Here is a 288,358-nt window from a genome sequence, read left to right as displayed (position 1 = left end):
TAGCTTTCCCATTCTCTATCCCTCTGAGAGCATGGACCCAGGGTCATTGAGGGTTGCAGAAGGTAGAAGGTCTGGCTTCTGTAATTGCTTCCCCGCTGAACATGGGCGTTGACTGGTCAGTCCATACTCCCAGTCTGCCTCTCTCTTTCCCTAGTAGGGTGGGTCTCTGGGGAAGCTGAGCTCCAGGACACATTGGTGGGATCTTCAATCCAGGGAAGCCTGGCCAGCATCCTGGTGGCATCTGGAACCTGGTGATTGAAAAGAGAGTTAACATACGAGGCCAAACAAATTGTTGAGCAATCATGGGCCCAAAGCTTGGAATAGTGGAGAGGAAGTGTTAGGGAGGTACTCACTGCAAACTCTAGTGTACTTCTGCTTTCAGGTATGTATTTTGCAGTAGTTTATGGATACGTGTGCACATAAGCTCTCTCTCACAGAAACTGGTGTATATCTAGATTATGGGACTTTGTTAGAAAGTGAACCACCTGAGATGAAATTAGAGTGTACTATAAAAGGAAAGGTCTCACTCGAGTAATGAAGCTGAAGGGTTGTCATTCCACACGTGAAGTCTCTGGACACAGTCTGAGGTGAAGCATGTTGAGGTGGCAATCGTTGCGTTGGTTAGGTTGTGATCGGCGGATGCAATATTATTTGGTATGGATTGGGAGAGGCATATGGGAAAGTGGGCCCTACCCAAGGGTTCCAGGACTGGGGGAAAGAGGGGCTCTATAGTGGAGATGTGAGGTTCCTGCTGTCTTAGGGTTCAAAAAGACAATCGATAGTTAATGTTATCATCACATTATTTGGTAATTGGGTTAACTTTGAAAAGTCCTTTTGTTATGGTTTGCTGCACAGTATCCAGTATCTTGTATATAGCTGTGCTATTGGATGCTTCTAATCTACTTGGTCTAGGCTTTTGAGAGAGTCCGCATATCAAATACACAGCCTATATATTAAAAAGATTCAGTTTGTGTTTTGAAAAACTTTGAGACATACAATTGATTTTCCCCCTCTCATATTGATTAACTACTGATTTATATGTCTACATTTTGCTAGGAGTGTACTTAAACACCATTCCCACCACCAAAAGACTGTGACCCATCCCTCCCACCCATTCCCACCCCCCACTGTCCCAGGAAGCTGCATGTCTACCCCTCACCACAGGGTTTTTACTTTGGTGCCCTACTTACAATTTGATCAGGTCCTGATTTTAGTTTCCCTTTCAGATCTTCTTAGTCAACTTCTGTTGATGAGTGGGATCATCCCATACTTATCTTTATTTTTAAATTTTTATTTATAAAAAGGAAACACTGACAAAAACCATAGGATAAGAGGGGTACAACTCCACATAGTTCCCACCACCAGAACTTCATATCCCATCCCCTCCCTTGATAGCTTTCCTATTCTTTATCCCTCTGGGAGTATGGACCTAGGGTCATTATGGGGTGCAAAGGGTGGAAGGGCAGGCTTCTTTAATTGCTTCCCTGCTGAACATGGGCATTGGCAAGTCGATCCATACTCCCAGCCTGTCTCTCTCTTTCCCTAGTGGGGTGGGCCTCTGGGGAAGTGGGACTCCAGGACACATGGGAGGGGGGTCATTTGCCCAGGGAAGTCCGGTTGGCATCATGTTAGCATCTGGAACCTAGTGGTTAGCTTATAAAGCCAAATTGTTGACTAATCATGGACATAAAGGCTGGAATAGTGCAGATGAAGAGTTGGGGATCTTTGTTTTATAGATAGTTAGTAGCTTATTTTAGTTATATTCCAAAGGGCCCATGATGGTACTAGAGTTTTTTTTTTTTTAATTTATTTTCACTAAGTCTGAAATCTGATATGCAAGTGGACCCAACTTATTATCTAGGGAGATGATGTCATGGCTGGAAAAAGGACCAGAAAGCTGGATCAGGGAAGAGAGTAGTTCCCAAATATGGGAAAGGTATATAAATATTGTTGACTGTAACAACAGATTTTTTTTCCCTAATAATTTAAAGAGTTCTTAATTGAAACATTGTGGGAATGAATTTGACCAGCGATGATAGCCAAATCAATTACATTTTTTCTCAAATTCTATCTTTAACCATTCAGATCTGTGTGTTATAACAAGAATCAATGTGCATGGATATGTAGGGCTTTTATCTGTTTGTTCCATATCATTTTAGACAAGGCTTCATAAATTAGGACAATGTGTATCTGTCCTTTTGCTTATTCACATCATCACCATTGAGACAGGCTTTATTCACCAAGTATTGTTTTATTATTTTAATTAAACACAGTGCCATGCTTATTCCTAACAGTACTATGTTCCTTATTCCTAACAGTTTATTCCTAACAGTACTATATAAGCCATGTACTTTTATTAACTTTAAAACTGGCAGATTAATATTGAGTAGTTGTCAGAGAACATCACAGCTATTACCATTTATTACTTGATTAAACTGTTTCATTTTTTAAGCAAATAATGAAAAACTAGTTGCTTCTATTAAAAAAAAAAAAAAGCAGAAAGTTTCTGACAAGCTGATTTGATGTCTTAACAAAAGAGCTTTGAAAACTGCTCTGTCAGCCTTACAAAATTCTTTCTTGTATTTTGAAGGATTTGGTGTTTCTCCAACTTCTAACTGAAGTAAATAGCTCTTTTACTTTATCTACTCAAGATTATCCACCTTGCTTGGAATTGTTTATTATTTGCTTGTTTTGTAAGTAAACATGAGGTTTTAGTCATTGTTCTTATAATCCATGTTCGTATTATTGCTCCAAATTTATAAACCATTGTTTTCTCTTTCCTTGCTTATTTCCATACCTGGTAACCTTTTGTTATGCAAAATCACTGTATAATTTTAAAGACATTCTAAATTGGCAGCTAAACATAGTACCTGCACACCCAACAATACTCATTACTCAATAGAGGTGTTGAACAACTATGACCAAATTCATGCATGATTCTGAGTCACAGCTGCTGCCTGGCTGCCTGGCTATGTGAAGCCATCTGATGTAATGTGCAGTATGATGTCTCAGATGCTAAGTGTGAAAAAATTTAACCCTACGAATTGATGAAATAGGGGCCAGGCAGTGGTGCACCTGGTTAAGCACACACATTACAGTGTGCTAGGATCCAGGTTCAAGGTCCTGGTCCCCACCTTCAGGGGGAAAACTTAAAAAGAAAAAGTGGTGAAGCGGGTCTGCAGGTGTCTCTCTGTCTCTCTCCTACTCTATTTCCCCCTTCACTCACAATTTTTCTCTGTCTCTATTCAAAATAAATAAAGATTTTAAAAAATTGATGAAATTGAGTGTTTATATAGTAACTAGCTTAACCAAATAAGCTTGTCATCACATTTATAACCAGCTAGGAATCTTCCCCAATCAGCTTTGCCCAAGGCTAAGAATTAATTTTTCTACATATTTTTTAAAAAAATATTTATTTTATTTATTCCCTTTTGTTGCCCTTGTTGTTTTATTGTCGTAGTTATTATTGTTGTTGTCATTGTTGGATAGGACAGAGAGAAATGGAGAGAGGAGGGGAAGACAGAGAGGAGGAGAGAAAGATAGACACCTGCAGACCTGCTTCACCTCCTGTGAAGCGACTCCCCTGCAGGTGGGGAGCCGGGGTTCGAACCGGGATCCTTATGCCGGTCCTTGTGCTTTGTGCCACCTGCGTTTAACCCGCTGCGCTACAGCCCGACTCCCTCTACATACTTCTAACTCCTTCATTGCACATCACTATGATACTACTTAACAACAATATATCCAGTTGTCTTTAAGCTGCTTATGTATATACTCTCCTATTTCTCTTGAACCTGTTTCACTGTCAAACCACCATTTTTGCAATCCTTATAAGAACATATTCAATTCTTTTTTTGTCTCCATGTTTATCGCTGGGGCTCAGTGCCTACACTAGGAATACACTGCTCCTGGCAGTCATCTTTTTCCCATTGTTGTTATTGTTGGAAATTGAGAAATTGAGAGAGGAGGGTAAGACAGAGAGGGAGAGAGAAAAAGGGACATGTGCAGACCTGCTTCACCACTTGTGAAGTGATACCCCCTGCAGGTGGGGGAGGGGCTAGAACCAGCATTCTTAAGTAGGTTCTTGAGCTTTGCACAATGTGCATTTAACCTGGTGAGCTAAGGCCTGGCCCCCTAGAACATAATCCAGTTCTTAGGTAATTTGACCTCTTTTATCTGCTGCATGAATTAATAACTCTCTTGCTCAGATATTGCAACTACTATCATTTATCTGTGTTTCTATAGGGCAAATCCCTAAACTACTTATGTTTTCATATTTTAAATAAGATACTTTAAGTTCTCCTTAGGATTGAAGACTGTCTCTTTCAGGTTGCAAGTAATTGTTTGAACTGCCCAGGTGAAATGAAAGAAGAATGTTAGGATAGTGATATATTGGAACATGTAAAACCTATCTAAATATGTTTTCATTCCATTTCTGACAGGACAGAGAGTGTTTTATTCTCTCTGTTATTTGGATTTAGATATGTGGGTAGACTGAAATGGATCCAAAGGGGAAGTATTTGTGGGTAGACTGAAACTGACTCAAAATCAAAGAATTTATGTGTTCTGCTTTGAGCTCTAAAACCTCTCTGATTCTAGGATCAATGATTATGCTTACTCTCAGCTGTGCTTCTTTGCTTATGCTGCTCATTGATTATGACCACTGTCAACCACACATGCCAAGCTACAGGAGTAGCAGCAGCAGCAACAGCAACGCATACACATACACACAGGCACACTTTTTTTTTTTGAATACCCAAGAGTACAAATAGAATATTCCATTAGCACAAGGCAACTGAAAAGAATTTCAGTAGGCACTCTGGGAGTTCTGAATCCCTCTGGAGTTTTCTGAAATTAGAGTGCAGGCTAAATTAAAACTAGAATTCGAACTTTTACACAATCTAGGTGACATTGTTTAATGTTCCTAAATTTCAGTTTTCACATCTTTCAAATGGAGAGAATATATGAACTAGGTAACTTCTGGGCTTGTCTTAATAATTGAATCTCTTCAAAACACCTATCTCTGAATGAATATGATGGTGATAACTTGAGCCAATATTTGTTGAGTTCTTAAGTCTGTCAAGGAACTTTGTCACATACTGATTTCATTTAACCTTTCATAGAAACTTTATAAAGCAAGTACAGTAACCTTATTTTAAAAAATCAGAGGGGGTCGGGTGGTGGCGCAGTGGGTTAAGCGCATGTGGCGCAAAGCGCAGGGACCGGCGTAAGGATCCCGGTTCAAGCCCCAGGCTCCCCACCTGCAGGGGAGTCACTTCACAGGAGGTGAAGCAGGTCTGCAGGTGTCTATCTTTCTCTCCCCTTCTCTGTCTTCCCCTCCTCTCTCCATTTCTCTCTGTCCTATCTAACAACGAATTGCGTCAACAAGGGCAATAATAATAACCACAACGAAGCTACACAAGGGCAACAAAAGGGGGAAAAAAATGGCCTCCAGGAGCGGTGGATTCATGGTGCAGGCACCGAGCCCAGCAATAACCCTGGAGGAGTAAAAAAAAAAAAAAATTAGAAAGCTCAAGTTCTGAAATACTTAATGAATCTCACAGCTAAGTGGTTAGGAGAGGAGTTAAATTCATATGCCCCACCCTTTATTTTGATGGAAGCCTGCTCCAGCCTTCCCCAACCCCATCCTCTTCCAGTAACCACTAATTGGTCTTATAGTCCAAGATTTTAGCATTATTTTGTTTGTTTTCCTTATATTCCACATATAAGTGAAATTGATGTTTATCTAATTTCATTTAGTAACACCTTATAATCCATGTTGTTGCAAATGGTAGGATCTCATCTCTATAGCTGAATATTCCATTGTGTGTTTGTACAGTGTCATCATTACTATGTATGCAGTTAAATTTAAAGCATGTGTATAATATGCTAAGTTGGGGTATCTAACTGACAGATATGCAAACGTTCGTTAAATAGCGCAGCTTTTCTGAGAAGAAAACGTTTAGTTTTAAAAATAAAATAAAAGTTGATGGAGTGGGAGAGGACTTGCTTTGGATGCTCTGCGCAATTGATTTGAGATGAACAGGAAGGACGATCCGTTATGAAAGCATCACAGTAGTCAAGTTGACAGTAGAACTGAGGCAGGGGTGAGCAAAGAAAAGCACTTTCTGACCCTGAACTCACCAGAGTGAAGTTAGCATAATGGTTATGTGAAAACACTTCGATGCCTGAGGCATCAAAAGTCCCAGGTTCATTCCCCAGCACCACCATTAACTAGAATTGAGCAGTACTCTGGCTTATAAAATAGTCAGAGTGAAGGAAGTTAATCTATTGTTGCATGGCTTGCCTCTAACTATGGGCCAAGTTTACATAGGGAGAAGCTTGTGTGGTCCCGTAGCTGTGCTCAAATTACTCCCGCAGTTTACCTTCCGGCAGAGGGCGCTGTGCGCCGCCCAGATTGGGAGAGTCCACGACTGCAGAGGGGGAGGCGGCATCGAGAGTGTTAATCAGCTCCTCCCCTCACAAGCCATCTCTCAACTTACTCCCACCCCGGCAATTTCGTCATTGTTGAACTCTTCTTAAAACTGATACTTAACTGAAGCTAAGATGAATTACAGGAAAATGCATGTTTCAAGTCCCTTCTCTCCTTCCCTCCCCGCAGACAGCAGGGACCGGAAGCGGAAGTGTTGGTGGCAGAGGAAGAGGCCCCAGAGTCTATGGTGCGGTCCGTGGACACAGGCAATGGAGGATTCTAGCGGGCCTCGGCTGGATGCTAAATCCAAGGTAAATGATGGCTTGGAAAGGAGCCTGAGTAGTGGAGGTGTGGAGCAAGAATGCCTGTGCCCTAATTTGTGTCGTGTCTTTCTCTTTTAGGTCACCAACCAGGTGAGTGACTGGCGGCCCCGCCCTTTCGTCCGAGCTCCCCTTATGGAGGGGCGGGTGGCTGCACCTGCCCCGCCTCCAGCATCCCGCATCCCGAATCCCACATCCCGCAGCTGCAAGTCCTGCCTTCTAGAGTCTCCAGCTCCCTCTTCTGTCCCTCAGCCTGAGCCAGCCTGCATTGCTCCTTCACTCTGCATTTGAGATGGTAGTCACTGTCATTGCCTTTTAACTTCCGCCATCCACCCCAACCCCAAGTGTACAGACCCAAGTTTTGATTTTTCCTTCGTTAGCCTCCATTTAGTCTAATGTAGGTACACTTTAGAATAGGATGCAAAGAAGAAGTCATAAAACTTTAGAAAGAAAGCACTGCGAAGCATTTTCTTGACCTTTATATAGGCTATTTTGAGCATGGTGAGTAAGTACATACAGTTTATTTAACCTTTCAGTGTATTTGTTCTTTATGCCAGTAATAATAATTTACTTTTTTAAAGATTTTATTTTATTTTTATTTTTACCAGAGCTCAAGTCTGGCTGAAGGTGATGTGAGGAATTGAACCTGTGATCTCAGAGACTTAGGCCTGAAAGTTTTTTGGATAATCATTTTGCTATCTACCTAGCCCAATAATTTGAATTTTTAAATTCTCTCTTTTTTTTTTTTGCCTCCAAAGTAAGTTTTAGAAGTCTCCATTTGAATTTTTAGTAACACACTGAGCTAAATATTTAAAATCTTAAATCATAAATTCTATTCTTGAATTTGTAGCCACTTATTGAGTATTTCTGTTTAAATGCCACTATCACCTTTTGATACAATTTTTTTGTAGTAGTTTGGACTTAAAAATTTTTAAATCCTGGTTGATACATCTCCCAGTCATATGTGCTCGTTTTTAAAAATATAATGATATTATTTTTTATGTTTTTATATTACAGAATTACATATCGATAGGGGTTTAAATCTACAACATTCCCACTACCAGAGTTCTGAATCTTCACTGTCCCCACTGCAATCCACCACAGCTTGTGCTCAAGTTTTTACATTTGACTCTGGTATATTCTGTAACTATATAGACTGTCAGGAGCTAATGAATCATTCTTTATGAAATCAGCTTAATTGTACTTGTCACCATCTGAATAATTCAGGCATTTAAACCCTCCTACCTGGATTATTGTTGTGTTTTGCTCAGCCCAGAAAAATATCTTTTAATTAATATTTTCTTATCATCTCATTTACTCAACTCAGGGAGTCCCCTATTATCTACAGGAAATGCTTAAGTGACAACTGTTTACCATAGTTAAAGTGTAGAGAATGACCAGGGAGGCAGTGCAGTGGGAAAGGATAGTACTTACATGCACATGGTTCTGAGTTCAATCTCTAGTACAGCATCTACCAAATATTTTGGTTTTCTCTCTCCATCACTGGTCAATAAATAAAGTCTTTTAAAAAATAAGGCTGGGGGGCTGGGTGGTGGCGCACCTGGTTGAGTGCACATGTCACAATGCGCAAGGACCAGGGTTCAAGCCCCCAGCCCCCACCTGCAGGGGGAAAGCTTTGTAAGTGGTGAAGTGGGGCTGCAGGTGTCTCTCTGTCTCTCTCCCTCTCTATCTCCCCCTTCTGTCTCGAATTCTGGCTGTCTCTATCCAATAAATAAATAAAGATAATTTTTAAAAAATTAAAAAAAAAATAAGGCTGTAAGAGTGCTTTGAAATTTTCATACAGTCTGCAAAGAATTATTGGCCTCTTACCACTTCTGTGAGTTTTATTTTCATCTTTCAAGAGTCTTCTACTTGAAGATAGATAAATATTCTGCCCCTTAATTGATGTTATTCTTGTCTCCAGTTGGTTCAGCCTAACGTAGTAAATTATTATTCTCTAGGTGTATATTTATGAGTATTTAAATAGAAGTAAGGTACATTTTCCCTCTAGTTCAGTTCTGTTCTTCAAAATTGAATTTAAACTTATTTTTGTATAAAACTGTCTTTTTATTGTGTGTGTATGTGAGAGAGAGGGAAAGACAGAGAGAGAGAATGTGCAGAACACTGCTCTACCACTCTATTTGCTTTTGTCTTGTTTTTAATGCAGTGTCAGAGATTAAACTCTGGGCCTCACAAACACAAAAGATGCACTGTGTACTGTACTGATGAGCTACCTCCATGGTCTCTGTAAAGCTTCCCTTTATCTATTTATACCTATTTACTGGTTTTTGTACCCAGAGTACTGCTCAGCTCTGGCATATGGTGGCACTGGGGTTAAACCTGAGATGTGGGAGCCATAGGCATAAATGCCATCCTTCACTTAACTCGAGCTTATAATAAAAATTTCCTGTGGCCAGTGTGGTGGTGCAGTGGGTAAAGCTTTGGGCTTGTGGACAGAGAGGTCTTGAGTTCAATCCCACCATGACATGTGCCAAAGTGATGTAGTGGTTCTCTTTCTCTGTCTCCTCACTAATTTAAATTATATATATATATATATATATATATATATATATATATATATATATATATATATATATATATATCCGTTCCCTCCAAAAATAACGTATATACAAAAAAGTGAAAATATATGGACAATTTAATAAGTAATCTCATTTTTTTCAATTGAGATGTAATTGATGTATAACACTGCATGAATTTATAGAGCACCTCACAGTGGCTTGCCATGCATATCTGATTAAATGATTACCACAGTAAGTTTAGTCTCAAGCTCATATAATTGTCAAAATTAAGTGATTAGAAAAGTTAACATCAGTATAACCACAGTGAGAACTCTGGAAATGCAAAGATAAGGATTACCAAGACCCTAGAAACCCACTACATTCCCCTCTTCTGTGATAGTCATATATTTAAAAAATATATTTTATTTGTTTACTTATTTTGGATAAAGACAATGAACTTGAGAGGGAAGGAGGGGGGTGGGGCGAGAGACATCTGTAGCTCTATTTCACAACTGCTGAAGCTTCCCTCCTGCCCATGGGAGCTAGGGGTTCAAACTGTGTACTGTAATGTGTGAACTCAACCAGGTGCACCACTTCCCAGCCCACATAGTCATATCCTTGCTTGTGTTTATACTTTTGTAATCAGTGTATGATCCATAAATAAAATTGTTTCCTGTTGGGGGCACGGGCAGTAGCGCAGCTCGTTAAGTGCACCTGGCAAAGTTTAAGGACCTGCTTAAGGATCCCGGTAGGAGCCCCTGGCTCCCCACCAGCAGGGGAAGTTGCTTCACAAGCGGTGAAGCAGGTCTTTCTCTCCTCCTCTCTGCCCTCCCCTCCTTCTCTCTGTTCTATCCAACAACAAAGGCAACAAAAATGGGGAAAATGGCCTCCAGGAGCAGTGAATTCGCAGTGCAGGCACCGAGCCCCAGCTATAACCTTGGAGGCAAAAAAAAAAAAAAAGCGTGTCCTCTTTCTTGAAGTGAATACAGTAACAACTTTTGTACTTGTTTGAACATTCTTTTATTTATGTAGCTAAATTCATTATTGTGCAGCAGCATTTTATGTATTTATCACTGATGAACAACTGAGTTGTTTACGGTCTAGGTCTAGTGTGAACATAGTTATTAGAAACAGTCTCACATGAATTCTATATACAAGCTTTTCTAGGTTTTATCACTGGATAACTTCAGTTTTACTAGGTAAAACCTGTTTTCCCAAAGATCGATCCAATTTAGATTTCTACCAACAACATGTGATATCTTCTTGCTTGCCAATACTAAGAACTGTCAGCCTTAACGTTTTGCCTAAGCATCGATATATCTCATTTGTTCTAAATTTGCATACCCCTGCTTTCTTTTTTTAAAAAAGTTTTTTTTATATTTATTTATTTATTTTCCCTTTTGTTGCCCTTGTTGATACCCCTACTTTCTAATAAATAACCTTTTCATTTCTGTACTAGAGCTTTGTAGTTTGGGGGGTTTTGTTTTTGTCTACTATTCTTTCTCTGTTTTTGTATAAGTAGCTTCTGTTTAAAATAGATTTATACAATTTTTTTTAGTTATTAAAGAAGTCAACTTTTTATCAGTACTGTCTGGTAGTAATACTACTAATAATATTTAATAATAGTAATAATACTAAACTATTACTAAAGCCAATCTAAGACAGGAAATTTTGCTTAGCATACCCAATCTACCTTTTATAAAAATAAATATTTTGTCCAATCTTTTGCCCAGTCACCACTCATTTGATGGCAGTAAGTATCAGTTAATCAACAAGTTGTTCTTGTGAATTGTCTGTTGTTTACTATATATCTGCCTAAGCTTTGGAATCAAAACAGAATTCCTTCACTTTATGTTTGAGAGACAGTAGTAAGAGCTGCATGCATCCAGTTCTGTTTTATGTGATAGCAACACTGAATAATCTTTGCCATAAGTTAGATTAAAAAGTACTGAAGCAGCCAGTGGTCAATAATCATGCAATCTCTAGAGTCAAACAGATTTTGACTTTTGTTCTAATTCCAGATATGAGTAATCTTGTACATATTGTCTAGCCTCTCTGAAATTCAGTTTTGTCATAAAAAAATCACAACTTGCAATGTTATGATGACTCCATGAGGCATTACTACATCTAAACTGCATGGCACATGACTTGGCAGATGTCAATCACCAGTAGTGATAAAATCGAACACCGGCGTCTCACTTAGGTAACTAAGGTTTGAAACGATGACTGTGGTGAAGAAAGAATTTGGAAGTGTTTCCACATGTGCCTCAATCAAATATGAAGATGGTGTATAACTCCCATTTCAGGATTTCATTTCAGGATTTTCTGGTTGCAGAATGAGAGGAGGCAGATATTAAACAGAAAGTGAGGTGCTCTAAAGTATTTGGAGTCCTAATAGCTGAAGGATTCAAACAGAAGGAAAACCAGTACTGCTACATCTTCCTTCTACTGCTATTACCTTTCTGATGGTTATATAATGAGGGGAATCAATGGTTTACAGTAAGCAGTAAATGCAGTTTTTGGTACACATATAAAATTTCTCAGTCTTCTGCCAAGATATTTTAACCTCCCTCCCACCTAGGTCCTCCTCCATCATCATGCACCAGGACTGAAAAGCACCTCCCCCCCAAGAGCTCTTTACTTTGGTGCAGCACATCAGATGCATTATTTTCCTTTTGTAATTATGGCAATACTGTTTAATATATATGACTATTTTTCTTTTTACTAGAGCACTACTAAGCTCTGGCTTATGGGGGTGCAAGGGACTGAACTTGGGAATTTGGAGCATCAGCCGTGAAAGTCTCTTTGCATAACCATTATGCTATCCACCCCTGCCCTAGCAATACTGTTTTCTAAGTCTTTTAAATATCCCTTATTGTCTCTCCATTTTTATTTGATTATTGCATATTAAAATGAAGATATGATGTCCAGGATTGAAACTAAAAATTGAATGCAATCTAGTAAAACTGCATAAATATTTGCATTCAGTTCATCTGCTGTTTTGTATTATTTCATTACAGCTTGTAGATTTTCAGTGGAAACTAGGTATGGCTGTAAGCTCGGACAGTTGCAGATCACTTAAGTATCCTTATGTTGCCCTGATGTTAAAAGTGGCAGATCACTCCGGCCAAGTAAAGAATAAGTCTTTTGAAATGACAATTCCACAATTTCAGGTTTGTGCTTTAACTCATTCGGTTAATTGTTGTGTAACTGATGCTTTAAAAAAATACGTAAGGTCTCTCTAACAGGACAGTTTTAACTTGCAGTTGTTTTTCTGTTCCTTTTATCTATTAATACATACAAAATATCTGTTCTAGTCCCTCAGGAATTTGATACATTATTTTAATATCATTTGTTTAATTGTTCATTGTACCACCTCCTAGGTTGCAGATTTGTTTATTAAAGAGAAAAAGATCAGAGCATCACGCCAGCAAAGGCAGTGCTGGGTATCAAACTCAGTATCCCACACTTGCCAAAGCAATACTTTACTGCTAGGCCATATTCTGGTTCTCAGGATCAGGTCTAAATGGAAAAGAAACTTAGTGTACATGCCATTTATTATCGAGCAAAGACCTGCCCCAGCTTCCCACTCGCTTTCTCTCCTTTTATTATTTTTATAGACTTTTTAAACATTTTATTTATTTATTTGATAGAGACAGAAATTGAGGAGTGGGACAGATAGAGAGAGAGAGAGACTACCTACAGTCCTGCTCTACTGCTTGTGAAGCTTCCTCCCTACAGGTGGGGACTGGGGGCTTGAACCTGAGTCCTTGCACATGGTAACGTGTGCACTTAACCAGCTGAGCCACTGCCTAGCCCCTCTGTCTTCCTCTCTGTCTCCCTTCCCCTCTCAATTTCTCTCTGTCCTATGAAATATAATAGAAAAGGGAAAAAAAAAAAAAAAAAGGCCACCAGGAGCATTGGCTTCATAGTGCCAACACTGAGCCCCAGCAGTAATCCTGATGGTGATTTAAAAAAAAATGGGGGGCCGGGCGGTAGCACACCAGGTAAAGCGCACCAAGTACAAAGCACAAGGACTTGCTCAAGGATCCAGGTTCAAGTCTTCAGCTCCCCACCTGCAGGGGAGTCACTTCAGAAGTGGTGAAGCAGGTCTGCAGGTGTTTTTCTCTTTACCTCTCTTTTCCCCTCCCCTCTCAAATTCCCTAGCCTATCAAAAAAAAAAAAAAAATGGCCACAGGAGCAAGAAATTCATAGTGCAGGCATCGAGCCCCAGTTATAACTTTGGAGGCAGAAAAGAAAAAAAAAGTAAACTTGCGTTTGTTTTTTTTTTCTCCTCCAAGGTTATCTCAGGCTTCTCTGCTGGCACCATAAGCCACTGCTCTCAGCAGCCATTTTTTTTTCTGTTTTGTTTTCTCTCCATTTTACCTGATAGGACAGAAATTGAGAGGGGAGATGGAAATAGGGAGAGAGAAAGATAGACATCTGCACACCTGCTTCACCACCTGTGAGGGTGTTCTAACCAGGGTGCTTTGTATAGTACTATGTGCACTTAGTAATCTGGTAGGGGCCGGACTTGAACTTCAGTTGCATGCATGGCAAAGCAGACACTATCCAGCTAAGCTATTTTGCTGGTCCTAAACTGGGATCTTAAATAAAACTGTTCCAACCCTGAAATGCATCTTTTACTAGACTAAAGTGATTTTTTTTTTTTTTTGCCTCCAGGGTTATTGCTGGAGCTCAGTGCCTGCACCATGAATCCACTACTCTTGGAGGCCATTTTTTCCCCTTTTTGTTGCCCTTGTTGTTGTAGCCTTGTTGTGGTTATTATTGTTATTGTTGATGTTGTTTGTTGTTGGGTAGGACAGAGAGGGGGAGAGAAAAACAGACACCTGCAAATAAATAAAATTAAGAGTACTACTTAAATATCATTTAAAAGCAAAATTAATATGATTTTCCTCTTTTCTTCCAGAATTTCTACAGACAATTTAAGGAAATTGCTGCAACTATTGAAACTGTATGAATACTGATTGACTTGGCTGATAGATTGATTCATTCTAAAGTCATGGAAACAGAGTTATGCAACAAAACTTCAGAAGGATCAAATAATGTATATTGAATAGAAAGTGCACTTTTGCTTTTACAGTTCTTAAATTAATAAAAGTAGAGAATAATAGTAACTGATTAGAATGTTGTGAATGTAGTAACAACCACTAAATGAAATGCTTTAAAGAGTGATCCCTGGGTCGGATGGTATGCATCTGGTGAGCACACATGCTGTAATGCTCTAGGATGCTGGTTCAAGACCCCAGAGCCCCCCTGCTGGTAAATTACATCACCATAAAAAAATAAAGCAGAGGTTGAGCAAAACAGCTTATTTGGATAGTGGCTGCTTTTTCTGCCAGGCCTCCAGCATAGTGAAGGAAGCTTGGATTCTGTGTCTCTGTCCACCTATTATCCATTTATCTCACTGCCTGTAAAATCAGAATAACTGATTGATGTTTAAAGTAACACAGGTTTATGTATTAGATAAACAGTTTTGAAATTCACTAAAGAAGATACCCACTTTTGTGGTCTGGGAGGTGGTGCAATGAATAAAGCATTGGACTCTGAAGCACGAGGTCTTGAGTTCCATCCCTGGCGGCACATGTACCAGAGTGATGTCTGGTTCTCTCTCTCTCTCCTCCTACCTTTCTTATTAATAAATAAATAAAATCTAAAAGAAGATACCACTTTATAAACAAAATCTATGGACTCACATATATGGCATATATAAAAAAAGTAAATACTTTATAAATTCAGTGTTGTAGCATTTAATGATTATAAAAGCAGTAAGACTGCTTCTCTCAAACACTGGGAATCAGATTAGGATTCATCATTGCTCCCTTGTATTAGCATTAATTATTCCTGTTAGTATTTAGAGAAAGTTCAAATATATACACAGAAATAAAATTAAGAGGTCCAGGCGATGACACACCTGGCTAAGTGCACATAGTGCGAAGCACAGGGACCGGCACAAGGATCCTGGTTTGAGTCCTTGGCTCCCCACTTACAGGGGGATCACTTTGCAAGTGGTAGATCTTTCTCTCCTCTCTTGTCTTCCCAATCTCTCTCAATTTTTCTCTGTCCTGTCCAAAAGCAAAAAAAAAAAAAGGAAAAAGTGGCCACCGGAGGGAGCCCAGCGGCAGTGCAGCGGGTTAAGCGCACGTGGTGCAAAGTTGCAAGGACCAACATAAGGATCCCAGTTCGAGGCCCCACTCCCCACCTGAAGGCGGTGAAGCAGGTCTCTAGGTGTCTCTCTCCCCCCTGTCTTCCCCTCCTTCATTTCTCGGTTCTGTACAATAATAATAACTACAATAAAACAAGGGCAACAAAAGGGAATGAATAAATAAATAAATGTTAAAAAGAGAAAAGTGGCCACCAGGAGTAGTGGATTTGTAGTGCAGGCACCCAGCCACAGCAATAACCCTGGAGGCAAAAAAAATCTGAGTGGTATGGGAGGTGCCACAGTGGCTAAGGGACTAGACTCTTAAGCATGAGGTCCTGAGTTCCAATCCCCAGCATCATGTGTACCACAGTGATGTCTGGTTCTTTCTCTCTCCTATCATTTCTCATGAATAAATAAATAAAATCTTTAAAAAAAATCTGGGCCGGGTGGTGGCGCACCTGGTTGAGCGCACATTACAATTCACAAGGACTCAGATTCGAGCCCCAGTCCCCACCTGCAGGGGGAAAGCTTTGCAAGCGGTGAAGCAGGTTTGCAAGTGTCTCTCTGTCTCCCTCTCTATCACCCCCTTTCCTCTCAATTTCTGTCTGTCTCTAACCAATAAATAAAGATAATAATAATTTTTTAAAAATTTGAGTTCTATAGCTAACCTGGTAGCTTTTCCTTTTTACTTTCTCTTCATCTTCCTCCTGTTCCTTATTCTTGATAGAGACAGAAATAGATAATTGCTTGGTTCAGTGCCAGCACTAAGAATCCACTGCTCCATGTAGCCATTTTATCCTTTTTTTTTTCTTCTTTACATTGGATAGGACAGAATTTGAGAGAGGAGGAGGAGAGAGAAAGAGACACATGCATACCTACTTCACTACTGGTAAAGTGTCCCCCTTGCAGCTGGGAGCAGAGGCTTGAACCTGGGTCCTTAAGCATTGTAACATGTGCTTAGCCAGGTGTGTCACCGCCTGGCCTGAGATTTCTTTGATTTGTACCTAATATCCTTATGAAAATAAATAAATACGAAGTGCTTCTCACCTCAGGCTTAAGGAGGTATGAGAGATTCAATGTGGCACTTAAGAACCTTGGGCATAAAAGTCTTTTTGCATAACCATTACACTACTGATATCTTCCCCTGCACTGACCTTACCCCTTTAAACATGATACCAGTATGAATCCAGGGCCTACTGTGTTTGTAATACCTTTGAGCAGCCTTTTCTGCACAATCTTTTGTTCTTTTTTTAGAGAGAAGGACACGGAAGCACTGCCTCAGCATCCAAAGGCACACATGATATAGTAGGATAGTGGTAGATATGCTGTAATAATAATCCCTAGGTGATAGGTTTAGAGAAGATCCACTTATCTCCTTGTTCATGTTAGTTATATTTGAGAACATCAAGGGCCTCACCTTCTCCATTGTAACTTCTATTTTCGCTTTTTGCATCCTTAATGGATTCAAAGTGATTGCACCAACCCCTGGCCTCCCATCCTAATTCTACTTAAGAGAGTTAACCTGAAAGTTGATCTCATCACTTCGGCTCACTACCAATTAGTCATCCTCAGCAATGTGACCACTCTTTAGTTGGATTTTATGCCCTTTAGTTAGAAAACTTATGTTTAAATAAAAGCCTCATGATTATAAGAAGAAAGGAATAGACATTAGACAACAAATAGTATGTGCTCAAAGTATAGAAGAGAATGACGGTTGGGCTGGAGAGCTTAAAAGACTTTCATTCCTAAGGCTTCAAAGGAAGGGGTGGGGGAGGGAATGGTGGGTTATAGGGCCTGGGTAGATAGCATAATGGTTATGCAAAGATACTCTCATGCCTGAGGCTCCAAAGTCCCTAGTTCAGTCCCTCCCACCACCATGAACAAGAGCTGAGCAGTGCTCTGGTTGAAAAAAGAGAAAGGTTGCTAAAGGCTATCTAGTTGACCTTAAGAAAAAGAAACTAGGGAGTCCGGTGGAAGCACAGTGGGATATGCATTCGTGGTGCAAAGTGCAAGGACCAGCCTAAGGATCCCGGTTCAAGACCCCCAGCTCCTCACCTGCAGGGGAGTCGCTTCACAAGTGATGAAGCAGGTCTTCAAGTGTCTATCTTTCTCTCCCCCTCTCTGTCTTCCCCTCCTCTCTCCATTTCTCTGTCCTATCCAACAACAACAACAATAACTACAACAATTAAAAAAACAATAAGGGCAACAAAAGGGAATAAATAAATAAATAAATAAATAAATAAAAATTTTTTTTTAAAGAAGAAGAAAAAGAAACTATATCCTGGCTCAAGCCCCCGGCTCCTCACCTGTAGGTGGGTCACTTCACAAGCGGTGAAGGTGAAGCAGGTCTGCAGGTGTCTATCTTTCCCCTTCTGTGTCTTCCAGTTCTCTCTCGATTTCTCTTTGTCCTATCCAACAACAATGACAGCAATAACAACAACATAGATAAACAACAAGGGCAACAAAAGGGAAAAAATAGCCTCCAGAAGCAGTGGATCTGTAGTGCAGGCACCGAGCCCCAGCAATAACCCTGGAAGCAATAAAAAAAAAAAGAAAAAAAAGAAAAGAAAAAGAAACTATGAAAGTAAGATATTATGCAGTAATAAGTAATATTTAATATATTAACTAGCTGAGACAATCACCTTTAAATTATATTACCCATTTTCAATCTGAGTGTAAAATTTATTATTACAAGCCTCAAATAAATTTGTTAATGTAGGGTTATTCCAAAATGATATGATAAAGATATTCAGACACAGATACTGTGGCATTTCCATAAAGAACCAGCATTTCCTAGTAAACAAAAAGATAATTTTAAGGAAAGCAAGGAGTTGGTTGATACTAATTTATCTGGTTACTTATATAGTGATGAAGGGAGTATGTATAGGTTTAATTACTTTTAAAAATAATTTGCATGGGGGGGGCCCTGGTTAAATGTGCCCAAGGATCCAGGTTCAAGCCCCTGGTCCCGACCTGCAGGGGGAAAGCTCCACAAGTGGTGAAGCAGTGCTGCAGGTGTCTCTCAGTCTCTTTCCCTCTCTACCTCCCCCTCCTCTCTCAATTTCTCTCAGTCTCTATTCAATAATGTAAAAATAAAAAATATATAAGTGAAAAAGAATTTGCATGCAGCCTGGAAGACAGTGGATAAAGTGGACTTTTCAGCTATGAGACCTTGAGTTTGATTCCTGGTGTCTCGTGTGCCAGACTGCACTCTGGTTCTCTCTCCCACTTTCTCTCTCACAAAAATGGAGTTGGATTTTCTTTTTGAGATGAATTATGTATGGCCTATTATGCAGCCATTCCATTGCTGTAACTCTTGCTCATTTATCTTCATAAATGGTCATAGTAGCAAACAATTAACGATGACCCCCATGACATGGATAGAAAAACTGATAAGTAGTGGAGTGTCTTCACAATATGATACTGTACTGAGGGGAAAGTGAGTCACTAACAGTACACAGAACACCATAAATAAATGTTTGTAACACAATGTGTGTCACAAACCAAGGACTACTATTAAATAATTCATCTAATATTCAGGTTTATGCTTCTGAAGTAAAAACAAGAAAACAAAAACAAAACCATGCATGCATCAAAAGCTATGATGTATATAGAATTTTACTATGGATAATGGGGGCTAGGATAATAACACCAGCTCAATATCTAAAGCTTAGTTTTGAAATTCAAAAAAACTCAATCAGAATAGAAAATCAAGGGAGTCGGGCTGTAGCGCAGCGGGTTAAGCGCAGGTGGCACAAAGCACAAGGACTGGCATAAGGATCCCGGTTTGAACCCCGGCTCCCCACCTGCAGGGGAGTCGCTTCACAGGCGGTGAAGCAGGTCTGCAGGTGTCTATCTTTCTCTCCTCCTCTCTGTCTTCCCCTCCTCTCCCCATTTCTCTCTGTCCTATCCAACAACGACGACAACAACAATAATAACTACAACAATAAAACAACAAGGGCAACAAAAGGGAATAAATGAATAAAATAAAATATTAAAAAAAAATTTTAAAAAAAAGAATAGAAAATCAAAAAGCTCAACACAGAACTTTGGTGGTAGATGAAGACTAGAAGAGAACTCAGATTTTCTTTTTATTCATTTACACTGAAAAATATAAAGGCAAAGTAGACTATAATGCTTCTTCTTCAACAAGTATATATTGAATGCTTTTGATATGTGAAGCACTAATCACTTGGGATATAGTAGTGGAAAGAGAGTTTCCAGTTATTATTATCTGTTAAGAGTTTAATAACACATAATAATAATAACAATAACAATAATAATAATAAAATCTACTGGTGGGGCCAGTGGTAGAACATGTAACATGGTAACCATGTGTTAGAGTTCCCCCATCCCCCACCCCTCACTTGCAGGCAGGAAACTTCACAAGCTCTGAAGCAGCTCTGCAGGTGTCTTTCTCTCTCATCTCCCTCTCCCCTCTCAATTTCTCTCTGTCCTATCAAATAAAACCATTGTGTGTGTGTGTGTGTGTGTGTGTGTGTGTGTGTGTGTGTGTGTGTGGTGAATGGCCACTGAGAGTGGTGGATTCTCTGTGCAGTCATCAAGCCCAAGCAATAATCCTGGTGGCAATGAAAATAAAATTGAAAAGTTCAGCTGGTCAGTTTGCTATACAATAAGACAGAGTTCCCAGATTTGATCCGTGATACTAACAATATAGCCAGAACTGCACAGTGCTCTGTTCAAAAACAAAACAAGATAATAGCACATACAATCAAAGAGCTAAAATAAGATACTTAGGGTTTATTGAAAATATGAATAAGGAAATATTACTAATAAATTTGCATTCATTGTTAAACAAATGTCTACTTCTTAGGGTACTGTTCTTTATTTTTTATTTTTATTGTCATCAGGGTTATCACTGGGCCTAAATTTTCATTATTTATACACTTACCTGTTATGTATGTTGAGGACCAAAGTACTAATCCTCACAGTAACATTTCTTTTAAAACCAGGTTAGGTTCTCTTATGATTCTATTCTTACTTAGAGAAATATGAAAGCCATAATGTAAAATGTGGGCTTATATAGGCCTACTAGCTATCTTCAAAACGGAGACCCCAAATCTTCATCTGCAATATTCCAGCCTTAAAGTTCATGATTAGTCAACAATTTGTTCTGCTTTATATCTTACCTCTTTTTTTTTTTTCAGCCATCAGGTTCTAAATTCTACCATGATGCCAACCTGACTTCCCTGGGCAGACAACCCCACCATTGTGTCCTGGAGCACTACTTCCCCAGAACTCTGCCCCATTAGGGAAAGAGAGAGACAGGTTGGAAGTATGGATTGACCTGCCAACGCCCATGTTCAGCTGGGAAGCAGTTACAGAAGCCAGACCTTCCACCTTCTGTACCCCAGAATGGTTCTGGGTCCATACTCCCAGAGGGGTAAAGAATAGGAAAGCCGGGAGTCGGGCAGTGGCACAGTGGGTTAAGCGCAGGTTAGGCACAAAGCTCAAGGACCAGTGTAAGGATCCGGGTTTGAGTCCCCGGCTCCCAACCTGTAGGGGAGTTGCTTCACAAGTGGTGAAGCAGGTCTGCGGGTGTCTGTCTTTCTCTCCCCCTCTCTGTCTTCCCCTCCTCTTTCCATTTCTCTCTGTTCTAGCCAATAACAATGGCATCAATAACCACAACAAGGGCAACAAAAGGGAAAATAAAAAATAAATATAAAAAGAACAACAACAACAACAACAAAAGAATAAGAAAGCTATCAGGGGAGGCGATGGGATACGGAGTTCTGGTGGAGGGAATTGTGTGGAGCTGTGCTGGCACTCCCATGGAGGGGATTTAGCCAGGGGGCAAGCCTCTGATCCTCCCTCATCGGCTCTCAGGGACCGCGTGATACAGAAAGGAGGACTCGGAGTATTCTGGTACAAACACTCGTTTTATTTAGGGATGGGTATAGGCTTATAGAGAGAGTTAAACAAAGAACATTTTTCAAATATGTTAGAAATTACAGGTTTATTAAAGGTCAGCTTGCCCCTATGGTAGGGGGCTGGTATGACAAGAATTGATGCGATATATAAAGGTCAAGACAATTAGTCTCCATGATGCAGGCACTTTAATTATGTAAAGGCATTTGAGAGAAGCATAGGGTTAAACTAGTAAGGTGAGGTAGAGAAAAGAAAAACAAAGCTTGATGTAAATCACAGATATCAAAGATTACAAGGAAATAAGATTTTGGAGTTTCATTGTCTGGTGTTAGGGGTGTATGATAGAGTGTGTTCTCCTTTGTGATCAAAAGGTGAAGTGGATGTGTGAACTTTGAGTGAACCCTAAAGCAGGCAACCATTTGGCCTGCTGCTAGCAGGGAGAAACTAAGTGTGAGAGGCCTGTAGGCTTTCTGTGATCTTGGGAGAAAAACAAGGAGAAATTGAGTCTGGGAGACTTTTCCCTACTAAACAAGGAGAAACTGCATATGGGAGACTTTTCCCTCTTGTCTTATCTCTAAGGAGAGAGGCTAACAAGGGGGGTGTCTTTCCAGACCTCAATCCAAGGATGGGATAGATTACCTAAACTCTACCAAGCTTTCACATATTCCCACAGAGTTGTACCCCTCTCTGTTGTTAAGTTTTTAGAATTTATTTTCCCTTTTGTTGTCCTTGTTTTTTATTGTTGTTGTAGTTATTATTGTTGTTGTTATTAATGTCATCATTGTTGGATAGGACAGAGAGAAATGGAAAGAGGAGGGGAAGACAGAGAAGGGGAGAGAAAGACAGACACCTGCAGACCTGCTTCACTGCCTGTGAAGCGACTCCCCTGCAGGTGGGGAGCCGGGGACTCCAAGTGGAATCCTTTGGCTGGTCCTTGCACTTTGTGCCACGTATGCTTAACTCACTGCGCTACCGCCCAACTTCCTGACTTGTACCCCTCTTATCCTATGGTTTTTGTCAGTGTTTCCTTTTTATAAATAAAATTAGAAAAAAGAAATATCAAGATAATGAAGAGAAAGCAAATCAGAAATAAGATCATTATAAAATATACCATACTATAAAAAGACTCAAATTGATTACCAAGAAAATAATGTAATGCTAGAACTAAAATATTCCCATCACATCATGATGGTTATGTTTATGTGGTGGGATAATGGTAACACAAAACTTTGATGGTGGGTGGTATAGAACTATACCCTGTAATTTTACAATCTTGTAAGCCACTATTAACCACAAATTTAAAAAATGGGGAGTCAGGCAGTAGCGCAGTGGGTTAAGCACAGGTGGCCCACGCAAAGCGCAAGGACCGGCGTAAGGATGTCAGTGTGAGCTCCCGGCTCCCCACCTGCAGGGGAGTGGCGTCACAAGCAGTGAAGCAGGTCTGCAGGTATCTATCTTTCTTTCCCCCCTCTGTCTTCCCCTTCTCTCTCCATTTCTCTCTGTCCTATCCAACAACAATGGCATCAATAACAACAATAAAACAACAAGGGCAATAAAAGGGAATAAATAAATGAATATTTTAAAAAATCACAAAAGTTCTTTAAATAAAAAAAGTAATACACACACACATATCTGTGTTGGGAGCCATACAGACTACCCTTAATTTTGAGGACTCATTGAGCATATAGTCATACTAAGTGCTACCATTTGTTACAGAAAACAGACACAAATCATAATTAGCAAAAAATAAAAGGCATGGGGAAGGGGGAATAGAACAGATCTAAGCTTCCAAGATTCCTCTTCTGGTAGAGTCACACATAATTTCTCAAGCAACAAATTGTGATAAACTGTGGGAAAAAAATGCCAACCACAGAAGCTCATTAGCAACTCAACACCCAAGGTTATTATGGGGGCTGAATATATAGGCACTCACTTCCTGGCATATCCCCAAATTTCAGAATCACAGAAGGAATGCATGTGTTTGCATGATATATTATTTGTGCAAAGTGTTTAGACACACTGACACATTCATATCAGTTAATGGTGGGAATGTTCCTTAAAACCAAGTTCCCAGATGTTGGCCTTGTATGCAGGCCTTTTTAGTGTAAACAGAAAAAAAAAAGCTATCTTAATTATTTTCTACATAAGAATAATTAAATATATCAAAAATTCTAGTGGTAACTTTCTATGTAGTTTCTTATATATTTCTTAAAGTAATATATATATTATACTAGTTCATTAATATTAACATTCACATTTCATTCATTCTTATGAAATGAAGAATCAGAGTGTAAATTCTGCTACACTGATCAAGAATTCACTAATTAGAACTAGGAAGCTATAGGGTACAGGGCTTGCATGAAAGAATTCCCAGACTTGGGGAGATCAGGCAGTGGAACACTGAGTTAAGCACACAAGGTCTTGTGCAAGGATCCAGGTTCAAGCCTCCATCTCCCCACCTGCGGGGGGGGGGGGGGAGTTGCTTCACAAGTGGTGAAACAGGTCTGCAGGTATCTTTCTCTCCCCCTTTCTGTCTTCCCCTCTTCTCTCCATTTCTCTCTACCCTATCCAACAGCAATAACAATAACAACAATAATAACAACAAAGATAAACAGCAAGGGCAACAAAAGGGGAAAAAAATAGCCTCCAAGAGAAGTGGATGTGTGGTGCAGGCACAGAGTCCCAGCAATCACCCTGGAGGCAAAAATAAAAACAAACAAACAAACAAATAATTTAAAAAAGATTTACTTAATAATTTATTGTAAGAAAGAATGAAACAGGAAGGAAAAAGAGCCAAAACACCATTCAGCTCTGGCATAAGGTGGTACTGGTGATTGAACCTGTGTTCTCTGGAGTCTCAGGTATGCACTAAAACGATGAACTGGGAGTCGGGCTGTAGTGCAGCGGGCTAAGCGCAGGTGGCACAAAGCACAAAGACCGGCATAAGGATCCCGGTTCGAACCCCGGCTCCCCACCTGCAGGGGAGTTGCTTCACAGGTGGTGAAGCAGGTCTGCAAGTGTCTATCTTTCTCTCCTCCTCTCTGTCTTCCCCTCCCTCTCTCCATTTCTCTCTGTTCTATCCAACAACAACAACAACAATAATAACTACAACAATAAAACAACAAGGGCAACAAAAGGGAATAAATAAATTAAATAAATATAAAAAAAATAAAAATAAAACGATGAGCTATCTCCATAGTAGGGCCTATATTTGGAAAGAGAAACATTTGGAGAGGGGTGAGTGGTGCTACACTAAGTAAAGTGCACAGGTTATCATGAGTAAGGACCCAGCCTCAAGCTCCCATCCCCAGTCATGGGGGAGTAACTTTATGAGTGGTGAAGCATTGCTTCAAGTATTTCTCCTCTCTGTCTGTTTCTTCTTCTATTTCTGTCATCTTCTATGAAAAGAAAAAAGAAAAAATGGCCACTTAGAGTTGTAGGATTCTACAGTTACAAAGCCCCAATTATACATTGGTGACAACAACAACAATAATAATAATAACAAAATTAAAAACAAATAGCAGACAAGGAAAGGGAAATATTTTAACTTGCTTTAACCATTTTTTACCATTTTCCACCACACAGAAACACTAAGTGTAATGGATTGCATAGCATGATGAATTTTATCTTGATTTATGTTCTTTTGAATTTCAAGTGACCTCTAAGAAAATAGCCATTAATTAATCTTTGGTTAGGCAGTCTTTTAGCATATGAAGAACATTTATTAATGTAAAGCACCTACAATTACTGTGTTTCACATTTCTCTGCCAAGGGAAAGGAAAAAGGAATATTCAAGTGGTGCCATGAAAAAAAAAAAACTGCTATTATTAAGACAATAACTGCAACATGGAGAAAGAGTTTAGAGTCTAAGTTGTGATAATTTAGGTGGCAGGTCTGAGGAATTCAGACAGAAATTAGTATTCTGGCTATAGGAGTTTTCAAGGGAATAACAACAAATGGGAAATCCTAGAGAAACAAATTCTGCTGTTTCCTATCCACACAGGCTAATGCCTTCACACTATGCAAGTAGCTTACCTTAGGGGGCCTCATGGGGTGGGGAACAAGATACTTTTTATTTCTAGATAAAAATGCTACCTATTGGGGCCAAATGGTATGCACCTGGTTGAGTGCACATGCTACATTGCACAAGGACCCATGTTCAAGCCCCCCGATTCCCTCTTACAGGAGGAAAGCTTGCAAGCGGTGAAGCAGGGCTGCAGGTGTCTTACATCTTTCCCTCTCTATCACCCCTTCCCTCTCAATTACTGGCTGTCTCTATCCAATAAATAAACAAATGTTTTTTAAAGCCTGCATGGCAAGAAAAACAAACAGAAAATGCTACCCATTGACTGAAAAAACCCTTGTTTTCTAATACAGATATATCATCATTCACCAATTATATGCATGCTAATGTCTAATATACCAAAAGCCAAGGATTTTGAAGAAAATGAGACTGAGGTGCATTTGAGAAGCAAAGACGATGTAGCAGCGTGTTGCTTTGCTTGCACTTCTTCCTTTATCTTAGAGATGAAGAGACCAAAGAGATGGGGCGATACCAGAATATTATGCTTGGAGACCTATGGAGTTCCATTGGTGCTGTTCCTGGTACTCCCATGCCATGCTGGGGACTGAACCTAGGTCCTCACATATAATGAGATGTGCCATATCCACTGAGAACTTTCTCCATCTCATATGTTTTTCAAACTATAGGATGAATACGAATTAGCTGGGGAGCTTTTTCCAACCCCCAAACACACAATTTTATTCTCTGTGTGCCAGCATGCTTTACAAATATTCATTTATTTCACCCTCTTAATATCCCTTTGAAGTAGCTACTATTATCTTTTTTGGTCAAGGTTACTGCTGGGACTCTGCATCTGCATAGCTCCATCATTTCTGGTGGCCATCCCCCTCTCTTCTTCCTTCCTTTCTTTCTTTCTTTCTTTCTTTCTTTCTTTCTTTCTTTCTTTCTCTCTTCCTTCCTTTCTTTTTCCCTTTCTTTATTTTTTCTTTTTCTTTTTCTTTCCTTTTTTTTTTTTATCTCAAGGGTTATTGCTGGGGCTCAGTGCCTGCACTACAAATCCATTACTCCTGAAGGCTATGTTTTCCCTTTTGTTGCCCTTGTTGTTTATTGTTGTTATTGCTGTCATTGTTGTTGGATAGGACAGAGAGAAATCAAGAGGGGATGGGAAGACAGAGAGGGGGAGAGAAAGATACACCTAGAGCAGTGAAGCTCTGGGCAAAAGGGGGGGAGGTTTTATTAAAAGATGTATCCATCTATTATAGTGTATGGGCTTATTTAAATTTTAATTCAAATATATTGTAAAAGAAATTAAAAGATGATCAGTGAAATGTGAACACTAGTTAAGTAGTTGTGATATTAAACATGTTATTTTAGGGAGTCGAGTGGTAGCGCAGTGGGTTAAGCGCATGTGGCACAAAGCGCAAGGACCACCTTAAGGATCCTGGTTCAAGCCCCCAGCTCCCCACCTGTAGGGGACACGCTTCACAGGCGGTGAAGCAGGTCTGCAGATGTCTATCTTTCTCTCCCCCTGTCTGTCTTCCCCTCCTCTCTCCATTTCTCTCTGTCCTATCCAACAATGACGACAACTAGAATAACTACAATTAAAAAAAAAAAACAAAAAAAAAACAAGGGCAACAAAAGGGAATAAATAAATAAATATTTTTTAAAAATGTTATTTTAGGGTCTGGGTGGTGGCGCACAGTTGGATGAATATATTACCATGCACAGGGACCTGGGTTAGAGCCCCATTCTCCACTTGCAGGGGAAGATGCCTTGAGAACAGCAAATTATGGCTGCAGGTATCTATTTTTCTCTCTCGCTCTTCTCTTAATTTCTCTCTGTCCTACCAAATAAAATAGAAAGGAGAAACAACAAAAAGCTACCAGTAGCAGTGGATTCATAGTACCAGTGAGAACTTTAGTCATAACCCTGGTGAAAAAAAAAAAAGTTATTTGTGGGGGCTGGGAGATAGCACGTCAGGCAGAGCACATATTCAACTGTGCATGTGGACTGAGGTTCCAGCTCCCAGGGCACAAACAGTAGCAGCAGGCAAAGGGGAAGCTTCTGTGGAATGTCTCCTCACTCTGTTTTTCATCTGGAAAAAAAAAAAAAAAACTTTAGTTGTGGCAGTATAATATCTTTCAAATGCTGAAATATTTATAGATGAAATGACATGATAAATGAAATTTGTTTAAAAATATTTGAGAAGAGACGAAAGTAGTTAGGGGTGGTGTAGATAAAAGGTAAGTTATTTTATTTGGTCCTCTATATATTTTAACTTATTATTATATTGTATTTCATATTTGAATGAAAATTTCCATAATAAACTATTGTCTTTAATCATGGGATTTGCCATGCTGTAGAAAATAGAAAAAGACATTATCATTTTTAGCTTACAAATATATTCACCCAGACTCCAAGATGAAAGACCAAGATACATTACAAAGCAATTTTTATCATGCAGCTGGGCTAAATCACACTGTCATAATTAAAGTACACTGTGAGCCAGATGGTGAGTTTTTTATATTTTGACTAGTGATACATGAATGTGAAAGGAGTTTGTTCCATAATTATACTGGAAATAAAAGATGATCATTTTATTTTAGCAAATTTCCAAATACAATTATACACTCAAGTCATTTGAAAATACCAATTTGCTTTCTTTTGTTTTTGCTGGTTCTGAGGTCTTGAACATGAACATGGGTGTTCCACCAGTTCTAAACTAAACTGACTTTCATACATACCACACACACACTCACACACACACACACACACACACACACACACACACACACACACACCATATATACATATGAAAGAGAGAGAAGAAGAGGGATTGCAGAACTTCTTCACCATCTAGAACTTTCCTCCCTTAATGTAGTGATATTCCAATATGGTGCTCTGAACTAATATCAGAACTTGAATGAGGGTTTCACATATGCTAAGGCATGTGCTCTACTGGGTGAGGTTTCTCCTGACCCTTGACTGAAATAGCTTAAACGAAATTACAGGGGGCCAGGTGATGGTGCACTTGGTTGAGCACACATATTACAATGTGCGAGGGGGTCAGGGGCTTTAATGTGCGAGGGGATAAAGGTCTTTAACCAAGTTCCTTGTGTATAGTCTTGTGTGCTCAACCTAATGTGCCATTGCCTGCCCCCCCCCCACTATCTGTATCTATCCATCACTTACCATATCTCTCTTTCGATATGTGTGTGTATTCTTTTTGTTTCAAAATAAGATTCACTTAAGAGGAAGTTTTAAATCCAAATATGGAACTATGATGGTGGCAGGTGATATAATAAATACTTGCTATAATAATAATGCTATATATAATAATATATATAATATAATAATGCTATAATAAATACTTGCCACATGAATATAAAATCAAAAGAGGGGAATTAGGGAGTGGCACACCCAGCTAGGCACACATAGTACTAAGCACAAGGGCCTGCACAAGGATCCGGGTTCAAGCTTCTGGCTCCCCACCTGCACGGTGGATGCTTCATGAATGGTAAACAGGTCTGCAGGTGTCTTTCTCTCTCCCTCTCTACCTGCCCCTCCTCTCTCAATTTCTCTCTGTCCTATCCAAAAAAAAAAAAAAAAAAAGACCGCCAGGAGTAGTGGATTCTCAGTGCAGGCACTGAGCCCCATCGATAATCCTGAAGGCAAAAAAAATAAGTAAATAAAATTAAAAAAAGCATTCACAAGTGGTGAAGCAGGTCTGCAGGTATCTATGTTTCTCTCCCCCTCTCTGTCTTCCCTTCCTCTCTCAGTTTCTCACTGTCCTATCCAACAACAAGTGCAACAAAATGGGGGGGAAATGGCCAGGAACAGTGGCTTTATACTGCAAGCACCAAGCCCCAACGATAACCCTAGAGACTAAATAAATAAGTAAATATCCCTAAGTTGTTATCTGGAAATAAAGGAAGAACAAAAGATTGGGTGAAAATTATATAACCATTGTTTGATCCCCTCTAACTCATGCTCAAAGTCACCGTAATTTTTTTTTCTTATTTTTAGATATATTAATGAAAGAGAGAGGGGTGGGAGAGAGAGAGAAAGAGAGAGAGAGAAAACCATAATAGCGTTCTGGCACATTCGATGCTGGGGATCAAACTTAGTACCTCATATTTGAGAGTCCAACACCCCATTCACAGTTCCACCTCCTGGGCTGCTGTAAATTGTCTTCTATAAATTAAAGGTGTATTTCTGATTGTGTAGGTGAGCTTTCTCCCTACCCTGATGATTAAAAAAAAGACAGTCATTAAAGAATAGTTGTTCCATTGCTTATATAGAACATATATAGAAATCATGTTATCTCACATGTTAGTATGATAAATAGGTCCTCCTTTTTTTCCATTTATTTTCCCTTTTGTTGCCCTTGTTTTTTTTTTATTGTTGTTGTAGTTATTATTGTTGTTGTCACTGATGTCATTGTTGTTAGATAGGACAGAGAGAAATGGAGAGAGGAGGGAAAGACAGAGAGGGGGAGAGAAAGACAGACATCTGCATATCTGCTTCACCACATGTGAAGTGACTTCCCTGCAGGTGGGGAGCCAGGGGCTCGAACTGGGATACTTAAGCCGGTCCCCACGCTTTGCACCACATGCGCTTAACCCGCTGAACTATCGCCCCAGCTCCCTAGGTCCACCTTCTAAAGGCTTAACCCAATAACTTTCTATAAGCTCACTATCTTTTTAAATATTTATTTATTTATTCCCCTTTGTTTCCCTTGTTGTTTTATTGTTGTTGTTATTATTGTTGTCATCGTTGTTGGATAGGACAGAGAGAAACGGAGAAAGGAGGGGAACACGGGAGAGAAAGATAAGACACCTGCAGACCTGCTTCACCGCATGTGAAGCCACCACCCCCCCCCCCCCGCAGGTGGGGAGGTGGGGCGGGGTGCTCCAACCTGGCTCCTTCCACGGGTCCTTGAGCTTTGTGCCACGTGTGCTTGACCCTCTGCGCTACAGCTTAACTCAAAAGAAAGTGAAATAAAGGAAATGTAAAACCTTGAGAAAGCTCACCATCTTATAGCATCATTTCTGAACTAGGAGAGCCATAGACTGTTCAATATCAGAAATCTTGTTTTGTGCTTTGTACCACACATTTCTACATTGTCAGATATGCATTTAGACTAGTAGGCCTTGGGTTCACCTTACAAACCAGTATTTTTTATGGTGATGTTGTATATATTGGTCAATTTTGCACTTTCAGTCTTTGCCATGAGGACTTCATTCCTCCAATAAACAGACACCGAATACCAATCCTGAAGGACCAGTATTTCTAGTAGCTCTCAATGTTTGACTGTATTTATTACCTTCTTCTCGAGTGTCTGTTCTTTTCATTTAGGTCTATAATAAGATCATTTCAGGCTCAGAAGACTCTTGAACTTGTTTGATTCACCCAGTTGGACATTTGAATTTTTTCCGGCTCTACAATATGTTTTTCTCTTCACCCTATGATATCAGTCATTTTTTTTTTTTACATAAGCAAGCCTTTCTCAAGGTTTTACATTTCCTTTGTTTCACTTTCTTTTGTCTTCTCACTGGCATATTGTTGAAGGAAAATCATCAAGTACTTAAAAATTTTACTGCATCTAGCTCTGCTGAAGGCCAATGTGAAGGAGAGGCCAGCCTAGGGAATAATGGGCTCAAGTCGATGTTTCTGAAGGGACATTGTTTCTGATGAAAAACACAGAGAAATCAGCAGTAGCCTTGGTTGGCTTCCTTGTTTTATAACTTGATAATCTGGCCTTGCTATTTGTTTTAATTCCTTAATGCTAGTTTATTACTCTTTCATAGTTTCAATTAATTTATTATTGGATAGATATAGTAAGAAATTGAGAGGGGAGGGGAGGTAGAGAGGGAGAGAAACAGAGAGACACCTGCTTCACCACTTGTGAAGCTTTCCCTCTGCAGGTGGGGTCCAGGGGTTTGAACCTGAGTCCCTGCACACTGTATTGTGAGCACTTAAAACATGTGTGCCACCAGCTGGCCCCTCTCTTTCATAGTTTTAATATTTTCCTTAATTTTAGATTATTTTGAAGTGTTAGATTTTAAAGCTTCACGATTTGTTGTCATGTCTTTCCTGATGTGTTTTCATCATGGTTTGTGGAGATTTCATTCTGCCCCCTTGCTCTCATTATCCTTATAATAGAATTGCATGGGGTTGGCTTATTTTGAAAATGAAATACTTTCCTCTGTATTTATATAGTGGGGAGGGCCCAACAAGATAGATTGTTTAGCTTCCTTGTCCTAGGATTCTTCTGTTATTTCTGCAAAATAACACGAAGAAAAAAAGAATAGCCCTTCTTATTCCCACCGTCTTTTTTTTTTCTTTAAGCAACATATCAAGAGTGAGAATTAACCGCCCCCCATACCTACGGACACCTAATTTTTGATAAGGGGGCCCAAACTATTAAATGGACCAAGGAAGGTCTGTTCAATAAATGGTGCTAGGAAAACTGGGTTGAAACATGAAGAAGTGGGGGTGGGGCGGTAGCGCAGCGGGTTAAGCGCACGTGGCACAAAGCGCAAGGACCGGCATAAGGATCCCAGTTGGAGCCCCTTGCTCCCCACCTGTAGGGGAGTCGCTTCACAGGAGGTGAAGCAGTTCTGCAGGTGTCCATCTTCCTCCCCTCCTTCCCTTCCTCTTTCCATTTCTCTCTGTCCTAGCCTACAATGACGACATCAATAACAACAGCAATAATAATAACTACAACAACAATAAAAAAAAACAAGGGCAACAAAAGGGGGCGGAAAGGAAATAATAATAATAATAATAAAGAAACATGCAGAAGTATGAAACTGAACCACTTTATCTCACCAGAAACAAAAGTCAGCTCCAAATGGATCAAGGACCTGGATGTTAGACCACAAACTATGAAATACTTAGAGGAAAATATTGACAGAACACTTTCTCATCTAAACCTCAAGGGCATCTTTGATGATACAGACCCAATTATAAGAAAGACTAAATCAGAAACAAATCAATGGAACTACATCAAATTAGGAAACTTCTGCACAGCAAAAGAAACCATCACCCAAACAAAGAGACCCCTAATAGAATGGGAAAAGATCTCTACATTCCATACATCAGACAAGAGGCAAATAACCAAAATATATAAAGAGCTCACCAAACTCAGCAACAAAAAAGCAAATGATCTAATCCAAAAGTGGGGAGAGGATATAAACAGAATATTCACTACAGAAGAGATACAAAAGGCCAACAGACATGTGAAAAATTGTTTAGGTCACTGGTTGTCAGAGAAATGCAAATAAACAACAATGAGATACCACCTCACTCCTGTGAGAATGCCATACATAAAAATGACAGCAGCAACAAATGTGGGGACAAAGGAACCCTCCTACACTGTAATATAAACTGTAATGTAAATTGTAATGTAATGTAATGTAAATTGGACCAACCCCTGTGGAGAACAGCCTGGAGAACCCTCACAAAACTAGAAATGGACCTTCTATATGACTAGTATTACCTTTCCTAGGGTTATATCCTAAGAACTCGATCACACCCAAACAAAAAGATAGATGTACACCAATGTTCATAGCAGCACAATTTGTAATACCCAAAACCTGGAAACAAACCACGTGCCCAACAACAGATGGCTGAGAAAGTTGTGGTATATATACTAAATGGAATACTACTCAGCTATTAAGAATAATGAACCTACCTTCTCTGACCCTTCTCAGATAGAGCTAGAAGGAATTATGTCACGTGAGGTAAGCCAGAAAGAGAAAGTCAAGTATGGGATGATCCCACTTATAAACAGAAGTTGAGAAAGAAGCACAGACAGGCCAACACAAAGTAGAATTTGACTGAGTTTGGAGTATTTCACCAAAGTACAAGACTCTGGGTAGAGGGTGAGGGCAGATTTTCAGCTTCACTATAGGGGGATCAGGGTAGGGACACAACTTTTGGTGGTGGGAATGGTGTTAATATACACTCCAATTAACTTGTAGTCCTATAAATATGAGAGGGGGAAAAACAGAGTATCTTGAACTTTTTGATGCATAGACTCCAGTTCTGAGTAAATATTCCTTCAACCTAAGCACTTAAGGTTTTAAGTTGGTAACCTGAATGAATCTTAACAGGGGGCTCGAATTATTAATACATTCCTAATTATAACTATTTCTTTAAAATATTAAATAACCTATAATCTTAGACTAGGGAGACCAGAAACAACTGGTTTTGTCACTGTATAAGATATAGCTATGTATGTAAATACCATTAAATGACATAAATCATGATGAGGTCTTGTATGACACAGCAAATCCTAACCACGGGATTTTTCAAAGTAAACTAAATCCCCAAATAACTTGGTTACAATAATAACTATCTATTGCCTTCTTAAACTCTAAGACAGCAGGAACCTTCCCCATTCTTTATAAAAGCCATATTTCTCCAGTGCTAAGACCTCTGAGGTGTGACTCATTTTCCTACATGCTTCTCTTGATCCATGCCATGTGATTCCGCATCTGCTGAGCTCAGCCAAAACAATGCAACCAGTACCGCCTTGATACGTTTCACTTCAGATTGTGTCCAGAGACGCTAGGCATGGAATGCCAACCTTTCAGCTCTAGTACTCTATCACCAAGTTGCAGATGCTACCATGATGCCAACTTGACTTCCCTGGACAGAGGACCTCACCAATGTGTCTTGGAATCCCACCTCTCCAGAGTCCTGACACACTAAGGAAAGATAGAAACAGGCTGGTAGTATGGATCAACCTGCCAATGCCCATGTCAGCAGAGAAGTAATTATAGAAGCCAGACTTTCCACTCTCTGCACCCCATAATGATCCTGGATCCATGCTCCCAGAGGGATAAAGTATAGGAAAGCTTTTAATGCAGGGGGTGGGATACTGGACTCTGGTGGTGGGAATTGTATGGAATTGTGCCTGTCTTATCCAGTGGACTTGTCATTCATAATTAAATCAATAAAACAAAAAAGAGTGAGAATTAATTTAAAGCAGAGAATATGGGGGCTGGGCATTGGTGCACTTTGTTATTACGTGCACATAGTATGAAGCGCAAAGACCTGTGAAAGAATGCCTGTTCGAGTCTCTGGCTCTCCCCAACTGCAGGGCGGGCCACTTTACAAGCCTTGAAGCCAGTCTGCAGGTGTCTCTCTGTCTCTTTCCTTCTCTATCTCACTCTCACCTCTCAATTTCTCTCTGTCCTATCCAATAAAATTAAAAAAAAAAAAAGGGCTCCAGGAGCAGTGGAATCATAGTGCCAGCACTGAACCCCAGAGATAACCCTGAGGGCAAAGCACAACGACCGGTGTAAGGATCCCAGTTCAAGCCCCTGGCTCCCTATCTGCAGGGGGAATTGCTTCACATGCAGTGAAACAGGTCTGCAGGTGTCTATCTTTCTCTCTCCCCTCTGTCTTCCCCTCCTCTCTCCATTTCTCTCTGTCCTATCCAACAACGATGACATCAATAACAACAACAATAAAACAAAGGCAACAAAAAAAGGGAATACATAAATAAATATTTAAAAAAGAGATATACTGGCAAATATATATCAACTAAAGGAAAATTAGTCCCTATGATGACCTTTATTAGAATCATCAAACAAGTAAATGCAGTAAAACTTAAGGTTAATTTAGACTCCAATAAAATCCTAGGTGTATTTCCTACCTAACTTGAGGCCAGACCCCACAAACCTAATACCTGTTTATATAGAACAAATGGCAATCAACATTTTAATAAATAGGAGAAAGTCTAAGCTTTTCAGATAAAGAAAACACTACAAATGCTAGATAAGGGCAAGAGACTGGCTCACTTAATGATGGCTCTTTTGGTCAATATCAAGCTACTTTATTATCTGGGGCCCTAGTCAGGGAATCCTTAGATTTCCATACTGATATTATAGGACTAGACCTCTAATAGATCCCTCTCTCCACCATAACTAGGTACTTCCATCAAGAATGTTATCATAAGCCCTCTTGTGGGCATACCCCTTGCCCTACTATAAATGGAAGCTGGGTCATCTTACTATGCCACTTGAGGAAGACTGATCCTACCTTTTAGTTCCTAAACAGGAATGTTTATTAAATGTTTTATTTTGCTTTATATCTTACCTCCTTTCAGCCACCAAGTTGCAGATGCCACTATGAATCCATCCTGACTTCCCTAGGCAGAAGACCTCAGCAATGTGCTCTGCAGCTTTACCTTTCCAGGGCCCTATTCCACTAAGGAAAGATAGAAATAGGCTGGGAGTATGGATCAACCTGCTAAGACCATGTACAGCAGAGAAGCAATTACAGAAGCCAGAACTTCCACCTTCTGCTCCCAAAAAAGAATTTTGGTCCATACTCTCAGAGGGGAAGAAGTGTTAAGGTGACCAGAGGGCTCTGAACTCTAATTCCATCAACACCTGGAGAGAGAAGAGGGAAAAAATGGAAGGACATTTGAGAAGTCACAGTAGGTATAGATGTGACTTAGAAGGGAAGAGAAGGCAGGACCATAGAGGGCAAATATATATATATGTAATAATAGAAATACTAGTTAACCTGTATCTGTGACTTTGGAAGAACTGCTGCAGTTTCCAGTGAGGAGAATAGGGACACCAGACTCTAGTGGTGGGATGGGTATGGTGCAGAATTATACCTCTGTATCTCATAAGCTTGTAAATCAATATTAAATTGGGGGCTGGGTGGTAGAGCAGCAGATTAAGCACACATGGTGAGAAGTGCAAGGACCAGTGTAAGAATTACTGTTTGAGCCCTGGGCTCCCTGGAGGGGGTGAGGGGGGTGGGGGTGGTGGGGGGGAGTGGTTCCCTGGGGGGAGGTGTCCCTTCACAGGCTGTGAAGCAGGTCTACAGGTGTCTATCCTTCTCTCCCCGTCTTCCCCTCCTCTCTTGATTTCTCTCTGTCGTATCCAACAACAATAACAACACTGACAACAACAACAACAACAACAAGGACAACAAAATGGGAAAATGGCCTCCAGGAGCAATGAATAAGTAGTGCAGGCATAGAGCCTAGCAGTAACTCTGTAGGTAAAATAATAATAATAATACTATAACATTAAAAATCAATATTAAATAACTAATGAAGTTTTTTAAAAAACAAAAAAATCAAACCAAGTTAAAAAAAACTTTCCTCACACCACCCTTCCATTTTTTCATGTACTAGCTTTTTCAAAGCAAGTACCTCTAAACCTTTGCTTATACTTAGTTTTTTATTTTTATTTTTATTATCTTTATTTGATAGAGACAGCCAGGAATCGAAAGTAAGGGAGATATAGAGAGGGAGAGAGGGAGAGAAATACCTGCAGCACTGCTTCACCACCTGTGATGTTTTTCTCTTACAGGTGGGGATTGGGGGGTTGAGCACAGGTCCTTGAGCTTTGTGACATAGGCACTCAACCAGGTGTGCCATCACCTGGCCCCCTACATTTAATAGTGTTTTTTTTTAAGAGTTTATTTTTATTTATGAGAAAGGTAGGAGGAGAGAGAAAGAACCAGACATGACTCTGGCACATGTGCTGCCGGGGATCGAACTTGGGACCTCATGCTTAAGAGTCCAAAGCTTTATCACTACGCCACTTCCCAGACCACCACTTAATAGTTTTTATGTCTCTAAGCTGCATTCATTTGACAACCAACTGTGTTCAAGATTCTGTTCTTGTAGCTCCTAGTAAAAATGTTTTCACTGTGGTTACCAGTAAACTGACTGTAGCAAAATTCATCGGAACCACTTCAGTACTCACCTTATTTGATCTGTATGCAGTGTCATATCTATGTGCGTGTGTCTTTAAATTTTTTTTATTATCTTTATTTATTTATTGGATGGAAACAATCAGAAATCAAGAGGGAAGGGGGAGAAAAAGGGGGTAGAGACAAAGAGATACCTGCAGACCTGCTTAACCACTTGCAAAGCTTTTCCTCTGCAGGTGGGGAACAGGAGCTTGAACCCAGGTCCTTGCTCATGGTAACATATGTACTCAACTAAGTGTGCCACCACCCAGCCTGCAGTGTTTAAAAATGAGAACTGCTCCTTTTTTTTCATGGTAGGCTTCTTTGTTTCTTCTTCCCATTCCCCTCCTCCTCCTCCTCCTCCTCCTCCTCCTCTTCCTTCTTCTTCCTCCTCCTCCTCCTCCTCCTTCCCCTTCTCCTCCTCCTTTTCTCCTTCTCCTCCTTTTGTATCTCTTTGTTGACTTTGTTTCTTTTCTCTGTTAACCAGTGACTTTGAACATTTTTTTCATGTGTCTGTTGGATCTTTGTTTCTCTTTGGTGAAGATTTTGTTCATATCCTTTCCTCATCATTATTATTATTATTATTTTACTAATTTAATAATGATTGACAAGACCATAGGATAAGACAGGTCCAATTGCTGGGTTTCTATGACAACACATTCTTCCCATGTAGAGAGAGACCAGAGTACTTCTCGGTTCTGGCTTATGGTGGCACTGGGGATCGCACCTGTGATTTCCGGAGCCTCAGGCATTTAAATTCTGGGCTCTAATATATAAAGCTATCTCCCTGAGCTCCGTATTTCTTAGCCTTTAAGATAAATTTAATTAATTGATTGGAAAGAGACAGAAAGAAACTGAAGTGGAAGGAGGAGATAAAGAGGAATGGAGAGAGACACTTGCAGGGCTGCTTCACCACTTGTGAAGCTTCTGCCCCATGCATTTAGGGACCAGGGGCTTGAACCTGGGTCCTTGTGAACTATAACATGTGCACTCAATACTCAGTGGAGTGCACCACCACCTAGCCCCCCTTTATCTCTTCTTTCTCTTTAAAGTTAGACTTTCTGTCCACACTTATCTTAAATGTTGATGTTCCCTAGGGTTTACTAGGCAATTTTGTCTTCTCATTATCAACACTCTATAGTTGATGCCATCAGCTCCTGACACTTTATCGTCCATATCATGTAAGAAAACTTACATTGTGTTTAGATAGGAAGTTGTTGAACTCACAAAGATTACCTTATTTGAATATATATTTTTTTGGCCTCCAGGGTTATTGCTGGGGCTCAGTGCCTGCACCATGAATCCACTACTCCTGGAGGCTATTTTTCCCCTTTTTGTTGCCCTTGTTGTGCTTGTTGTAGTTATTGTTGTCATAGCTGTTGTTGTTGGATAGGACAGAGGGAAATGGAGAGAATAGGGGAAGACAGAGAGGAGGACAGAAAGAGAGACACCTGCAGACCTGCTGCACCGCTTGCGAAGCGACCTCCTGCAGGTAAGGAGATGGGAGCTCGAACCCAGGTCCTTACCCCAGCCCTTAAGCTTTGCGCCATGTGCGTTTAACCTGCTGCACTACCGTCTGACTCCCATTTGAATACTTTTATAAGGAGGAAATCAAAGTAAATGTACTAACATGTCCTGATTAGTTGTCTATTTCATGCCAATTAAATTCCAGTGGAGTAACATAATACATCTATTAGGTTTATAGTGAGTGTCTTAGTCATCCATCATAATGCAAGGTATATACTACAATGTAGGTGTGTGAAATCATTAATCATAACAAATATTATGACACATTTTCATGAAATACTGATGTAGAATATATATACATTATCACAACAACCATGAAAAATAAAAACTCAATAGTTTCTATTCCCTTGAGTTAAGGTTACATTGTAAAGGAGATGGTGGTAATCGTTTTTGTAACTCAAAAATGATCGCAGAAAGATTTTTTAGTCCTTATTTTCAATCTCTCTCTCTGTTTCTCTCTCTCTCTCTCTCTGTCTCTCTCTCTCTCTCTCTTTCTCCCTCCCTCCCTCTCTCTGCCTCCAGGGTTACAGCCGAGGTTCAGTGCTGGAGCTATGAATCCATCAATCCCAGCAGCCATTTCTTTTTTATTTTTATTCAATAGAACAGAGAGAAATTGAGAGGGGAAGGGGAAATAAGAGACCTGTAAACCTGTTTCATAGCTTGTGAAGTATCCCTGCTGCAGATGGAGAGTGAGGCTTGAACACGGGTCCTCATGCCTAGTACTACGTCCACTTAACTGGGTACACCACTGCTTGACTCTTGAAACTCTTTTAAAATTTTTATTTATAAGATACAGAACCTACGGTTGGGTGGTGATGTACCTGGTTGAGTGCATATGTTATCATGTGCAAGGACCCAGTTTTAAGCCTTGGTCCCTCCCTAACCCTGGAGGGAGATGCTTCATGTGCAGTCTGCATAGCTGCATGTGTCTCTCAGTCTCTCTCTCACTCTCCATTCCCCTTCTCTCTCTCTCCTCTCTCTCTCTCTCTCTCCATATATATATATATATATATATATATATATATATATATATACCCATATCCACTGGGCACTGGGCACTGGGAATGGTGGATTTGCTGTGTAGGCACTGAGTCAGAGTGATCACCCTGGTGGGGAATGGAAAACAAAACAAACAAACAAAAAGTACAGAACCTATATAAATAAATAGAGCACAGTTAACTCCCCACCAGGAAATATATTTGTGCATTTAAAATACCTATCTGCAATATTACTAAATCTTCCTCACCTTAATACTTGTGCTAGTTACTCTGCATTCGTTAGCCAAGATATGTTGTCTTTACCTTGCCTTAGCTCTGGAATGTTGTCCTCTTAGTACTTTACCATCTCTGTTCCTTTGGCTAATATAGTGGGAAGGACACTGCTGGAGGATGTCAGTGGAGGACAGCAGGGCAGCTTCTCTGCTACCTCCCTGCCCAGTGCCATATCTCAAGCAATAAGTGTGCCTCTCAACAACTCCAGGTTCTGCAAGGTAGTGGCTCCCACAGGCTTTACTTTAGACTTTTCAGTAATATGCATCTTAATATCATACACTGCTGAAATCCCACACTTCCTTGATTGTCCCCTTTTGTTCCATTATTTCTGCCCACAACTTTTTTCCCCCCTTCTTGCAAAGCTTCACACCTGCATTATTCCATTATTCCCTGGAAGACTTTTCTCTTTTTTAGCTTCATACAGAAGGAGAGAAGGAAATAGTGAGAAAGAAACACATTGTGGCACTGTTCTATCTCTCTTGGTAGTATGCTTGGTGCTCCTAAGTGCTTTTAGAGGTCCAGAGCTGGGTCTTTGTGTGTGGTAAATTGTGTATTCCACCCCATGTTCTAACTCCTGGTTCTTGCCTACATGTTTGTCAATACTCTTTATTTAAATTTTTTTTAAAAAGATAGATATAGGAAGGTAGAAAGACAGTGAAAGAGATCACAGTAGCATGGTGAATTTCAGTGGAGTGGGGGCTGGGCTTGAACCTGGGTCACGGATATGTCAAAGCATTGCCCTATTCCAAGTGAGCTATTTTGCTGGTCCTAATTAATTATTTTTTGAAAGAGAATGAGAGCAGAACACCGTTTCCACACTTAATTTGTTAATGGGAGAAAGAGAACTTAAGCATCACTCTGGCACATGGGGTGCTGCAGTTAAATCCAGTACTGCATGCTTTAAAAGTCAAGGCTTCATCTTCTGTGTCATCTCTCGTGTCTTTCTTCTTCTTCTTCTTCTTCTTCTTCTTCTTCTTCTTCTTCTTCTTCTTCTCCTTCTCCTTCTCCTTCTCCTTCTCCTTCTCCTTCTCCTCTTCCTCTTACATTTTTAATTTTTTTTGTTTATTTGATAGTGACAGCCAGAAACCAAGAGGAAAGGAGATACAGAGAGGAGAGACAGAGAGACATCTGCAGCACTGCTTTACCACTTCTAAAGTTTTCCTCCTATAAGGGGGGACTGGGGACTTGAACCTGGGTCCCTACACATTGTAATATGTGCGCTAAACCAGGTATCCTACCATCCAGTGCCCTCCTCCCAAGTTTTTTATTGACTGTTTACCACCAGGGTTACTGCCTACAGAACTCCCCTGTTCTCAGTTGTCATTTCTCTCTCTCTCTCTCTTTTAAAATAGAGGGAGAGAGAGAGAGAGAGAGAGAGAAGAGAGAAAGAGAGAGAGAGGAGGAGTCGTGAGGTGGTGGCACACTTGGTTAAGTGCACAGATTACAGTGTGCAAGGACCCAGGTTCAAGCCCCTGGTCCCCACTGCAGGGGAAAAGCTTCACAAGTGGAAATGTCTCTCTGTCTCCCTCTCAGTATCTCACCCTCCCCTCTCAATTTCTCTCTATCTCTATCCAATAACAAATAAATAAATAAATAAATATTAAATAAAAAGTTTTAAGAGAGAGAGAGTGAGAGACAGAGAGAGTTTCTCCTCTGCAGGTGTTCCATGTGGTACCTGGAGACTCAGACGTAGGTCCTAGTGCACTCTAGCAGGTGAGCTGCTGCCTTCTACCTTTTCCTTTTTCATGACCCTTCTAGCCTTATGTTTTAAAAGTAATGTTTGATTTTAAATGTTTCTAAATCTTTACATCTTGATCTTTTGTTTTTATCAATTAATTTATATTTACTATAGTTATTATTTGGATTTATTTTATTAATAGTATTTTAACTTTTACATTTACTGGACTTTTATTTTTGTTTGCTCTCTCCTTTTCTTTTCCATTTGTTTTATGTATTTATTTATGTTTTACCACCAGGGTTATTGCTGGGACTCAGTACCAGCATTATGAGTCCACTGCTCCTAGTGGTCATTTTTTTTAATAAGACAGAAACTGACAGAGTACAAGCAGATAGAGGGAGAGAGAAAGGCAGTAGAGGAACTACTTAATTGCATGAAGCTTCCCCTATGCAGGTGGGATGGGGGCTTGATCACGGGTCTTTATGCTTACTACCCAGCCCCCATCTTTTTCTTTTATAGTAACACATTTTTTAAATTTATTTTATTTATTTATTCCCTTTTGTTGCCCTTGTTGTTTTATTGTTGTAGTTATTATTGTTGTTGTCGTTGTTGGATAGGACAGAGAGAAATGGAGAGAGGAAGGGAAGACAGAGAGGAGGAGAGAAAGATAGACACCTGCAGATCTGCTTCACCGCCTGTGAAGCGACTCCCCTGCGGGTGGGGAGCCGGTGTTCGAACCGGGATCCTTATGCTGGTCCTCGTGCTTTGCGCCACCTGCGCTTAACCCGCCGCGCTACAGCCCGACTCCCATAGTAACACATTTTATACCTGTTTCTTTGTACCAGTCCCTTATTTATTTCCTCTTTTCATCTCCAACGCTTCAGAAAACTTTGTTTAGTGCTGAAAGCCAGAAAAGCTGACTCTCAGCATGAATTGTAAATCATTTTCCAGGTTCCTACCTAGCTTTTGAAACTTGAAAGCAAAGAATGAACTCTTTTGTTTTCTGTGTTCTGCTGTGTCATCTTTCCCTGAAGTGGTGAGGTTGCAATGCCTGGCTGCCTGAGCTGGGGAAGGTCAAAGGAAGAAGGAACTACTGGAGGAGGAGAAGCTTGTTTTTATCTCAGAATTGTATTCAGTCACAAATGCTTATACACTGTCGGGTTGAAGAGGGGCCCCAAATATTGAGAGCAGCTGTTGACCCGAAGCCAACTGTTCTTGTTCCGTGTGGATATTTCTACCTGTGCCCACCCTGTGATGACTATAAAAAGAAGTGATCGAGGTCGCATACTCTCCCTTTGCTTGGAAGGGTGTCGGTGGCCTAAGCTTAAGCTTCCTAATAAAGGCTGTTGCTATTGCATGTGATTGTGGTCTTCTTTGCGTGAGATCGGGACTCGAACCTCTGGGCATAACAACACTAATCTCAGTCGGAACTCCATGACAATCTGAGGTAGAAGGTATTGGTTATTAGCATATTATAATCACCTGGTAGATATATTTAATATGTTTAAGTGAGATTAGTTTTTTAATCATTTGGAATATTACTTCTGTCCTATTAAATTTTTTAAGATTTAGTTTCATAAATTATAACTTGCTATGCATTTATTTCTGTCCATTCGTTTGGTATTTTAATTTACTGTCAGGTGTTATATTTTTTCTTTTAGAAATATGTGAAAACAACCCCTTCTCCAAAGCTGTGCTCTTTATAGTAAGGGACACAGATAAACCACCCAACAACTATAAGGACTGTGACAAGAAGTATAATAGAGGGGAGTCGGGCGGTGGCGCAGTGGGTTAAGCGCACGTGGCGCAAAGCGCAGGGACCGGCATAAGGATCCCGGTTCGAGCCCCTGGCTCCCCACCTGCAGAGGAGTCGCTTTCGCGGGCGGTGAAGCAGGTCTGCAGGTGTCTATCTTTCTCTCCCCTCTCTCTCTGTCTTCCCCTCCTCTCTCCATTTGAAAAAGGGGGAAAAATGGCCTCCAGGAGCGGTGGATTCATGGTGTGGGCACCAGCCCAGCAATAACCCTGGAGGAAAAAAAAAAAGTATAATAGAGGAGTGAGTTAAAAAAGAGCAAAAGAAGGTCCAGAGTACAGAACAGGGTGAAGCACATGCCTCATCATGCTCTAGGATCCTGGTTTGTGACCCAGCGCAGCACGGGAGCATCATATAGCACATAAGGGAAAGCTTCACAGAGCACAGTGACATGTCTTTCTTTCTTGTTCTGTTTCTCTTAGTTCTTTGAAGTTTTAATAAGAATGAAAAAATCATCTCAGGAGCAGAGAATAATGACTATGAAAGACTTCAGCATAGCCAAAACAAAACCCAAACCAACCAAACAGAAAACAACAAACAAACAAACAACCCCAGAACAAGTAAGAGAGGGCCAACTCTGACTGGGGAAGTAAGTATTTTCATAGAAGAGATGCTCTTTGATTTGGCTCTTAAACAATGGTGGGTATTCAAGGTGAGCACTGTGGAAGAAGCTGAAGTTGTGGAGTGGTAGCAGTCAAGAACAGTTAGGGAGACGTCCATGAAGCCACATAAAGACAGGAGCATATAATCCACTTGGGACTGGAGAGAATGCATGTAGAGGGGAGGAGAAGGGAGAGGCAAATACAAGACTGGAAGTACTTCTCTGAGCTGTATGAAATGTATTTTAGTTTAAGCTTTATTATTTTTATTAATTTTACTTAGAGAGAGGGAAAGACGCCAAGCACCAGTGCTACCTCCAATATAGTGGAGGGCAGGCTCATGCTTTGGTCACATGCATGACAAAGCAATTACACAATCCAATGGAACTATTTTGTTGAAAAATAAATGTGGCAGAACAGAACTGGGGGAGAGAGAGAGAGAATAAACACATATACAATCATGAGCATGAGCTCAGGTTTGGAAGCAAGGTAACAAGTTAAGAGTTTGTGGTGGAGGTAGCATAATAATTATGCAAAAATACTCTTAATGCCTGAGGCTCCATAGTCTCCAGGTTCAATCTCCTGCAATACAACAAGCCAGAGGTGAGTAGTGCTCTGGTAAAATAATAATAATAATAATAATAAGATCATAACAATCTTATAGTTTTAGGCCATTGCACAATATCAAGTCCTTATATTGTTCATGTGATATATGTATCTCACCAGGGAAATGAAGTCAGTGTCTCACATATGCATGCTACTGCTGCGCAGCTTTTCCAGTCCAGTTTTCTATTCATGATTTTAGAAAGAAAGATAGCACAAAAAGAGGAGAGACTATGGCATTGCTCCACCATCTATGGAGTCATAATGGAAATCAAATCCAAGGCCTCATTAAGGCATGTGGTTTGTATATACAGGGTGTATACACTTTAAATACGGCCATGGTATACATTTTAAAATTATGATTGATTAAATGTTGTAAATTCGAATACTTAGACCACTGATTTAGATGGAAACATTAGAGGGGCATTTATTTAAAAGATGCTTGGGGGGGGGGCAGTCGGGCGGGTAGCACAGCAGGTTAAGCGCATATGCTGCCAAGCTCAAGGACCAGAGTAAGGATCGCGGTTCTAGCCGCCGGCTCCCTGCCTGGAAGGAGGGTCACTTCACAAGTGGTGAAGCAGGTCTGCAGGTGCCTACCTTTCTCTCCCCTACTCTGTCTTCCCTTCCTCTCTCGATTTCTCTCTGTCCTAACCAATGACAAAAAACAGCAATAATAATAACAACAACGATAAACAAGGGCAACAAAAGGGAAAATATAGTTTCCAGGAACAATGGATTTGTAGTGCAAGCACCGAGCTCCAGCAATAACCCTGGAGGCAAATATATATATATATATGCTTAGTGTTCCCTTTTGGGAATCCTATGTAGAAATATCTAGGACAGTCTTCAGAAGATATTTCTGGCAGATTGTTGGAAACGCTTTTCTAATTTTTATTAGTGATTTAATATTGATTTACAACATTTCTAGATAATAGGGATGTAATTCCATACGGTTCCCACTACCAGAGTTCTGTGACCCCATCCACTTCATTAGAAACTGCAGTAGTTCTCCCAAGGTCACCGATATGGGCTGATTCTATATATATTTTTTCCTATTTTTTTCAACGATCCTGCCTTCCCTTCCTTTCTTTTTCTTTTTTAAAATTTTTTATTTATAAAAAGGAAACACTGACAAAAACCATAGGATAAGAGGGGTACAACTCCACACAATTCCCACCACCAGACTTCCCTTCCTTTCTAAGTCACTCCTATACCTATTACTACTTTTGGGTGTCTTTCCTTTTTTTCCTCTTCTCTCTGATAGGAGAAATAGTGCCTGGCTTTCTCTGGTGTTTTCCAGATTTTCTTTCCTTTCACTGATGTTATAAAAACAAGATTCCTGGTGTCAAATGTGGAATGGGGTGCAGTGTCCTCTGGTTTACTTTTCCTAACATTTACTCCTCTGAGATAATGGACCACAATTCTTTAGGGGCGCAGAAGGTGGGAGCTCTGGATTCTATAATTTCTTCTCTGCTGGACATGGGCATTGGCAGGTTGATCTATACCCCTAGCTTGTTTGTATTTTTCTGTAGTAAGGTAGGGCTCTGGAGATGTGGGGTTCTAGGAAGCGTTGGTGAGGTCTTCCCAGAGAAATAGGATGGAATCATAGTAGCACCTGGAACTTAGAGGCTGAAAGGCAAGATGGAAAGCAGGACAAAATATTTAATCAGGGAGTTAGGCGGTAGCACAGTAGGTTAAGCACAGGTGGTGCAAAGCGCAAGGACTGGCCTAAGGATCCCAGTTTGAGCCCCCGGCTCCCCACCTGCAGGGGAGTCACTTCACAAGTGTTGAAGCTGGTCTGCAGGTGTCCATCTTTCACTCCCCCTCTCTGTCTTCCCCTCCTCTCTTCATTTCTCTCTGTCCTATCTAACAGTGACAACAACAATAGTAACTACAACAATAAAACAACGAAGGCAAGTGCAGTGGATAAAACATTGGACTCTGAAGCATGAGGTCCTGAGTTCAGACCCTGGCAGCACATGCCAGAGTGATATTTGATTCTTTCTCTCTCTCTCCTCCTATCTTTCTCATAAATAAATAAAATCTTAAAAATAATTAATCAACAGAAGCCAATAAATTAGGAATAGAGCAGATGAGAATAGGGACTTTAGGGTGGAAGGAAGTTAGGGAGTATATTATAGGTATGTTCTGAGGAGCCTATGTCTTGGTAATATTTGCTTGAACTTGATAGCTAATATGGGGGGTGGACTAGAAATATTGTCTGTGAAGGTGGTTTAAGTGTTGAGAATAAAATTAGGTATCAGGATTAGGGCAAATAATTGCTTTATAACTTGAAGAAAATATATAAATGTAACTGTTTACCATGTTAATCAGAACTCATGTTTACTTATATTTAGCACCAGAGTCTGTACAACCTCTGAGTCCCTGTCAGAATTCACAATCCATGGTCACAGCTGGGAATAGTCTAGGCTTCACTCACTTCAGAACAATCTTCCTCGAGTGGCAGAGTAGTATGACCCAGGCTCTCTCTGGAGAGTGGGAGCAACCCATACCATTGTTTGTTCATAGTGAGGTCTTGAAGAAACTTACAAAAGGGCTTATGATGATACAGAAAAGCACTTTTTAAATACATATATATATTATTTATTTTATTATTATTATTATTATTTTTGCCTTCAGGGTTATTGCTGGGGCTCAGTGCCTGCACTACGAATCCACTACTCCTGGAGAATATTTTTTCCCTTTTATCATTGTTATTATTATTGTTGTTATTGTTGTCATTGTTGTTGGATAGGACAGAGAGAAATGGAGGAAGGAAAGATAGAGAGGGGGAGAGAAAGATAGACACCTGCAGACCTGCTTCACTGCCTGTGAAGCGACCCTCCTGTGGGTGGGGAGCCAGGGGCTCGAACTGGGATGCTTACGCTGGTCCTTGTGCTTTGCTTCATGTGTGCTTAATCCACTGCGCTACTGCTCACCCCCATATTTTATTTATTTTTCATGAGAGACATACAGAGAGAAAGAGACAGAGAGAGTTAACAGTGCTTTGCTTAGCTTTGGCTTAAAGTGGTGCTGGGATTGAACCTGGGGCTACAGGAGCATCAGGCATGAAGGTCATTTACATAACTGTTATGCTGTCTCCTTATCTCTGGAAAAACTTTTTATGAGCTTGTTTTTGTCCCTTTTTTGGGGTGTAATTGAAAGTGGAAGAATTGAGGGTCAGAGGTTGATCTGCTGACCCACCATTTCATAAATGTCATAGACTTGCTGATTCTCTGTAATCCCAACCAAACATTTAAAAAGTGCAGAAAGTTCATTCTCACTCATAAGAAGTCTTCTGTGAAAAGGGGAGCTCTCCAGGACAGGTGTCCTTGGTGCACTGGCTCAGCATTCTGGGATGCTCTGAGCATGAGGAGCTTCCACAGGGATGTGCTTCCCTGATGATCACTGTAGGGGAAAAACTGGAGTCTTAACTCTTGGCAATTGAGCTTTCAAGTTAAAAGTGACCCAAATTACTTCTGTTCACATTTTACTGCCCAAGCAGTTCTTAAGGCTGTGCTTAATTTCAAGAGGGCAGGGAAAAACTATCGTATTATGAGTCTGGATGCAGACAGGATCAGATAATGGTAAATAGTAATAGTGCTCCTTAATGAACAGTAAGTTAAATGTTACAAAAACATGAAAGAAAAGATTAAAGGTGGTGGTCCAGGAAGTGGCACAGTGGATAAAGCACTGGACTCTCAAGCACGAGGCCCTGAGTTTAATCCCTGGCAGCAAATGTATGAGAGTAATGTCTGGCTTTTCCTCTCTTCTCCTATCTTGTTCATGAATAAATAAATAAAAATCTTGAAAAAAAAAAGAAAAGGTTAAAGGTGTTCAAGAATAGGAAGTTGACACATTTAGGCTATTTTGTCACAAAAAAACAACTTTTTTTGGCATTAAGAAACAATTGTTTTTTTTTACTGTCTAACTTTTTTTTTTCCACCAGGGTTAACACTCTTGGACTCTTGGTAGCTATTTCTTTTTATTTATTTATTTATATATTGTATTATCTTTATCTTCTTATTGGTTAGAGACAGAAATTGAGAGAGGAGGTGGAGACATAGAGGGAAAAAGAGAGATAGACACCTGCAGTACTGCTTCACCACTTGCAAAACTTCCCCCCTGCAGGTGTGTGTATGGGGGGGCTTGTGCATTATAACTTGAGTACTCAACCAGGTGAGCCACCATCTGGCCCCTCTTTAATCTAAGTCTCAATTTGGTAGGATCATAAGATTTCTACATTTTCTCCAGATCTTTTTAAAAATTTTTTTAATTATCTTAATTGGATAGAGACAACCAGAAATCAAGAGGGAAGGGGGTGATAGAGACGGAGAGAGACAGAGAGACACCTGCAGCCCTGCTTTACCACCCGTAAAGCTTTCTCCCCTGCAGGCGGGGATAGAGGCTCCAACCCAGATTCTTGTGCATTATAATACATGCGCTTAACCAGGTGTGCCACCACCCAGCATATCCAGATCTTTTTGTTCTGTTCTTTTGTATAAATTTTAGATATATAGCCTATGAAGATAGATCTGTGTAAGAGTTACTACCATGTTAAGGTTTCAGCACAGGTTCCAAGGTTTTTTGGCTTTTTTTTCCTTTCAGCTTCTTGAAGACAGCTCTGTTTCACTCAAAGTAGTGGTGTGGTTAAGACAGATGACTGAATTCAAGCAATAGATAATGTCTCCATCTTAGAGACTAGGTGCTTAGTTGCAAGACAGTCATCAATGTGCAGCCTGAAATTCAGCAGAAGAATAATGGTAGTGATTGCAATGACTTTACTTCAGTAGGATGAAGAAAAAAACCCTTAAAGAAAAACAACGAGAAAAAGGTCTATTCATTATTTCTCCAAGCACTTTGAAGAAAGTCAAGTACTTCACTCTCTTAGTTATCAAATTCTTAACCCTAATTCAGCAAAAAGAGTGAATTACAGTGCAGTTTGTGAAGGTGCAGGAAATTTTGTTTTAAAATTAGAATAAGCAAATTTTCTCTGAAATATTCCCCCAATATCTTGGAAATATACAATCTACGGCCATACCACCTTGAACATGCCGGGTCTCATCTGCTCTCGGAAATATACATACATACGTGTATGTATGTGATAAATCTCTACACTAGCTCTCAACTGGTTGCATACGATGAATAAAGTATAATTTCTTTGTATTTGAAGAAGTTGATAGTATCAGGAGTTAGAAAAATTCATGTCTGACATGCAGTGCTTTAATTTTTAGGAAAACAAATTTAAATTAACATAACGCTGCAGTTTAAAACACAAGTATTTTTAAAGACTAAAAAAGATTCAGAAACGATTGTGCAGGCTTAAGAAGAAATGAAAACCAAGCAAACTTTACTATAAAATAATTTCCAGCACCCCACTGAGAGTGGCCCCACTCCAGGGGGCGGTAGAGAAGTCCAGGAGAGACCCAAGATGTTGGTGACAGGGGACAGATCCAGTTGGTCCAGGGCCATGCCTGCCTCAGGGTTGGAGTCACTGCCCCAGGGACAGACTCCGAGGACGGGCTGGAGGGGCGGGCTGGGGCAGGGGCCGGAGGAAGAGGCAGAGAGGTGACGTCTCAGATAAGCCTTTATAGCCAAGTCTCCCGGGCCGCCAGACGGGAGGCGGAGTAGCAACGGGATCTAAAGCAGCAGGCTGGAAGGAAGGAGTGAGGGAGGGACCGGAGCCTTTGAAGGAGGAGCTGCGAGCTGGGCTGTGGCGACGGGAGGAGGCGGAGCGGCCCAGGCGAGGCCACGTTTTGTTTTGTTATTTTCCATCCGAGTAGTTCTCGCAGGCCCTTCTCAAGGACTGAGCGCACCGAAGGCCAGCAGCCCGACCTTCCAGGTGACAGCCGGTCACCCTGGTAGGCGTCAGCTCCGCCCCAGCCAGCCCCCTCCCGCCCACTAGCCCCATTCCCCGCCCAGCTCCCGTGCCTGCCCGGGGCGAGCGCGTTGGCCGCAGCGGTTCTGCAGCAGCCCGAGCAGGCGGCGGAGACGGCGGTGCGGGGCCCTCGGTGTTAGCCTCCGACCGAACCGAACCGCGGCGGAGGCAGGGGTGGGGTGGGGTGGGGTGGGGTGCGTGGAAGTTCGCTCCGCAGGCGCGAGCCCGGGAAAGAAAGATGTCGATTTAACCCGCCCTCTCCTGCCAGTCCCGCAGCCGGGCGCTCCCACGGTGCCCAGCGCCGGAGCCTCCCAGCCTCGCCCGGGGAAGTGCCGCATGGGGCAGGGCCTGTGAAGCGCGGAGTTCGGGGTCGCACCGAGCGGAGGTGGGGGCAGCACTTGGCACAGTCTCGGCGGCACCCGCCCGCCCTCAGCGCGGGAGTTGAGGAAGCGACGCGCTTGCCCCGCCGCCTCGGTGCCCTCGGAGGCGCGAGTTATGGAGCCCCCCAGCTGTATTCAGGACGAGCCGTTCCCGCACCCCCTGGAGCCCGATCCGGACACCCCAGTGCAGCCGGGCCCTGGGAAGCGATTCCGGCTGTGGTACGTTGGGGGGTCGTGCCTGGACCGCAGGACCACGCTGCCCATGCTCCCCTGGCTCATGGCCGAGATTCGCCGGCGCAGCCAGAAGCCTGAGGCGGGCGGCTGCGGGGCCCCGGCGGCTCGCGAGGTTGTTCTGGTGCTCAGCGCGCCCTTCCTGCGCTGCATCCCCGCGGCGGGCGCCGGGGCGGCGGGGGGCGTGGGCCCCGCGGCCGCGCAGCCCAACCCCGGCGTGTTCATCTTCGAGCACAAGGCGCAGCACATCTCTCGCTTCATCCACAACAGCCACGACCTCACCTACTTCGCCTACCTGATCAAGGCGCAGCCTGATGACCCCGAGTCGCAGATGGCCTGCCACGTTTTTCGCGCCACGGACCACAACCAGGCAAGACCGCGGCGCTCGGGGTGCTAGGGGATTGGGTGGTGGTGGTTGGCTTTGGAGCCCAGGAGTCGCGGGAGGTGGCACGGCCTGGGCGCCAGGGACCGTCTGTGGTGCCCCTGCAGAGGCGCACCCTCCACGTGGCGCGCTTGAAGACCGCTGGTTGCGCTCCTTCTACCCGGAGGAGGGGAGCTCGCCTTCTGGGACAGGGGGTGCGGGCTGCGCGCGGAGTAGCTCCAGGACTGAGGAGCCGGGACGCGCCCCCGGAGGATTCAGGAGGTCCCACACTCACTGTTGGTCTTGTTCTGGTCCTGCACTTTAGCACTTATTACTGTTGGACTGTGATCTTGTCACAGTAGCACCTGCAGGTATCAGGTCTAGGAGGCTATTTTCCCAGTGGAGGTTAGGGGGAAAGTTACTAGATGTTGTCAGGTAGCCAAGTAGGAAATTAAATAGATAGGGAGGGAGAGGGAAAGAGGAGAGAGAGGAGAGATAGAGATGGTTAGGGAGAGGGAAAGGGAGACGGAGAGGGAGAGGGAGAGGGAGAGGGAGAGGGAGAGGGAGAGGGAGAGGGAGAGGGAGACTTTTCCTTGCAATTGGGGTCAGGATCAATACCTACTTGGGTGATTTCAAAGACAGAACTGTGAAAGAGGTCAGTCTGTTATCTAATAGCATTTCTCCAGAATGTATTAAATGGAGGTGTTTGTTGTCAAACAGTACATTTTCACTTCCTTGAAAACATTTGCGGGCCTTTATCCAATGCCAAGAGGATTCTAAACCAAACTTTACAGGAGTGATTGTGTTTTAGAAAACGGATTTTTTTTTTAAATGTAGAGTTTTTATTATATAAAAGTCCCCAAAGTGTATTCTCACGTTATTTAATGTTTACAAAGTATTTTAGAGTCTGGAAACATAGTGTTGACTAAATATAAATAAATAAAGTCTCAGTTGCAGCATGTGGTAGCTGGGAAATTAATAGGAGTCAGATGAGAAAAACATCCTATAAATAAGGTTTTACTTTTTTGCTTTATTTGTTATTCTAGTATCTATAATAAGCTGTTTGTCTAGTAATTTGCCATCTAGAGCCTGTAGCTACCCTTAAGGAAAATGCAAGTTCATTATGCTAGATCTCATTAGTTATTTTGTAAATTAGTTCAGTATCGTTAAACTCAAGAGTTTGCAATGTGAAAAGAGAAGTTTTATTTGAGGAGCACTGCTATATTTATGGAAAATTGACAAAGTGCATCAAGGCAGTAACCAAGAGTCAAATGAGTTTTATTTTATTCTTATTTGTTTTGAAACATCTTTTTCACTGTCACATATGATGAAGTTGACCTGATCTCTATTATTTATTTCTGATCGTTTTCACAACCACTGTTTTATTAGAATTAAAAGAAATTTGTTTTTTGTCAGAAAGGAAGAAATTGCATTTTTCCAGGTTCTGAAGGAATCTTTTATGATTCCAGGTAGCTTTTTAATTTTTTAATCAGTTACTATTATTATTAGATTTTTAATATTTATTTATTTATTTTCCCTTTTGTTGCCATTGTTGGTTTTCATTGTTGTTGTAGTTATTATTATTATTGTTGTTATTGATGTCGTTGTTAGATAGGACAGAAAGAAATGGAGAGAGGAGGGGAAGACAGAGAGGGGGAGAGAAAGAGAGATGCCTGCAGACTTGCTTCACCGCTTGTGAAGCAACTCCCCTGTAGGTGGGGAGCCGGGGACTTGAACCGGGATCCTTATGGTGGTCCTTGCGCTTTGGGCCACCTGCGCTTAACCCACTGCGCTACCTCCGGACTTCATATTATTATTATTATTATTATTTTATCAGAGTACTGCTCAGTTCTGGTTTATGGTGATGTGTGGATTGAACTTGGGACTTTAGCGCTTCAGGCATGAGAATCTCTTAGCATAATTATTTTGGTGTCAACCCCTGACAAATAGTTTATTTTATATCTATTATTTTTAGGTATGACATATGGTACGTTATACCTAATTTCTTTAATTGTGTATGAAGTTATGACGTCCTCAGTTCTCAATCGTGGCTGTTGAGTTCCTTGCAGACTCACTGGTACGTCAGTAAACAACATTCCTTGTGTTGTATACCTTCATTGTATGTTTAGTTATTAGAGATTGAATAGACTACTTAGAAAAAATAACATGCTTTGGTTCATTTTTTCCTGTTTATTACTATTGGAGCAGTGGAAACCATATGGTTTTTTGATAAAAGAAAATAATGCCTCACTTTCCCTGTTTATTACCATCTCCCAGTTGAGTCTTCAATCTAAAGATAAGGATTTCTATCTGTTCTCAACCTAGAGAAGCCCTGGCAGAGCAGAGAGTTCCTGGCAGAGAAAAGAATCTCTGGCAGAGACTGTTCATTTGGAAGAACAGATGTTGTCCACCATTAGGATAATTTTCAAGCATAAATCAAACATTACGTTTGAGTAATGCCTGGGCAAGAGTTGAGTGAAAATCATGGCAAATGATATAAAAGGTGTCTTTTCTCAAGGTGCAACTCAACTTTAATTGGGAACTGCCTTAATAGAATTTAAACTCAAAGTTACCAGAGTTTCAGATTTCTCAAGAGTAAAGTAGAAATCTCAAGTTGTTTTTTTTTTTTTTCCTACAGTTCCTAGGCATAGTATACACACAGTTTCACTGCTCCTGGGCTGTCTTTTTAAAAAATTACTTTTATTTAAAATACAGAGAGTAAGATAAATAGAGGGAGTGCCACCACAGCACTCACTACCCCACCATTGTTAGAGCTTTCCCTACTGTTGTGGGGTTCCCTTGTGATTTTGGACCTCTCACAAGGTAAGGGTAAGGTATGCACTCTTTCTAGTAAGCTACCTCCTTACCTTGGGAATCTGGGTTTTTACATGTGAGCCCACATTTAAAATGAGTCAGTATTTTCAATATTTAAGCGTCTTTTCTGGGCCAAATCAAATAAATCCGAGAGTTGACTTCATGTATCCATGTGTGGTGAGTTTCAGTCTTTGGCATAAATATCTGTTGGGTGGACAGGAGTGGCCCTAACACCACTGTTTCCTTCAGCATCTGAATCTGCTGCATGTGGTTCCCATAGTAGGAAGAGTCAGGCCTTTCTTAATTTTTTTAAAGAGCACATAGGTAGAACTCATGGATATGGTGATTATGTAGCTGAACTTGTTAAATGGATAATTTCATCATTTTATATTCCGTTTTAGCAGTGTGCCTGTTGCTCTTAGTATTTCTGGGCATCCATGAAATCAGAAGAAAAGAACAACAGCTTGCTATGTCTCAAAGTTATGTCTTTGAAATGGGAAATTATTTAGTTGAACTTTAAGATCATCGTTAAGAGGATCTAAGGGTTTTTTTTTTTTAAAGGTACTAAGCAGAGAGTGTGGAGGGCTATGTCTATAAACACCTCCCCCCCCCATAAACTTGCCTCTGGTTTGTCTCACATGGTTGTCCCTTTTCTGAAATGAACATTATAATTTTATGTTTTAAAAAAGAGTTTGTATGATTTTTAAAATATTTTAGTCATTGTATTTTATTTGCCACCAGGATGATCGCTGGGGCTTGGCACCTACACTACTAATCCACTGCTCCTGGAGGCCATCTTTTCCCCCCATTGTTGTTGTTACTGTTTTTATTGTTGTTGCTGCTGTTGTTGTTGGATAGGACAGAGAGAAATCGAGAGTGGAGGGGAAGATAGAGAGTGGGAGAGAAAGATAGACACATACAGACCCGGATCCTTACGCTGGTTTTTGTGCTTTGCGCCATGTGCGCTTAACCTGGTGCGCTTTTACCAGCCCCCTTTAGTTATTTTATTTATTTTTTAAAAATATTTATTTAATTTATTTATTCCCTTTGTTTCCCTTGCTGTTCTATTGTTGTAGTTATTATTGTTGTTGTCGTTGTTGGATAGGACAGAGAGAAATGGAGAGAGGAGGGAAAGACAGAGAGGAGGAGAGGAAGATAGACACCTGCAGACCTGCTTCAACGCCGGTGAAGCGACTCCCTTGCAGGTGGGGAGCCGGGGCTCGAACCGGGATCCTTATGCTGGTCCTTGTGCTTTGCGCCACCTGCGCTTAACCCTCTGCTCTACAGCCCGACTCCCTAGTTATTTTATTTTAATGAGAGAGATACACAGAGAGATATCAGAGCACTACTCAGCTCTGGCTTATGGTAGTGGTGGGGTTTGAACCTGGGAGCTTGGAGCCACAGGCATGGAAGTCTTTTCCATAACTATTATGCTGTTTCCCCAACCCTATAATTTGATATTTAATCGGGGACAATATTTTGTTCATTAAGTTGACATCACTAGTTACACAGCCTAACAAGGACAAATCTAAGCCATTTAGGGCAAACCAGAACAGTAATATGCCAAAGTGTGTGTGCTGGCTGAGCAGCTCAGATGGAGGGCTGTGGTTTGTAGATGTAGAGTTGTAATTCTTTTTTTAAAAAAAATTTTCTTAAATATTTTATTTATTCCCTTTTGTTGCTCTTGTTTTATTGTTGTAGTTATTATTGTTGTTGTTACTGATGTCGTCACTGTTGGATAGGACAGAGAGAAATGGAGAGAGGAGGAAGACAGAGAGGAGGAGAAAGATAGACACCTGCAGACCTGCTTCACCGCTTGTGAAGCGGACTCCCCTGCAGGTGGGGAGCGGGGAGCTCAAACCGGGATCCTTAAGGTGGTCCTTGGGCTTTGCGTGGGCCACTTGCGCTTAACCCCGTGCACTACCTCCCGACTCCCAGAGTGGTAATTCTTATGCAGATATCCACTCTCATATCTGTTTTTGGGTGGATCCCAGGTAACCTTAGAGAAGAGCACAGTGCTAGTAGTAGGCTGGTTCTCTTGTGGGGAGTTGTCATAGTGATGTGCCCTCTAGGTCCACACCTTCCTGGTGGGCCAGAGTCAGTCAATGGCTGTATCTCTGAAGGAGCACTCAGCCAGAATGGCCAGGTGCAGAGCTCTCTATCCCAGGTCCAAAGAGAGGCGTGGGTTAGAGCAAATGAACCAGTTCCATGTGATATGTATGCTAATGCAAATTGGTTCTCATTGGTTCTCATTTATTCAAGCCAAGAAGAATGCCAGCCTTTGCACAGTTCAGACAATCTTGGATATTGAAACTAGTGAAAATTTTACATTCTTTTCTTAAAAATATTTTTAAATCTTTATTTACTAACTGGATAGAGACATCCAGAAATCAAGAGGGAAGGGGTGATAGGGAAAGAGACAGATACCTGCAACACTGCTTCACCACTCACAAAGCTTGCCTCCTGTAGGTGGGAACTGGGGGCTTGAACTCTGGGGGCTTGCACATTGTAACATGTGTGCTCAGCCAGGTATGTCACCACTCACCCTCCCTAGTTTTACATTGTTTTTAAAATTCCACTGGCATATGTTGAGCTATAGACTTAGAACTGATGGGGAAGCGGGCTAGCAGGTGGCTCACCCAGTAGAGCGAATGTTACCATGTGTGAAGACCTGAATTCGAGCCTCTGGCCACCACATGGGAGCACCTGCAGTGGGGAAGCTTAACTAGCAGCATTTCTTTTATCTCTTTCTCTTTTTTTTTTTTTTCTGCATCTAGAGGAAAGAAAAAATTAAGACTGCTGGGAGTGGTGGAATAGTGTAAGTCACTGAGCCCTAATAGTAACTCAGATGGCAAAACAAACAAGGAAAAACAAACAAACAAAAAAAAAAACACCAAACCCAAAACTAGTTGGAAAACAAGACTATCTGATCCTCTACCTAAGATCTTGGATAGGTCACTAGTAGTCTTCAAATTTGTATTTTAATTTCAGAAAGGCCACATAGCACTATCTCAATTTTATTATTTAAAATATTTTATGTAGGGGCCGGGTGGTGGTGTACCTGGTTGAGTGCACTATTACAATGCGCAAAGACCCAGGTTTGAGCCCCTGGTCCCCACTTGCAGGGGGAAAGCTTTGCAAGTGGTGAAGCAGGGCTGCAGGTATCTCTCTGTCTCTCTCCCTCTCTATCACCCCCTTCCTCTTGACTTCTGGCTGTCTCTATCCAGTAAATAAAGATAATAAAAAATTTTTTTAAAAGTTTTATGTAAGGGGAGAGAGAAAGAGACCAAGACACTGTTTAACTTTGGCATTTGGTGGTGCCAGGAAATGAGTCTGTGACCTCTGGGGCATCAGATGTGAACGTCTAGTATCCTACCTTTATCTTATCTCCTCAGCCCTTGAATTTCCTTATTGAAAGCAGAAATTGTTTTGTTATATGCCTTTTACCACATTAGATAAAGAGTAAGAGTTGTTTGTGTTTATAGAGATTATGTTTATGAATATTGTAGTGATTATAGCATTAGTGTTTATAAACATTGTTAGAGATGGAAGCTGTTCTTTTAATGAGATTTTTAACAACATGAATAGGTTCTTAGAGAATAAGCAATCTCCTAAAAGACCAAACATCAGGGCATAGCATAATGGTTAATGCAAAAAACACTTGCCTCCCTAAGGCAGCAAAGGCCCTAAATTCAATCCCGTGCCACCATGAGTTGGAGATGAGGAGTGCTCTAGTTAAAACAAAAGAACAAGAAAAAGGTAGAAGACAAAATATGCTATAAATTTCATTGATTTTTGTTTTTATATGTAATTCTTGAATCTTGCAAGAACATAATTTCAAAGAGTTGTTTTATTTTTTAGATTAAAAATGAGTTTGGGGCAGTGGGTAGATACCATAATGGTTATGCAAACAGACTCTCATACCTGAGGCTCCAGTGTCCCAGGTTCAATCCCCCGCACCACCATAAACCAGAGCTGAACAGTGCTCTGGTTAAAAAAAAAAAAAAAAAGAATTTGACAAAATTTCCTTTCATCGCGAAGTTCTCTAAATCTATACTTTTTGATTCTTTTTAAATGCCTGATGCTCCGCTCCATAGGCCACATGTTCAGCCCATTAAAAAAAGTATTTAGTATTTCTAAGCTCTATTCAGGTAAACAAATTCCTTCCTTCCTTCCTAACTTCCTTCCTTCCTTCCTTCCTTCCTTTCTTTTTTTGCCTCTAGGCTTATTACTGGGGCTCAGTGCCAGCACTATGAATCCACCGTCTTTTCCATTTTATTGAATAGGACGAAGAAAAATTGAGAGAGGAGAGGGAGATAAAGAGGCAGAGAGAGGCGCGAAGTGCAAGGACCCGAATAAGGATCCCGGTTGAGCCCCCGGCTCCCCACCTGTAGGGGAGTCGCTTCACAGGCGGTGAAGCAGGTCTGCAGGTGTCTTTCTCTCCTCCTCTCTGTCTTCCCCTCCTCTCTCCACTTCTTTCTGTCCTATTCAACAACAATGACATCAATAACAACAACAATAATAACTACAACAACAATAAAAAAAACAAGGGCAACAAAAGGGAAAATAATGTTAAAAAATTAAAAACTAAAAAACAAAAAAAATTAAAAAAGAGGGAGAGAAAGATAGATACCTGCAGACCTTCTTTAATGTTTGTGAAGCATCTCCCCCTGTAGGTGGGGAGCTAGGGACTCGAACCCAGATCCGTATGTGGGTCTTTCCGATTAGTACTGTGTGCTCTTAACCAGGTGTGCCACTGCCTGACCCCCAGTAGATAGTTTTCTTAATTTTTCTTTTCTCTTTCTCTCTTTCTAGAGGGAAGGAAGCTAGAGCAACACTCTATTACATGCAGTGTTTAATTTGTTTTTGTCTTGTTTTTTTATGTGGACCAGGGGATTGAACATAGGGCCCTGCACATGCAAGGCACGTGCTCTCTTACTGAACCACTCCCCCAACTTCTCAACTTGATTTTTGTTGATATAGTTAAAAAAGGGAGGGACCAGAAGTTAACTCACCAAGTGGAGTGTGCACGTTGTGCCATCAAGGTTCTGGGAGCACCACTAATGGCACTAGGGTAATCTCCATAAACGGTGAAGTAGTGCTGTAGTGTCTCTCCTTTCTCTGAGTCTGTCTCTCACCTTCTGTCTCCCTCTCTACAGTGCAGAATAAAGATAGTTTCCCTGGGGAGCAGCTCAGCTGTGGTGTAACTTGTGTTGTACCTTGGGTTCATTCTCCAACACTACATTGAAAGCAAAAACCAAAGAGAGCAAAAGAGGAAATTTCAATTACTTCTCATAACTAATGGTCAGTGGCTTTGGGAATATATGAGTAAGGAAACCAGAGAAGTAGAGTCTTGGGAGCTTTCACACCACTTTGTCTTCTTTCTGAGTAAAGTTAGTCCTCACTTAACACTCTGGTGATAGGTTTTTGAAAGTTCTGTTTTTTTATTTTTATTTATAAAATGGAAATATTGACAAGACCATGGGACAAGAGGGGTACAATTTCACACAGTTGGGAACTCCATATCCCAACCCCTCCCTTGAAAGCTTTCCTGTCTTTATCCCTCTGGGAGTGTGGTTCCAGGATCATTATGGGATGCAGAAGGTGGAAGGTCTAGCTTCTGTAGTTGCTTCCCTGCTGAACATGGGCTTTGACAGGTCAATCCATATTCCCAGACTGTCTCTCTCTTTCCCTAGTGGAGCAGAGCTCTGGGGAGGTGGGGCTCCAGGACACAGTGGTGGGTTATCTGCTCAGGGAAGTCAGGTTGGCATCATGGTAGCATCTGGAACCTGGTGGCTGAAAAAGAGTTAAGATATAAAGCCAAATAAATTGTTGACTAAATCATAAATCTAAAGGTAAGAATATTACAGATGAAGATTTAGGGTCTCCATTTTGGAAAAAGCTAGTAGTTCTATTTTAGGTATATTCCAAGGGGCCCATGATGTATTCTCTTTCTCTCTCTCTTTTGTCTCTACTCACTGGGGTTCAGTGCCACACTGTGAATCCACTGCTCCTTTTTTTTTCTTCAGTTTTTTTCTACCTTATTAGATAAAACAAAGAGAAATTGAGAGAGGTTGGGGAGCTAGAGAAAGACACCTGCAGATCTGCCTCAGTGCTCCTGCTGTGGACCCCTTTGCATTATCTATGTGAGTTATTTTTTATTTGCCCCCTTCCTTCCCTTTTTATTTGAAAACTCTAGTCCCAGCGAGGAGGAAATCACAACAACAACAACTTTAGGGTGTGTGTGTTTCAGGAGAGGATAATTTTGAATGCTTAGTTATTGGCAGATACCCAGTTATGCTACTTTGGATTAGATAGCATTGCATAAAGCTCAGTACCCTGATGGGATACTGTACAGTTTTAGAGAATTTCACAGTGATAGAAGTGTTCAAAAAATACTGAAATCATAAGGTGGCATTGGCTTGCTGAACCCATGCTGTAACACCTGATGCCATAGATTTATTTTCTTAAATAGGGCAGAGAGAGATTGAGAGGGAGAGAGAAGTACTGGGCAGTAGTACACTTGGTTATGTGCATGGGTCACCAGGCATAAGGACCTGAGTTCAAGCCCCTGGTTCCCACCGGCAGGGGGAAAGCTTCACAAGAGGTGAAGCAGAGCTGTAGGTATGTCTCTCTCCCTCTCAATTTCTTTGTCCTATCAGATGAAATAAATAATTTTTTTTTAAAAAAAAGGAGAGGGAGAGAGAAAGAAAGACACCTTCAGTAGTACCTCATGATGGTAAAGCTTCTGCCCTGCAGGTGGGGGCTGGGAGCTTGAACCTGGGCCCTTGCACATGGGGGTTGGGTGGTAGCTCAGCAGGTTAAGCTCACATGGCGCAAAGCGCAAGGACCGGCTTAAGGATCCAGGTCTGAGTCCTCAGCTCCCCACCTGCAGGAGTCGCTTCACAGGCGGTGAAGCAAGTCTGCAGGTGTCTATCTTTCTTTCCCCCTCCCTGTCTTCCCCTCCTCTCTCCATTTCTCTCTATCCTATCCAACAACGAATGACATCAACATCAACAACAATAATAACCACAGCGAGGCTGCAACAGCAAGGGCAACAAAAAAGGGAAGGAAAAAAAAAAGCCCTCCAGGAGCAGTGGATTCATGGTGCAGGCACTGAGCCCCATCGATAACCTTGGAGGCAAAAAAAAAAAAAGTGATTCATTAGGTAAAACAAGAATTCTAAGTCTTATTGTTTACAACACTGAGTCACTATAAGTAGCAAAGGTAAGCAATGTTACAGTGACATAGTATCAGGAGCATTATATTTGTACATTCTTGGTGCATCTTCTAAACTTTTTTTTTCTTCCTATTTCTTTCCTCTTCCTTTATTTTACTTGATAAAACTGAGAGAAATTGAGAGGTATGGCGGAGATAGAGAGGGAGATTCAGAGACATCTATAGCACTGCTTCACCACTCATGGGGAGTGATGACTCAAACCCTGGTCCTTGCATATGGTAATGTGTGTGCATAATTGGGTACGCCACTGCCGCCCCCCCATAATTGTTTTTATGTACTCTTTATTAAAAAAAAAAACTCTTGTGTTTTTTCATGTAGCTATATGGATTATATTAATGTTGTCATGTTCACAATCTACTCATTAAAATCAACAATTGTATTACATACTATCTCTATATATTTAACCTAATTTCCTAAGGAAAAAAAAAAAGGATTGAATCTATTTAACTTCCAGATCTTAGCTTATTAGCTAGTAGCTAGTGGCTCAATCTCTGTTGCTAAAATTAGCACCTTTTCCTCCTGAAACATCAACTAAGCAAATTTATCAAGTACCACTTTTCACTTTAATACAATAGTCTTACTGCTGGAGAAGTCTTAGCATCAGGGACATGAGTTAAAATACAAAGGGCTGTTCAGAAGCAATATAATCCTACCTATGTCCTAGAGCTTTAATATTGCTGTTAGAAACTAGAGAGCCATCTGTCTATTGAACATGACTCAAGTGAAATAAAATAATTATGGATGAATACTGAGAGGTCACACTGACTCTACATTCCCACTATTAACCTATATTTGTGCCAACAGTACTTTGCAGAATCCCATTATGAAAACTAAAATAGGGTCAGTATAACAGTAACAGCCTTGGAAGGAACCAATAGGAAGGGAGAAGGACCAGATACCTTATCATTTCTCAGAACAGGGAAGACTACCTCCCATTTCTGAAAATACTCAATTAACCAGACAGCACATAGTTTTTAAAGAGTTAGGGCACTAGGCATAGGGTGGTCTTCAGAGTTATCAGTAGCATCAGAGAGTTCAAACACAGAGTAATGAAGCAGCTGAATGAGCATCAAGAGTAATGCTGTTTGGGCCTGCAAAATAGCTCACTTGGTTAGTGTGCTTGCTGCCTCACTGTGTGCTCGATGCAGGTTCCAGCTCAGCACTCAGCACATTGAAAGAAGCTTTGTCCCTGTGTTCTTTCTCACTCTCTGCCTCTCTGTCTCTAGCTTAAAAAAAAATTGCTGCTGGAAGTTTAAAGGAAAGAAATATTTGGAGAACGAGGTACAAAGACTTTTAGTTTAACTGTAGGTAAACAGGAAAATCTTTCATGCTGCTCCACCAGTGAGAATTAAATGACTGAAGTTAGGGGTTGGAGTTGAACTGGAAAAGCTGGAAGCTATCTCAGGCCTGAAAGCAGAAAGTTGTTAGTGAAAAGTCTCTAGTTTTATTCTTGTACTTGTAGATATTTTATACATTGGTTTTAGAGTTAAAGAACTAGAACTGTAAACATGAAAATTATATTGAGAATTTTTGTTTGCTTAACTACAGTAACAAAAAATAATTTATAACACCTTAATGTAGCATAAGTGGGATTTTGAACAGCTATAACTTTGAAATATTCTGGGTTTAAATGCTCAAAAATTTATGATCCCATTATATAAAGGGAAATATTGAATTAAAGTAATTTAAATAATCAAATAATCATGACACAGTCTTTGCTGTCCCACTATAAAGATATGGGAATTATCATTTTATAAGTTGCATATTTCTTTCAAGTTTCTTTTCTAGCAAGAGGTTGGGATTGGAAAGAGGATCTCTTAAGTAATGGAATCTTCCTGGCTAAATATAGAAGCCTTACTGTGCTGTTTTAGTCCTTTTATTTTGTGGTTCTCCTTAGTCAGTTGAATAGTCTTCCCTTTGTGACTGCTGTGAAATTTTCATATATCTCTACAAATTTGCAAATTAGACCATGGACCTTTATGCTGTTAGTACTATATAACTTGTGAGGATCTTGTACCAGCTTCAGATTCTTTTAAAAAATTTTTGAGGGCCAGGAGTTGGCGTACCTGGTTAAGTGCATATGTTACTGTGTACAAGACCATGGGTTCGAGCCCCTGTTCCCCACCTACAGGGGGAACCCTTTACTAGCATCTGCTCTCTTCTCAATTTCTCTCTTTTAAGTTTTTTATTATCTTTGTTTGTTTATTGGATAGAGACAGCCAGAAATCAAGAGGGAAGTGGGTGATAGAAAGACAGAGAGACATCTGCAGCAGCACTGCTTCACCACTCCTAAAACTTTCCCTCTGCAGGTGGGGACTGGGATCTCCAACCCAGGACCTTGCGCACTGTAACGTGTGCTCAGCCAGGTGTGCCACCACCTGGGCTCCCTTCTCAATTTCTCTCTGCCCTGTCCTAGCAAGTGTAGTTCAAAGAAAGAAAGGAAAACAAAAACATAAAAGAAAGAAAAGATGAAAAATGGCAGCAAGAGCAGTGGATTTGTAGTGTTGGCACTGAGGCACACCCATGATAACCCTCGTGGAAAAAACAATTACTTATTAATGAATGTGTGTTTTTGAGTGAGAGAAAGTGAATGGACCAGAAAAGCACTCTGACATATGTGATACCAGTGATCAAACCTGGGGCCTTATACTTTGAGTACATAGCTTCGGAGATCAGACGAGATCGGGCGTGTTCAGGGTGGTATGGCCATAGACTAGAGTACATACTTAAAAGACTACTTTCTGGGTGGTACAGCTTCAGACTGTTAAGTCAAACAGTGCTTCTGATTGAGCAAATAAAATAATCACAGAATTGTATCTTTGCTTTTTTATCTCATAATCCTGTTTTCAAATGCATTTTCAGTAATTGGTTACATAATTTGTTTATTTTTCATAACCAGAGAGCCTTAAGCTTTTGCATGCATCGCCTTGAAGATTTGTTATAATACTGATTGTTTCAGTCTTTAACCCCAGAGTTTCAGATTCAATATTTTTCTAAGAAAATATTGTACTGCTATATTAAAGGTTTATCTTATTAGTAAGAGAGATGGAGCATCCCTCTGGAATATTCAGTGCTGGTGACTAGACTCAGGACTGCATACTTAAGATTCCAATGCTTTATCTATCATGGCACGTCCTGTATTATTTTTATTTTTAGTCAGAGTACTGCTTATCTGTGGCTGTGGTGGTCCTGGGGATTCAATCTGAAATCTCAGAGTCTCAGAGTAGAAGTCTTGCATAACCACTATACTGTCTCCTTGCCTTAAGAATTTGTATTTCTAGGAAGATCTCAGTTGGTGCTAACCCAAGACTGTATTTTATGTTTTTTTTTTCCACCAGGGTTATTGCTGGGGCTCGGTGCCTGCACTATGAATCCACTGCTCCTGGAAGCTGTTTTTTTTTTTTTTTCCCCTTTTGTTGCCTTTGTTGTTTTATCATTGTGGTTATTATTGTTGTTGTTACTGCAGTCGTTGTTGTTGGATAGGACAGAGAGAAATGGAGAGAGGAGGGGAAGACAGAGAGGGGGAGAGAAGGATAGACACCTGCAGACCTGCTTCACCGCCTGTGAAGTAACCGGGATCCTTAAGCTGGTCATTGCGTTTTGCACCATGTGCGCTTAACCTGCTGTGCTACCACTTGACCCCCAAGACTACATTTTATAACTATGCTCTAGACCAGAAATTGACAAACTGTTCCTTTAATTTTTAAAAAAATTTTAAAAATATTTATGAGAGAGAGATGGATATATATATATATATATATATATATATATAGAGTGTGTGTGTGTGTGTGTGTGTGTGTGTGTGTGTGTGTGTGTGTGTGTGTGTGTGTTTGGGGTTGGGAGGATGAACTAAGGTATCACTCTGGTATATGTAAGGTCTGGGACCAGACTTAGACCTCATGTTTGCAAGTGCTTTACCTGCTGCTAAGGTTCTGGATTGCTGACTATTATTATTTTTGTTGCTGAAACTTCACCACTGTGGTTCAACTTTCTTAGACAGACTGATTTACTGACTGACTGAATGACCGATGGACTGACTGACTGACTATAGTACTAAAGCCTGCCCCAGGGCACTGTGAGTTGGGCAATGCAGACACTGCCCTGGGTAAGATATCTCAGTGTCATATTTTATTTTATTTTATTTTATTTTATTTTATTTTATTTTATTTTATTTTATTTTATTTTATTTTATTTTATTTTATTATTTATCGCTGGGGCTCGGTGCTTGCACTACAAATCCGTTGCTCCTGGTGGCTATTCCCTGCCCCCACCTCATTGTTGTTGCTGTTGTTGTATAGGATAGAGAGAAATTGAGAGAGGAGGTGAAGATAGAGAGGGGCAGAAAAAGACAGATACATGCAGACTTGCTTCACCACTTGCAAGCGACCACTTCGTGGGTGGGGAGCTGGGGTCTTGAACCAGGGTCCTTGAGTTCTTAACCCGGTGTGCTACTGCCCACCCCCCCCCCCATTTTAAACTTTTTTATAGGACAGAGAAATTGAGAGGGGAAGGGAAAATAGAGAGGGAGAGAGAAAGACAACTGCAGACCTCCTTCATCACTTGTGAAGCATCCGCCCTGCAAATAGCAAACCACAGGGGGAGGGGTGGGGCTCGAACTGGGATCTTTGCTCAGGTCCTTGTGCTTCATACTATGTAGCTTAACCTGGTGCATTACTTCCAGCTACCCCCCCACTTTTATTTTTTAAACAGTTTATTTTTATTTATTTATTTAAATTTCTTTATTGGGGAATTAGTGTTTTACATTCGACAGTAAATACAATAGTTTGTACATGCATAATATTTCTCAGTTTTCCATATAACAATACAACCCCCACTAAGTCCTCTGTCATCCTTCTTGGATCTGTATTCTCCCCACCCACCCACACCAGAGTCTTTTACTTTGGTGCAATATGCCAATTCCAGTTCAGGTTTAAACACAGTTTATTTCATCACAGGCCCACACATCTGGTTTCATATTGTCTTTGGCTGCTTTCACACCCTGATGGTAGTATTGAGTATTTGTGACAGAAGACCAAATGACCACCATTTCTCAAATCTTTTATATCTGATTCTTTACAGAAAACGTTTGCCAGCCTTTGCTCTAGATAGCCCTGGTAAAAATAGTTCATGTGTGTGTGGTTTGTTTGTTTTGTAGGGGTGGGGCCTTGTGCTTATGTGATTTTTTTTGTCCCCAGGATGATTTTTTTCTTATTCTCTTTTGTTTGAGAGAGAGGGAGAGAGGTAACAGCATCGGAACTTCTGGTTTTCTGTGTGATGCCTAGGCGTCCAACACAGGCCTTTTATATGGCAAGGCTCTACCTGTTGAGCTATCTCTCAGTCCCAAAATAAACATTTTAAATCTATATTTTATTTTATTTTAAAATATTTATTTATTTATTCCCTTTTGTTGCCCTTGTTTTATTGTTGTAATTGTTATAGTTGATATTGATGTCGTCGTTGTTGGATAGGACAGAAGAAATGGAGAGGAGGGGAAGACAGAGGGTGGAGAGAAAGATAGACACCTGAAGACCTGTTTCACTGCCTGTGAAGCAACGCCCCTGCAGGTGGGGAGCCGGGGGCTCGAACCGGCATCCTTACGCAGGTCCTTGCTCTGTGCCACCTGCGCTTAACCCATTACGCTACCGCCCAACTCCCTAATCTATATTTTATAAGTGAGAGAACCTAAGTGTATAATTGTTCTAAGGTCATATACTAGTAAGTAGCAGAACTGGGCTTCTAAACTCCATGCACTTTATAAAACTCTGAATTTTTGTTCATAACTCTAATGAGACCCTGCTTCTCTAAGCTCCGACTTTTATTATCTAAAAACTTATTTGATGGGGGCTGGCAGTAGCTCAGCAGGTTAAGTGCACATGATACGAAGCACAAGGACCCATGGAAGGATTCTGGTTTGAGGCCCTGACTTCTCACCTGCGGCGGAGTCGCTTCACAAGTGGTGAAGCAGTTCAGCAGGTATTTTTTTCTCTCACTCTCTGTCTTCCCCTCCTCTCACGATTTCTTTCTGTCCTGTCCCACAACAACAGCAATAACAACAATACGGGCAACAAAAAATGGGAAAAATGGCCTCCAGGAGCAGTGGATTTGTAGTGCAGGCACCGAGCCCCAAAGATAACCCTGGAGGCAAAAAACAACCAAAGCCAAATTTGACTTCTGTACTTGGCTACATAGCTGTTGATGCCAGAAACCGAGCAATTAGATATCTCCTTTTTGAAACATACATTTGAGTTCTACTTCTCACTTCCCAATTTCACTTCCTGAGGGAAGTCATACTGATTTTGCTTCCAAAACAGTTTAATATGTCTGTATCTCTCCAACACTACCACAAACACCCAATTATCTCAGCACTATTATAGTTTCCAACTATTTTCTTTGCTCCACTTATGCCCACCTGCTAGATCCTTCTTCCACAGAGCAACAGGAGTAAAACACAAACCAGATCAGTTTCCCTTTGCTCTCAGTAATTTGTAAATTTCTCCTTACATGATTCTGAATGGACAGGCCCCTATTAGTCTTATAATGATTTGATTGCTACTTGCCAGTGTTCTTTATTTACATACAGCATTGCTCAGCTTTGGTTTATGGTAGTGTTGGGGATTGAACTTGGAAACTCAAGAGCCTCGGGCATGGAAATCTTTTTATTTTTATTTTTTGCCCCCAAGGTTATAGCTTGTTGGATTGGACAGAGAGTAATTGAGAGAGGAGGGAAGGGCGGGGCGGGGGGAGGGCAGAAAAAGACACTTGTAGACCTGCTTCACCACTTGCAAAGCAACCCTGCAGTTGGGGAACCAGGGACTCGAACTGAGATCCTTGAGTAGGTCCATGCACTTCATACTATGTGCGCTGCTGCTCATCCCCCACCACGGAAATCTTTTACATAACCATATGCTGTCTCCCCAGCCCACCATTACTCTTTCTATGTGCTAGCCATCCTCTAGCTCCGTTTTTCTCAGTTCCCACACTGCAGAGCTGCTGCATTGAGTGGGCTCCCATTCTTTGTTAGAGCAGCTTTTCCTCAGATTTCAGCTTTTTGCTTAAGTCACATCCTCAGGTTGGTCTCTAGGATCTTGATATAAAGTAGGTAGGTAACCCAGATGGTTGCTTCTGTCTCAGCTATTTATTTATTTATTTATTTATTTATTTTGCGCGCGCGCGCGCGCGCACACACACACACACACACACACACACACACACACACACACATTTAAAATCAAAAACTTAAATTGTGTCTTAGGGGGTATGACACCATTTCTAGAATGCAAGCTCTGTTGCAAAGACTATTTTGTTTGTTCATGAATCTGTGCCTGGTACCTCATTTTGTAGTAAGGTTTTATTCTGCTAGATTGAAATTTAAATTGCAGGTGGGGAGTTGGGGGCTTGAACCGGTATCCTTACGCCGGTCCTCACGCTTTGTGCCACCTGTACTTAACCTGCTGCGCTACTGCTCGACTCCCTGTTTTGTGATTTTTTAAAATAATTTTGCAGACATCGTATTGCTTATAATATTGGTAGGGAGCCAGCAAAATAACTCACCTGGGAAGGTCCCATGAACTTGACCCAGGTTCTCTTACTGCCCCCCACTACAGTGGGGGAAACTTCAGTGTCGTGGTGTTTTTCCCTCTTTCTCCCTTTGTTCTCTCTATATGGAAAAGTGGCCCTGTAGCAGTAAAGCCTCAGCAATGACTCCCACTCTTCAAAGTTAAAAAACCTAATTGAGATGATAACTTGAGCATTTGAAAATTATTTTATTGGTGTGATTAATGATTTACAGTCAACAGTAAATACAGTTGTTGGTACATGTGTAAAAATTCTCAGTTTTCTGCAAAACATTCTAACTGCCCCACCTAAGTCTTCCTCTCTCATCATGTACCAGGACCTGAGCCCCACCCTCCAACCCCAGAGTCCTTTACTTTGGTGCAGTATACCAAAACCAGTCCAAAGTTCTGCTTTAAACACAGGCATTTTTTTTTAATCTTTATTTATTTATTTGATAGAGACGGCCAGAAATTGAGAGGGAAGGGGGTGGTAGAGAAGAGAGAGAGAGAGAGAGAGAGAGAGAGACACGCTTGCCAAACTGCTTCACCATTTGCAAAGCTTTCTCCTTACAGGTGGAGATAGGGCTTGAACCCAGGTCATTGTACATTGTGACATATGTGCTCAACCAGATACCCATCACCCGGCTCCTGAACACAGGCATTTTTAATGTAAATTATGTACTTAAAAATTTTAGACTGGGTCAGAGAGATAGCATAATTATGCAAAAGACTTCCATGCCTGAGGCCTCAAGGTCCTAGCTTCATTTCCAGGTCCCACTATAGGATGGAGCTGAGCAGTACTCTGTTATCTGTATCTATTTATTTTTATTTATTGGATAGAGACAGCTAGAAATCAAGAGGGACAGGGATGGTAGAGAGGAAGAGAGATAGAGAGACACCTGCAACACTGATTCACCACTTGCAAAGCTTTCCTCCTGCAGATGGGGACCAGGGGCTTGAACCCAACCAAGTTCTTGCACTTTGTAACGTGTGTGCTCAAGCAGGTGCACCACCACCCAGCCCCACTGAGCAAGTACCCTGGAGGGGAAAATGTAGATTAAGTAGAGCTGAATTTTTTTCTTCATATAGAAACAAGAAGGTATAGTAAAGCCACCTGCATTAGCATCTTCCTGTTCTTTGTTCTGAATAATGTGCATGGAACATTGGGCATCTGGAAGATGACCAGCAACAGTGGTTCTATAGATATATCCTTGTGACAATTGGCTTCTTTTTCTTTTTTTTAGCATTTTTATTAGTGATTTAATAATGACAAGATTGTAGAATAAGAGGGGTGCCATTTCATACAATTCCCACCACCAGAGGTGGTTCAGTTCACCTATGTAGTTTCCTCAGTGGTAATATGATCTCATTTGGAAAGCTAGTCAATACAGAGCTTTGAATGGCTTTTGCAAATTTTTCACCACTACTATGAAAATGACATTTTAATATGCCTCTATTTTTAAGCATTAGAAAGAGTTAGGAAGGACTAAGAAGTGTCACTTTTTTGTGTCATATGTGCTTAACCTGCTGTGCTACCGCCCGACTCCCTTAAGTGTCACTTTAAAAAAAAAAAAAAGAATATGAAATGAATGAAGAAGTGATCTACTACGTGAGACGAAGATGGGGAAGGAAAAAAAAAAGTTATGGCCAGTACCCAACAGTGAATTGCTGATCTGTAAGATGTAGGGTTGCTTTTTCTTTTTCTGCTTTTTTTTTTTTTGCCTCCAGGGTAATCGATGGGGCTCAGCGCCTGCACTAAGAGTCCACTGCTCCTGGTGACCATTTTTTTCTTTTGTTGCCTTTGTTGTTTATCGTTGTTGTTACTATTATTGTTATTGCTGTCATCATTGTTGGAGAGGACAGAGAGAAATCGAGCGAGGAGGGGAAGACAGATGTGTTTCTGTCTCTCTGTCTCTCTCTCTCCCTCTCTTTCTTCCTTTCCATTCCATTGCTCTCTGCCTCAAAACAAAAAAAAAACAAATGACTGCTGGAGGTGGTGGATTAGTTGAGCAGGAACTGAACCCCAGTGATAAACCTAGCAGCAAAATAATAAATAAATAGGAGACCCAGCAGGAGTGTACCTGATTAAGGGCACAGGTGACCAATGCACCAGGACCTGGGTATAGAGCCTCTGCTCCCTACCTGCCATGAGTAAACTTGGCTTGCAGACCCAGATAATGATGATTCCACATTATTCAACTGCAAACATAGCTGCGTATTGAGGAAGAAGGCAAACGTGTAAATAGGCCATCTCATGTTTGCCTATTTGCTAAGTTTGTTGTCTTTTGCTCCTGAATTAGAGGATAAACTCACAATGCTGTTTTGTAGAGGAACAAGCTGCAATGTACATATTGAATTATGAGAGTTAATATTTGTTAGTATTAAATTTGAGTCATGCTATATCACCATTTATTTAAGAACCAGTCAGGTGAATAGTTTGTGCATGTGATTGTACCTACCAATTAATTCTTTCTTTGGCAACCTTGTTTACTAAAATTTTGTTATATTTTCTCATGAGAGCAGAATGAATTGTGGACAAGTGGGAACCAACATATGTATTACCTATTACTTTAAAAAATTTTATTTATAAAATGAAAATATTGACAAGGCCGTAGGATAAGAGGGGTACCATTCCACACAGTTAGCATCACCAGAACTCCATATCCACTCCCCTCCTTTGAAAGCTTTCCTATTCTTTATCCCTCTGGGAGTACAGACCCAGGGTCATTATGGGATGCAGAAGATAGAAGGTCTGGCTTCTGTAATTGCTTCCTCACTGAAGGTGAGTGTTGGTAGGTTGATCCATACTCCCAGCCTGTCTCTCTCTTTCCCTAGTGGGGTAGGGATCTGGGGAGGTGGGACTCCAGGAAACATTGGTGAGGTCCTCTGCCCAGGGAAGTCAGGTTGGCATCATGGTAGCATCTGGAACCTGGTAGCTTTAAAAGAGTTAAGATATAAAGTAGAATGCATTTTTTTTAACACTTAGAACAGGGTCATGTGGTAAGTACTCTATAAGTTCTACGTATGGTATCAATAAGTAATCTAGAATTGTGATACAGGCTATGAAGAAAAAGACTGGTACTGCGAGAGAAGAAAAAATAACAATGTAGATAACCAGCTCTATTTTCTGAATTTTTAAAAAATATTTATTTTATTTATTCCCTTTTGTTGCCCTTGTTGTTTTATTGTTGTTGTCGTTGTTGGATAGGACAGAGAGAAATGGAGAGAGGAGGGGAAGACAGAGAGGAGGAGAGAAAGATAGACACCTGCAGACCTGCTTCACCGCCTGTGAAGCGACTCCCCTGCAGGTGGGGAGCCGGGGTTTGAACCGGGATCCTTATGCTGGTCCTTGGGCTTTGCGCCACCTGCGCTTAACCTGCTGCGCTACTGAATTTTTTTTTTTTTGCCTCGAGGGTTATTGCTGGGGCTCAGTGTCTGCACTACGAACCCACTGCTCCTGGAGGCTATTTTTTCCCCTTTGTTGCCTTTGTTGTTGTTATTGTTTTCCCATTTTGTAGTCCTTGTTGCCATTGTTATTGCTAGGACAGAGAGAAATCGAGAGAGGAGGGGAAGACAGAGAGGGGAGGAAAGATAGACACCTGCCGACCTGCTTCACCACTTGAGAAGCATCCCCCCACAGGTGGGGAGCAGGGGTGTTGAACCTGGATCCTTGCGTGGGTCCTTGAGCTTAGCACCATGTGCACTTAACCAGCTGCGATACCACCCGCTCCCTCTCATTTGTTTTTTAATTCTATTTTTTAGATAGAGGCAGAGAAGTCAGAGGGAGGGAGGATAGAGAGAGAGAGAGAGAGAGAGAGAGAGAGAGAGAGAAAGATGGGCCAGGTGGTGGCATACCTCTTTGAGCACACATGACCCAGGTTTTTGTTCCAGGTCCCACCCTGTAGGGGAAAGGTTTTTGAGTGATGAAGTAGGAGTGTATCCCTCCTCCTCTACCCCCCTTCCTCTTTCAATTTCTGGCTTCCTTTATCCAATAAATAATGATAATAAAAAGAAAAAAAAGAAATTATTTAAAAAGAGAGAGTTAAAGAGACCATAACCCAAAAGTTTCCATGCCTTGGGAGCTAAGCTCACGCCTGGATTGTTCGCATGACAAAACAGCACACTACCCAAGTGAGTTATTTTGCCCCCCCAACAAATTTTCACTTTCTTTTCAGTTCTCTTTCCTTCTTCCACTTAGTCCACCTGCTGCAGAAGAATTGAGCCCACCCCCAACTTCATGATGATAATGCTAATGACTTGTCTAGAAATTCAGGCCCAAGGCATTTTTTGTAGCATTATTTATTTATTTATTTATTTATTTTAAAATTTCTTTATTGGGGAATTAGTGTTTTACATTCAACAGTAAATACAATAGTTTGTACATGCATAACATTTCTCAGTTTTCTTTTTTTAATTAATTAATTTATTTAAGAAAGGAGACATTAACAAAATCATAGGATGGGAGGTTCAACTCTACACAATTCCCACCACCCAATCTCCATATCCCATCCCGTCCCCAATAGCTTTCCCATTCTCTATCCCTCTGGGAGCATGGACCCAGGGTCGTTATGGGTTGCATAAAGTGGGAGGTCTGGCTTCTGTAATTGCTTCCCCACTGAACATGGGCATTGACTGGTCGATCCATACTCCCAGTCTACCTCTCTCTTTCCCTAGAAGGGTGAGTCTTTGGGGAAGCTGACCTCCAGGACGCTCAGCTTGGGGTCTTCAGTCCAGGGAAACCTGGCTGGCATCCTGATGGCATCTGGCACCTGGTGGCTGACAAGAGAGTTAACATACAAAGCCAAACAAATTGTTGAAGAATCATAGACCCAAAGGTTGGAATAGTGGAGATGAAGTGTTGGGGGGTACTCACTGCAAACTCTAGTGTACTACTGCTTTCAGGTATATATTTGCCCTAGTTTATGGATACGTGTTAACATATACTCTATCTCTTGGAACCTGGTCTATATCTAGGTTTTGGGACTTTGTTAGGAAGTGAACCACCTGGGATGGAATTAGAGAATACTATGAAAGGAAATGTCTCACCCGAGTGATGAAGCTGAAGGGTTGTCGTTCCACACCTGAAGTCTTGATTTCTCAGTTTTCTATATAACAGTACAACCCCAACTAGGTCCTCTGTCATCCTTCTTGGATCTGTATTCTCCCTCCCCACCCACCCCAGAGTCTTTTACTTTGGTGCAATACACTATTTCCAGTTCAGGTTCTACTTGTGTTTTCTCTTCTGATCTTGTTTTTCAATTTCTGCCTAAGAGTGAGATAATCCCATATTCATCCTTCTGTTTCTGACTTATTTCACTTAACATGAATTAAGAAGAATTGCAGGATCATAGGGTGGGTCCATTTCTAGTCTTCTGAGAGTTCTCCAGACTGTTCTCCACAGAGGTTGGACCAATTTAAATTCCCACCAGCAGTGTAGGAGGGTTCCTTTGACCCCACACCCTCTCCAGCATTTGCTGCTGTTACCTTTTCTGATTTATGACATTCTCACAGGAGTGAAGTGGTATCTCGTTGTTGTATTTATTTGCATTTCTCTGACAATCAAAGACTTGGAGCATTTTTTCATGTGTTTCTCAGCCTTTTGGATCTTTTCTGTGGTGAATATTCTGTCCATGTCCTCTCCCCATTTTTGGATGGGGTTATTTGTTGTCTTGTTGTTGAGATTTGCAAGTTCTTCATATATTCTGGTTATTAGCCTCTTGTCTGATGGATGGCATGTAAAGATCTTCTCCCATTCTGAGGGGTCTCTTGGTTTGGGTAGTAGTTTCTTTAACTGTGAGAAAGCTTTTTAATTTGATGTAGTCCCATAGGTTTATGCTTGCCTTAGTTTTCTTTGTAATTGGATTCATTTCATTGAAGATGTCTTTAAAATGTATGCGGAAAAGGTTCTGCCAATATTTTCCTCTAAATATCTGATAGTTTCTGGTCTAACATCCAAGTCCTTTATTCACTTGGAATTTACTTTTGTATTTGGTGAAATACAATGGTTCAGTTTCATTCTTCTGCATGTTTCAACCCATTTTTTCCAACACCATTTGTTGAAGAGACTCTGCTTTCCCCATTTAATAATCTGGGCACCTTTGTCAAAAATTAGATGTCCATAGGTGTGGGGGCTTACTTTTGGTCTCTCAATTCTATTCCACTGGTCAGTGTGTCTTGAATTTTAATTTTGTAACCTGACACATTACTGTATTACCTGATAATTTCCAAAAGCTTCTTGCTAGATTTCTTAGGTTTTTCTATGTATACTATCATGTCATCTGCAAATAGGGAGAGTTTGACTTCTTCTCTTCCAATCTGTATGACTTTAATTCCTTGCTCCTGTCTGATAGCTATGGCAAGAACTTCCAACATTATGTTGAGTAGTAATGGTGATAGTGGGCAGCCCTATCTTGTACCTGATATGAAGGGAAATGCTTCCAGTTTTTCACCATTGAGTATCATGTTGGCTGTAGGTCTCCTATATATAGATTCCACTATCTTCAGAAATTTTGTATCTATTCCCATTTATTTGTAGTTTTTTGATCATAAAGTGATGTTGTATTTTGTCAAAGGCTTTCTCTGCATCTATTGATATGACAATGTGGTTTTTGGTCTTGCTTTTGTTGATGTGGTGGATCACATTGATTGATTTACTTATTATTAAACCAACCTTGCATGCCTGGGATAAACCCCACTTGGTCATGATGAACAATCTTTTGAATATACTGCTGTATCTGATTGGCTAGAATTTTGTTCAATATTTTACCATCTATGTTCATCAGAGATATTGGTTTGTAGTTTTCTCTTCTGGTTATGTCCCTGTCTACTTTTGGTATCAAAGTGATGTTGGCTTCATAGAAGCTGGATGGGAGTATTTCAGTATCTTCAATCTTCTGGAAGACTTTTAAAAGTATAGGTATTAGTTCTCCTTTGAAGGTTTTGTAGAATTCATTTGTAAAACCATCTGGTCCAGGACTTTTATGTTTGGGAAGGCTTTTAATAACTGTTTCAATTTCTTTAGCTGTGATGGGCCTGTTCATGTTATCTAGTTCCTCTTTACTTAATTTTGGAAGTTCGTAGGTATCTAGGAAATCGTTCATTTCTTCCAGGTTCTCTAGCTTGGTGGCATATAGTTGTTCATAGAAGCCTCTCATGATATACTGAATTTATGTGGTGTCTGTTGTGATATTTCCTCTTTCATTTATGATCTGATTTATTTGGGTCTTCTCCTTTTTTTGTTTTGTGAGTCTGGCTAAAGGTTTGTCAATTTGTTCACTCTTTTGAAGAACCAACATTTACTTTTGTTGATCATTTGTATGGTTTTCTTGTTTTCAGTGTTATTGATTTCTGCCCTAACTTTAGTGATTTCTGTCCTTCTGGTTGCTTTAGGGTTCCTTTGTTCTTCTTCTAAGTCTTTAAGATGTATAATCAGGCTGTTTGTTTGTGTTTTTTCTTCTTTTCTAATGTGTGCTTGGATGGCTATGAACTTTCCTCTCAGTACTGCCTTAGCTGTGTCTCAAATATTTTGATAGCTTGTGTCTTCATTTTCATTGAACTCTTGAAAATTTTGATTTCTTCCTTTATTTCATCTTTGACCCAGTAGTTGTTAAGTAGTGTACTGTTGAGCTTCCACATTTTGGGACTATTACTAATCCTTTGTTGATTGTTAAGTGTTAATTTAATTCCACTGTGGTCTAAAAAGATGCTTGGGATGATTTTAATGCTCTTGAATTTGCTGATGCTGTCTTTGTGGCTTAACATATGGTCTATCCTTGAGAATGACCAATGTGCACTTGAGTAAAATGTATATTCCAGTTTCTTGGGATGAATGACTCTGAAAATGTCCAATAGTTCTAGTTTATCTATCTCCTCATTTAGCTCCCTCATGTCTTTATTGATTTGCTGCCTGGATTATCTGTCAAGTTGAGTGAGTGGGGTGTTGAATCCCATACTATGACTGTGGTGCTGCTAATACATTGCTGTAGTACTTTCAGTAGATGTTTGATGTATTTAGATGGTTTTTCATTGGGTGCATAGAAAGATATTAATAATTGTTAAGTATTCTTGATTGACTGACCCACTGAGCATTAAGTAGTGTCCATCCTTATCTTTTAAAATTTTATTTACTTTAAAGTCTATCATGTCTTATATGAGAATAGCTGTTCCTGCCTGTTTTTGTGGGCCATTGGCCTGTATGATAGTTTTCCATCCTTTCACTTTGAGTCTGTGTTTTTCTTGTTGAGTTAGGTGGGTTTCCTGTAGACAGCATATTGTTGTGTTTTCTGATCCATCTTTCTACTCTGCGCCTTTTAATAGGCAAATTCAAGCCATTGATATTTATTTATATCAAAGATTGAAGATATTTTAACACCATTCTTGTAGAGTTTTAGAGTGTTATGATATATGGCCTATTTATGGTGGTCTGACTGTTTTTAGGAGACCTTTCAGAACTTCTGTCAGGGCAGGCTTGGTGATAGTTGATTCTTTCAACTGTTGCTTGTCTGACAAGGTTTTGGTGCCTCCATCTAGTCTGAATGACGGTCTAGCAGGATACAGTAGTCCTGGTTGAAGTGCTCTCACTGAGCACTTGGTAGATATCTTGTCATTTTCTTCTGACCTGTATTGTTTGTGTGGAGACGTCTGCTGCTAATCTTATGCATTTTTCTCTGTAGGTGACTCTTTGTTTTTCTCTTGCAGTCTTCAGGATCCTTTCTTTATCCTTATTCCTGTTCATTATAAATATGATGTGTCTTGGTGTCTTTAAGTCTGGGTTAATTCTGTTTGGGACTCTCTGGGCTTCTTAAACCTTTGTGTCTTTGATGTTGTCTAGACTAGAGAAGTTCTCAGCTATTATGGCCTGTAGAATGCTTTCTTCCTCTCCCTCTTTTTCTTCCTCTGGTAAGCCAATAATTCATATAATGTTTATTTTGGAGTCACCCCATAGGTCTCTGTTGTTGTTTTCAGTATCTCTTAATCTCTTTTTGAGATCTCTTAATTCTTTTTTTAGTTGTCTTTAATTTGTCCTCGATCTTGCTAATTCTGTCTTCAGCCTCATTGATTCTATTTTCTCTCCCCTGTACTGTTTTCTGGAGTTCATCTATTTTGTTACCCTGTTTTGATACTGTTTTAGCTTGTTCAGCTAGTTGTGTTCTTAGCTCAGCTATTTCAGCTTTCAGCTGTCTAATAACCTTGAGATAATTAGTGTTTTCTTCCAGAGTCTCATTTGTTGTTTCTGCATTTCTGATGACAATTCTTTCAAACTCTTTATTCACTCCTGTGATTATTTCCTTAGCTAGTGTTTGGATGTTGACCTCATTATTTTGTGCTTCACCCTTTCGGGGGCTTTTAGCTGGACTCTTCTCCTGGTTCATTTCTCCACTATTTCTTCTTGTTGGATTAACCATTTTATATATTGTGTTATGAGTTCCCTCTCTCAGTACTTTTCAAATTACTGATCACTATTGCCTGGATTGACTTGCGTTTAAATAAGGTGTTTAAAGGGTTCACAGTGGTGGAAGTTAACAGTTGTTTCAGTAGTATTTTAATTCCTGAGTTGGAGCTTACTGGTTTAAAATCCTCTTTTGTGCTTTTTCTTCCCTGTAGGCTATGGGAGCCTGAGGGCTTTTAAACTATAAGTAGGCTTCTTAGCTTAATCACTGACTCCTGACCAAGAGATAAAGAAGGGTGGGGCAGAGATAATACAGTGGTTATGCAAAGAAACTTTCACAGCACCACTGCTAGGCCATGGAGGTGAAGATCTTCTCCCAAGTCCCTCATTAGTTCTCTGTCCCTTGGTGTCAGCATAGCGCCTCCCTGCCGCTGCTCCAGATACTGAGGGCAGTAGCAATGGAGACTCACAGTTGCATTTGGTGACTCTTAGGGGATTCCTCTCCTTTCTTCAGCCATTCCTTTATTGGTGAAACAGACTGGAGGTGGTGTCTCAACTGGTAAACTGAAGGACTGTTACCAGCCACTTAATCTCTCCTCTCTCTGTCCATGAGCTATATGTATTTGCACTCACCGGTGGTTTGATGGGTTCCTGAAGTTGTTCTAGTCCTGTCTTGTTGCGGTCCCAGGTGGTCTCCTTTGCTATTCCTAGTTGATCCGGGAGAGGAGAGGAGAGAAACACATCTGCTGCTGCTCGTAGCCCCACCTCTGGAAGTCTCCCTGGCATTTTTTTAAAGTGTGTACATGAACACATACTGGTCCCAGCAAATGTGTTTCAGTTTGTGCTATTGTCAGATGAAATACATTTGCTTGGGGTTCCTGAGAAAGTTTTTTCCTTGCTGTTTTTATATAAACTCACCACCTGAGTTTTGAAAAAAAGAAGGAGGAAACTTGAGTGAACTGGCAAAAACTATACCTGAGCTTTGATAAGAACACTGATTAACATCTATCCATGGACTTTTGTTGGTTATGTGAGCTGAGCTGAATTTATTGCTACTTGCAGCTAACAATCAGAGATGGGTAGGGAAAGCTCCTCATGGCAATGACAATTAAGGATCATGCCTAGTGTTATATAAGATATCCAGAACTATTCCTGAATTTTCTTCTTTGCTTGTTTATTTATTTATTCATTTTTGCTCAGTGCTTTCACAGTAAATTCATTGCTCTGTCTTCCTTTTCTCCTCCTCCTTATTCATTCCTTTTTTTAATTGTAGAATAGACATAGAAAGAAATTGAGATGGAGGATATAGAGAGGGAGAGTGTGAGACACTGACAGAACTGCTTCACCACTCATGAAGCTTCCTCTGGCAGTTGGGGTGTGGGGGCTTGAATTTAGGTCCTTTTACTTGGTAATATGTACACTCTGCCAAGTGGGTACCAGTTATCAAATGCTTAGATGTTTGATTGATGGTTATTAGAACATCCACCACTTAATCAGTGGTTTAAATATCACTATATATTAGCAGCTGGGTAGATTCCTAAGAAATCAATCAGGTTGTAGACTGGTCTCTGGTCATAAATCATATAGTCTTATGATTACTTAAGATCATGGCTTATTGCTTATTACCCATACTCTGTGAAAGTGAAATAATACCCAGAAATGACTTCTGTTGTCAGACAGTGAGAGAATGGGTCCTAGAGAAGAAATGAGTCAAGGCCACTTTAAAAGATGATTAGAAACAGGGTTAGAAGTGGTGGGGAAGTATCAGTGATGAGGATCAGCCAAGGAAGTTGCTGGCTCCAAGGTGAGGCTATAGACACTAAATGAGATTCTCTGTAGGAAGAAATTGCTCTAAGTAATGTAATTATGGTTTAATTTATGGTCATGTGGGGCTATTGTGGCAGACAGGCAGTTTGCCCAAAGGGGTAATGATTCTCTAAGCTTTAGAAAATGATGGCTTAGGCATTTGAGGAGGGGGGAAAGTTAGCTGTGCCTTGCCATTGCCACGTCATTCCCCCCCTTAACCTCTACATAAATCTTATAGATTTATGAGTTGTCAGGCTGGCTTCGCAGGTGGAGACAGACAAACAGGGACTCATGGTTGAGCTTTATGCAGTATCTCTTTATTCATGTAGAACTCAGCACAATCTAAGCCAAGCTAAGCTAAACTAAACTAATATGCTTGCCAAGTAGGGTGTAAACAGGATGTGATGTAGAGAGGGTGGAGCGAAAAGTGACTGGTGCAAATCAGGGTGTACTACATGAGGGGGTGGAACAAAAAGACATCATGAACCAGTGGGGATTAAACCAATGCCCTGCAGGCATGCCGGTGCTTAGTTAACAGTGGTTATGTAAATAGAATACAGTGTTAAGCAGGGGGGATTAAACCAAATGAAACAGAAGGGGTTTTAGAAGCAGAATTAGAAGCATACCAACAATGAGTAGTTGACTTATGAGAACATTCTGTTCTTGAAGGAGGCAATGCATTAACTTTTGTCTGCTTTTATAGCCCCAGTACCTTGTGGGTCCTTGTCCTTGCTCCATAGTCAAACTTTTCATTTATTATTTCACATATATATGGAGGAGACACCACAGCACTGTTTTACAGACCATGCACCTTCCTCGAGTGTTGTGGTGTCCCATGTAGTGATGGGATTTGAATCCAGGACCTCCTACATATCATGGCTGGTGCTTACCAGGTGAGCTATCTCCTGGTCCCTCAGCTTTAATATATATATGTGTATATTTGGATAGAGACAGATAGAGAAGTTGAGAAGGAAGGGTACAGATAGAGAGGGAGAGAGACAGAAAGAGACCTGCTGCCTTACTTCACCACTTGTGAAGCTTCCCTCCTGCAGGTGGGGACCAGGGACTGGAAAAAATAGATTTTCTTTATGGAAGATTTTGTGTGTGTGTGTGTGTGTGTGTGTGTGTGTGTGTGTGTGTGTGTGTAGAGAGAGAGAGAGAAAGAGTAAGAGAGTGAGGGAGAGAAAGACAAGCAAAGCACTGCTTCTTCAAGTTATACACAATATCAAAGATCAAACCTGGACCCTCATGCATGCAAGTCCTGTGCTTTTGCCATTGAGATACCTTAGCCCTAACCCTTCTACCTAGTTAGAGATGTGCTTTTAACTTACCCAGAAAGAAAAAAAACTATTCTTATTATATATTAGTATTACACACTTTGGTGGTTAAAAGTCATCTAAGTATTATTTATTTATTTATTTATTTATTTATTATTTTAAGTGTCATTTTGAATTTAAGAGCTTTAGACATATTTGTGTTTACTCTTCTGGCTCAAATTGATATCTGTAATTGAGATGACATTTGCATTTTAAAAATAGATGATTTGAGAAAATCAGAAATAGTAGTGTCAGGTTTTTCTTTTCTTCTCTTTTCTTCTCTTCTCTTCTCTTCTCTTCTCTTCTCTTCTCTTCTCTTCTCTTCTCTTCTCTTCTCTTCTCTTCTCTTTTCTTTTCTTTTTTCCTCCAGGGTTATCGCTGGGGCTCGGTCCCTGCACCACAAATCCACTGCTTCTGGAGGCCATTTTTTCCCCCATTTTGTTGCCCTTGTTGTTATCGTTGTCATTTGTTGTTGGATAGGACAGAGAGAAATCGAGAGGGGAGAGAAAAACAGGGGGAGTGAAAGATAGACACCTGCATACCTGCTTCACAGCCTGTTCCTCGACTCCCCTGCAGTTGGAGAGCCGAGGGCTTGAACCTGGATCCTTACGCAGGTCCTTGCACTTAACGCCATCTGTGCTAAGCCCCATGCGCTGCTGCCTAGCCCCCGAGTGACTTTTAATGAAAAAACTTGATAAGACAGTGGACACCATGAATCTTGCAGTGTTAGAATATTTTAATTATCCTGTCACCACTGTTGTTATCAGCTCTACTGTGGCCATTAACAAATATTAGTTGTGACTAATCAAGTGTAAGATTAGCAAGTTAGCACCGAGAACAAGAGGCTAAATTGATTCCTACAGGCTAACAGTGGTAGTAGTGTAAGCTTGCACCAATTATCTCAGGAAGCTGTTGTAAGGACACGTTTGTTAGGAGATTCCACACACCTTTATATAGTAGCTGTGTTACTCTCTAGGAAGTGGGAACTTCGGAGCGTGGTTAAAAAATTTAGAGAAAACTAACAGTAATGATTTTTTAAGTTTTATTTTATTTTATATATTTTTATTTTTTATTTTATTTTATATTTTTCCTCCAGGGTTATTGCTGGGCTTGGTACCTTGTACCACTGCTCCTGGAGGCTATTTTCCCCCCTTTTTGTTGCCCTTGTTGTTGTAGCCTCGTTGTGGTTATTATTATTGCCATCATTGATGTTGTTCATTGTTGGATAGGACAGAGAGAAATGGAGAGAGGAGGGGAAGACAGAGAGGGGGAGAGAAAGATAGACACCTGCAGATCTGCTTCACCGCCTGTGAAGCGACTCCCCTGCAGGTGGGGAACCGGGGGCTCAAACCGGGATCCTTACACCGGTCCCTGCGCTCTGCGCCACATGCGCTTAACCCACTGTGCCACCGCCCGACCCCCAAGTTTTGTTTTTCTATGAAATGTCCCTTGTTTTTCCTTTTCTTACAGATACAGAAATAGAGAGGGAAAGGTGGGGGGAGAGACACCTGTAGCACTACTGCACTTCTTGTGAAGCTATCTATCCCCAGCAGGACTGAGGGCGTGAACCTGGGTCTCTGCATATGGTAATGTGTACACTCCACTGGATATGCCACCACCTGGCCTGGAAATGTTACTTTTAATTTGAGACTTTTAAAGTTGACATCATCTCATATGTAGGATATGGAGAATCTTGTGTTTAGGACATTTTAAATCCCTAATCATGGCATTAGGAATCATTCTTAAATTGCCTTCAAGTATGTGGCACTTGTGGGTCTAAACAAATAGAAAAAAATTAAGTGGCATCACGGTGACTTCCAAGTTGTTTAGAAATGTAATCATGTTACTTACAAATAATACCTTAGTAAACCTGGCGTTTATAGTACCTAATACTTTCTTAAAGCAATTACATTACATTTATGGCTTCATTATTAGTACATATGAGCTCAAGAACATATGGTAAGTTGGCCAGGCGGTGGCACACCTGGTTAAGCACATATAGTATTGTGCTCAAGGATACACACAAAGACCCAGGTTGGAGCCCTGCATCCCACCTGTAGTGGGGTGGGATGCTTCACAGTTAGTGAAGCAGGTCTGCAGGTGTCTTTCTCTCTCCCTTTCTATCTTACTCTAGCCTCTAAATTTCTCTCTGTCCTACTGAATGAAAATGGTGGTGGTAGTGGGGTTGAGAACCCATAGATATTCCTCCACTTAGGCTACTTTCCAGAATGTGGGGAGAAACAGCCTTTTAAGATTATCGCTTGCATTTATTTTATGCAGTGATGTATTGTAGATACCATGTTAAGGGGAAAAAGTAGTAGATTTAATATGAGCTCTTGATTGCTTTTGTAGTTACTTTCTGTGGCACACACACTCAGTGCAAGGTGGTGGCTTCAGTAATTGTGTTGAAGAAGAAGTTCTTTATGGAAACACACTGTGAATGGCTTCATTAACCTTGAATGCTACACTAGTGTCTAGTCTATAAGACTTTAGCCATTGGTGGGGTTTTCTGTCTGGCTCGGTGCAACCCAGTTACTCAGAATGTCCAAGCTCCTAAACATGGCATCGTCTATCCCTTTTTCCTTTCTCCATCCCATATTACTGCTCTGCCTTCTTTCCTCTCTGAACATCTCCCCATTCCTCATGCCCAACTGATCTTTCACATCTTTATGTCCACAAAGTGGTTTTTTGTGAAGAATATCCATTATCTTCATTGTATAGTCTTCTAATTTTTACAAATGCCACTCAAAGTCAATTATCTTAGGCCCCAGTCACAGATTGTGTTTGTCTTTGTTCTCCCGTACTCTCTATTTATAGCTTTATTATAACAGTTGTAATAGTATTATTATTCATTGGTAAGTCTCTCACACTGCTAGTTTGTAAATTTACTGACAACACAGCCACTTTTGCGTTAAGATCTAATACAGTGACTAATATATACTGGACATTGAAATTTAATAAAACATTTTACTACTATTGTTGTTATACATTTACTGTCAATTGCTGTTTCCTTTCTCGGTGTCACTGACCCAAGTGTCCAGGAGTGTAAGCAATTTGACATTTGGGCTGGAGAGAGAACATAATGGTTATGCAAAAGACCCTCATTCTTGAGGTTCTGAGGCCCCAGATTCAATCCTCAGTCCCCCCCCAATAAGCCAGAGCTGAGCAGTGCTATGGTATCTCTCCCTCTCAAATAAAAGACAAATAAAATATATTTATAAAGGAAGTTTGACATTTAACTTGAGACTTAAGTTTTTATTGAAGTTGGGAGAAAAAAACACACAAGGAAAGATATTAAATGATTTAAGACAGAAGAATGGCACCATGAAAAGCATGCTATGAAGAATATGGCGATAGGACTTCCATGCACAGATGAACTCACCCGTGCCACCTGGAACCTTACCTCTCCAGAGCCATACCCCACTAGGGCAAGATAGAAGCAGGTAGGGGGTGGGGGCAGGGTAGTCGGGCAACAGCACACCAGGTTAAACACACATAGGACAGACCAGCACAAAGATCCCGGTTTGAGCCCTGGGCTCCCCACCTGCATGGGTGTCGCTTCTCCAATGGAAAAAGATGGCTGCCAGGAGCAGTGGATTCATCATGCAAGCAAAAAAAAAAAAAAAAAGAGAGAGAAAGAAAGAAAGAGGCTAGTTGATCTGCCAACATTCATGTTCCTCGGAGAAGCAATTACAGAAGCCAGAACTCTCACCTTCTGCACCCCCCAGAAAGAATTTTGGCCCATATACACAGAGGGGTAAATGATGGGGAAAGTAAACCAGAGGACTCTGTATCCGCATTCCATTAGGACCTGAAGTGTTTGTCACTAGCAATCTTGTTTTTGTAGCATCAATGAAAGGGAAGCAAATCTGGAAACCACCAGAGGAAGCCAGGCATTTTCTTATCTGAGAGAGAAGAGGAAAAAAGGAAAGACACCTGAAGTAGTAATGGATGTAGGAGTGACTTACAAAGGAAATGAAGGCAGGGCCATTGAAAAAAAAAAGAAAAAAAAAATATATATGTATATACACAGACAAAGATAGTTATAGAATCTGCCTGTATTAGTTATTAGTGACCTTGGGAGAACTACTGCAATTTCTGAATGGAGGGGGTGGGGACACAGAACTCTAGTGGTGGCAACTATATGGAGTTACACCCCTATTATCTTACAATTTTGTGACTCAGTATTAAATTGCCAATAAAAAAAGGAATATGGAGATAGCATATAAATACTCAATAGAGAATTGGATAAAATATGCTATATTTTTGTTTTCCCCACTTTATTGGAGGTGTTAATGGTTTAAAGTATAATTGTTAACACAGAGATACAACCTTTCATCTCCCCATAATTGGTGTCTGCAAGATATTCTCTCCCCTAATGTAGGTCCTTTTCCATCCTCATACCCCAGGACCCTAGTACTCCTCTATCCTGTCCCTTTCCCTTCTTCTTCAGGGTCCTGTGCTTTGGTGCAATACTCAATGCCCACTGCAAGCATCATCATCTGTTTTCCCTTACTGTTCTTGCTCCTTAATTTTCATTCATAGGAGGAAATGAAAAGATTCTGTATTTATACAGAGTAAAAGATGTATAGGGAGCTGGGATATGTTTGCATTTTGCAGATGGGAAAACAGGAATAAAAGGCAGTGTTAGATTAGAGAAGAGTAAACAGAACTAGGAAAACTGAGAAACTACTTAACCTGAGCCTTTTTATCAAGTAGAAACAATATTAGTACCTATCTTACAGAACTATAGGAAGAGAGATAATTAATAGAAAGTGTTTAGAATAATGCCAGCAGCAAAGGAAACATTCATATAATGGCTTTTGTTGTTGTTATGGTTAAATTGTGGTCAGGCCCTGTCAATACCCATGTCCAGTGGAGAAGGGGCCAGGTGGTGGTGTACATGCTTGAGCACATATGTTACAGTGAGCAAGGTCCTGGGTTCAAGCCCCTGGTTCTCACCTGCAGGGGGAAAGCTTTGCAAGTGGTCAAGCAGGTCTGCAGGTGTCTTTCTATTTCTCTCCCTCTCCCTCTCCCCTTTCCCTCTCGATTTCTGGCTGTCTCTAACCAATACAGATAATAATTTTTTTTTAAAGAAAAGCAATTACAGAGGTCAGACCTCTCACCTTCTGTGCCCCCTAGAGATCTTTGGTCCATACTCCCAGAAGGATAAAAAATAAGGAACCTTCCAATGGAGGGGATAGAATACTTTGGTGGTGGGAATTGTATGGAATTGTATCCCTCTTATCCCACAATCTTGTTAATCATTATTAAATCAATAATAATAATAATAATAAGTTTAAAAATAAAAAAAATACAAAGCAGAACTTGGGCTGGGTTTGCTATACTGCACCAAAGTAAAAGACTCTGGGGTGGGGGTGAGGGTTCAGGTTCTGGAACATGATGACAGAGGAGGACCTAGAGGGGGTTGAATTGTTATGTGGAAAACTGAGAAATAAATGTTGCACAGGTAAAAACTACTGTATTTTACTGTTGACTGTAAAATCTAGGTGTTGGGGCTTTGCTAGGAAGTGCACCACCTGAAATGGAATTAAGGAGTCTGTGAGCTAGGAACAGTCTCACAAGAGTACTAGAGCTGAAGGGTTGACATTGCAAGCCTGTCTCAGACCTACAGGTATGCAGAGGTTACACAGGCTCCTGCACTGACTATAGGCCCCAGATCAAATAGATGGGGTTTTGTCGGGCAGCCCCCCTGCTCTGCTCCATCTCTGATTCTGTGGTCTATTTACATAATCATTGTTTTGCCTGAGACCCACCCTGCCTGCAGGGTATTGGTTAATCCTACTGGTTAGAACCTTCTCAACAGCTGCTATGGAAGCTTTCTACCTTTGAGCTGTTTTCTCCACCCCCTCTCCTAGCCATTTCCTTTTCCCACTTGCCACTTCTGGTTAAAGGTATATATAAAGGCGTTGTCTCTGATCAATAAAGGATTTACTTTGCTTTCCCACTCCGCCACAAGTTCCTGGTTCGTTTCCCGTGTCACTGAGTAAGCAGTAGCCCAGCTTGGCTCTGGCCGAGTTCTCTCCAACTCAGGGAACACATGCCCGGGAAGAAACACCCATGACACTAGCCTGGCAGGGTTTACAGTTAAAGGTATTTATATACTTTTCCAAGATTTGGGAGCTACTCTCTCCCCTGATCCAGCTTTCTAAATCCTATTTCCAACCCTGACAACATTTCCCCAGCTAATATTTTTGGTCCACCTGCATGTTAGCTATCAGGCTCAGGCAAAAATAATAAAATCACAGGCCCCTTGGAATATACCTAAAATAGACCTACTAATGTTTTCCATAATAGAGACCTCAAATCTCACCTGCTATATTAATGCCTTTCGGTTCCAGATTATTAAGTAATTTGTTTTTCTTTCTATCTTTTTTTTTAAACATTGTTTTCTTTACTGGGGGATTAATGTTTTACAGTCACCAGTAAATACAATAGTTTGTACATGCATAACATTTCTCAGTTTTCCACATAACAATATTTCTTTATATCTTAATGCTTTTTCAGACACCATGTAGCAGATGCTACCATGATGCCAACCTGACTTCTCTGGGAAGAGGACCTCACCAGTGTACCCTGGAACCCCATCTCTCTGGAGCCTTGCCCTCTAGGGAAAGATAGAAACAGGCTGGGAGTATAGATTGACCTGCCAATGGCCATGTTCAGTGGAGAAGCAGTTATAGAAGCCAGACCTTCCACCTTCTGTACCCTATAATGATCTTGGGTCCATACTCCCAGAGAGATAAAGAATGGGAAAGCTTTCAAGGGAGGGGATGGGATATGGAACTATGGTGGTGAGAAATATGTGGAATTTTACCCCTCTTATCCTATGGTTTTGCCAATATTTTCTATTTTATGAATAAATTAAAGAATTAAAAAAAATAAAGTGAAGACAGCAAGAAGTCTGTTAGAGAAGATAAAGTTGATAGACCAGAGATCAGATTAACGAAAAAGAAAGTGAATATGAACTGGTTTTGGGTCAGAGTTAGAGGAAAAAGAAAGGTAGAAGTTGGAAGTGCAGCTGAAAACTGGACACAAGAACCAGTCAAAAGAAAACAACCTTGAAGCTAAGGCAAAGCTGGCCCCAGGCTGTTGAAAAATCAATCTACTTCCTGCTGGGACAGGAGCAGGCCAGTGAGTGTGACCAGCTCAGGGCCTGCTGGTGGGAGCAGGTATGCTGAATACGTGAACTGCTAATGAGAATGACTGTGGAAAGTGAGGAATTGTAATGGGGGCCAGATTGTGACAAGAGATAGAGTAGGAAGGAGATGACATGGGAGATTGCTGAAACAAGAAAATGCCTGAAATGCTTATCAGGAGCAGAATCCCAAATGGTTTCTCTTTCGGTTGTCTTAAGATTTGAAGGAAAGGTCCTGTATCCAGAGATGGGGTTAGTCTTATAGGTCCCTTGGGGAAGTCCACAGTCACTTGAGTAGCCCATTTTTCTTGAACTATCAGCATTTCCTCAGGCAAGTTCTTGTGTTTTAGTAGATTTTAAACATTTTTTAAAGCAGCCAATACAAAAGAGAAGCATTTACTGTGCTGTGGAAATGTTCAAAATTCGTCATGCAGTATAGAGATTGTCTGCCTAACATATAGACATGATATACAGCTTTGCTTAGAGTGTTGTTCTCAGATTTGCATGTTTCTAAAAACCACCTGAGGTTTTTTCTGGACAATGTGGATTTCTAGGTTTCACCTCAGACTCACTGAAGTTTTAGGGAAAGTACCTTCGAATTCATGGTTATAAGCATCTCAGGTTATTATAACTAGACAAGTTAGATAACAATTACTTATGTCAAATGAAAGACTTCTATCATTATAGTTCAAGGATTCTTGTTTTAATTTCCGAGTCATAGTCTAATTGTACTTTGAGAAAAGAGTTTATTTTTTACATTCTCTTAGTCCAGCATTTTGACCTGAAAGTTCCTTTTTTTTTTCTCTGCTTTTTGCCTCCAGGGTTATTTCTTGGGCTTAGTGCCTGCACTACGAATCCACTGTTCCTGGAGACCATTGTTACAATTTTATTGCACTTGTTGTTATTATTGCCATTGCTATTGTCGTTGGATAGGACAGAGAGAAATTGAGAGAGCAGGGTTAGGCAGAAAGGGGGAGAGAAAGATAGATACTTGCAGTCCTGCTTCACTGCTTGTGAAGTGACCCCCTGCAACTGGAGAGCCTGGGGATTGAACTGGAATCCTTACGTTGGTCTTTGTGCTTTGTGCCATGTTCACTTAACCTGGTGTGCTACCACCAGGCCTGCTATTTATTTATTTAATACGGTAGAGAAAAATTGAAGGAGAGAGAAATAAAGAGGGAGGAGGGAGGCAGAGACACCTGTAACACTTGCTTCACAACTCATGAAGTTTCCCCCTAGAGGTGGGGAGCAGGGTCCTTGTATGGTAATGTGTGTGCTTAACCAGGTGTGCCACCACCTGGCCCTCTAGCCTGGAAATTGGTGGGTTTTTTTTTTTGTTTGTTTGTTTGTTTTTGCCTTCTCAGCTCAACTTTTATTCTTTCTTCTTTTTAATTTCTGTTAGTGATTTGATAATAATTAATGAGATTGTGAGACAACAGGGGTATAATTCCATACATTTCCCATCACCAGAATCCCGGGTCTCATCCCCTCCATTCAAAGATGAATCCCTCTGAGGGTATGGACCAAAATTATCTATGGGATGCAGACGGTGGGAGGTCTGGCATCTGTAATTGCTTTTCTGCTGGACATGAATGTTGGTAGGTCTATTCATGCCCCCAGTCTGTTTCTATTTTTCTCTAGTGGGGTAGGGCTCTGGAAGGGTGAGATTCTAGGACACATTTGTGAGGTACAGGTGGATTTTATTCCCCTGGTGGGTATTTGGCAATGTCTGGAGACATTTTTGGTTGGCATAGCTAAAGCCATGGGTGCTACTGTCATCTAGAGGAAATAGAGACCAAGGATAAAGTTAAATATGGTATAGGAGATAGAACAGCCTCTTACAAAGAATTATCTGTTCCCAAACATTGACAATGGCAAGGCTGATAATCTCTGTAAATTGTGAGCTCTACTGTGTGAAGTTTATCCTAGCCCACAATATATCATTTTCCCCTAGACATAATATATGGAATATACCCTTCTTTTTAAAATATATACCTTCTTTTTAAATATACCCTTCTTTTTAAAATATATATATATATATTTTTCCCTTTTGTTGCCCTTGTTTTTCATTGTTGTAGTTATTATTGTTGTTGTTATTGATGTTGTCGTTGTTAGATATGACAGAGAAATGGAGAGAGGAGGGGAAGACAGAGAGAGGGAGAGAAAGATGGACACCTGCAGACCTGCTTCACTGCTTGTGAAGTGGCTCCCCTGCAGTTGGGGAGTTGGGGCTGGAACTGGGATCCTTATGCCTGTCCTTGTGCTTTATGCCATGTGTGCTTAAGTTACTGTGTTACCACCCAACTCCCGAATACACCCTTTTGATGTATCTCTTGACTTTTAATTCTTTCTGTCTCTTATAAAAGAGTAGTTCTTGGGGGAGTTGGGGGGTGGTGCACTGGGTTAAATGCACATAGTACAAAGAGCAAGGACCTGCTTAAGGATTCCAGTTGGAGGCCCTGGCTCCCCACCTGCCCGTGGGTTGGGGGAGAGTCACTTTACAAGTGGTGAAGCAGGTCTACAGATGTCATTCTTTCTCCATCGTTGTGTCTTCCTCCTCTCTCAATTTTTTTTCTCTCTCTCCTATTGAATAAAATGAAAAGATGGCTACCAGGAGCAGTGGATTCATAGTGCTGTACCGAGCCCCAGCAATAACCCTGGAGGCAAAAACCAACCAACCAAACAAACAAAAAACCTGAGTAGTTCTTTATTTTAATGAAACCTAATTTGTCACTGTTCTATTAAAGATATCATTAGCTACCTCAGGAACCTTATGTCCTTTGATATCTAGGCTTGTACATTAACTTTGATCTTTATTTTAATCAATAATTTTTTGAGTTTAAACTGAATACTCTATAGAAAACCAATATGAGGGCCTACAAAATACCTCACTTGGATTGTATATTGTTTTTCCATGTTCGTGATACAAGTTTGAACCTAGACTGTTCTGCATTGAAGGGAGTTCCAGTTTGTTTTCCTTCTCCCTTTTTTTGCTGGTCTACTAAAACAAAACAAAACAAAACAAAACAAGACAATAGCAACAATATGAATATCAGGCACATTTTAAAAAAGAGTTTTAAAAAATATTTATTACCTTTTTTTGTTGCCCTTGCCTTTTATTGTTGTAGTTATTATTGTTGTTGTTATTGATGTTGTCGTTGGATAGGACAGAGAAATGGAAAGATGAGGGAAAGACAGAGACGGGGAGAGAAAGATGGACACCTGCAGACCTGCTTCACCACTTGTGAAGCGGCTCCCCTGCACTTGGAGAGCTGGGGCTCCAACCGGGATTCTTACTCAGGTCCTTGCGCTTTTAGCCACGGGTGCTTAACCTGCTGCGCTATCACCCGATCCCTTCTTAATTTAATTTTAAGCCAGTTATTTTCTAGTCTTTTGAAATGGGCCCAGGTCAAAGGCCATTTCTTCGTACATTCATAAGCTAGTAACTGTGGAGTCTCATTTGTATGACTAAATAGCATTTAAGATTCCACTAAGGTGGAATCGTAATTCAAAGAAATTTATGAATTGTTCTGAGAACAAAATCATCCTTAATTTTGTCCTTTACAATTTTTCTCATTTTCTATGTATATTTTGTCTAAAACTGAGTTGACATGTCCTTTTTTCTTTTCTAGTGATTTAGTCCTAAAGACATTTCCCCCCTAAAATTTAGACGTCATATTTTATTAATTTGCATTATATTTAGTTATTTGTATGGTTACAGTAACCAAGAATATATAATGTATAATGAGTAAAAATAGACTGGGGGACAAAGTCGATAGATTTTTTAAAAAATTTTACTTATTTATTCCCTTTTGTTGCCCTTGTTGTTTTAGTGTTGTAATCGTTGCTGGATAGGACAGAGAGAAATGGAGAGAGGAGGGGAAGACAGAGAAGGGGAGAGAAAGATAGACACCTGCAGACCTGCTTCACCGCCTGTGAAGCGACTCCCCTGCAGGTGGGGAGCCGGGGGCTCGAACCGGGATCCTTAGGCTGGTCCTTGCGCTTTGCACCACATGCGCTTAACCCGCTGCGCTACCGCCCAACTCCCCAAAGTCGATAGATTTATAAGCCTGAGATTAAACTAGAGGCCAGAGAGGCTATGTCTAGAGAGGAGATTCCTCTAGTTACTTGAAGCTAGTGAACTGTATCTTATGAATCTCTTTTATAGAGGCAGTGGAGGCCAGGGCTGATGGACTAACTCATTTATGGGAAAATTGATTAAGAAAGCTTTCCCAGTTCCTCTTGATCCATGTAGTTTGGAAGACAAACTGAGCAAATGGGAAAAAGCGGATGTTTCAGTCCTTTTGATCAGTTATGTAGAGCAGTCTGTACTTTATTTAACTTTTCTAAGTTAAACAACATTTAAATTAATTTTTCATTAATTTCTATTTTCTGAAGAAAGTCAGATTAAAAAGTGGCCATGTTTAATTAGGTAAGAACATCTTCATATATGTGTGCATTTTTGTTAGTGCTTAATTTTTGAAGTTGAAGTAATAGTTGGTAAGTAATAGGAATCTGACACTTACTAAAGGCTGTATTTTAATACATTTCCAATATAATTATGTAAAGTACTTTATGGACCTTATTTAAAAAGCGAAAATGTAAATATTTAAGTATATGTGTGTTTAAGTATATGCAATATACACCTTTAGATCAAGTCCTGGGAGGAAGAGTAGGGTACTTGCAGGCTCTTGTTAGGTCTTGCTTGTCTGTATCTAGAGTAAGCCTTGTACTAACATGCCAAATTCCACCTTATAAATTCTGTTGGAAAACAATCTGCCAATTTGAATCTGCCTGTTGTTCAATAAAGTCTAGCTGCTCCTGTATATTATTGTAGAAACTGAATGTAGGTAGCAAAATAGAATTTGTGTTTAAATTTAGAAATGATGTATTTTTTATATATTTTTTACTTAGAACTTTTGTAAGCACTGGGGGCTGGGCGGTAGCGCAGCGGGTTAAGTACATGTGGCACAAAGCACAAGGACTGGCATACAGATCCTGTTTGAGCCTTGCCTCCCCACCTGCATGGGGGCTCGCTTTACCAGGTGGTGAAGCAGGTCTGCAGGTGTCTTTCTCTCCCTGGTCTCTGTCCTATCCAACAACAATGACAGCAACAACAACAACAACAATGATAAACAACAAGTGCAACAAAAGGGAAAAAAGCCTCTAGGAGGGGAGTCGGGCTGTAGCGCAGCGGGTTAAGCGCAGGTGGCGCAAAGCACAAGGACCGGCATAAGGATCCTGGTTCGAACCCGGCTCCCCACCTGCAGGGGAGTCGCTTCACAGGCGGTGAAGCAGGTCTGCAGGTGTCTATCTTTCTCTCCTCCTCTCTGTCTTCCCCTCCTCTCTCCATTTCTCTCTGTCCTATCCAACAACGACAACAACAATAATAACTACAACAATAAAACAACAAGGGCAGCAAAAGGGAATAAATAAATAAAATAAATATTTAAAAAAAAAAAGCCTCTAGGAGTAGTGGATTCATAGTGCAGACACCCAAGTCCCAGCAATAAACCTGCATGCAGGTTTAACTTTACAAGAAGAATATTTTTATATACTGAATGAGTCTTGTAAGACCTTAAAGTGGAACATCTATGCTAATGTTTGTGTCTACCTTATTTTAAACTTAGAATGAACCCTACTAAATAAAAGAGTAAATGTGAGTAGATAGTTTAAGTTACTTACTGGAATGGGAGACTGTATTAAAAAACTGGTTTTATTTTGCATTTTACAAAAATTTCTTTTTCATTTTCATTTGTCTTATTTGTTGTTGGCAGTCATAGGTACAGAATTCACGTGTGATTTTTCTTGTTCAATATTATTAAATAAGAATGTTTTAAAATAGTAAATGTTGGGCTAGGGAGATAGTTCAGTATTAGAGTGTAAGATTTGTATGCGTGACTCCCAAAGACCCCATGTTTAATTCCCAGCACCATCATATGCCTGAGCTAAGCAGTGCTCTGGTATTTCTCAAAAAACAAACAAATGAACATCTGAAAAGCAATGGTGAGGGAAACAGAAATAAGAATAACCAAATTCTTTCTTGTGAAACTCTCATAGGAAGTAAATAAAAAGATGTGCTAGTCATAGAAAATATTTATACATCATTCATATATAACAATGGGCTGGGGCTAGGTGGTGGCACATTTAGTTGAATGCACATGTTACCATGCACAAGGATACAGGTTCAAATCCCTAGTGCCCACTTGTATTGAGAGAGCTTCATGAGGAGTAAAGCAGTTCTGCATGTGTCTCTGTTTTTTTTCCACTCATTATCTCTCCCCTCTCAATTTCTCTATCAAATAATAATAAAAATTTAAAAGATAGGCTAATACCTAAGATATACAAAGAATTCACAAAACTCAATAACAGAAAGCCAAATTATTCCATCAAAAAGTGGTGAGAACAGTTTAACAGATATTTCACCAAAGAAAACATACAGATGGTAACCTTGGAGGTGGCACAATCATTAAAACAGTGAACCCTGGGAGTCAGGCGGTAGCACAGTGGGTTTAAGTGCAGGTGGCACAAAGCACAAGGACCGGCCTAAGGATCCCAGTTTGAGCCCCCAGCTCCCCACCTGGAGGGGAGTCGCTTTACTGGCAGTAAAGCAGTTCTTCAGGTATCTATCTTTCACTCACGCTCTGTCTTCCCCTCCTCTCTCCATTTCACTCTATCTAACAACGATGACACCAATAACAACAGCAATAATAGCTACAACAACAACAAAAAACCAACAAGGGCAACAAAAGGGAATAAATAAATAAAAATTAAAAAATTAAAAAAAAAAAAAACCAAAAATCAGTGTACCGTAAACCAAAAGGTCCTGAGTCCCCAGTATTGTATATTACCAGAGTGATGCTCTGGTTCTCTCTCTCAAACAGATAGATTGATCGATTGGTTGATTTAAAAATACTGTTTATTTATGCATTTTGGATAAAGGCATAAATTGAGAGGGAAGGGAGAGCTATATAAAGAGAGAGTGTTGGGGGGGTGAGTAGAGCACTAGCGCAGCAGGTTAAGGGCACATGGTGCGAAATGGAAGGACTGATAGAAGGATCCTAGTTCGAGCCCCGACTCCCCACCTGCAGGGAGGCTTGCTTTACAGGCGGTGAAGCAGGTCTGCAGGTGTCTTATCTTTTTCTCCCCTCCTCTGTCTCCTTTCCTTTCTCATTTTCTCTCTGTCCTACCCAACAGCAACAACATCAGTGCCAACAATAATAATGATGACAACAAAGGGCAACAAAATGGGGAAAAATGGCCTCCAGGAACAATGGATTTGTAGTGTAGGCATTGAGCCCAAGCAATAACCCTGGAGGAAAAAGAAAAGAAAAAAGAAAGAGAGAGTGTGTGAGTGAGACACCTGCAACACTGCTTCACCATTTGTCAGTTTCCCCCTGCAAGTGGGGACCAGGAGCTTGAACCTGGGTCCTTAGGCACTTTAATGTGTGCAACGTATACCACCACTTGGCTATATATATTTAAAATCTTTTAATTTTTATTTATAAAAAGGAAACACTGACAAAAAACATAGGATAAAAGGGGTCCAACTCAACATAATTCCCACCACCAGAACTCCATATCCCATCCCCTCCCCTGACAGCTTTCCTATTCTTTATCCCTCTGGGAGCATGGACCCAGGGTCATTATGGGGTGCAGAAGGTCTGGCTTCTGTAATTGCTCAGTGAGGAAGCAATAACATATATATATATTTTTTTTTAAATGAAAATTTACATATGACCAACAGGCACATGAAAAAATGTTCATTGGTTATTACCAGAGAGATGCAAATCAAGAGAACAATGAGCTATCACTTCACGAGTGTGAGAGTGGACTACAACATGAAGGCCAGAAACAAAAAAGTGCTGGTGAGGAAGTAGAGAAAAAGGAACCTCTATACACTGTTGTTGGGAATGTAAATTGGTTCAGTCCCTTTGGAAAGTAGAACAGAGGTTTCTCAGAAAATTAAAAATAGTGCTACCACTTACACTCTGAGGTATTTATCTGAAGAAGACAAAGAAAAGAAATATATTTGAAAAAAAATAAAGAAAAAATACCCCAGGAGTTGACAGAATTGACACATGATTTAGGGATAACATCTGTGAATTCATTCTCTAATTCAGGATCTAACTTTTTTTTTTTTGGCTTTGTCTGGGTCAGACTACATTTTGAGACAGAGATAGACATAGGCCTGGGTTACCTGCATGACAAAGCAGGCACTGTCCCAGATGAACTATTTTTCCAGCCCCGGGATATAATTTTAAGTAAGCATATCTTTCTTAGTGACACTACAGCAGTCACTTTAGAGTTCCTGTCCTTAAAATGCTCAGTTGCTCATACTTGTTATGCATCTGTTTGTGCTTTTCTTTCTAGGTAAATTCAATTTTTATTACAAGTGTTTTATATTCAGTTTATAACACCTGCAGTCACTCAGATTATGCATATGCACTTGTCTGCCCAGAAATGTGAAATCATATTAACTTTTGTATAATCTCCATAGAAGACAACAATAATTCTTTGGAATTTATGATCAATACACTAATTAGTATATGAAAACTCCTTGTAGGGCTAGGTGGTGGCACACCTGGTTAGGCACACACATTACATACAGTGTTCAGGAACCCAGGTTCAAACCCCTGGTCTCCACCTGCAGGGGAAAAGCTTCATGAGTGGTGAAGCAGTGCTGCAGGTGTCTCTCTGTCTCTTCCTCTCTATCTCCCCCTCTCCTCTCAATTTTTTCTCTAACTCTATCCAATAATAAATAAAATATTAAAAAATGAAAACTCCTTGTATTCAGGAACATATGACATGAGCATATGTTCATAAAATTATGAACATATATAGAACAATATTTATAAAACTTACCAAAGTGGTTGGCAAAGCTGACTAAACATAGGTTAAAAAATGGGAATTACCTCCTAGTTTGAGCCCTCAGCACCCCACCTTCAGGGGGCATTGCTTCACAAGTGGTGAAGCAGGTCTGCAGTGTCTGTCTTTCTCTCCCCCTTTCTGTCTCCCCTCCTCTCTCAATTTCTCTCTGTCCTATCCAACAACAACAACAACAACGACAACAATAATAATAACGACAACAAGGGCAACAAAATGGCAAAAATGGCCTCCAGGAGCAGTGGATTTGTAGTGCAGGCACCGAGCCCCAGCAATAACCCTGGAGGCAAAAAAAAAAATTATCATTTGGATCAGAAAATGCAACAAAAATGAGCTTATTAAAAATGGGTTATTATTGGGAGTCGGGCGGTAGTACAGCGGGTTAAGCGCACATGGTGCAAAGCTCAAGGACCAGCGTAAGGATCCTGGTTCAAGCCCCTAGCTCCCCACCTGTGGGGGGGCGGGGTTCACTTCGCAAGTGGTGAAGCAGGTCTGCAGGTGTCTGTCTTCCCCTCCTCTCTCCATTTCTCTCTGTCCTATCTAATAACAACGACATCAGTGACAACAACAATTACAACAATTTAATTTAATTTTTTTAATAAGGAATTTTCACTCACTTCTCAATCACCAAATCATAATTACAACCTAAAAGATTACCCTGAGGCCAGCAGGTGCCTTACCCGGTGGAGTGCGCATATTTGCTTTGTGTAAGGACCCAACTGCTATCCTTGGGACACCACCATATGGGAGCACCTGCATAGAGGGACGTTTCAGGATCAGTGGAGCCAGGGCTGCAGTATCTCTTTTATTCTCTCTCTCTTCCCCACTCTTTCTCTCCTCCCCTGTGTCTAGAAGAAAAACTAATGATCAGAAACAATAGTATCAAATCTTCACTGAGCCCCTGTGCTATCCCTAGTGGCAAAAAGCAAACAAAAAAACTAATAGTAGTAAAGCTACCTAAGAGGTAGTATGTATTTGGAATTTTCCAGTATCTTAGAAGTGCCCTTTATTGTTATTCTCTGGTTTTTCCTCCATCTAGGATTCAGTCAGGGAATATGCCTTGCATTTGTTTGTCTGGCCTCTCTAGTCTCCTTTCATCTAAAAAGCCCTTGCTGCCTTTTATCTTTCACAGTACTGATAGTTTTGAAAAGTACAGGCCAATTTTCTTACATAATGTCCTCAGTCTCATTTTGTTTGATTGTCTTTGCTGTTGGATCAGGTGAAACAATCTGACAAGAATGTTACATAGGGGAGATTTTGTTCCTCCCATTTCATTATCACAAGAGACACAAGCCATGTGTGTTCTGTTTTGGTGATTCTGCACATGGTAACTTGGTTTATTGCCAGATCTTTTCACCTAAAGATTACTTTTCTACTTTATATATAATAAAGGAACTTTGGGATAATACGTTGAGACTATAATATCCTCTACAGGGACTATTTTATTTATTTTAAACTTTTAAAATATTTATTCCCTTTTGTTGCCCTTGTTGTTTTATTGTTGTAGTTATTATTGATATCATTGTTGTTGGATAGAACAGAGAGAAATGGAGAGAGGAGGGGAAGACAGAGAGGGAGAGAGAAAGATAGACACCTGCAGACCTGCTTCGCCACCTGAGAAGCAGCTCCCCTGCAGGTGGGGAGCCGGGGGCTCAACCCGGATCCTTAAGTCGGTCCTTGCACTTTGCGCCACCTTTGCTTAACCCGCTGTGCTACCGCTGGACTCCCTACAGGGACTATTTTAAAATAATTTTTATCTTCTCAACGTCTAGTATAGGGCCTGATATCGAATAAATTACACAGTAAAAGTTTACTGACTGAATTCATGGGTGAGTGAATGATACTACTGGTATAGTTATTTCAAGTTTGATGCTATATTACATTGAATTTATGTAAATAATTATTCTTATCTTTTATTTTCTCTGACTTTACTGAGGTAAAATCGACAAAAATACTTGTATATATTCAATGTGCACATTCTGGTGTTTAAATATACACGTGATATACATGCATGCAATAGAATGTATGTATAACTCAATAAGTAACACATTCATCACTGTATAAAATTAGTTTGTGTGTGGTGAGAATACTTAATAATTACTCTTTTGGCAAATTCTAAGCATACACCATAGTATTATTTAACTACATAGTCTACAAGAGCTTCTAAGAACTTATTTGTCATATGACTGAATATTTGTATCCTTTCGCCAACATTTTCTAATTCTCCAATGCTAACCAACCACCATTTGACTTCATCCAACGAAGTCACCATTTTTGTTCAGATCCACACATATTTATATCATGATGTATTTGTCTTGCTTTAATAGTTTATTTAACTGAGCATAAAACTCTCTAGACTTAGCCTTGTCATTGCAAATGGCAGTGTTTGCCTCTATTTTATGACTGCCATTGTTAAGTATGTTTAAATGTATGTGTGTACATATTATGTGTACTGTAACACACACTATAATTTATCCATTAATCTGTTACTGAACACTTGGGTTGCTTTCATATCTTGGCTATTGTGATAATACTGTAGTGAACCAGAGAGTGTATATATCTCTTTGAGATACTAGGTTTATTTCCTTTGGCTATATAACAAGAAGTAAAATTGGTGGGTCATATGATAGTTCTAGATATTCTCTAGAGAGGGTAGAGCACTGCTCTGCTGTTTGACATTCTATTTCTGTCTTCTTTTCTTTTTAATGTGGTGCCAGGGACCTAGCTCAGAGCCTCAAGCACGTAAGGCATGTACTCTCCCACTTAGCTGTCTCCTGGGCTGCTTGTTTCTGAGATAGTCATCCTAACCACTGTGAGGTGATAACTCATTGTGGTTTTGATTTACCTTTACTTGATGTAATGTTAGCAATGTTAAAACAATTTACCGGTAGGTCATTTGTATGTATTCCTTGGAAAAATATTTATATATGTCCTCTGCTTATTTCTTAATCGGATTACTTGTATTCTTGCTATTGAGTTGGATATTCTTAAATACATTAGATAATTAACCTCCTCGTCAGTTACATAGCTTTCAAGGACCTCCCCCACCCCCCACACCGGGTGTGTTGCTTTCCTTTGCCTGAAAACACTTTTTAGCTAGAAGCAACTTCACATCTTTTGTTTCAGTTTTATTATTATTATTTTTTAATAATAGGAGGGGAAGAGAAAGAGAGACACCTGCAGACCGGCTTCACCGCTTGTGATGTGACTCCCTTGCAGGTGGGGAGTCAGGGTCCCTGCGCTTTGCACGACCTGCGCTACTGCCAGACTCCCTTGTTTCAGTTTTTTTTTTAAAAAAATTATTGTTGTTAAATAGGACGGAGATAAATCGAGAGAGGAGGGGAAGACAGAGAGGGAGAGAAAGAAAGACACTTGCAGACCTGCTTCACCACTTGTGAAGCGACCCCCCTGCATGCAGTGGGGGAACCAGGGGATCAAACCGGGATCCTTAGGCGGGTCCTTGCACTTCGTGCCTTGTGTGTTAAACTGCTATGCTACCGCCTGGCCCCCTGCTTTTTTCTTTATTAATATTTTTTGGACTAGTTGGAGTTCATTCTGGATTTGCACCTGTTTTTCTGGAAAATGCCATTGGAATCTTAACAGGGATTACATTACATTGAATATTTAGGTAGTATGGATTTTTAATTAGCATTAATTCCTGTAATCTAAAACATGGGATAACTTTTCATTTATTTCTTTTATCAGTGTACTATAGTTGCTAATGTACTGATCTTTTTCACCTATGTGGTTAAAGTTATTCCTATTTTTTTCGATGCTTTTTTCAATTAGGAATGCTTTAAAACATTTCTTTTACATTGTTTATTGTTAGTATATAGAAATGATTTTTTAATGTTTATTTTTTTACTTTACTGAGTTTATTGATTGATTGATAACGTTGTTAGGCTTTTGGAAACTGAAACTTTTAGCAAAATGACATATAATGAGATCAGATTCTTGAGCTTCATTCCTTTCTGTAATGACTGGTATTGTTTTCTTCTTTTTAAAAAATTATTATTATTATTATTTTATTTTTATTTATTTATTTATTTACTTCCTTTTTGTTGCCCTTGTTGTTTCCATAGTTGTTGTAGCTATTATTGTTGTTGATGTCGTCATTGTTGGATAGGACAGAGTGAGATGGAGAGAGGAGGGGAAGACAGAGGGGGGAGAGAAAGATAGACACCTGCAGACCTGCTTCACCGCCTGTGAAGCGACTCCCCTGCAGGTGGGGAGCGGGGGGCTCGAACCAGGACCCTTCCACTGGTCCTTGCACTTTGCGCCAGGTGCGCTTAACCCACTGCGCTACCGCCCGACTCCTTGTTTTCTTCTTTTTAAACATTTTATTTATTTATTTGCTAGAGACAGTATTGTAATTAAGAAATTAAAAACTTCTGTGGTGCTTTGTTCATGGTTTATCAAAATGGAAGGTTTATTACAATGCAGGTTTATTTAGTGTAAAAACTGTGGCAGCGAAATAAGCAAGAGGAAAAGATCAGCTAGCCATGTGATGTGGGCCACAGTCCTTAAATATTGTTTACCAGCATTTAGCTAGATGTGCAGGTTCCAGGGAAACAGCCTCTTTGGGTCCAGGGAAAAGACGGGAGAGGAGGAGACAAAGACAGCTTGAAGAGGGGCAGCAGGTAAAGGGACTTCCACCAGGCACTCGCTTAAGTCACTTCCTATACCCTGGGATGACCCGTCTGCGAAGTGGACAGGTTCTGCTCCAAATATGGCACTAAAGAGAAATTGAGAGAGATGGGGAAGATAGTGGGTGAGAGAGAAAGACAGACACCTGCAGCACTGCTTCCTGGCTTGTAAAGCCTTTCCCCCTGCACATGGAAACTGGGGGATCTAACCTGAATCCTTGTACATGGTAATGTGTGTGCTCAGCCAAGTGCGCCACCACCCGGCCCTAGGATTATTTTCTTTCTTCAATATTATTAGAAAACAAAGTTGAATTGAACGATAGTACTTGAGGACCTGCTATAAGATTTTACTGTAATTCCATATCAACTACATCAATATTATTACAGTATGCATAAAATATAAATTTGTGTCATAGTTTATAATTCTGTTCTGTAGTCCTTTAAAACTAGATGGCCAGTGATACAATTCTGTCCTGTCACTTCGATGATTTCAAGTAGACTATAACACATTTGACAATATTTTAACTATGTAAACAATGTAAATGGAATGTTGTGTTAGGACTCAGTGCATATCAATAATAAATAATTATGGAATAAATAATAAATAATTAAGGAAGAAATTAATCACAGAAATCATAAAACAAAGTGATCAACACCACTAGAATAGAAAATAGGGGCTGGCACGAGATGGTTTTTACTTAATCTTAGATGGTTTTTACTTAATCTTAATCTTAGTGTGCTGGAAGATTTGGCATGAGAGGGACTAGATGGTGGCATAACTGGTTGAGTGTACCTGTTATCATGCTCAAGGACTGAGTTCAAGGCCCTAGTACCCAACTGCAGGGGAGAGGCTTCACAAGCATTAAAGCAATGGGGCATGTATTTCTCTCTCTCCTGTCATCTCATTCTCTCTCAATTTCTCTCTGTCCTGTTGAAGAAAAAAATGGCTTTTGGGAATGATGGATTCATGGCATAGGACTTACTTCCTTGTCCCTAAAGGAGAAAATACCAGATCATTTGAAAAGAAAAGACCAATGCTTTCCAGATAAGAGATCAAGCAGAATTATACTTGCTACAAGTGTGCATATGGGGTGTGTGTGTGTGTGTGTGTGTGTGTATACACAACCTGGAGAAAGTTATTTAAAATGTTCAACCTTGAGGAATTACCAGTTTGGAGACACAGAGATAATACACATATGAAGCAATTTAAGAATATTGACATAGAAAAAGAATTCGAACTCTAGAAGCAATTTTGGTAATAGTCTACCCCAATTCTCTCTCTTCACAGAGGAAGCAACAATCATTGAAGTGTGGTGATTTTCTCAAGTCCATATAATAGAGAGCTGGGGTGAGAAAAACTTGAGTATAGAAAATTCTTTTAGGAGGCCAGACGGTGGTGCACCAGGTTAAGCGCACATAGTACCAAGCTCAAGGATCCCGGTTTGAGCCCCCGGGTCCCCACCATCGGGTGGTTCGCTTCATAAGTGGTGAAACAGGTCTGCAGATGTCTGTCTTTCTCTCTCACTCTCTATCTTCCCCACCTTTCTCCATTTCTGTCAGTTCTATCCAAGAAATTGAAAAGGCCACAGGAGCAGTGGGTTCATAGTGCAGATATGGAGCCCCAGCAATAATCCTGGAGGAAAAAAAAGAAAATTCTTTTTAATGTCCATCCAACTGGAACTCATATTATGAAGGATAACTTATTTTGACATTGACTGGTGTACTGCAATTTATTCCTACAAAAATAATTAATGTTATCTCATTTACTTATAAAACTATGAAATTCATTATATATATGTATATATATATTTAGATAGAGACAAATAGGCAAAGAGAAAATAAAAGAAACCATAACTTTGAAGTTTCCTTCCCTGTGGTGGAAATCAGGCTTCAACTTAGTTTGTGCACATGGTAAAGCAATGCATTATTTAAGTGAGCTATTTTACCAGCCCTTTAAATAAATATTTATTTTGCCATCAGGGTCCTCACTGGGGCTTAGCACCTGCCTGACTCCACCTGGTGGTTCTCTTTCTCTTCCATTTTTCTTTTACAAACATAATAATGTGTGCACTCTACTGAGTGTACCGCCTCCAGGCCCCTATTCCTGATTTTTCTAAATAATTTTTTTATTGTCTTTATTTACTTATTGCATAGAAACAGGCAAAAAATTGAGATGGAAGGGGGTGATAGGGAGAGAGATAGACACCTGCAGCCCTGCTTCGCCACTCACAAAGCTTTCCACCTGCAGGTGGGGACTGGGAGTTTGAACCCAGGTCCTTGCACATTGTAACATGTGCACTGAACCAGGTACACCACCACCTGGTCCTCCTGATTTTTTTTTTTAAATAGCTGTTCTTTAGGAAGTATACTGCTTGCAGGAGTACAGCCACTAAATTGAGTGACCTCTACTGGTATGGGTTATTTACTAAAATAAAGTTTGGAATGTAATGTGACTCTCCTTCTCCTCTTTGCTTTTCATTTCCCTTTCCTGTCTTTTCCTTCTTCTGTCTCTCCCCCTGCCTGCTACTACTTTTTCGTCTTTTGTCACCAGAGCTGTCAATGCAGCTTGGTGCCTGCATGATGACTCCACAGCAACCATAATGCGACCATATTCCATGAATTCTAAGAGGGATGTTGTCTCCCCGGCTTTTTACGTTTTTTGCAATCTGAATGTGTTTTGTAATCTACGGCATCTTAGATTTGCTTAAGGTTAGTAATTAAATGCCAGATAGGTTATTGATATGGAATAGCTTGAAATACTTTTTGAGGACAATGATTTATTACTTGGACTCAGGTCTGTTGAATCAGGCAGGAAGATGGCAATGATATTTCACAATGTTTTAATCTGTTCATAATTTCTGGGGAGTGATGGTTAATTCCACTTAAACTAGAAAATTTTTGTATCAGTCAGTAGACAACTTTGTCTTTACTTTTGTACCAATCATAGAACTACTTTTAAAAATATTTATTTATTCCCTTTTATTGCCCTTGTTGTTTTATTGTTGTTGTAGATATTATTGTTGTTGTTGGATAGGACAGAGAGAAATGGAGAGAGGAGGGGAAGACAGAGAGGGGAGAGAAAGATAGACACCTACAGATCTGCTTCACTGCCTGTGAAGTGACTCCCCTGCAGGTGGGTGTTGTTTTTGCAGGCTATGTTGTTTTCACTGGGCTGGCTTCACGGGCGGGTAACAGACGACCAGGGACTCATGGTTGAGCAGTATCTCTTTATTCATGCAGGACGCAGCACAATCTAAGACGAGCTAAGCTAAACTCAAGGTACAGTAAAACTCACAATGCTGTCTTTATATATACTTGCGAAGTAGGGTGGAAACAGGATGTGACATAGAGAGGGTGGGGAGAAAAGTGACTGGTGAAAATCAGAGTGTGACAAAGAGGGGGCAGAGCAGGCGAGAATCCTATCACTGAACCACAAATGCCCTGGAGGGAGGGTGGAACTTATTAACAGTGGTTATGTAAATCGAATGAAGTGGTTATGTAAATAGAATAACGTTAAGCAGGGGGGATTTAAACCAAATGAAACAGAAGGGGTCTCATGCATACCAACAGGTGGGGAGCCAGGGGCTCGAACCAGGATCCTTACACCAATCCTTGTGCTTTGTGCCACATGTGCTTAATCCACTGCACTACTGCCTGACTCCCCAATCATAGCACTACTAAATGGTACCCTGAGTGAGAGGCTATTGTGAAATCAATGATTTTCATGTTTATGTTTATAAGGAGTTTATAGTTTAAACAGCACTTTGCAATTATCTCTGAGGAAAATACAGTAGACATTATTAATGTCTTTGGTACAAAATATGACACATATGCTCAAGTTCTTTACCTAGTTCACAGTCAACACTGTATAAAAATAAAGTCTAGTACATTATATAGACAAGAAAGTGTTTTGTCCTACTTGTTTGAAAGTATTAATTATTTAGTTAACAGCTTCAGCATTTTCAAGAACAGTCCCATGCACTGTTCTGTAAGCTGTTTAGGATACAGAGATGTACCATATATACCTTAGATAATTTCAAATTCTATTAAGGTGTAAAGTAGACACATAGCGACTGTCAATAATTTGTTCTTTGGTGTTTGTATAAAACTATAGGAAGACACTGGTTTCAGTTTCTCATGAAGACAAAATATAGTCCTGGTGTCTACAATAAGTTCTGACCTTGGGCAAAAGACTTTTTTCTATTGCATTTGGAGAACAGAGATAATTGTATCTACTCAATGATTTTGAGAAAGTCAAATGGGATAATGTACATAAAAAGCCTGACCCATAGAAAACAATCAGTAAGTGGTTGTCATTAGTATAATTTCCTTTCAGAATTGAACACAGAGAAGTAAAAACCCACAAATCAGTGTATTCACATTATAAATCAATGTATTAGAACAGCACCAACTCAAAGGTTGAAATTAGGTTTATAAATATACAGACAGACCACAGGGATTATTGATCAGCCCTAGAGCCAGTGGCATTTTACTTATTCATTCACCTTTGAATTAGTTTGTAAATCTCTAGACAGAGCATAGAAAAGATCGGGATATGCCTTAGTTGATTTATTTATGTGTTGTCATCAGGTTTATTGTTGGGGCTTGGTATCTACAGGAAGACTCCACTGCTCCCAGCAGCCACTCTTTTTACCTTTTTTAAAAAATTAATTAATTTGTTTATTATTGGATAGAGACAGAGAGAAATTGAGGAAGAGACACAGAGAGACACCCACAGCACTGCTTCACCACTCATGAAGCTTTCCCTCTGCAGGTGGGGACCAAGGGCTTGAACCCAGGTCCTTGTGCACTGTAGTATGTGCACTTAACCAGGTGCACCACTGCCGCCCCCCCCCCCCCCCCCTTTAAGTACAGGGCAGGAGACAGAAAAAAGAACAGGAGAGAGAGAGAGACCTGCAGCACTGCCTCACTGCTCATGAAACTTCCACCCTGAAGGTTGTGTCCTGGGTCTTGAATGGGGCCCTTGTGCATGGTAGTGTGTGCATTCATTCTATCAGGTGTGCTACCACTTAGTCTCTGTATCTTAGTTGTTCAGTACCTGAGATTTCACATTTTATCAAGATGTTAAATGATAAATATAAAACATGAACAAAAATTGATTTTTCAAAAAGATTGGTTTATTTGTGAGAAAGAGACAGAGCACTGCTCAGCCCTGGATTATGGTAGTACTGGAGATTGAACCTGGGTGTCACCCTAGGAGTCTCAGGCATGAAAGTCTTTTGCAAAATCATCATGCTCTCTTCCAGTGCTTTAGCTTTTCAGTGTGGTTTACAAAGCAGTCCTGGGTCCATACTTGGTATCTATGAAAACTTAGCTGCCCTAATTATGGACTTGTTATAATGAGAACTTTTTCCAAAAGCTTACCTATCTTGCCTACAGTTAGGAATGTGCTTTGGCTTGTATATAATTATGTTTTTCTTCGTGTAAGACTTTCAGATGTTTAAGACCAAAATACTGAAACACTTTCTAAATGCTGACATCATCTACTCTGGACTCAATTATCTGGAAAATTTAGCTGCTCTTGTGTATATAATTCCAATTTTTCTTCTATTTCAGAAGACTTTTAGAAACTAGAAATACTGCTCTTTTATTTCTTAAATTATTTTTTTTAGGGATATAGATGGAGAGAGAGCAAGAGACTACAGCACTGACTCTTTTTTCAATGCAGTGGTGCCTGGACTCCAATCTGGGTCATGCACTGTTTTTTAATTTCTTTTTTTTTAATTTTTTTTTTAATATTTATTTTATTTATTTATTCATTCCCTTTTGTTGCCCTTGTTGTTTTATTGTTGTAGTTATTATTGTTGTTGTCGTTGTTGGATAGGACAGAGAGAAATGGAGAGAGGGAGGGGAAGACAGAGAGGAGGAGAGAAAGACAGACACCTGCAGACCTGCTTCACCGCCTGTGAAGCGACTCCCCTGCAGGTGGGGAGCCGGGGTTCGAACAGGGATCCTTATGCCGGTCCTTGTGCTTTGCGCCACCTGCGCTTAGCCCGCTGCGCTACCGCCCGACTCCCTTTTAATTTCTTGATGACTAATCTCAACAGGAAAGAAAGCAGTTAACTGGGTGCAGTGGGGTAGATAGCATAATGGTTGTGCAAAGAGATTTTCATGCCTGAGGCTCCAAAGTCCCAGGTTCAATCCCCCGTACCACCATAAGCCAGAGCTGTGTAGTGCTCTGGTAAAAAAGAAAGAGCAAATAAGCAGTTAATACAGTCATTTTTCACTGATACAGACTAGGGTCCTTTAAAGTGACTAATTACTTGCATAACTACATAGGAGCTGTCATCAATTCCATAAAATAAACAGTGTTAGAGAAGTTAAACTGGTGTTGTGGTATGGAGGTGGCGCAGTGGATTAAGCATTAGACATTCAAGCATGAGATCCTGAGTTCAATCCCTGGCGGCACATGTGATGTCTGGTTCTTTCTCCCTATCCTCCTACTTTCTTATTAATAAATAAATAAAATCTTAAAAAAGAGAGAGAGAAGTTAATTAGCAGTATGACTTTTCAACAAGCTAAATGGTGATGCTGTTGTCATTTTAGACTGGAACCCAGAGAAGACTTCCCCTTCAGGGGAAGAATAAGGCCCCTGCACTGTTGCTATTTTCTTCACTGTAATCCTGTAGTATATTTTCTTCACTTCCAGTAGCACTCAAATCTATGTATTTACAGAATTAAATGTAAGTGATTTTACAACCTCCCTTCTATTTTGGATCAATTCTAACATTGTTCTATTTTATAACTATTGAACATTAACGTTTTACCAATAGTAATATTATAACAACTATAATAATTAATGTTTATTGAACAATAAGGTTAAATTCTCCACTGATCATTTTATCTAGTTTGAAACTGATTCTGCAGATAAATACCATTTCTGTCTTTTGGAAATGTGACATATTTTGCTTGAGGAAGTATAAAAATATATATATTAGTATATATTGTAGTATATAAACTGTCCAGTTTTCTTTTTTCCACCAGGGTTATTGCTGATTCCTTACTTCCTCTATGCTTACATGGCCCATGAGCATTCTCTTTGTGGTTAAGAGAGTGGTTAAGAGACAGGAGAGAGAGAGAGAGAGAGAGAGAGAGAGAGAGAGAGAGAGAGAGATTGAGATTGATTGAGATTGAGATTGATTTCAAAGAAGAGAGCCACACTTCTTCTTCTTCTAGCGTTTGCCCTTCTTCCGTAGCCAGTCAACAGGTCAGGTTGAAAGCTGTCAGGAGCTGCTTGTTGCTGGCTTTGAAAGTGACTGGGATCCATGTGGATTCAGTCGGCTAGGAAGGATCGTCAGTTTCCCCAATGAATGGGTACTCACGGGATGCACCACGAGAAGGTCGATCCAATGCATCCCAGAGCCACACTAAGGAGAGATATCATAGTCCTGCTCCACTGCTTGTGAGGCTTCCCCAATGCACTACCAGTCGAGCTATTTTCCCAGCTGCTACTGTGCATTTTTTAAATTAGTGATTTAATAATGATTAACAAGATTGTAGTATAAGAGGGGTACAATTCCATATCATCCCGTATCCCATCCCCACCATTGGAAAGTTCCTTATTCTTTATCCCTCTTGGATTAGGGACCAAAATTCTTTATGGGGTGGAGATGGTGGGAGTTCTGGCTTCTGTAATTACTTCTGTGCTGAGCATGGGCTTTGGCATAACCCCAGCCTGTGTCTATCTTTCCCTAGTGTAATAGGACTCTGATTTATGGTGGTGCTGGGGATTGAACCTGGGACCTAGTAACCTTTGGAATGAGAGTTCTTTTTTTTAATTTAAAAATTTGTATTTTAATAAATTTCACATGCTTATAAGTAATCTGTTAAAGATAAACAATTCAATACTTGAGTATGTTCACAGTATTATGCAATCACCACTGTGTAATTCTACATTTTGAAGCTTTCTTTAAAAATTTTTTTTTTTTATTTATAAAAAGGAAACATTGAATAAACCATTGAATAAGAGGGGTACAACTCCACACAATTCCCACCACCTCCCATCCCCTCCCCTGATAGGTTTCCTGTTCCTTAACCCTCTGGGAGTATGGACCCAAGGTAGTTGTGGGATGTAGAAGGTTGAAAGTCTGGCTTCTGTAATTTCTTCCTCACTGAATATGGGTGTTGACAGGTCGATCCATACTCCTAGCCTTTCTCTCTCTTTCCCTAGTAGGGTGGGGATTTGGGGAAGTGGAGCTCCAGGACATATTGGTGGGGTTGTCTGTCCAGAGAAGTCTGGTTAGCATCATGTTAGCATCTGGAACCTGGTGGTTGAAAAGAGAGTTAACATACAAAGCCAAACAAATTGTTGACCAATCATGGACCTAAAGGTTGGAATAGTGCAGATGAAGAGTTGGAGGGTCCTCCATTTTATAGATAACTAGTAGGTATATTTTAGTTATGTTCCAAAGGGCCTGTGGCTATTCCAATTTTTTTTTCTTTTTTCTTTTTCCCCCTGAGCCTGAAATCTGATATGCAGGTGGATTTAAGTTATTGTCTGGGGAGATGATGTCATGGCTGGAAAAAGGACCGGAAAGCTGAATCTGGGAAGAGAGTAGCTCCCTGTGGGGCCTTGCATATGGGAAAGGGGTATAAATATTGTTGACTGAGAGTCTTTTTGCATAACTATTGTGCTATCTACCTCACCCTCTGCTGTATTTTCTATATACAAAGTTATTCTTTTTATATTTAAATGGGCCTAATCATATCTTATTCTCTTCTGCATCACTTAGTATTTAGCATAGTACCTATCATCACTTTAGCAATTAGTATTAAAATATGGTGGAATAAACATAGTTGTAGTTTTCAGTGTGAATTTCATGCTTTCAGTCCAGTCTTCATGTTCTCATATCACATGCAGTGATTCTTGTCTACTAAAGTTGCACTGTGTCAATCACTCCACTACTTAAACTCTCCGGCTGGTTTCTCATTACTGAAAAATGAAGTCCAGTTTTGTGCATGGCTCAGTGCCAATTCGGTGATATGACCCAGCTCAGTTCAGCCTCAGTCTCCTCAAGGGACCTGTTACTTCTGGAAGATTTAACCATTTTATTTGTGTATCCTACACCCCCACTTGAAATGTCCTTCTCTTTTTTTTTCTCAATTACAGTGCTTACTGTCTTACTGTACATATTTATTTATTTGTTTGACTCTATGAAGCTATTTGAAGAAGGGAATTTTACCTTAATAAATTTATATTGCTTTTATTTTTAAGAGATTTATTTAATTTATTTAGTTATGTGGGGGGGACCAGAATATCACTCTGGCACATTAGATTCTAGGGTTCAAATTCAGAACCTCTTGCTTGAGAGTCCAATACTTTATCTACTGCCCCCTACCCTAGTATACCACTATATTGTTTTTCTTTTAAATACTAATGCATTACACGTAGTAGATAAAAAACCTTTGCCTAATGATTTATTCTCAGAGTGCAAAATAAGTATCATGCTCACTATATACAAGAATCTTTTCATAAACTCCACCCTTTAAAACCAGAGTTTAGATTTAATATTTAGTACACTATTTGTTTTGGATGTTATGTTACCAATTATTTTCATAATAATACATTTATATTAATAGTTAATAAAATGTTAGTAACAAATTACCATGAATTTAGGGCTAAAAACACAGATTTATTCTCTTACAATTCTGGAAATGAGAAGTCTTAAGTAGGTCTTCCAGGAAAGAAGTTAATGTGTTGGTAAGGTTTCTTTCCTTTTAGGGACTATTAGGGTTAGTTTGTTCTTTGCTTTATCCTTCTGGAGGTTAATTGCATTTCTTGGCTTGTAGCCCCCTTCCAGTGATTGTATCACTCTATTAGTTTCTACTGACATATCTCATTTTCTAAATCATTGTCTTTCATTTCTCCTTATAGTTAACCTTATGATTACACTGCCCCCACTGAGACAACCCACAATAATCTTCCCATATCAAGAGCCTTAACTATCATACCTACAAAGATTCTTGCATTTCAAGTATGTCCATCATTGAGAAGAAGGCACTATTTTGCTTACTGCAAACTTAACTGTGAGTAAAGCAAAAATAGTAATTGACATAAAGAACAGATTTATGGAGTAAAAATGGAAACACCTGTGATCCAGCAATACCACCCCTAGGCATTTATCCAAAAGACATGAAAACGTTAATTTGAAGGACATGTGCGCCTCATGTTCCCAGTAGCTAAACTGTGAAAATACCTAAATGCCCACACACAGATGACTGGGTACAGAAGTTATGGGATATGTATTTAATGGAGTATTACTCAACAATTAAAAAAAATATTGTGTCCTTTGGGACAAAATAGATGGAACTAGAGGTGATTATGCTTAACAAAGTTAGTAAGGAAGTGAAGGACAACCACTGAATGGTTTTGCTGACTTATGGAATATAGATAATTAAAACAGGACACAGACCTTTGGTGACAAGAGTGGTGGAAAAAAAGATGATGAGAACATATGAACTTGAAAAAAAAAGTACTTCACCCATTTCTAATACCTTGGGATTACTGTGATTATGGTTGGGTGTGTGGGGGCACAGAACTTTGGTGGTGGGAGTGATGTGGAACTATACCCCTATTATCTTATAATCTTGTAAATCACTGATATATTTTTAAAATTACATTGCAAGTATAATAGATTTTTGGGATATATTCTAAGCAATTGCAGTAAGGTCAGGGTTTATAGTTTTGTTTAAATACTCTTTATACTAGTTTATATTAGTTTTTCTGACACACATACATATTTATTTTTGAGTGAGCAGTGTGATTTGTATTGGAGAAAAAAACACAGTCAGAATATCAAGCAATTTGACTCAGAGTTATAGGCAGCACATATTCAGAATGACAACAGTGTGTTAAATATGAACTGCTATAAGCAGAAATTAAGACTTGACACAATGCTTGGTTACAAATGAGTGAAAATAAGCAAAAAGTTTAGGAGCTAAATATGCATATATATGTATATATGAAAATATAAATTTATCATGAAGTGATAAATTTGATGTGAAAATTTTCATTTAAAGTCTTCATCAAGAAATTAGAATTAATTACCTTTTGAATGAGGAGCAAGGTTTTATTTTTGTTTTGTTTTTTTCTAAAGATTTTTCTTCATGGCCAACATATTTATAGACCTTTTAAAGAGCAGTATTAGTAATTATCTTTAGCTGCAGCAGTTAAGCTCTTCACTCTTAAGCTATGTAGTACATTTAGTCTGCACAATAGAGCATCAAATATTGCTACTGAGCAAAAACTAGTTGTGCTTAAGGTATCTTGAACCATAAAAACTATCTCATATCATATACCCTTTTTACTTTTACAGGTCCCTATCTGTAGGCAACTACTACATTTTCTAAAACATGAGTCTTTTGGTGTATTGCACCAAAGTAAAAGACAACAGGCGGGGGAGGGTTTAGGTCCTGGAACATGATGGGAGAGGAGCACTTAGTGGGTGTCGAACTATTATGTGGAAAACTGAGAAATATTACGCATGTACAAACAGTATTGCATTTTACTGTCAACTGTAAACCATTAATCCCCTAATAAAGAAATCACACACACACACACACACACACACACACACACACACACACACACACACACACACACTTTTATTTTCCCCACACCACTACCTGGAAATTATATTTTGAAAGAGCAGTGCAGTATCATTTTTATTACTGGGTAAGGCAGTGTGACAAAAAAAAAATATGACTTTGGAAAGTTGAGGTGTGATGGGTAAATCACCAGATCTCCCCCCCCATAGTATTTAGCTCTTTGACTATCTTCTAGGCTAATAACACTTCCCCAAATTACATTATACTAGTTCTCCACAAACAACCAGAAAGAGTGAAGGCATCTTCAAATAGTTCACAGCAAATAGCAACTTCTCACTAAGAGGCTCAGGACATTTAACAACTTGCTCAGTTTACGGAGGAATTAGCTGCTACTTGAGAGTTAGCTTTTCTCTGAGAATCTGTTAGCCACTAGAGAACTACCAGTTTTTTAAGGATATTAACAACTTTTTAAAAAAGTTTTAATTGTATTTATTTATTTTCCCTTTTGTTGCCCTTGTTGTTTTATTGTTGTAGTAGTTATTGTTGTTGTTATTAATGTCGCCGTTGTTAGATAGGACAGAGAGAAATGGCGAGAGGGGGGAAAGAAAGATAGACACCTGCAGACCTGCTTCACTGCCTGTGAAGTGACTCCTCTGCAGGTGGGGAACCGGGGACTCGACCCGGGATCCTTACGCCTGTCCTTGCTCTTTGCGCCACCTGAGCTTAATCCGCTGCGCTACCACCCAACTCCCGATATTAACAACTTTTAAGTGTATCAAATAAAAAAAAAAGGAGTTTGTTGATATTTTGTGGAGGAGCTAGAAATAGCCCCACATTTTTAGTGTCTGTAATGAGAATCTCAAATCAAGACTTTTAGGCCACTGGGATAATTTTCTAACTAACTTCAAGGAATGTGTGTAATGTAGTCAACTGTATTGGATTAAAAACTATTTTTATGAATTCTTTTGTTTTGAAAGAATTTTAGCCTTACAGAAATATTGGAACTATATTACAAAAAAATTCTCAGATCTCATTTGCTCAGACTTCACATTTGTCAATAATTCTGCTAAATTTGCCTTGTAATATTCTTTTGTCATATTCTGTTGCATTTTTAAAAATTATTTGAGAATTAATGCTTTTAATATTTGCATGATTTCCCCCCTCAAAACAAATATACTTAAATAATCACAATGTTACCCTCCAAATCAGGAAATTAGCATTAACTTAACACTCTTGAATTCATAGATCCTTTTAATATTTCTTCAGTGTTCATTGGGGAAACTGACGATCCTTCCTAGCCGACTGAATCCAAATGGATCCCAGTCACTTTCAAAGCCAGCAACAAGCAGCTCCTGACAGCTTTCAACCTGACGCTGTAGACTGGCTACGGAAGAAGGGCAAACGCTAGAAGAAGAAGTGTTCTTCATAACACCCTTTATCAGTTCAGGATCCACATCTAATACATTTGTCTTAGCTCTGTGGTCACCTTCAATCTGATAGCTTCTCTGATCTTTCTTTCTACTTTCCATGCTTTCTTCCCTCTCCCTTCCCCAACACTCCTTCATATTTAGATAGAGAATGAGAAGCAGAGAGGGAAAGACAGGGAGAGAAAAAGAGACACCACAGCACTGCAGCACTAGTTGTGAAAACTCCCCATTTGGGGGATGTTTCCGTATGATGGCCAGCGTCTCAGACTTCCCTCCTGCATGGTTAGTGTGTGCTCTTTCTGAGTTGTCTCTATTCTGATTACCTTGATATTTTTATTTTATTTTTATTAGTGATTTTAATATTAATTTATAAAATTATAAGATAACATGGGTACAATTCCACATCATTCTCACTAGCAGAGTTCTGTGTGTGTCCCCAGTCCTTCCATTGAAAACACTTCATTGACCATTCTCCCAAGGTCACAGATAAGGGTTGACTGTGATTTCTGTAAGTATCTCTGTTTATATATATTTGCCTATTTTTCCATGATCCTGTATTTTGTTCCTTTCTAAGTCACATTTTGTTTATAAATACTAGTTTCTTATATATTTATTTTTACCAGAGCACTGCTCAGCTCTGGCTTGTGGTGGTGCAGGGGATTGAACCTGTGACATTGGAACCCTGGGCATGAGAGTTTCTTTACATAACCATTATGCTAACTTCCCCCTCAGAATAGTTTTTTAAAAAAAGTATTTGCTACTAAAAATAAAAAAAATGTTTGTTATTATTTTGTAATGAAAAAGATATAGAAAAAAATACACACACAGAGAGAGAACAGAGCACAGGCCAAATCTAGTTATTGGTAGTTGTGAGGATTAAGTTTGAGACCTCATAAATTCAAGTATGAAAATCTTTTGCAAAACCATTATGTTGTCTCCCTAGCATAATGACAGTTTTTAGAGTACCACTTATTTTCTGAAAATACCATTTACTTTGTAATTGATTGCTTTCTTCTGACACAAAGACATGTTTCATATTCAATTTATGCCTACGCTGCCCTCAACTATTATTTCTTTAAGGAGCCCCAGATTTACATGGTGGAGAATGGTAGTTTGAAACCAAGACCTAGATACTTGGTGACTTCATTGTTCTGGTGTCATAGCTTTTAGTAGTTCTCTGTGTACAGATTTATATATGTTTGTGTTGTTTCAGTCAATTTTCAATTTTGGTTGCTATAACAAAATACTATAGGCTGGTTGAGTTAAACAACGTGCCCCTACTCACAATTCTGGAGGCTGGGAAGTCTAAAAATGAAAGTAATGGTTGATTTTGTGTGTGCTGAAAGCATTCTTCCTCTTTTACTATGTCCATACATGGTAGAGGTATAGACAGAGATAGATAGATAGATAGAACTATTACTCTTTCATTTTTCTTTCTATTTGAGTTGAACACTTATCCCCTTGTAAATGGTATATATAACTAGAACCAGTGGAAGTAACCATTCCAGATTTGTGAAATTCTCTAAAATTTCTAAAAATATCTTTTCCTCTTTTTAGATGGGGGAGGGGGGGAGAGAGAGAGAGAGAGAGAGAGAGAGGAAGAAATACCACAGCACCAAAACTTCCTTCAATGTGATGAGGGTCAGGCTTGGCCCTGGATCTCACACATGGCAAAGCAGTACACTATCCAAATGAGTTATTTTCCTGGCTCCTGAAATTTCTTATTCTATAGATTAAAAAAAAATCAGTTTCCATATTTTTGTTAGATAAGATATGCACTATTGAGACTTGAAATGTTACATATGAAATAGTTTTTAGAGATCTATTAATTTTCCACTGAGTCTTTTACCTTGTAATATGAGTCAGTTTATGAATAGTATTACATGAGCACTATGTTATATAATATATTATTAAAGTAGGAAAGACCTCATGTCTACAGATAATTTATCTGTTGAATTAAAGTACATAAATTGCATTTATCTTACAGTCATGCACTTCAGTGTTTGTGATAAGGAATTAAATTTTGCATTTTCATTTCTTAACAAGAAAAAAATAGACTTTTTAGCTTAGAACTTGTACTCTCCATGTCTTCATGCTTTGAAGGAATGGGAAGATGCTGTATAAGGACTTTATAGGTTATTTAAAAATCTCACATAGACTTGGAGAGTCCTACATATTAGGACAGTAAAGTTTGGAGAATACTTTTGCTATGTAAACAGCAGTAACTTTCTGTGTTGTTCATGCTGTATGAGCAAACAGTGAAAAATGCCATTAGCACCTGGCCTGGGTCCAAAGAGTGAATCATTTATAGGGAAAATAACTCCCACATAGAAGCTATTCAGTATTTATTGAATGGCAGGGAATAGTGAGATTGAAGCAGTAATTATACTTTAAGTACATCATGCTTTTTCTGATTTTTTCTTGAAATCTTAATCACTGTTCTTTATTGTGGAACAGGCAAGCAAAACACTCACTCTGTGGTAAGACAGAAGTGTTGATTTCATTTATTGCTGTGTGTTCTTTGCAGGTTGTTTAAATCTTCAATCTCAGTTTACTCATCCATAAAATGAAGATGGTGAAACTACCATATGGTATGGTTATGAGGATATAGAAAGTGTGTGAGCCTCAAATACAGTAGTTACCCACTTCATCTTCTTTTTTAAAATATTTATTTTCCCTTTTTGTTGCCCTTGTTGTTTTTCATTGTTGTTGTAGTTATTACTGTTGGTGTTGATGTTGTCATTGTTAGATAGGACAGAGAGAAATGGAGAGAGGAGGGGAAGACAAGAGAGGGGGAGAGAAAGAGAGACACCTGCAGACCTGCTTCACTGCCAGTGAAGCAACTCCCCTGCAGGTGGGGAGCCAGGGGGCTCCAATCCGGATCCTTATGCCTGTCCTTGAACTTTGCGCCACATGCACTTAACTCGCTGCGCTACCGCCCGACTCCCCCACTTCAACTTCTTATGAATAGTTCTGTTTAATTATCGGCTACACACATTGAATCATTTTCTCTATGTCATTTTCTTTCTCTCTCTCTCTCTCTCTTTTTTTTTTTTTTTTTTTTTTTACCATTTTGATATGTTCCCACAAGTTCCCAGCCAAACTTTAGCTTCAGATAGTCTGATAACTTGTTGTTCCCTTCTGTTTGCTTCACTTTTCTGGATGATTGTTGATATGCCTACTATGTCGTGGACATTGTAGTTTTGTCTATTTCAGCCACAATCTGCTGCAGAAACTGATACCCTCAGAACTTGTATTTGAGTCAGACTTGCAGTCATAATCCCTCTCGACCCCTGGGGTTGTAGAACTTAATTTAGGCAGTTAGAGTATTTATATTTTGACTATGGTATTCACCCAAGGTTGGGCTAGACCATGTAGAGCTCTTTCCTGGACACGTCAGTTAGGTTCGTAGAGTAGGATCACAGAGGTAGAAGAGTGTTCATGGAGCCAAGAGGGAAGAGAGCCAACTCACAGGGTGATAAGAAATGGAGAATTACAGGCTTAAGTTTTTTTAAAACCAATTCCATACTTAGAGAAGGAGGCCTTTTATTTGCTTTAACTAGCTTGTGTTGTGTTTCTGCTACTTTTCATCAGAGGGTGGAATTGATCAGGATCCCTTCCTCTCTAAATTTTATGCATCTTTATAAACTCAGTTGAAGAGATTCAGTTCCTTTGAAAAGTCTATTCTTAGTTCTTCATTGCTAGACTAGACAGAGTTGCCTTTCATGGTTACTCTTGGCTCTGCTCTTTTAATATTTGATATATTACTTTAAAATTTCTATGTGTGCAAATGTATGTCTTCTACCCTATACTTCTGAGGCTTTAGTTGTTGGAAACCCCAGTACCACTATAGACTCAGGCAAACTGTAGATACTCATTAATTATTTAACTCACTGAACGACTAGGCAAAGGGTATGCTTATTGTTTAAAATTATACAAATAGTTCCTTAATAAAGATCTTTAGTGACAAGAATGCAACATAAAATTTCTCTTACTTGCTCTTATTGGTACAGTTAACTCAGATCATGATAGTAATCAGATTCATTTAGAAAACATAAAAGAAGTGATCTGAGAGGTGGTGCAGTGTACAAAGCATTGGACTTTCAAGCCTGAGGTCCCAAATTTAATCCCGACAGCATATGTGGTAGAGTGATACTCAAGTTCTCTCCCCCCCTTTCTCATAAATAAATGAGTAAATAAATCCTGGGGCCCAGGTGGTGGCGCACACATCTAAGCACTATATTAGCAAATTCAAGGACCCAGCTCTCCACCTGCCGGGGCGGGGGGGGGGGTCCACTTCAGAAGCAGTGAAGCAGGTCTGCAAATGTCTGTTTTTCTCTCCCTCTATTTCCTCTATTTCCTCATCTCAATTTCTCTCTGTCCTATCTAAAAAACATTCAAAAAAAAGAGAAAATAAATGAATCTTAAAAAAGAAAATGAATAAAAAGGTCCCTATAATGACACCACTCGTATGCTTCATAGACTTATTACATCTGTTGCCTCATAATTCTCAAGAATGACACTTATATTGAAATGAAGCCAGCACTGAGAGTGCTTTTACTAATTTGCATACATGTTGACTAACACCTGCAAATTAACTGCCAAATTTCACCAGCTATATTTCCCGATAATCTTCTATACTAGGGTGTTTGGAAGTATTTCGTAAAGCTGCTGTAAAGCCCCTTAATTGACTCATTACTCTTATACTATTCCTGGAATAACTCCAGAAATAGCTTAAGCTTGTCATGCCTGTTCATTTACTGGAGTTCCTTTAGGAACTGAATTGGAGTTCCAGCTCATGTTAAGCCACAAGGCTTTGGTACCTTTTGTGTCTGAGTGAGAACCAGCAAGGAGGTGATGGGTGCTTGTGCACCTGGTTGAGCGCACATGTTACAACGTGCAAGGACCTGGATTCAAGACCCCATCCCCACCTGCAGGGGCAAAGCTTTGCCAGTGGTGGTGAAAGCAGGACTGAGGGTGTTTCTCTGTCTCTCTCCTTCTCCATCACCCTCTTTCTTCTCAATTTCTGGTTGTAAGTAAATAAATATAATAAAAACTTTTTTTTTTTAAAAAAGAGAGAATTAGCAAGGATTTTCTCAGTTAAGGTGACAGTTTTGTAAATGGAATAGTGTGGGAAGTGCAGAAACATGGGGGAAGAAGTTGTGGCAGTTATATTGATGGAGGGATGTCAGGGAGTGAGGTGCCATGTCTCAGGGGCCCTCTTGGCACAGGGAAAAGCCTTAAGGGTTCACGTGTTCATATCCACACTCATTAAATAGGGGCTCAAGGAAAGTAAGACTCAACATGGAAATAGCCATCTGTGCATATAATAAACATTTGGCAAGTTGTGGTTTCTCCATCTGTCCTCTAAAGGGCTGGAGTATGAAACTAGCATAAAGCAACAACATTGAATAAGAGAAGCACTTGTAATGACTTTTCCTCTAGTTATCCCAGTTTCTTCATTCAAGTAAGTGAACCTTTGTTTTTGACTGAAAAGCAGATGAAGCTGTAAGAAAGCACAGAGGGTTTAGAGTAGGGTGAGGGAGCGGTGTGGGCTCTTTGAAAAATGTTTCATTTTAGAATTTGTGAAAATCCCACTTCTTTAATTTTGAAGAAATGAAAGTGTTAAATATTTTTCAGGGTTGGAAGCTACCAGCCTTTTGATTCATGTGTGTTTCACAGTGAGAAAGGCATGTATTCCTGTTTAAAAGTGTAATTCTTGTCATCTCTTGATCCAGATTAAAATTTGTAATTGCAATAACTGAGTAAATCTATAGTGAGATGTAACTATGGATAATGTGAAAATATTTCATGTAAACTTATTCTCAGCTGTCATATGTATTTACCATCATTTTGTTTTATCATGTTCACAAGCATGCTTGCTGTGGTGAAATGAACATATTGTTGTGCCTAATCTTTGTTTGGCACTTAAAAAAATGGGGACAATAATGGTTTACAAGACATTTCTTGCCACATGGTGCATTTTCACATCCTTCCCTGAAAGGTACCTACACAGCAAATCCCCCACCAACTTATGTCTTCCTTCACCATTGAGCATTGGGTCCCTGGTGCCATCTCAGCCTCCTCCTCCTGCCCCCTAAACCCTTCCTTGGTTTGGCTGAAACAGGCCACATCTTGTCCAAGTTTCCTTCCCCTCTGCATTTTTAAAGTTCCACCTATAAGTGAGCTCATCTGGTGTTCATTTTTTTTCCTTCTGACTGATCTCACTTAACATGATTCCTTTAAGTTCTGTGCAAGATGAGGCAAAGGTGATGATTCTGTCATTTTTAATATCTGATCTCTCTCTCTCTCTCTCTCTATATATATATATATTACATTTTTTTTCCAGAAAACACATTTTTATTGGGGAGATTACTAGTTTATAGTCTATACAGTTGTTGGTACATGTTTAAAATTTCTCAAGTTTCTTTTTAATTACTTTATGTATTTATTTACTTGACAGAAACAGAGAGAGATTGAGAGAGAAGGGGGAGATAAGGAGGAGAGAAAGGGAGAGAAGATAGAGAGAGACACCTATAGTACTGCTTCACTGCTTATGAAGCTGTCCCTCTGCAGATAGGGACCAGGGACTTGAACTTGAGTCCTTGTGCATTGTAATAGGTGTGCTCAACAAGAGGAACCAGTACCTGGCCCCATGGAGGTCCATTTCTAGTGTTCTGTTGTATTTCCTGTCTTTTCACAGGGCTTGAACCAAGTTACATTTCTACCAGCAATGTAGAAATTTCCCACTGCCCCGGCATCCTTGCCAGCACTTGTTTCTGTCCTTCCTAATGTGTGCCATTCTCAACAGTGCAAAGATCTCTCTCTCTGTTGTCTTCATTTACATTTCTCTGATAATCAGGAATTATGAATATTTTTATATGTTTGTTGGACACCTGTACCATTGGTCACCATTTTATTTGGTGAAGAGGCTGTCCTTGTCCTTTTCCCATTTTCTGAAGTGTTTTTGTTGTTGCTGCTGCTAGTTATTTTCCCCAGCTCTTCATATATTTAGGTTATTATCTCTATATCCAATCTATGGCATATAAAGACCATATATTCAGCCAGGTATGTTTCTGTTTTAGTGATGTTTTCTTCTTGCTGTGCAGAAGCTTTTCAATTTGATGTAGTCCTATGGCTTTACTTTTGTTTTCCTTTCCATCAGAATTCATTCTTTACAGACATTTTGCAAGAAAACAATGCAGACTGTTCTACTAAAGTTTTCTACTATACATTTGATGGTAACTAGTTTAATGTCCTTGACCCATTTGGAGTTGACTTTCATATGTGGTAAAATGAAGTTGTCCTATTTCATTCTTCTGCACATTTCAATCCAGTTTTCCCAACACTGTTTGTTGAAGGGACTCTCCTTTCTCCATGTACACTATTGGATTCCCTTGTAAAAAAAAAAAAAAAAAGATGTCTGTAGTTATTTCTGGGCTTTCAGACCTATGCCACTGGCCTGTGTGTCTGCTTTGGCTTCAGTACAAGGCAGTTTTCATTAGAAACATGGGAAGTCTAAATAAAGTGTGAATGTTAGTTAGTTCTTTAAAAATATGCCAGGTTATTCTTAGACTCTTGATTTCATTTCAGGTAATCTATTTCATAGAAGTAAGTTCAGCAGCATTCAAATATGTAAACTTAGATGTTCTTTGTGAACCACTTCTTCATTGGTCATAAGATGGGATGAGGATGGGTTAGCCATGATATTTTATGAGTAGCAGCAAGAGGGAGTCAACTAGTGAAGAGCCTGTTCTTAGAAGAGGATGAATCTCTTTTCAGTAACCTGAAATATATGTACCCCTAGTTATTGAACCTGACTTTATATCCAAACTAGGAACTGAACAGATTTGGAGAGGCAAAGGTAATTTGTCTTTCTATCTGTGTGATAGTGAGAAATGCAGGCATATCTGCCCTGTCCCATCCATAACCTTTTGATAATGATCAAGAGTTCTTATGTAATTGTGTCATATTTATATTTGCATTGTTTTCCACTATGTTCATGAGTTCATTTATATAAACATGCCTGTTTCAAAGCATACATTCATATATATGCAGAAGCATACGTGCTAAGTCTGAATAAATGGTTGCAGTAATATTTCTTTTTTAAAAATTTTATTTATTTATTATTGGACAGAGATGTTGAGAGGGGAGAGGTAGATAGAGAGTGAGAGAGGCAAGGAGACACCTGCAGCCCTGCTTCACCACTCCTGGAGCTTTCTCCCTACAGGTGGGGACCAGGGGCTTGAATCTGGGTCCTTGGGCACTGTAGTGTGTGTGCTTAAGCAGGTGCACCACCACCTGGCTCCTCAATAATATTTTTTGATAATAATAAGCGGTGTGAATAGGCCCTGATGTCAACTTTAAGTGTTATTCCTTTCCCTGATAGTGAATTTAATGATATGAAAATAAAACAAGATGGCTAATGTTTTATTAAAACTTAGAAATAAACAAGCAAGCAAAAAGCAAAAATCTTTTTACAAAGCTAGGATTGTCAGAACATTCAACTCTGTAATAGTAATTTGGACATGTGGTATGAGAGATTTTAACAATGATTCAGCCACAATGGTTAATTTATTCTATTTTTAAAAAGATATTTTGTTTTATTTTAATGACAGAGAGATAGATTAAGAGAAAGATTAGAGGTAGAGGTAGAGGGTAGAGGGTAGAGGTAGAGAGGTAGAGAGACCAGAGCACTGCTCAGTACTGGTTTATGGTGGTGCAGGGGCTTTAACTTGGACTTTGAAATTACGGGCATGAAAGTCTTTTTATGGAAATATACTGTCTTCCCTCCCTAATTTATGCTTATCTCCAGGACGCATAGATTTTTAGACAGGGAGACTCCCATCCTTATTACTGCTCTGGAAGTTAGCTTCTAAAGTCCTAAACCTGGTTCAAGGCCCCAGCTCCCCACCTGCAGGGGAGTCGCTTCACAAGTGGTGAAGCAGGTCTGCAGGTGTCTTATCTTTCTCTCCCCCTCTCTATCTCCCCTCCTCTCTCAATTTCTCTGTGTCCTATCCAACAACAACGACGACAACAACAATAATAATAGCCACAACAATGATAAAACAACAAGGGCAACAAAAGGGTAAAAATGGCCTCTAATAGCAGTGGGCCGAGCCCCAGCAATAACCCTGGGGGCAAGTAAAATAAAATAAAATAAAATAAAATAAAAATAATAAAGTCCCAAACTATAAAGACCGTAAATATGGGAGCAATAGGACTATGTGATAAAAGAGGACTTAGCGACTACTTGTGTTCTCCTGTTTACTTTCCCCTACATTTGCTTGGAGATGTTGTGGCAAGCTTTTCCAAGAAGACTAAGACTTTTGTAATATAACCTCAGATGCAGTGTGATTCATTTCAAAATAAGCAAATGAGCTAATCCAAGAGATTGTATTGCCAAAATCTACTTGGGAAGACAAATGTTCCTTATTTAGCCATTATCTTTTTTTATTTGTTTGTTTGTTTTGTTTTCATTGTGCTGTCTCCAGATTCTGTATATAAGGCAATTTAGCGTGTCTTTGTCAATAGGAACAAAAATGTCTTAACATCAATTCCTGACTTGTTTTTCTTTCTTTTTTTAAATGGATTTTTGGAAGTTTTTTTTTTAAATACTTTTTTATTAATTTATTACTGGATAGAGACAGACAGAAATTGAGAGGGGAGGGGGATATAGAGAGGGAGAGAGACAGAGAGACATCTGCAGCCCTGCTTCACCACTCATGAAGCCTTCCCTTTGCAGATAGGGATGAGGGGCTTGAACCTGGGTCCTTGTGCACTGCAGTATGTGCACTTAACCATGTGCGCCACCACCTGCCCCCCCCCAATTGTTTTTCTAGACAAACGAAATATAATCCAGGTCTGTAATTTCTATATTTATTTTCCAACATTTATTATTAAATATAGTGATTTTAGAAAGTAAGAGTGAAACAGAAGTGTACTGGAGATATGTAAAATATATGATTTTTTCACAGTTATATTTCCCTGTTGCTTTCATTACAAATTTGATTTCTTAGTTCACAATGGACCTATGTATATAGTGGTACAAAGTCAGATGAATGTTTCAGATCTATCATCAGAGATGAAAGTTTAGTGTAGACTCTTGCTTTATTCCTTGCCTCCTACCACCCCCCCCCCATTAAAACACACACACACACACACACACACACACACACACACACACACACACACACACACACACACTAACTCCACAGTACACACACACAGTAAGCTAACTCCACAGTACTGAAGAAGTCCATTAGTAAGGGGGTTAAAAACTACATTTTATCTTCCATATAAGTTTACATGCCTGTAGAGAGTAACAGGTCTAATATTATTTAACATCACATATTAAATTCTTGCTTCCTGGCTTTATTTTTATGGTTCTCTTAAGATCTATTCCTTATTTCAGCCCTTCTTCCTGTAGATGAATTGTTTCAGGAGTGTTTCTCAGAGTATATCATAAATCAGTCAGTAGTTCACAGGACTCACTGTTGTAAGAAAAATAATTTAGTATTTTCATTTTGCTCTTCTAAGCAGCACAGCCAAAGAAAACAATCATGCATACTTTACAGGTTTTCTTTTCCTTTCCTTTCCTTTCCTTTCCTTTCCTTTCCTTTCCTTTCCTTTCCTTTCCTTTCCTTTCCTTTCCTTTCCTTTCCTTTCCTTTCCTTTCCTTTCCTTTCCTTTCCTTTCCTTTCCTTTCCTTTCCTTTCCTTTCCTTTCCTTTCCTTTCCTTTCCTTTTGGAGTGAAAAAACATTATTGTAAATGCTGTGGTGGATGCAGAGATGAGTGAGACCAGTGCTTCTAGCCCTGGAAGATCTAATAAGCTCTTACAAGGAGAGCAGTGTGTATGGACAGTGTGAGAGTGTGCCTCTTGCATTCAGGCAAGTGTCCAGTGAGCTCTGTGTGCAGAAGCCAACCTTAAGACTCCTCAAGGGGTGGTGGTGGTATGAGGCTAATGAGTTGCCCTCAGAGTCCTATTTTTAATAATGTAATACTGTCCGTATACAGGGGTACGCCAAAGTTCGTGTTTGAGTGAGTCACTCTTTCTACTTCTGTTTGAAGATTGTTGGTTTGGGGAGGATTTCATCCATGTCATCTTTGGGCATCAAAACTTTCAGTGGTCATTACCAGGCCTTGGATTATGTAGGGCAGATTCCAAGGCTGTCTTGGAGTCTGCTGAATCAGGTAAGAAGTTGAGCCAGTGGCTGAGAGCATCCTTGACTCTCATACCAGTGTTGCTAGGAAAAAAAAAATTAAAATTTGTGGTGGAAAGAGGGCAAGGATTACTTAATTTTATGCATTCCTCCTAATATCTCTAGCATCATGAAGTTAGCAGTAGCCAATTATAATAAACAATCTAACCTTTTCAGAGTTGTTAGTCATATCCCTGCTTCCTGTGAAATCACTGAGTAATAGGAATCATTCACTGAATTAGTTTTGAAGAAAATGGCTTGGCTATAGACACAAAAGACGTTTGATGTCCAAAAAACTACTTGAAAGGGAAATCATTCTCCAAACCAAAAGTCTTTAAACAAAAATAGTGTCTGTGAACACTGACTTTTAAGTTCTTGTGTATATGGATGATCTCCAGCATTTTCTAAAATAATTTTAAAAGCCAAGTGACAGAAAATCTAATGCAGTTAAAATATTTAGAACTTATTAAATCACTTTTTTGAGAAATAATTATTCACCCATAAGTTAAAATTTTTGAGAGAGAATAAAATATAGTGTATAAAAATAGTTGAACCCTCCCAACACAGAGAAATTATACTAGAAAACCTTTTTTTTGCTTTACCCCCCATTTTTTGCCCTTGTTTTTTATTGTTGTTGAAGTTATTATTATTGTTGTTGTTACTGATGTCATTGTTGGATAGGACAGAGAGAAATGGAGAGAGGAGGGAAAGACAAGAGAGGGGAAGAGAAAGATAGACACCTGCAGACCTGCTTCACTGCCTGTGAAACGACCCCTCCTGCAGGTGGGGAGCTGGGGGCTTGAACAAGGATCCTTCCGCTGGTCCTTGTGCTTTGCGCCACCTGCACTTAACCCGCTGCGCTACCGTCTGGCCCCCTAGAAAGCCTTTTCAATGGAGATTAAACAGAAAAAGTCATTCTAGAATTACTATGTAAGGGAAGGTTTTGTTTTCAGTCTCACAGAGAAGTTTTACTTCCCTGGAGTTCAGTACCTAGAATCAGTAGAATAAAATATCTGGAATTCATAGAAGTCTTCATCTGTGGGGCTGTTCTCTCTCCAATATCCTTTGTTGTTCAGACTCCCCTTTCTCCTCCCCTCTCCTCCCCTTTCTCCTCCCCTCTCCTCCCCTCTCTCCTCCCCTCTCCTCCCCTCTCCTCCCCTCTCCTCCCCTCTCCTCCCCTTTCTCCTCCCCTCTCCTCCCCTCTCCTCCCCTCTCCTCCCCTCTCTCCTCCCCTCTCCTCCTCTCTCCTCCCCTCTCTCCTCTCCTCTCCTCCCCTCTCTCCTCCCCTCTCCTCCCCTCTCCTCCCCTCTCTCCTCCCCTCTCTCCTCCCCTCTCTCCTCCCCTCTCCTCCCCTCTCCTCCCCTCTCCTCCCCTTTCTCCTCCCCTCCCCTCCCCTCCCCTCCCTTCCCTTCCCCTCCCCTCCCCTCTCCTTTCCTTTTTTTCTTGCTTGGGATAGTCTTTTGGTTTATTATTATTACCATTTTCCATCTTTGAAAGCATAAATTATACCTTATAAGCAGAACAATCAATGTCAGTGCTTAAGTTCTGTGGTGGATTATCTTCCTACTTTTTTTTTCAAGATTTTTTTTCTTTATTGGGGGATTAATGGTTTACAGTTGACAGTAAAATACAGTAGTTTGTACATGTATAACATTTCTCAGTTTTCCACATAGCAGTTCAACCCTCTGCAATCATGTTCCAGGACCAAACCCCCCCACCCCCCATCCCAGGGTCTTCTACTTTAGTGCACCTCCTTTCCTTTTTTAACACGTTTTTGTTTTACCTTCAGAGTTATCATTGGTGCTTAGTGCCTGCACTAGGAGTCCACAGCTCCTGTGACCACTTTTCGATTTTTCTGCATAGGACAGAGAGAAATTGAGAGAGTAGGAGAAGATAGAGATGGAGAAAGATAGACACCTGCAGACCTGCTTTACCTCTGATGAAGTGACCCTCCTGCATGTGGGGAGCCAGGGGCTGGAACTGTCATCCTTGCTCTTCAAACTATGTGTACTTGACCTGGTTTGTCACCACCAGGGCCCTGCTATTTTTTTCTTCCATTCAAATAGAGAGAGAGAGGGAGAGATAGAGATAGAGATACAGAGATAGAGAGAGCAAGAGATCATAGAACTGGAACTTCCTCTGTGACAATATCATTTCTCAAGTGATGCCAGAGTTTGAACCTGGCCCATGTCCATGGCAAGGTATATACCTACCCCAGTGAGCTATCTCCCTGTTCTTAGCCTTCTCCTTTCTTTTCACAGCTTTATTGATGCTCCTTGTCCCTAAAGTGTAGAGAAAACTCTCAAATTATAATTTCTGTTGGAAGGTGTGATTCCTACCAAGCTGTGTCTTGTTAAAGATGGTGCTTCTCTTTATTTTCACTGCTGTAGCACCTGGAGGAGAATACATGGTGTCATGTCACAGTCATGTGGACATTTATTGAGGTCTTCCCCTAAAGCTTAGTCATTGGCTTTAACTGAGTGTACTTAATATTTAAATATGACTGTAGATATATTATGATAAAATGGCAGCCAATTTTTGTTGACTGAGCAAAAATGCCAATTCATTGTTTAGATTCTATTTGTGACTTTTTATGTCCTGATTTGGAGCATAGTTGCTTTCTGAATTGCCTTCCCATTAGGGTTTGTTCTGCTATGCCTCTTGGGTACATTATCTTTGTCATCTGGTTCACTGAGCCTAAAAAGTTGGGACTATAACTCTTAAATGGATCTGAGTTTTTAAAATCATTTATTTATTTATTATTTTATCTTTATTTATTGGATAGAGACAGCCAGAAATCGAGGGAGTAGTGGGAGATGGAGAAAGGAGAGAGACAGACACCTGCGGCAATGCTCCACCACTCGCAGAACTTGTCCCCTGCAGGTGGGGACCAGGGACTTGAACTTGGGTCCTTGTGCATTGTAACATGTGTGCTCAACCTCATGTGCCACCACCCAGTGTCATGGATCTAGTTTTTTAAAGTATTATTTGAATAAAAGATATATGGTAAATTAAAAATTGGTATACACATGGTGACTATATATGAAACTAACGGGAAGCAAAGCATTTTTAAAATTCATTTTAAAATTCAAAAGTTGCCAGATATTTTCTTGAATTCTTTGCTTAGTTACATTGACAAGTTATCAAGTTAACTATTCCATGATATTTTAGGATTGCAATGAGGTTTTTTTTTTTTTTTTTTTCCTCCAGGGTTATTGCTGGGCTCGGTGCCTGCACCATGAATCCACTGCTCCTGGAGGCCATTTTCCCCCCCTTTTGTTGCCTTCGTTGTGGTTATTATTATTGCCCTTGTTGATGCAATTCGTTGTTGGATAGGACAGAGAGAAATGGAGAGAGGAGGGGAAGACAGAGAGGAGGAGAGAAAGGTAGACACCTGCAGACCTGCTTCACCGCCTGTGAAGCGACTCCCCTGCTGGTGGGGAGCCGGGGGCTCGAACCGGGATCCTTATGCTGGTGCCTGCGCTTTGCGCCACATGCGCTTAACCCACTGCGCCACCGCCCGACCCCCGAGGTTTTTGTTTTTAACCCACATTTTTATTAGGAAAAAGTATTTTTTCTTAATGAATGTGTTTAGTAAGAAATACCTTTACCATAAGTGTTCAGAAGATGTGAGATGTGATTTCAGTCTTTCTAGAATTTATAAAAGGCAGTGAATAACTCTGCAACAAAAATAGAGCAGTTTTTTAAAAGATAAATTTAAATATGAAGGTTTGAAGTTGTGCTTTTTTGCTGAAAAAATTACCAGTAAAAATGTCAATATTTTATTTCAAAGTAAGTACATATCCTATTTGAAATGATAAATGAATCTCTAATTAAAACAAAGGTATTGATTGCTCTTGCCTGAGAGCATAGTACTTCTTTCATAGCCCTGGCTTTTCTTTTTTTCCTGGTTTTAGTTATCTATGACCAACGTTGGACTGCAAATACTAAGTATAATATATTTTTAGGTGGAAACTAATTCACTTTTTGTTACAGGATATTGTTGTAATTGTTCAATTTTGTTGTTAGTTATTGTTGCCAGTGTCTTATGTTCCAAATTTGTAAGTTGGACTTTACCATAGGTTGTGTGTAAGAGAAGAAACATAGTACATATAAATATGGTTACTAAAACAGGGATACTATAAAGAATTCTTGGAAAATAACTCCTGAAAATAAGGGGAACCATATTGTATTTTAAGATAGAGCTGAATGACTTGGTATCTTGAATTTTGTGTTATATAACTTGTCATATTGTCTTTGAGAAAGTATGCTCTCATAGCTACCTTAGCAGTGGTCTTATAAGTTCTAGCCTAAATTATTATTATTATTTTTTGTGTATGGGTGTATCTCCAGGGTTATTGCTGGGGCTTGGTGGCTGCACTATGAATCCATTGCTCCTGGTGGCCGTTGCTGCATTGTTGGATCAGACAGAGAGAAATTGAGAGAGGAGGGGAAGACAGGGGGAGAGAAAGATAGACATCTGCAGATCTGCTTCACCACTTGTGAAGTGACCCCCGTGCAAGTGGGGAGCTGGGGCTGGAACTGGAATTCTTGAGTGGGTCCCCGAGCTTCACACTATGTGTGCTTAACCCAGTGCACTACCGCCGGGCCCTCAGTTTAATTATTTTTAACATTGTACTTTTCAAACTGCATCCTAGGGAGTTCCGCACAGTCAAGGAACACATGAACTCTTCTTTGTTCACTATTTCATAATGTGAGTTATCAGCATTAGTCTTTCTAGAGCCCTGCCCAACTGGGGAAAGATAGGAATAAGCTGAGAGTATGGATCAATCTGCCAAAGCCCATATCCAGCTGAGAAGCAATTATAGAAGCCAGACCTTCCACCTTCTGCACCCCATAAAGATTCTGGGTCCATACTCCCAGAGGGATAAAGAGTAGGAAAGCTTCTAATGGAGGGGATTGAATATGGAACTCTGGTGGTGGGAATTGTGTGGAATTGTACCCCTCTTATTGAAAGTCTTGTTGATCATTATTAAATCAATAATGATGAAAAAAAAAAAGAATAGGGAATCTCCTTGTGGAGGGGATGGGACACAGAACTCTGGTGGTGGGAACTGTGTGGAATTGTACCCCTGTTATCTTACAATCTTGTTAATCATTACTAAATCACTAATAATTTTTTTAAAAAGTGGTCTGTCAATGCTGTAATAGGTGACTTTAAAATCAGTATTTCATTTGCTATATGAGTGTTAAAAATTTTATTTATTTATTTATTTATTTATTTATTTATTTATTTTTCTTTGCCACCAGGGTTATTGTTGGGGCTCAGTGCCTGCATGAAGAATCCACCACTCTTGGTATCCATTATTTCCTTCCCCCCATTTTTACTTGATAATACTGAGAGCAAATGAAAGGGGAAGGGGAGAATGAGAGGGAGAAAGACCAAGAGACACTAGCAATACTTGTGAAGCTTCTCCCTATAGGTGGGACGTGTGGACAGGAACTCAGGTCCTTGCACATGGCAACATGTGTGCTTCACCAGGTGTGCCACTACTCTCCTCCCCCCCACACATTTTTTTTTTTTTGAGAGAGGAAGCAAGACAAGAAAGAAAGTGAAAGGAAAGCACCGAGAATTTCTTTAATGCAGTAGGGGGTCAGGCTCAACCCTGGGCTATACACATGGAGAAGCAACACTGTCCAGTGAACTGCTTCACTGACCTTAAATGTGCAGACTATGACCCACATAGTCAACGACTGCCACCTCTCCAGATTCAAAGGAGGTCTCGAAACTTTACATCAGGCTCAACCTGATGCTGTTGACTGGCTACAGAAGAAGGGCAAACGCTAGAAGAAGAACAGTGCTTCAAGTCTGTACCCTATGGACCTGTGGAGTACAGAAAATGCCTTTGCAGAACCTTCGATGAAGTGGAAGAACAAAAAGCAGTGATTATTTCACCTAAATATAAATGGTTAAGCCAAATCACAGTACTTAGCTTTGGGTATGCAAATATTTTTTAATAGATTTAGAATATTGCGCCGCCCCATCACGGATGCCAGGGAGCCTGAGAGGGTCATCTCCTCTGGACCTGCATTCAGACTTCAGGGAAGCTGGGCAGGAGGATGACAATGGGACGACGCATTCTCCCCCCGTTATTGTTAAAAATAATTATACTGTCACAATTGGTTAATAACACTTTGGCAGTGCCTGGTGGGAATGGAGAGTCAGAAGCACCCCCTCTCCCTTACACAGGGGCATATTTGAAAGTTACATTATGAAAGTGGGGAAGGTGGGTCAGCATAGACGGACAAAAGAAGTCATGTTATGACCTGCCCCTCAGAGAAAGAATGCAGAGACTGAGGCCTCCCTGGTACAAACTGACGTATTGAAAAAAAGAAATATTAATAGTTAAACTGTACCAGACTTAGATGAGCAGTGGTCCACGACTAGGCAAAGATCTGTATGCCCCCCATAGAAGATTAATGATAGAAAAAGCCCTCCACAAAAGTCAAAAACAATTTTGGGTATGACCTCCCCTGAGAACAGGGTGATACTAAGTATTGTACCATTCTTTACAGAAATAGGGGAATAACATGTATCCTGCCAAAGCCACAAGACTATGATGCTTATTGCTACTTCTTTATGAACTAGTTGCTTAGGCAAGCTGAATGTAACCTGAAAAAAGTATAAAAGCTAATGCAGTTTCACTATTAAAATGAGTCCAGATTCACCCTCCAATAGAGTGCGGTGTCTATCTGTTCTCCCTTGCGCCTCCTGACCCACCAGGGAGGTTGCCTTCAAGACCCCTGACCCTCCTGCTGCTCATCCACTGTGATGGTCCATGGCAGAATATGGTTTTGTTTTGCTAATAAATTGATCACTCTTGGGGGCCAGGCGCTGGTGCACTGGGCTAAGTGCACATAGTACCAAGTTCAAGGACCCATGCAAGAGTCCTTGGTTCAAGCCACCGGCTTCCCACCTCTCCGCCTGTGGGGGCCCGGTTTGCAAGCAGTAAAGCAGGTTTGCAGGTGTCTGTCTTTCCCTATCTCTGTCTTCCCCTCCTCTCTCAATTTTTCTGTCCTATCCAAATAATCGAAAAAATGGCCACCAGAGCAGTGGTTCGTAGTGCAGGCACCAAGCCCCAGCGATAACCCTGGAGGCAATAAAATAAAATAAAATAAAATAAAATAAATTTATCACTCTCAAAGTACTTTTCTTGTTTTTAAAATTAAAGTAATTGAGGTACAATTTTTTATATATATTTTTCCCTTTTGTTGTCCTTTTTTATTGTTGTAGCTGTTATTGTTGTTGATGTCGTCGTTGTTGGGTAAGACAGAGAGAAATGGAGAGAGGAGGGGAAGACAGAGGGGGAGAGAAAGATAGACACCTGCAGACCTGCTTCACTGTTTGTGAAGCGACTCCCCTGCAGGTGGGGAACTGGGGGCTCAAAACCGGGTCCTTACACCGGTCCTTGTGCTTCACGCCATGTGCGCTTAATCCACTGCGCTACCGCCCGACCCCCAAGGTACAATTTTTTAATCTAAAATGTTTTATTGAAAATAAAGAGGGTGGGTGAGTGGTGGTACACCAAATTAAGTGTATACATTACCATGTTCAGCCCCCCCCCACACACACACACCTGCAGAGGGGACACTTCACCAGGGGTAAAGCGGGTCTGCAAATGTCTTTCTCCACCCCCCAATTTCTTTATGCCCTATCAAAAAAAAAAAAAAAAAACTAGAAAGGAAAAAGGAGAAGGAGAAGAAGAAGAAATGGCCACCAGGAGCTGTGGATTTCTAGTGTTGGTACCAAGCCAAGCCCTAGAGATAAGCCCAGTGGGGAAAAAAAAAATGAAATCAAGACTGTTGTCTTCCACTAGTCTGTGATATACTGATTCATACTATGTTTTTCTTCTAGGACTCTACACACAGCCAGTAGAGTAACCATTAATTCTCCTTTGAAGTGTATTTGTTTTTAGTGAAAATAACCTGTAGTTCTTGTTATAGAACATTTTGTAACAGGAAAGCATGTATAAATATACTCCAAAGGAAAATTTAGTAAGTGGGCTTTTCAGTTCAAGCAGAAATTTCCTGAGACTACACTAGGCCCTCAGGGTTGTAAAGATCATGTGACCTAGGTTTTGTGGACTCAGTCATGTGAAAACGGAGCTAGAGGAAAGAAAACCAGTTTCGGTAGTATTTCTTTATTTTTTATTTATTATTATTTTTTTATTTATAAAAAAGAAACATTGACAAAACTGTTTCTGAGGACAGGGATCTCATGTGGCCAAGACGGTTAGAAAAGGTTTTGTGAAGAATGTAGTTTGCTTTATTGTCGCTCTTCTGAGATGCCATTTATGTCCTTCTGAGATCTGCAGAAACACCTGGATTAAGTGTTGTGATGTTGCCATCCAGTTGTTCCCTAGTGATTCCCTGAAAGAATCTTGGAAAGCCCATGTGGTAAGGCTGGTGAGATTTCACTGGCATTTCATTTTGGATAAACGGGAACTTCTGTTGATATGCAAATGTATCAATTTTTGAATAAAGAGACAATTTTTGTTGTTGTTGTTGTTGACTGTTGGAGTTTCTAATGTCAGGCTCTTGATAACCTGGTGTAAGCTTGTTTTAAATAATTTCTGCCTTTTTTTTTTTTTTTTGCCTCCATTGTTGCTGCTGTTTTTGTTGGATAGGACAGAGAAACTGAGAGTGGAGGGGAAGACAGAGAGGGAGAAAGAAAGACACCTATAAACCTGCTTTACCACTTGAGAAGTGACCCCCTTGCAGATGGGGAGTTGGGGGCTCGAACTCGGATCCTTGCATGGGTCCTGCACTTCAAAGCAGTGTGCTTAACCTGGTATGTTACCGCCGCGGGTCCCCCCAATTTCAGCTTTTAATGACCACTTTGCATTTTGTATTCACTCAAGGTCCAAAGCTCTCACTCAACTCATCCATGCTATATTTCCTCTTTATAATTTGATCCCTCCTTCCTGAATGATTTTTTTTTTTAAATCTTTTCTTGAACTCTTTGTTCTTCTACTTCCTCACAGTGTCTGCAGGTTCCACTATATTTGATGGGACTTGGTAAATTATTGTTGGTTAGAATTCACAAGACTATCATAAGACTTCATTATGTAGGGTTATTTGGAAATTTTTCTTATTTCTGATTATGTTCCAGGAAGCTTTATTAGCAATCTGAATGTGAATCTTTCTTATCTTCTTGAAAGTAGAAGAATCGGTATTTTAGGGTGTTTTGAGTACTTCTAAGATTCTTGCGTGTTTTCCTCACTCAACCACAACTTGAAATCTATCTAGTTTTAAACTACAGAAGGTAGGATACACATTTCATTATTTGGTTGCTTACTTACTGAAATTTGATCAATTACTCCAAAGAGAATTTTGGGCCTTCAACTATGTAACTTTTTAATATATTTTTTATTTATTTATCATCGGATAAAGATAATGATAAATTTAGAGGTGAGGGGGAGATAGAGAGAAAAAGAGACAGAGAGACACCTGTAACCCTGCTTCACCACTTATAAAGCTTTCCCCCATGCAAGTGGGGACCAGGGACTTGAACCTAGGTCCTTGCTCACAGTAATGCGTACACATAACCAGGAGCGCCACTGCCAGGCCCCTAACTATTTAAAATTACACTGACTAGGGCCAGGCGGAGGCACACCTTGTTAAATGCACATACTACAGTGTGTAAGGACCCAGGCTCAAGACTCTGGTCCCCACCCGCAGGGGGAAAGCTTCACAAGTGGTGAAGCAGGGCTGCAGGCATCTCTCTGTCTCTCCCCCACCCCATCCACTCTCAATTTCTCTCTGTCACTATCCAATAATAAGTAAATAAAAATTAAAAAAATTACACTCTGTACTTAATCATTTATAAACCTTGAATTAATCTGCTTATTGATTGTGTCTGCTCTCTGGCTTTCACAGGCCTTAGAAAGCTAGAAGGTTAACTATACCTGTTGAAAAATGGTAGCTTTCATACTCTGGAATTACTGGGGTCAAGTGTCTCTCAAATAAGGATAATTCATTTTCCATTCTTGTTTTCACTGCGCAGAGCTCTCTCCCAACCCTTCAGGCAGTTTTCTGCACCTGACTCTGTAGTTTACCAGTGAGTGGTTGCCGAGATTCAAGGGCTTTGACCTTCTCTGGCCTACTTTCTTTCTGCCAAGTTATATTTCTTGCCACTCTACAGATACTGTCTTTCTTTCCTCTTTGTTTGTTTGGTTCCATTGTGAAACCTGCTCTTCTGACTCTAATGCCTTTTCTTTCATGAGTTCTTCTAATCTGTCCAGAAACTAATTTCTGCTAGTGTGATTATGTATATTTAGTCCTCATCATATTTTATATTCTGTGACTATTTGTGTCAGTTCCATACCTGGGGAGAACATCTGCATCATGCAGTTTATATGTGTGCTCCCTATAGCATGTAGCATAGTTTCGTGCTCATGGACAGAACTCTGGCTATTGTGTCTAGGCTCAAAGATGGGACCTCTTGCATGCAATTTCTGTACTTTACTGTTGTGCTCTACTTGATCCCAAGGGTTTTTTTTAGATTTATAGACATATGTGGTGATGTGGGAGGTTGTGCAGTGACTAGAGTGTTGGACTTTAAAACATCACATGAGCAACATTCTACTTCTCTTTCTCTTGTATTAATAAATAAATAAATCTTTAAAATATGTGAGCCCCAATATAGCCCTATGCCAAAATTGGTGAAGACAGATCAAAGCTACTATATATTGCCTGCCTCAGTTTCATCCTCTGGAAGGCTATATGGTTCTTTCTTTCTTTCTTTCTTTCTTTCTTTCTTTCTTCCTTCCTTCCTTCCTTCCTTCCTTCCTTCCTTCCTTCCTTTCTTTCTTTCTTTCTTTCTTTCTCCCTTCCCTTCCTTCTTTCCTTCCTTCCTTCCTTCCTCCCTCCCTCCCTCCCTCCCTTCCTTCCTTCCTTCTTTCCTTCCTTCCTTCCTTCCTAACTTCCTAACTTCCTTCCCTTCCTTATATTTTACCAGAGCACTGTTCAACTCTGGTTTATGGTGGTGCAGGGGATTGAACCTGGGACTTTGGAGCCTCAGGTATGAGTTTCTTTGTATAACCATTATGCTTGGATCGACCTTCTCGTGGTGCATCCCGTGAGTACCCATTTATTGGGGAAACTGACGATCCTTCCTAGCCTACTGAATCCACATGGATCCCAGTCACTTTCAAAGCCAGCAACAAGCAGACATCAGGCTCAACCTGACGCTGTTGACTGGCTACGGAAAAAGGGCAAACGCTAGAAGAAGAAGAAGAAGAAGAAGAAGACCATTATGCTATCTACCCCAGCCCTTATACATCATTTTGATTACATGTGACTCTCACTCATTTCCTTTTATAATGTATGAAATGCACCTGTTAGTATAGCTGGATGAGTGTTTTCCCTCATTTTATCATGATTTTGTTAGACTTACCATATAACTTTGGATCGTATATAAACTTAACTAAGATATATTTTTTTCTCTTAGTCTATATTTTCTTGAAACTGTTAGGAAACTATTATAACAAAAGGTGGGTAAAAAAAAAAACTACTATCTTAACTACACACATGCATTTTTAGGATAGGAAGGATAGGACAATAGAATGTTGAATAAAATGTCATAGGTTGAGTGGTGGCTCACCTGGTTTAGTGCTCATAGTACTATGTGGAGTTGTGCAACAACCGGGTTAGAGCCCCCACTCCCCACCAGTGAGGAGGCTTCACCAGTGGTTAAGTAGGTCTGCAAGTGTATATCTTACTCTCCCCCTCTCTATGCTCTCCCTTTTTAATTTTTCTCTGTCTTATTGAAAAAAAAAAGGAAAAAAATTGCCAGGAGTGGTAGATTCGTAGCACTGGCACCGAGCCTTATCGTTAACCTTGTAGACAAAAAGAAAACGAATAAATAAATTTTCAACAGGTTCCCACCATGCACACACTCTCAGCACTGGAGTAAGAAGGGGGCAGAGCTATAAAGAGACAAGATGATTGCTTAAAAATGCTTTTGATTATGACAGAACTTGAATAGCAATTAAGCTCCCAGAAAACCTTCTTAAGCAATTATCTGTGGGAATTGAAAAATTAGTTGCATAGTGAAGTGAATTCTTAAGTAAAGGTCACATTCAAATTGGAATTACTGTAGTTTCCTGGAATTATTTGTAGTGATATCCATTTGTGAACGTGAGAGATGAAGAAAGTGACTAGTTACAGAAAACAACTTCTGTGTTTGGGATCCTCAGCCCTTTCGCTGTTCAGCTGTTAAATAACCTCTCATGGCAAACGCTAGTAGTAGTATAACCTCTCATGTACTTGACTGCTCTTACCCTGACTGTATTCTTTGAACATTATGAGAACGGCTGTTGTGTTTGAAACAGAGTGTGTAACTTGGTAGCAACACAGATGACCAACAACAACAGATGAGTGCCTAAGAAAGTTGTGATATAGATAGATACACAATGGACTACTACTCAGCTGTTAAAAATGACGAAGTCAGCTCCTTTGACTCACTTGGATGAAACTTGAAGGAATCATGTTAAGCGAGATCAGCTGAATACAACATGATTTCACTTAGAGATGAAATTTAAGGAACAAGGACAGAAAGGGAAAACTTTGGACGGGGTATGGTGTATTACACCAAAGCAAAGGACTCTCAGGAAGAAGAAGGGAGAGAGTAGAGAGGACATTGGGGTCCTGGTGCATGAGGGTGAAAAAAAGACCTAATTGTGTTTTTTTTTTTTTTTCCTGCAGGCACCTTTCATGGGGAGATGATAAATTGTACTCATGTGTCAACAACTGTACTGTAACCTTGAAATGATAATAATCATAAAAGAGTCTGAGGGATAATTTGCAAAGCAGCTCTTGTTAACTCTAAAATTTTATAATTCAAGGAAAAATTATTATTATATTTTGCCTCCAGGATTATTGCGGGGATTTAGTGCCTGCACTGCAAATCCACTGCTCCTGGAGGCTATTTTTTCCCATTTTGTTGCCCTTGTTGTTGCCATTATTGTTATTGTTGCCATTGATATTATTGTTGTTGGACAGGACAGAGATAAATGGAGAAAGGAGGGGAGACGGGGAGAGAAAGATAGACACCTGCAGACCTGCTTTATCGCCTGTGAAGCGACTCCCCCCTGCAGGTGGGGAACTGGGATCCTTACGCTTGTCCTTTTTTTTTTTTTTGTCCTTTTGCTTTGTGACATGTGCGCTTAACCCACTGCACTACCGCCAGACCCCCCAAAATTTAACTTTTAATATCTTTAGATGGAGTGCACAGGAGGCAACATAGTGGTTATACAACAGACTTTCAAGCCTAAGACTCTGAGGTTCCATCCCAAGTACCACAAGTATTGAGAAATGCTCTAGCCTCTCTGTATCTCTCTTTCACTCTCTTATTAAAAAGAAAATAAGTAAAATATGAGAAGAAATTATCCTTTCTGATAACCAAAACTATACAACATAATGTCATTATTTAAAAAAAAAACTTTAGTGATGATGATAACAGTAACAAAAAGCAGTAAGCAATTTACATAGAAAATTTATTGTATCTTATATGTATTTGTATGGATTGTATACAGATGATTAACATATATTATTTTATTATATATGCCCATATATATGGATTTATTCATATATTCATGGAATTTTGACAGTAGTCCCAGGTATTGTTAGTATTGTTGTATCATTATCATGTTGACAGATATGAAAAAGATTATGACTTACTCAAGGTCACCTAATTCCTAATTGGCAAGATTTAAACCTAGACCTATCTGACTTCTGAGTTTATCTGTCAACCAGTGCAGCTGGAACTAAAAGGTAAACAGGCATGGCAGTTATCTTGATTATTATTATTAACACAGGCTATTAACAGAAGAATCACTGGAGTAAGAATACATAATACTTGGTCTGATAGGTTCACACATGTTAATTCTTGGCCTCAGTTGAGTCCTGGAAAATGACCGCATCCTTCAGAGTCTGTGTGTCTTCCCTGTCTATCTTAAAGAAGCTGAGTGTCTACCCCAAAGCCAGACCTTTGGGTAAGCCTTTTTCAATTCCCAAAGGAGAGGTAGCATTCACTTCTGAGACCATACAGCATTTCCACTTTATAGCACTTGTTTTTGGATTCGTGGTCTGTGTGAAGTGTCTGGGATTAGAAATTGGTAGATAAGCTTTATATCTATGATTAAAATATAGGTTATGAATTTACTTCTTCAGTATTTCTAAGATAGTTTTATTCATGTTTACACATCCTGTTGTACCTCTGAAAAAAATCAACATAAACAGGTGTTAATTTTTTATACCCAAATATAGATCTGCACATCATGCAGTGGCATGAAGAAGAATCTGTGCAGTGTGCCATGACCCATCTTCATAGCAAAGATAGCAATGTGGAGTTTATTTTTAGTTTTTCCCTCTAGTCTTCATTGGCTCCTAATTTTTTGGGGGCATAAGCCAGTAAGGTTGTGGGTTGGATAACTGATATCCTGCTGAGAAGACATTTTGTTCTATCTGGTGTGTAATGCTGAGATGTGTCCACACCTGGATTACAACATGCATTTTGGCAGGTGTGGTTTAAGCGAGGCTTGGGGGGGGGGGAGTAGACTCAGACTCAACACAGAGGAGGTTGTAGTTTGAAAAGAAGTGATGGGTGTGATATAGCGAAAGTTTAAAAACAGATTGCTAACTGGAACAGTCATTTACTGGCTATCATGAACATGTACTGTGTTAAGATCTATGTACATACTAACTTATTTGAACCTCCCAATAGTACTCATAGAGGGTTGTTATTTCCTTTATACATAATACGGACTCCTAGGTTTGTAGCAAATCAGATTAAAAGAAGTGAACATGAATGTGGTGATCAGATTTTAAAGTTAAAGCTGAGTGAATCCACTGTAACATTTGTGAAGTGGATGAAAACATTTAAATGTTTTTGCCTCCAGATCAATTCCCTCCACAGAATATACAGCATGGACAAGTGTAAGCTGACACTAGCATATTAACATTCTAAGGCTGTTAAGAAGTAGCTTTTTCCAAAGAATATTAATTGAATATTTAGTCATATAAATATCTGAAAATAAGTTGAGATTGCAGGCAGCATTCACTGCCTTTTTAAAAAAATATTTATAAAATGGAAATACTGACAAGACTATAGGGTAAAAGGGGTGCATTTCCACACAGTTCCCACCACCAGAACTCCCTATCCACTCCCCTCCCATGAAAGCTTCTCTATTCTTTATCCCTCTGGGAGTACGGGCCCAGGATCATTGTCTCTCTCTTTCCCTAGTGGATGGAGCAGAGCTCTGGGGAGGTGGGGCTCCAGGATACATTGCTGGGGTCATCTGCCCAGGGAAGTCAGGTTGGCATAATAGTAGCATCTGGAACCTGGTGGCAGAAAAAGAGTTAAGATATAAAGCAGAACAAATTTTTGATTAATCATGAACCTAAAGGCTGTAATATTGCAGATGAAGATTTGGGGTCTCCATTTTGGAAATAACTAGTAGGTCAATTTTAGGTATATTACAAGAGGCCCATGACCTTACTAGTTTTTGCCTGACCCTGACAGCTAATATGCTGGTGGACCCAAGTTATTGTTTGGGAGATGGTGTCATAGTTGGAAAAAGGACAAGAAAGCTGGATCAGGGAAGAGAGTAGCTCCCAAATATGGGGAAAGTGTATAAATATTGTTAACTGTAAACCCCATCGATTTGATCTGGGGCCCATATTCAGCACAGAAGCCTAGTCATTACTTTTTTGAAGCTCCTTGTAGACAGCAGAATTTTAATTTATTAGGGAGGTTTATGATTTTTCTACTTTAAATTTATTTGCAAGTTTTTATACTATGACTTTTCACAAAAGAGCTTTCTGAATTCAACTGTGCACTTTACCCTAAAGTTAAATAAACAAGCAAACAAATGAACAAACTTGCCTTTGAGAGTTCAAGAAGGGTTCCAGCACTATACATTGTCGGTGTCTTCTTTTCTTCTTTTTCCTCCTCCTCTTTATTTTATTATTTTTTTAAATTTTATTTATAAAATGAAAATACTGACATGACCATAGATAAGAGGGGTACAACTCCACACAATTCCCACCATCAGAACTCCGTATTCCATCCCCTCCCCTGATAGCTTTCCTATTCTTTAACCCTCTGGAAGTATGGACCCAAGGTCATTATGGGATGCAGAACATTGAAGATCTGGCTTCTGTAATTGTTTCCCCACTGAACATGGGTGTTGACAGGTCGATCCATACTCCCAGCCTGTCTCTTTCTTTCCCTAGCGAGGGAGGACTTTGGGGAAGCAGGGCTTCCAGGCTACATTGGTGGGGTTGTCTGCCTAGGGAAGTATGTTTGGCATCATGGTAGCATCTGGAACCTGGTGGCTGAAAAGAGAGTTAAGATATAAAGCCAAAAAAATTGTTGAACAGTCATGAACCTAAAGGCTGGAATAGTGCAGATGAAGAATTGAGGGGTCCTCCATTTTGTAGATAGTAGGCATATTTTAGTTATATTCCAGGGCCCATGACTATACTGGTTTTTCTCTAGGCTGGCCTCTGATATGCAGTTGGATCGAAGTTATTTTCTGGGGAGATGATGTCATGGCTGGATAAAGGGCTAGAAAGCTGGATCAGGGAAGAAAGTAGCTCCCAAATATAGGAAAGCTGTATAAATATTGTTGACTGTAGACCCCATCGATTTGATGTGATCTGGGGCCCATATTCAGCTTAGGAGCCTATGTGACCTCTGCATGCCTGTAGATCTGAGCTTACATTCTGTGGTCATGAGTAGGAATGCTCCATGCTGCCCCAATTTCAGTACCCATTTTCCTCAGTAGCACAGAGTATATTGTTCAGCCTCCCTTCAGAGGATGGAACATTCTCTACCATTGTTGATTCAAGTTGAGGGCAAGGTCCATTGGGGGGCCGACAAAGGGGTCTGTTGTGTTGTTTTTGATGGAGATAACCAGTAATTTATGTCCTTTTATGCTATTTACTTATACCTGTATCTTATAAAGGAACAACACCTGTTGGCTTCCATTTTCCCTGGTCTAAGCTTTTAGGAGATTTAATATTTCAAAGAACAAGTCATTATTAGAAATGTATTAACAATTTGAACCCACTGTTAAAATTCAATCTGATGACCAATTTGAAGTCTGAAGTGTTTAGATTGAAGGAACATGTATTCAGAGCTATGGTCTATGCAACAAAAAGTTTGACATTCAATCCATTTTTCCTCTCTCATATTAATTGAATAGTGATTTGTGAGTCTAAGTTAATAGAACTATATATATATATATATTAAATATTTTTAAAAAATATTTTATTTATTCCCTTTTGTTGCCCTTGTTGTTTTATTGTTTGTTGTAGTTATCCTTGTTGTCATTGTTGTTGGATAGGACAGAGAGAAATGGAGAGAGGAGGAGAGAAAGACACCTGCAGACCTGCTTCACCGCCTGTGAAGCGACTCCCCTGCAGGTGGGGAGACAGGGCTTGAACCGGGATCCTTGCACTTCACGCCACCTGCGCTTAACCTGCTGCACTATAGCCTGACTCCCAGTAGGACTATATATTAACACCGTTCCCACCTCCAAAGGTCTGTGTCCCATATCTCCCCTCACCCCCCTCAGTGAAGCGGAACATCTACACTCATCCTCCACCCAGATATTTTTTCTTTGGTACTATACTTCAAACTCAGCCAGATCCTACTTTGAGTTTCTCTTTCTGTTTATCTTTCTCAATTTCTGTTTATGAGTGGGATCATCCCATGCTCATCTTTGTCTTTCTGACTTAGCTTACTTAACATAATTCCTTCTAGCTCCATCCAAGATGGGTCAGAGAAGGTGGGTTTGTTGTTCTTAAGAGCTGTGTAGTATTCCCTTGTGTAAATATACCACAGCTTTCTCTGCCTCTCATCTGTTGCTGGGCACGTGGTTTGCTTCCAGGTTCTAGCTATTATGAATTGTGTTGCTATGACCATAGGTGTACACATATCTTTTTGGTTGGGAGTTATGGAGTCCTTAGGATTTACCCCTAGAAGAGGAATTACCAGGTCATATGGGAGGTCTGTTTCTAGTCTTGTGAGAATTCTCCAGATTGTTCTTCACAGAGGCTGGACCAATTTACATTCCCACCAGCAATGCAGGAGGATTCCTTTGTCCCCACAGCCTCTCCAGCATTTGTTGCTACTGTCATTTTTGATGTATGTCATTCTCACAGGGGTGAGGTGGTATCTCAGTGTTGTCTTTATTTTCATTTCTCTGAGAATCAATCAGTGGCCTGTAGCAATTTTTCATGTTTGTTAGCCTTTTAGATCTCTTCTGTATTGAGTATTCACTACAGAAAAAAAAAAAACCAAATGAGTATTTTAAATAGATTTACATTAGAAAAGGATTTCTTTCTTTTTTTCTTCTTCTTCATTATTGTCTTCTTCTTTTACTGAGATGGTACTATGATATAAATTCGGATGTTAGTTGTTATCTCCCTATTCTTGATTACAGTTTATGACCTTTAACTGAACAGAAATGAAAATATACCATTTATAAATTAATAACTTAAAATTTAATTTAAAAAATTTAAAATTTGTATGTAATTGCAAAATAATGTTAAAAAAAATCAAAGACAAAAAGAAATGCTTATAGTCCCATATCACCCTGATGTGAACACTTATAAAATTCTGTTTTTTGTACGTTCTTAGCTTTAAAAAGCACATGCATAAAGCCAAGGAGTTAGGGTGGGAGACAAAGGGTAGGGTAGTGAGAGGGCATTGAGGAAGGTAGTGGGAATGGTATAGCAGATAAGAAATTATACTTACGGGAGTCGGTAATTATACTTAAGGTATAATTATACTTACGGTAGCGCAGCGGGTTAAGTGCACGTGGCGCAAATTGCAAGGACCGGTGGAAGGATCCTGGTTTGAGCCCTCGGCTCCCCACCTGCAGGGGAGTCCCTTCACAGGTGGTGAAGCAGGTCTGCAGGTGTCTGTCTTTCTCTCCCTCTCTTGGTCTTCCCCTCCTCTCTCCATTTCTCTCTGTCCTAGCCAACAACGATGACATAAATAACAACAACAATGATAACTACAACAACAATGAAAACCAAGGGCAACAAAAGGGAAAATAAATAAACAACTATAAAAGAATTTAAAAAAATTTAAAAAATTATACTTACGTGACAACTGTTTTGTAAATCATTATTTCTCTAATAAAGTGATAGAACCATGCATATATATATATATATATATGTAATTATGTGCACACATATTTATGTATTCAAAGTATAACGCAATATATATCTTCTTGAGGGCAAGGCAGGTAATTGACTAGTTGGTGCTTTCTCAATAGACTAAATATAATTTAATATATTTGGATATGTGTGTTTTACATATATAGTATTAGCTTTAGGTGAGATGATTCAGACCTGAAATTTACACATGGCACTCCTTATTTTGTTAAATTTACTGTAAGAACTTTATCTCTTTTGATATTATTATAATAGTAATTTTTTTGGGGGGAGGAGCATAAGAGTTATCAGTAAGGCTTGGTGCTTGCACTACTCGAATATTCGAGATGACTACTACTTGGTAGAGAGTGAGGGAAGACAGAGATAGAGGAGAAATAGAGGCAGGCAGAGAAAGAGATACACCACAGTACCGCTTCACCATTTGTGTAGCCTCTCCCCTGTACGAGGTCCTGTGTAATGGCTGGGACTTAAATGTAGGTCCTCACACAAGGTAATGTGAATATCACATACATGCTCAGTGCCAGCACTGAGCTCAATACCTCATGCAAGTCTTGTGCTTTACTGATTGCGCCACCTCCTGGACTGTTGGTTAGTTGACTTTTAATCAGTGTTATCAAGACAATTAATTTAATGTGAAAATGTAATGATCTTTTAAAACAAATGGTGCTGGTTGGAAGTATTTTAATCTGCAAAAGGATGGATTGGACTCAGCCTTACATGGTACACAAAAAATTAACATTGAAGTAGATTGTAGGTCTAATTGAGGGGTGAAAATTATACATCTCTTAGTAGAAAGTACAGGAGTAAGTTTTCACCACCTTGAATTAGTTAGTCAGTGTGTTTTTGATATGTCTGATTTTCCTTAGTGTGCAAAAGTCAGAAGAAAAAGATTGAGAAATCTCATTTCATAAAAATTAAAAAATGTGTATGCTACTTTAATAATGACTCTTTAATCACTATCAGGGCACCCCATCAGCTGGGGCCCTATTTGGGGAGTCCTGAGATTCTCAAACAGACACGATGGGCCTACATCTCCAATAAATCCCTCTCTCCATTGTTACTGGTCATCTCTATCAGGAACAATACAATAGACCCCATTGTGGCTCCCCATAGGACCTTGCCCTCAACTTGGATCAACAATGGTAGAGAATGTTCCATCCTCCAAAGGGAGGATGGACAACATACTCTATACTATACCTGAGGAAGATGGGTCAATATTGGGGCAGCTTGGAATGTTTCTACTCATGACCACAGAATGTGAGCTCAGATCTACAGGCATGCAGAGGTCACATAGGCTCCTAAGCTGAATATGGGCCCCAGATCACATCAAATCGATGGGGTTTACAGTCAACAATATTTATACCCATTTCCTATATTAGGGAGCTACTCTCTTCCCTGATCCAGCTTTCTGGTCCTTTTCCAGCCACGACATCATCTCCCTAGACAATAACTTGGATCCAACTGCATACAGAGGCCAGGCTCAGGGGAAAAAAGAAAAAAAACAAAAAAGGATAAGCACAGGCCCTTTAGAATATAACTAAAATTTGCCTACTAGCTATCTACAAAATGGAGGACCTCCCCCCAACTCTTCATCTGCACTATTCCAGCCTTCAGGTTCATGACTGGTCAACAATTTGTTTGGCTTTGTATATTAACTCTCCTTTCAGTTTGAGGTTCCAGATGCTAGCACGATGCTGACCATACTTCCCTGGACAGACAACCCCACCAATGTGTCCTGGACCTCCACTTCCCTAGAGCTCCCCCCCACTAGGCAAAGAGAGAGACTGGCTGGGAGTATGGATCGACCTGTCAAAGCCTATGTTCAGCGGGGAAGCAATTACAGAAGCCAGACCTTCCACCTTTTGCATCCCAGATGACCTTGGGTCCATACTCCCAGAGGGTTAAAGAATAGGAAAGATATCAGGAAAGGTGATGGGATAGGGAGATCTGGTGGTGGGAATTGTGTGGAGTTGTACCCCTCTTATCCTATGGTTTATTCAATGTTTCCTTTTTATAAATACAAAAAAATGTGTATGCTTTAACATCAAGAAAGTGAAAGGAAAAACCTATAGTATGAGAGAAATGTTTGTACATATTGTATGTAAAGGGACTTGCAACCAAAATATAAGAAAATTATTTTTTCTTTTTTAATTTAATTTTTATTTTTTTATTATTATTATTATTGTCTCTAGGGTTATCGCTGGGGCTGAGTGCTGGCATTATGGATCCACTGCTCCTAGGGGCCTTTTTTTTTTTTTTTTCAAATTTTATTGGATAGAACAGAGAGAATTTGAGAGGGAAAAATATAGGGAGGGAGAGAGAAAGATATATATCTGCAGACCTGCTTCAGCTCTTGTGAAGCTATCCCCCTGCAGGTGGGGAGCTGAGGGCCCAAACCGGAATCCTTGCGCGGGTCCTTGCACTTCGTACTATGTGTTCTTATCCTGGTGCACTACCACCCGGCCCCAAATATATGAAAATTCTTATACTCAATTCTACAGGCAAATATTCCAACTAAAATTGACAAATTTGGTGGAGAGTGAAGCATACTGACACCTAGCATGGAAATATGCAACTGTGCCCTTATGACAACACCACTCTTGTAAGTCAGTATTTCTTTAATATAGTGACAGGGAAGTTGAAAAAATGGAGGTAGTATTTAAATGGCATTTAAAAATAATATTGGGTTGTGAGAAAAGTCATGACTTTTTTTTCTTTCTGTTTTCCTATGAAACAGTACATCATGACTTTTCTGGCAACCCAGTATAAGAGAATGATACCTAAAAAGCATATTAAAAGGCACTGAGCATCATTTGTTATTAGGCAAACGGGAATCAGAAACCTGAGATATTACTTGGCACCTACTAGAACACTGTAAGAATAATTAAAAATAGGGAGTTGGGTGGTAGCGCCACAGGTTAAGTGCACATGGCACAAAGCCAAGGGAAGGCGTAAGGATCTTGGTTGGAGCCCCCGGCTCTACACCTGCAGGTGAGTCATTTCACAGGCAGTGAAGCAGGTCTGCAGGTGTCTATCTTTCTCTCCCCGTCTCTGTCTTCCCCTCCTCTCTCCATTTCTCTCTGTCCTATCTAACAACGACGACAAAAAGAATAACTACAACAATAAAACAAGGGCAACAAAAGGGAATAAATAAATAAATAAATATTTTTAAAAAAAGAATAAAAATAAAGCTAGGAAGTCACAAATGTTGAAGAATATATGAAGGGTGGAACCATTAAACAAATAACACATACATAACTCTATGCCCTTCATCCGTTTAGTTATAAGAACCACTAATCTATTTTTGTTATTTTATCTTTTTTATTTTATTACTGACTTGTGATGATTGACAAGTTTATGGTATAAGAGGGGTACAATTCCATAAAATTCCTACCACCAGAGTTGTATATCCCCTCCCCATTGGAGGCCTCCCTATCCTCTATCCCTCTGGGATTACGGCCCAAAGATCTTTATGGGGTGCAAAAGGTAGAAGGTCTGACTTCTGTAATTGCTTCTCTGCTGTACATGGGACTAATCTATTTTCTATACACATACAGAGTCAAGTAGTTAGAACATTTTCTATAAGTGGTATAATATAATATGTGGTTTTACTTTTGTGACTAGCTTCTTACCCTAAAATCTCTTTTTTGAGATTCATCTATGTTGTACATTATATTAGTAACTGACAAACTTTGTTCCTTTTTATTTCCAAATAGCAGTCCATTATATGGATACACTAATTGTGTTTATTCGTTCATGGCTTGGTGGACCTCTGGGTGGTTTCCACTTTTTGACTGTGATGAATAATGCCGCCATGAATTTTCATGGACAAAATTCGTATGCAGTATGCTTTCATTCTTCTTCAATGACTTCTTAGGAGTAGAAATGCTGAGTCAAGATAATTCTTTATTCAGTCTTTTGAGAATCTGCTCAATTGTATCCCATGGTAGCAACACCATTTTTACATGCCCAACAGCATTAGTTAACACCCAGGGTCGGTTAATTAACACCCAGTTTAGTGTCTGTGGACAATATAGAAATGTAGAAAGATGAATAATTTCTCAAAAGAGGGTGAACAGTATTGAAATCTGATGGGTCTTCGTGGGATTGCCTCTTTACACATGTAGAATGGAAATACTGAAGCTATAGTTATCTATTCAGCTGTCTGACCTGCCTTAGTTTACTGATATACTGTGAAATGATACATAACTATCATTCTAGGTTTCCCAGGACATTGATTCTTGGCTTCTTGATGCGTTTGAGTGAGTGCAGTATACAATTCATTGTCCCATAGGTGCTTGAGCCTATGTTTCCTTAAGTCCATAGAAACAAATCTCCCTCCCTCCCTCCCTCCCTCCTTCCCTCCCTCGCTTCCTTCCTTCCTTCCTTCCTTCCTTCCTTCCTTCCTTCCTTCCTTCCTTCCTCCCTCCCTCCCTCCCTCCCTCCCTTCCATCCATCCTTCCTTCTTTCTTCCTTTCCTTTCCCCCCAAGCCCTAACCTACTCCAAGTCCTTTTATGGATGAATAAATCACATATCTGAGATAGTATCTGGTTTTTGTTAAGGTCTGTCTTTCTCTAGTAAATCACTTTTGTTTATTCAACTTTGCTAGGAATCATCTAAAATGTGGTAAGTAGGGCATTTATCATACAAAGACGAATTCTCTCAAGATCTCCTATTCTGAAGCTGTTTTGGGTTGCCTTAGGATAGTGGTGGTGATGTATTAAATCCTTCCTCAGCTCCTTTATTCCCCTTAGCAATGAATTTGCAGTGTTTTATTTCCTTGGCACTCTGTTTTGCTACATTTAACTGTATAAAACTGTGCTGAGATAGAAACAAATGACAAAGGCATACAGTGTACTGTCTGTTCAAAACAGCATATTTTTTTTTGCTTTTAACAAAGGCCTACAACTCAAAGAAGCTGACTTGGCTGAAAATTTGAATACTTTTTTGCTATCAATATTTTTCAAACTCAGATGTTCATTGGTCTTAGAAATATATAAGGTATGTAAAGAACAAAATTATAAGAACATTGCTCTCTGAGTAACTGTGTAGTTGATTACATTTCTGGGTTGGACTCTTGGATGGGCTTCCTAACAAATTCTCTTGAGAGACACGTCTCAGATCAGCGTGTTAAAAAGCAGAGACACATGTAGACATATTTCCCTCACAGTTGGATGGTTTTAGACACTGCAGCTGCTTGAGAGGCTCAAGTGAACTAATTCAATTATGACTGAGAAGTCTGTCTTCCTGATATTGGTGATCGTCATGAATATCCTTAAAATAATGATAGCTGGATGAGGAGAGATATTCAAGGACTACAGATAATTACTTCAATTAAAACAGGAAAAATGTTAAAAAATGACAGTTGCATTCTTAAAAATAAATGAATTACAATCTGGCTATGTTAGACTTAAAATTTATTGAAACTCCCTGTTTTTTCTCTTTCAAATCATGCTTTATTTATCAATTAAAATTACAAATGAGTTTGTTTTTGGCTTGAAACTTTTCGATAAAACCTTCTTTTGGGGAACAAGGGCTACTGCCAGGGTTTTCAGCCTTGGGGCAAAAAGAGCCAAGGAGACTGCTGAGCAGGATGTTGAAAAGAAAAAAATAAACGTACTTTTAATAAAGATAAAAAAAAGAAAATACTTCTGTTAAAATTTATACAATACTAAATTATAAAAGTTAAAAATAAACTGGTGAACAACTTCTCTTGATTTTTTCCCTGTCATTAGGAAACTATAGACTGGTGCATACAGTTTCTGATTAATCTATTTATCTATACATGTACATATACATACACATATATATGAATTATTAGAGATGTAGTAAATGCTTTTTTTTCTAACTGAATCATGTTATTTACACCATCTGTCACTAAACTTACTCACCTGATAGGAAGTTTATATAATCTCTGTATATAGATGAAGATTTTGTATAAATTGAATTCTCCCTTTTTGCTTTCTTAAGGATATTAGAAATTGGCTTGTGTGAGAGAAAGATGTCAGGAAGAATGACAACTTTCCCCAGATATTTTCTCTTTCTCTGTTCTCTGCCTAAACGGATTTGCCAGTGCCTAGAAGTCAACAGCTGTCAAATCGATTGCCTGACTGTTGGTGACATGGAAGAGAAACAGCAGCTGGGAGAAAAGTGTAGCCATCCTATTTCTGACTATGAGAAGAGGGACAACAGATGGAATTTTTTTTTCTGCTTTTGTTCTCTTGTCAACTACATGATTTCCCTTTAGGTGTTTCTTTGCAGTCATACTAAGTGGTTTTACTGAAATACTTTTACTGTATTGCTGTATTTTTTTTCTTCCTTTTCCTCCCTTGTCTTCTAGTAAATGTGTTGTTAGAAATAGCATGAAAAGAACAAATCATTTAAAATATCACTTGAACATTATGACTGGTAAAGCCTATAAAAACTAGAAAGTTATTTTATTATCAGCCCTGAAAATTGGAACAATAATTGTCTTAATCTTCCCTTCTTCAACAACACCCCTTCCTGCCAGTGAACTTTTCTCTGAATAACAAAAGAAGTAATGATCTGAACTGAAGGCTGGAGGGAGATGAGCAATCTGTGTTCCCTGGGCCTGTGACACCTGGCTATGTATAGTAGCAGGTCAAGGAAGTTCAGTTTCCTTGTTTGGTTAGTTGTGGAACTGCGTGTCTGGAACAGCCCTTAAGAGAGGGGCCCCTGAGCACAGGAGTTACATGTTCTCTGTCCATATGGCAAAGTGCCAGGCATAGCACAGTATGGGACTGGGGGCCGGTATGCCTCACAGCTTCTTCTTTTGACTAGGAAATTCTTGTAACTTTTTCTTTTCATGAGCTTCATTTTCCTCTTTTGTGCTTAGGCACCATTTATTTGTAGACATAAAAAGTCTATCTCTCTGTCATTTTTTTGTCTTCTAGTGCATTTTGACCCATATTCTGTGTTCACTTAAGTTAAAATGCATATATACAAGATGCTGTATTAGAAATATTCTCTATCACAGATTATAGTTTGTGTGCATTTACAGAGGGTGGAAGACTTCAAGGAAAATACTTTTTTTTTAAGTGAAAGTTTTATGTACCAAATAAAATACATGGGTGGATTATTTAACATGGAAAATGTGAGCAGTAAGTTCAACTTTAAATCATTATTTTTCTCTGAAGCTATTTCCTGAGAATGGAAGCATTTATTATCATACAGTCATCACTATATACATGGTTGGCTCTGTAGCGAAAGAATGATGAAAGGTTCTGTGCTTTTTATTCTTTTGGATCGTTTCTAATTCTTATGAGGAGAACGAAGGTGTTTGACTGGTAGTGAAACCCTTTCTGTTTGTGACAAGGTCTAAATTATTTTGACATCTTGTATACTATCCAGTAATGCAGTTTCTATAATATGCCCTGTTTATTGTAATATATAATGTTTAAAATAGCTCATTAGGAAAATTTAAAAAAATTTTGTTTATAAAAAGGAAACATTGAATAAACCATAGGATAAGAGGGGTACAACTCCACACAATTCCCACCACCAAATCTCCCTATCCCATCACCTTCCCTGATTATCTTTCCTATTTTTTAACCCTCTGGGAGTATGGACCCAAGGTCATGTGGATGCAAAAGGTGGAAGGTCTTCTGTAATTGCTTCCCTGCTGAACGTGGGCATTGACAGGTCAATCCATACTCCCAGCCTGCCTCTCTCTTTCCCTAGTGGGCCAGGGCTCTAGGGAAGTGGAGGTCCAGGACACATTGGTGGGGTTGTCTGCCCAGGGAAGTCTGGTCAGCATCATGATAGCATCTGGAACCTGGTGGTTGAAAAGAAAGTTAACATACAAAGCCAAACAAATTGTTGACCAGTCATGAATCTGAAGGCTGGAATAGTGCAGATGAAGAGTTGGGGGGGGGGTACTTCATTTTGTCAATAGCTAGTAGGCATATTTTAGTTATATTCCAAAGGGCCTGTAGCTATACTAGTTGTTTTTTTTTTTTTTCCCTGAGCCTGAAATCTGATATACAGGTGGATCCAAGTTATTGTCTGGGGAGATGATGTTATAGCTGGAAAAGAACCAGAAAGCTGGATCAGGGAAGAGAGTAGCTCCCTAACATGGGAATGGTGTATTAATATTGTTAACTTTAAACCCCATTGATTTGATGTGATCTGGTGCCCATATTCAGTTTAGGAGCCTATTTGACCTCTGCATGCCTGTAAATCTGAGCTCACATTCTGTGGTCATGAGTAGGAACATTCCATGCTGCCCCAATATCAGGACCCATCTTCCTCAGATATGGCATAGAGTATGTTGCCCATCCTCTCTTCAGAGGATGGAACATTCTCTACCATTGTTGATCCAAGTTGAGGGCAAGGTCTTATGGGGGGCGGGGTGCATAAAGGGGTCTATTGTGTGTTCCTGATAGAGATGACCAGTAACAATGGAGAGAGGGGTTTATTGGAGGTCTAGGCCCATCATGTCTGTTTGGAAATCTCAGGACTCCCTGATTAGGGCCCCAGCCACTAGCGAAATTTTCAGACCCTCTCCTTTCTAATCTCTAAGTAAGAGTGATTCTATTAAAATGCATAATATTTATATCTTTGACTTTGAACCATCCTTGGATGACTCTAGAGTATACATTGCTTTGCTTAAGTAGTTTTGTAGTACGTAGATGGATAAAGAACAGTTCAAGATGAACATGTTTAAGAAATGCTAAGCAAAATTCTTTTTTTTTTTTTTTTTTGCCTAACCACTTTGCTTTCTCCCAAGCAGTAGAATTCTTCCTAGATTCATGGGTTTTCATGATTTCAGTAAAGTATTACTGCTTCATTTTCATTTTTTATTAATTTATTCATTAATGTGACTACTATTCTAGTCTCCAAGACTGAAATATTGTCTATCTTTGTGGTATTCGCAATGTAGTTTTTCAGAGAAATTCAGATAAAGACAACATTGAGATACCACCTCACCCCTGTGAGAATGGCATACATCAAAAGTGATAGCAGCAACAAATAGTGGAGAGGCTGTGGGGACAGAGGAACCCTTCTGCACTGCTGGTGGGAATGTAAATTGGTCCAACCTCTGTGGAGAGCAGTCTGGAGAACTCTCACAAGGCTAAACATGGACCTTCCATATACCCAGTAATTCCTCTCCCAAGGACTCAATAACACCCAACAAAAAAGGTATGTGTACGCCTATGTTCATAGCACAATTTGTGATAGCTAAAACCTGGAAGCAACCCAGATGCCCAACAACAGATGAATGGCTGAGAAAGCTGTGGTATATATACACTACGGAATACTATGCAGCTATGAAGAACAATGAACCCACCTTCTCTGACCCATCTTGGATGGAGCTAGAAGGAATTATGTTAAGTGAGCTAAGTTAGAAAGGCAATGTAGTTTTTCTAATGATATCTAGTTTAATATCTGAATTCTACAATTAGTAGATGACAGGACAAAGGCAATTATTACTCACGTGATGGAGCACAGACCTTCTGGTGCATGAGGCCCTAGGTTCAAGTCCTGGTACCACAAAGAAACACCGTGGAGGAGCTCCATGGATGATGAAGTTGTATTTTTCTCCTTTCTCTTTCTATCTTGCTCTCCTTCTTCCTCTCAAAAAATAAAGAAAAGAGAATTAAACTAGAGAACTATTTACCAGTGTTTTACATGCCTAAGACCCTGAATTTGTTCCCGTGTGCTGCATTAAAAAATAAGATAAAACTAGTTGGAGCATGTTACCTTCATTTTCTGGTAGCTTTAAAAACAAGTATCTAATCCTCTCTCCAAAAATGTTATTATCTGGACTATAAGTCTGTTGCATTCTGTGGTTAAGAAATACATATTGACTTATAAATTTTGTTAACTATTTTTGAGGTTTTCTCATTACTGGAGTATTGTATTCTTTAGTTTGAAGATGCTTTATTTGTTATTTATTGGGGAGAGAGGGGGATAAGTCAAGAGGTGAAGGGGAGACAGAGAAAGAGAGAGACTACTTCACCCCAGTCATGAAGCTTACCTTCTGCAGGTGGGGACCAGGGGCTTGAACCCAGGTCCTTGCACATTTTAATATGTATGTTGAATTGGGTATGCCACTACACAGCCCCTATATTTAAACATTTTACTCACAATTCTTAAAACTTAATTGTGTTGTGTTATTTTTTTCTTATTACACTTCACTGTCAGCTACTGAAATAGCCACCTAACACCAATCATTTAATGTGAGGTATGGATTGAAAATATTTATGGAGGTGGTCCTTCTGGAGAATTATCTGACTGATAAAACAGTTTGTGCATACAAAAATTCCAGTAGGTATCTTCCTTCACTTTACTTACTCCCACCATCATGGGTACCATCATTCGAAGGCAGTTTGGGGCTTGTGAATATAATGTGATGTGAGGGCAATCTGGCTGTGACACTTGCCATCCCATTGATCACCAGGGTTGATTTGGTTAATCTGGGCGGGTGTCCCCTTTCTTCCTCACCGCTCGATATGGGTCCCACCCAAAGCTTCACAATGGTGGAAGAAGAGGGCAGCCTTTTCCAAATAGAGGGTGTATGAGTAGCTACACCCCCCTGCTAGATCCTCCAAACAAGCTCTCAAGACTATGAAATCAAGGGGACTGGGTGGTGGCACAATGGGTTAAGCGCACATGATGCAAAGCGCAAGGAATGGTATAAGGATCCTGATTTGGAGCCAGGGGGGTTGCTTCATAGGCAGTGAAGTAGGTCTGTAGGTGTCTTTCTCTCCCCCTCTATGTCTTCCCCTTCTGTCTCGATTTCTCTCTGTCCTGTTCAACAATAATGACAAAAATAACAACAATACTAATAACAACAGTGATGAACAACAAGGGCAACAAAAGTGAAAAAAATAGCCTCCAGGAGCAGTGGATTCATAGTGAGGTTGTGCAGGCACCGAGTACCAGCAATAACCCTGGAGGCAAAAAAAAAAAGAAAAAAAAAATGAAGTCAGGCATGAAAGTAGACTGAAACCAGGGAAAAGGATGCTATGTATATATAACTAATCGCTTTAAAGATATTTTCATTCTGTGGCCTGGGAGATGGACAAAGTGTTGAACTTAAGCTTGTTCAAGAACATGTATGCATCAAAAGTTATCTAGCCTGGGTTGTTCCTTTCTTTCTCTCTTTCTCTCCTTTCTCTCTCTCTCCCTTCCTTTCTCTTTCTTTCTTTCTTTCTTTCTTTCTTTCTTTCTTTCTTTCTTTCTTTCTTTCTTTCTTTCTTTCTTTCTTTTTCTTTCTTTTTCTTTCTCTTTTATGCTAGACTTATTCTTTTTGTGGAGTGCTCATATCCCATACAAGATGATGGGGCATGGTAATGGAGGGTGGTCTGAAGTCAGATCATGGAAAGTCATGCTGCAGAATTACCCTGTATATGATGCAGAATTAGAAGTGGAAGCACAGGAATGAAATCATGTTTATATTTAGAAAGAAAACTTGTACTTATACTGTACACAGACACCTATTTGGAGAGAGAGTTTGATGATTATTTGTATATTGGTTGCAGATTTGAATGCAGGAGGACTGAGAGACTAACTTTTGATTTTGTAGTTCAAAAGAAATCATTTTACTGGATTAGTAGTTCAATACAGTGCTACTAAGTTGATGACTGTTCTGATCTTTTCAGTTTTTTTTTTTTTAAGAATCATACTTTATATTTATCTTGAGGACATTTCTATTGATAGAACCTTATTTTGTTGTTTAAATTGACAGTCTTTTGTTGAGAGAATGCAAATGAGAAAGTTTTATGACTGAACCTATAAAGTCCAGGATAATTTATATTTTCCCTAATTCCTGCTTAAAAGCCTAATAGTGCCCCCCCCCGTTTCTCTCATACATTATCATAGGCAGCAAAGAGAAGTCAGTTGCACTTTAAACCTTTTTGCTAGGAAATCTCCTTTATCCAGTCTATAAGTTCATCAGAGACCCTTCATTCTGCGCATTACAGCAAACAACAATTTCATTTGCTGTTTAGTTACTGCACAGTTTGTATCCACTTTTCTCAAAACTTTTTCTCTAGCAATTTCCTGAGTATCTTTGCAGCTCCCCCAGAAGCCTCTCCCACAGTGCCCATACTATAGGTTTTTGTTATGGCACCATACCTTGTAGATACTGCTTTTATTTTTATTACTAATCTTGTATGGCTTACTGGGTCATGAGCCACCCACCCAAAGCAGTGGTTTCAAATGACAGCACTTTTTCCCCCTACTATCGTGTAATTTGGGTTGTCTATGATGAGAATAGTTTATCTCGATTCTATATGGCATCTGCTGGGATTCCTGGAACATCCACAGAGACTTCTTCACTCTCTGTCTTTAGGCTCAGCTGGTTGAAAGGTATATCTGGAGGCCTTCTGGCTAGGCGTCTCTCCCTCTATGTGAATGGCTGGGGCCTGACTTTGCTCACAACATGGCATTTTCCAGGAAAATGTATGTCATACAGTCGTTCTGTTCTCACTTCCAGTACAGTTTCAATAAATTACAGAAGCTATAACATTCTGTATAAAATAGACTAGAATTAGATGATTTTGCCCAACTGTAGATTAATATAAATGTTTCGAACATTTTTAAGATAGGCTCTGTTGAATGCTGATACTCAGCAAGTGAGCTGCATTAAGTCCATTTTCAAGTTTTGATATTTTCAACTTGTAATAAGTCTATCAGAATATCATCCCCCTGTATGCCTGAAATTTCTGTGATTGTTTAGTCTCTTTCATGTCTTCTGTTCCTGCTTTTATTTTGCTTTCTATCAGCTGTGGACAGTATCTCTTAGATTTTCTGTTAGTTCTGAAACTTCTGCTTCAGTTTCTTTCCTTTTCTTTCCATTTATAGTTTCTGGTATCTGTGAGCTTTTTTTTTTTTTACTCTATTCAAGTTAATATCACTCTGTGTCCATAGCATTGTTGATGGTTGGTATGATGGTTTGTAAAGTTGATCTTTAGTAATATACTTTATGCTATTATCACTGCATATATTTCCTTATGTCTTTGTACCATAGCATAGTTACATATCTTTTGTTTTTACCGATGTTCTCTCCTTTCCCTCTATGCTTTGATTACATCTCTATGATTCAACTTCTTAAGTGTACTAACCAATTTATGAGGCCTTTCATTTTTCTAGACATGCCGCAGTAAGAACTCTCCATCTCCTGTCACTCCTTCCTAGTTCTTGTGACTTCCTGTTCCTTATTTTAGTTTTTTGTTTTACACGGACATTTTTTCCATGAAATTCTTCAATATTATTTGCATTTTAGCCATGATTTTTGAAACATAAAACCATAAGTAAAAGATACACTTGAAATAATGTAAAATACTTATATAATGGATTTTTGTTGCAAGAATATTATGTACATGTATAGAAATATATATGTGTAATTTACTTTTTTAATTTTTATTTATAAAATGGAAATGTTGACAAGACTATAGCATAAGAGGGGTACATTTCCACACAATGCCCACCACAGAACTCTGTATCCACTCCCCACCCCAGATAGCTTCCCTATTCTTTAGCCCTCTGGGAATACGGACCCAGGGTCATTATGAGGTGCAGAAGGTGGAAGGTCTGGCTTCTGTAATGGCTTCCCTGTAATTGCTTCCCTATGTTCAATAGACATTGGCAGGTCGTTTCATACTCCCAGCCTGTCTCTCTCTTTCCCTAGTGGGGCAGAGCTCTGGGGAAGCAGGGCTCCAGGCCACATTGGTGGGGCTGTCTGCCCAGGGAAGTGTGGTTGGCATCTTGGTAGCATCTGGAGCCTTGTGGTTGAAAAAAGAGTTAAGATATAAAGCAGAACAAATTGTTGACTAATCATGAACCTCAAGGCTGGAATATTGCAGATGAAGATTTGGGGTCTCCATTTTGGAAAAAGCTGGTAGGTATATTTTAGGCATGTTTCAAGGGGCCCATGATTTTATTAGTTTTTGCCTGAGCCTGACAGCTAATGTGCTGGTGGACCCAGGTTATTGTCTGGGGAGATGGTGTTATAGTTGGAAAAAGGGCTACAAAGCAGGATCAGAGAATAGAGTAGCTCCCAAATATGGGAAAAGTGTATAAATATTGTTAACTGTGAACCCCATTGATCTGATATGGAGCCCATATTCCGCACAGGAGCCTATGTAACCTCTGCATCCCTGTAGGTCTGAGCTCTCATTCCGTGGTCATGGCTAGGAACTATACTAATTTCAGGATCCATCTTCCTTGGCTAGTAGGTAATATGTTATCCAACCTCCCTTCAGAGAATGGAACATTCCATATCTTTGTTGATCCACATTGAGGGCAAGGTCCTATATGGGCTCACAAAGGGGTCCATTGTGTTGTTCCTTGATGGAAATGACCAGTGACATTGACAAGAGGGATCCGTTAGAGGTCTAGGCTCATCATGTCTGTGTGGGAATCCCAGGACTCCCTGACTAGGGCCCCAGGTGATGGGGTGGCCTGGTAGTGACTAAAGAGTCATCATTAAAGTATGCCAGTCTCTTGCCCTTATCCAGCTTTTGTAGTCCTGACTTTGTCTGACAAGGTTAGCTTTGGAATGATTGAGGGACACATGTCTTTTTAGGTCGTTCTACTTGCTTGCTTTATTTACTGACTCACTGCAAACTATCGTGCACATTTGTTTTAAGGTATATATGTGTATCTTCCTCTAACTTATGGATACATGTACATGTGCCCTATCTGATGAGCCCTGGTCTATATCTAGGTTTTGAGGTTTTTGTTAAGAATTGTGCCACTTGAAATGGAATTAAAGAGTCCTATGAGCTAGGAAAGGTCTAACCAGAGTAATGAAGCTGAAGGGTTGACATTCCACGCCTGACTTCTCTGGATGCAGCCCAAAGTGAAACATGCTGAGGTGGTACTGGTTGCATTGCTTAGGTTGGGATCAGCAGATGCAGTATCAGTTGGTATGAATTAAGAGAAGTATGCAGAAAGTGAACTCCACTGTAGAGATTCCAGGCCTGGAAGAAATATGAGCTTTATAGAAAAAGGGGAAGGTTTCTGCTGTCTAAGAGTTTAAGAAGGCAATAGATAATTATTGCTACAACCAAATTATTTGGCAATTAGGTTAACTTTGAAAATCCCTTTGTTAACATTTGTTGTATCATACAAGACCTCACCATAATTTATGCTATTTACATATAGCTGTATCTTATAAAATAATGCCACTAGTTGGCACAAACATATTTTTAAATAACTATTTCAAAATGTTTGTGTACAATAACCTTCTGTATCTTTCCTTCTGTGAAAGTATGTTTGTTCTGTGCCCAGGAGTTTTTTTTTTCTTCAGTTTTGTAGAAAAAGAATACCTCAACATGAAATACTTCAACACAGTCTCCTAACTATATGATAAGTATAAGTATCTGATCATATGCTTTTTAAAAAATTGTTTATCCAAGTCTGTGCTATGGTGTTATGTGTTTACATGCTTGGTTATTCTTGCTTATTTTATTTCTTTTTGACATTCACATTTTCTTAAATTAATAATTACAGCTGGGCACTTATTGATGGCTTTAATTGTTGATAATTAAGCTATGAGGAATCTGGGGAAATGTGTCAGCTGTAGTGTGGAACTTGTTATGTCTGAGGCTTCTGGTTTCATCCCCACACTGCACGTAACAGAGTGCTACTCTGGCATTTTGTTCTCTCTTTTTTCCCCCACTCTGGTGAAATTCTGTATTTTATATGAAACAAACAAGTATTTACAAGCATTTAAGTATTTACAAGATGATAAACTTCGGAAAACTTCCACAAGTAGAAATCATTATGCTAAAGCAGATAGATTTATAGAGAAACAACAACAAAACTTCAAAATGTTTGGAAAATCCTCTCTTACTCCTTATTTAAGAATCTCTTTGTTTTTAAAGGGACAGACAAAATAAAACAAAAACAAGAGACTGATGCAGGACTGAGGATAACAAAGGGCAGGAGAATGCTGATGTGGGAGGTGCCTATGAGAGAGTGACACCTTGGTGGTGGGTATGGGATGGTGACACACATTTTAAAGGCAGGTGAATTTGTACACGTAAAGTGTACACAGTTTTGTAAACCAATGTCGCCTCAAAAATGAAATTTGTGGGGCCGAGTGGTGGCATACCTGGTTGAGTGCACGTTCAAGCCCCTGGCCTCCACCTGCAGGGAGAAAACTTCACAAGTGGTGAAGTAGGGCTGCAGGTGTCTCTCTGTCTCTCTCCCTGCCACCCCTTTCCCTCTTGATTTCTGGCTGTCTCTATCCAACAAATAGAGATAATAAAAAAAAAAAAACTTAAAAAAAAAGAAATTTGTTTTTTATTTCTTGGTTGTTACTGGGGCCCCACCTCTCCAGGCTGACCCCCCCCCCCCAATAGAAAGAGAAAGAGAGGAACACTACAGCCCTAAAGCTTCCCCCAGTGCCTTGGGGGTTGAAGTTAGAACCTGCATCACACACATGATAACATAAACAGCCTCCGCTTGCCTTTTATCTCTGGTGAGATAAAAATTACTCAAAACTAGATTCAGGAAGATGAACTTGAACTTCATACTTTTTTTTTTAAGTTTATTTATTAGTGGTGGGAGGGGAAGAGAGAACAGAGCATCATACTGGCACATGTGTGGCACTCAGGCCCTCATGCTTGTAAGTGCAGTACTTTATCCAGTGTGCCACCTCCTGGGACACAAACTTTATCTTTTGAAAACACAAGTCAACAAGATATAAAAAGGTTTTAGACATCTGAGCAGCTGTGCTTAGGGTCAATTTTATCACCCTTCCTGTGAAACCTTTGCGGTGATGATAAAAGCTTAAGATATAAACTCCATAGTAGCATTCACGCATGGAAGAAAAAATGTGCTTTATTATTTTAGTTTAGTGCATGGAACTGTGAGTCTGCACTAAGCTTTTCTATGCTTGTGGAGATGTGAGATCTGAAGCTTGTGTTTTTTCAATGAGGAAACTAGATTAACTATTCACTCTTTCTTTCTTTCTTTCTTTCTTCCTTTCTCTCTCTTTCTCTCTCTTTTAGGATAAGAGGGGTACAATTCTACACAGTTCCCACCACCTACATAATTCCCACCACCTACACATATCCCATCACATCCCATGATATCTTTCCTATTCTTTAACCCTCTGGGAGTATGGACCCATTACCCTTTATTTCTAGGCATATCAAATAACCCTTTAATTGTGCATGTGAAATAACCCCATGGAAAAACACTGCATGAAAGGAGGAACTACATTAAGTAGCAGCTTATGAGACAAGTTAAATATTCTGTGGGAAAGTCCAGAGTCAAAGATTATAAAAACAGCCTGACTCTCTCAATAAATAAGGAAGTTTAACCAAGCCAGCCAGTTCAAATGGAAGGAGCACACACATCACCTATTTCTGGAGCCACAGTACAGTACTTACGTACCAACCACAGTGTCACTTTTTTCCTCTGGTTGGTTGTAACCCTCATAAACAGTTTCTAGCTACTGACATCATTATAAATGCTCTTGATGGTATACAAATAGTAAATATTATATAATGTTGGAAGAATGCATTTCATATGGTGACACTTGCACTTCATTGCTCACTTCATGTGTGTGACATTAAGTTTTCTAATTTGAAGGGATCTTTCCCACATCACTCCTGTATAGTCACTTCAAGGAGTTCAGAGTCAGAGTCTCTATGATGAGGATTTAATGGGGAGAACTGGCAGTAGATGCATCTTTTTCATGTTTAACCATGTCCAGTGATGAGTAGACACAGACTTGTGGTTCCCATCTCTTTAACTTTCAGGATTCTTTAATTTTTATCCCCAGTGTCCATTCACAGAACTACATTAGCACATAAAATGGTACCATATTCTTTTTCATTTTTTACAATTTGACAAACTTCTTTTGTCATACAAACTTCCGCACTTCAACTTTCTGTATTTAGTGTCTTTCCTCTGTAAAGGATTGCTTGTTTATCTAGAAAGTTCTGTATCAGATACATTTCTTTAGATGATATCTATTCCCTAGCTCCCAACACCACTGTTGACTGTGCCAAATCTAGTAAAGACTTTACACTTATTAGATGCCCAAGAAATGTTTGTTGAGTCAAATTAATTAAGTAATTTCCTGTTCTTATTGTTTCCTTTTAACTCTTAAGCCTGCACCATGCTCGTGTATTGAAAGCACAGTAACTTTGCTTCCAGGGTCATTGGCAAGCCTTTCAGTCATTGCTAACAGTCATTGGCAAGAGTATATTTGATCTGAACTGCGCTGAGCATTGAAAAAGGAGCAAAACAAAGCAGCTAGTTGTATACCTACTTTAAAAAAAAAAGTCTGACTGGCATTGCAGTATGAAATATAATTATTTCTGTTATTTAATAGTAAGGTGTATATTCTAGCAGGTATTGGCATGTAGGTGGTTATCTCTGAGCACTACCTCCCCCTTTTAAATTTCACAATTGATCCAGTAAACTGATTTAATGTACAGTCAAAATCATCATTGCTTTTTCAATAGTGATGGCCTTTTGATAGTTTCTTGTTTTTAAAAAACTAATTTCTTTCTTTTAATATTTTTATAATTTAGGGGCTAGGTGGTGGCGCACCTGGTTGAGCACACTTATTACAATGTGCAAGGACCCAGGTACAAACTCTTGGACCTCCCTGCAGGAGGAGAGCTTTGTGAGTGGTGAAGCAGTGCTGTTGGTGTCTCTCTTTTTTTCTCCCTCTCTGTCTCCCCCTGCCCTCTCGATTTTTGGCTGTCGTCGTCCAATAAATAAAGATGATTTAAAAAAGTAAAAAAAAATTTAATTCACAAAGGCCCTGGAAATATTTTAACACTGAATATTTGCTGTTGTTCTGAAAAATCTGGATTAAGAAATAAAGAGGTAATATGTATTTGAACTCAGCACAGGCAGGTCTGAGATGACAGTAAAAACCTCCATTTGATCTTTAGCTCTGTGTTTACTAGTTATGCTACTTCTGTTTACCTTTCTCTGTTAATTATACTTGTTGTGATTTTGCAAAAGGTAATTGTAAGACTCAATTAAAAATAAGTTGAAAAGCATTTTTAGGCTATTAAGCCGTGTACATAAGATTATAATTATTGTGTAAACATTATATGTACTATTATAATTCGTATGATATAAGTTTGGTCTTAAAACACATTTTCAGAAACCAGAACATTACAGTTGGCAAAATAGGCTTTCTCCAGCTAAGTAAATCTCCAGGTTCAATAATGAACCTAACTTCCTTCCTGTCTTTTCCCTCCCTTCCTTCCTTCCTTCCTTCCTTCCTTCCTTTTTTCTTTCTTCTCTTTCCTCTTCCTCTCCTTCTTCGTCCTTTTCTTCCTCCCCTCCCTCCTTCTTCCACCACAGTTATCACTGGCTCTCAATGCTTACAGAAGCCCACAACTCTTGGTGACCTTTTATTTTGTCTTTCTTTTTACAGAGTCAGGGAGAAACAGAGGGGGATAGGGAGAGAGAAACACACGAGAAGTCGCGCACAGAGAAGTGGTGGTACCATAGCACTACTCCAATGCTCATAAAACATCTCCTCTGCAGGCTCTACCAAGTGATGTCCAGGGCCTTGAACTAAGGGCTTTGCACATGCAAATTTGTGCTCAACTGGGTGAGCTACCTCCTTCAAGAAATAATTTTAGATAATCTTCCAACCTTATCCCAGAATATGAAACCTGAAACATTATCTTTTGTTGTTTCTCAGTTTTTTTTTTAATTTATTTATTGGGGAATTTATGTTTTACATTCGAGAGTAAATAAAATAGTTTGTACATGCATAACATTTCTCAGTTTCAGTTTTCCATATAACAATACAACCCCCACTAGGTCCTCTGAAGGACCTGTATTCTCCGCCCGCCCCCCCCCCCCCCCACCAATCCCAGAGTCTTACTTTGGTGCAGTATGCCAATTCTCAGTTTTAATTAGTTTTGTATCAAAGATTCTCTCCAACATCTAGCATGATGTATCCAATCACTTTTCAGACTTAAAGTTTATTAATTTGGGCAGATGTGGGTATTCCACTCTGCTGTGTTGTTACGTTGGAAACCTCCTCTTAGTCCATGGAGTCTGTGCATAGTGGGCCAAGTGGGCAGTAACGGGTCATTATTTGGTGCATCTAGCAGTAAAGGATCTTGAGCCACCTTTTTTGAAGTGCTGGAACAGGGCCTGACATACAGGAAGCTCTACCTAGTAATAACAAATGTTTCAACCGTGCCTAAGAAATGATTAGTCATGGGAGTCGGGCGGTGGCGCAGTGGGTTAAGCGCACGTGGCGCAAAGCGCAGGGACCGGTATAAGGATCCCGGTTCGAGCCCCCGGCTCACCACATGCAGGGGAGTCGCTTCACGGGCGGTGAAGCAGGTCTGCAGTTGTCTATCTTTCTCTCCCCCCTCTCTCTGTCTTCCCCTCCATTTCTCTCTGTCCTATCCAACAGCAAAGCAACGTCAACAATGGCAATAATAACCGCAATGAGGCTGCAACAACTAGGGCAACAAAAAGGGGGAAAAATGGCCTCCAGGAGCGGTGGATTCATGGTGCAGGCACCGAGCCCAGCAATAACCCTGGAGGAAAAAAAAAAGAAATGATTAGTCACTTCATGCTCAGAGAACTTGGCAGCAAAGGGAAAGAAACACCAAATCAGGTATAGTAAGATCAGACAAAGGCTGAACATGTCTGTGCATCATTGTATTATATGTTCCTTTTTAAAAAAAATTTTCCCTTTTGTTGCCCTTTTTAAAAAAATTGTTGTTGTTATTGTTGTTATTGATGTCATTGTTGTTAGGACAGAAAGAAATGGAGAGGGGAGGGGAAGAGAGAGAGGGGGAGAGAAAGATAGACACCTGCAGACTTGCTTCACCACCTGCGAAGGGACTTCCCTGCAGGTAGGGAGCCGGGGCTCAAACCAGGATCCTAACGCTCGTCCTTGCACTTTGCCACTTGCACTTAACCCACTGTGCCACCACCCGACTCCCTTCATATGTTTCTTTTAAATTTAGATTGTTATGTATCTTTAAGATTACAAAAGAGGCAAGGCAAAAATAATTAAAGGCCTGGAAGAAGAGAATTCATTGTAAAATTTGGATTCCTGGAGAAGGGTATGAGGTGAGTTAAGATGAGAGTCACTCTAGAGAAAGGAAGAGAGGAAATATGTAGAGATACTGAGATGATGGAGCGATTCCGTAGGCACATGAAAGAACTCCTAGTAGGTGGTTTCTTTCTCTGTTGGGCTATGATTCCTCCATGGTAAATAAAATGATCATCTAAGGGATGTGTTAGAGACTGAATTATAACAATGAAGTAAAAATAAAATGTAGAGAGGATATGGTAACATTTGAAACATGATATTTGAATTCTTGAAATATTTTTAAAAAGATTTTATTTCTTTACTTATTAATAAGACATAGGTAAAGAGAGTCTAAGCATTACCAGATGTGGGGGATTGACCTTTACACCTCATGCTTGAGAGACAAATGCTTTATCCACTGTGCCACCTCCTTGTGTATAGAGCACCACTTGTCATAGTTATTGCTGGAGCTCAGTGCCTACATAACAACCCCACCACTCCTGTTGACCCCCCCTTTTTGCCTCCAGGGTTATTGCTGGGGCTTGGTGCCTGCACTAGGAATCCACTGCTCTTGGAGGCTATTTTTCCCATTTTTGTTGCCCTTGTTGTTACCCTTGTTGTCATTATTATTGTTGTTATTACTGCTGTTGTTGTTGGATAGGACAGAGAAAAATCAAGAAAGGAAGGAAAGACAGAGTGGGGGAGAGAAAGATAGACACCTGCAGACCTGCTTCACCATCCTTGAAGCCACCCTGCTGCAGGTGGGGAGCCAGGGTCTTTACACCAGTCCTCGCGCTTTGCGTGTGTGCACTTAACCCGCTGCGCTACTGTCCGACTTCCCTGGTGACCCTTTCTTTTTCCTTTCTTTCATTCTTGCTTTCTTTTGATAAAGGCTGACATAGAAAGATAGGGGTAGAGAGGCAGAAGGGGAGACACTTACAGCACAGCTTCACTGCTTTTGAAACATACCTTTTACATATAGAGATTAAGTATGGGAAATTTGGTGGTTATAATATGTGTTCAATATGGTCTTTTGTTTATTGATTCAAGTGATTATATATTTAGGCAAAAAATTTGAGAAGTTTTAACTTTTATAAGGCTTATTTTTGTGCAGAGTGATGAAAAATTAAGAAGTCATGTAATATCTCTAATAGTTTTTCTTCTTCTAGCATTTGCCCTTCTTCCGTAGCCAGTCAACAGCGTCAGGTTGAGCCTGATGTCTGCTTGTTGCTGGCTTTGAAAGTGATTGGGATCCATGTGGATTCAGTCGGCTAGGAAGGATCGTCAGTTTCCCCAATAAATGGGTACTCACGGGATGCACCATGAGAAGGTCGATAGTGATGAATGATAAAAGAAAACACACAGACATTGGGAGAGAAGCATAAAGGAAGAAGGACAGAGTTATAGGAGAGGGAGGTAGAGAAAATGAAAACAAATGAGAGTTAATTTTATAGAGTGTGGACTGAAGGCTTATCATTAAACAGATGACCATGATATGATGATCAAAAGAAGTCAGGGAGCAGGGCTAGCAGTTTGATGACTTGAGGAAACCCTCAGGTTTATTGAAGGAACATTCCACTTAGCTGATGCAGTTTGAGTGAGGGGAGAGTGGTGGGAGAAGAGCTCAGGGAAGTATTCAGAATCAGACAGCGTAGATCCTGTAATAGGTGAGGCTGGGTGTAATTACTCTGAATGTAAATAGAAAAGAGACCAGTCACTGAGCCTCGGGCAACTTCAAGGTCATAATTCTGTGTGATGACGAGAAAGACCCAAGGAAACTTAAAATAGAAGAGCCAGGATTGTGGAGTAAAACTAGGACAGTGTAGTGTCTAGGAACCAAGTGAAACAACTATTCCAAAAGGAGGGAAGTGAACCTATCAGATGCTCCTGATGGAGCTAGAAAGATAAGGACTGACTATTAGCTACTAGATTTAGCAGTGTGACTGCCATATCACCTGTTTTGATGGCATGATAGGAGCAACTGCCAGACTGATGTGATGTCAAGAAGGGAAAGTGAGGTGAGAAAATAGAAACAGTGAGCGTATGCAACCTTTGCAAAGAGTTGAACTGTGATTTCAGATAACTGGCCTGGTAGCTAGAGAGGGAGGTGGGGTCCAAATAATGTTGGTCCATGTCTTCACCTGACTAATGCCAACTGTCTTGATGCCTAAAATTGTGTGCAGTAGTCTATCCGAGTATAACATTATTGATTGGAATTCTATTGAGTTTATAAATTCCAGTAATCACTGTGGCTAAACTTATTAGGGTAATTTTTAAAATTGTAAAATAAGTTGATCATAATATTTTAATCCATATTTATTCAGTTTCATAATCTACAGTATTAAAAAGCAACTCTGACATTACATTGAGGAAAGTATATAGGGTGCTAAGTGTGGTGCACCAGATTAAGTATACATAATATGAAGCGCAAGGATCCGAGCAAGGATCCTGGTTCGATCCCCTGGCTCCCCACCTACAGGGGGGATCACTTCACAAGTGGTGGTGAAGCAGGTCTGCAGGTGTCTATCTTTCTTTGCTCCTCTCTGTCTTTCCCTTCCCTTTCAATTTCTCTCTGTCTTATCCTATAAAATTGAAAAGAAAAAAAATGGCCTCCAGGAGATGTGGATTCATAGTGAAGGCACTCAGCCCCAGCAATAATCCTAGAGACGAATGAATGAATGAATGAATGAATGAATGAATGAATGAAGAGAGAAAGAAAGAAAGGAAGAAAGAAAGAAAGAAAGGGCTGGGCAGTAGCACAGCAGGTTAAGCGCATGTGGCACTAAGTTCAAGGACCCACGCAAGGATCCTGGTTTGAGCCCCCGGCTCCCAGCCCACAAGGGGATCACTTCACAAGTGGTGAAGCCGGTCTGCAGGTGTCTAGCTTTCTCTTCCCTTCTCTGTCTTCCCCTCCTCTCTCCATTTCTTTCTGTCCTATCCAAAAACAACGACAGCAATAATAACAGTAACAACAAAGATAAACAAGGGCAACAAAAGGGAAAAAAATAGCCTCAATGAGCAGTGGATTCCTAGTGCAGGCTCAGCTGAGCCCCAGTGATCACCCTGGATGCAAAAAAAAAAAAAGAAAAAAAAGAAAGTAAAATTTTCTATGAATCAGTCTTTTCTGAAGACATAAAGGGATAAAGGGGAAAAAACATCTCAAGACAGCCTCTGAAATGAACAACAGTACCTAGAAAAGAGATTCAGTAAAGACTTAATTTGAATCATAAGTAATATTATTAATGCTTTTGCCATTTTTCCCAAACACCCTTTTGAGGTTGTTTATAATTATTCTTGACTTCAGGGTAGGTAACTGACAGAAGCAGATCCAGTTTGTAGAGTGAGTACTCCTGGCAATAGATCATGCACTTTTTGCTGTCAGAAATAAAAAATTTGAGTAACTGCTGACCTATGTTAAATATAAGAAGGGCCTGCAGTGTTGCTGACTGCCTACCAATTGAAAAACCTGGGTGACTGGGTGATAGCTCACCTGATTCAATGCCCATTTCACCATGTGTGAGGACCTGGGTTCAAGTCTCCAAGAGCACCAGGCAACACCTTTCATAAAGGGCAGAGTTGGGTTAATCGCACAAGGACCGATGTAAGGATCCCGGTTTGAGCCCCTGGCTCCCCACTTCACAGGTGGTGAAGCAGGTCTGCAGGTGTTTGTCTTTCTCTCCCTCTCTTTATCTTCCCCATCTCTCTCGATTTCTCTCTGTCCTATCCACCAACAAGGGCAACAAAATGGGAAAAATAGCCTCCAGGAGCAGTGGATTTGTAGTGCAGGCACCAAGCCCCAGCAATAACCCTGGAGGCAAAATAAATAAATAAATAAATAAACAAATAAATAAATATGTACTACCTAATGAACCAGACAGACACTAAGGACTGAGAAAATTATTGATTTCCACAAAATAAAAAAAAAGAGAAGAAAAAAGGAAAAGAAATCAAAATATTTGAGCCTGGAGTAGATGGTGAAGAGCAACGGCATACACTTAGCATGGATCAGTGTAATTGTACCAGACTTACCTGCTGGCTACTGCCTTCTTCATCATTAAAATTTCAAAAATTTTACACAGTTAAAATTTCAAAAATTTTACACAGTTAAAATTTCAAAAGCTGGGAAATGGTTTAGTTGGTACAGCATATGCCTTCCATATGTGAGGTTCTGGGGTCCTGTTATCACATAAAAATAAGAAAGGCAAGACAGACTAGATCATAAGTGGTGGATTGGAGTTCTGACCTCTTATCTGCTGACTTTATTGCAGAATGCTTTATTGTGGAAGTTTGAATCTGTGTGTGTAAGGTGTTGTTATTGTTAGCTTGATCAAGTAGACAGTGGTTCTGGATTGTTTGGTAATTTAGGAGTTTTACATTAACACTTTTGTTAATTCTTTTTTTAAAAAACTTCTAGTATTTATAAGTTTAGCATTGTAAGATAACATTGCATATATTTATAATGTTTATAAAACTACTATAAGTTATTTAAGCTCATAGCAACCATATGACTTTATGATGATTGCAGTGAATTACATTCAAGCACTGTCATAGACAACACTGTATTTGATTTCTAGGCTCTGGTATAATTATGTAGCCTTGATCTCATCTTTCTCTCATGACTGGAAATTGTCATATTCACCTTTTAAAAAATTATTTCTACTATCATTATTTATTGGCTATAAACAGCCAGAAATCGAGAGGGGAGAGGTGTAGGGAGAGAAACAGAGAGACACCTGCAGCACTGCCTCACCACTTGTGAAGCTTTTCCCCTCCAGGTGGAGACTGGGGGCTCGAACTTGTGCATTGTAACTTGTGCGCTCAACCAAGTGCACCACTACCTGGCCCCACATATTCATTTTATTGATTCATTTAACTAATTAAGCAAGATTTGGATCTGAAGAATGTAAGATGTTTCTAATAAGTTGAGTAAGGATAATGATAGCAAAGATTGTCATAAGAACTAAAGGCAATGAAATATATGACATTTAGATCAGTACCCAACACCGTATGTATTTGATAAGTGTTAGCTATTATTATCTAGAAAGTGTACCAGGTAAGTCCATAGCAAGTACTTCTTACAAAGAGCTAAGTTTCTTTCATTTATGAATTGGTCAGGTGATTTACATTAGCAATGGCCCTAAAAAGGGACTAGTCATCTTTCTTAAAAATTGTATTTATTATTTGAAAGAACAGAATGAAATTGGGGGTGGGGGTGGGGGTGTGGGAGAATAGAGAGGGAGAGAGACACCTGTAGCACTGCTTCACCTGTTGTGAAGCTTCCCCTCTTCAGATGGGTGTTGGGGGCTTGAACCTGTGTCCTTGAGCATGGTAACATGTGTGTGGTCAACTACATCAGTATGCTACCAACTTCATCTCCATCCCTCCTTTTTTTTAAAGAATAGTAAACCTGCTTTTCAAGTAGTAGTCATAATTTAATTGGCACTAATATTTTCCCACACCACAATGCTCTGAATTCAGGCAGGAGCCTGCTGAGTATTTTGATCTAGGAAGTTGAGCAGAACCACCTTTTTCTCCTTGATTATTTAACCACTCATTCATTTGTTCCTTCATTGGTTTGGGAACATAATGTGTGTACCAGGCCTTGGGGTTGGCATAGGGAAAATATATAGATGATGCTTTCGATGAGTAAAGATAGTGCATTCAGATGGTGCTGTAGAGAAAGGGAAACCTTGGGTGTGTTCGGCCTTTTCTAGCAGCAAGTGGTTGCTACTGTGCTCTTGAAGGTCATGTAGGGAAATTTTCCTGAGGGAAACTGTGTTCTGGGCAAAAGGGCCTCCCAGTAGGTTGGCTTTGTTCTTTATCTCACTTGTTCCCAGCTCTCTGAGGACATCTTATCGTCTGCTGTTCTGTCCCAGAGACAATTTGCATGGAAGATTTAATAGCAGTGTTCTGTGTTCTTCACAGTCTATTCACTAGGTTAAAAATAGAGCATTTGTGTTTATTAAATATTTATAGGTCATCAAAATTTTTAGGAATATTTAATAAAGGCAAGGGTTTTTGTAAATGTTATTTCCTCATGTTCTTTTAACCATAGCTGGAGAGGTTTTTCTTGTTTAATTTCAGGGTAATTTTTGCTTATTCCAAAAATCTTGAGGGGATAGTCTTGCTTAATTCCTTTTTTTTTCCTGAGCCATTCCAGATGTTTGTGGAGCAATAATAAGAAAAACATTTTGCTGGTTTCTATATAAAATAATTCCTTGTAATTAAATTTCCAAGTCTTTGGGTCCATAGTCTTATCTTTTGTAGTAGCATGTCTATTTACAATGACTACCTTCATCTTTTCATGTTACCAGAATTAAGTAGAAATTTTGGGAAACTGGGGAGATGCTGTCAGATTGATTTCAAGCGGTATTGTTGGGCTGTCCAGAAAGTTGTGTGTTATCTGACTACAGATGGGTTTAGAAGTGATTTGAGAGTGGAAAGCAGTGGATGAGAAAGTACATTGCAGGAGAGCCAGCTGACTGTGTGCCCAGGAACTATGTCTTGAGATCAGAGTTAAGGAAGGAATTTAGAACCGTATAGGAGAGGAGATAAACACAAGAAGACAAATTATATACAAGGCAGAATATGATTGAAAGTACCATTAAGACTTGAAATGGGGTCGGCGGTAGCGCAGCGGCTTGGGCACTTACATGCGGGATGAACTATCTCTTGGCCTCTTTACATATATGTTTCTACTATAACAAAATATTTATTAATTGGTATTGTAGCTCACATTTCCCCCCCACAAATTTGATTTTTAAAAATTTTCTCTTTTTTCTATTGTTGTTTTAGTTATTGTTGTTGTTACTGATGTCGTTGTCATTGCTGGATAGGACAGAGAGAAATGGAGAGAGGAGGGGAAGACAGAGAGGAGAGAAAGATAGACACCTGCAGACCTGCTTCACCGCCTGTGAAGCGACTCCCCTGCAGGTGGGGAGCCGAGGGCTGAACCGGGATTCGTAAGCCAGTCCTTGCGCTTTGTGCCACCTGCGCTTAACCCACTGCACTACTGCCCGACTCCCAAATTTGATCTTTTTAAAATTTTCTGGGAGGGGGTGTTGGTTGGTGGTTTACAGTATATTTGCTGACACATGAGTACAATTTCTCATCTCCTCATGAAAAGCCTGTGTTGAATACACTCATTGCCAACTTACACTACTTTTCATCATCATGTACCAGGACCCCAGGCTCTTTCTACTCTTTTTCTTCCTCTCTTTTCCCAGTCTTTTGCTTTGTTGCAATAAACCCCAGTGTCCAAGGTTTTTTTTAAAAAATTTTTATTTATGAAAAGGAAACACTGACAAAAGCCATAGGATAAGAGGGGTATAACTCCATACAGTTTCCACCACCAGAACTCCGTATCCCATCCCCTCCCCTGATAACTTCCCTATTCTTTATCCCTTTGGGAGTATGGACCCAAGGTTGCTTCCCCACTAAACATGGGCATTGGCAGGTCCATACTCCCAACCTGTCTCTCTCTTTCCCTAGTGGTGTGGGGTTCTGGGGAAGCGGGGCTCCAGGACACATTGGTGGGGTCGTCTGTCCAAGAAGTCTGGTTGGCATCATAGTAGCATCAGGAACCTGGTGGCTGAAAAAAGTTAGCATATAGAGCCAAACAAATTGTTGACTGATCATGAACCTAAAGGCTGGGATAGTTCAGATGAAGAGTTGGGCTCTGTGTTTTGTAGTTAGTAGGCCTATTTTAGTTCCAACAAACCTATGACTATATTAGTTATTATTTTTTTTTCCTGAGCCTGACATCTGATATGCAGATGGATCCAAGTTATTGTCTGGGAAGATGATGTTATGGCTGAAAACAAGGACCAGAAAGCTGCATCAGGGAAGAGAGTAGTTCCCAAATATGGGAAAGGTGTATAAATATTGTTGGCTGTAAACCCCATCATTTTGATCTGATCAAATTTATTTTGTGTTTTATCTCTTAATTTTATATCAGTGACATCATACTTGAGGAGCAGGGGAATAAGTAGTGTCAATTTTTTTTTGCTCATCTATGTGTGAGGATCTAAGTATAGTGCCTGCATATGGGATCATAAGTAGCTTCTGTTACTGCTAGAGGTGCTCATTTCTGCCCATTGGGGTATAGGCAGGTCTTTTGTGTCAAAGTTTCTTTAGAAAAAGAGGTGTATCTGTATCTGTGTCTGCGTTTGTGTGTACCTTTTGTTTTATTTTTCATTTTATTCTTTATTAGCATCCTGCTGCCTGGAATTCAGTTTGATTATGGGGTGAAGGCCATTGCAAAGCAGGACAAGTAGATAGGAAGGACCTGAACTTTTGGTGATATAATGGGCTTCCAGAACAGCCCTGCATCCTTACTTTCACTTTTATGTGAAAAAGAAATACAGTGTTGGGGACTGGGCAGTGGTGAACCTAGTTAGTTAGGCATACACATCACCATGTGCAAAGACCTGGGTTTTTGCCGCCAATCCCCACCTACAGGGCGGCGCTTCACCAGTGGTGAAGCAGGTTTGCAGGTGTTTAATTTTCTCTCTCTCTGTTTCCCTTCCAATCTCAAATTCTCTCTGTCCTATCAAATATAATAGAAATAAAAAGAAAAAAATGGCTGCCAGGAGCGGTGGACTCAGTGCCGAGCTGAGACCCAACAATAACCCCGGTGACAATTACAGAAAAAAAAAAAAAAAAAAGAAAAAAAGAAAAAGAAAAGAAAAACATTCTAGTTTGGGAAAAACCATCCTCAGCAGTCAATATTAACCAACCTCAACAGTTTTCATATGCTCATAGACTATTTAGAGTTCTTAGCAACAAGGGTGGATCTACCTGACTGGATCTCGAGTGGATTTGGAGTTTCTTATGTTTGAAAGTTTTAGATAATGACTCAGATTGATCTGCCTTAGGTCACGTGCCCATTGGCCCTATCTCTGCCACTGATTCAGTTTGAATTACATGCCCTTCATTGTGCCCCCTTTTGTGGGGACTCATGAAATTGGTGGGGTGAGTGTGAGGATTGGAAACAACCATTAGAACCATTTGTTCTAAATCATGGTGGGTCCTATTTAGAGAACACAATGCCTATATGATTTTATGCTAAGAATCACCTTACCCTTTCTTGAAAGAAGTCATGTATGTAACAATGAGGACTGGCAATTTTCTTTAAATTTATTTATTTTTATTAGGTAGAGACAGAGAGAAATTGAGTGGAGAGGCAGAGATAGAAAGGGAAAGAGACAGAGACACCTGCAGCCCTATTTCACCACTCTGAAGTTTTCTCCCTGCAGGTGGGGACCAGGGGTTTGAACACTGTAATTGGGTCCTTGAGCACTGTAATGTGTGCACTTAACCAAGAGCGCCACCACCTGGCCCCTCTGGCAGTTTGTTTTGAATTTGCTTTCTAACTTGGCAGTTGTCAGTTTTGGCAGGGTGCAGTAGCCACTGGGCCTATTTCCTTTATCTTCAGTTATATTGATTTTTTTTTTCCTACAGGGTTATTGCTGGGGTTCGGTGCCTACACCATGAATCCACTGCTCCTGGGCGCTATTTTTTCCCTTTTGTTGCCCTTGTTGTTTATCATTGTTGTTATTATTGTTGACATTGCTGTAGTTGTTTTTGGATAGGACAGAGAGAAATCAGGAGAGGACAGAAAGACAGAGAGGGGAAGAGAAAGACACCTGCAGACCTACTTCACCACGAGTGAAGCGACCCTTCTGCAGGTGGGGAGTCGGGGGCTCGCACCAGGATCCTTACTCTGGTCCTTGGGCTTTGCACCATGTGCACTTAACTTGCTGTGCTACTGCTTGGCCCCCAGTCATATTGATTTTAATGTCAGTATTGAAGCATTGTTGGTACCATTGATCCTTTTAATATAGAGATGAAGGAGTGTTTGAAGGAATTTGGAAGGAGTGTTTGAGGTATATGAACTTAAAAAAAAAAGAAAATATGAACTTCATTAAAATATTAAATGAAGCAGCATTAAAAATATTTAGGGGCATAGTGGAGGAGACAGCATAATGGTTATGCCAAAGAATTTTCATGCCTAAGGCTCCATAGAACCAGGTTTACAGGAGTCGGGCGGTAGCACAGCGGGTTAAGCGCAGGTGGCGCAAAGCACAAGGACCGGCTAAGGATCCGGGTTCGAGTCCCCGGCTCCCCACCTGCAGGGGAGTCGCTTCACAGGCGGTGAAGCAGGTCTGCAGGTGTCTATCTTTCTTTCCCCCTCTCTGTCTTCCCCTCCTCTCTCCATTTCTCTCTGTCCTATCGAACAATGACGACAACAACAATAATAACTACAACAATAAAAAAAACAAGGGCAACAAAAGGGAATAAATAAATAAATATTAAAAAAAAAGAACCAGGTTTACTCCCCTGCACCATAAGCCAGATTTGAGCAGTGCTCTGGACTCTCACATTCTCTCTCTCTCTCTCTGTCTGTCTCTCTCTCTCTCCTCTCTCTCTCTCTCTCTCTCTCAAATAAAATATATTAAAAATATATGGGGGCTGAGAGGTATAGCTCAGTAGCTAGGGTCCATACCTTGTATGAGGTCAGGAATCTGATACCCAGCACCATTTGGAAGCATCAGAGTGGGATCCATGGATAATGGAACAGTACATTTTTTGTCTGTCTGTTTGCCTACCTTTCTGCCTGTCTGTCTCACTTCTAGCGTTTGCCCTTCTTCCATAGCCAGTCAACAGCGTCAGGTTGAAAGCTGTCAGGAGCTGCTTGTTGCTGGCTTTGAAAGTGACTGGGATCCATGTGGATTCAGTCGGCTAGGAAGGATCGTCAGTTTCCCCAATGAATGGGTACACATGGGATGCACCATGAGAAGGTCGATCCAATGCATCCCATCACTAAGGATATAGGACAGACAGTTGCACATGTATGGTATCATATATATGTCTGGCTCTCAGTTCATTCTGCAGTGTTGCATGAAAACAATTCAGTGCTACGTATTTTGTTTGCAATTCTAAAATGAGCATTTCCTCTATGGAATCAAAATTGGCAGGTACATAATAAAATTAGATGAGTGAAAAATACTTTTGGAAGGAGAGGCTTGGTGTACTTAATTCCCAGTTTGCTTCAAATCTTAACAAATCCTGAAAACTCAGCTAATTGAAACTTTATCATTTTGTGAGTGAATTCTTTCATGGGGCCTAGGGAAGAGATATCTACTTATGCTCAGGATAAGTAGGGCTTGGTTAGTACTGGTCAAAGACCAGTCTCGATGAGGGCACTTTCCCATGTGACTTTCAAGCAATCTGGTAAATTTCAGAGGCTTTGACCTATAGATTACATATCTGGTTTCAATTCAAATTTCTTCAAGATGCATAAAAGGAATGTTTTTTTTTTTAATCCAGGATTTTGAAGGGGTTAAACTTATCCTTGTTTCTTTCATCAAAGATGATAGGACAGTGAGATTGGGCATTTTCTTGGTATCATTTAGTTAGCATAAGAAACAGGGTATCATGTTTCAGTGAGTGAATGAAGAATACCTTTAAATAAATGTGTCAGCTATGAACAAAGGCCCTCTTCTGATCAAAGAAATATCTAGGTAATGCTCCTCAAAAAGAAGGAATGAAAGAAAAGGGAAATGTTGCCTCAAGGTTTTATTATATTGATTTTTTTTCATATCACTAGCCATGACTTATGTTTCTTTCCAAGAGTTGAAGTGTACTGTGGCTGGTGGGAGAGAATATAATTTGGAGCTGTTACATGTTCATTATGTGGAGGACTTTTCCTTCAGCCACAGAAAGCACAAGTTCAGATATTAGGCCTCTGTTTGTTATTGCCCTTACTTCCAGCCTAATCTTAAAAGCCAGTTGAATGTATGATTTCCATTTTATCCCTGGGTAGCAGCAGTTAGGACTGTTTGAAGGAGAGAGATATGTGCATATTTAATGACTGAGGATTATGTCTTTAAGTAATTGATATCTCTGAATAAGAGTTCAAGAATGTCATATTATTTCCATTTGCAAGGTGAAAGATCTGTTGTGATGGTAGAAATATATGAAGTAATATGTCAGGCCAGGACAAAAATAGGTTTCTGAGAAATCTAGAGGTCTTTTTTTTTTTTTAATGTTATCTACTGCTCTCAGCTTGAGTCTATAGCGTTGCTTCTGCACTTAGCCTTTACTCCCTCTCCTCTATTCCCAAGGCCATTCTATGTCACAACTAAACCTTGGTCTGAAAGTTCTCCTCCCATGAGTTTAGACAGTATCTAAGTTAAAGCTACTCAGGTGTCTGGTTCTAACTTTTTTGTCTAGATGATTTTATTCTTTATCTCAACAAAGGCATATTTCTCATATTCCACTTATTATACTATTTGAGATTGTCTAGCAGATTTAATGTTAACAATTACTGATCATGATATACTTCAATTTTTTTGGTCTAACTTAATTTTATTGTCAAACTTACGGAAGCAGCTAAAATTCTCATTAATTCCTTGCCAGGGGTTACTTTAGTAAGTTTAAATTAGGAAAAGTAACTTATAGACAGAAGTTGAAAAACAAGAACAGAAGAGAAAATGCAAAGAAAAACTTTGACTGTATTTGGTGTATTGCACCAAAGTAAAAGACACTGGGGTGAGGGGGAGGGTTCAGATCCTGAACACATTTACAAACTATTATATTTTACTGTTGACTGTAAACCATTAATCCCCCAATAAAGAAATCTAAAAATTAAAGTAGTAATATTTCATAAACAGTGACATTTTCTTTCTGTAATACTAACAAAAGAAGAAAAAAAAAACCTGTAGGTTTTACCTAGGTAGACTAGTTCTCATGAGAAAGCTCCCTCTGGTGTTTGTTGCAGTAAATACAAATGGCATTGTACTACACACTTTATAAAGACACATAATATTTTTAGAGTACTGTTATGATTCATAGGAAAATGGGAAGGTACAGAGCTTTTTCATATATATATAATTGTACAATTATCTATTTCCATGAAAATGAATACAAAAATAATTTTCATAAAATTTGGCGACATAATTAATTTGATACAACACAGAACATTTTTTTTGTTTTAGTTTAATTAAATGGAAACATTCTAAAATTTACTCCTTATACAAATATTACTTATATAGGAAAGCTCCCAATCTCATCCGAAGGAAAAAAATCATACTATCTACTTATTTTCATTTTAAGATGCAATACTGCTAATTACTGACTGATTCTTGGGTTTCTTCTAAGGTACTTAGAAGTTTAATTTAAGATTAAAAATCTATGTTCTCCCCAAAAGCTTGGGGTCACATTTTCACCTTATTAGTGAAAAGAAAGGGTACCTTGAAGTTCAAAAGATAATTTCACTTTAGTATTTTATCTAAAGTCTGAGTTAAATTAAATATTCATGGTTAAATCTCTGATCTTCATTTTAGCTGATAATCACATTTATTTATTTTTTTCTTAACCAGAAGGCACTGCTCAGGCCTGGCTTCTTGTGGTGCTAGGGATCACACCTGGGACTTTGGAGCCTCAGGCATGAGAGTCTTTTTGCATGACCATTATTCTATCTACCCCATCCAGACAATCACACTTTATATCAACTGAAAATAAAACAACCAGAAGAGAAATTCTCTAAACCTTTCATTGAGATGAACTGCCCATGTCTTGACACTGTTTAAATTTGTTGTACCGTATGTAGATTCTGTTACTACTTGTTTATCTAAGGACGCTGTCAGCAATTGTACCTTTTCTCTAGATAATCAGTTTTCTTTTCATTATGGGGAGTTCTCTGTTGGAAGTTGCTATTTCTTCCATGAGAGAACCCTCTTTCAACTAGCTTACTTATACCTCCAGTTATGGGCATAACAGATCTATACTTACAGTTTTGGATTTTTTTCTGAAAAATTCTTTCAGATATACTCTAGTAAAGCTAGTAAAAAAGCTCCCAGCAAAACTTTTCTTGTCAAAGTCACCTGTAAGTCTGTATTAATTATTCCCATATTTGAAACACATGCTTAGTTAGCTTCAGGGTACCTTCCTTACTTGGTCCTGAATCTTACTGTGTTTTCCTTGGCTTATATCTCCCCAGCTGCCAAACTAAGTATATGGTGTACCTGATGAATAGGTCCCAGTTCCATAGATATTTCTTTTTTAAAATTTTTTATTATTATCTTTATTTATTCGCTAAAGACTGCCAGAAATCAAGAGGGTAGGGTGAGACAGAGAGTGAGACAGAGAGACAACTGCAGCACTGCTTCACCACTCCCAAAGCTTTCCCCCTGTAGGTGGGGACTGGGAGCTCAAACCTGGGTCCTTGCGTATTGTAATGTGCACTCAACCAGGTGTGCCACCACCTGGCCCCCAGAGATATTTCTCTTTCTGCCTGAATGATTCTCTCTTGCTCTTTGTCATCTATAATCTTTTGATGAGTTATTTTATTTTCATGGCATTAAATGACATCTGTAGCTAATTCTTTCCAGCTTTTTACTTAGCCCCATGCTTTTCCCTGAGCTCTAGACACACATTCTTAACCGTCTATTGCCATTTCCCCTTGAATACCGATAGCTTCTCAAGATTAATGTGTCTAAAATTAAACCCCATTTTCTTTTAAAAAAATTTTTTTTTATTTAAGAAAGGATTAATTAACAAAACCATAGGGTAGGAGGGGTACAACTCCACACAATTACCACCACCCAATCTCCATATTCCACCCCCTCCCCTGATAGCTTTCCCATTCTCTATCCCTCTGGGAGCATGGACCCAGGTAAACCCCATTTTCTAAAGCAGCCCCATTTGTCTCTCAATACTGCAGTTCCAGTTTTCTTTCTTTTTTTTAATTTTTTTTTTTATTTAAGAAAGGATTAACAAAACCATAGGGTAGGAGGGGTACAATTCCACACAATTCCTACCACCCAACCTCCATAACCCACCCCCTCCCCTGATAGCTTTCCCATTCTCTGTCCCTCTGGGAGCATGGACCCAGGGTCATTGTGGGTTGCAGAAGGTGGAAGGTCTGGCTTCTGTAATTGCTTCCCCGCTGAACATGGGCGTTGACTGGTCAGTCCATACTCCCAGTCTGCCTCTCTCTTTCCCTAGTAGGGTGGGTCTCTGGGGAAGCAGAGCTCCAGGACACATTGGTGGGGTCTTCAGTCTAGGGAAGCCTGGCCGGCATCCTGATGACATCTGGAACCTGGTGATTGAAAAGAGAGTTAACATGTGAAGCCAAACAAACTGTTGAGCAATCATGGACCCAAAGCTTGGAATAGTGGAGAGGAAGTGTTAGGGGGGTACTCACTACAAACTCTAGTGTACTTCTACTTTCAGGTATATATTTTGCAGTAGTTTACGGATACGTGTGAACATAAGCTCTCTCTCACAGAAACTGGTATATATCTAGGTTTTAGGACTTTGTTAGAAAGTGAACCACCAGAGATGAAATTAGAGTATACTATGAAAGGAAAGGTCTCACCTGAGTAATGAAGCTGAAGGGTTGTCATTCCACATGTGAAGTCTCTGGACACAGTCTGAAGTGAAGCATGCTGAGGTGGCAATCGTTGTGTTGGTTAGGTTGTGATCGGCGGATGCAATATTATTTGATATGGATTGGGAGAGGCATATGGGAAAGTGGGCCTTATCCAAGGGTTCCAGGACTGGGGGAAGTAAAGGCTCTATAGTGGAGAGGTGAGGTTCCTGCTGTCTTAGGGTTCAAAAAGACACTCAATAGTTAATGTTATCATCACATTATTTGGTAATTGGGTTAACTTTGAAAAGTCCTTTTGTTAGGGTTTGCTGTACAGTACCCAGTATCTTGTATATAGCTGTGCTATTGGTTGCTTCTGATCTACTTGGTCTAGGCTTCTGAGAGAGTCTGCATATCAAATACACAGCCTATATATTGAAAAGATACAGTTTGTGTTTTGAAAAACTTTGAGACATACAATTGATTTTCCCCCTCTCGTATTAATTAGTGATTTATATGACTACATTTTACTAGGAGTGTACATAAACACCATTCCCACCACCAAAAGACTGTGACCCATCCCTCCCACCAACTCCCACCCCCCACTGTCCCAGGAAGCTGCATGTCTACCCCTCACCACAGGGCTTTTACTTCGATGCCCTACTTACAATTTGATCAGGTCCTGCTTTTAGTTTCCCTTTCAGATCTTCTTAGTCAACTTCTGTTGATGAGTGGGATCATCCCATACTCATCTTTATCTTTCTGACTTAGCTCACTTAACATAATTCCTTCTAGCTCTGTCCAAGATGGGTCAGAGAAGGTGGGTTCATTGTTCTTGATAGCTGCATAGTATTCCATTGTGTATATATACCACAGCTTTCTCAGCCACTCATCTGTTGTTGGGCACCTGGGTTGCTTCCAGGTTTTAGCTATTATGAATTGTGCTGCTATGAACATAGGAGTACACACCTCTTTTTGGTTGGGTGTTATGGAGTTCTTGGGCTATATCCCCAGGAGAGGAATTACTGGATCATATGGAAGGTCCATGTCTAGCCTTCTGAGAGTTTTCCAGACTGCTCTCCACAGAGGCTGTACCAATTTACATTCCCACCAGCAATGTAAAAGGGTTCCTCTGTCCCCACATCCTCTCCAGCATTGTTGCTGCTGTCCTTTTTGATGTATGCCATTCTTATAGGAGTGAGGTGGTATCTTAGTGTTGTCTTAATTTGCATTTCTCTGACAATCAGTGACCTAGAGCAATTTTTCATATGTTTGTTAGCCCTTTGGATCTCCTCTGTAGTGAATGTTCAGTTCATATCCTCTGCCCATTTTTGGATGGGGTCATTTGCTTTTTTTGGTGCTAAGTTTGCTGAGCTCTTTATATATTTTGGTGATTAGTTTCTTGTCTCATATACGGCATGTAAAGATCTTCTCCCATTCTGTGAGGGGTCTCTTTGTTTGTTTAATAGTTTCTTTGGATGTGCAGAAGCTTTTCAATTTGATGCAGTCCCATTGGTTTGTTTCTGCTTTAGTCTTCCTTGCAATTGGGTTTGATTCATCAAAGATGTCCTTGAGTTGTATGTGGGAAAGTGTTTTACCAATGTTTTCCTCTAAGTATTTGATTGTTTCTGGTCTGACATCTAGGTCTTTGATCCATTTGGAGTTGATTTTTGTTTCTGGTGAGATAAAGTCGTTCAATTTCATTCTTCTGCATGTTACAACCCAGCTTTCCCAGCACCATTTATTGAAGAGAGCCTCCTTTTTCCATTTAATCCTTTGGGCCTCCTTATCAAAGATTAGATGTCCATAGGTGTGGGGATTTATTTCTGGGCTTTCAATTCTGTTCCACTGGTCTGTGTGCCTATTTTTGTTCCAGTACCATGCTGTTTTGATGATGATGGCTTTATAATATAGTTTAAGGTCTGGGAGTGTGATGCTTCCATTTCTGTTTCTTTTCCTCAAGATGGTTTTAGCAATTCTAGGTGTTTTCAGGTTCCAGATAAATGATTGTAGTGTTTGTTCTATTCTCTTAAAGAAGCCTGGTGGAACTTTGATGGGTATTGCCTTAAATTTGTATATGGCTTTGGGGAGAATATTCATTTTGATGATCTTTATTCTTCCAATCCATGAGCATGGGATATCTTTCCATTTCTTGGTATCAGTTTCTATTTCCTTGAGTAGCGACACATAGTTTTCAGCATACAAGTGTTTCACTTCTTTGGTCAACTTTATTCCTAGGTATTTGATTGATTTTGCTGAAACAGTAAATGGGAGTGATTTCTGGATGTCTTCTTCTTCAGATTTAGTGTTTGCATAAAGAAATGCCACTGATTTTTGTACATTGATTTTGTAGCCTGATACCTTGCTATATTGCCTAATAACTTCCAGTAATTTTCTACTGGATTCTTTAGGTCTTCCTATGTATACTATCATATCATCTGCAAATAGTGAGCGCTTGACTTCTTCTCTTCCAATCTGTATTCCTTTGATTTCTTTCTCTTGCCTGATTGCTATGGCAAGAACTTCCAATACTATGTTGAAGAGTAACGGTGACAGTGGACAGCCCTGTCTAGTCCCTGATCTGAGGGGGAATGCTTTCAGCTTCTGTCCATTGATTATGATGTTGGCTGTAGGTCTGCTATATATAGACTCCACTATCTTGAGGAATTTCCCATCTATTCCCATTTTTTGTAGAGTTTTGAGCATGAATGGGTGTTGGATCTTGTCAAAGGCTTTCTCTGCATCTATTCAGATAATCATGTGGTTTTTGGCTTTGCTTTTATTGATGTGGTGAATGACATTGATTGACTTACGGATGTTGAACCAGCTTTGCATTCCTGGAATGAATCCCATTTGGTCGTGATGAACAATCTTTTTGATATGTTGCTGTATCTGGTTGGCCAAGATCTTGTTTAATATTTTGGCATCTATGTTCATCAGAGATATTGGTCTGTAGTTTTCCTTTTTTGTTCTGTCCCTATCAGCTTTTGGTATCAGGGTGATGTTGGCTTCATAGAAGGTGGAAGGGAGTATTCCTGTTTCTTCAATCTTAAGGAATAGCTTAAGAAGTATGGGTATTAAGTGTTTCCTGAAAGTTGTAGAATTCATTTGTGAAGCCATCTGGTCCAGGACTTTTGTTGTTGGGGAGATTCTTAATAACGGTTTCAATTTCTTTGTCTAAGAATAGACAGTTATGTGAATCTACTATCCACTGTATATTCTAGGGGTAACAAGAGGGGAAAGGGAGCTAGAGCAGAGATACACACATAGAGAGTCCACTCTGAGTCAGATTTCTTCCCCAAAATAATTCACGAATTCAGAAAGGCAAAGAAGAAGGAACAAGAAGTGTATGACAAGATAAAAAAAAAAAAAAGAGACAAGTGAGAGAAAAGGGAACGATAAGAAAAAGAGCTGTAATTAAAGAGCAGTGAAAGGAAAGCTTGTTTTTTTATTACTTTATTTTTAATTTAATTTTTTTAATTAGCTAGGAGGAGGAGGGAAGGGAGAGTCTATAGAGGAGGTAGGAGTAAGGAGATAAGTTCCTCCCACAATAGATAATATGCCCACTACCCTAGCAATGAAAGATACCCTAAGAATTAATTCTGATCAACCTAAAGGGGGGGAAGATATAAGCCTTTATATAATATTAATAATAAAATAGAGGAGGGAAATAAAAAACAAAAACCTGTCCCAGATTACCTCAAACCTTGTGATCAGAGGCAGCTGATTGTTAAGAATGAGAAAAAAAAAACAAAAAAACTCAGGAGTAGACAAGGATGGCTGATATAGACAGTTATGCAAATCTACTATCCACTGTATATTCTAGGGGTAGCTAAAGGAGGAAGGGAAGTTGAGCAGAGACACTGGCAGTGAGAGTCCACAATGAGTCATAATTCTTCCCCAAAATAATTCCCAAATGTGTATCAGTGAATTCAAAAAAGCACACTGTTTGGTGGTGTGGGGGCTGGGGCCTGTGGCTTTGGAAGCTGTAGGATTAAGGAAGAAAGGATGACAAGAATGAGAAAAAGAAAAAAAAAGAAAGAGAGAGAAAAAAATGAAAATGATGAGAAAAAGAACAGTCATAAAAGAGCAGTGAAAGGAAAGAGTTTATTTATTTATTTATTTTTAATTATTTAATTAGCTATGCGGGGTGAGGTGGGGGGGATTGGCTACTTAGAAAGAAAAAAGGCCATAGGTTTCAGAAGGGTATAGACTTAGAATGAATGATACTCCCTGGTTGGACAGGAATTTGGTAAAGACAGAAGCTCAGCAGGGGAGCCTGCTAGGAGCTGGTCCCCAGGGACTGGTTATGGGGGGGGAAGGAGGAGGGGGTGTGCTTAATAATTAAAAGGAAAAAATTTATTTTCCCTTTTATTGTACTCTATTTCTTAACCCAAATTAAGTTATAGTCACCCCCTTGGTGTGCCCGCTAGGACCCCTTCTTGACTGGCCTACTAAAGGCAGAAAATCCTACCGTTTCCAGAAGATGTGGTCAGAGGTCAAGCCACTAGCAGCTTCTCGGTCCGCCATCTTCCGGGAACCGCAGTTCCAGTTTTCTAATTTCTCTTGTGCAATATCTTCCCTGTTTCCTCTCCTCTTGTACACCGCATTAGACCCATCAACACATCATCTTGACTGTGCCTTTAAAATTATATCCAGCAGTTACACAGGCTCCTGTGCCAAATATGAACAGGTATAGGCCTTAGGTCAGATCAATGGGGTTTACAGTTAATGGTATTTATATGCTTTCCTCATATTTGGGAGCTACTTTCTGCTCTAATCCAGCTTTCTAGTCCTATTCTCAACTCTGACACCATCTTTCCAGATAATACTTTTTTTCTTTTTAAAAAAATTTATTTTCCCTTTGTTGCCCTTGTTGTTAGATAGGACAGAGTGAAATCAAGAGAGGAGGGGAAGACAGACAGGAGGAAAGAAAGATAGACACCTGAAGACCTGTTGCACTGCTTGTGAAGCAATGTCCCTGCAGATGGGGAGCCAGGGGCTCGAACCTGGATCCTTAAACCTGGTCCTTGTGCTTTGCGCCACGTGCGCTTAACCCGCTGTGCTACCGCCATACTCCCCAGATAATACTTTTAACCAACCTTCATGTTAGCTGTCAGGCTCAGGCAACAATTACTAAAGTCACAGGCCACTTGGAATATACCTAAGTAGATTGTCTAGCTTCATCCCACACGAAGACCCTTAGATTGATCTGCTTTATGCTTACCTTAGGTTCCTGATTATTAAACACTTTCCCCTGCTTTATATTTTACCATTTTTCAGCCACCAATTTTCAGATGCTACCATGATGCTCTGGGCACACAACCTCACCAATGTACCCTGGAACCTCACCTCTCCAGAGCCCTACCTCACTAGGGAAAGATAGAAACAGGCTGGGGGTGTTAATCAACCTGCCATCACCCATGTTCAGCGGAGAAGCAATTACAGAAGCCAGACCTTCCACCTTCTGCACCCCATAAAGAATTTTAGTCCATACTGCCAGAGGATAAAGAAAAGGGAAGCTTCCAATAGAAGGGATGGGATACAGAACTCTGATGGTGGGAATTGTATGTAATTGTACTCCTCTTTTCCTACAATCTTGTTAATCATTATTAAATCACTAATAAAAAATAATCATTGGGGTTGGGTGGTGGCACACCTGGTTGAGCCGACATGTTACAGTGCACCCAGGTTTGAACTCCTGGTGCCCACCTGCAGGGGGAAGACTTTGCAAGTGGTGTAGCAGGGCTGCAGGTGTCTCTCTGTCTCTCTTCCTTTCTATTTCCCTCCTCCCCTCTCGAATTCAGACTGTCTCTATCCAATAAATAAAGATAACAATAAAAAAATCTAAAAATTATGTCCAGCAGCCTGCAGCTGTTCAGCACTTTGCTAAGGCTCCCATTCTGAGCCCCAGATGGTACAGTAGGTTCCTTCCCCATCATTCTTTCTGTCTTCCACACTGCAAAGGACTTATTCCAAGACAGAGCTCAGCATCCTGCTGTCACTTTCTATCTTACCTAGAGAATAGCCAAAGCCCTTTCAAGACCCTGAATGATTTAGATATCTCTGTGGTGCACCCTCCCAAAACACCCCTTACCCCACCTTCAAACTCACCCCTCACCCCCACTGCTCACTCACTCCCAGACATTCAGCCACACTGGCTCCTCCACATTCCCTGAACGTGCAGCTTAACTTCTGCTTCAAGGCCTTTGAACTTGATGTTCACTCTGCTTGGGATGATCCTCCCCCAGCTAACTGTATGGTATAAACTGTATGGTTTACCTCCTTTCTGTCTTTGAGGTTTTGCTGAAATACTTTATAAAGTCTTTTCTTTAAAGTTGCAACTATTCTACCCCCTCCAGTTTTTATGTCTCCCTTTCCTATGTTATTTTTCTCATTAGCAATGCTCACTATCTAAATTCTTTATGCATTACTTATTTATGGTTTCCCCTCTACTACAGTTTAAATTTCCTGAAGTTATTTAAAAAATTTTTTTATTATCTTTATTTATTGGATAGAGACAGCCAGAAATTGAGAGGAGGGAGGGAGATAGAGAGAGAGAGAGAGACAGAGAGACACCTGCAGCACTGCATCACCACTCACAAAGCTTTCCTCCTGCAGGTGGGGACCAGGGGCTTGAACCCGGGTCCTTGTGCACTATAATATGTGTGCTCAACTAGGTGCACAACCACTTGGCCCCTAAGTTAATTTTTTAACAGCAACTTATTTCCTACATTATTATTATTATTATTATTATTATTATTATTATTTAACCAGCTCTACCTGTTTACATTTAATTAAGCATTATTGAATATTTTTACTCCCCAGTACTGTGTAAGGCACATGTGTATATTTAATTTACTTTTCTCTGCTTACCTTTGAAGTAAATATATGGTTCTCAGATGAAAGACCAAAAGCTGAGGAGGCTATAGTGTCTTTTCTATAGACATTAGTAGAGATATTGAATTAGACATTACACTCAAGATCTTAACTGCATGTTGTGTGTTTTTCTGATATGGACTAATCTATCTCTTATATACTAATTTGCGCAATTTGAAGGGGAGCTTGTAAAGGGCTACTCCTCTGTCCTTCAAAATCTGTTACCACCCTGCATTCATATATCGTCCTGCCACTAAACTCAGCTGACTGAGGACATTTCCATTCCCTTAAACAAATCACATGACCTCTTGGATTTTCTTCTGTAAATAAGTTGCCCTCATATATTTTATATCTGATCACTTTTACCAATTTGGAATGCTCATCAAAGTGCAGAGTTATATCTTCTAGTAGAGGAAATTCACTGATAGGAGATGGGAAACAGAATAAGAAAAGAGAGTGTGGCGAGAAAGCATTAAGGATTATTCTCTCTTATGTTTAAGTTAACTCTGAAACCATGCAGAAAACAGCAACCAAAGCAGAGCTGCACCAAAAGAGTTTGAGGAAAGTGGCTAAGGATTATCTAAGAACTAAAGTCTGTCTGAGATGAAGCTGTCTTGGCTGAAGTCCAAGACACAAAGACCAAGCAACTTACATGACTGTGTTGTAAGTCGTACCTACTCTGCTCTCTTTGCCCTCGAATCATTTAGTTTCTTGTTATTTTCACTATCCTTTTCTTTGTTGATTGAACTTTTGATGTCAAATGTTTCCACATTTGGCAAACAAGACTGTGGGGAAGTGATTCCACCAGTGTTTTTTTTTTTTTTTTTCAAAGTTCTGTGATTTTAGAAGAACTATATTAAACTATTCTATTCTGAATCCAGATTTTGTGAAGAATGGATCTCTCCTGTGAAAGGAAACTCTGGTCTCTGTCTGATTAGAGAGAAGAAGTGGCCAAGAACAATGAAATTGTTGAGGTTTGAGGCCCTGACTCCAAACAAACAGAAAGAACTAAATATAAACTATAACATTAAATGGCCAGATCAATCTTTTCTCAAAATACAAACTGATCTTAGTAGTTTCAGTGTAGTAAAAATATTATTAGAATGGAAACTTCTCCTTCCCTTAAAGGCATGCATTGCTTCCAAAGCAAATGCCTTTCTTTCCCATATTGTCCTTATTTGATTGAGACAAGTTTAAATAGTTCTTCTTATTAGACAGTTTGCTTTTTCAGTTTAAATGAGATATATCATAGTATTTCCCTCAACCCCTCCTTTTTTTTGCATTAATCTTACTATGTTTACTATAATTATACACCTATTAATGATGAACCAAGTTGTTAAGTTTATTTTAATAGTGAGATAGCTTTTTTGTTTTAAATATACTTTGAGAATCATATTCTCACATTCATATTTTAATACATAATTTTAATGTATTGAGATTCATCTGTTTATTAATGAATTCCATGAGGAAAAAGGCATCGAACTATATGTAGATTAGTCTTCATAGCTAATAAACCCTGGACATTGGTGATTATTTTAGAGGGCATAAGAAAGAAAGAAAATGTTCATTATATTATAAAACTTTTATTTATTTATTTATTTATTTTTTTAGAGAAGGCCAAAGCTTCGCTTCTTTAGTCCTGAACAATCTCTGTATTTCCTGATTGCAGATGCAGGAAATACTTTACTTTTGAAGCAGTAAGGGTCACTCCTGGGAAGTTTTCTAATTGGCTGCATAGAGTTAACACAGACTTTTATAAGTACAATGAAGCTACTGTTGACTTATTAGCAAGAAAGAGTACCTCTTAAACACAACAAAGAACTCACGTTGTGGAGTGCTTTTGGACAACAGCTGCTATTTTCAAAGGGCTTCTTGACCAAAGGTACTTTTCCTTGTGCTGTTTACTATCCAAGTTTTTCTCCAGTGTTTGCTTTGTGGGTGTAGTTGTAGGATTGGTTTTCTTTGAAGTTTGGTAAAGTGTACTTTTTACAGTGCTGTTGGCTTTCTTGGAGTGCGATAAATAACTATTAACTAATATGCAATACAAATACCATGATCTATAAAAGCTCTGGTAGCATTTTTTTTTTCCTTTTTGGTATGAGGAATTGCTTTAATGCCTGCAATTTAATACGTGAATCTAAATTCTTTTAGTGATATCACTGAAGCTGTAAGGAAAAAATACAAGGCAAAGGTGGTATTGTTTTTTTCCCTCTTAAACATCATGAAGCATTGGAGAAAAGCTGCCTTCATTTTATTGTTTGTTGAGTTAATTATCTGTTAATGGGCATGTGTAATGTCAATGGCATATAATATTTCTGTTTTAATGATATATATTACTAATATATTAATATGTAAACATAATGCAAAATAAGAAAATATATACAATACAATATATATGTATATACACATACATATATATGCATATATATGTAGTAAAATGCAAAAATACATCCACAGAAATTTTTTTTACCTTTTCACTGGTGTAGAGACTCTTAAGATTGCAATGTCAAAGTTCCCGGCAGAGCCAAAGGTAGAATACAAACCTCTCAGTCTCTAGTTTATTAAGAGTCATTTATATAGTCATGTGCTGCCTCAGAATGTAAACCCAGCCTGGAATTGTTATTAAGTCCTTATCAGACCCTGTGGGATATAGGCAGATTCTGAGCACTAGCACTGATCATGGCTGGAATGTGAATAACTAGGGTATGCAGCTGGAGTAGATGAACTTGAGGTGCTCCACATTTCTGAGAGACATATGTTTGCCTCATAGTTGGGGTGAGAACTGAGCAGATGGAAAGCCACCACTTTCTACTTGGGCGACTGTCGGAACTCTTGAATTTATACCAGGCCTTTACTAAGTGTATTAAAGTTTGACCAGAAGTTGTTCACCCCTATTTATATATCTTTTCTGACTGTGACCTCACATTTTTTTTTTAGTATAGGAAATATGTTCAGTGTTTATATGGAGGAACACTAGTAAAACACAAAAACCACCCCAAGAAAGTATTTCACTTATGATTGTAGGGGAAAATAAAGGTGTTGAAAGATGCATTGTATACAAGGAGGAGTCAAATTCATTCAAAAATGTACTTTGATTTTTTTTGTGTGTGTGTGTGTCTTTTTAAGGTTTATTTATTAATGAGGAAAAGAGATTTTTATTATTTATTATAATAATATTATTTTATTATTTATTTTATTATTCTCTGGCACATGTCATGTCGGGGATCAAACTCAAGAACTCATACACCCAAGTCCAACAAGCTAGTCACTGTACTACTTCCTGGATCACTCAAAAAATATATAACTTTTGGGGGGCAGGTGGTGGTGCACCAGTTTAAGCTCATATGGCTCAAAGCATAAGAACCACCATAAGGATCCGGGTTCGAGCCCACGGCTCCCCACCTGCAGGGGGTCGCTTCACAAATGGTGAAGCAGGTCTGCAAGTGTCTTTTTCCCCCTCTCCTCTCTCAATAGTGTAGGCACTGAGCGCCAGCTATAACCCTGGAGGCAAATATATATATATCTTTACATACAAGCTTATGCCAATTAACACTGATGAGACGTTGTTTTTCAAAAATAATACATCTGTGTACAAGTTCTAAATAGAAATTTTATGTTTTTTGTACTGCTTTTGATTAATCCTTGAAATAAATGCATCATAGAAGATTTTCATGGTTCCCTGGTCACTCATTTTGCCACTGTAGATCTTACTATTTTCCTTTTTTATTGTATCCTCCAATGTAGGCACCGAGTGTGTAGGCAGCAACTACATAATGTTCACTTTTATGTGTCTTCCACAATGATAAGAAAATAGAGCCAAATGCTGTTAGACCAGTTTTGCAGTTAGAGTCTCTGCAGCCCAGGGCACTGAAAGCTGTTATGACCTAAGAAAAGGTAGCTAGAATCTGTGTTTTGTAAAGTATGTAGTTATCACCTCAACATTATCAAAAGACTAAATTTCCCACTCAACCTAGTCAAGATGATAAAAGCTTACTTACATAAGCAGGGCCATTAACTGAATTGCATTTAGGTATCGATCCAATCCACTATCAGTGGGCACTGGGAAATGTCCTATGAGATCATGTAAATCTAGCCACTAATCAGTTCTTCACATAAAAGCTTCTCAGTATTTGTGTCATTTTGTAATACAGATGAACAGACACTGTTAAAGATGACCTGACTTAATTTCCTGTCTCAGTGGTAGAATATCATTCGAACAACCATTTAAATATTTTTTAACAGGATCAGAATTCTGTGGTTTAGCAAAAATCTTGCAGAGAATACTTGCTATTCTGTATTATAGAGAGAATCTTAATATCTAGGTACAGCTTTCAGAATCCAGTTACAAAATCAGATGAAAAATATTCAGTGCAATATTATTAACTTGGCAGAAGGGATCCATTTCTTAGGGCTTTATCCAATTTACTGCAATCAGTTTGCCTACCTTTTTTTTTTTTTTTTTCTTCTTCTCCTCCTCCTCCTTCTTTATTTTTTCTTTCCTTTTCAGGATTCAGTGCCTACCTCATTTTTCATAGCATTACCAGTCCATGCATGGCATATAGGTTTCTGGTCATCTGTTAGTAGAAACAACTTGACTTGTTCCCTGAAGCATGTCCAGTTTTTCAGTGTGAGCCATTGCAGTTACTATGACATTTGGACTATTTCATTTATAAGAAATGACTATACTAGTACATTAACGTTCTTGTGATTTTTAAACTGTGACTACTATGAAAAAGAAATGCTGGATTTAGAAGTGCTGCTAGAAGACCAGAAGATGTACTATACATGTCTGAATGGGAAGTGACTGAATGATGAGATTATTTTCCCCCTAAAAGTTAAAAATCACAGAAAATTATCTTACTTTTCTTCCAGTGTGTATATATTGAGGATAAACCATGTAGCAGGAATTTTTCTAGGTTTGAGGGCTAAAATAAGGAAAAGGAAATCACTACACTCACAGACCTTATATTCTAGCACATAAATTACACAGACTACTATAGGCGGTAAATGTTATAGAGACTAATAAAATAGGGGAAGAAATCCAAGGGAGTGGTATTGGTTGTGTTGTGTGCACATGCATGTTGGGCTGAATCCTTTCTAACTAAATGACATCAGAATGGAGATTTAAATGAGGTAAGGGGATGAACTATGCGGTTATCTGGAATAGCATCTTGGAGTTCAGGATCTTGAGTAAAGAGTGTGTAAGAGTCTGTATGGCTGTGCAGAGTGATTGGGAGAGAGTGTAGTAGGAGTAAGGTCAGAGGAAATAAGAGGAGGATGAAAAGAAAAAAAAATCCAGATTAACTACCTGTAGATTATTCAGAAGATGTGTAACCAGTGTTTATTTAATCTTACATGTATCTTATATTAGAAATCAAGGACCCTTATAGGGCACTATAAGAAATTTTGCTCTTGATGAAATGTGGAACTTGTATAACTAGCAGATGAATAACATGACTTAAGTTTAAAAGTGATAGTTGTTTTCCGTTGGTGCACCAGGTTAAGTGCTCTCATTACAGTGCACAAAGACCCAGGTTCAAACCCTTGGCCTCCGACTGCAGGAGGAAAGCTTCAGGAGTGGTGAAGCAGGGCTGTAGATGTCTCTCTGTCTCTCTCCCTCTCTATTTCCCCATCCCCTTTCAATTTCTGTCTCTATCCAATAATAAATAAAATATTTTTTAAAAGTGATAGTTTTGTCTTTGGGGAGTAAACTGAAGGTAGGCTGAGAGTAAGAGATATTAATTAAAAGGTTATTATGGTAGGGCAAGGGAAAATATCTCAGTGTGAGACCAGAGGACTTGCATGCCCAAGCTCCAGAGCACTCAGAGGCTTCATAATCTTATCCATGGCACCACCATATGCCAGAACTGAACAGTACTCTGGTGTCTGTGTCTCATAAAAATGAATAAATACATAAAACCTAAAAAAAAAGGTTATTGCAGTAAATCAGATGAGAAATGATGACGTGTTCTGTTATATGAATACACCAACGTTTGTTTGTTTGCTTGTGCCCCATTTTATTTTTTAATTAATTAATTAATTGCCTCCAGGGTTATCTCTGGGGCTTGGTGCTAGCACTATAGATCTGCTGCTCCTGGAGGTCACCCCACCCCCACCCTTTATTGGCTCGGACAGAGAGAAATTGAGACAGGGAGGTAGAAAGGGGAAGAAGAAGATAGATACCTGCAGACCTATTTCGCTGCTTATGTAGCATTCCTGCTGTAGGTGGGAAGCCGGGTCTTGAACCCGATCTTGGAGCAGGTCTTTGCACGTAGTACTATGTGCACCTAACCAGATGTACCACTGCTTGCCCCCCACCAACCCGATTTATTGAGCTATGATTTACAGATATTAGCTTAAGGTACACAATGCAATGATTTTACATATATAAAAAAGGGAACTGATTACTACAGTAAACTTAGTCAATATCACTCACCTTTCATAACTATACTTTTTTTTTTTTTTCATGAGATGAGAACTTTTTTCATGTTTATTCTTTTAGGGGATAGGAAGGTGGATCAGTGGTAAAATATATACCCTTACAGTTATAAAGCCCTGGGCTTGAGCCCTAACTGGCACCACCTATCACCACCAGGAAAAAAGAGAGGTAGAACTCTATGGTTAGTGTTATCTTTCCTTCTGCTGCTCACTTTCTCATAATAGGAATATAATTTTTTTAAAAAAGGATTTACTTTGAGCAACTTTCAAACATATAGTCTAGTACTATTAACTTCCATGCTGTACATCATAATATTAGCACTTATGTATCTTTTTCAAAAAAATTTTTTAATATTTATTTTCCCTTTTGTTGCCCTTGTTTTTTTTTTATTATTGTAGTTATTGTTGTTGTTATTGATGTCGTCATTGTTGGATAGGACAGAGAGAAATGGAGAAAGGAGGGGGAAAACAGAGGGGGAGAGAAAGATAGACACCTGCAGACCTGCTTCACCGCCTGTGAAGCGACTCCTCTGCAGGTGGGAAGCCTGGGGCTCAAACTGGGATCCTTATGCAGGTCCCTGCGTTTTGAGACACCTGCACTTAACCCACTGCGCTACCTCCAGACTCCCAGCACTTACTTATCTTTAAAAAAATTTTTCTTTATTGGGGAATTAGTGGTTCACAGTCAACAGTAAAATAAAATACAATAGTTTGTACATGTGTAACATTTCTCAATTTTCCACATAGCAGTTTAAATCGCACTAGGTCCTCCTCTGTCTTCCAGAATCTGAACTCTTCCCCCACCCCAGTCTTTTATTTTGGTGCAACACACCATATTTATATTATAAATAAGAACATTTGTACCTTGGAACCACCATTGCCTATCTCCAAACCTTGACCCCACCCTCGCCTCCTCTTGCAACTGCTAATTGTTTTCTGTATCTGTGAGTTAACTTTTTTAGATTCCATATATAAGTGAGATTATATAGTATTTGTCTTTCTAGGACTTATTTAGAATAATTTCCTCAAATTATATCCACATTGGTTTTATTGCAGTATTTCCCTCTTTCTCACAGCTGGGTAATGCCCCCCCCCCATCCTGTTCCATTGATCTATCAGTGAATGGACACTTAATTTGTTTTGTTTCCATATCTTGGCTATTGTGGATACTGCTGCAGGGAACAGTATACTCCACCTCCCTGGGAGCACTTGACCTTTCTGATATTAGTCATGATAATAAATACGTCATGGCATTTTAAGGTTTTAGTGTGATTTTTCTCTTATGACCAATATCAATGATGGATGTCTCCAATGCCCTACTTCAGAAATTTTATTTTATTCTTGTTAACATTTTGTTTCCTTTCATCTGAGGCTGAAAAATTTTAAAGTATTGAGAAGATATGACTTTAGCATTTTATCATCCTGTATAGATTTACAGTGATCTATATAGTCTCATATTTTGTTTTGGGGAAGCCCATATGGTTAACATGGAAAATATACTATTGATATATTTAAATGTCAATTATATTTTAGGTCATTTATGTTCAGTGGTGGTTTGTTCATGCTTTTCTTATGCTGGGTCTGTTACTGTCTATATCAATTAGGATGGAAATGCATCTTCTGTGATAATAATAGATTCCAGGAAGGAAAATATATGGAAATATCAACTGAAATAAAGATGTCTCATTCTTTTGCAGGTACCAGATGTAATCAGCAGCATAAGGCAGTTATCTAAAGCTGCCATGAAAGAAGATGCCAAAGCCAGCAAAGACAACGAGGATGCCTTTTACAACTCTCAGAAGTTCGAGGTCCTGTACTGCGGGAAGGTGACGGTAACCTACAAGAAGGCCCCGTCCAGCCTCATCGACGACTGCATTGAGAAGTTCTCGCTGCACGAACAGCAGCGCCTGCGCATCCAGGGTGGGCAGCGCAGCACAGATGCTGGCTATGAGCTGGGGGTGTTCGAGGCCGAGGTGCCCTCCTCACCCGCAGACATCCTGCTGGAGGAAGCGGGTGGCATGACCAAAACCCACCCTGCTTTACCGGCTGTCGCCAGCCAGCCTGTGCTGTCCAGCTCTCGGCTGTGTTTCCCTGAGCGGATTTTGGAAGATTGTGGTTTTGATGAACAGCAGGAGTTCCGGTCTCGGTGCAGCAGCGTCACGGGAGTCGTGCAAAACAAAGTTCATGAGAGCTGCCAAAAGCCACAGCCCCGAAGGAGACATGCCAGCGCTCCCAGCCATGTACAGCCCTCGGATTCGGAGAAGAACAGAACAATGCTGTTTCAGGTGCTGCCGCGCAGGGTGCTGGGGGTGTTTCTCCCTCCACTGCTGCACAGAGCAGTCCAGCCAGCTTCCACATCTTTTTAGTGTTATTTATTTATTTATTTATTTATACCAGGGTTATCACTGGGGCTTGGTGCTGGCACCATGAATCCACGGCTCCAGGCAGCCATTTTTCCCTTTTAAATTTTTTAAAAAAATTTATTTATTTATCTATTTATTTATTTATTTATTTATTGTACAGAGATAGTCAGAAATCGAGAGGGAAAGGGGAGATAAAGAGGCAGAGAGACAGACACCTTTAATAATGCTTCACGACTCACAAAGCTTTCCCTCTGCAGGTGGGAACCGGGGCCTCGAACCTGGGTCCTTATGTACTATAACGTGCGCTTAACCAGGTGCACCACCACCCGGCCTTTTCCTTTTTCTTCTTTTCTTTCATTCTTTCTTTCTTTCATTCTTTCTTTCTTTCTTTCTTTCTTTCTTTCTTTCTTCCTTCCTTCCTTCCTTCCTTCCTTCCTTCCTTCCTTCTTTCTTTTTTTCTACTTTATTATTACTTTTTTAAATTTGACAGGACAGAGAGAAATTGAAAGGGAAGGGGAGATAGAGAGGGAGAGAGAAAGACACCTGCAGACTTGCTTCACCGCTCAGGAAGCGCTTCGGCAGTCCTGCAGGTGGGGGATGTGGGAGTGAACCAGATCCTTGTGCAAGGTGATATGTGCACTTACTGGGTGTGCCACTGCCTAGCTCCTCCCACAGCTCTTTGCAGTGATCCACTTTTTAAGACCCCAGACCACTACTCCACCCACTCCCAAAGCAGATGAGGCAAGTGGGGAAAAGGAGAGAATAGGGAAAGGAAACAGACAGAGAACATGGGCTGTTGAGAAGTAAGGAATAGGGAAGAGAGGTGAGTAGAAGGAATTAAAAGAGCAGCATGGAAACTTCAGTGAAGAAGAAAAAAATGAGAACAGAGGTTTACACTTGCATCATCAACATTTGCCTTAGGCTGATTCTTGTATAAATATTGTAGTGGGCTAGGGAGTAAACATATTGGTTATACAAAAGGACTTTCATGCCTGAGGCATCAAAATTCCCAGGTTCAATCCTCAGCACCACCATAAACCAGAGCTTATCAGTGTTCTGGTTAAAAAAAAAAAAAGACATAGCAAAGCGGTCTATCTTTAAAGATATTAGAGGCAGGGTGATTAGACATGGAGGTGAGAGGCAATTTTCAAGAAAGGCGGAAAAAGGTCTAGAGACTCAGCAGTATATTTTCAGAGGAAAATACGGCACTTTACTCTGTCACATAAAGAGAAGGTTAAAGAAACGCCATTGGCCTGGTAATTTCCTAGTACAGCTATTGAAATAATTGGGTTCAATTCACGCTATGTTATTGGTGTAGAAGGTAATTCTGAATTCTAAAACGTAGTTTTTGAAGTGGTATGGGGTATAGAAATGTCAAGTTCCACTTAAAAGAACTTAATTTGTAACAGTGCCCTGTAGACAATCTTTAATTAATGCTTAGCTTGTGAGATTTGAGTTTTCCTGAAGGGGAAAAAAAAAAAAAAAAACACCATCATTTCATCCTGCTGTAAAGAACCTCTGCTTGAGAAGGAAATACCACCACATGCCTTGGTAAATACTTTCAAGTTTACCAAGAGCGTGATATTTGCTTTATCAGAAGTTAATGGGTCTTTGTTTTATTTTTAATAATTATTGGCATATCATCAGAATGCTTATAGCCTTTTCCATGTTAATTGTATTTATCTCTTAGAGCTATTAGATTTATTCTTTTTCTTAACTACAGTCCTTTTAATTTTTTTCTGCGTAGTAGATTATTTTAAAAGTTATTAATGACCTGTCCAATTTGCAAATATATCCTTTTGTTCATCCTTTGGGAGAACGAATGGTTATAAATTCAAACCAATTTTGGAAATCATGAGGTCAGGAATTGCCATTTTGGAAATAACAATAATTTCTTCTCTGAAAAAAATGGCTTCTTATATATATATATTTTATATTTATTTATTTTTTGAAATTTATTTTCCCTCTTGTTGCCCTTGTTGTTTTTCTTTTATTGTTGTTGATGATGATGTCATTCTTAGATAAGACAGAGAGAAATGGAGAGAGAGAGAGAGAGAGAAAGATAGACACCTGCAGACCTGCTTCACTGCCTGTGAAGTGATGCCCCTGCAGGTCGGGAACCAGGGGCTCGAACCGGGATCCTTATTCTGATCCTTGCGCTTTGCGCCAAGTGCACTTAACCCGCTGCACTACCACCTGACTCCCGACTTCTTATATTTTGTAAATGAATTTTTTTGGGCAAAGGAAAGGCATTTTTTGAGGCAGTGATATTGAAGTTAAAGTAGTGGGCGGAGAGAAGATAACTCAGCCAGTTAAGCACACTTTTATTTTATTTTATTGCTTCTAGGGTTACCTCTGGGGCTCGGTGCTTGCACTATAAATCTGCTGCTCCTGGAGGTCATCTTTATTCCCCCATTGTTGTTGTTGCTATTATTGTTGTTGGATAGGAGAGAGAGAAATCCAGAGAGGAGGGGAAGACAAAAGAGAGGAGAGAAGATAAACACCTGCAGACCTGCTTCACCACTTGTGAAGTGACCCCTCTACAGGTGGGGAGCCAGGGCTCGAACTGTGATCTTTGCACCTGTTCTTGCACTTCACACCAGTGCGCTACCACTTGACCCCCTCGAGCACACTTTTTTTTTTTTAATAAAATGCAAGTATTGACAAGACCATAGGATAAGAGGGGTACATTTCTACACAGTTCCCACCACCAGAACTCCGTATCCAATCCCCTCCCTTGAAAGCTTTCCTATTCTTTTCCCCAATGGGAGTATGGACCCAGGCACACATTCTAAAGGTGAATGAGGACTCAAGTTCAAACCCTTGGGACCACATGGAGTCACAGTGCATATCTGGTGGTAGGATATCTCTCCTCTCTCTGTCCATCCTGCTCTGTCTCTCCCTCTGAAAAGACCCTTTGAGTATTTTGGAATCATGCAGATAGAAAATTCGAGAAACCTTCCCACCCATAAACATATATACATATACGTATACGTATACGTATATGTATTGGATTGGCTGTTGTAGCACACTTGAATAAATTTTATAAGATACAGCATTTGAGGGAGTCGGGCGGTAGCGCAGTGGGTTAAGCGCAGGTGGCGAAAAGCACAAGGACTGGTATAAGGATCCCGGTAGGAGCTCCCAGCTCCCCATCTTCAGGGGAGTCGCTTCACAAGCAGTGAAACAGTTCTGCAGGTGTCTATCTGTCTTTCCCTCTCTCTGTCTTCCCCTCCTCTCTGCATTCTCTCGGTCCTATCCAACAACAATGACATCAGTAACAGCAACAATAATAGCTACAACAATAATGAAAAACAACAAGGACAACAACAGGGAAAATAAGTATAAAAAATAAATTTAAAAAGGATATAGCATTTGAACCTACATTATAGCTTGATGCTTAGTTGTTTAATAATACATTAGATCATTGTGAGCAGAAATTAACCTCAGTTTTCTTTTTTAAGGTTGGACGCTTTGAAATAAACCTTATCAGTCCAGACACTAAGTCAGTTGTGTTGGAAAAGAACTTTAAAGATATCTCTTCTTGTTCTCAGGTATGTATTGTAGAAGATCATAATATTTTCAACTAGATCTAGTTTATATATTAACCCCCCAAAACTAAACTCAAACTGTTTCAAAAATTAGTAGTTTCTTAAACTATAATTACTACCTTTATTTATTTATTTATTTATTTAAGAAAGGAGACATTAACAAAACCGTAGGATAGGAGGGGTACAACTCCACACAATTCCCACCACCCGATCTCCACTACTACCATTTTTTTGAAGTGGATTGTCTTAAGCAGGAATGCCTTGTGTTTGTGTCAGTGCCAATAACAAAATTTTGTCTGGTCCCTCAGTGTCATAGTTCATCCTCACTTTCATCAGCCTCCTCCTCATAGCGTCACTTCATCAAATTCCTGCCACTGCTGGGATTTTTGTGGTGGTGTGTTCTTTTGAAAAAAAACTTTCAGTTATGTTCCTTATGGGTATCTCTGAGTCATGCTTGCTCTTTACACCATATTAGATAGTAAAAGAACTAGTACTTTCAATTTCTAGTAATGCAAATGCTAAATTTTGAAAAGGTCTTGGTATACTTTTGTTCTCTTTATAATTCACAAAATGTGTATTTAAAATCTTCTGAAGTAATCAGTGTAGGTAAATGTGTGCAAGGTTATAATAACAGACATATACTGGTGTTCTGAGTATCATTGTCTTAAGTTAGAACGTTTCTCCAAAAGACAGATCTCCCTAAATACTAGGACTACCTAAATAGCAGAGCAAATATGTAAATTTTAATGTGGGGAGATTAGACATGAGCAGTATGCTGCCTGTGAGATAGCAAGGATAGTAGTTAGGCAGTCTTACATGCCTAAGGCTCCAAGAAAACAGGTTCAATTCCCAGCACTACCTTAGGTCAGAACTGAGCAGTGTGCCCTGGTAAAAACTAAAATCTCTCCCTCTCTCTCTCATTTGCTTTCTATTTGATTTGATTTTTTTTTATTTGATAGGAAAGAGATTGAGACGGAAGCATGAGTTACAGAGGGAGAGAGACACCTGCAGACCTGCTTCACCACTGGTGAAACTGCCTACTAATACATTTATTTTTTATTTGTTATTAATAGTACGATATAAGATTTTAAGATGACAGTGTGTAATTCCGCACCACCGAAGTTTTATATCCCCACCCTGCCAAAGATAACCACTATAGTTTCCACACATCTTACAAAGAGTTTGCTTGCATCTGTTTCGTTTGGATTTTTTTTTTTTTTTGGCAAGTTCATGTAAATCAAATCTCTGGATTCCATATATGAGTAAAACTATCTGGTAGATGACTTTCATCTTTTTACTTATTTTGCTAAGCATAGTGACCTCCATTTTAAGCATAATGACCTCCATTTTCATCTATTTTGTCCCACAGGACACAGTATCATATTTTTGATAACAGAGTAGTGTTCCATGGAATATATATCCCATAACTTTTTTTTTTTGCCTCCAGGTTTATTGCTGGGCCTTGCAGCTGGCAGTATAAATCCACCTTTTCTGAAAAACATCCCCCCTCACCTTTTTCCATTTTATTAGATAGAACAGAGAGAAACTGAGAGGGGAGGGGGAGATAAAGAGTGAGCGAGAAAGATAGACATGTGCATAACTGCTTCACCGCTTGTGAAGCATCCTGCTGCAGGTAGGGAGTGGGGGCTCAAACCTGGGTCCTTGCACGTAGTACTATGTGTGCTTAACCAGGAGCACCTCTCCCTCCCCCTATAACCTTAGCGCCCCCCCCCCCCCCATAACTTCCTTAGCTAGTCATCTGTTGATGGGCATTTAGGCTACTTCACTCTTTGGCTATTGTGAATAATGCAGCTATGAATTGGATAAATGTCCAAGAGTTTACTGAATAAATTATTAGGCAATAAGATAATTCTACATTTATTTGTTTAAGGACTATCCATAAAGTCTCCCAAAGGAGCTGTACTAGTTTACATTCCCATCAGCAATGTATCAGAGTTCTCTTTTGTCTACACCCTCTCCAACACCTGCCATTTCCTGGTTTGTTGATGTAAGCCATTCTCTCAGGTGTGAAATGGTATCTCAGTGTAGTTTTTTAAAAAAATTTATTTATGTAATAGAAATATTAACAAGACCATAAGGTAAGAGGGGTGTAATTCCACAAAATTCCCACCACCAGAACTCCGTATCCCATCCCATCCCCTGACAGCTTTCCTATTCTTTATCCCTCTGGGAGTATGGACCCAGGGTCATTATGGGGTGCAGAAGGTAGAAGGTCTGGCTTCTGTAATTGCTTCTCCCCTGAATATGGGCGTTGGCAGGTTCAGTGTAGTTTTGATTTGTATTTCTCTAATGATAAGAGAAATGGAACTTTTTTTTTTTTCATGTGTCTGTGGGCAATATGTATCTCTTCTTTAGAAAACTGTCTGTTTAGTTCTTTGACCCACTTTTTTATTAGGTTATTTTTGCTTCTTTCATATATCTGTACCAATTCTGTTTAGATGTTTGATGTCAGTTGCTTGTCTGATGCATGATGTGCAAATATCTTCTTCCATTTAATTGGTTGCCTGTTAATCCTTGTGAACTTTGCTTTTGATGTGTAGAAGCTCCTTAGTTTCATGTAATCCCATTTGTTTACTCTTGTTTTCATTTCCCATACCCAGGGGGTTGTGTCTCCAACTACATCTTTTATGTGAAAATTCTGCAACATTTTCTTCTATAAACTTTAGAGTTTCTGGCTGAATATCTAGACTTTTTTTTCCCAAAGTTTTATCCACTGAGCCACCTTCCGGACCACAACTAGAACTCTTTCTTTTTCATGCATGTCCTTGCTCTTGGGTATTATTTATTTATTTATTTATTTAATAAATATAAAGAAAACACTGACAAAAACGACACAATTCCCACGACCAGAACTCCTCATCCCCTCCACTCCCCCTATAACCCTCATATTCTTTATCCCTCTGGGAGTATGGACCCAGGGTCATTGTGGGATGTAGAAGGTAGAAGGTCTGGCTTCTGTAATTGCTTCCCCACTGAACATGGGCATTGACAGGTCGATCCATACTCCCAGCCTGCCTCTCTCTTTCCTTAGTGAGGTGGGGCTCTGGGGAAGTGGGACTCCGGGACACATTGGTGGGGTCGTCTGCCCAGGGAAGTCTGGTTGGCATCATGATAGCATCTGGAAACTGGTGATGGTGATTTGGTGGTTTCCTGAAGTCTTTCTAGTACTGCCTTGTTGCAGTCCCAGGTGGTCTCTCCTTTGGTATTCCTAGTTGATCCGGGTGAGGAGATGAGAGAAACACAGCTGCTGCTGCTCCGTAGCCCTGCCTCCAGAATTCTACCTGAGTATCTAGATTTTTAATCTATTTTGATTTGACTTTGGCATATGGTGTTAAATGGTAGTCTAGTTTCACTTTTCTTTTTTTAAATATGTATTTATTCCCTTTTGTTGCCCTTGTTGTTTTATTGTTGTAGTTATTATTGATGTTGCTGTTGTATAGACAGAGAGAAATGGAGAGAGGAGGGGAAGACAGAGAAGGGGAGAGAAAGACTCCTACAGACCTGTTTCATTGCTTATGAAGCGACTTCCCTGCAGTTGGGGAGCCAGGAGGTAGTTTTACTTTTCTACATGTGGCTGTTCAATTTTCCAGCACCATCTATTGAAGGAACTTTCTTTTTAAAATTTTTATTTATAAAATGGAAATATTGACAAGACTATAGGACAAGAGGGGTACATTTCCACATAGTTCTCACCACCAGAATTCCATATCCCATCTCCTCCCTTGAAACCTTTCCTGTTTTTTATCCTTCTTGGAGTATGGACTCAGGGTGATTATGGGGTGCAGAAGGTGGAAGGTCTGGCTTCTGTACTTGCTTTCCCGCTGAATATTGGTGTAGGCAGGTTGATCCATACTCCAAGCCTGTCTCTCTCTTTCCCTAGTGGGGAAGGGGTCTGGGGAAGCAGGGCTCCAGGACACATTGGTGGGGTCATCTGCCCAGAGAAATCATGTTGGCATCATGGTAGCATCTGGAACCTGGTGCCTGAAAAAAAGCATTAAGATATAAATCAGAAGAAATTGTTGACTAATCATGAACCTAAAGACAAGAATATTGCAGATGAAGACTTGGCGGGGGGGGGGGTCTCCATTTTGGATAAAGCTAGTATGTCTATTTTAGTTATATTCCAGAGGGCCCATGACTTTACTAATGTTTGTCTTTGCCTGACATCTAATATATAAGTGGATCCAAGTTGTTTTCTGGGGAGATGGTGTCATAGTTGAAAAAGGACTAGAAAACTGCATCGGGGAAGAGAGTAGCTCCCAAATATGGGAAAAGTATATACATATTGTTAATTGTAAAGCCCATCGATTGATCTGGATCCCATATTCACCACTGGAGCCTCTGCATCCCTGTAGGTCTGGGCTTGCATTCTGTGGTCACAGCTAGCAACATTCAAGGCTGCACTAATTTCAGGACCCATCTTCCTCAAGTGGTAGAGTATGTTTCCCAACCTCCCTTTGGAGAATGGAACAGTCCCTACCATTGTTGATCCTCATTAAAGGCAAGGTCCTATAGGGGCCCACAAAGGGTCTATTACGGTGTTCCTGATGGAGATGACCAATGACAGTGGAAAGAGGGATCTGTTAGATGTCTAGGCCCATCGTGTCTGTGTGAGAATCACTGGACTCCCTGACTAGGGCCCCAGGTGACGGGATAGCCTGGTAGTGACTGAAGAGACATTAAAATATGCCAGTCTCTTGCCCTTATTCAGCTTCTGTAGTCCTTACTTTGTTTGACAAGGTTAGCTTTGGAGTGATTGAGTGAAGTGTAATAGGAGCTAGGTGAGGAGGGCATCTAGGTCTATGTAGAAACTATTTGATTAGGTACTTTATGGTGTCTTCTTTAATTCTTTCTACTTGCTTGCTTCATTTATTGACTCACTGCGAACTATTACGCACATTTGCCTTAAGGTATATATTTTCCCCTAACTTATGGATGCATGTGTACATATGCCCTATCTCATGGCCCTGGTCTATATCTAAGTTTTGAGGCTTTGTTAGGAAGTGCACTACTCGTAATGGAATTAAGGAGTCCTATGAGCTAGGAAAGGTCTCGCCAGAGTAATGAAGCTGGAGGGTTGACATTCCACATCTGATGTGAAGAGACCTTCTTTACCACATTAAATGGTTTTGGCCCCTTTGTCACATATTAGGTAGATGTATATGTGTGGGCTCATTTCTGGCAGATTGATCCAGCCTCAATTTGGAGCATGTGGTGGTCCTTACCATTGTTGTTCTACATTGAAGGCAAGGTCCTGGAGAGGCCCACAGAGGGCTTATGATGACGTTCCTGATAGTGGAGAGAGGGATCTATTAAGGACCAAGGGATGGCATACCTGATTGAGTGCACATGTTACAATATGCAGGGCCCTGGGTTTATTTAAACTTATGGTCCCCGTCTACTATGGGAAAGCGTTGTGAGTGGTGAAGTAGTGCTGTAATTGTCTCTTTCTCTTTATTTTTCCCCTTCCCTCTCTATTTCTGACTGTCTCTACTCAATAGGTAAATAAAGAGAATTGAGAGAGAGAGAGAGAGAGAGAGAGAGAGAGAGAGAGAGATCTGTTAGATCTAGGTCCATCATATCTCAGTTTTTCTTCAGTGAGTTAAGAAGTCATAGTTATGTGGGAGAGGAGATTTTATCCTGAGTCACCAGGCAGGTTTAGGGCCTTGGATGTTAATATAGGGTTTCCTTGCTGTTGTTCCCACCTATGTGGGGTAACAGCATTGGAAACTTTAGAATTCACTGTTGTAAATTGGTGAATTTTTAGGTGATTTTTTTCCCCTAACAGTTGTTGTTTTAATGCAGATCCTAGAAGTGTTGTGCTTCAGCTGCCAATTTCCCAATTTGGCGCCAACCATCCCTGAGTAATGCCTTTTAGTCCCGGGAATGTCTCCTTTTCCCCTTTTCTGTCCAGGAGCCACAGGCGTTTGTATTTACCCGTGGCTTGGTGAGTTTCCGAAGAAATTATCCTGGTCATATTTTGTTGAGATTTCAGGCAATTTTCTGTTGCTTTTCCTAGTTGATTGGGGAGAGCAAATTGAGTCTGCTCCACGCCATAGCCTTGCCTCTAGAAGTCCCCAATACATTTACTTTTATCTTTGGCACTGGCATTTTCCTAAGTATGATGTTCAGAAAATTTTCCCTTTGACAATGACAAGAGTTTTGTGTACCACCTGGTAACTGTTCACTTTACGACAGCTAGTATACTTTTATTTCCATTCTTTGGTTTCAACATTTCCCATATTATATGGAGACATAAAATTATGTTTTGAAGATTTTTAAAAATTATAATAACTAAGAGAAAAACACCATCTGAACATAGGAAAATGTAAAGTTCTAAATTTCTTTTTTAAAATTATTTATGTTCCCTTTTGTTGCCCTTGGTGTTTTTTTTTTATTGTTGTAGTAGTTATTATTATTGTCGTTGATGATGCCATTGTTGTTGGATAGGACAGAGAGAAATGGAGAGAGGATGGGAAGACAGAGAGGGGGAGAGAAAGATAGACACCTGCAGAACTGTTTCACCACCTGTGAAGTGACTCCCCTGCAGGTGGGGAGCTGGGGGCTCGAACCTGGATCCTTATGCTGGTCCTTGTGCTTCACACCACGTGCGCTTAACCTGTTACGCTACCGCCCGACTCCCAAGTTATAAATTTCTATGTAATGACTTGCCAGGCACTGCACCCAAGATACAAAGTGTGTTCTCCTCCACCAAACTCCAGCATACAAACTATGTTCTCCATCGCTAAATTACTTCACTGACTCAATTTTTATATAATTTATTTTTTAAATCTTTTTATATTTATTTACTTATTTTCCCTTTTGTTGCCCTTGTTGTTTTTCATTGTTGTTGTAGTTATTATTGTTGTTATTGATGTTGTCACTGTTAGATAGGACAGAGAGAAATGGAGAGAGGAGGGGAAGACAGAGGGGGAGAGAAAGATAGACACCTGCAGACCTGCTTCACAAAGCGACTCCCCTGCAGGTGGGGAGCTGGGGGCTTGAACCAGGATCCTTGAGCCTGTCCTTGTGATTTATGCCACATGCTCTTAACCTTGAGGTGATTACGGGCAGCACAGAACATTATTTCATACTTAGTAGATTGTTTGAACTAAGATTGAAGCACAAATATGTCACTAATGGCTTTCTTTTCACCAGCAATTAGATGATTACAACGCAACTTTAACTTATAAAATAAAATGTTTAGTTTGCAAAATTATAAGATTACAGGGGCATAGTTTCATCCCTGTATTTCTGTGGTGTATGTCCCATTGTGTCCACCACTAAAGTTCTTGTGCACCCTTCCACCCCCCGATCCCTACCCCCAAACACTATAATTCTCTCAATATCTAAGACAGTTTGGCTTGTTTTTTTTTTTTCCCCTGGTTCATTTTCTTTAGTTAACTTCATTATATATGTATGTGAAGTCATCTGGTAGTTGTCTTTTGCTTCTTTACTTATTCCACTTAGCATAAACCACTCCAGGTCTGTCCAGTTTGTGCAGAACACCTTTAAATCTTTTGTCTTCTTGGACTTTCAAAGTACTGTGTTTGCTATGAAAATAACAATGTATATTATCTAATAATTGAGGTTTTTTTTTTTCAGGATGACCAAAACTCACAAATGATTCAGAATTTTTTTTTTTTAAGTGTAGTTAAGATTTTTAGTCTGTCTTCAAGTGATAGAATGGCTTGCAAATTTGGATTATTGACATCTGGGATGACTCTTTAGGATAGCAAGCATCCCTCTAATAGCTGTAATATTTATAGACACTCCTAGAGTGTCTATAAATAAGCAAACATTAGTAGTATTTTTAGGGAATTGCATGCCATTTAACCAGAGCACTTTGATTTATCACTTTTCTGCTTTTTCATATTCTTAGCATAATATTGGCAAGAGTAGGGCTTTATGTCAATCATCCAGTTTTTTATCCTGAGGAGGTGAAGAAATTGAAACTCCAGGACTTATAAAAATTGAGTGGCAGTTTCATTCCACGATATGACGGGTCTGAACATCACATTTTCCTTCCTGTGGCCCTGAACTAGAGTGTCTGTCAGGGGCCTGGCTGTGGTGCATCTGGTTGAGTGCACATGTTACAATTCATAGGGACTTGGGTTTTCACTTGCAGGGGAAAGCTTCACAAGTGGTGAAGCAGTACTGTAGATATCTTTCTGTCTCCCTCCCTGTCTCCCCATTCCTCTCAATTTTCTACTTCTAACCAGTAAGTAAATAACAATAATTAAAAAATTTTAAAAAGAGTCTGTATCAGAAACAACAGTCTGAATGAGTCTTACATAAAATCATTCAGTGTTTCAAAGGACTACTGTATGAGTTTACTATCATGTCATATTTCTGCTAAGAAGAAGTTAGGAGAGCCATGAAAATGTATTAATTTTGATTTCTGTGTTAGTTAAAAGGACATATTCCCATTGAAACTGTACTTCTTTTTAAATTTTTTTTTAAATTTATAAAATGGAAATGTTGACAATACTATAGGATAAGAGGGGTACAGTTCTACACAGTGCCCACCCCCAGAGCTCCATATCCAATCCCCTCCCTTTATAGCTTCCTTATTCTTTATCCCTCTGGGAGTATGGACCAGGATCATTGTGGGGTGCAGAAAGTGGAAAGTCTGGCTTCTGTAATTGCTTCCCCACTGAACATGAATGTTGGCAGGTCTATCCATACACCCAGCCTGTCTCTCTTTCCTTAGTAGGGCAAGGATGTGGGAGGCAGGGTTCCAAGACACATGCTGGGGTCCTCTGCCCAAGGAAGTCAGGTTGGCATCATAGTATCATCTGGAACCTGGTGGCAGAGTAATGAAGCTGAAGGGTTGACATTCCACACCTTACGTCTCTGGACACAGTCTGAAGTGAAGCATGCCAAGGTGGTACTGGTTGCATTGATTAGGTTGGGATCAGCAGATGCAGTATCAGTTGGTATGACTTGAGAGAAGCATGCAGGAAAGTGAGCCTCACCCTAGAGGTTCCGGGACTGGGATTTATAAAGGGGAAGTTTCTTGCTGTCATAGGATTTAACAAGGCAATACTTAGTTATAGCTGTAACTAAATTATTTGGCTACTGTATTAACTTTGAAAATCCCACTGTTAGGATTTACTGTATCATATAAGACCTCATCATAATTTGTCCTTTTTAATATATATATATACATATATATACATACATACATACATATAGCTATATTTTATAAAGTAACACCACCAGTTGCTTCTGTTCTCCCTGGTCTAAGTTTTTTGGAGACAATATTTCAAAGAGCAAATCATTATTAGAAATTTATTAACAATTAGCCCACTGTTAAAATTCAGTCTGTTTACCAATTTGAAGTCTTAAGTGCTTAGATTGAAGGAACATATACTCAGCCTATGGTCTGCGAATTATAAAGTTTGAGACATTCAATCAATTTTTCCTCTCTCACATGAAAAATTGTTCCATGTCACTGATTGTCAGAGAAAAGAAAATATAGACAACACTGAAATACCATCTCACTCCTTTGAGAATGTCATACATCAAAAATGACAGTAGCAACAAATGGTGGAGAGATTATGGGGACAAAGGAACCCTCCTACACTGCTGGTGGGAATGTAAATTGTTCCAACCTCTGTGGAGAGCAGTCTGGAGAACTCTGACAAGGCTAGAAATAGACCTCCCATATGATCCAGTAATTCCTCTCCTAAGGACTCCATAACACCCAACCAAAAAGATATATGTACACTTATGTTCATAGCAGCACAATTCATGATAGTTAAAACCTGGAAGCAACCCAGGTGTCCAACAACAGATGAGTGGCTGAGAAAGCTGTGGTATATATACACAATGGAATACTACTCAGCTATTAAGAACAATGATTCCACCTTCTTTGACCCATCTTGGGATGTAGCTAGAAAGAATTATGTTAAGTGAGAAAAGTCAGAAAGACAAAAATGAGTATGGGATGATCCCACTCATAAACAGAAGTTGAGAAGGAAGAACAGAAAGCGAAACTCAAAGCAGATTCTGACTGAGCTTGGAGTAGGACACCAAAGTAAAAACTCTGGGTGCAGGGTGAGGGTAGATGTTCAGCTTCACTGGGGATGACGTTGGGGTGGTGAGGGGGGACACAGACCTTTGGTGTTGGGAATGATGTTAATGTACACTCCTACTTACAGTCTCACAAATAACTATTTAATTAATATGAAACTGTACTTCTACCTCTCCAGGGTATAAAGCACGTAGATCACTTTGGCTTTATCTGTCGGGAGTCTCCAGAGCCTGGGCTGAACCAGTATATCTGTTATGTGTTCCAGTGTGCCAGCGAGTCCTTGGTGAGTGGTGTGATTGCTGGCTCTGTGCATCTGCTATGTATCCAGCTAATGGAAGATTCATTAGTTTGCAACCTAACCCTCACAAAATGGCTATCAGTCAGAAAAATAAGAGTTTTTTTTTACCCTTTGAATCAGCACCACGGTAGAAAAAGCAAAAACACATTGTCTTGCTGATGTCTAAGCCTAGTTACTTTATTGAGCTCAACAAATCCAGTCATGTTACCAAGCATATTTCTAAAAGATAGAAAATGACTAATAATAGAAAAGCTGTTGCTTTTTCCATTGCTCATAGAAGATACGGAAACCCTTTCTTTCTCTTAATTGCTATTACATGCTGATAATGATTATATCCACAGAGTAGAGAATGATTTTTTCCCTTTTATCTCATTAACCCTTGTGTACTTTGTTAAAATATTGTATTCTTTCCAACTACCTATTAATGAGGGGTGGGGAGAGAGCTTGAACCAAGAACTTCAGGAGTATGTCAGTCCTTTGCTCCACTACTGAGTTATTATTGCTCTAGCTCCTAAAAAAAACTTTCATTATTTTATTTTTAAAAACAAATTACTTATTTTAATGAGAGACAGAGATAGAGAGAAGGAAGTACACACACACACACACACACACACACACACACACACACACACACACACACGACACTGCTCAGCTCTGGCTTACAATGATGTGGTGCTAAGGATTGTACCTGGGACCTTGGGACCTAGGGTATATTAACATTGTGCTCTACTAAGTTGAGTTATTTTCCCTGGCCCTAAAATACTTTATTTTTATGAACTTACTTTAGATTTCATTTTATTTATTTGGAATTTTTAAAAATAAAAGTATATTGCTTTGCCTTTGTTTACAGTACTATAGGAATTTCGGGGGCACATCTGTTCATGTCAATATGAGTCTGTGTCTCACCGTAGCCACCACCAATGTCCTGGTGCCATCCACACTAACAAACTCATTCCCTTACCCTTCATTTGGAATTTGAAAGTCACATGTTTTATCTAACACTAATCCTGCACCCCTTTATTGGAACATTTGAGTTCAAGATGATTATGTGAGGTACAGTTGGAAATATAGTTGAATGACTAAAAATATCTTTCCATTTTTTTCACTTATAGGTTTCCTTATGTTATCTTCCCTAATCATTTTAAGACAACCCTTTATATAATATATATTCATCACATCATTTGAAGAGGAAAAGGTACTTTGGATGCATCCTCCCATAAACATTTTTCTCAGTGAGGCACACAGCACTTAGACACAGGCAAATAAAACCAGCTAACATTCTTCTGATTTCACTGGTGCACAAAACAAGCATTCCTGCTTAGTTCATGCCATCCATGTTCTGGGATTGGATGCTGAATTTGGGAATATGAAAAAAAAAAAAAAAAAAGGGAGTGAAGTAGGTCAAAGACATTGTTTGATTAGTGCTCTTTGGGTCTTGGTCTTTTTCTCTAAGGCATATAACACTTGAATACCAACAGTTTCATAAAGGGTTCTACTTCAGTTTTATTCTCACTCTAGATAGTTAAACATACTAATTGAATATACTGTTGATATTCAGGTGACAGTTATATTCAGTTAAGGACTGAAAGTAGAAATTTGGGAGATCTTATGTGAATAATAGCATATATGACATAGTAACTTTATATAGTAGAACAATACTGTATAAGGTAACATCTAACAGGTATAGGAATGGATGATCACCCATCAAGAGAAAGTGAAATTTTATGAGAACCAATGGAACAAAATTGGAAAGTGCCAACTACTCTACCATTCACGTCTTACCTTCCACCCATCTCCTGTTTGGCTCAACCCTCACTCCTTCTCTCTATCCTTCCTCCTATCTGACACTGATCTTCCATGTTCTGGATCCCTTACTCTCCCACATTCCCCAAATTTGACATATGCCCCATATTTAATTTGGCGACTTGATTTTGCCAACTTCCCAACTTAGAAAGCATAATGTTTATTTTTCCCTTCCATATCTATTTTTCTAACCAAAACTCCTTTTCACTTGAAGATAGAAATGCACTTATAATCATTTCTCCCCTCCCCCTCTGCTACCAAATTCTGGAATTCATCTTTCCATTGACTATTGAGTTAGTGTCCTCATTAGTGTCCCCACCATTAGTTTAAACTGCCATTTGCCTACTGCCCTTAATATTCTGTGGTTTTATTTTCCACAAAACATCTGCATAAGAACTCAGTTTATGCCTCTTAGTTTACCTAATACAACAGACTGACCCTCCCCGTACTTCTTCAGTCTTTAGTCCCCTCACGCTTGAGTGATGATCTGTGCACATGCTGTTCCATCTCCTCAGCTGTTGGTAGGTCAGGCTGCAGAGATGTGTGTGGAGATTGGTATACTGTTGCTTTTATTTGGTTTTCTGCTGAAGCAGCAGATGGTTTGTGCATGGACTCCTCTAGGTGTGTGACCTCAGCTCACAGAAATGTGGAAGAAATTGAGAGGATCCTGTTATCTGTATGGAGTGAGGAGTCTGCCCTGTTAGAGGGGGCTTAAGCCAGGGCTTTGCTTTTCTAGTGTCAGGTGAGGAAAGTGAATCATAAGTTTCAAAGATCCACCATGCTCCTAAACAACAATATTTTGCTTTGCATTCTGTAGCTGTTTTCCTCTTCTCTGATAGCTTTGTAAAAAATATTTATTTATTCCCTTTTGTTGCCCTCATTGTAGTTATTGTTGTTGTTATTGATGTCGCCGTTGTTGGAGAGGACAGAGAGAAATGGAGAGAGGAGGGGAAGACAGAGAGGGGGAGAGAAAGATAGACACCTGCAGACCTACTTCACTGCTTGTGAAGTGACTCCCCTGCAGGTGGGGAGCCGGGGGCTCGAACCTGGATCCTTAGGCCGGTCCTTGCGCTTGGCGCCATGTGCACTTAACCTGCTGTGCTACTGCCCGACTCCCTATCTCTGATAGCTTTTATGTAGCTTTTTATATAGCTTTTATACCACATAAAAGCAGGTGTGGCTTTGGTCTACTGTGACTAGAATCGTCTCCCCTTGTTTTCTCTTTTTAAAAATTTTATTTATTTATTTATTTATTTATTATTGGATAGAGACAGAGAGAAATTGAGAGGGGAGGGGAAAATAGAAAGGAGAGACACATAAAGACACCTGAAGCCCTGCTTTCACCGCTTGTGAAGGTTCCCCCCTGCGGGTGGGACCAGAGGCTTGAACCTGGGTCCTTGTGCACTGTTATGTATGCTCTTAACCAGGTGTGCCGCTGCCTGCCCTTCCTTATTTTCTCTATGTAGCTTTTTCTTTTTTAAATTTGCCATCAGAGTTATCACTGGGTCTCAGTCATTGGATAGTGAATCCATAACTCCTGACAGGTATTCCTCCCCTGTCCTCTTTCTTTTATTTGATAGAACAGAGAGAAATTGAGAGGAAAGAGGGAGATAGAGAAGAAAAGTGAGACACCTACATACAGTATTGCTTTACCACTCGTGAAGCTTCCCCCCCAGCAGGGGGGGCCAGGGGCTTGAACCCAGGTCCTAAACAAGGTAATATGCACTCAGTGGGTGAACCCCCACTCACTCTCCTTTTAATGTGTATTTTTATGATATAGTTGAAATTCCACTCTCTCTTTCTCAGGATTGAGTCCTTTAGTGCTAAGCTATGGATGCTATTGCTATACATTGTTCCCAGGCTTCTAACAGTCCCTATAAAATTCCGTGTTTATTTTTTGGCATAAGTTTTTGCCCCATTAACCTCTAAATCCCACAAGGCCAACACCATTTGGTTTTGTTTTAAATAACTTCACATTGAGAAAACATTGGGTTATAGCTTTCTTCATCTAAGCTTCAGGTGATGGTGACTAACTCTGATACTCTACATCACCATCAAAAGTCTAGTTTTTGTCTGCCACCATGCAGTTAAAATTTTACCCAATTTACTATCCTCACCTTCATCTATGTCCCTACCTGCATTTATCTCCTGGTGTTTCTAGGATCAAAATGTCTGTTATGTGTGTTTTGAGTGATTAAGTGTGCTATTCTAAATTCCAGGCAATCATTTTCTTGGTGCAAGTTAATCTGTAATTACTGGATAACCTGCACTAAAAGGGAGACTGGGCAAAATAGTCCTGTTGTTAACCTCTTTTACAGGTCCTGTTTTGCTTGTAGGTTTTAGTATTTTCAATTTACCCTCATGAATGTACAATGAGTTTTGTAAACAGGGAGTCAGAATAGCAGGTCTGGGAATGTTTTTCCACCTTAACCTCTGTGACTAAGGCAACAGACTAGACTGGCTGAGAATGTTTTTCTGTTAGATGGACACTGTGTCACAATCTTAGTTTTGGCAATGTTAGTCTTAAGGACAGGCTCAAGCTAGAACTTTGAGTTTTTTTTTTTTTTTTTTTTTACTTTTATCAGTAAGCTCTTATTAGGTAGGGGATGCATCAGAGCTGCAAGCTGGAAGAAATAAAGTTGAGAAACGGGCAAACAGGACAAAAATGGAAGTCAATTTAATATTCTAAATCTAAACAATGTTAGGATTATGTGGCTTGGTAGTTCTGTATGACATGGTATTGAAAAACCTCACATGCTGACATGTCTTTTCTGAGGAATGAATAACCTGTATTTTCTTTTGCCTCTATAGCAACTCCTATGATACATTAGTATTCTGATATACAACAGTGGAACTTTAAGTGCTCAGGATTCCTGCATTCAGTCCTTCCTTTGTAAATTCTAAATAGGGATGTTATTTCAGCTTTCTCCATCAATAACTTAAATTAAGGTGAAAAGTGGAGGTTACTACTATTCTTTATAGACAAGGTGCAATTAAGGGCAGACACAGTATCCAGGGAAAGTATAACTGGGGAGAAAAAAAAGTCCCAGGCTTCCCAAGACTAAATTTTGTATCAGGCTAACAGTTCATGAAATAATCAGGGTAGTGGAAGTGTTGATAGAAGAAGGCATGAAATTCAGGGCATTATCTAGTCTTGGTTATTCTCAAATTAGATTGATAGCAATTCTAACAGTGAAACAAGCTGAGACGGGTAGATATGGGAGAAGAGATAAATTTAGGGTTGGGATCTGCAGTTTTAATGATGAGGAGAAGTCACCGATGTGACAGAGAAGAGCAATAATTTAGGATGTGTTTCTCATCTGAATAAAAATTGAAGTAATTGATATCATTTAGGCTTAGAGACAAAAGTATAGGATGTTGCCTTTGGTATATGAATGGCTATATGAGAATTTATACACAGCTTGGGGAATTGGTTTAAAAAAAAAAACAAACCCTAACAAATACGGATAACACTTTAATATGTGAGTCAGTTGCCACTGAAATAGTCCATTGCCTTGTTGACAATTATTTTTAAAAATATTGATTTCATTCATTTATTTTTTTAAATTATATTTTCCCAGAGACTAGATTGTCTCCTAAAAGTTTTCTGCTGATTCTTTGACTTATTCTAAATGTACCAAAGTCCTAATTTTGATATATAATGTTTGCTAGCTTTATCTTTATTATGAATTTTATCTTTATTTAATAAGTTTATTTATTTATTATTGGATAGAGACAGAGAGAGGGGGGAGATAGAAAGGGAAACAGACAGGGCTGGGGAGACAACATGATGGTTATACAAAACGCTTTCATGCCTGAGGCTCTCAAGTCCCAAGTTCAATCCCCAGCACCATCATAAGCCAGAGTTGAGCAGTGCTCTGGTTGCTCTCTGTGTGTTTATCTTTCTCTCTGTGACTCTCTGTCATTATAAGTAAATAAATTTTAAAAAGAAATGAAGGAAGACATACAGAAGGAAAGAAAAGAGAAAGAGCCAGAGAGACTCCTGGAGCCCTACTTCACTGCTCATGAAGCTTTCCCCCTGCAGGAGTGGTCCAGGGGCTTGAACCCACATCTTTGCTCATTGTAATGTGTGTGCTTAACCAGGTGCCCCCTCGCCTATCCCCCTATTAAATACATGTTTTCACTGGGGATTTTATTATTTATTTATGGACAAAAAGGCAGAGATAGACAGAGAAGAGAGAAAGGAGAAGTGAGGGGAAGGAGGAGACCATAGCACCAAAGATTCTTTTTTAGTGCGTTGGGGGCTCAACCCTGAGCCATGCTCACAGTAAAACAGCGCACTATCCTGGTGAGCTATTTTGACAGCCCTTCACTGGAAACCTTAATTTACCTGATGGTAATACTAAGGACATTTTAGTTTGGTTTGCATAAGATTATCTTTGCCTACTCCTTTACTTCTAACCTTCTGACACAACCTGTAATTATCATATAAATCTAAACTAAAGCAAATCATTCCAATTTCATCTATTTTGTCTTGAAGGACACAATCTTTTTTTAAATTGCAGAGTAGTATTCCATTGTCTGTCATATCTGCATATTTTCATTTATGTCTTTTATTAGTTTATTTTTGGTTTACAACAATTTAAGATTACAGGGCATAGTAGTGGGTTAGACTTTAATTATAATACAAACCTGTAGGTGTGAAATTATTCATAAGCCTTTTTTTAATGTTGTTACTGTAGTAAGACAGAACTAGGTAATGAGTAGCTACTTAGTAGTTTTTTGTTTTTTTTTTCTTTTTGCCTCCAGAGTTATTGCTGGGGCTCAGTGTCTGCACCATGAATCCACTGCTCCTGGAGGCCATTTTTCTCCCTTTTGTTGCCCTTGTTGTGGTTATTATTGTTATTGTTGATGCTGTTCGTTGTTGGATAGGACAGAGAGAAATGGAGAGTGGAGGGGAAGACAGAGAGGGGGAGAGAAAGACAGACACCTGCAGACCTGCTTCACCGCCTGTGCAGCTACTCCCCTACAGGTGGGAAGCCGGGGGCTCAAATCCGTCGGTCCTTGCACTTTGCACCACGTGTGCTTAAACTGCTGTGCCACCACCTGGCCCCCAATAGTTTATTTCTTAAGGTTTTATTCTTCCAATACGATATAAATAAATAAATAAAGTCTATCAAGATACCTCATACTTTCAAATTTAGGTGTAGATTATTTCTATATGTCTGGGAGATGGCTCACACTTTACCGCTTACCATGAGGGAAAATTCTAGTTCAAATGCTCAGTTCAGCTCCTTGGACACCAAAAAAAAAAAAAATTATCCTTGGGAGTAGTGGAAACATGCAAGTAAATCCTGGAGGTAAATCAATAAATAAAAATTTGGTCTTAAATCAGACCATAGGGGAAGGAGGAAAAGAATCTTTTTAAAAAGTGGGGTGGGGGATTTATGAAGCATGCTAATTGGTTCAGAATGCCAAAGATAGCTCAGAGCAGGACCTAGGTGCTCCATCCACAGCACATATATATTAATTTCCACCAGGGTTATCACTGTGCCTTGGTGCTGGTATTACAAGTCCACTGCTTCTATGGTCATTTTTTTGCCCTTTTCCTTTCTATTTTATCAGATAGGACCAAGAGAAATTGAGAAGGGAGGGGGAGATAGAGGAGAGAGAAAAAGATAGACACCTGCAGACCTGCTTCACTACCAGTGAAGCACCTCCCCTGGAGGTGGGGGGCTGTAACTCAAACCTGGGTCCTTGTACATGGTAAAATGTGTACTCAGCCAAGTGCTCTATTACCTCCCTGTTCCTTCATGCAGGTTTTAAACTTTGATCTCAATTCCATACAGTGGGGGAGAATGGGAGATAAAGACAGGGCCTGAAATCTCTTGAATAATGATGAGGATGAGTTATTGGTTTACCTCAAAGTCAGAGGGGAGAGGTGAAGATTAGATTCTAGATTCCTGACTGAGTCATTGGAAAAATAAGAAAGGGGGGGAAAAAAGGTTGTAGTTTTCACTCTGTTGGCTTAATAGGAGACCCAGCTGTGTCTCAGACAACATGTCAGAATTTCTACCTGTCTCAAATCAGAAGTGAAACAATATTAAATTGGAAGCCATAGAGATTAGATTAGCAACCTTGATAGAATATCACCATCATTATTTGCGTTGAATTTATGTCCACTTCGAACTTTGCTTAACTATATGCTTTGTTTTCATTTTAAGAATAGTACCCAGTAGATACCTATAAAACAAGTGATTGTTATTTTTTAAAAAAATACATCTTTCTCTATATATTTCAGACAAAGCTTTGACTTTATTGGCTAAATCATTTAGATAAATTTATTAGATAAACTACTTATTTAAAAATAAATCGAGAGGAAGGAGGAGGTAGGGAGAGAGAAAGACACCTGCAGCACTGCTTCACCACTCGCAAAGCTTTCCTTTTACAGGTGGGGACTGGGGCTAGAACTCTGGTCCTTGTGCATTGTAACGTGTCCACTCAACCAGGTGCACCACTACCCCTAGATAAACTATTTAAATAAAGCTCTGGTTGACTATCAGTTTAATCATAATAGCACAGTACTCAGCTGCATAAAAATTAGCATCCAAGTAACAAAGAAGTATTCTATTACACAAAGTAAAATGGTGTTACTTCATTTCAGTGGTCAATTATATAGTTGAAGGGCTAACTGTAAGGCTTAATATTTTCTTTCTTGTACCCTGTAGTCATTAAAATTCCATTGTTTGTTACTTAAGTAAAGACTCTTTTGGCTACTGGGATTTTAATGTGCTACCATGAAAGCAAACTTTTCTGACTCCAGTTTTGTTTCTTCTTGCAGGTTGATGAGGTAATGCTAACTTTGAAGCAGGCATTCAGTACAGCTGCTGCCCTGCAGAGTGCCAAGACCCAGGTTAAGCTGTGCGAGGCCTGCCCAATGCACTCTTTACATAAGCTCTGTGAACGCATTGAAGGTACAGTAAAACTTGGCCTTCGCAAAATTTGCTTTGGCACATGGGGAGTGAGAAAGTTGCTACTGTCCTTGAATGGTTCTTTGTTTTTAGTTAAATAAGAGCCTAAAAGATGGTTTCTTTTTCTTTTTTTCTCTTGTCTTGTCAAATATGTGCTGTCAGTCTTCTTGGATGCTTGGCTTTCTCTCTCTCTGTTTCATTTTTATTAATTATTCTAAAGGCAGAATCAAAGGTGGGCTTTATTATTTCCCACAATTCTTAAAACTGCTATGTACATAGTGGGAACTGACCAAATATTTGAGAGTGAATGGAAAGAAGCAGAATCATCTTACAATGTTGAATCTTTATTTAAGTGTTACTTTTCTCTTTTCCCATTTCATAAATTGTTCTTTTTCCCTTAAGGTTCCAGTGAAAAATGAGACATATGAAGGGCATGTGAAAATGTTAGAAATAATAAACCTGTTACTTTAAAGCAGAATTAAAAAAAATCTCTTGAGGAGTGGGAAAGAGGATAAGAGAAGCAACTTTGGTTTTTTTTCCCCTTCTCATTGCCTCACTAACAAAACAAACAAACAAAAAAGGTTGATACCAGGCAAGAAGCTAGGCACTTGGGCTACTGAAATGATTGAGATGTAGACAGTGCCTTCAAATAGTTTCTAGTCTAGTCTAGAGGAGAGAGTAGGCTTATGAACAAGTTATGACAGGTGGTATGAATGTAGGCTCCAGGACCAAACCAGAGAATGGTCTTGTCATTGTAATATGAAGATTGTGATTTCTGTTGATCCAGCAATAGGTTCTACAAATACAGGACAAAATTATGGTGAATAGCAGTGTTTCGTGAATAGTCACTCAACTCGGTGGTCAAGTACCATTTCAATGTAACATTTCGATTGAAAGATTTCAAGTTACAAAACACATGCAAAATATTTGCAAAAATTGAACACTTTTTGGTATATAGTAAAGGGAGCATTAGAAATCTGTGGAGGAAAAATTGAATTATGCAGGAATGGTATTTGATCCATGTATTATCAATAGGGAGAAAGATTCTCTTCCCTTAGTTTTTTATTCATGATGTACAAGATTATAAGATAACAGGGGGTGAGTCCCACAACACACACACCACCAAAATTTTGTTCCTCCAACTCTTTGACAATAGTCATCATAGTTCTCTCAAAGTAACAAGTAATATATTTAAAATCATTAAAAAAAAGTTCTTATGTTCTTGAGGAAGAAGAACCTTTATTAATCAGGAAAACTATTAAAGGCATTGACAGATCTGACTTTATTAAAATTCCTTATTTTTATATAACAGTACTTACTCACTTAGAATTTAAATGATAGTCAGCAAATGAGAGCAAATTGGGCTCCTTTAATTTGTAAGAACTCATTATTTCATAAGAAAAAGATAAAACCACTAGGAAAAATTATGCAAGACATATTTAAAAACACACCTCTGAAAAGGAAATTATAAAGTCCTGGGAGTAAATAAATAAATAAAAATTTAGACTTATGTAGACTTATTTTCCTAAAGCCTTGGAGAACACCTTCGGAAATGATTTGCTCCCTTCCTTCGGCATTAGGTGATGAGAGCAAAAGAAGGGTCAGTGCTCTGATGGTGAGAATTAAGTAACAGCAATAGTACATATTCTTCTTTCAGATTCACTCAGTTCTAGGCATACTTTTGCCAGAATCATTTTCCTCTAAGTAAGAGAATAATGCGAATTCTAACTTATTTCATGGTTAGATGCCAAATATAAAGCAGAAAGAAAGGCTATAGTTGATCAAACACAAATTAATAACTAGAAAGTTAGTAAACAAGATATTATTTTTTTTATTTCCTCCGTTTTTATTGGTGGTTTACAAGATGATAAAATTACAGGGGTAAAGTTTCTTACCATATCCATCGCCAAAGTTCTGCTGCCCCCATTATGTGCCAGTAACTGCTGTAATTCTCACATTTTAGAAACCTTTTGCAGTTTGAGTATTTTTTCTCATAAGTCCATTAGTTTCAACTCTCTACATTTTACATATGAGCAAAACCATCCGGTAGTTGTCTTTCTTTTTTTTTTTTTTTTTTTTCCCTCCAGGGTTATTGCTGGGCTCGGTGCCTGCACCATGAATCCACCGCTCTTGGAGGCCATTTTTCCCCCTTTTGTTGCCCTTGTTGTTGTAGCCTCGTTGTGGTTATTATTATTGCCATTGTTGACGCTATTCGTTGTTGGATAGGACAGAGAGAAATGGAGAGAGGAGGGGAAGACAGAGGGGGAGAGAAAGATAGACACCTGCAGACCTGCTTCACCGCCTGTGAAGCGACTCCCCTGCAGGTGGGGAGCCGGGGGCTCGAACCGGGATCCTTACGCCGGTCCTTGAGGTTTGCGCCACATGTGCTTAACCCACTGCGCCACCGCCCGACCCCCCGGTAGTTGTCTTTCTTCTCATAGCAAGCAAGATATTTAAAAGTATTCAGATACTTGGGTTTCATATCATGTCAGAATTACTGTGTTTCTGTTTCTCTATTTGGCTGCATAAATAAATTCTACTTTTATTGAATAAAAGAGTAGAACTGAATCCTAGTTATCTATGCCTCTGTTAAATGAAATCTATCATTTATATTGAGAGAAGTACCACAGGCATGTTCATGGATACCAAAATAGATCAAGGAGATAGTTTGCAAGGGGAACTTCATCTCTTAAGGGCCAAGTCTCAGAATTGAAAGTAAAGTGATCATGATCGTGAAGATCATGGAGATGGAGTGATTATCCTTAACCTTGTTTTCCCCTCACTAACGTGCATAGAGAATAAACACGTGCTTGCATGTCATTATGTGTAAATCACTGACCAGTGATTCCAAGTTGGGAGAAAAAGCTAAGTCAATTAGGGTTTTAATGTTTGATGTAGACAGAAACATTCATCTTTGAGGAGATTCAACTGCCTAGGAACAATCTGCAGTATATTAGCTTCATTTTGATCTCTGGAGCAATAATCTGTTTAATGCTTAGCCTCATTATTATTTTTTTTCCTTAGGTCTCTATCCCCCCAGAGCCAAGCTGGTGATACAGAGGCATCTTTCATCGCTGACAGATAATGAACAAGCAGACATCTTTGAACGAGTACAGGTAACATTATTTGTAACCCTTCCAAATAAAATAGAAGGAATAAGAAGTGGATCCTGTTGAGCTCCCATTTCATTCCTCTACCTCCAGTTTTATTTTATATATATTTTTAAACCAGAGTACTGCTCACCTCTAGCATATGGTGTTGCCAAGGGTTGAATTTGGAATCTCAAAGCCTCCTCCTATTCCTCTATCTGAAGGAAAGCAGTATGTGCTACTATACTTCTGTGTCTAAGAACATTTGAGCTCTTAGCTTTACCTATGTGTGTTTACCAGACTGACAAAACCAAGTGAGAATAAAATAAGATGAAAGAAGCTGCATTGTATGCTCTTCCCTTGTTCAACAGAAAATGAAGCCAATCAGTGACCAAGAGGAAAATGAACTCGTTATTTTACATCTGAGGCAACTGTGTGAAGCCAAGCAGAAGACACACGTTCACATTGGAGAAGGCCCATTGGTGAGATGCTTTCTCCTTGACTTAGTTTTGTCTATATACTTAGTCAGAATGGCATAGAGGATATGAAGGAGTTTCTTTCCTTTATGTTCTAATTTTTATTAGGGCTAAAGTCCTAGCAGGCTTTCCACTTTCAGCTCCCAACCTCTTTGGCATTCGAAGAGTTTTTAAAGGAACTCTGAGCAGACATTGGCACATTGAGATAAAGTGATGGTTTTAAAAACATTAAAGCACTTGTGGTTTGAGTACAAAACCATTATGGACATACATTTTTTTTAGTTATACTAATCCATTACTTCAGATTTTAAATAGACATTTCATTTATTTAATCTGTAGATAGAGAAAGAAGTCAAGTGGGAAGAGAGTGATAGAAAGGGAGAGAGAGAGACCTGCAACTGCTTCATTGCATCCAGGTGTGCCACCTGCCAGCCCCTGTTCAGACTTGTATTAACAGTTTATTCAAGATTATGCAGCCTGGACAGTAAAAAAAAAAAAAATAAGGCAAACACCTACAGAAACAATATCATGGAAGTGGCTACCCTAATTGAAAATTAGAGGAAAATAGTTCTATGTACTTGTTTTAGAAAGTGTTCCTGGGGGCTGGGTGGTGGTGCATCTAGTTGAGCGCACATGTTACAGTGTGCAAGGACACAGGTTCAAGCCCTCAGTCCCCACCTGCAGGAGGAAAGTGTCACAAGTGGTGAAGTAGGGCTGCAGGTGTCTCTCTGTCTATCTTACTCTTTATCTCCCTCTTCCTCTTGATTTCTGGCTGTCTCGATCCAATAAATAAATAAAGATAATAATTAAAAAAAATGTGTTCCTAGATGCAGATAAACAAAACAAGACCACCAGCAACAATTCTTAAAGGGCTCGTGATACATTTACCTCTTAATAATAATTCAGATTATCTTTTTATTTCACTGTTTTTGGAACAAAATAATTCCTCATGTTACCATCTCCCAATTTCCCCTAGTTTAGCCAAATCTGTGTGCCAATGTCTGTCCTTTGAAGCTTTATATTTTTTTGCGATACCACTACCAGTGTTGGGGAGGTTCTCTTCCTTTTTTTCCTGACTAAATCTAGCTTTTCTTTTTCTTCCTGACCACTGAGAACCAAAACCAATCTCCTGCATGCAGATTTGATATTGACATGTTGCGTTGTGTTACTATTTAATGTGAACATAGTAGCTCCCTAAACAAATGATAGAGAATCCTCTTTGTAGGAAGTTGTCTAGCATGAAGAACCATATGATATACACAGTAGCTTCTTACTTAAGAAAGATATAACAATATGTAGAGAAACTAGTATAGTGGACTCACTGTAGCTTCTCATATAATTGATGAGTAATTATGGGCCAGTAAATACTTGTTGATGTAAAAGATAAATAACCTTCTTCCAATGAGAAATAGAGGGTGCTTTGTTCTTGGAAGTTTATTTTCTGTGTTTCATAGGTAATTTGTATATGAAACTTGCAACTGGAAAAGGAGTGGTTATAGGTGTTACAACATCTCAAATCTGAAATTTGATTTTATTAAATGCAGCAAGATTATATTAATAGAAAGGAAAGGCATTAAAGAAAGATATTGCTTCTATCATCTTGTTACTTACATTAAGATTAAGCACTTTCTGTTATAATCTTTGTGCTTATAAAATGAAACCTAAATTACTGCTTCTTAAAATAGAGATACAGGGCAAAGGGGTATATAGAATACTGGTTTTACAAAGAAACTTTCTAGCCTGAGGTTCCAAAGTCCCAGGTTTAGTCCCTCACACCTCCATAAACCAGAGCTCAGCAGTGTTCTCGTAAAAAATGAAAGAGAGAGAGAGAGAGAGGAGAATTCTTGTGTTTAAAAAAATGTCTTAGTTGGAGGTCGAGCGGTAGCGCAGCGGGCAAGGACCAGTGTAAGGATTCTGGTTCAAGCCCCCAGCTCCCCACCTGCAGAGGGGTTGCTTCACAAGTGGTGAAGCAGGTCTGTAGGTGTCTATCTTTCTCCCCCTCTCTGTCTTCCCCATCTCTCTCCATTTCTCTCTGTCCTATCCAACAACAACAATAATAATAACCACAACAATGATAAAACAACAAGGGCAATAAAAGGGAAAAAATGGCCTCCAGGAGCAGTGGATTTGTGGTGAGCCCCAGCAATAACCCTGTAGGCAAAAAAAAAAGTCTTAGTCATAAAATTGTCTTTAGGGCCCCATTTAACTTTGAGTAGTGCCAAATTAATTTTTTCCCTCCCTGTTTTTCTTTCAGCAGACCTTTTCAAATAGTACAATTCCAGAAAATGCATCAAGTAGTGGAAGGTTCAAACTTGACATTCTTAAAAATAAAGCAAAAAGGTCCTTAACTAGCTCTCTGGAAAATATCTTCTCACGGGTAAGATTAAACTGAGTCTCTTTTAGGTAGTAATATTTATGTTTTCAAACTGCTTTGCTTCTGTTTTAATTAGCTCATAGATTTCTTTAACTACTAAGATAACTCATTTACTTAGCACATATTTAAAATAATCTCTCAATGCAGTTTTCATTCTTAAATCTAGGTTTAGTCTAGTACTTCTGATATCTGAATTTGAGCAACAGAGGTTAAGTAGTAGATCATATAGAGAAAAAAGTGGAAATACTGGTGCCCATTCTTACATTTGTTTTCTATATTATTCACCACTTGTGAAACTTTCCCCCATATGTGGTTACTGTGGGCTTGAACCCAGGTCCTTGTGTATTATAGCAGGTGTGCTCAACCAGCTGCACTACCATCCAGCCCCTGATGCCCATTACTTAGGAGCTTTTATCATTTACCACAACAAATTATACAGAAGTCCTTCCTTTACTACTCCTTAGGAGCTGAGAGCATAAACACCTGAAATTTGTTTATTCCATTTTGTAAATTTTTATTTTATGTAAAAAAGTAAGTAAAAACGATTTCTGTCACCCTTCCTTTCCCTGAGTTTTTTTAGTTCTGAAGTGGGAGGAGGTGTGTGCTGGCAGATACTTTGGTTCTGGAGGTTAGGGTCGCCTTAGCAGCTCAGTAGGGAGACAAAACTTTTTTTTTTTCTTTTTTTTCCTTTTGTTGCTCTTTTTTTTTTTTTTTAATTTAAGAAAGGATTAATTAAGAAAACCATAGGGTAGGAGGGGTACAACTCCACACAATTCCCACCGCCCAATCTCCATATTCCACCCCCTCCCCAGTAGCTTTCCCATTCTCTATCCCTCTGGGGAGACAGAACTTTTATGGGCTGCAGTGTATGGGTGACCCAATACAGAGTGGAAATCAAGGGTGTAGTGAGGAGTGGGAGACTTAGGAGGGAAGCCTGGTTTTGGAAGTCAGAATCTAAGTGGGTGAAAGGGTCATCACAGCAAAGAGGTAGCCCAGTACAGGGTATCAGATGCAGATTTGGGAAGAAAAGGCACTCAGGAGTCTTAACACAGGGAAGTAGATTCTGAGAGGGCTGAGAATGTGTGGGTGGTAGTTGCAGCAGTAAGTGATTGGGAATGATTAGGGAGAGGAGAGTGCTTGTAGGGTGGCAGTTGTAGAAATGGAACTCATTACTTATGCCAGTGTCATAAGGATAGAAAAATTAATTTGTGGGACCAGGTGATGGTGTACATTATAGTGCACAAGGGTCAGGTTCAACCCCTGATCCCTACCTGCAGGGGCAAGTCTTCACAAGTGGTGAAGCAGGGCTGCAGGTGTCTCTCTGTCTCTCTCCCCCTCTGTCTCCCCCCCCCTTTCTCGATTTCTCTCTGTTTCTACCCAACAATAAATAAAAAATAAAATAAATATTAAAAGAGAAATTCATTTGGAAGAGAATTACAAAGAGGAAAAGGAAGAAAAGTTGAATGCACTTATATATTTGGAATAAATTCAGAGGAATCGGTATAGGTTCTTGATAATTTATATTTATCTATATTTTGATCCAGGATTATGTACAGAGAGAGAGAGAGAGAGATCAACATTACACTAGAGTATCACCCAGTGCTATGGTATCACCTATGGCTGCCAGGAATCAAATTTGGGTTGTAAGCATGGAAAGGTAAGCTTGGCAAGTCTCTGCCCAGTGAGCTATCTCTAGCCCCAAACAGTGCTTCTAAATATACTAGACAGTAAATTAGCTGACACCTAGCTGGGAAGATGTCTTAGAGCATCTTGATGTTCTAGATAGTAATATATCATAAAGACATAAAAACCTAGATGGGTTCTCACAAGTGACAACTGAGACCATATGAACCCCAAAATGACTGATAGTCTCAGACTGGAACTTATTACATAAAATATATACTATGACTCCCTTCTGATGTGGAAAAGCAATGAATGTATTGCAAGTTTGATTGCAACCATGATATTTGCAGGCTCATTAATTGCAGAGTGAGGAATAGTAGTCTTACAATGGAGAAGCATAGCAGACATAGTCTTAATTATATAGTTGAGTATCATCAGCGCTGTGACAAGTTAAAATTCTAGCACCACTTGTGTTATATTTTTCTCAAAGATGCAGGATCTAATCATGAAGAAACATCAACAGGCCCAATCTGAGTTGTAGTGTACAGAATAGCTTGTTAATCATTAAAATTGTCAGAATTTATAAAATTAAGTGCAGTATATTACTGGGACAAAATTGTTTCCACTACCTTGGAGTCCCAAAATAATCTTATATGTACTTTCTCTCTCTCTCTCTTTTAAAGATTTTATTTATTTATGAGAAAGATAGGAGGATAGAGAAAGAACCAGACATTACTCTTGCACATGTGCTGCCAGGGATCGAACTTGGGACCTCTCATGCTTTATCACTGTGCCACCTCCCGGACCACTGTACTTCTCTTCATGATTGACAGCCTTATAATTCTAAAAGGTTCCTTTAGCCATCATGGTTAGCTAATAATGTTTTATTTTCAGCAGCAAATACAATCTAGAAAAAATGGCATATATAATAGAAGTGGGGAACTTTTTCTCTGCCAAGGACCATTTGTATATTCATAACATCAATTATGTCCATACAGGATTATCAGCTTAAAAATTAACACTTAATGTTGCTATGAAAAAAGCTCTTAGATTTATTGACTTTCAGATCTTGCCTATGTTTGCCTTGGCAGGATCAGACCAAATAATTTCATGGATCATTTAAGGCCTTTGGGCCAGATGTTCCCCATTCCTGATCTGGAAGATTTATAGAAGTGTGCTAACGTAACATTTCATAAGATTTCCCGACCTGTTTTTCCTCAAGCTTATAATTTACTTATATTCTTTTTCTCTCTCTTTCTTCCCTTCTTCCCTAGTCCACCTTTAGTGATAATTTTAATGGAGAAATAATTTAAGCATATGCTAGGGACGGGGTCCTAAATTCAACACTTGACTCTAGCAGATTTTACATTTATAATCTTGGACAAATAACTCACCTCTTCTAAGTCATAGTCTTCCCATTTGCAAAACAGTAATGCTAATACTTGTTTATGGACATATAACTGTGAGGAAAAAAAAATGCCAGTGTGTTAGGAAAATTCACACTGTTGTATGCTTTACATTGGGTTCTAGTTCTCCCCCCGCCAAGAGAATTGGATCAGTCCTGTTAATTTCGCGGGCCCGCCTGGCCCCGCCCCTAGGAAACCCGCCAGAGTTCCAGAGTGACAGAGTTCCTGGGTTCCTGAGTTCCAGAGTAAGAGAGAGTGCTTGTGCCGCTGCAAAGAGACAGCAGAGTTCTGTTTGGTGATTAGTTTATCTTAGTTTATGAATCGTTGTTCCTGAATAAAGAAATACAGCTTCCCTGCCCAGCCATTGTCTCCGCGTCTCTGTTACCCGCCCGTGAAGCTAGCCCGGCCGGCTAGAGCTTACGAATTTTAACAACATCACACTGTAGATGTGAATTATTACCTACAATGGTCAACTCTGAAACCCCAGTCTTATGTAAAGTGACTGGATGGTATTTATAGAATTACTTGCTTTATAGCCATTTAGTATCATGGCAATCTGTACAGTCCTTGCAGTCCTTGCATGGCTGACTTTGAAGTACTTCTCATGTAGTCTTGAGTGGCTAGAATGAGTCTTTCAGCAAGGGCACAGCTAATCTATTTTGGTCAAGGTGGATACTGTAGCTTTTGTGCCTCAAAGTGCAGCCAAGTGCCATAAATTATATGACCTAACAAGGTCTTGCTTACACCATGTGGACTGGCCTTGTTGGGAACATTGGCAGTATTGGCAGGTACCCATGTTGTAGTAAAGGTTACAAAGAAAAGGGGTTTGTGGTTTTCTAAAATATGTTAGTTTAATTTTTTTCCTGACTGAATTATATAGTAGAAAACAAACACTTTAACCTTAGAGTTTGGATCCTAATTCTTGCTATTTTAAATGATGGAATAATTTCCTTAAATAGCTATAGTTGCTTATCAAGTAGGATATATTTTTAAATGCTTATAAAAGTTCTACCCACTAACAATTAAAAGTCGGTCCAAAGGAAAAGGTTTGACATACATATTACCAAATTATAAGTATAATAAAACTATAGAGCTTTCTGTTCAAAGGTTAAAAAAAAAAAATCTTGTGTTCTGATTTTTTTTTTTTTTTTGCTTTTTCTTAAACTGAAGTTTTCTAAAAGAAAAAAAAAAACTCATGTTATTTGCTAATATTCATTTATTTCCAAAGAGGAATGTTTATTATCAAGTGGAAATCACTGAAAAATAGTTCTCATCTTATGCCTTCAGACTACTATCCATAGTCCTTACTTGTCTGTGTGCATTACTCGTGGATGAGTATAATTTTAAGTAAGTTTCTTTTTCTTTGTGAATGAAAAAAAGGAACACTTGAATAAAATACTACTATGAGTATGACTTAAGATGCTTTTCTAATTTTGGAAATGATTTAATGTCCAGATATCTGACAACTTTCTTCGTATACCCTGGTAAAGATAGCCAGTCAGACCGACAGTTAAAAAAGGTAGCACAAAGCATATGGCCTTTAATGAATTTTCCTATTGACCCACACATTAATCCAATAAATTGTCAGCTACAAGTTTATATTATTACAACTATGATATATTACCGTAGACAGTAAAGGAACTGGCACAATACTGATCACGTTCTAAGACATTTCCAGAATTATACTCAACTAGTGTAGGCTAATTTGCGTTATTTGCTGTTTTTCTTTTCCGTGTTAATACTGTCTTCAGTAGGTGGTACTGAATAAGAATTCAGTACCAATAATTCTTACTGAATAAGAATTATTGCTCTATTCCTTTGTAAGCTTTGGCAAGATAAACTATCAGACCTGCAAAATTGAGCTAAAGTGACTGCATCAACCTCACTGAATTATGAGGATTAAATGAGATCATGTAGTCTATATATTTAACCTAATATATGGCATATGATAAGCATTAAGTAACGTAAGCTACAGCTATTAATTTTCTTATTGATATAGTTGTCATTTAGGGAGCTTCTGGTGGTGAAAACTATAGTTAATAATACATAGTCTTTTTGTTTTTTATTTATATGTTTATTTATTTGCTAGAGACACAGAGAAATTTAGAGTGGAAGGGGAGGTTGAGAGAGAGCCACCTGCAGCCCTGCTTCACTACTCATGAAGCTTCAAGTGGAGACCAAGGGGCTTGAACCTAGGTCCTTGTATACTATAATCTGTGCACTTAACCATATGCTCCACCACCTAGCCCCTCCTAGGAATATATATATATATAGAGAGAGGAATAAATGGTACTTTCATGAAGCAAAATTGTGTGTCATAAGTATGAACTAGGATTGAGTACAAGAGGGAGCTCTTTAAAACTTTCTACTTAGTAGACATAAAGTGAAGAAAAAAAAAGGAATAGACAGTAAGCTAGAGTTGAAAGAAAAATGTCTTATAGATAAAAAAAAAAAAAAAAAAAAAGCAGTATGACAAAGAAATGGGAATAGGAAAGCATGTAAAAAGTTCAAGGACCAGAAACAATTGGTAGGAGTTCCAGAAAAAGGAAATGTATGCAGAAATTTTCCAAGAAATCATCTTAGAAATTTATCACAGCTAACGGACATGCTCAGAGGCTGCACAATAGAACTACTGAGTCAAGTTATGCCAAGGCACATCATTAGGAAATTTCAGAATACCCAAGGGTAAATGTGGGTTCTGTTCTAGAGAGAAACAGCCTGCCACACACAGGCTCAAATTCAGATGTTAGACTTTTATGCTAGAAAACACTTTGGATAGCTCTAATACTGATGATAACCTTCCAACCAAAATTACATATTAATCCACACTCTGAGTGAAATATAAGCATAAAATAATGACATTTATAGATATTTAAATAAATTATGAATCCTTTCTCCATATCTCTTCCTTATAGAGCACCTGAAGGTGGCGGTGCACCTGGTTAAACACTCACACTACAGTGTACAAGGACCAAGGCCTGAGCCCCTGGTCCCCACCTGCAGGGGGAAATCTCCAATAATGGTGAAGCAGGGCTGCTGGTGTATCGCTCTCTCCTTCCTGCTCCTCTCGATTTCTCTATGTCTCTATCTAATAATAAATAAATAAAATATTTTTTAAATAAAATATTAATAAAAAAGAAAGCACCTGAAGTAGGGGCCGGGTGGTGGCACACTGAGTTAAGCCCACATAGTACAAGGTGTGTAAGGACCTGTGCAAGGATCCTGGTTCAACCCCAGGTCTGCAGGTGTCTGTCTTTCTCTCTCCGTCTCTATCTTCCCCTCCTTTCTCAATTTTTCTCTGTCCTATCCAAATACCGAAAAAAATGGCTACAGGAGCAGTAGATTTGTAGTGCAGGCACTGAGCCCCCGTGATAACCCTGGAGGAAAGAGAGACAGAGACAGAGACAAAGAGATAGAGTGAGAGAGAAAGAGCAAGGAATTTTCCACCAAAATGAGGAATAAACATTGGAAGATGGGGGATCAAGAAAAAGTAATTTCAACATAGAAGAGCATCAATGGTGAGTTTTGGGTTGATAATGAAGGGAAAGATTGATAGGACCTGTTTAGAAAACCTAAATTGCAATCATTCCACACTCATACAAAAGGTGTCTATAATATGTAACTCAAAGAAAAAAGAAAAACTGTAATTGATGGATTTTATGCTTGACCATACTGAAATCTGTTGGAGACATTCGTAGTAAATTAATGATTATTGAGTCGACTGTTAACCCCATAGAAAACAAATTCTACAAGTTATGATTCGTATTAACAGTGAAATGTGTAATAATTTGCAAAGTCATAAAAATCAAAAGTGTGAAATACTGATTTAGCTGAAACTTGTCATATAATTCTACAGAGAGAAGAGGGATAGAAAAATTATGGAGATGAGTTGTGAAAAAAGTTTCATCTTGTAGAATAGGAAGACAGTATAAAGTGCCTAGAAAGGGAAGACTAAGGAATAGTAACGTAAGCTGCAAGCAGTAGAAGCCTCAATATGAATATTTTTGAATAATTGCTTTTGAGGAATAGGATTCAGTATGTGAAAGGGAATTGGAACATGCCATTTTGCACTGTTAAGCTTGATAATACAATATGACTTTTGAAAACTTGTGCAGCTAATACTATAGTTAAAAATTATATTTTATTCATTTTATTTTACTGAGAGAAAGATACTTAGAGAAAGAGATCTGGAGGTAGATAGCATAATGGTTATGCAAGGAGACTTTCATGCCTGAGGCTCCAAAGTCACAGGTTCAATCCCCTGCACTACCATAAGCCAGAGCTGATCAGTGCTCTGGTTAAAAACAGAGAGAGAGAGAGAGAGAGACAGAGACGGAGAGATTGAGAAAGATCAAACTACTGCCCAGCTCTGATTTATGGTGCTGCTGAGGATTGAGTCTGGGACTTTGCAGCCTCAGGCATGAAAGTCTTTTGCATAATCATTAAGTTGTTTCCTTGCCCTTCACTTGAAATTAAAATAAGGGGTGGGGCAGTAGTTCCTCCCATAGAGGGAATCCTTATCTTACAAATGGCTTTGGCCCCTTCCCCAGAATTTAATCCAAAAAATGTTTGTCAACAAACTTTAAAACTATGAAATAGGGTCTAGGTAGTGGTGCACATAGTAGAGTATACATACTACAATGTGCAAGGACCAGACTTCTAGCCCCCAGTCCTCATTTGCAAGGGTAAAGTTTCACAAGTGGTAAAGTAATGCTACAGGTATCTCTCTCACTACCTTCCCCTAGCCCTCAATTTCTCTCTCTCTCTCTCTCTCTTTCACACACACACACACACACACACACACACACACACACACACACACACACACACACACTGTTATATTAATATTTTTCATTTTCAGAATCCTACTAAATTTATTTGTATTTCTGGCTATTATTTATAAAAACTTTTCCATATGTTTTTTTGTTTTAAAGTTAGATAGAATTCTTCAGCCTGTATATTGGGTCTTCAGACTTTCTATATGATGTATTTCTAAACTTATCTTTCCTTCAATAATTGAAGTCTCCTTTTGCTTGTCTAAAGCGAAGAGAATACATATGGTCACTTTTGCTTTTATTTCCTCTAGCAACTATGAAGCCCGTAACAAAGAACTATGTGAAAAGAAGCAAAAGGGGTCAGGAGTTACCAAGTAGAGCACACAGGTTACCTTAGGTGAGGACTCAGCTTATAGCCCCTGGCCCCTGCAGGAGGGAAGTTTTCCAAGTGGTGGAGCAGTACTTAAGATGCCTCTTTTTCTCTGTCTCTATCAGGAAAAAAAGAAAAAAAAGAAAAAAACTGGGCATGGGGAATGGTGGAGTAGTTCTTTAGACACAGAGCCTTAGTATTAACCCTTTTGGGGGTGAGGGTGAAAAGAAGGAAAGAGGAGAAAAATGAAAAATGTGCAGCAAGCCTTGTTCCCCTTACCGGAGAGGGAAGGGAGAAAAAGGAAGCATACCTGGCAGTTTTAATAGATGTTGGTATTACTTAGAAAGGAATTGATGCCAGGCCTTAGAAGTAAATAGAAATGGGCATCCACATGGGTTTATCCATCTTGGCCCAAATGGCCCAAGTGCTTCTCGGGTATGTGGCTTTTCATTTACTAGACTAAAAGTTTAAAGTATTTGAAAAAGAAAACAACAAAAATCCTATGAAAAATGCTTACAGTAAGGGGATGAAAAGCTTTTAACAATGGAATAGAAATCACTCATTTGAACCTTATTAAAAAAAAAAAGGTATCATGGAACATATACTGATGGAATATTACTCAGCACTTAAAAAAAAGACACATTGTGTCCTTTGGGATGAAATGAATGGAATTGGCAATGATTATACTTAATGAAAGTTATGGACAACTAATAGTTGATTTTACTCAGATGTGGATATAGAGAATTAAAACACGAGCTTGGAAAAAATGTGTGTGTGTGTATATATATTCAATTCATATCTATGACTTTGGGAGAACTATGATGGTTACTGTGAACTTTGGTGATGGAGTGATGTAGAATTATACTCCTATTATAATCTTAGAAGTCCCTAATAAAAATGTAGTTAAGAAATCAAGATAAAAAAATAAGAGAACAGAAGATAGCTCATATGGGAAGGTGCTTGTACTATCAAGCTTGCAATAATGTTCTAGCTTTGCTCTCACCTTACTGGAGGAGGCTTCTATGCTGTTGTGTCTGTCTTTCTTTTATTTTACTTATTTTAATGAGACACATTCTCTCTCCCTCTCTCCCTCTCTCCCTCTCTCCCTCTCACACATACACATATGGCCACTGCTTAACTATAGCTTATGATCGTACTGGGGATTGAACCTGAAAATCAAAGCCTCAGACATGGAGGTTTTTTTTTTTTTTTTTTTCATAACCATTATGCTGTTTCCCCACCCCTGTCTCTGTGTTTCTAAGCTAACTCACACTGAAAAAAATTAATTCAGAGCTGTAAAGTCTCAGTGACTGCCCTTCCCCAAGAATTCATTTACCAATAATGAAATGGAAATTTAGTTTTATAGGGGAATAAAAGCATTATTGAAGTTGCTTTGCATTGTGGAATAATGGAGAAATGAAGCTAAACTGTATGAACAATGTATTTTATTTTCTCTTTACACAGGGAGCTAATAGGATGAGAGGTCGGCTTGGAAGTATGGACAGCTTTGAAAGGTCCAACAGTCTTGCTTCAGAGAAGGTATCTAATTAGGGATCTCCTCCTTCCACCCTGCCCCACCCCCTTCTTTTAACTACTCATTGTGACTTGACAAAAATCAGTGCTGAGGGGGCCTGGTGGTGGTGCACCAGGCTAAGCGCAGCACATAGTATGAAACACAAGGACCTGTTGGAGCCCCTAGCTCCCCATCTGTAGGGAGGTCACTTCACAAGCAATGAAGCCTATCTGCAAGTGTGTCTATCTTTCTCTATCTTCCCCTCCCCTCTCAATTTCTCTGTCCAAAAAAAAAAAAAAAAAAAAAAAGGCCACAGGAGCAGTGGATTTGTAGTGTAAGCACTAAGCCCCAGTGATAACCCTGAAGGCAAAAAAAAAAAAATCAATACTGTTACAATAATGCACATATTTGGTGGTCTTTCATAACCTTTACAATGAACATTTGCTTTGTTGTTATTTCAAATGAGAAAATTCTGGATATTGTCTTGTTAATTTTTAGTCAACTCATGTTGGGACAGAAAACATCCCTCCCAGGCTAGGTTCTGTTGGGCTTTTTGCTGTTCTCTGAAATGGCTTTCTGAATGGCTGTTGATCCAAAGCCATAGAAAACCGAGCCTGACATGTCATTGCTGCATTTTTACAGTGATCTTTTGTCTTCTTTTCATATTACTTTCCTCCCCCCCTTTAAAGCATTTTAATTGTAACTCTTCTTTTTCTCCTAGACAGTTCTTACTAGAGTCGCCTTCCTGTTGCCTGTGTCATGCAACATGCCACTTGAGACACATGAAACCCATTTTAATGGAAAATATGTTCATTTTTTAACTCAACTCTCTATTGATAGAATTGAGGACTTAGCAAGCATTGAGTCTTTTAGCTCTAATCTGTGTTTATCAAGCTAAACTTTTTCTACAATGGCATCTGTTCTGGAATGTATAAACACCATACCTGTCTAGAAGGAAAGATTTATGATGTCTACCCATGCAATGTGAGACACATTCCGGCATAGCTCACTTCTTATTCATTTCCTGTTTTTTATGTTTTTTTTTTTTAAAGTACCTCAGGGAACATGGGTTGGATAGAAACATCCATAATGAAGGAAGAGACTTAGCAGGCTTTATTTTATTTTCCTGAAGTCTGTGCCATGAGATCTGGCCACTTAAGCACCGTGATACTGTTTTGACAGTACAGGAAACATGGAACCGATATGTCACGGAAATCTGTAGATATGTAAACACAGACCCCACCCTCTTTTGGTCATAATCTCTTTTCATCTTTGTGACACCAATGAGGAAAGTACAGTAGCTGTAGCATTTTACCACAGTGTGTTAGGGAAAAGAATACCTTTTCTTAACCCTCCTTTCACTTTCTGGTGTATCTTTCCGGATGCTGTCTTACAGCTGCTTATCAGAAGAAATGGGTTGTGGTGATACTGATTAGCCTGCAGCATGGATTGAGAGAGGGGGAAAAAAAAAACAGTTTTGTCATGACTAAGAAAGAAGAAGAGGCACCTGGTCACTTTTGACTCCTATGTTGAAGCAAGTCTGCCATGGTCCATGGGAAAAAAAAAAAAAGAAACCTTATTTCTACTTCTTTTTTTTTAGGATTACTCACCAGGAGATTCTCCCCCAGGAACACCCCCAGCCTCTCCCTTGTCCTCAGCTTGGCATACGTTCCCTGAAGAGGATTCTGACTCCCCACAGTTTCGAAGAAGGGCACACACGTTCAGCCACCCACCTTCCAGCACCAAGAGAAAGTTGAATTTGCACGAAGGGAAGGCACATGGCATTCGCTCCCCTCTTCTGAGGCAGAGCTCCAGTGAACAATGCAGGTGAGTCCACATTTCCCTCCATGTGAAGTAAAATTGCCGTCTCACCTTGTTTTGATCACTATGACTTTATGAACACAAAAGGGAATTGTGAAAACATTAGTGACTAGGAGAAACAGGGTAAGATTTCAGGCCTACCCTAAGGGAAGAGTTGAAGCATTTTTGGATGGAAGCTTCTCCCACCCACCCCCAAAAACCAGATATAGCAATATATCATGTAGTAGTTTTGTCAGGAAAGCTTGTTTATGACTTGTGTTACGCAGTATCTTCTTGAGGATGACTCTAATGAAACAAAGGCAACAAATTTGAAAATTGCATAATAGAACTTACTATTAGCTTACAATAAAATAAAAAAGTTTAAAGTCACTTCACTTGAACCTTCATGCATGATATAAATTTGGCTGTTTATTTTATAATAACTAAAATTCAGTATATAAATTATTTAAAATTTTATTTATAATAAAATACTGGTCCAAATGAAATTATGTATCATATTGTATAGGAAGTAACCACTAAAAATTATTACATCCATTTGTATGTATGAATTATAATATATATGCAGATTTATTTATATACATAATATATTTATATAAATGCATTGCGTTAATTACATAACATAAGATTATTTGATAACAAATTATAAAAGAGGTAAGCCTGGCATTTTAAAATAATAGTTCTTATTGCATAGTAGCAGTCAGAATTTATTCTTAAACTAAGTTTGTTTTTCTTTCTCTCTTTTATTTTTTATCTGTGAGTTTGACATAGGGTCATTGTATTTCCAAATATAAATAAAAAGTAGACTTCTAAGTAAAGCAGGTTCTTTTATGCCGTCAAACTAGTCACCATTATAAGGGTACAGTTTCACCCTCATTGTTTTTGAATGATTTCAGTTTAAAAAGATATTCAAGATTATAAAAATAAATTAATATATTTAATTATTAATTATACTCATATCCTGTGTGCAAAAGATGATATACTCATGTATTATTTTATTTACATTTACTCAAGAAAATATCTCTTTTGCCCAAGAAAAATTATATTCAAGAATTTGTATTATTTGACTGCTTTATTTATTTATTTATTTATTTTGACCAGAGCATTGCTCAATTCTGATGCTTAGTAGTGCCAGAACTTACACTACCTCAGTGCTTAGACCCAACTTACACATTTTATACAATAAATAAGTTTGCTATTCTTCCTTATATTCTCCACATTTTATAATGAATAAGTTCATTTAATTACTGTTAATTGTAAAAAGTTGCTATTTGTGTTATTGTAAACACTTGCTACAAAAGCAATTTTGTAAAAAATAAAGAGCCCTATAGGAGATTTAAGGATTTGAGCAAAAACCATGCATGTTTACACAGTCCCACAGGCTTCAGGAAAGAACGTGGACATTCATGTTTGTTAAGCCAAAGGTATTATAATGACTTGCAGTAACTAAATATTTTGCTTTTAAGTTTTTAGAAAGGTTTATATCTTTAAAATGGGTAAGTCTTTGAACTACGGATAATCAATTTTTCCTTCTGGGACTTGTTTCCTGTAATTGTGCTTTCCTACTTTTTCCCCTTGAAGTATTTTTTGCATGAAAAAAAAAAAAAGCAACAACACTTTAATTCCTAAAATTGTTAAGTATCTAATAGAAGCAAACTCTTCTTGTTGACAATAGTGCTTAGATGAGAGATTCAATTTGTGAAGAAATGAAACTGGTCATAGTTATTCAAATGGAAAAGTGCATGCTCCTTTATTCTTTTCCATATAATATCCATCTCTGAGTCTTTAAAGGAAATATTAGATTAATAGCAAGAACTTGTTTATATGCTTTTTCATAGTGAATGAAGATTTTGCCGAAATATAAATTAAGACAAATTTGCTGTGTTTTCTGTACTCAGCATTCTTCCATCAGTTCGGCGCATGCACAAGGAGACTAATTCTTCCTCCAGTCTTCCAAGTCTTCACACTTCCTTCTCTGCCCCTTCCTTCACTGCCCCCTCTTTCCTGAAAAGCTTTTACCAGAATTCAGGTAGACTGTCCCCACAATATGAAAATGAAATCAGGTGAGATCAGTGTCCTCTGTTTGCTCAGTAAATAGTTTTGCAGTGATATACTGATATGTTACTAAAAAGTGGCTAACTAGTTTTGGAGTGACATTTTCACATTCTCACATTGTGCTTGTTCTAATCTGTTTCTATTGATAATATATTGATTTCATAAGAAAGCTTTTAAAATCAGTGTTTAAAACTTTAAAAAAAAAACCCTGACTTTTTATTATGCAATTATCTTACTTTTAAAATTATTTTTTTGGAGAGTTTTATTTGTGCTTCTTTACCTGGGTCCACAGCATTTTAAGCTTTGTTTGGAGCAAGACCTGGTGCTAACACATATTAAACAAGTCACCCTTGATCACGTTCATTTTTCTCTTTCTTTCCTTTTTTTCTCATTCATTCATTCTTTCTTTTGTTGTTGTTGTTAACTTCTTTAGATATACCATTTGGAACCCAAAAGCCACTGATTTTAAGTAAAAATACCAAAGTGATAGATACATTTTTTTTAAGTTTATGGAACATTTTGTTGGTATTTGTTTTATTTTTCAATGATTTTGATTTTCTTAGATCTTAGTTTAAGTCACTAATGGATACAGGGCCGTGCTCTCACAGTTCTTCTAGGTAGCATGAGGGAACTCTTGAACCTTGTAGATATTGATTTTGGTTTTGTCCCCAGTATAGTACATTGAAACTTGTTTAGTGAATTAGCTACACAACATTAGTTGCAATTATTTTGGAGAATTGCCTTTCTAAAAACATTGAAGTTATTAAATTTGTTGATTATTCAAATTTTTATGTGATGTTAGATTTTGGAAATCGGTGGGCTTAGTTGGAAATTTTTCTAAAGGGATTAGTGACTTAGAAATCTCAGATTCATGGCTGTTTTTATAAACAATGTGGTCTGACTCAGTTTTAATAGTGCATACTATTTAATTTATTGCACCAAAATTTAGCCAGTCTTGTGCTGATAAAAATTCAGTTTGTTTCCAGTTCCTTCATAATCAGCAATTCTTGTAAGTATGAAGAATAATATCCATCAGTTCATAGGCCACTAAAATTTTCTTGAGCATTCTTTTGATTTCCTTTCCTTTAGAATTGGGATGTTCTCGAAGTAAGCATATATTATGTAAACTTCAGCGATTAAATTTGACAAATTATTGAATTATCTCTGAATGTTTTTTCTTTTTTTTTTCTTTGCCTCCAGGGTTATCGTTGGGGTTCAATGCCTCCACTGTGATCCACTGCTCCTGTGACCATTTTTTCAATCTTTTTGGATAAGACAGAAACTGAGAGGGGAGGAGGAGATAGGGAGAGAGAAAGATAGACACCTGCAGACCTGCTTCACCGCTTATGAAGCAAACCCCCCCGCCCCCCGCAGGTGGGGAGCCATGGGCTCTAACTGGGATCCTCTTGTGGGTCCTTACACTTTACTGTGTGCACTTAACCCAGTGTGCCATGGCTCAGCCCCCTCTCTGAATAATTTTGTTCATTTGTGCCCATGTTTTTTAACCCCCAAAAGATAATTAATGTATTAATATAATTTAAATCTTTACTCAAAATCAATACAAAATCATGATCTAACATTGAATTCCTGGTGAAGAAATGTGATGAGAATTTATTTTATATATATGAATTTTGAAATATATTTAGAGAACCAAGATATAAACTGGTAAAATATTAGTTTGCCTTTACTATTAGTAAGAGTGCAACACTTTCATAAAGTTCATTTTTTACTGTGGTGTTAAAGAAACCATATTTACAATCTCAGCTTCCTTCCTTCAGCAGAATTATGTTTAAAATAGACAATTAAGAACAACCATAATGAATACTAGAGACTAGCTATGAACAGAAAAGGTACAAAGCAATGGCTTTTTTTTTTTGTCTTCACTGGGGCTGCACAGCTCCAGGCTGACTTTTTCAGATAGGAATAGGGATGGGGGTGGGGTGGGGGAGAAGACACCACAGTGAAACTTGCTCCTACACAGTAGGGTCTGGGCTCAAACCCAGGTCAGGCACAAGGCAAAGCAGGTACACAATCCAAGTGAGATATTTTATACTATACTAGTGGTGTTTAATATTAAATTGTATATTCATGTTCAGTAGTTTTTGCTTAGATATATTATTCTTATTCATAGCTTCCTTTAACCTCCTATACGTAATAGAAAAATATTAAGATCAGAGGGAAAATGCATATTTTTCATTGAAAACTTACACTTTTGTATCATTTCAAGTGCTGTGTTGTATATGGATTTTTTTTTTTTGTCTCTAGTCACTGGGGCTCCGTGCTGACACTATGACTCCACCACTCTTGGCACCCATTTTTTTCTTTTCATTTTATTCAATAGGACAGAGAGAAATTGAGGGAAGGGGAGAAGGGAGATAGAGAGATAGAGACCTGAAGGTCTACTTCACTGCTTTTGAAACTTCCTCGATGCAGGTGGGGAGTGGGAGCTCAAACCTGGGTCCTTGTGCAGATCCTTGTGCTTAGTACTTTGTGCATTTAGCTGGGTGTGCTACCTCCCAGCCCCCTGAAAAGTCTTTAAATTTGTAAGATCAGTAGAATTCATCCTATTTCCTTATGCTTTGTAAGGTTTTCTAGATGGCTTGAGAAATTTTAAAAATCAGCACTTTTGTACTATTTACTATTCTTTCTTTTATATTTCTTTTCTAAGTTGACAGCATAGAATCAGTAGACCAACAGACACTTCACATTTTTTATTTTCATGGAAAAGTATACCAATCACGAGCTTAAGAGCTCACTGCATCATAACCTTGTGTCATCACCTCCATGTGATCAGACTGCTTTCAGCACCCTGCAATTCCTTTCCTTTTCCTACCCCACATAACCCCTCATCCAAAACTCTAACACTATGATTTAGTTTTGCTTGGTTTTTTTACTTTATATAAGTGGAATGGTAAAGCATAAATTCCTCTTGTATCTGGCTTCTTTCTCTGAACATTAACTGTTGGGATTCATTACTTTTTTTTTTTTTGCCTTCAGGGTTATTGCTGGGGTTCGGTGCCTGCACTATGAATCCATTGCTCCTGTAGGCTATTTTTTTTCCTTTTGTTGCCCTTGTTTATTGTTATTATTATTGTTGTTATTGGATAGGACAGAGAAAAATCAAGAGAGGACAGCAAGACAGAGGGGGGAAGAGAAAGATAGACACCTGCAGACCTGCTTCACTATCTGTGAAACAAACCCCCCCACCCCCGCAGGTGGGGAGCCAGGGGCTCGAACCAGGATCCTTATGCTGGTCCTTGCGATTTGTGCCATGTGTGCTTAACACGCTGCGTTACCGCCTGGCCCCAGGGATTCATTACTCTTTTAATATTCTCTGCCATTTATTCGTTTTATTGCTATATGGTATTACATTTACTTTGTCATAATTTATTCATTCTTCTACCAATGGAGATAATAGGTTGCTTTTAGTTTTTTTGGGCCAGCCAAAGACGACTGTCCTGTACATGTCTTTAGCTGTATATACTAATATTATTGGTGATATATACAGTAAAGCTGCCAGACAAAATTCATTCTCAATAGGTTTATTTTCTAGATATAAATTTCTTAGATTTGTTCTTGGAGAATGTGTTTTTAAAATTTGTATTTGGAAATCATTTCAAATTTACAGATAGGTTGCAAAAATATTTTGGAGAACCTCTGCTAACCCTTTATCCAGATTTGTCAGTTTTTAACATTGACAATTTTCTTTGCTATCCTTTCTGTCTATTTAATTTACATATATATGCCTGCATATATATTTATATGCATATATATATTGCTTAAAGTAAATATGGAATGTTGTTTAACAATGTACGATCATTGAACATCTGACGAGCAGATATGGTGGTGGTCCCAAATGTCTGTACCTTGGAGCCTTGTGAAGTGACCCCTCCACCCTCACAGGTGGGGAGCCAGAAGCTTGAACCTGGATCCTTGTGTGGGTCCTTGCGCTTCTTACTATGGCGCTTAACCCGGTGTCCTCCTGCCCTACCCGCCATTGTTGCTAATTTTAGATCAAACATCGCAGAAACAATTACCGTGATAACTGGAACTATTTAGAATATTTAAGTTAGGAACTTCACAATATGATGAGTTGTAATTTTCTTTTTACTTGCACCTCAGATTTCGTTAACTTTATAGCTCTTTTAATATGTGTATTCAGCACATTCAAGTAAATTATAGAGTAGATTAATAGATAAACTTATAAACACAACTTCTTAAATACATAATAACAAAATTAAAACACGAAATAACTTTTAAAAAGGGTTGAACCCGTGTCCTTGTGCATAGTAATGTGTGCACTTAACTGGGTGTGCAACTCCCCAGCTCTGCAGCTAATATATTTTAATATTGTGGTTTATAGATTAATAAGTTCTTTTGCATATCTCTAAATGAAAAAGAAAAGGGAAAAGTTCATGTTTTGCTTTACTTTGTAGTTAATTTTTTAAATTTTGATTCTTTTTAACTATTTAGTAGCTAACATAAAATTGTAGGTAAGGATATGATGTATTTATAAAACATTAATTTCTAAAGTATGTCTTTTCTACCAACAAGCATAGCTGTCATTGCTTATAGTTAATTCCTAACTTTTAAATCTATTATTAAAACACTATTTGCCTTGATGCTCACTGGTCAGATTTCATGCTTTCTGTTCAGTTGTAAAAGTTTTTAGTAAGACTAAAGATTTTTGCTAATGAAGCACTTTGTAGGACAGTTTTGATTCTAAGTTCTCTTATAATCACATAAAAAATAGTATGATCATTATGGCTCATTATTGAAATAACCTTGTTTATGTTTTATTGATGACTTGTGGGGCTACCTTCTTATTCTAAATCCTGGTTCTGGGCATCTCTCTCTGTCTCTTTGTGCTAATGACATTCCTTGTTTTCCTACTGTACTAGACAGGACACAGCATCAGAATCCAGGTGATCAGATATCTTAATATTTTCCTTGTAAATAATAAATTCTTCCAACTGAATATTGTGATTAGTTCAAAAATCAGACTTGTCTGATTTCTGTATGCATGCCATCATTCCAATGCTAAAAGGGTTATATAGTAGGGAAAATATAACTCTGGCATAACCAGAGATCACAACTGAATTTATAAAATAGTGATTGCAAACAAACCCTGTTTCTACTCTGTTCCATACTATCCTTTAGGACTGGGCTGTGGCTTTCAACTAAAGCCCAATTTTTATTTTAAGGGACATATATTTGTTACTTTGAAGGGATATACTTCAGATCCCCAAGAAGATACAGAAATGAGGATTTAAAAAACAAAATACTTATAAAACTGAAGGAACACTATTGTGTTATTTTTGTTCATTTTAATTCCTGTTATGATGGGGTTTTTTGAGGCACTGCTGAGGTATTCCTTACCTCCCACTGGTCTGGACACAATCTGACCACATCTGCAATGACATCTCTTCCTTTTTGCTCACATGATTTTTGTGGTAAATATCCAGAATCACTTAACTGAAAACAGTTATTTTGTTTATTTATTTCTTTGCTTTGTTCTGATTTCCATGCTTTCCTTTTATCAAAAGTTGGCAGAAAAACAGATATGCCCATCTTCTGATTAGGAACCACTAGCATATAGATTTTCTTCCAGTTGTAAAACAAAACAAAACAAAACAACAACAAAACAGTATTATAGATTGGATGAGAATAAAATATTCAAATAATAAGTTCTCAGAAAATGATTCTGCTATTGATAAGATGAAAATTTACTTTAAAAAAAGATATGCACAACAAGGGCAACAAAAGGGAATAAATAAATAAATAAATATTTAAAAAAAAGATATGCAGTTGACCTACATGATTTTATGTTTGACTATAGGACTTTCTAAATAAAACTTATCTACTTTCAAAAGCTCAATGCAAATGCTAGATTTATCTTGTGACCTTTTAGATTTTTCTACATATGTAGCTCTAGGTATCTTTATTATCTTAGAGGTTATTTGGTCTGTAATTCCCTCATTTTTTACCTGGTTAGATTGAGCCCCTGGAAGTTTAATATTTGGCTTAATCTCTCTCTCTCTGTGTGTGTGTGTGTGTGTGTGTGTGTGTGTGTGTGTATTTATGACAGGACAGACTGGCAGACACAGAACACTCTCAGCTCCATACAGTGTCAGGAATTGAACCTGGAACCACACACATGCAAGCCCTGTGCTCTACCACTGACTCATCTCCCAGACCTATCATTTTGTTAATCTCAAGTTGTAATAAAATGAATTAGCCGATGAGCTAGCCAGACATATTCTAAATTATAATGTAAATAATGTAATATTTTAAATCCAGCGTAGGAAATTAAACTCTATGTTCTTTCTTTGTAATCGAAGAAAATAAATTAATATAAAGTATTAGAACAGTGATGAAAAAAGTAGAATGAAAGAATACATTAACTGATATGAAAAACTCAGTTATATTGATCAGGAATTGAAAGTACTTATTCTTAGAAAAATATGTTTATCTTGATGTCATTACTCATGTTGCTTTTACATTCATATAAGCATGAATGTTTATAGAGTAATATTTAAGAAAATATAAAAGTGGAACAAGGATTAAGAAAGTGTTTTTTGTCTCTCAATATCATTTACATTTAAAAATATTGATGTAAGAATGCCAGATTATGGACTAAATCTTACTAAAAAGTAAATTTCTGTCAATTGTATAAGTGCACTAAATTGAAAATACGATTAGGGTTCTGGTTTGAATAATTATCTTCTCGTTATATGGAGCAGGGCATCTTCTGCTTTATCTTAGCCACCAAACTACTTTTTGGGGGATGTCTTTTTTTGTAGCACAAGATACAAGATCAGTAGTCAGTGAAGTAAATTCTTCCTGTTAGTATAATATCTTATATTTTGACAACTATTGACTACTAAATTTCAGCTATAGAAAGAAAATGTCATTAGATAATTTATTTAGATTATGGGATTTAAAGTTTTAGGTTATATGAAAGTATGTAATAATGGTGACTAATTGTAAAAGTACTTTATACATCTATTTTACAACACATTCTCCTCAAATAATATATTTTACAGAACAAGGATGCTAAGGAATTCTTTCTACTTTAATTTTAGTTTAGTCAAAATATTTGACATGTGACAGTGAATTGTAAAGTCATTTCAATAAGTTATTTTAATTACATCATTAAAAATATAAGAGTTCTTTGGCTTGGTTTACTCTAGTTTTAATCACTAGAGTGGAAAAGGCAAAGATTGAAGAGTCAAAAGAGAAATTAATGTTTATTGAGCACTTATTCTGTGTGAAATATTGATAGATGTTGCTTGTCTTACATAAGTGTTTCACTCAGCTTTCCAGGTTTATATTATAAATTAGATGCCATCCTATGAGAAAGGGCCAGCACTTACTCAGGAAAAAGAAAATAAACATTTTTAAATATTTATTTATTTTTTTTGTGGCCCTTGTTTTTTTATTGTTGTAGTTATTATTGTTGTTGTTACTAATGTCGTCATTGTTGGATAGGACAGAGAGAAGTGGAGAGTGGAGGGGAAGATAAAGAAGGGGAGAGAAAGATAGACACCTTCAGACCTGCTTCACTGCTTGTGAAGTGACTCCCCTGCAGGTTGGGAGCCAGGAGCTTAAACCAGGAACCTTATGCCAATCCTTGCACTTTGCACCACTTGCACTTAACCCGCTGCGCTACAGCCTGACTCCCAAATAAACATTTATTTATTTATTTATTTATTTATTTATCTATTTTTCCCTTTTGTCGCCCTTGTTGTTTTTTTATTGTTGTTGTAGTTATTATTGCTGTTGTTGTTGATGTAGTCGTTGTTGGATAGGACAGAGAGAAATGGAGAGAGGAGGGGAAGACAGAGGGGGGAGAGAAAGATAGACACCTGCAGACCTGCTTCACTGCCTGTGAAGCGACTCCCCTCCAGGTAGGGAGCCGGGGGCTTGAACCCGGTGCCTTACACTGGTCCTTGCGCATCACGCCATGTGCGCTTAACCCACTGCGCTACTGCCCCAAATAACATGTTTTACATTGTTTGCTTATAGTATCATGTTTGTTGGTGCCTAACAAGGCTCCCAGCACATCACTCTGTACTTTTGGGAAACAGGGTTCTTAAAGTCTTTTACCAGAAAGCTGTCTGAGTTAATGTTTCCTATGGCTTTACAATATTAATTTATTCACTGAATATTTGTTGAGTGCTTTCTATTATTTACCAAGTACTACACTAGGAACAAGAAATACACCCATGAGATGGCACTTAGCCAATATGTGGCAATGAGATAGTGTTACATAAATGAACATACAGGATGCTTTAGCAGTGTCTGTATGCATTGTTTTTTTTTTAAGCAGCACACTATCATTTTATTTTATTTTATTTTTTTATTGTTTGATAGAATCAGGGAGAAATTGAGAGGCGACAGAGAGATAGGGAGGGAAAAAGACAGAGACACCTGCAGTCCTGCTTCACCACTCATGAAGCTTTCCCTCTGCAGATAGGGACCAAGGGGCTTGAACCCAGGTCCTTGTGCACTGTAATGTGTGTGCTTAATCAGGTGTGCTAAAGCCTGCCCCCCCACCTTTTTTTTTTAACTGTAGCGTATAGAACATTTGAAACATGGTCTTTAGGGGCTAGGCAGCGGTGCACCTGTGGAGCACACACATCACTATGCACTGTGACCCAGATTCAACTGCCCCCCAGTTCCTACTTGTGGAAGGGTGATTCACAAGCATCTTTCTGTCTCTCCTTCTCTAGCCCCCTTTCTTCTCCATTTTTCTTTCACTATCAAAAAGGAAAAAAAGGGGAGAGGGGGTATGAAAGACTACTGGGAGTGGTGGATTTGTCATGTAGACACCAAACCCCAGCAATAACCCAGGTGTAATTCAAAACAAAACAAACAAAAAGCTATGATCTCTAAAAGGAAGATGAATGAATTAATAATTTTTAACATGGAAGTAAATTTGAACATATACATTATTGCCAATGATTTGGACACATTAGGGTTATTATCACTTTAAGATATTTAATAAAGGGATTTGATGGCTTTGGAAGATAATATAATGGTTATGTTAAAATACTTTAATTTTTGAGGCTCCAAAGTGCTAGGTTAAGTCCCCCATACCACCATAAACTAGAGCTGAGCAGTGCCCTGGTTTCTATCTCTGCATTTCTCTCTCATTAATATAATATAATTTTTAAAAAAGGGACTTGACATTAATATAATGATATGTAAGTAGCAGCTACTTTCTGAAATATAATATATCCGGAGACTTGTATGTGTAGTAACTCAATGGTATCCATTCCTTTTCTTAACCTTAATGAAGCTAATCAACAAGTAATGTTTTCAGGAAGATGGATTTGGGTTAGCAATAATGAGTTGCTGACTGTAAGGATGAGTTTATAAAACCAATAAGAGGGGGAATCGGGTGGTAGCGCAGTGGGTTAAGCGCAGGTGGTGCAAAGCGCATGGACCGGCATAAGGATCCTGGTTTGAGCCCCAGGCTCCCCACCTACAGGGAAGTCACTTCACAGGCGGTGAAGCAGGTCTGCAAGTGTCTATCTTTCTCTCCCCCTCTCTGTCTTCCCCTCCTCTCTCCATTTCTCATTTCTCTCTGTCCTATCCAACAATGACGATATCATTAACAGTAATAACTACAACAGTAAAAAAACAACAAGGGCAACAAAAAGGGAATAAATAAATATAAAAAACCCAAAAATCCAACAAGAGTATGACAAGCAGGTGTTGAATTGATTTCCTGACTCTTGCTTGTCTCAGATCTGCTGAGTTCCTCCGCATATCTGAGCAGGTTTGTGGCTTTGCTAGCTCAGTTTCACTTCTCATCTAAGTATTGACACTTCTGACTCCATCAAAGGTACTGTGCCCTCACTAGTTGGTTATTGCCTCCTAAAAACATTGGTATATTCATTTTTCTTTCAGGAAAGCCCAGAGACTTTGAGACTTGAAAAAAAAAAAAAGTAAAACATTGCCACCACTAGTAGCAGTAATTACTGTACGGCATCCCAGCTGCTAACATAACATTTGGGAAGTATGTCTGAAGTCATAAGACCTTTTATTACAGATAGGCACAACATAACTTAGTGTGGTCTTTCCTGGGAATTGAAATTCTTAGAGTGGAATTTCCACATGCTTGTTTTTTAAAGCATCACCACAGAAAAAGATCACATACCTCACCCCAGAGACGGTGATTCTGGGGTCACATAGTTTGAAGAAATAATTTGGGAATTCTGTTTCTCTTTTGAAGAGTTACAGTGCATATCAACTGATAGCTTCTAAGAAATCCTACTATAAAGAAATATTTATATTAACTTATCCAACATTATTGAGCCTCAACTGCTTTTATCAATATAGTTTGAAGTTTGGCTGCTCTTTCTTGATTCAGCTTATTTTCTACCATGATTCAACTATTGGCAACTGACATTTGTGAAACCGATCTTAACAGTCAAAGACAATTAGAAGCTATCTGCATTGGCCTATCCTCTTAAAAAAAAGATGATTTTATTGAGTTTCATTGGTTTATAATACTGTAAGATTCAGGAGTACAAATATTACATTTCTGCATGTCTGACTCATCTTGTCTGATGCCCTATTTATAAGAACTATAGGAAGAGCTACTTATGAACATTTTAAGGAATGTTTACATTCTTTAGGAATGTTTACATTCTTTAGAATATGCTATGAGTTTCACTTTAATTATTATTATTTTTAGCAAAGCATGAGGGCATTACTTAAACAATCATTCCTCCCTGGTACAAGTTATTCTAGTTTTCAAATTAGAACTTGGAATGTTTGGCTATGTGGAAAGAGTAGAAACAGGTGAGCTTCTCATGAGTAGGCTGTGGCTTACACTGCATTGCTCTCAGGAGTTGGTGACATGGGTGGCCTGAGTGTCTTGTAATGCATCTCTCCCAAGTTGCCTGTGGCTTGTGCTTGCCCAGGGTGGCACGCATGAATGGCTTGTGCTACCATTTCACTGTGAAGAAGCATCTTGTGCTGTTCTCCTTACAACTCACACCTTTATTTGCTTTTCACAGTGATGGAGAGGGGAGAAAAAGGACTTCATCTACTTGCAGCAATGATTCCCTAAACATTGGAGGAACTCCTGTCACTCCTTGCCGAATCTCCTGGCGGCAGCGCATTTTCCTCAGGGTTGCTTCTCCCTTGAACAAATCTCCCTCAGCAATGCAGCGGCAGGGTCTGTGTGGTATTCTCTAAAGAATTACTCCTTACTAGTATCATAAATTAGGGTATGTGAAATGTCTTCTGTATAAGGAGATTTAAGTGGAGAATGAGCTTATCTACACATTTCTAATGTAGTGGTTAACTTCTCAGATGTCATCTGAACTCGTAAGACCTTTAGTAAATGGTTGTTGAATGAATGACCAAGTGAGTGAGTGATTTGCCAAGATCTATTTTGGGATCAAGTCCATAATGTGTAGGAAGTTGTAATGGTGTTAGAAGAAAAGTCATTTTGTTTGTTTGTTTTTACTACTAGAAAAACAACACTTTTGCAAATATTATACATGAAATGATAGGTATTGAAAATGTTGAACAGTAAAGAAATGAATTCTAGGGAGTTGGGCAATAGTGCAGTGGTTAAGCACACATGTCGCAAAGCGAAAAGGGCCAGCATAAGGGTCCCAGTTCAGGCCCCCAGCTCCCCACCTGCAGGAGGTCACTTCACAAGCGGTGAAGCAGGTCTGCAGGTGTCTATCTTTCTCTCCTCCTTTCTGCCTTCCCCTCCTCTCTCCATTTCTCTCTGTCCTATCCAACAACAATAACAGCTATGATAACAATAACAACTATAACAAAGGCAACAAAATGGGAAAAATTGGCCTCTAGGAGCAGTGGACTCATAGTGCAGGCACCGAGCTCCAGTGATAATCCTGGAGGCAAAAAAAGAAAGAAAGAAAGAAAGAAAGTCTGATGCATTAGGCAATTATCCAAAAATGAACATGGGAAGCTCCCTCTGGATGCTAGACTTATTAGAAATTAAAGCAAAGCACCCAAAAGCACAAAGTAAATGTAACAATAAACAATAAGCAGTGATGGGAACACACATAATTAAATAGTTTGAAGAACTAGAAAACAACATAATAGAATTTGAGGAAGAAATTAATCATAGTGGGCACCGGATGGTAGCACACCAGGTTCAGCACTCATGTTACACTGTGCAAAGATCCGAGTTCAAGCCCCTGGACTCCACCTGCAGGGGGAAAGCTTTTAAGCAATTAAGCAGTGTTGCAGGTATCTGTCTCTCTGTCTCTCTCTCTCTCTCTCCTCCTTCCCTCTAGATTTCTATCTGTTTCTATCCAATAAATAATAAATTAATAAAAATAATAAATTAAAAATAAAAAATGTATTTTAAAAAACAAAAATATTTTCTGGGGGATTTTAATATATTCTCTGCACAACCAATACTGAGAAACTAAATATAAATAGTATTTGAGAGATCACTAAACAAGTCTGAGTTAATGTTTATACAGAAACACCTACTCTCTAAAAAAAGACCTTATTTTGGAGGCTGGGTGGTGGTATACATGTTATAGTGTGCAAGGACCTGTGTCAAGCCCCTGGTTCCTACCTATAGGAGGAAATCTTAATGAGTAGTGAAGCAGTGATGCAGATGTCTCTCTGTCTCTCTCCCTCTCTATATTCCCTTTCCTCTCCATTTCTGGCTGTCTCTGTCAAATAAATAAAGATAGTAAAAATTAAAAAATAATTAAAACAATAACTCATTTTTAACACACATAGAACAGTAATACAATTAATAATTGTACTTGGCTTCAGTAACTTTTATTAATGAATTCCAGATAGTCATAACTATTATTTTCATTGATCAAAGAGCACGAAAGAAAGAAGAAAATCAGTTATTACATGACAAAAATTATGTTTGTTAAGAAACTGAGAACTGTACTTCCAGAAATTAGAAAAAAAATAGTGATTAAAGCCCTGCATATCAAAATTCAATAGTAGTGAAGAACAATTCTAAAATCAAGAAAGCCAAGATACAAATATATTGTCTTCAATTCAAAAAACTAGTAAGAAAAATAGAGTGATTTGAAAAATTCTATTTCCAAAGAAATTAAATAAAAAAAGCTAAGGGTATAGGACAAAAAAAAAAAAACAAAAAACAACTACTAAATATAAAATGAATCTAATTAATCAGAGAAACTGTTCCAAGAGTTAGGTCCTTATCTAAATTCATTTCTGGAGAAATATGTTTCAGAAAGAGAGAATAACAAAGCTCAAGGATCATGTGAGAAAATCTTTTCGGTCAGAGAATCGTGAAGCATTCAGCATGAAGGAACAGAGGATGGGAGGTGGAGGCCAGGGTCTGGGAATTATCACGCTGTCGCCATGCTGTTCCCAGTAGTTTGGACGTTGTTCTTTGGGATACAAGCAACCATTGAAATGGTTTAGAATGAAGTTTGTTAGTAGGAAAATAATTGGCAATAGTACAGAAGATGAACTGGAATGGAGGGATAGAGTAAGCTCCAGGAATTGAGTAATAGAATGTTGCAGGAGCGAGCAGAGGGATTTAGCCAAGACATGCCCAGTGCTGCTATGCTACTGGACTGATAATGATGGTAGAAGGAGATCACAGATCTCCACTCACGTAATCTTTTGTTTTGCACAGAGAATAGCCACAGGTAAATTGCAGAAGTGTCCGACTCTGGGGAAAGGCCAGTTCATTGTGTAGCACCTAGCTTATAGGCCTTCTGTGTGGAAAGAAGAAGTGGTGAAATTACACAAGCTTTGGTTTCACTGTGACAGAGAAATCTGGCAGGGGAATTTAGTCCAGTGAATTCATTTATATCTTTAGTTTCAGAAAGCAACAGTTACTGGGAAAGTGTCTTTGTGAAAAAAAGCTTTAAAGGTGGACTATAGAATGAGGGAGTGTCAGTTTGAGAGGAAACTTGTGTAGTCTGGGCTACTGTTAAGGAATGCCTCTCACGGTTTTCTTCTCTGCAGATGGCCTGGACAGGAATGAGCTGCTGCCACTGTCCCCTCTTGCTCCAACCATGGAGGAGGAACCACTGGTTATATTCACATCTGGTGAAGATGACCCCGAAAAAGTTGAAGGAGATAAAAAATCAGAAGAACTGAGGTGTTTGTGGAGAAAAGCTATACACCAACAAATCTTGTTACTTCGGATGGAAAAAGAAAACCAGAAACTTGAAGGTTAGCCATTCAAACAAGACTAAACTATATGAGGCTGTACTCGGAGATTAAAAGGACCCTCTCTCTCTCACTCTCATTCGCAGACTGTATATACTCTTATTAGATTATCTATTGATTATAACTGTTCATTACTATTTTGTGAGGTGGTTATGACACCGGAAAGGTAAGATTAAGTAAGATATTTGCATCTTTGTTTAATAGGTGTAATAACTATTTTGCTATTCTTTATTGTGCTTTATTAAATTTACAGGTACCAAATATTTTAGAATCTACTTTATAGACTTTGAAAGAATTTATAACTGTAGAGATGGCTGACCAAAATTCAGGAAGATGTGCATTCAGTACTAAATCAGAAAATGTACCAATGTCATTATATTGACCAACTCCCTTTACTTCAAAGGGTCTTGTTTTTCAAATTTACAAAATGAGTACTTTAGCTTTAGTGGATCTTTTGACTTTCAAGGTTGTTGGAAAATGTACAATTTAAGTTGTTCTCTAATTTGCTTTTATTGTGTTGTCTTCAAAAATATTTTTTAGTACAGGTAGTTCATTTGAAGATTTCTTATACAATACCTATTCAATTCAACTTATAAATTGATCATTACACATTTAGTTCACAAGGACACAATTTTATTGCTGTCTTCTTAGAAAAATATAAAATGCACTGAGATTCTCAATATCCCAAACAAATAAATTTTCTATCCTTTAAAATTAGGGCAGTGGATACTGTACAATGGTTATGCAAAAGATTTTCATGCTTGAGCTTCTGAAATCCCAGGTTTGGTCCCCAGCACTACCGTGAGCCAGAGCTGAACAGTATTCTGGTTTCTCACACTCTCTCTGCATTTCTCTCTCATTAATACAAATAAATAAAATATTTTAATTAAAAGCACAATTATATTGACATAGTTGAAAAAGTTTTGTGTAATAAATTGCATGCCTACTTTAGCTTGTAATTAGATATTGAAAGAAATTAGATATAATCTTTAAGCAACTAGCTGTAACAAAAGGAGGTTGAAAAATGATGGCTATCATTCATTTAAAGCATTAAATATGAAATTATATTTCATTAATAATTGAGAGTATCTACAAGTATCAAGGGATAGTTTTAGAACCACTTGAACTGGGAATAACCTTAGAGGTAATTAACTCAGCTCTTCATTCTGAAGCTTAGTTAGTACCTGTCCTGAGGAGACTGAGGAGTTAACCTAAGGTCAGAGAGTGATGAAGTGGCAGAACAAAACTAAAACTCCATTTTATTTATGACTCTGCCTTTTCCCAAAATGCCACAATACTTTTTCAGCCATGTTAATGCAAGGCAATGAAGTGTTTTAATACACAGGACTAGATATTTATCCTGAGATCACTATGCTATATACATCACCAGAAGAAAGGAGCAGCATTTAAAACATATGGTCAGAAACCTTTATCAGTTCCATATTTATTTCATTTTTGCACTGATGTAGCAAAGACAGAAAATGGTTTTTTAATTGTATTTTCTTTTTCTTCTTCCTTCCTTCCTCCTTCCTTCCATCCTTCCATCTCCTTTGCCATCAGGGTTATTGGGGGGGGGGGGAGCTAATGCTGGCTCTATGAATCTACAGCTCTGACAGCCATTTTTCCTTTTTTATTTCTTTCTTTTCATTTTATTGGATAGGGCAGATGTGCTTCACTGCTTGAGAAATGTCCCCCGTGCAGGGAGAGCAGGGGCTTGAACCTGGGTCCATGAGCATGGTAAATATATGTGCTTAATAGAGTATGCCACTGCCTGGCTCCTCAGGAAATAGGTTTTGTTTTGTTTTGCCTCCAGGGTATTGCTGGTGCTCAGTGCCTGCACCGTGAATCCACTGCTCCTGTAGGCCATTTTCCCCCCTTTTGTTGCCCTTGTTGTGGTTATTATTGTTGTTGTTGATGTCGTTCATTGTTGGATAGGACAGAGAAATGGAGAGAGTAGGGGAAGACAGAGAGGGGGAGAAAAGATAGACACCTGCAGACCTGTTTCACCACTTGTGAAGCGATTCCCCTGCAGGTGGGGAGCCAGGGGCTCGAACCGGGATCCTTGCGCTGGTTCTTGTGCTTTGCGCCATGTGCACTTAACCCGCAGCGCTACCGCACGACCCTCCAGAAAACGGTTTTACCAACTAAAGTTTTATCCAAAAGAGTAATTTAAAAATAAATTTTCTTTACTCTTGCTAGTTAGCCAGTTAAGCAAAAGTTTTAACTGCTTTTACTCAGCATTTTATCCTCAGAGCTTGTGATAGACATATAGAGTAAGGAAGCACTTAAGATTTTAAATGAATAATTTTTCTAGAGGAAAAAAACCTGAGGAAATATCTTGGGGTCTGCTGGTAAATTCATGCATTATTAGGCCAACGATCCTGGCTGGCCCTGGTTTAAGTCTCTGCTCACCACCTTCAAGGAGAGCTTCACAAGCAGTAGAACAGCACTGCAGATCTCTCTCTTGCTCTCTATCACTTTGTTTTCCTTCCTTTCTTTTGCCCTCTATCAAACTGAGAGAAAACAGAAAAAAGTGGCCTGGGGAATTATTAATCTATGTAGGCACTGAGCCCCAGTGATAACCCTAGTGGCAAAATATAAAGTGTAGACTTGTGTTTCCTTTTAACTTTATTGAATCCATTCCTTTATAAAATATTTGACTCTTACAACCAAATATAAAGCTCATGTTAGAAAACAAAACTAAACTGTGTTAGACAGCCATCTAGTGGTGTTATGAGGGATAATTTTGTACTGCTGTTTTATCTTATTTGGACTTACCTAAGTAGGGATTTTTATTCTTCTTAAGTAGCACTTGAAGGTCTTTTTAATTCTTTCGAAATGGTTTCAGGCACACCAGATAAAGAGTAATACTTGCTCTGCTATTGTTTTTGTGCTGTCGAGGACTTTGGGTGCATTACAATGATTTGTGTTGCAGAAGGTAAGGTGGTTAAGCGCCGGGGGCATGTATGATTTCCCTGAGAGAATTCTGTCCTCTCAGCTCTAAAGAAAACAAATATATGTACTTGTTTTTCTTACTTCTTCCCTTTTGGAATCAATTATTCATGATAAAAACCAAGTCAGAATAATCCTGTGATTGACATTTCTATTAATGAGCTCTTAGATTATATTTTTCTACAGTTCAAAGAAAATTCTTCTGTATTTAAAAATAGAAGTTTTACATTCAGTAAATGAAATCTTTCTGTAGGTCTTTCTGTGTCTCTGTCTCTTTCTCTATTTCTCTCTCTCTCTCTTTAAACAAGCATCCATCAGTTAGCTTTGATTCTTGGGTTTGAGGACCAAACCTGGAACTTCTTGCCCAAATGAATTTTCACCTTTAAGAGTATCAAAAATAAGTAGTATGAGGTCCAGGCAGTGGTGCACCGGCTTAAGTGCACTTATTATGAAGCACAAGGACTGGCTCAGGGATCCCAGTTCGAGCCTCTGGCTCCCCACCTGCCAAGGAATAGCTTCACAAGCGGTGAAGCAGATCTGCAGGTTATCTTTCTCTCTTCCTCTTTATCTTCCTTTCCTCTCTCAATTTCTCTCTGTCCTATTCAACAAGTACAAATACAACAACAACAAAAATGGTTGGCAGGAGCAGTGGATTCATAGTGCAGACACTGAGCCCCAGCAATAACCCTGGAGGCAAAGTAAACAAACATAGAACACATAATCTAATGTCATGAAAGGCAGCATTGACAACTCTGGAAATAGTTATAAAAATATATATCAGATTATCATAATTAAATATTTCTTGAATAGAACTTAGTATAAGACATTGTTTTCTCATATGTTAATTTTTTTAGGAAATACTAAAAAATTTAACAGTTTGAGTGCATGTGAGAGAGAGTGCATGAGAACAGAATACTGCTCAGTTTTATATGATGCTAGCAGTTTGGGAACTAAACCTAGGACCTCACTTATGTAAGACATAAGCGCTACTATTTTTTTTTTTTTTGTCTCCAGAGTTATTGCGGGGGCTGGTGCCTGCATTACGAATCCATTGCTCCTGTAGGCCTTTTTTTTTTTTTTCTTTGATAGGACAGAGAGAAATTGAGAGGAGAGGGGGAAGTAGGGAGAGAGAAAGATAGACACTTGCAGACCTTGTTTCACTGCTTGTAAAGCGACCTCCCTGCAGATGGGGAGCCAAGGGCTCCAACCGGGATTCTTGGTCAGGTCCTTGCACTTTGTACTCTGTGCTCTTAACCCTGTGTGCTACTACACCCCGTCCCTGAACTCTACTATTGAACCATCTCACCAGCCCCAGATATTAGTACCTTACCTTACTGTTTTTTAAAATGCAAGTTGTTTACTGATGGTCCTTATTAAATCTGTTAAAAAATTTTCATTTTTATAGCTTTTCTTTTCTTTTTTTTTTTTTTTTTCATTTTGCCTGATCTTCACTGTTCTAGAGTATTTTCAGTGAGAGAGACAGAGAGTGAGGACAAGATACCACAGTATAAAGGCTTCTTTCAATGTGGTAGAGGCTGGTCTGAAACCTGAGTGGCATGCATCATAAATCAGGCATAAATCTAGGTGAGTTATTTTGCTGGCCCTCATTGTTTATTTGTTTTGTTTAGGGGTTGAATGTTTATAGTACACATGGGTACAAATTTTCATCTCACCATGATAGGTGCCAGCAAAACATTCTCACTCCCAACCAAAATCCTTTTCCATTGTTATGCCCCAGCATCCCAAAAGCCATTCTCTGCCTAGCCCTCTTCCTCCTCTCCTACCCCAGAGACCTTCGTGTTAGTGCAACATAGTTTGGTTTTTTTATGCTGAGCATATTTATCATTTCTAAGATGTAGAGTTAAATGCTTTTTAGAAAGTTATTCCTGATACATTCTTATCACGATATCTCAATGCTTAGTAACTTCGTAAGTATTCTCAGGTATGTTTTTGTTTTCTTTTTGAGAAAGTATTAGTGCCTGATATGTGAAAGTCATTTGGTATGGCTTTCCTAATATAAGAAGGTATTTAAAATATTGTTTTGAAAACACACTTGGTCTGACTGAAATGTGTGTCTTTCTCTCTGTGTCTTTTTTTTTTTTTTTAGCAAGCAGAGATGAACTCCAATCTAGAAAGGTTAAATTGGACTATGAAGAAGTTGGTGTATGTCAGAAGGAGGTCTTGATAACCTGGGACAAGAAATTACTAAACTGCAGAGCTAAAATTAGATGTGATATGGAAGATATCCATACATGTCTTAAAGAAGGTATTCTCTTTTAACAAACCTTTTGATTAGTGCAGCTCAGATATAATTTTGTCTTTGTGTGTTTTCTGTAAGGGAATGAATTAGTTTCTGCCAGCAGTTAGTGAGTGATGGTAGAGATCTTGCTTCTGAGAGATAAATATCTTTTCTACCTATTTTCCTGGCTATTTCAACCAGCTGTTTCTAGCACAGCTTCTAGCCCAGCCTCTTTAAGCGCAGCTTCCAGGTGGGACACACATGGAGCGGTGAGGGAGGAAGGGGACACCCACCTAGCCAGCCACATCAGCTGAATCAACCCTGGAGATCAATGGGGTGACATATGTCACAGCCAGATGGCCCTCACATCCACATGTTTACATTCTTATTAACCAGTTAATCACTCTCTTTTCTTTCCCTCCATTAATTCTTCCATTTTGGAAGAATTGCTTTTATTTAGTCATTATGTTACATTGCTGCTCATGACTGACATTCAAACATGTTAAACTTAAAATGAAAACTAGCATGGCATGCTCATATTTTAGGTGTGGCTTCTGTTATCCAGGTTTAAATATATTAAATGTCCAGAATACATAAACTGGATATAAAATAAAAATTCCAACATACCCAAAAGTAACCTCATAATAGTTCTTGTTTTAGAAATTTTTGATAATATGTGAAGATGTCACACAGTTAATTCTTTTTAAAAATATTTTATTTATGGGAGTTGGGCGGTAGCGCAGTGGCTTAAGTGCAGGTGGCGCAAAGCGCAAGGACCTGCGTAAGGATCCCGGTTCGAGCCCCCAGCTCCCCACCTGCAGGGGAGTCACTTCAGAATCGGTGAAGCAGTTCTGCAGGTGTCTTTCTTTCTCTCCCCCTCTCTGTCTTCCCCTCCTCTCTCGATTTCTCTCTGTCTTATCCAACAACAATGACATCAATAACAATAGCAACTACAACAATAAAATAACAAGGGCAACAAAAGGGAATAAATAAATAAAATATTTAAATAAATAATAAATAAAATATTATTAAATAAATAAAATATTATTTAAATATTTAAAAAATATTTTATTTATTATTGGATGAGATAGAGATAAATTGAGAGATAAAGAGACAGAGACATCTGCAGCTCTGCTTCACCACTTGTGAACTTTTCCCCCGTCCAGGGGCTTGAACCTGGATGCTTGTGTACAGTACTATATGCGTTTAACGAGGTGTGCCACAGCCTGGCCCCTACATATCTTATTGAAGGCCTATCTACCTATCTTGTGGAAGGCCTTGTCAGTGACCTAGGTTATACCTTTAAGACAATAATACTTTCAAATTATCTTAACTGTGACATTACAGCCCAAGAATATTCATGCCATTGGGCCTTTCTTTAACCAGCAGCAGCTTGGGAAGTTCATCTGGATTAAGTCTATTTGGCCCGAAAATAATAAAATAAATAAGTACACTGTGCAGAATTAATTTCTTTCCCTCTCAGTGCTTACTTCATTTCCCTTGGCATATATAGAAGTAGAAAAAAAGCACATAGTTTTGCATATTTTGAATTGCATCCAATACATACACTCTGGATTTCAAGCATAATGAAAATATTGTTATGATCATTATAAATTCTAGAGATAGTCTCACATGCTGAATTATATTCTGTACCTCCCCACTTACTTCTTAATATTGTATTCACTTGCCATTACATTCTTTTCTGACCTTGTAAGAATACTATTTAATTCTCTTTTGTATAGTTATCTGTTAGTGGCAATTATTTATTAATTTGTCAGAAAAATCATGGTGCATTGTTCTTTGAAAAACATAGAAAAAGGGGCTGGGTGGTGGCACACCTGGTTGAATCCACATGTTACAGTGCGCAGGGACCCAGGTCCAGGCTCCCAGTCCCCACCTGCAGGGGGAAAGCTTTGCAAGTAGTGAAGCAGGGCTGCAGGTGTCTCTATTTCTCCATATCTATCACCCATTCCCTTTCAATTTCTGGCTGTCTCCATCCATCCAATAAATAAATAAAGATTTTAAAAAAGAGAGAGAGAGAAAGAGGCCGGGTGGTGGCACACCTGGTTGAGTGCACATGTTACAGTGCACAAGGACCTAAGTTCAAGCCCCCAGTCCCCACCTGCAGGGGGAATGCTTTGCAAGTGGTGAAGCAGGTGTCTCTCTGTCTCTCCCTCTCTATCACCCCTTCCCTCTCGATTTCTGCCTGTTTCTATCCATTAAATAAAATAAAGATAATAAAAGATATTTAAAAATAAAGACAGAAAAAGATGTCACAAGGTTTGACAATCCAACAGAAGTTATAATATGAAAGCTTCAAAACACAAAAGAAGAAAATAAGCAGTAATGCATTTTAAGATTTCAGTATTTGGCTTCTGGAACCAGACTTTCATAGTTTCAATTCTTTATTTTTACTGAAATAACACTGCATTATAATGTTGCATACATAATGCCATCTTACATATTTTGAGCATGCATTGTTGAAAATCAACATGTTTATATGCTACATCATTTACCACTGAAAGTTCAAAATAAAGCTCAAACTCCAGATTATCACTTAATATTTGTATGAACTTGGGCAAATTATTTATGTTCTTTATGCTGCAACTTTATTATCAGTAAAAGTGGTGGTAATAGTAATTCCCAGTCTCACTGTATTGTTTTCTGTACATTAACCTGTAACTTTTTACCTTCTTTAAACAGACTCGGTTCTCAGTCAATATTGGCCTATGTTGTTATATTATTATTTCAAGACTTTTTTTTCTTTTCTTTTTTTTTGCAAGCCATACAGAATAAAACTTGTGAACACAGGATGGCATAAGGACAGTATGGCTGCCTAATCTCAGTCATTACATAATTAATCAGCAGTGACTTCGTAGCTTCATTCCAGCTATTTTATCCCTTTGGTTGCAGGTGTTCCTAAAAGTCGGCGAGGAGAAATTTGGCAGTTCCTGGCTTTACAATACCGTCTAAGGCACAGACTGCCTAATAAGCAACAACCCCCTGATATATCCTATAAAGAACTTTTAAAGCAGCTCACTGCTCAGCAGCATGCTATTCTTGTGGATTTAGGTATTATTATTATTACTGTTGTTATTATTATTATTTAACAAAGTTAGCAGTAGGCCCTTCTGTTGAATTTTTTGCCATTTTTGTTTTGTGATGTTGATTGATCTTTTGGTCTCGATAGGGCTTCTGACTTTTTCCCTTTTTTTGAGGGCAAATTGGCTTGATGCTGATTGAAGATGCCATCAGTACCTGATTATTAAATAAAACTTTTGTCCCAAAACGTGTCCTTTGAAAAGCTATCCATCTTGTATTTGAATCATTATGAAGGCCACACTAATCAGTTCAGTTTCTGTTTTCTAAATAACTGATTTTTGTTACAAGCAGACACTTATTATCTCGGTCCATTGTGGCTTTGAAGTAGTTGAGTATAGCTTCAAAGGGCTACCAAGATTTTTAGCAAAGATCTACTTAGTATCCTAGGACACAGTGCTGAAAGCAAATCTTTGGACATAATAATCTTAAAAGTAATTTAGTCAGTGGTTATGTGGTTATTCTTTCATATAGGATTAGAGAAAAAAAATAGCAATTTTAGTGTTAAAAGAAGTGATACTAGTGATCTGGCCATGAGTTTTGTAGCAGTGTCATAAAACTGTCCTTGTAAATTTTGAATTTGAAAAAAAATTTTTAAAAATAAAAACTATGGAAAGCAAAGTTGGCATGAGTCAATGACCTATATTGTTTCCAGTTTTTCTCTAAATTAACATATTTTTATAATGTTCAAATTTTAGGTTAATATTGTACACTGACATTTGACTGTTTCATGTACATCTCTAAGTTTATATATCTCATAAATATGTGATATTTAAGCCTATATTGGAAATGGTAGAATTACCTTGTATTTGGGGTTTACTTTATACTACGTATAAAGCATATTTTAAAAGCACTGCCAAAACCTAGTTCTGACCCCTGATCCTTTTGGTTTATAATCAGAGTAAATTTCACGTTCTGTTCTGGGATCTCTCCTGGATATGCCCTTGATTTATGTTTTTTCCTTTAGAAAGCAATACTGGTTAGCATGCGGTGTTGATCCAATATTATATATATGGAGACGGTCTGACAGACTGAGAGAGAGGATGCATAGGCATGCCAGTCCAGTCTCCCTGGTTTACCACACAGTGCTTGCTTATGCCTGGAAATTACTGAATTGCAGCTTCACTCCAAAGTATTAGTTATTTCTCAAACATATCTTCTTTTCCTCTGTAGGAAGGACATTTCCCACTCATCCTTACTTTTCAGCACAGCTTGGGGCAGGGCAGCTGTCACTCTTTAACCTCTTAAAAGCCTACTCCTTGCTGGACAAAGAAGTGGGTTACTGTCAGGGGATCAGCTTTGTGGCGGGAGTCCTGCTTCTGCACATGAGTGAAGAGCAAGCCTTCGAAATGCTGAAATTCCTCATGTATGACCTAGGCTTCCGCAAACAGTACAGACCAGACATGATGTCACTACAGGTGAGTTCTCCATGTGGCATGCTGACAACTTTTACCCAAAATTGTAGAGGGGACCCTTACCTAACTTACAGTGGATTTCAGGAAATGTTCATTTCTTATCTTAGAACGTGAATTAAAGCTTCTGTGTTATTCTAAATCTCTATGTATGTAGAATAGCTTTTTCATAAGTTTCTGAATGAATAAGCATTTCTAGAAAAGTGATTAGTACTTGTCTTTATCCCCCCGAGTTTGTGACTTTACATGAAAAAAGTATAAAGTCATCTTTACTCACTTTTCTTTAACTTATCAGTTGTAACTCAGATCTTTGGCTTAAAATCTGAAAATAGGGCCAGAGGAATAACTCACTTCGATACTGTGCTGCCCTGCCTTGTGCTCAGCCCAGAGTTGAGCCCAGCTCCCATTACATTGGAAGAAGCTTTGGTGCTATGCCCTCTTTCACTTTCTCTCTGCATCTCTGTCTCTGTCTTAAAAAACCCCATCGTATGATTTTGTTAATGTCTTTTTTCTTAAATTAATTAATTAATTAATTAAAAAAAATCCCAGTAGCTGAGTGTTGGCACATCTGGTAGAGGATACACATTATAGGATCTGGGTTCAAGCCTCCAGTCCCCATCTGCAGTGTGTGGGGTAAGCCTCACAAGTGGTGAAATGGTGCTGCAGGTGTCTTTCCCTCTGTCTCCCCTTTCCTCTCAATTTCTATCTATTTCTATCCAAAATAAATAATAAATTTAAACATAATCTGAAAATATATTTTTTTACTTTGAATGTAGAGATGGCATAAATATAGTACTATGACTCATCTTAAACACATCATGACAGGTCACCTGGTTAAGTGCACACATTACAGTCTGCAAGGACACATGTTCAAGCCCTTCGTCCTCACCTGCAGGGGAAAGCTTCATGAGTGGTGAAGCAGGGCTTCAGGTGTCTCTCTGTCCCTTTCCCTCTCAATTTCTCTGCCTTTATTCAGTGATTAAAAAGCAAAATAATAATTAAAAAACCCACCATGTCTCTCTTCCTTTATCTTAATGTCAGATTCTTACAGCAGAAAAAGTGTTGAAAGTCAGTGGGACAGGGCTGGGTGAGATACCGCAGTGGGTTAAGCGCACGTAGCACCAAGCACAAGGACCAGTGTTAGGATTCCAGTTTGAGCCCCAGGCTCTCCACCTGGAGGGGGGTGGTTTCACAAGCAGTGAAGCAGGTCTGCAGGTGTCTGTCTTTCTCTCCCCCTCTCTGTCCTGATCTCTCTCTGTCCTATTCAACAACAACAACAGCAGTGACAACAATAACAATAATAACAAGGGCAACTATAATAGGAAAAAAATGGCCTCCAGGAGCAGTGGATTCATAGTGCAGGCACTGAACAGTAATAACACTGGAGACAAAAAAGAAAAAGAAAGTCAGTGGGGGGAGTCAGGCTGTAGCTCAGTGATTAAGCACAGGTGGTGTAAAGCGCAAGGACCGGAGTAAGGATCCCGGTTTGAGCCCTGGCTCCCCACCTGCAAGGGGAGTTGCTTCACAGGTGGTGAAGCAGGTCGGCAGGTGTCTATCTTTCTCTCCCCCATCTCTGTCTTCCCCTCCTTTCTCCAATTCTCTCTGTCCTATCCAACAATGACAACAACAATAATAATAACCACAACAATAAAACAATAAGGGCAACAAAAGGGAATAAATAAATATTTAATAATTAAAAAAGAAAGTCAGTGGGACTGTTTTAGGCTAGTTTTCATAGTATGATCTGAATAAGCATTTTTAACAATCTTTAATTATGTTAAGTATGGTAGTCACTACCACTGCTGTCTTTAATATATTTTTTCAGACTCCTTGTTTAACTTTTTTCTCCTTTTGTTTAAATTTTACTTTTACTAATAGTTTAAATTTTATCTAAACTATTTTAACATCTTAAAACAACCAAAGCCTTGGAATTTATGTTTTCGGTTGTAAAATGTAAAGGAAGGCTTTAAAGAGAGGAATGTCAGCTTTCTTTCCAGTGAAATGAGGGGGGCTGGATAATCAGTAATAATATTATGCTCTAGCTAAAAAGTAACATCTTTTTGAAATAGAGAAGGAGAAATAAAGATACTTGCAGCCCTACCTCACCAATCATGAATCTTCCACCTCTCCCACAGGTGGGGGCCTGGGGCTTGAGTCTGGGTCCTTGTTCCTGGTAACATGTGTGCTCAACCAGGTTTATTACCATCTAGTCACTTAACACACTGTTTTTTTTTTTTTAAATGAAAAAATAAGGATCACTTTGGAGGCAAGGCAGTGATGTACACATAGTACCAAGTGCAAGGACCTGCATAAAGACCTCGGTTCCAGCCCCTGACTCCCCACCTACAGGGATGCTTTTAAAATATACTCATTTCCATTGGCTCCCAATAATTAGTGTTTGCATTAATGTGCAGCTACCAATTTACAGGCAAAGAAAGGACCCTGTTTTCACCTTGTGAGTATTATGGTAAAAGGTATTTTATAAGTGGATGACGGGAAAGTGTTGTCATCTTCTTTATTCTTCATGATATGATTCTTGCTAGAGAGACAGGGTTTCAACTTAATGTTGGTTTTTCAGGTGTGAGGTCATATGAAGATTGTCCTCTAGGATAATTAAATATAGCAGCTTGATTTTTACTTGAGGAATATTTATAAGTATGTTAAATATCCTACAAGTCAGATACTGAGTATGGAAGATTTTACTTTTTACTTAAATTTCCAAACAGTTTCTCTGTATTTAATATTGAATCACACCACTGGAACCCATTAGGAATCGAATAGTTCTGATATCCAGAAATAGCAATCTGATAGCTACCGTTAGAATTTTTTTCTTAATGTCTATTTTTATTACTGACTTTATAGTAATTTATAAGATTATAAAGTAACAAGGGCATAATTCCACACCACTCCCACCACCAAAGTTCTGTGCCCCCCCACCCTTCCAATAATAACCACCATAGTTCTCCCAAGGTCATAGATGTGCATTGACACTACATATATATGCATATATATATATTTTTCAAGTTCATATGTTTCAGTTCTCTCTATATTCCACACATGGGTGAAATCATCCATAGTTGTCATTTTTTTAAAAAATACTTTATTTTTATTTTATTTTTAAAGAGATGTAGAGAGAAAGAGAAACACCAGAGCACTGCCCAGCTCTGGCTTATGGTGGTGCAGGGGATTGAACCTGGGACTTTGGAGCCTCAGGCATGAGAGTCTTTTTGCATAGGCATTATGCTATCTACCCCTGCCCATAGCTGTCCTTTATTTTTTTAAATATTTATTTATTTATTTATTTATTTCCTTTTGTTGCCCTTATTGTTTTATTGTTGTAGTTATTCTTGTTGTTATTGATGTCGTCGTTGTTGGATAGGATAGAGAGAAATGGAGAGAGGAGGGGAAGACAGAGAGGGGGAGAGAAAGATAGACACCTGCAGACCTGCTTCACCGCTTGTGAAGCGACTCCCCTGCAGGTGGAGAGCTGGGGGTTTGAACTGGGATCTTTATGCCGGTCCTTGTGCCTTGTGCCACGTGCGCTTAACCCGCTGCGCTACCGCCCAACTCCCTTTCTTTTTTTTTTAAACTTTATTTATTTATTTATTCCCTTTTATTGCCCTTGTTTTTATCATCGTTGTTGTTGTTATTGGATAGGACAGAGAGAAATCAAGAGGGGATTTGAACCAGAATCCTGATGCTGGTCCTTGAGCTTTACGTCATGTGCCCTTAACCCACTGCGTCACTGCCCAGCTCCCGTCCTTTATTTTCTTACTTCACTAAGCATAATCACTGCCAGTGCCATCAATTTAGTCCCAAAGAACACATTATAGTCATTGGTTTTGTTTTGTTTGCCTCTAGGGTTATCGCTGGGGCTCGATGCCTGCACTATGCTCCTGGCGGCCATTTTTCACTTGTTACTGGATAGAACAGAGAGAAATTGAGGGGGTGGAGGAGATAGAGGAACATCTGCAGACCTGCCTCACCACTTGTGAAACGACCCCCCTGCAGGTGGAGAGCGGGGTCACTCGAACCAGCATCCTTGTGTTGGTCCTTGCGTTTGCTTCTTACTGTATTCACTTAACTAAGTAAGCTACTGCCACACTCCCCCCATAGTCGTTTTTAACTGCTGAGTAATATTCTATTTGAGTATTGGTCCCATGTTTTCTTCTTTTTTTTTAATTTATAAGACTCAAATTAGTAATTTTTACTCTATTGCTAAGGCTTCCTCCCCCCAATTCTAAGTTTTCTTTATAGGTTTGCTCCCCCCTCATTAATATTTTAAACTTTTATTCAGGAAAATGAAAAGGCACACACCAGAGAAACACATAGGCCATTTGGGCAAAGATGACTGACCCCATGTGGTAGTTGACGCCCATTTTTATTCACTTCTAAGGCTCAGTCTTCACTTCCTGTCTAAGCCGCACCTGCACCTGTTACAACTTAGTTTATTTCCAGCATCAAATTCCTCATCAATTTGATTAAAAAAATTCATGTGAATTGGATTTGTACCTTCATTTAATATGACCTGCAATTACCAAGAAAAAAAAGCCAATAATTACTAAAATCACAATATTGAAAAACCTTTGGAGGCAGCAATAAGATACGGAATGATGATAGATATTTTTGCTCCATAAAATGAAATTCATACTGTTTCACTTTCTAGAGCAGGGAGTTAGCGAGGTGCTACTTGTTTATTTGGTTGGTTGGTTGGTTGGTTGGTTGGTTGGTTTTGCCACCAGAGTTACTGCTGGGGCTCAGTGCCTATATGAGGATACCACTGCTTCTGGTGAACTTTAGTCTTTATTTTTCTTATAAAAACAGAGAGAAGGAGGGAAGGAGAAGGGAAAGAGGGAGAGAGGAAAGAGATAGACAAAGAGTGACTCTTGAAACAGCATTCCACCATTTGTGAAGCTTCTGCACTGCAGGTGGGAACCATGGAACTTGAAACCAAATCCTCAAGCATGGTAAAATGTGTATTCCACAGAGTATCACTACCCAGCCCCCCAGTGAGTTGTTTTGTTTTTGATACAGTCTGATTTTTAAGAATAGGAACAGCAGGGGGCCGGGTCATGGTGCACCAGTTTAAGTGCACATAGTAAGAAGTGCAAAGACCCGCGGAAGGATCCCAGTTCAGTTTGAGCCCTGTCTCTCCACCTTGCATGGGGGTCACTTCACAAGCTGTAAAGCAGGTCTACAGGTCTCTCTCTCTCTCTCTCTCTCTCTCTCTCTCTCTCCCCCTATCTTCCCCATCTCTCTCAATTTCTCTCTGTCCTAGCCAAAAAATCAAAAGAAAAAAAAAAGTAGCCACAGAAGCAGTGGATTCATACTGCTAGCACTGAGTCCAGCGACAACCCTGGAGTCAAAGAAAAAAGAAAAGAAAGAGATGGGAGTCGGCAGTAGCGCAGCGGGTTAAGCGCAGGTGGCGCCAAGCGCAAGGACCGGCATAAGGATCCCGGTTCAAGCCCCCAGTTCCCCACCTGCAGGGGAGTCGCTTCACAGGAGGTGAAGCAGGTCTGCAGGTGTCTGTCTTTCTCTCCCCCTCTCTGTCTTCCCCTCCTCTCTCCATTTCTCTCTGTCCTATCCAACAACAATGACATCGATAATAACTACAACAATAAAACAACAAGGGCAACAAAAGGGAATAAAAAATAAATAAAAAGAAAAGAAAAGAAAGAAAAATAAAAGAGCAGCAGTGACTTGAAATCACATGGTAGAATTTCTGATTCCTTGCTTTGCTGTTGATAAGTGTGGGACCTATATGCTCTCAGCGTCACTTCCATAGCTACAGAATAAGGGGCTAAAATCATGTTCTTGCCTGTTCTTTTCTGTGTTAAGTGTACAGTCAACATTCCTTTTGATCTGAAGGCTTTGGTCTCTGGTTTTTTTGTTAGTTTTTGTTTTCCAGTTTTTTCTGCCTCACCCTCCTTATCTCTCTCTCTGCATCTCTGTTTCTCCTGTTCTACTCTTCCATTTTATGACTTTTCCCTATAAGGTAGAATGAAATGAAGGATTGCATATTCTTATCAAATGACATTTTATCATTGAAGCTTCCTTTGAAGGAAGCCTGAATAGTTGTGTGTGTGTGTGTTTGTTTTTTTTTCAAAATAGATGTATATCTTACTGGGAAAAAAAAGTTCTTTATCCCTAGTTTAAATGGAGGAGAAAAGTAAGGCCCCTTAAAAAATTAATAGTAAAGTATCACTTTGTTGCTGCCGCTGTTACAACTGAACAAGAATAGAATGCTTTTGATAACCCACCTCCTATTTATTCTGCAAGAATCCTTTGATATTTGTCTTTTCTCCCCCCCACACCCCCTTTTACCAGAGCACTGATCAACTCTGGCTTATGGCAGTGTGGGGACTGAACCTAGGACCTCGGAGTCTCAGGCATGAAAGTGTCTTTACAAAACCATCATGCTATATACTCTGGCCCAAGTTCTTTGATTTTTGTGCTATCAAGTTGATAATTCTTCTATTGATAAAATCCAGTATGTATAACTGAATCTAAAATAAATATGTGATTTTTTTTTTTTTTTTGCCTTTAGGGTCACCTCTGAGTCTTGGTACCTGCACAAATCCATTGCTCTCAGTGACCACTTTTCTTTCTTTCTTTTTTTCTTTCGTTCTTTCTTTCTTCCTTTTATTTGACAGGACAGAGAGAAATTGAGAGGGAAAGGAGAAGATAGAGAGTGAGAAAGACACCTGCAGACTTGGTTCACTGCTTATGAAGTGTCCCCCCTGCAGGTGGGACTGGGAGCTTAAGCCAGGGTCCTTGCATGTGGTGGCATGTGCTTTCAAACAGGTGATCCACCACCTGGCCTCTAGCAATATAATTTACTGAAATGATAATCTTGTTTTTTCAATCCTATATGTTTTGGACTTATTATTTCATTGCTATAACTTGTAGTTCTTTATTTCTTTCCTTTTACATTTTGTGTGGAACTTTATTTTCCAAAGATATGTCATATAGATAATAACTTTTTCTGTACTGACATATAGTACATTTTGATTTTTTTTCAAATTTTTTTTTTTCTGAAGATTATTCACTTTTGTGTTATAGAAGCTATGGATGTTGAACTCACTATATAGTTGGATATTGTAATGTGTTTTTATAGAGGTTGCTATTTAAAGGTAAGAGTTTGATGATTTCTTCTTATGAAGGGAGCTGTTAGAATTTATAAGATATTTGCACTTAACACGAAAGAGTCAAACAAATATAATTGATCAAGAACCAAACATTCGGTCTGTAATCCTGTGGATAAAAACTTTAATAAAGGCACACATTTACTTTCTGATTATTATTTATTCCTCCTTTATATTGAGCTATTACAGATTAAGAGTTTAAACGTTACCTTAAGATTGGAGGAATAGCTCACTATAGGGCATATGTCATGCTACATCCCCTGAACTATATGGGAGTACGATGGCACTGGGGAAAGCTCTAGGACTGTGGTATCTCTTTGTGTGAATTAAGAGGTTAACCTGGGAATGGTGAAATTGCACTAGTGAGAGGCCCTAGCTCATGAAAATAAAATTAGACTTTTTCTTCTTTTGCCTCCAGGGTTATTGCTGGGGCTCAGTCCTGCACCATGAATCCACTGCTCCTGGAGGCCAATTTTTCTCCCTTTTTTAGCCCATGTTGTTGTAGCCTTGTTGTGGTCATTATTGTTGTTGTTGATGTCGTTCGTTGTTGGATAGAACAGAGAGAAATGGAGAGAGGAGGGGAAGACAGAGAGGGAGAGAGAAAGATACACACCTGAAGAGCTGCTTCACTGCTTGTGAAGCGACTCCCATGCAGGTGGGGAGCTGGGGCCTCGAACTGGGATCCTTATGCCTGTCCTTTCACTTTGCGCCATGTGCGCTTAACCCGTTGCACTACCACCTGACCCCCCAAATTAGACTTCTAATAAACTGTCTTTATGTTTTTTCCTGAAAGTCTACTAATGAACTCAGTATCCCAGTGTAGAAAATTTTTCTTACTACTAAGAACACTAAGAAATGACTCAGTTTTTTTTTCTGAACTCCTTTATTGTAAAAAAAAAAAAAAAAGCCAAAAAACAAAAAACACTGGAATACTGATGAATATTAGAAATCATATCTAGAGCTTTTCTGGCCCCATAGCATTTTAAACCAGCAGTGTCTCAGTCATGGAAATTGCTTAGAGGGTCTAAGCTAGAGTTCCCTCACCAGCTAGTGCTGGGTCCATAAGCTTTGCTTCTGAACTGAATGTGGGAATTTTTTTTTTTTTCTTGAGGAAGGCTTCTGGAATTTCTTTGAAATTGGAAAGTGAGTCCTGAGCTAGGACAGTTTTGATTAAATTCCAAAAGCAATACCTTCTTAAAAAACAAAAAAGGGTAATGTTTTCATCTACATATATGAGGTCAGGTCAAATATGATAGAAAAAAACCTACTCATTTGCCTTGGATGAACTTTTAGTGACCTGCTTTATGATCTCATATAAGTGAACTTGAACTCTTTAATATTAACTTTAACATAATAACTAAATAGAATAATGCAACTTTTACTTAGTGAATGTGCATGAATTTGTTAGGGAATATTAGTTATAAAAATTAATGTACTTTTGTACCCTCAGATGAACAGAGTATTTTATTTTTCTTCCCCAAATTAACTTTAGATTCAAATGTACCAGCTGTCCAGGCTTCTTCATGACTATCACAGAGATCTCTACAATCATCTTGAAGAAAATGAAATCAGCCCCAGTCTTTATGCTGCCCCATGGTTCCTCACATTGTTTGCCTCTCAGTTTCCATTAGGATTTGTAGCCAGAGTTTTTGGTAAGATGCCTATAATCGACTTATCAGGGTGTTATTTATTCCAAAGAATATACATCTTACCAATATGGTCTCCTCATCATTTTATCAAGTGTTACACAGAATAGTGAATAGTTTGTGGAATTTAATAAATGTCCCCATTGTCCTCTTCAGCCTGTATTCAAAATGCAGAGATTCTCTGACTAGGTCAGTAGAAATACTGCAATCGATGTTATTTCTAATAGCTTTTTTAATCTGTTTTTTTCTGTAAGAGCAAATTTACCTGTTCTGTTGCTTACGTGACTTTACTGCCAACACAGTGGTAGCTGTGAGACTAGGTAGCTCAGAGAAAAATACCAAGTACAGACTGCAGGACTTGGAGCAAGTCCTATTTTGCTCCATCTATCACATGGTTAGGTAATAGGATTAGAAAGAATATGACAGGCGAGATAGACAGCATAGTGATATGTAAATGGATTTCATGCCTAAGACTCTGAATTTCCAGGTTCAAATTTGGGACCCTTAATCTATTTACAGATTTTTTTTTTGCTAATTTGATAATCCACAAAATCTGTTAAATCCATAATTTAACAAGCATAACTCTTCATTAGAATTTTGTTGTAGTGATAATACTTAGGATGTCGATACTGTTGGATATATCTCCTATCCTTTTTATATTTGACTATTCTATCTCATAATCATGACCAAAGTCATCAGTATTTGTAACTATACTTCTACTAAATAGGAATTTTTTATCAAGTGATGGATGTTGGCTCAGTTGCAGATTATTACCATAATTGGAGAAGAGAAAGAAAGAACACTATAATACTGTCAGAGAATTTTATAAATAGTAATGAAAAAGGATTGGAGAAACTCCAGTTTTGAAGACATATATATATATATATATATATATATATATATACACACACATACATATATATATATATATCAGGAGTTACAGTATAAACATACTCTTTTTTATTTGCATTTTAAAAAATGTTTTATTTATAAAAAGGAAACATTGACTAAGCCATAGGATAAGAGGGGTACAACTTCACACAATTCCCACCACTAGAACTCCATATCCCATCCCCTCCCCTGATAGCTTTCCTATTCTTTATCCCTCTGGGAGTATTGACCCAAGGTCATTGTGGGATGCAGAAGGTGGAAAGTCTGGCTTCTGTAATTGCTTCCCCACTGAACATGGGCATTGACAGGTTGATCCTTACTCCCAGCCTGTCTTTCTCTTTCCCTGCTTGGGAAGGGCTCTGGGAAAGCAGAGCTCCAGGACACATTGATAGGGTTGTCTGTCCAGGGAAGTCTGGTAGGCATCATGGTAGCATCTGGAACCTGGTGGTTGAAAATAGATTTAACATACAAAGCCAAACAAATTGTTGACCAATCATGGACCTAAAAGGCTGGAATAGTGCAGATAAAGATTTGGGGGTGGTGCGAGTCTCTGTTTTGTAGATAGCTAGTAGGCATATGTTAGTTATATTGCAAAGGGCCTGTGGCTATACTAGTTTTTTTTTCTTTTCCCTGAGCCTGAAATCTGATATGCAGGTGGATCCTTAATTATTGTCTGGGGAGATGATGTCATGGCTGGCAGAAGGACCAGAAAGCTGGATCAGGGAAGAGAGTAGCTCCCAAATATGGGAAAGGTGTATAAATATTGTTGACTGTAAACCCCATCAATTTGATGTGATCTGGGACCCATATTCAGCTTAGGAGCCTATGTGACCTCTGCATCCCTGTAGATCTGAGTTCACATTCTGTGGTCATAGGTAGGAGCGTTCCAAGCTGCCCCAATATCAGGACCCATCTTTCTCAGGTGTAGCATAGAGTATATTGTCCATCCTCCCTTTGGAGGATGGAATATTCTCTACCATTATTGATCCAAATTGAGGGCAAGGTCCTATGGGGGCCACAAAGGGGTCTATTGTGTTGCTCCTGATAGGAATGACCGGTAACAATGGAGAGAGGGATTTATTTGAGGTCTAGGCCCATCAAGACATCTTTTTTTTTTTTTTCCTCCAAGGTTATTGCTGGGGCTCAGTGCCTGCACCATGAATCCACTGCTTCTGGAGGCTATTTTTTCCCCTTTTATTGCCCTTTTTTTTGAATTATTATTGTGGTTATTATTGTTGTTATTGATGTTGTTGTTGGATAGGACAGAGAGAAATGGAGAGAGGAGGAGAAGGCAGAGAGGGGGAGAGAAAGATAGACACCTGCAGATCTGTTTCACCACCCGTGAGGCAACTCCCCTGCAGGTGGGGAGCCGGGGCCTTGAACCGGGACCCTTAACACCAGTCCTTGTGCTTCGTGCCATGTGCGCTTTAATACGCTGCACTACTGCCCGACCCCCAAGACATATTTTTATAAGAGGTTATGGTTCAAAAAGTGAGACATTACATTATCAGTTATACAATCTGTGAACAAATTTCATCAAAGAGTATAATAAAGAGAAACAAATCAAAAACATTTCTCTTGCTTATTTAGTATTCTTTTTTTTTTTTTCCTCCAGGGTTATTGCTGGGCTCGGTGCCTGCACCATGAATCCACCGCTCCTGGAGGCCATTTTTTCCCCCTTTTTGTTGCCCTAGTTGTTGCAGCCTCATTGCTGTTATTATTGCCATTGTTGACGTTGTTTTTGTTGTTGGATAGGACAGAGAGAAATGGAGAGAGGAGGGGAAGACAGAGAGAGGGGGAGAGAAAGATAGACACCTGCAGACCTGCTTCACCGCCCGTGAAGCGACTCCCCTGCAGGTGGGGAGCCGGGGGCTCGAACCGGGATCCTTACGCCGGTCCCTGCGCTTTGCACCATGTGCGCTTAACCCACTGCGCCACCGCCCGACCCCCGCTTATTTGGTATTCTTAGTTGCTTTTTTTCCAGTGAAGTTTTCTCTGGAGCTTAGAATATTATTAATGGGTCTTCAATAAATTCATTTTATGTCAATTTTTCATCTGGAATAGTCTGTCAGGTCAAAATTATGCTTCGGACACCATTTCTGTTTGCTTTATTCTGGGAAACTTGGTATTCCAATGTTTAAAATATAACTCTCTATAGTAGTCTGGTTTTTGCTGTGAGAATATGGGTGATAACCTCAGTTCCATAGTAGCTCTATTTCTTTAAATATAGTAAGGATTAGAGACTATATGAAAACAAAGATGCAGTAACAACAACACAAAACACTTCATTCAAAGTAATAGTGTTATTCCTTTTTAAAAGACTCTTTGTTTATTATTTACAAAATGAATATTGTTGCGAGAAACTGTCAAGCAAAAATATTTGGTACTTTTCAAAACCGTTGCTTGTTTATATTTGTTAAGAGACAGAGTAGTTTTTCAATTTTTTCCCTCTCTCTTTTTAGAGTATATATTGGTTTTTGTTTTTCTTTAATTTCCTATTCTGACATATTTAATTGCATATTATCTGGTTCATTTGCTTTTTAATTATAGTAATGAGTTTAAATAGTGCCAATTTCTATGTTGATTATATTTGTATACTTGTTTTGAGGAAAACTAGTTTATAAGTACTTAATCTCTGTTCAATTTGTCACTAAAACTTGCAACTTTATTTTTTTTTTTTACTTTATTATTAGACAGAGACAGAAATTGAGAGGGGAAGGGAAGATGGGGGGGGGGGAGATACCCGAGACACTGCTTCACCACTCGTGAAGCTTTCCCCCTGCAGATGGGACCAGGGGCTTCAACTCGGGTCCTTGCACACTGTGATGTGTGTGTGCACTTAACGAGGTGCGCCACCGCCTGGTTCGCTAAAACTTATAAATATGTAGGCAAGTATATATGTAATTTATGATTTTCCCTAGTTTTGTTTAAAATTCCCAAGTTAATTAGGGAATACTCAGCACTTGTTCATTTTTATATCAATTTATTGAAATATTTATTGGATAGAGACAGAGAGAAACTGAGAGGAAGGGGGAATAGAGAGGGAGAAAGAAAGCCTATCAGTACTGCTTCAACACTTGTGAAGCTTTCCCAGTGCAGATGAAGACAGGAGCTTGAACCCAGGTTCTTGTGCATGTTAACTGTGCACTTAACCAGGTGTACCACTACCTGGCCCCAATCAATCTTTATTATTTTTAATTAATAAATTAATTAATTTTACCATAGCACTGCTCATCTCTGGCTTATTGTAGTGCCAGGGATTGGACCTGAACCCTTGGTGTCTCTGGCATGAGAATCTCTTTGCATAACCATTATGCTATCTCCCCCTCCCAAGAATATCAATATTTTTAAAGTTCAAGTGGTTTTGACAGGTTTACTTTTAGAAAATGTTTTGATTTTCCTACTGCAATAATTTAAAGTAGCAGTAACTGCCCCCCCCAGTCCCTGCATAAAGTACATGTTCTTTTCCGATGGCCTGTGCACAATTTTGATAATGAAAATTATATTCCCTTTTCTTAGATATAATCTTTCTTCAGGGAACTGAAGTTATATTTAAGGTGGCACTCAGCCTACTGAGCAATCAAGAGACACTTATAATGGAATGTGAAAGCTTCGAAAACATTGTTGAATTTCTTAAGAGCACACTACTTGATATGAATACATCTGAAATGGAAAAAATTATTACTCAGGTATGCCTTCAGTGGTTAACAAATATATACTGAACTTTATTTGCTAACATGCACTCAGTAGAGTGCACATGTCACCATGCTCAAGGACCCAGAGTCAAGCTCCTGATCCCTTCCCCTACTGGGAGAAGCTTTTTAAGTAATAGAGCTTCAAGTGTTTCTCTTTTTCTCTTTCTCTTCTACTCTCACTCTACCTCTCTCTCCCTCTGTCTTTCCTCCCCTCTCTGTCTATCAGGAAAAAAAGTAAAAAAGGCTGCTGGGAGCTGTGGATCCATCCTGTAAGCACTAAGCTCCAAAAATACTCTTGAAGGCAATTTTTAAAAAATATTTATCGGCTACATTTTATTTACAAAGGAGATTATGATGACATGCTTGCATTGTAACGTTGCCTGTGACTTAAGTAGTTTCACACTACACAATGAGGTTTTCAGGGATATTCTCCATGTATATGAATAGATACAAGAAGGAAGTTAGAAATGAAAGCCATATCAAGACTTGAAAATAAAATAAGACCACTTGCTTCCTCCCCCTCCCCATTTTATTTTACCAAAGCACTGTTCAGCTCAGTATGGGGGATTGAACCTGGGATCTTGGAGTCTCAGGCATGAAAGTCTTCTTGCATAACTGTTATGCTATCTCCCCCACCCAGATTTTTTTCCCAAATAAAATTTTATTATTAGTGATTTAACATTGGTGTACAAAATTATAAATATCTCAGAGGTGTAGTTTTACACCTATTCTCCCCCTCCCCGTGTGTGTGTGTGTGTGTGTGTGTGTGTGTGTGTGTGTGTGTGTACATCTTACTTTTATAGTATTGTTAAATCTGCCTTTAAAATATACAAGAGCACAGTGGAGCCTTTGGAATTGGATAGTGTCATGTGCCAGAGAACTGTGGAGCTGGGGCATTTAAAGTTGCTCTGCCCTTGCTGAGTCTGGCAATGAAAATGCAGGGAAGAACTACCTGTACCTCCTTCTCCTGTATCTTTTCATCCCCTACTAGTCAGTCCCTCCCTTTGGCTATGCCCAACCAGAAGCCAGCCCAAAAGGAAGTAAGGACAACGTGGGCCATGGAGTCTGCCTTCCAGGGCACTGCAGAGTAGATGAGAGTCATCAGAACTCTTGATTTATTTCGAATCCTAGGTTCTTCATAAGGACCAGGAAAGTGGTAGTTGCATAATACTGGTGTAGATGACACATTTGTAGATAAGGCAGTCAAGCTTTGTGAGTATTGATACAATGTGTTGCTTTCCTCTAGGCACATGGATAACAGACAAATGAGAGTGTAGAGTAAGAGAAAGAGGAATTGGAATTTTGTTCTGGTGATCTGTTGTCATAAACTGTGTGGCTTTGGGCAATTTATAATTTCTCTGAGTTTCAAATTCTTGCACGGCAAAATGGAAATTATAATAATGGTAGTATTACTTTTCTCATATTTCTTTAGTAAATGTAACCAATTAGGTTGAAGACTGTTGTACACTATCAGATAAACTATATATTATCACATATAGAACTTTATTTTCATTACATAAAATATAAATCACCAGCATATTATTCTATAAAACCCTAGAAACTTTTTGTTTGTTAAATTGCTCTGTGAGCTGAAAAGTACAGTTTTGATTTCCATATTTAATCACTTTTTCTTCTCCTGCATGCACATTTATAAATATATGAATTTTATCATGCTATAAATGTTATTGTATAACTTGATATTTTGTTAAAATATGAGTTGTGGACATTTTTAATTTTAACAAGTAGAGATCCATGCCATAATTGCAATAGTCATACAGTAGTCCATAATTCGTACACTCACTAGGTATAAAAATATGTGCTTGTTTGAGAGGGATGTCCAGATTGTCTAGAAATGCATTTAAATTTAGGATTTGAGTATTTCTAATAGTAGGAGGGTATCTAAGTGTGTGTGTGTGTGTCTGTGTCTTCTTTTCTCCTTAAGTGCAAGTGCTTAAGTGGCAATTGCTACCTCATATTTCCTAGCAAGTGTAGTCAAAAGAGGGTTTCCTGTTCTCTTATTTCTAGGAAAACTGTCTTCCTGTTTCATGTTCATTCAGAACTGGGGCCATCTCGAGTCATCTATGCAGTAGAGTAAATGACTCTAGATTAGAAAATAAGTGAGAATATTTATTAGAAAACCTTTCTGCCCCTTTCATAAATTATTGAAAGTACTTTTGGTCTCATAGAAACAGCCTATGCAGTTATACTTACTAATAAGCAAACATTCTCTCTAGCACAAATAATAATCCCTCAATAAAATTACAACTGTAGCTAATGTTGTTTATCTGGTATGCTGCATTTTATGAGACATTTACTAGATTATGCATACTTTGGTTGCCAAGTAGCTTTGATAATTAATTTATTCTAGTACCTTGACCACATTGCAAGACTGTTTCAATTGTATAAAAGTAATCTGTTGGTGCTAATGTTGACTGTAATACCTGTTGTTATTCCTTTTGGGGATGTCATGCTATTCCTCATTAGTAAATATTTGGAAAACTATAGGAAGTCCACCAGATCCACAAGCTATCTCTTAATATATCTACTACTGAAGGTCAGACTAACCCTTGGTATTTCTGTAGCAGGTTTTTGAGATGGACATTTCTAAGCAGTTGCATGCCTATGAGGTAGAGTATCATGTGCTGCAAGATGAACTTCAGGAATCTTCATATGCCTATGAGGAGAGTGAACCTTTGGAGAAGCTGGAGAGGGCTAATAGCCATTTGAAAAGACAAAACATGGACCTCCTAGAAAAATTGCAGGTAAAGGGATACATATTTGGCTCAGAAAGTACTAGAATACCTCCTACCTGCATGTAAGTATGATAAGACTATGAGAACTGGGCTACCACTAAGGCCCTGTGGATCAGTTGTGTTCAGATGCTCTGAAGGCTACCCACACACACATCAATTTAAGTATCATGTGGGAAAGAAATTGTACCTTCACAGAGAAGCTTAGTGGCATTTTAAGTTGAATGCAGTTTGAAATATCTATTGGGGAGGTTGCATATATTTGGTTAAGTTCAGAAAATGGATTGAATATGGAAATGGGAAAATCAAGGCAAACTTGAGAATTGAGCTATACTGTGAAGAACTGAGTGGAAGAAATGAATGAGAAGTGGAGGATTGGTATAAATGAGGATGTGGCAGAGCAGGAAAATTAGTTTGTCATCACTTTCAAATTTATGTGATCAAAGGTGTCATAATGTGGTAGAAGCAGAATTTCATATAACTTTCATGATCAGACAGAAGAAGAGCATGGCTTTAATCCTATTAAAAGGGAAATATCTCAATTATTGTGACCCACCCTCTGAAAATTCAACCTGGGTGGCTGAAAATAGCTCTTCTAGTAGAGTCTGTACTGTATGCTTGATGAACTGGGTTTGAGTCCCCAAAACCACATAGTAGCATCATGCACAAGGGCAGCTTCACAAGTGGTGGAGTGGTGGAACAGTGCTGTGCTGTCCCTCCTTTTCTCTGTGTCTTTCTCACTCTCTTTCGCATCTTGAAATAGATGAGGAAGAAGTCCACCAGGTGTATGTAATAGCATAGGCAAACAACAACAACAACAAAAAGCCAGAATAAAAAGACAGGTCAACCCATGAACTTTGATCAGGACAGATAATAATGAGAAGATTGGAAACAAGCCTGAATTCTTTTGCAGGTACTTGACTTGGGATGCTGAAAATTGTGTAGAGTAATATTTGAAGAAATGTAAAGACATTTTTGAGAGAAAAAATAAAACCATGTCATCAAAGGAGTCTGCAGTCAGATAGCAATATAAACACTTAATAGAAACCAATACCCCACATCTGCAAGTTATATGATGTATACTTCATATCCAAGCCCTGGAAGATAGGACTTAAAAGTGATGAAAATGAGGGGTGAAATCTTTTGGGAAGATGGGTTCCTAGTTACAGTATAAGTGCCTGGTAGCTTCTTGATACCCATCTACTACCACTCCCCCCCCATTCCACCTCCCCGAACTATACCTATTTCCAAACTAGAAAATGGTGACACTATGTTCAACATGGTGATTCCTCTCTGAAGACCCAGCTAAGAGGAAAAACAGCTTAGAAATGAGGTGTCTCTGTACATCAAGAATGAAACTAACTTCTTCACTTCATCTTATATTAGCTCTGACCCACAGAAAATGCTAATTGTTTTTGCAGGGGGAGTACCAGTCTGTGTAGTAAATACCCCACATCCCTGGCACAGCACCATGTTTTAATACTGTATTTTGATGTGTACAGTAAGATCAGATGTATTTTGTTAATAACATACTAATATTTTTTACAAACTTAAAAAAAAAAAACAACAACTTTATTTCACGGGACTGGGTGATGATGTACCCAGTTAAATGCACATATAACCACGCACAGGACCTGGGTTCAAGCCTCCATTCCCACCTCCCACATGCATGAGGAATGCTCCATGAATGGTGAAGCACATCTACAGATATCTGTCTCCCCTCCCCTCTCAATTTCTCTCTGTTCTGTCAAATTAAAATAACAAGTGGAAGAAAAGAAAAAAGAAAGAAAGGAAAAAAATGGCTGCCAGGAGCAGTGGAATTATAGTGCAGGCACCAAGCCCTGGTGATAACCATGGTGGCCAAAATAAATAAATAGATAGCTTCATTTCACCAAGGGTTTCAGAGCAACTATTTCCCATATTACTGTATTAAATATTTGGATGCACTTGCTAAGTATGTGGATAGTCTGACTGCTGTAATGAACAACCAGAGACTTCACAATTTTGATTTGGAGAATTTTGTTCTCATTCCCCAAACAGATAGCTCATGCTAAAATCCAGAACTTGGAATCCAGCGTGGAAAATCTTTTGACCAGAGAAACCAAAATGAAATCTTTAATTCGAACTCTGGAGCAAGAGAAAATGGCTTATCAAAAGACAGTGGAGCAAATCCGGAAGTTGCTGCCAGCGGATGCTCTAGTCAATTGCGAATTACTGCTCAAAGACCTCAACTGCAATCCTAACAACAAAGCCAAGACAGGAATCAAGCCATAACTGATGAAGCGCTGTCTCAACAGGAAATGAATGCCGCAGGAGGAGAGAGTAGGCATTCTGCTGGCCCTGTGCCATATCCTAGAGCCCACAGAACCACTTATCTCTGGTGCTGAGCCTGTGGCCTGTAGGATTCACTGTTGTTAGAGTGTGCTAGCCCTAAGCCATTGTACATATGTGGGCTGACTTTTAGAATGGTGGTCCTTATTGACTATGTACATATATATATATATATACATATGTAATTGACTTAAAACTATGATAAAAAGATAAAAAGAATAAATGTACATTTAAAGCATTTTTCTAAATCAACTTCATGAAAGACACCAAAGTGAAGTTCCCCTTGGCCACATGTGAAATCATTTTGTCTTTGTAGTGATACAAAGTTAGAGCATTTTTGTATATTGAAATATACTTGAAAAAAGTGAATGTAATTTTTTTCTCCAAAGAGCAGCATGTTTCATCCAGTGAAACATGTAAGAGGCAGAATCTTTTTGTGTGACTTTGTGTATATCTTTTTGAAAATGGACTGACATTACACAGATGAGGAAAATGACTGTCAGTCACTCACCTCTGGTTTTATCAGGAAAAGGACAGAGTGGGACCCTCCTCTCCTGCCTGCATTGTGCCAAATAGTATGTGGTGTCTACATGCCTTTGAGTTTGGTTAGGCCTTGCTTTAGACAAATGTAAGAAGAAAGCAAAGGATCATGACTACATCTATCTACTCAGATCAAGATAAACAAGAACATTGCTAATTTTCTAGCACATTTGACAAGCATTGTTTCTCCAACTAAGAATTGTAGGCCTCAGCATTTTAATTTAGGGCCTAAATTGTCTAGCTAGCTTTCTGTTCATTTAAATTATTCCTACCACTGTAACCAGACTCTTCTTTACTTGGTACCACAGTTAGTGACAAAGTTTTGCCATTTCTCCCATCAAAATGTGCAGCCTTTTAGTTTAGACCTCTTTCTACCTTCAGTGAAGGATAAGAAGAATATGATGAAGAAATTATGATTTAAGGATAAAAAAGTTAGGACTGGTTTTCTAAAGATATGCTGTGATTTTTGTTGGTTTTTAGCTAGTTGACAGAAATCTCTTAATCATTTTAACCATCTTCCCCCTCCCTTGTGAAAATTTTTGAGAACTGTGAAATATTGAACAATATACTATCAAAACTCACTGAAGAGAAGGAAAAAAAAATAGCTCAAAGCCCTAAAAGCTACAGTTTTGGATATGGGTTTCCAAATTTCTCATCCTACAGATAGCCAACAAGAAAGAGGACAGCCATTCCTACTTGTTGCATAGAGAAAAGTGACTTCAGAGTCCGCAGGCAATTCTCCATTTTAGAGATGGTTCTATGATTGCGCCTCTGAACACGGATGCAACATTTTTTGGTTTCCAAGCAATGTTTATCACCACTACTTTTTTTTTTACAGTACTTATATTACCACAGATGAAATCCCTAGGGTCATTTTCTTCACAGGTAGTCTGTCAGGTACAAACTAAAATTAACTGGAGTAGAAGAATACAGTTCTAAATGTTTCTGAACACTTTGATATACACGCCAGAATCATCAGCACCCTCCTTCTGCAACATTACTCAGTGTAACTCTAATAACTCTCATTATGAACCAGCATGCTCTCTAACCCAGGCAGTATTTTAAAAGACAGTGAATTCTTATTAGTAAAGGTAATGCAACTTCTAGGTTCTAGAAATTAATGACTCTAGGTAACTATTTATTTGGAGACACATTGCTTAGAGTTTCTGAAAATTTCATTATTTGTAGGAGAGAGTTTTTGTTTTTGTTTTCTACCAGTTATATGACAGGTGTCATTGTGATACTGTGTGGTGATGAGAATTACTTTACTTGTGTAATTACCACATAAGTAACTACGTAACTGTTTGTGTAAGTTAAACCTGGAAGGCAAACAATCTTCAATTTGGGGAAAGAATCTTTTCTGTTGCTCACTTTAAGTAAATCTTATTCTTACATATCTTATGGGTATTCAAAGTCACTATGATGGGTTGTACTATAGTGTTCAGAGATTAAGTTCACTTGAGTAGATTAATTTAAAAGTGAGTTTTCTTTTGCACTTATGATTTACAAATGTCACATCAGTTATACTTCATGCAGCTACATCTTCAGAGTAATGTATTATTTAGTTCGTTTCCAATAAACACATCAGCGCATCTTCTTTGGCTTCTTGGTTTTACTTCCATTTCTAATAGAGAATAAGCTCTTGATTGGCCTCCTTTACAATATCTGCTTGGTTTGGGGCCGGGCAGTGGTGCACCTGGTTGGACGCACATATTACCATGTGTAAGGACAGGGGTTCAAGCTCCTGGTTCCCACCAGGAGGGGAGCTTTATGAGTGGTGATACAGTGTTGCTGTGTGTCTCTCTTCTTCTCTCTCTGTCTTTCCCTTTCGATTTCTCTGTTTTATCAGAATAATTACATAAGTAAAACATTTATTCTTTAAAAGATCTTGGTTTGGATTGTTGCTACTTAAAAGTTGATTCACTAAGAATTCTTCCAAGTAGTGACAGAGAGCAAAGTTCATTTTGAGAAACCTTTATGAAATTACTTTGTTGGTTACTTATTCTCAACTTCTTTTACAGGGAACCTTTTATTGATGAGTATAAAAGAAAAAGTCAACTACCCCTTCATTTTTATTGTTACAAAAAGTAACAGAAAGAAGATAAATTATAATTTGGACCAACTCCCAAATAATTAAAAATTAAGAGAATGTACTGATAGACATAATTGGAATAGACTTACATACAATGTTTATCTTAAAAATATTTTAAGTATAATAGAGAGGTATATATCTTCTTTCTAGTTTTCTAACTAAACTTCATAGAATTGTTAAGCATTCTGAGATACCAGTGTAACCTTAAGTAATATTTAACATCCACATTGAGCTAAATTTATTCTTGTCCCCTCACCCTCCTTTTTTCTCATTTATTTATTTATTTATTTATTTATTTATTTTTCCTGTCTGCTACATGAAAAATAGGAAATCTGTCTTCTGGAGTATTTCATTCTCTAGTATGGTGTGCCACTCTTACTAGTCATGATATATTAAGAAATGCACTGTATTAGGATGGGAAGTTTGAATCAAGAGTCTTGGTTTCATTGCTTCCATTTGTTCCATTGAACAAATCGTTTTGTTAAGCCAGGCTAGATAACAAGCATACAGAAGTAGAGAAGATAAGAGTCCTCGACCTCTAAAGACCTTACAGTCTTATGACAAGGGGGTAACCAGGAAATAGAACGTATACTACAACAGGCATGTCTGTTTATTAAAATCCTTTATTTTTATTGAAATCTATATTTAAATCCTTTCACTTAGCCTGGACAGAAGGGGCTAGCAGCACTTGGAGGGGTGACCAAGTTTGGAGGAAGGGAAACTTGACCTGAATTTAGAAGAGTCAATAGACATTGATAGCTAAATCTGTGTATTCTATATGGTTTATAATCTACATGATTTTATTATTCCATTGTTTTCTTTGCTATTTTTACTATGCCAGCAACTCTTATCCAGACAAATTATTGGTTATCCATTGTAAAAACCCACAAACTTTTCAGTAGATGATTTACATCTAGACCTTCTTTGAATCAGCTTGGACAGCTTGGATGGATATATATATATATATATATATATATATATATCCTAAATAACTACATAGTGATTTTAATTTTATTATTAATTAATTAATTAATTTTTTTTAACCAGAGCACTGCTCAGCTCTGGCTTATGGTGGTGCAGGGGATTTAACCTGGGACTTTGGAGCCTCAGGCATGAGATTCTCTTTGCATAACCATTATGCTATCTAACCCTGCCCATAGTGATCTTTATTCTTAACTATATATTATTAACTATAAATGATTTTTAACCATCCTTAGAAATACCCACCTTAACCTAAACTTCCCCTTGGAAATACAATCAGAATCCTATATAATGTATAGTCTCACTTTCCATGATAAGTTCTAAACTCAGTTCTAACTTAACAGTGAGTTACATTGGTGATATTTAGGAAGCAGTTACTTTTCAGTAATATCTATGCTATTCACATGTACCCTGTAATATGGTTGTTACTTTCTTTTTCCTTGATATTTCATCTCATAGTTAATTTCTGTTTTCTTTCTTAAGTCCCCTTTTCTCCAAGCTATGTTTTTGTCTCATATCTCTCAATGATTCCCATCAACTTTTCATATCACAGTTTGTGTTTCCTATGAATAGGTTCACTTATGAACTTCCTATATGTTAGCAACATAAAGCAGAAGAAAAAAAGGCGAGTTTGAAATGAATATTTCATTACTATCATAAGGTTTGCAAATAGCAGTATACCCAATGAGGTAGTTCCTAAAACTTAACACATAAGGGCAATATATTCTTTAAAGTGAAGTCCATAATATTGTTCCAATATTATCTTCTCAAAGGCTTATCTGACAGAATAGTACCTGGATCTGAAAGCTCTCATTATGTTAATTGAATTTACTTACATAGTTAAAGAGAGGCTATGCTGATCTGAAGAGGTTTGAATATCCTTGGAAAAAGAAGGAAAACCAGCAAGTTTCAGCAGTTCTAAGGGAAAGAGTTTTGGCCAAGACCCCTGAAAAGGTTGTCCTTATAGTAAAACTGATACAGGAAGTCATAGTTTCCAAAATCCTTCCGTTCTGGTTTAATTAAATATTTATGAGAGTGACAGGAGGAGAGTGAAAGAGAATGAACCAGAACAAGTAACTCTAGCATATGTGAGCCAGAGATCAAACCCAGGACCTCATGCTTGAGAGTATTATAATCCTTTATCCATTTTGCTGCCTCCTGAGCTATGGGATGATGGTTTAAAACTTCTGTCTCAGGAGTTTAGTTTTTGTTAGTCCATCAAAGAGAGAGATCAATCTGTGGTTTGTATGCTGGTGAAATAAAATTGTTTAGCCTTTAAGGGCCTGAACTAGAGCAAACTCATTAGAGTAAATGACATCTTGTGGGTGATTTTCTTGATTATATGGAAAGAACCCTAGAATGAGCCCAAATCAGATGTTGGACAAATTGGTTTTCTTAATAATACTGCTGCTTCTGAAAGCATTGAAGCGCATTCTTCTTTCCTAAAGCTCAGTACTGTTTATACTCATTTTCTTTTGCAAAATAAAAAAAAATTATGTGGTTTAATATTATTTTCCTTCTCAAATTGAGTTAATTTTGTAAATTCCTAACTATTATTTTCAAAAGTGATATTATTCAGGAATAGTTATTTCAGTTAAATATACATCTCATGCTCTATGTCCAGGGATGTTTTAAGGAGCTTTATACAAAGAAACAAGTTGTATTTCCTTTTTTGATTTTTACTCTCTTGGGCATAGTCAATTTTCCTTGAACCTTTATATTCTACTTTGTCTCATCGACAATTACTGTGAGTACTCTCTGCTTCCAATTTATCCTCTCTGTAATACTTGGACACTTAAAGGGAGAAATAAACAACCCTGTACTTAATAATCTATTAAGACTTAAACAACAAGAGCTGCCATTAGTACCTTTATAGTTTTTGTATTGAAAGTCACGGGGCAAGGCAGGCAGTTTGTACAGACGGCTGTACAGGCGGCTTGAATGAGGTAATAAGCTTGATTTTCTTCCAATTTCTTCTAAAGTTAAACTTATTATCAATGACATGCCCTTGGACAAACTGACCTAGATACTCAAAGAATCAAACTAATACATTTAACATGCTGTCTCTGTGGGGAAAAAAATGTAAAACATAATACTCCTACAAATTTGGAAAATATACTTGCAATTATTATACTGTGGAGTTCTTCTGCTTTGAGTCTGGAGGAAACCTGTGAAAGAGCTAATGAGAGCAGAGCCCTCTGCCTCCAAGACAATGTCCCTGCTGCAAACAAAACACCACTTCCTGAGTGACAGTACCAATCCTCTGTGTCTGGAACTGTTTGAAGAGGTGGCAGCTGTGCAACATTTCACTGCACAGGTTAACTTCTCTTGTGACAGGCACAGTTAGCAGAAGCAAATTCTGATGCTTTTGTAGGCCTTTTATTGAATTGAGTCTTATCATTCCAAGCTTATTATGTTTATGGCTTTCTAGCAGGAATACTTGGACTACTCCAGCATTTATTTTGAGAGAGCATCTGCAGCTACTAAAAGGTAAATCTGGAAATAGTAGATTAAATAATGTTAAATAAAAATCCTTCACTCTGGAG

The 288,358-nt window shown here is 39.1% G+C and overlaps 2 protein-coding genes across 9 annotated transcripts; both read left to right on the top strand.

Annotated features, from left to right (window-relative positions):
- The first annotated feature begins 6,537 nt into the window (after positions 1-6,537).
- COMMD6 (COMM domain containing 6) lies at positions 6,538-14,403 on the top strand. Of its 2 annotated transcripts, XM_007531949.3 has the most exons (4): positions 6,538-6,741; positions 6,832-6,843; positions 12,290-12,442; positions 14,200-14,403. In XM_007531949.3, the coding sequence occupies exons 1-4, from the start codon at positions 6,565-6,567 to the stop codon at positions 14,248-14,250; spliced, it is 393 nt and encodes a 130-aa protein (XP_007532011.2). In that variant the 5' UTR covers positions 6,538-6,564; the 3' UTR covers positions 14,251-14,403. The 2 variants fall into 2 exon arrangements, with proteins under 2 accessions (XP_007532011.2, XP_016047543.1); XM_016192057.2 differs by lacking the exons at positions 6,538-6,741; positions 6,832-6,843 and adding an exon at positions 6,890-7,045.
- A 35,805-nt stretch (positions 14,404-50,208) lies between these two features.
- Positions 50,209-284,336, top strand: TBC1D4 (TBC1 domain family member 4). 7 transcript variants are annotated; one of them, XM_007531953.3, is made up of 20 exons: positions 50,209-51,428; positions 197,050-197,637; positions 201,180-201,269; positions 211,505-211,609; positions 220,230-220,362; positions 223,384-223,475; positions 223,820-223,930; positions 226,182-226,301; positions 235,937-236,011; positions 237,586-237,812; positions 239,702-239,866; positions 250,892-251,052; positions 253,833-254,042; positions 259,099-259,257; positions 262,144-262,302; positions 263,503-263,747; positions 272,379-272,538; positions 276,943-277,112; positions 279,704-279,880; positions 281,909-284,336. In XM_007531953.3, the coding sequence occupies exons 1-20, from the start codon at positions 50,943-50,945 to the stop codon at positions 282,140-282,142; spliced, it is 3,867 nt and encodes a 1,288-aa protein (XP_007532015.2). In that variant the 5' UTR covers positions 50,209-50,942; the 3' UTR covers positions 282,143-284,336. The 7 variants fall into 7 exon arrangements, with proteins under 7 accessions (XP_007532015.2, XP_060047508.1, XP_060047506.1 ...); XM_060191525.1 differs by lacking the exon at positions 281,909-284,336 and adding an exon at positions 280,632-281,887; XM_060191523.1 differs by lacking the exon at positions 211,505-211,609.
- The last annotated feature ends 4,022 nt before the right edge of the window (positions 284,337-288,358 follow it).

This window comes from Erinaceus europaeus, chromosome 5, assembly GCF_950295315.1.
Source record: "Erinaceus europaeus chromosome 5, mEriEur2.1, whole genome shotgun sequence".
Classification (NCBI taxonomy): domain Eukaryota; kingdom Metazoa; phylum Chordata; class Mammalia; order Eulipotyphla; family Erinaceidae; genus Erinaceus; species Erinaceus europaeus.
Note: the sequence above shows the minus strand (reverse complement) of the source record. Positions and strands in the feature narration are given on the sequence as shown.

Bases quoted from the DNA above. Each gene is read 5' to 3' on its own strand.
- COMMD6 (XM_007531949.3), top strand. From the start codon at position 6,565: ATGAATTACAGGAAAATGCATGTTTCAAGTCCCTTCTCTCCTTCCCTC. The intron at 12,443-14,199 runs GTTTGTGCTTTA...CTTTTCTTCCAG, and splicing joins TGACAATTCCACAATTTCAG to AATTTCTACAGACAATTTAA.
- TBC1D4 (XM_007531953.3), top strand. From the start codon at position 50,943: ATGGAGCCCCCCAGCTGTATTCAGGACGAGCCGTTCCCGCACCCCCTG. The intron at 236,012-237,585 runs GTATCTAATTAG...CTTTTTTTTTAG, and splicing joins ACAGTCTTGCTTCAGAGAAG to GATTACTCACCAGGAGATTC. The intron at 272,539-276,942 runs GTAAGATGCCTA...CCCTTTTCTTAG, and splicing joins ATTTGTAGCCAGAGTTTTTG to ATATAATCTTTCTTCAGGGA.